The sequence below is a fragment of the Crotalus tigris genome, unplaced genomic scaffold (assembly GCF_016545835.1).
Source record: "Crotalus tigris isolate CLP2741 ecotype Arizona unplaced genomic scaffold, ASM1654583v1 scf7180000024281.4978605, whole genome shotgun sequence".
NCBI classification, from domain to species: domain Eukaryota; kingdom Metazoa; phylum Chordata; class Lepidosauria; order Squamata; family Viperidae; genus Crotalus; species Crotalus tigris.
This window is the reverse complement of record NW_024100453.1, coordinates 112,971-401,328: the sequence shown is the minus strand read 5'-3', so window position 1 is coordinate 401,328 and position 288,358 is coordinate 112,971. Positions and strand designations below refer to the sequence as shown.

The 288,358-nt window shown below is 40.1% G+C and overlaps 1 protein-coding gene across 1 annotated transcript; it reads right to left on the bottom strand.

Moving 5' to 3' along the window:
• Positions 1-81,198: 81,198 nt before the first annotated feature.
• Positions 81,199-224,437, bottom strand: LOC120299171 (prickle-like protein 2). Its single transcript, XM_039323687.1, is given in 8 exon segments — positions 81,199-81,397; positions 81,399-81,919; positions 97,579-97,765; positions 106,742-106,945; positions 108,878-109,015; positions 123,992-124,105; positions 166,840-167,023; positions 223,660-224,437. Coding segments are annotated over 7 exon segments (1,350 nt in total). The 5' UTR covers positions 166,972-167,023; positions 223,660-224,437; the 3' UTR covers positions 81,199-81,343.
• Positions 224,438-288,358: the final 63,921 nt, after the last annotated feature.

Here is a 288,358-nt window from a genome sequence, read left to right as displayed (position 1 = left end):
AAAGTAGTTGTCAGGCAACAAGGCTATACACAGCAAGAACATACATGGCTGGAATCTGTTTGCCTGTCATTTCAGAAGGAGACTCCTGAATTTTGCAGATTTTAAGAACAAATAGTTATTTTTTTTCAAAAATGCATTAGTAACTCCTAGCAATCATTTTAGCTTATAGGACCAACAGGCACTGTTCATCCCTTTCTGTGAAGCCAAAAGATGTGTGATATGTTGCCTTTTTAGATTTCAAGTTATAACTATTGTATTCAGTGGAGAATAAAATCTATGAACTGGGTATAAATATGCATACATTCCCTAATGTACTTTGAAACATGAAGATGTATAGCTGAACAGAACTGTATGACTTCAGGAATGTTTGATTGCTAACACCAACAGTTACAGACTGCCTGAGTCTTATTAGCATCTGGTTTATGTTCCATTTTTTGTTTCTTATTGACCAATGAGAGTATATATCTGACTCAGGTACAGACACAGGGAGAGAGATCACAGCTCATTTATTGCTTCAAGTTTATTCTAATAAATGATCTCTCTCTCTCTCTCTCTCTCTCTCTCTCTCTCTCTCTCTCTCTCTCTCTCTCTCTCTCTCTCCTTCCCTCCCTCCCCCCTTTCCCCCCTCCCCCCTCTCTCTCCCTCTTCCTCTCCCCCAAATGTACCCCCAAAAAGGGTACATTGCTGATAAGGTGCAGTAGCAATATGCAAAATACTATTTGCTATCTTAGGAAAATTGAGTACCTAATGCATGGAATCCCTTCATTTAAGAAATTAACAGCCATCAGATCACTTTGCCAGGAACACTTTTTCAACTGCAATCAGTTTGGAAATTAGAGCCAAGCTTCAAATATCTTAGAGTGCTTTGTGTTTGGTCTTATAAAGAGTGTTTCTCTTCCTGTCAGCCAACTTCCAAGTGTATTACTGTAGGTGCTGAAAAGTTATTAACATAAAATGGGGATTATATGGAGTTGGGGTGTGTGTGGAGAGAATATTGATATCTGTGATGGAGGAATTGTATCAATGCATTTGATAAAGAGTCTAAATTACAACATAGAAGAAGAGCTATAATATTTAAAAATGGCAAGCAAAATAATATATAATTTACAGAAAATGATAGGGTAACGTTAGGGCTATTTTTAAATCAAAAGTAAATTAGAATTTACGAAATCCCTCCAATAGGTTTAGCAGATGGTCTGGATCCTAGAATCCAAAACCCACACACTTCATTTCCTAGTATGTTAAGAACAAAATAATAGTAGGCAGTCTCTGTAACTTGGGCTGAAATTTTAAGAACATTTGGCTTTATTAAACTGCATAAAAGTTAACTTTTGAGCTAAGCTGGATGTGCTTTAAAACCAGTCTCCAGTGTAATCCTGTTGTAAGGAAAATAAATGTGGTTCTCTGAACAGGCAGCTTATGTTATTCATTGGGTAAAGCACAGGAATCAGAGTGCTAAAATTTCACTTTGTAATTGCTACACAGACATTTTTCAAACCAATCATTAAGGAATTACCACCAGCAATATTTAGAGGTCATTTTCATTTTGGCAAATAAAAGTGCTTGCTTACACTTTGCCACATTTGTGTGGGGAAATGGGGTGGTGGTGGTGGTGGTGGTGGTAATATGGTGGGTTATAGTGATTTAAAGAAAAATATTATACCTGCATTTATCAGTACGAAGCAAGAAATGAATATGAAGTAAAAAAGCATTCAGGATATGCTTTCCCATTCATCACATTTTGAAGTTGGAAAGCTGTCTGATGCAGCCTTAGAAGCAACTCTTTCTAGCCATTTTATTTAGCTGCTACTAACACATTGTTAACACTGAAGCCAAAGGTGTTTGCTAATCTGCCTTTTGGTATCCTCTGCAATGAGTGCTCCAGACATTAGATATTTAAGAAAAAACAAATCCACATAGATAAAAAAGGTTGCCTTTCTTGGCAACACCTGTGAACCTTTTCACTTCATAAAGATGCAATTATGGAGTATAGTTACAACTAAGCATCCAAAATAGCCATAATATAATAAGCAATTTCGATCTCTATATATCCCAAAATTATTGAAATATAAATACTGAAATGTTATCTGCCAGGTTTTTTTTTCTCCAGCTAGGTTGAACAATGTGGAAAATTCTTTAGACTACTCACATTTTTTAGGAGCTTATCAACTTTATTCAACCATGATATTCTTACCTTCCTCTTACAAGATACTTTTTTAATTCCCACCTTAATTATCTTTTATAAATAACTCATGGCAGCAAACATATCTTCTTCTCTTTGGCCCACAACAACAACCCTGGTAGATGAGTTGGACTGAGAGAAAGTGATTGGCTTAAAGTCATCCAGTTTAAGAAGTTAAGGCATCAGCCTAGACCAGATATGTCAAACTTGCAATGTCATTTGATGTCGTGCAATGTATCAGAACTTTTTCTCCATTGCTGGCAATGGGGTGGGCGCAGTTTTCCGGTAATGTGTCCAGCCCGCAGGCAGTTTGACAGCCCTGGCCTACACCATAAATTCTCCCAGCTGGGTGACCTTCAGTCAGTCATTCTCAGTCCTAGTAAGGAGGCAATGGCAAACCACCTCTGAAAAACCTTGTTTAGAAAATTGTAGGCTCTTGTGCAGGCAATTTCCAGGAGTCAAAAACTGACTTGAAGGCAACCCTTCTCAACTAGTTCTTTTTCCATGTATTTCATGATTCAGTCCTCATTTATTTATTATTTCTGTACAACCAAACCATCTCAGTTAAATTCTTTATATTGGTGATTCACTTTTTTCTTCATACCACATTCCTTCAATTCCCTTTTTTTCTTTACTCTATTTTTATTTTATTTTATTGCACACACTTCTTCAGTTATCCATTCCAACTTCATTTTACAATTATATTTCCTGATATATCCAACTTCCACAAGAAAAGTGGGCAGAATCAAATTCCCATACATATATATTTTTTCCTTTTGACAAACATTCATTTCTTACAGTATATCATTTCTTTCTTTCTTCGGCGTACCTTAAAATTTTTCATTTATTTATCTTACTGAGGTATACCAATTAATCTACTTGCTCTATTTTTTCTACTATTTACATATAATTCATAATCATTCACTCCCAGTCAGATACAACTACCATGTCACAACATGTACTCTCATGTCTCCAACACCACACTTCTAATATCAGAAGCTTTCCTTATATATTTATCAAGCAACCAGTGAGACAACCTTAAGTTACTGCCTTCTCAGTGTTGAAGTATTCACTAAGTAGTCTCACACATGCTTCATTTCTAATATATACCGTTCTTATCATATGCAGTAACCAAACTTCAATTCTATATTCATGCAAAATATTTCAAGCCTATTCACTTTATTATAGCATTATCTAAATCAACAAACTTTTTCACATTCATGCTGATAAGTTGGTGACTGCACATGCCTTTGTTTATACTATTTCTATAATGCTAATTCTATGTGGTCTTATGGCATTTGCAATTTATTTTTATATATAAATATAAAAGGAATAAAATCAAGATCACATGCAGTATTAATACCACTTTACAAAGCCTTAATAAGACTACATTTGGAATATTGCATCCAGTTTTGGTCACCAAAATATAAAATGATATGGAAACATTGGAAATAGTGCAGAGAAGAACAACAAGGATGATTAGAGGGATGGAGGCTAAAACTTATGGAGAACAGTTACAGGAATTGGGTATGAATTCACTAGTCTAGTGAAAAGAAGGATTATGGGAGATATAATAGTAGTGCTCCAATATTTGAGGGGCTGCCATAAAGAAGAGTGGGTCAACCTATTTTCCAAAGCACCAGAAGGCAAGACAAGAAAAAATGGATGGAAACTAATCAAGACGAGAAGCAAACTGGAATTAAGGAGACACTTCCTAACAGTGAGAACAATTAACCAGTGGAACTCCTTGCTTTCAGAAGTTGTGGGTACCCCATTGCTGGAGACTTTTAAGAAGAGACTGGACAGCCACTTGTCTGAAATGGTATAGGGCCTCCTGCTTGAGAGGGGGTTGGATTAGAAGACCTCCAAGGTCCCTTCCAACTCTGTTATTCTATGTTCAAAATATAAAATTGTAAAAATATAATAAATCTATTAAGTTACTTCCTCCTTTCCTTAAAGCTCTATGGAAAACTCAATCTTAACTGCTGTCTGGAAATCTATTAGTGTCTCCCCATCCAAAATTACCCCGGAGACAGACAAAGTGGTTTCAGGATAAACAACATCACTGTCTAATAAAAATCCCATCTCTTATTTATTTATAAGATATATATGGTTGCTAATTTTAGGTAACTCTGGACAAGTAGCAATACAAAATCAATATAAAACAAAATTAAAAATACAATGAATAGTGAACATAATACATACAAGAACTGAGGCAGTTCACAAATAATTCATATTGGACTGGAACATGTATGTATTGGGATTCATGAACAACCGAGTTCTAAAGCCTGAGGGGAAAACCAACAGGGCTAGGGCCATACAGTTCTGTAGGCCAGGTAACATGACAGAGAAAAGAGGCCTCTTGGATCCTGCAGCATGGCCCTGTTTCTTCCCAGCCATAAACTAACAGATAAAATTCTACTGATATTAGCTTGAGAATAATGAAAGTATGCTTGGAATAACAGTTGGCTTTGGTTGCACTTGTGGCATACAGGCCAATATGGATAAAAACTTGTTGGTTCTGTTTTTACCATTGGCAGGGAATGTTGCATGTGGCACGAGTATAAGAAAAGCTGCTAAGTTAGTCTACATCTTTTCTAGCCTACTGCGATCACTTAGAGCAGTGGTTCTCAACCTGTGAGTCGGGACCCCATTTGGGGTCGAACGATCATTTCACAGGGGTCGCCAAACAACACAGTCTGCCATTTTTTCCCCTTTTCCTTAGCTGTGCTACTCCCTTTTATTCTATTGGCTTTTGAAAGCCAATAGAATAGACTCTCTTGAATAGAGTCTAATTCTATTGGCTTTCAAAAGCCAATAGGAATTGTCCAGGCTGTCTCTGCCCTGCTGAGCCCGCCAAAAGTCCTATTCTCCAAACGGTGCTGCACCAGTTGAGTAGCCCTTGACTTACGACCGGTTGAGTAGTCCTCGACTTACGACCAGTTGGGGGGTCGCGGCATTAAAAAGGTTGAGAACCACTGACTTAGAGAAATAGGAGTTCTGTGAGTCTTTTCTACACAGCAGTAATTAGTAAGTAATTTTATTTAGTGTATGCTTATAATTAAGTTCATTCACCTAATCAACATTTACTTCAGACTGGAGATTAGGTGGATGCTGAGAAAAGTGAGTGCAGGAGTCTGATAGAAGATTTGACAAGGGTGGGTCTACATATAAATTTGATGGGTGTTAGGTGACTTAATTGTGCAGGGTATATAGGAATCAAGTATTTTTCAAACAGAGGGTGTATGAAGTATTATAAAATCCAAGAACCCTGCCCCCTACTCCTACTTTCAAGGAAGCCTTCTCCTTCAACCTTATTTGTGAATATGATTTATTTACCGTATTTTCTGGTGTATAAGATGACTTTCTAAACATTGAAAATCTTCTCAAAAGTCGGGGGTCGTCTTATACGCCCAGCCATCTTATACGCCGGAATATACCGTACTTGTGGAAAACCTCTGCCTCGCTGCGGCAAATCTAGAAGGAAGCAAGACGGAGAGCAGAGGAGGGGGGGGGGAGAGGTTCGACTTCCACAGGAATGGAAAGAAGTAAAATTGCCTCTTTCTTTCCTTGCACGCTTCTTCCCCCTCCCCCCATTTTGGGATAAAAACAGATTGACTCGATGTTACACAGACGTAACATCTTTCCATGCAGGTTCACATATTTTGTTGCATTTCAAGCGCACTAATCTCTCTCTCCCTCTCCCCCCCTCTCTCTCCCTCTCCCCCCTCTTTCTCTCTCCCTCCCTCCCCCCCCCTCTCTCTGTCTGTCTGTCTGTCTCGCATAGCCCACCAGAGTCCTCTTCTCCTCACCCACCCGCAGTAGCTATTTCTTTAGAGGAGAGTTAGCACGCCCGCCTCCCTGCCGGTACACTCTGCAAAAAAAAAAAAATGCTCACTCACTTTGCCCGCGCAATGCCTCAAAGTTCTTCTCCTCCTCTTGTAGCCTGTCCTCTTTGCCTGAGCAGCCAAACTGTAGCAGTGCTACTGCCACTGTTCATACTTCTGATCTCTGTATACTTGGTGCTCTCTTTGGGAAAGCTTTTTTTTTTTCCGCCAGAAACAGATTTCCTACATTTCATCAGTCCACATAGACGGAACGGAAGTTTAATCCTGACTTGAGGGAGGAGAGTAGGGGGTGGGGTGGGGGGGATGGAGGGGAATAGAAAGAAGTGGCAAAATGGCAAATGCAGGTTTACCATAGGAAAGAGAGGGGTATTGAATTACAAACTCTGAGCAGAAACTTTGGACCGAGAACCAGCCAGTGCTTATTTATGTTGCTTCCAATGTGCTGAGAGGAGAGCTGACTTTGAAAAGAATCTGGATGGGATTGATTGGGAACATTTAACAACACTTACATGCAGTAAAATGTTTCAGCAGGGGGACATCAGGAGCCAAGGCGAACTTTATTCCTTTAAGCTCACTGGTCAGAATCCATATCTTCTTGAGGCCAAGGACAGTGCTTCCATGGATGGAAAACTGGGGGGGGGGAATTCATTTAATATATTCTGGCATAAACTTGCCTGGGTATACTTTTCTTCTTGCAGAGCTACAAGCAAATAGAATAGAATAGAATAGAATAGAATAGAATAGAATAGAATAGAATAGAATAGAATAGAATAGAATAGAACAGAACAGAACAGAATAGAATAGAATAGAATAGAATAGAATAGAATAGAACCTTGGAGGTCTTCTAACCCAGCCCCTGCTCAAGCAGGAGAACTTATACCATCTCAGACAAGTGGATGTCCAGTCTCTTCTTAAAAATCTCCAGTGATGGAGTGCCCATGATTTCTGGAGGCAAGCTGTTCCATGGTTGATTGTCCTCACTATCAGGAAGTTTCTTCTTAATTCCAGGTTGCTTCTGTCTTTCATCAGTTTCCAACCATTGTTTCTTGTCCTTCCCTCTGGTGCTCTGGTGAACAACCTGACCCTCTCTTCCTTGTGGCAGCCCTCAGATACTGGAATACTGCTATCATGTCTCCTCTATTTCTTCTTTTCTTTAGACTAGCCAAACCTAAGTCCCACAACTATTCTTCACATGTTTTAGTCTCCAGGCCTTTGATCATTTTAGTTGCTCTTTTCTGATTTTTTTCCAAACTCTCAGCATCTTTTTTTGATATGGTGCCCAAAATTGGCTGCAATATTCCAGATGTGGTCTTACTAGGATTTTATAAAGTGGTGCCTCTATTTATACAACCCAGGATTGTATTAGATTTTTTGGTTGCAGCTGCACACTGCTGGCTCATAGTCAAGTGATTGTCCACTAGGACTCCAAGGTCCCTCTCACAGTTATTGTTATTAAGCCAGGTGTCACCCAATCTGTACTTGTACCTTTAGTTTTTTCTGCCTAAATGTAAGACTTTACTTTTCTCCACATTGAAACTCATTTTGTTGGATAGGGCCCATTGTTCAAGTTTGTCAAGATCTTTTTGGTTCCTGAATTTGTCTTCTGGGGTGTTGGCTACTCCTGTCAATTTGGTGTCATCTGTAAATTTGATGAGTTCCCCTTCAGTTCCCTCATCTAAATTATTGATGAAGATATTGAAGAGTACTGGGCCTAAGACAGAACCTTGTGGTACTCCACTGCTTACTTCTTTCCATGTGGATGTAGTGCCATTGAGGACCACTCATTGAGTACAGTTTGTCAGCCAGCTACAGATCCATCTGGTGGTGATGTTGTCTATTCCACCTTTTTCTAACTTACCAAGGAGTATGTTTTCTAGCTTACCAAAGGAGTATTTTGTCAAATGCCTTACTGAAATCTAAGTACCATACTTTCCGGCGTATAAGACGGCTTTCTAAACCCTGAAAATCTTCTCAAAAGTCGGGGGTCATCTTATTCACCCAGTCGTCTTACATGCTGGAATATACGGTATTTAATTTATATGATGTATATAAATGTATATAAATGCAACATAAAATGCCCAGTATGCAACATAACCCCTTTATGGATTACTGCCTTGTCGTGGCGAAGGGGCTTGCGTAACTCAATGAAGCTATAAGCTATGCCGTGCAGGGCCACCCAAGATGGACAGGTTATAGCAGAGAGTTCTGACAAAATGTGATCCACTGGAGAAGGAAATGGCAAACCACTCCAGTATCTTTGCCATGAAAACCCCATGGACAGTACTAAAAGGCAAAAAGATATGACGCTGGAAGATGAGCCCTCAGGTCGGAAGGTGTCCAATATGCTACTGGGGAAGAGCAGAGGGCTAGTACTAGTAGCGCCAGAAAGAATGAAGCGACTGGGCCAAAGCCGAAAGGACGCTCAGCTGTGGATATATCTGGTGGTGAAAGGAAAGTCCAATGCTGTAAAGATTTTTTCTCCATAGGAACCTGGAATGTAAGATTCATGAATCAAGGCAAGCTAGACGTAGTCAAAAAAGAGATGACAAGACTGAACATCAACATCTTAGGAATCAGCGAACTAAAATGGACAGGAATGGGTGAATTTAACTCAGATGACCATCAGGTATACTACTGTGGGCAAGAATCCCTCAGAAGAAATGGAGTAGCCTTCATAGTCAATAAAAGAATAGGAAAAGCAATACTGGAATACAATCCTCAAAATGACAGAATGATCTCTATTCGAATCCAAGGCAAACCATTCAATATCACAGTAGTCCAAATCTATGCCCCAACCACTGGTGCTGAAGAGGATGAAATTGACCGGTTCTATGAAGCCCTACAGCACTTTATAGAATTAACACCAAAAAATGATGTCCTTATCATCATGGGGGATTGGAATGCTAAGGTAGAAGCCAAAAGATAACCGGAATAACAGGCAAGTTTGGCCTTGGAGTACAAAATGAAGCAGGGCACAGGCTAATAGAATTTTGTCAATAGAATACGATGGTCATAACAAACACTCTTTTCCAACAACCCAAGAGACGGCTCTACACATGGACATCACCAGACGGTCAACATAGAAATCAGATTGACTATGTGCTCTGCAGCCAAAGATGGAGAAGCTGTATACAGTCAATAAAAACAAGACCAGGAGCTGACTGTGGCTCAGATCATGAGCTTCTCATTGCAAAATTTAGGCTTAAATTGAAGAAAGTAGGGAAAAGCACTAGGCCACTCAGGTATGAACTAAATCATATTCCTGATGAATATACAGTAGAGGTGACAAATAGATTTAAGGAATTAGATCTGATAGACAGAGTGCCTGAAGAACTATGGATGGAAGTTTGCAACAGTGTACAAGAGGTAGCAACTAAAACCATCCCAAAGAAAAAGAAATGCAAGAAAGCAAAATGGCTGTCTGAGGAAGCTTTGCAAATAGCTGAGGAAAGAAGGGAAGCGAAAGGCAAAGGAGAAAGAGAAAGATACACCCAATTGAATGCCGAATTCCAGAGAGTAGCTAGAAGAGATAAGAATGCCTTCTTAAATGAACAGTGCAAAGAAATAGAAGAAAACAACAGAATAGGGAGGACCAGAGATCTCTTCAAGAAAATTGGAGATATGAAGTGAACGTTTCATGCAAAGATGGGCATGATAAAGGACCAAAATGGCAGAGACCTAACAGAGGCAGAAGAGATTAAGAAGAGAGGGCAAAACTACACAGAAGAACTATACAAGAATGAGCTTAACATCCCAGATAACCACAATGAGATGGTCATTGACCTCGAACCAGACATCCTAGAATGTGAAGTGAAATGGGCCTTAGAAAATCTGAGCAACAACAAAGCTAGTGGAGGTGACAGTATTCCAGCTGAGCTATTCAAAATCTTAAAAGATGATGCAGTAAAAGTGCTACATTCAATTTGCCAACAAATTTGGAAAACTCAACAGTGGCCACAGGATTGGAAAAGGTCAGTTTACATTCTAATTCCAAAGAAAGGCAATGCCAAAGAATGTTCAAACTATCGCACCATTGCACTCATTTCACATGCTAGTAAAATTATGCTTAAAATCCTACAAGCTAGACTCCAGCAGTATGTGGATCGAGAACTACCAGAAGTATAGGCAGGATTTCGAAGAGGCAGAGGAACTAGAGATCAAATTGCCAACATACGCTGGATCATGGAGAAAGCTAGGGAGTTCCAGAAAAACATCTACTTCTGCTTCATTGACTATGCAAAAGCCTTTGATTGTGTGGATCACAACAAATTGTGGCAAGTCCTTAAAGAGATGGGAGTACCAGACCATCTCATTTGTCTCTTTAGAAACCTATATGTGGGTCAAGAAGCAACAGTGAGAACCGAACACGGAACCACTGATTGGTTCAAAATTGGAAAAGGAGTCCGGCAAGGCTGTATACTGTCGCCCTGCCTATTTAACTTATATGCAGAGCACATCATGAGAAAGGCAGGGCTAGATGAATCAAAAGTTGGAATTAAGATTGCCGGGAGAAATATCAACAACCTAAGATATGCAGATGATACCACTCTGATGGCAGAAAGTGAAGAGGAACTAAAGAGCCTCTTGATGCGGGTGAAGAAGGAGAGTGCAAAAGTTGGCTTGACACTCAACATTAAGAAAACCAAAATCATGGCATCCGGCCCTCTCAATTCCTGGCAAATAGATGGGGAAGAAATGGAGGTAGTGACAGATTTTATTTTTCTGGGCTCCAAGATCACCTCAGATGGGGACTGCAGCCAAGAAATTAAAAGACGCTTGCTCCTGGGGAGGAAAGCTATGGCAAATTTAGGCAGCATTCTAAAAAGCAGAGACATCACCCTGCCAACAAAAGTGCGTATAGTCCAGGCCATGGTTTTCCCAGTTGCAATGTATGGCTGTGAAAGTTGGACCATAAGAAAGGCTGAGCGCCAAAGAATTGAGGCCTTTGAACTATGGTGCTGGAGAAGACTCCTGCTAGTCCCTTGGACTGCAAGGCGTTCAAACCGGTCAGTCCTAGAAGAGATCAACCCCGACTGCTCTTTAGAAGGCCAGATCCTGAAGTTGAAACTCAAATACTTTGGCCACCTAATGAGAAGGAAGGACTCACTGGAGAAGGGCCTAATGCTGGGAAAGATTGAGGGCAATAGAAGAAGGGGACGACAGAGAATGAGATGGCTGGATGGAGTCACTGAAGCAGTAGGTGTGAATTTAAATGGACTCCAGAAGATGGTAGAGGACAGGAAGACCTGGAGGAACGTTGTCCATGGGGTCGCGATGGGTCGGACACGACTTCGCAATTAACAACAACAACAACATATAAATGCCCAGTATGCAACATAAAATGCCCAGTATGCAACATAAAAAAAAAGGCAAGCTGCTTTACTTAATGACAGAAAACAGGCATTTGAACATATTTTAGTTTCTTCATAGTTTCAGAGGGCTGCAGCAAATTTTACCTGAAGAATATTTATTCTCTTTTGGATTTTTGCTTGATTTTGGTTGGCTAGTCAGGATTCTTTTCTCTTTGCCAGGCGCGGAGTTGAATAGTAGGGCACACTCAATAGTTCCTCTTTTACAAATCCACCCGCAGTACAGGTTTCTGTATTTATCACAGTTAATGACATGCAACTTAAGGAATATTTTTCTCCACCGGAGTGTTTTCTTTCATTTTTCAATGTGAATCCAAATTGAAGTAGGTGACTTTGAAAGCAAAGCAGAAGATGGAAAGCTCAGGAACAGCTTATTCAGTTTGGTTGTGGACAGGAGACAGACATAAAGCATTTGTTACAAAATCTTTTGTAAAGTTTAATATTTAATATTATGTATGCAATAGGTGAAAAGACTATCTGAAAATATAGGCCTTTTGTTCCAAAATTAAGACTTTCAAAAATGGCATTTTATTTTATTTGTAAAGCATGAATGAAATGATAATAAAATTAATGAATATAATTTGTTTTTCCCATCAGAGAGTATGTAAAAGAGAGAGAGTGTGTCTCTCACATTCAAATGTGCTTCTGATATTAGTAAGAGAAGAATGGTCTCTCTCTCTCAAACATCTCGTAATCATGACACGTGTATAGAAAATGTGATCTTTCAATAGCTTGTTCTCAAATTATGTTGGGTTTAAAGATTACATTTGGCACTCTGAAATGGACTTGCACTTGGTGACGGTGTAACACCAGAGTTTTATAATTCCAATGGAACTCCTAGATTACTTAAAACTTTAATTAGGAATAGCTATGTGAGCCCAAGTTTGCACAATCTGCATTATAGTAGCCATATGAGATCCCTCTGGTTAAACGATCCAAGAATAGTAGGCACAATAATAGAAAGGCAGGATAAAAAGGCTTCTTTGATTCAAGGTCAACTAATGGTGATTACATGAACATATCCATGTCATTTTCTTGGCAACAGCATAGAAGTGATTGCCTTCTTTCAGATGAAAAGCAGAATAATAATAAATGTCTTTAGCTATGCAGATGCAGTTCTGGCAATCAACAGCCCAGTGGTATTCAATCCAGTTCAACCTGAGTCAAAGAAAAATTAATTCTAATAAAAACAGAGTAAGTTCTTATTGTATGACATGTTTTTCAGCTAAACTGAAGCACCTCTCAGCATAGATAAACTTTCAATTTGTTTGTCCTTATCACTGATATCAGACCCAGAACTTAAAGAAGTACCTTAGTTTTGGCTGAAAAGAGTCAATAGTATTGGGTGCCATCATACTTTTGACATCTCACCTCAAAACTTTGCAAACCATTTCCAATAATTTTGTATATGATAAATAGCTAACAGACTAAATACTAATACTTTGAGGGACATCATTTGCCAAGTGTTGTTGGTTTTTTTTTTATCTCGGAGTGCAGCTACAACTTTGACAGGCTTACCTGGCCAGGAAAGAGAAAAACCCCGTGAAGTACTAGGAACCCATTCAGATCTCTCAGTATCTTGGTGTGGACCATTGTGATTGATAATCCAGTCTGGCAGAGCTATGGATGTTAAGCTTAAAAAATAATATAGATTTATCTTTGTGATATTGTCTATGGGAAGAATTAGGGCTTTTATTGCATAAAAAGCTGCTTACATCTGTCCTAACAGTCTTTTTTTTTTTTTTTACAAGCATCACAAAATAATCCAGTGGGATTTTTAAAAGTGCCTCCCTTCACCATTTATGCTTATAGCACTTTGATTTTGATGATGTATTGCATCACAGGTAAAATTTGGGTTAAATATAATTGTAAATATGGTATTGATATTAAATGATGTTTTCCCAACATTGCAATAATGCTTGTTTTGTTTGCCGGAGAGTTTATTACTTTTTGATCAATAGTGTGTGAGATTTGTGAGAGAAATTAGCATAGTGAATATCAATTAGGAGGAAAATCAATGGCATTCAAACAAATAAGTGATTTGAAAAAATCCCACAGGCACATATGTACTCTCAGAGATTCTTTAAAGCATAATGTATTTCATTTAGAATTCCAGACTGAGGTGAAGGAAGAAAAGTAAATAATATTGGATGTGAAAGGAGAGACAGTTGGTGGAACTACAAATGAACAACTTAGAAAATATATTATTACTCAGTTTCTAGTTACTTCAGTGCAGCCTTCCTTCCTTCCTTCCTTCCTTCCTTCCTTCCTTCCTTCCTTCCTTCCTTCCTTCCTTCCTTCCTTCCTTCCTTCCTTCCTTCCTTTAGCTTTGGGACATTTTTAAGTAGAAAAGAAGAGATAAATGCCACTTTAGTTACATTGTTGTGGCTTTTGATATAATATCTAACAACATTTGCTATAAATGCCTGCTAATAAGAGATGGAAACACATGAAAACAATAAGGGAAGCCCTAAACTTATATATTTCTAATTTCTTCTAAAACAGTTTAGTTATCTTTGCACATTCAGTAAAATGGTTGGGGAACAGATTGTGTTCACTCCCATGTATTCAGTTCAAAGTATAGATAGAGCTTTGCAAATGTTTTTGTTTTCAATATGATAATGATCACAGGTCAAATTCTGCAAACCTGGACTCACACACATTAGAAAACAAGTGGATCGATGCTCAAGTCATTTTTATTTGAGAGATGTCTTATTTAAACATACAATGAAAGTAAGATGCAACTGCAACAGTTTGTGAAAAGCGCATAATTAATGTTTGCTGTCCTATGAAACCATGTTTTTAAACCTGAAATATAAAGGAAAAGGTTTTATCTCTAAATTTCTTATATTTTAAAATAAGAAAAATATTTATTGTTTATTTTTTATTTGCCTTTGTTTGATGGAAACAGAGTTGAAGAAGGATTGCTGAATAGCTTTGATTTGATTTGTCCTTTCTCAGAAAGCTGTGGTTAATCCTAGTTATCTCACTGGGAGAAAGAAGGAATCTACAACCTGGTTTCAGAGAGGGTAAGGGATAATAGAACGGGCATAGAGTCAGAGCACAGGAAATAATGTTTCACTTTTCTGATCAGACTGCATTTAGAATATTAGGTCTAGACCCTAGGGTTTAGAAAGCACATTAGCAAAATAGAATATATGCAAAGGAAGGCTACTAGGTCTGTAAACTATGAGAAGTTGCTAATGGATCTGAATATATTTAGCCCTTAGAAGTGAAGACTAGGGGAGATTTGAATTGAGAATTGTAAAGATCTACACAGATGTCTTATAGAAACTGTGCTAAGGCAATTACAGGGAAGGGCCTGTTCATATCTAGCTAGTTTCAGCATGTCAGATTGTGGAAATGGTAGGGGTTTTTTGGGTTGTTGTTGATGATGTTTCAGTACTGGTAGGGATTTACAGAATGAGACATTTTTTCAAAAACTGTTGCCTTAAGCTATATATGATATCAAAGGTTAAAATCAGCAGCATTTTGAGTTGAACCTGGACATGAACTGGGAGATAAGTAGATGATAATATCCTGTATATATGATTGTAATAGCCAGTTCTGTCAGTATTCCTGTCCCCATAGTTTGTATTACCTTTCTTCAAAGGTAGCCACATTTACAGTACATTGTAATAACCTTGCAAAACATTAGAAGATAACGTGATTGAAAAATGTTAGTAGTTTCTGTTTGGAAGAAGGGCATGAAAATCAATGCAATATAACATATGTCTAATTACAATTAAACCCGAGATTGCGGGACTCGTTCCCAAAGAAATATGCTGATCAATCTACACAATTAATTTGCAAACTGCATGTGGGGAGAGTATATAATGCATATAATTTTAACAATATCATCATTTTGCAGGGGAGTCCCTCTGACTTCCCCATATTAAGAACTAGAGTGGGTATATCAGTATCATGTATTAGGTAGGTATGCAAATTTTTGGAAGGGTAGATAATAATAATAATAATAATAATAATAATAATAATAATAATAATAATAATAAGCACCTGCAACATAACACCCCAGACTTAACAATTGTCGATAAGAAAGACAAAAAAGTCTGGATAGTGGACGTGGCAGTGCCTGGAGAAAGCAGAATAGAAGAGAAAGAACTGGAGAAGATAACAAAATACAAAGACCTACAAATAGAAATAGAAAGACTGTGGCAAAAGCAAGCAAGGGTAGTACCAATAGTCATAGGCTCCTTGGGTGCAATCCCAAAACAACTGGAGCACCACTTGAACACCATTGGCATTGACAAATTCGCTATTAGTCAATTGCAAAAGGCGGCCTTATTAGGAACTGCTTCCATCCTGCGACGATACCTGTAATACCATCAAACATCTACTTCTGCCTATCCCAGGTCCTGGGTAAGGACTCGATAGGTAGACAAAATGCCAAATCCAGTCTGAACATCTGGCTGACTGTGCGATGATTGATAATAATAATAATAATAATAATAATAATAATAATAATAATAATAATAATAATAAAGTTGGAAAAGACCTTGGTGGTCATCTAGTCCAACCCCCTGTTCAGGCAGGAAACCCTATACCATTTCGGACAGATGGCTGTCCAATCTCTTCTTAAAAGAGCATTTATCGCTTCTGGAGGCAGGTTGTTCCATTGGTTAGTTGTTCTAACTGTCAGGAAGTTTCTCCTTAGTTCTAGGTTGTTTCTCTCTTTGATTAGTTTCTTAAGCTAATAATCCTAACCTAATAAATAATGTGAACAAATGGGAGAAAGGCCACAAATTCTCTGCATTTAGCCCTTGGAGTTTGCCAAGAAAACTAAGAGAGATTCCAAAAATGTGGTTTGAGCACCACATGTGGCTCAGTCCTGTTCTATAACCTTAGACATATTGTGCTATCAATGAGTGAGCTTTGAGAGAGACTTAATCTTAAATAAATAAATGAAACTCAAGGACACCCATCAACACTAACATTTTCCATAAGATACAGAACTTTATTTAACTGTTCAAAGGCAGGCATGAATGGATAACAGATGATACAAGTTTGTACCAGGCCGAAAGAAGTAATGTTTGGACGTTTTTAATCAGTAGAATGTAGCTATGTATTCCTTTTTCCTAAGGACTAATGACTATCAATATGCTCTTTTTCTTGACAGTGACCAAATAGGTTGTTATCTATCAATCTATTTGTTGGATTTTATGAATACAGATATAGAATATAGAATAGAATAGAATAGAATAGAATAGAATAGAATAGAATAGAGCTGGAAGGTCTTCTAGTCCAGCCCCTCACTCAAGCAGGAGAACCTATACCATCTCAGACAAGTGACTGTCCAGTCTCTTCTTAAAAACCTCCAGTGATGGAGCACCCATGATTTCTGAAGGCAAGCCGTTCCACTGGTTGATTGTCCTCACTGTTAGGAACTTTCTCCTTAATTCCAGGTTGCTTCTCTCTTTGATCAGTTTCCAACCATTGTTTCTTGTCCTGCCCTCTGGTGCTTTGGAGACTAATTTGTCCCCCTCTTCTTTGTGACAACCTCTCAAATACTGGACTACTGCTATCATGTCTCCCCTATTTCTTCTTTTCTTCAGACTAGCCAAACCAAGTCCTGCAGCCGTTCTCCATATGTTTTAGTCTCCAGGCCTTTGATCATCTTAGTTGTTCTTCTCTGAACTTTTTCCAGGGTCTCAACATGTTTTTTGTAGTATGGTGACCAAAATTGGTTGCAGTATTCCAGTGTGATCTCACTAGGGTTTTATAAAGCGGTACTAATACTGTGTGTGATTCTATGCCTCTGTTTATACAACCCAAGATTGTATTAGCTTTTTTTGGCGGCTGCTGCACATTGCTGGGTCATAGTCAAGGTCCCTCTCACAGTTACTGTTTTTGAGCCAGGTCTCACCTAATCTGTACTTATATTTTTGATTTTTCTGCCTAAATGCAAAACTTTGCTTTTCTCCACATTAAAACTCATTTTGTTGGATAGGGCCTATTGTTCAAGTTTGTCAGGATCTTTTTGAATCCTGAGCTTGTCTTCTGGGGTGTTAGCTATTCCTGCCAGTATAGTGTCATCTGCAAAATTAATGAGTTCCCCTTCCATTCCCTCATCTAAGTCATTGATAAAGATATTGAGCCCTCTCCATATGGATATAGTACCATTGAGTAAGTACGGTTTGTCAGCCAGCTACAAATCCATCTAGTGGTGATGTTGTTTATTCAGTCAGATAACCATCACAGTTCAAGCATGAATGTCAAGGCTATATGTAAATATTTTACTTCCAATTATTACTGAAGTTTTATAATAAAGAAAACAATATTCATGTGTTTCTTTTAAAGTTTTTAAAATGATAGCAGGGTTATCATTTGCGTGTGGCTGACACAGAAGTTTGTGTGTTCTAGTTCTTCACAGCATTTTAAAGCTCTCTTGCAGTCCTATTTTGGAATCAATGTTTAGAATAATGGCCATGCTTGCCTTTGAATTGAGCTGGTTAATAACTATTGCTGGAGAAATCAATCAGTTCTATGATATCGTATTACTTACACTAATTTAATCACAGAAAATGGATCATTGCTTCAGTTCAGAGGACAAAATGCATGTGAGAGAGTGAGTGTTTAGGTAGAAGGATGCAGAGAAAGAAGGGAGTGAAAAATCTATTAATTGGAGGGCAATATTAACAAATGAAAGACAAAATGAGTTGGATGTCAGTGGGGGAGAAGAGGGGATGAAAGAGAGATGTTTTCTAACACTGCTTGTTTCATCTTTTGTTCTGGTGGATGAGATGGGAAAACAGTGGAAGATGATAATTGCTTACTTCTGTCTGAGGCTGCTGTGTTTTCAGCTAGCTATGGTAGCTGTGCTTTTCACAGTCTACAACCCTCAGACCAATTGGTTGGCAGCTGTATTTAGCTGTCAAAAAGGCTTATCTAGTTTATTTCTGCAAACTGATACAAGTAGTCCTGACTTACAACCATTCATTTAGCGACTGTTCAAAGTTATAACAGCATTCTCACACTTACAATCAATCACCATAGCAACCCCAATAATCATGTGATCAAAATTCATAGTGTGTTTAGCAACTGGGATATTTATAAAGGTTGCAGCAGCCTGGGATCATGTGATCACCATTTGTGACCTTCACAGCTGACCTCTGACAAGCAAAGTCAGTGAAGGCAGCTGGGTTTGCTTATAAATAATTTGATTCACTTAAGAACTATAGTGATTTGTTTAACAGATATGGCAAACTCAGATGTGACTCACTTAACAACTGCCTTGCTTAGCCATGGAAATTCTGGTCTCAGTTGTGGCCATAAGTCAACCTGTATTGCCAAAGACAAGCTGGCCAGTTGGCAATTTTACCCTATTCTTGGTTTATCTCTATACATATGATAAAAAAGAGAAGTTATTCTAACTTCAAGGACTACCTGTGTAAGATGTCTTATTTGTATCTATTTAAAGGTACCATCCTCAGTTCAAAGAAATGATTGTATATTTCTATTGAGAGGTATCCTTCTGAATCAGGTGAATCTCAAATCAAGTCTGGCCGTTTTATACCTATTGTTCTCTTTCAAGTCAGGCTCCTAAAGTTGTGATTCTAGATGGTAAAGCAATCCCTATGAGCTAAACTGGAAGACTTCATGGGTCTATGAGGGCTTTTTCGTACTCCAAAAAGGCAGTCGGTGTATCTGCAAAAATTGCTACTTTTAAGTTTTGCTTCCCCATAAAACATCAAGAAGGAAAGAGGCCTACCATGGAAGTTTTTAGGAACCAGTGGCATATTTACTTGCATCCTTCATCTCTCTTTCTAATATTAGGCATACATCATTCCCGCAGGAGGCTATTATGCATAAAAGCATCATTTAATTCTGTCATGAAATAATAATAAAAAAAGAATTTAAAGGTGTCTAGTTCCAAAACGTATACATTTATTTCTCTGAATCTCTGCAAGCATCTTCTCCTCAGAAATGTTTATGATAAAGTCAATCCATTCTGTTAAAGTTATGTCCATTAGTTGGTTTTCCATACTAGTCCAAAGGAGGCATGAATCTCTTTTCAGACTTGGTCCAGAGTCAAAAGGTTAAATTCACGTTGAATGAAATTATTTTTTCAAAATACTAAATCATCTCTGAAGCAAAGGTTATAATCATGTGTAAATCTAATTTTCATGTACTGAATGGAAATGTGGATTTGTTCATAATTGTGTTACCCTCGTGTCACATGGTAAGATATTTTATTTATTCAGTAGGGTAATCCAATAAATTTATTGGATTTAATTAGTTTGACATACTGATTTTGTCTGATGTGTTGTCTAATACCAGCATGTATTATGATGATTGCAGTATCCCAAGGCCACATGATTGTGATTTGTGACTTTCCCAGGGAGCTTTTAACAAGCAAAGTGTGGGGAAAGTTGGATTTGCTTAATGACCATAACAAAAAAGGTTGTAAAATTGGGTGTCACTACTTAACAACCTTATTGCTTAGCAACAGAAGTTCCAGCCCCATTTACTGTATAATCATAAGTCAGGATTACCTGAAGTCACAAATGCAGAATCCTCTTGAAACTTGTATAGGCCAAGGAAGCCAAGCCATATGTGAAAGAGACCTCTTGGATCTTGGAAAATTACTGTGGATAAATTCCAGTTTAATTTGCATGCAACACACTCCTAGTTAATTACTATATTCCAATGAGAACAAACACAAGCCACTCAATGCAGCTGACAGTTTTTTAGATTTATGAAAGAACAGCAAGCCAAAGTTTCTAAAAGACAGACAATAGAAGGACAGAGGATAGCAATAGTAATGTATATTATTTATACTTCTGTATCAATATCTGTATTCTATATCAATATATCTATATCAAAAGGATACAGAAATTTGAAGAGCCACTGAAAACAATATGGTAGATAATTAACATGGACAGTCCCAAAGGGAGTGGCCTTTGGTTGTTCCAGCTGTAACACACACACACACACACACACACACACACACACGTAGGTCTTTGGTTGTTAGGGTTTTCTCCCACGTAAAATTGGAAGTGTCTTGGCAACGTTTGAGGAGCACGAAGCTGAAAACACCAGCCTGAAGATGACGAATGGGACTTCGTCGAAACGTTGCCAAGACACTTCCAATTTTACGTGGGAGAAAACCCAAACAACCAAAGACCTACATACAAACACCCGCAAAAACCTCAGAAATATATACACAGTATATATATGTATATAAGAAGAGTAGAAATAGATGAAAAGTAGGATAGCAGCTGATTTCCTCCTCAATTCTGCATCATAGTCAACAATTTTGTAGAAAATGGTGATATATCCAATATTAGTTGCATAGCTGGCGAAAATGCTGATCTTGAGATGACTACAACTTGGGTTCCAGAAATCTGTCTGCCTTGTTTAATTTATGCATTGTGGCTAGAGATGAAGAAATTAATCAAATGCAGTTTCATGAAGTTTCTAATTATTTCATTTTTAAGCTTCCCTTGTTACATTTCCCCTTCAGGGTACAAATTTTGAGAAAAGTCTATATGAAGGTTTGTATCACTTTGGTGAATTTATCTCCCAATTGGTTTAATTATATGTCTGTTAAATTTGTATCCTGCCTTTCATCCAGGAGTTCAAGGTGGCATTCAGAAGGTTGCTTGCTCCCATTTTTTTCCTACAATGATCTATGAGATACTTTGTGCTGATCCACAGCTGCTATAGATGAGAGGCTGTTTAGATATCTTGAATGCCAATCCATTACCTTAACCGCTGTATTTTTAAATAAGTTTGCTTCTATAATAGGTGAATTTTTGCAAAATTACTTTTCCCTATTATAAGATTTTAGGATGATATTTTCACAAAAAACATTTACAAATACAGATTGGATGAGACCTGGCTTAAAAACAGTAACTGTGAGAGGGACCTTGGAGTCCTAGTGGATGATCACTTGACTATTAGTCAGCAGTGTGCAGCAGCAACCAAAAAAGCTAATACAATCCTGGGTTGTATAAACAGAGGCATAGAATCAAGATCACGCAAAGTATTAGTACTGCTTTATAAAACCCTAGTAAGACCACACTTGGAATACTGCAGACAATTTTGGTCACCATATTACAAAAAAGATGTTGAGAGTCTGGTAAAAATTAAAGAAGAACAACTAAGATGATCAAAGGTCTGGAGACTAAAACATATGAAGAATGGCTACGGGACTTGGGTTTGGCTACTCTAAAGAAAAGAAGAAATAGAGGAGACATGATAGCAGTATTCCAGTATCTGAGGGGCTGCCACAAGGCAGAAGGGGCCAGGTTGTTCACCAAAGTACCAGAGGGAAGGACAAGAAACAATGGTTGGAAACTGATCAAAGAGAGAAGCAACCTGGAATTAAGGAGAAACTTCCTGATAGCGAGGACAATTAACCAGGGGAACACCTTACCCCCAGAAATCATTGGTGCTCCATCACTGGAGATTTTAAAGAAGAGACTAGACATTCACCTATCTGAGATGTATAGGTTCTCCTGCTTGAACAGGAGGCTGGACTACAAGTCCTACAAGGTCCCTTCCAGTTCTGTTCTGTTCTACCCAACTAGTGTACTGATGATGTTAACTAGTTGGGTAATGAAACCTCTGCAAGCAAACAACCAAGCTCAGAGAGCACCAAGGATATCTCATTTCAACCCTGAGCTACATTTATTCTCCTTTATTGTCCCCCCCCCCACTTTTTAGGCCCTATCTTTACATGACATGAAAGCAACACAAATTTATCCATGCCCCTATGAACATCTTGGGTTGCATTTCAGGATGCAGGAAGTTTATAAAGTATGATAGGTAAATTCTTATTAAAAGGCAGATTACACGAGTATTTTTCCAAACTAACTGTGATATATTGGAGCTTTTAAAAAGTTGTTAAAGCTGTAAATTTATTGCATACTTATTAGAATAATCCCTTTGGATTACTGTATTTATTAAGCAAAGGGCAAGATTCTGCTAAATGGGGGTGTTACATCCTACAATCCCAAAGAGACCATTATTCTTAAATCCTTATAGTTCTGGAATGTTAGCCCAGCCTCTTTCTTTTGCCTCTCAAAACAGAGCAGCCAAAGAAGGGCAGGAGTGACCATGTTCAGCCAAACAGCTGCAAAGAGAATTTCTCTAAAGGCAGAAAGAAAAAAAAAATTGGCTTAAAAAGTGAAAGTTTCCCAGTGGTTCTGTAGTACGCAGAGTCCTCCTAAGGAAGTGGCTTTGCAAGGGTAGAATGTCTCTCATCTGAGTTCTGCTATGTTTTTTTGTTTAACCATCAAAGAGAACTTTTTTTCAAGATTGAGTCTGTGCTGCTGAGCAAAGCATGTCCTTATGCTCTTGAGCTTTACCTGAACAGTTGGCTTGGTATCTTTGATCCCTCTCATTTGGTTGCTATTTCTTTATTACTCCACTGACACCTTGAAAGCTTTGTTTTCTCTGACGCTTCTTTGCTTTGTAGTGATTTTGCCCTCATGAAGAGGAGTATGAACTTTGATGCTCTTAACCCTTGACTAGCTTGTTATTGTCTTAATTCCACAAGAAGAGCAGATATTCAGATATATAATGTCAGGCAGAGACATTCTTACTATGTGGGGTGGAAGTCCAGAGGTTTTGATGGCTTGAAACAGATTATCTCTTCTCAGATTTTCATCTTTTTATCTCAATTCCTCATGATATTGCATTTTTGTATAAATGCTCATAAGAAATTTGTGTACTTTTAATGCACAATTTTTTACTGTTAGTGACATTTTACCATATGTGTATATATTTTCTTATTGTACATCTTTTAGAATGGATTTTTTCTTCATATAATACTTTCCTGCACATACTATCTAAAGTACACTGCATTTCTCTAACACATTAAGTAAATATGCATTATTTACTTAAAAAGGTGGCAACAAAGCAACCCAGGAAAGGCGAGAGACAACATTAGAAAATGGAGAATGCAGGAAAAGAAATAAGAATTGAGAGATTAAAAAATAAACATGGTATCTACTAATTACAGATATTGTTTAATACACACATTTCATACAAAAGATCCTATATTTATTCTTCAATAGCAATGAACAAATAGTCAATAATATAATATACCTTTTTGCTAACAAACTGAGAACTTAATGGGCTTGGTTCTAGCCTATGAAGCTACCCAAGAAAATATGTTTGGGCACAATAAAAAGAATAACATTATTTGATGCCTACTTTGAAGAATACTTTGATTGCTGTCCCTCAGTGAATATCTGATATTTCCTATAAGAATTTATTAGATATTAGCATAATACAAGATGAAAAATGACCTACTGAATCTTATGGTAAAATATTGACTTACTTTATTATAGAGGAATACTAAATGCATCTTCTGTTCACCAAACTCCTGACAGATTCTGTTTTTTCTCTAGATGGCAGCTCTTCAAATATGAAAAGGCTCACTCATTCTATCCTTCCCTAGACTCTGCAATAGCCCTAGCTCTACTACGCTTGCAATATAGCTAGCTACTACCCAGAAGTCATTCTCATCCATCATTCCAGCTAACAATGACAGTCTCCTGCTGGACTGGTTCTTACTGCTCCAGCTACATTGATGTCACTGACAATAGATAGACACATTTGTCATAATTACGTGAAAAAAAATCCCCTCCATTAATTGGAAAGCATGTTACTTGGCCTGAAGTCTGCACAGCTATCGATGTCAGATCAGCATGCAGAAACCCCTCAGGGAGTCCGTGTCCAAGAGGAAATGGAACAGCTTCCAAGCAAGCAAGCAGCTGCACCCTGTCAGCTTGATAAAAAGCAATCTTCTTCAACAATAGTCTCTAAGCATTTGTCCTACTGTAGAGACATTACAAGCAGGACGTCCTTCAGCTTGTGTTTGTGTATCTCATGTCTGCCAGTTCTGGGATCTTTCCCATCAATCAGTGGCGTTATTTAACTGGATTGTGGGAAAGGGAAACCTGGGCTGAGATGTTCCAAAAGGCTTTGAGTAAAACTGGAACCATACTCTGGCAACACATATTGGAAAGATCTGAGAGAGAGGTGGGGGCAAGCAGAAATGTTTTTTATTTTCATCAGCAATGGCACTGATAGTATGGCAGCTATGTGAGGAATCTGATGATACCAACCATTATAAGATTACCCATGGCAGAGCTTCTTACTTGTTTTTCAGTTGTGTTATAATCTCATCAAATTAGTGAATACAGTGGAAGTTTGGATCAGATTGATGGCATTCTGTTGGAACATTTCAGATATTGAGTGGAGCTCAGTTGGCAAAGATCCTTGATTTGTTTTTTGTTTGGAGATGAACTTTTATGATATACACTAATAACAGAATAACAGAGTTGGAAGAGACCTTGGAGATCTTTTAGTACAATCCCCTGCTGAAGCACACATGGTTGTCTAGTCTCTTCTTAAAAACCTCCAATTTTGGAGCACCACAACTTTTGGAGGCACGTCATTCCACTGATTAATTGTTCTAACTGTCAGGAAATTTCTCCTTAGTTCTAGGTTGGTTCTCTCCTTGATTAGTTTCTCACTGACCTAGCAATTGCTGCCCCATGGTTGAATCATAGCTTTTTAACCAGATTCTAATTCCTTTGTACAACTGTGCTACCTTTCTCCCTTCAGGGAGACTACAGTCTCCAGCAGCTTTAACAGTGATAAAGAAACTTATTGGAAATGCAAAATGAATACCTAATAACAGGGCTATTTGGAAAAGCAGTTCAGGACTGTTGAAAGCTGATTTATATCAAGACCATTGATTACTTGTTGGAGACTTACGGAATCCTGAATTTTTGATAGGGTTTGACTATCATTACCAGTATTGTTTCTGTTTTAGTTTTGAGCAATTTTGGGTATCAATATTATCTCTTTCTCTAATCTACTGAAGTCTGTAAGGACACATTATTTTTCATCACCATGATTTGGTTTACTATTTATCAAAAGTATTACAAAAATCGTAACTTGAGAGGTGTTTTTTTAAAGAAAGAACATTAAATGTGTTCTCTCATATCTGTTTCAAATATTCTTCAAAAAAGCTATGGGGTCCATTTTACATATCGTGCAAACAATATTTAAAGCACATAATATGAAACAGATTCTGAACACATAATTATGCTATGAAATTTTCTGATGGCAGATGAGATATTGGCTGTCACTTGAAGAAACTAAAGCTCTTAATGCTCTCATGTACCCAGTTGTTTATAGGATCAGTAAGGTGGATCTCTCAATTCTATCTTCAGCCCTCAAACAAAATGTGTTTTTCTTCATCTAGTTGTCTATTAGCTTTCCATTTTACTCATGTTAATGGAATGTGATTGATGATGATGACAACGATGATGATGATGATGAACTGGATGTGGAAAAGTTTTCTATATTTCAGTTGTTCTGTCAAGTAATTCCTGATTTTGCTAGGCTGAGGCTGAAAGTTCCATAAAGCATGGAAAAATACTTCTGGCAAGATTATTAAGTTACTTTTGTTGAATTCTGAAATATGGTTTGCTTGCTTAAAGATTGAGCTAAACATTGGGACATATAAGCTTTTCCAAACACAGTTTGAATTCTCAACCTCAGAAGAAGAAACCATTGCTACTATAAGAGGCCTGGAAGTCTTTTCTAGCCTTGTTTCACCCTCTATGGAAAACACAATATGAATAGTTTTTCTTTGAGATTAACATGATACTCTTAAACTAGGCAAGCCAAAAAAAACACAAGCGCCTGAAAATTTCTTCAGTATTATTCTGCCAATAAACTTTTGCAAGTCTACTATATTACTTTTTAAAAGAGTTCATTCTTTGTACACTGAAGATGCCTGAAGGTGAGGATGCAAACTAGTAATAATGTAAGATAAGCAGAGTTTCAATATCCTCAGAATAGAATCTTTCTTCTAGAATATTTTTACCATAATGGTAAATGTTATTCTAGCAAATTTGCCGGTTTTAATATACAACTCCTTCCCTGCAGAAAGTCTATAAATGTTAAAATCTTGTACTGGGAAATGTAAAATCAAATGTGTACATACAATGTTTCTTTGTGCATATTTAAGGCACATTTGAAATGACTGGGGAATAATATTTTGCTTAGTTGCATTGTTTTAGCTAAAATACCATGCTTTGTTTTCTCATGTATTGTATACGTTATGTATAATTAATTTTTATTTATTATGTGCCATTAAGTAATTTTCAACTCCGAGTAATCACATAAATACATTTTCTTCATGTTCCCAACTGTTCTTTCAGGCCTTTGAACAGCTCTGAACATATTTTTTGATCAGAATGTAAATTAATTTTGGGAAAAAAGGACTTTTTTCCCCAAAAAATTCCCTACTATTTTCTCAAATTAAGCAGATGTTCCTAAAAAGGGATATTCAGGTAGTAATATAATATAGTTTAGTTTAGGAAGGGTTGTCTGTTTTCAGTAGTTGTAGGTTTATTCTTGCCATATTAAGATACTGAATGTTCATGTTACATTCCAGATGAAATTCTGATTGATAAAACAATCTAATTTATATCAGTAATCTATATCATTCCAGATATCCAACAGGGAGTATCATATTTTCAAGAAAATGGCAAAGTATAGTGAATATGTATACATTTCATTGCTAATAACAGTACAAAAATATTTTTTTCCAAAAGTTAAAAGGACGAATTGGATATATAAACTAAAGAGAAAAAGAAAAATGTTATAATTTATATTTATCAATAATCACTAGTTTACTAATGAATTCACTACTATACAATAAATGTAAATACAATATGTTATTGCAAGATATCACAAAATCCCTGCTAAGTAATACATATGGCTGTATCCTTTGATTAGTACATTGTCTTTTCCAGAATAGATAGATCGTACATTTTCAACAACCTTCCTTGACATCTAAAAATAATATCACTTTTCCAATTTCTTAATAGAATAGAATAAAAACTTTATTGTCACTTTAAATATACATTAAAATGAAATTCCGTTGCATTCAGCTCTCAAAAAAATACATTTTAGCCCCCCAATGTTCAGTACAACCATAATCCCTGATAAACCATCCAATTCCAATTCCAATTCCAAAGCTTTGATAGGTATCATTACATTAAGAATTCCCCATAAAGCTGCATATACTGTATGTATATTGCATATTATATACAAATCTCCTTATACATTATCAAAAAATTGACCACATGACTATATCATATGGATCAATGAGCTCTCAATTTTTTTTACACTTTCAGCACAAAAAAACCCTTTTTAAAAAATCATTCTTTCAAATGCAGTGTTGTGCAAAAACTACCAGAATTACTAATGGGAAGCTATATCAGAACATGTACTATGGCCTTAGAAAACAATCTGACTGGAAACTGGCCTGATGTAGGAGAAATTGCTTGTTCAGTTTACCAAGCTAAATGAATTTTATAACATTATCAAAATACAAGAAGTTGTAACATGATTGGTACAATTCAGCTTGAGAATTCCAATATTTAGAGATATGTATGGCATAAACAATATATGGCAGATTGTAGTTACGGTACTGGGGAAAAATATGACATCTAGATCATAATCTTTTTAGACTGAAAGTTGCATTTTTAAAGTAAACATGCATGTTTCTTAATATGCCTGCCCCAGTAATCAAATATTACAAACAGAAACTATAATCTCATGGTTGTCTCTTCTAGTTTCTTTAAGTCTAATGTCTGAAATTCAATTTCTATACAGAAAATAGCTATTTGGACATTACAGATTTATTTAATTTTCCTTCTTTATTTATGATTTAATAAGTGACTTTTTTCAGTTTATAATTAGATGACCTAATTGATTTTGGGTAAATCAAGATTTTCCTATTGATTTTATGTTGATATACAAGGGTTAGATAAAGTTCTTACTGTGCTTTCTAACTAATTTTACATAATCCTGGAATCTTCATGGATCCATCTTTCTGGCAACATTATAATAATTTGATAACCAGCATAGCCTACAGAATTACTGTTTAAGTATTCACCTTAGCAGAAAGTATAAACTTAAGTGATAGTCAGATTACATTACAGTCAGAACTCCTTGCGAGTAAGGTTCTTCAGAAGTAAGACTCACTTCTTGAGAAATAAATCTCTGAGATGTGCCAGATAAGACATCAGGAAAATTTTGCTAATGATAAACAATATTTCTGAGCCAGTCTGGTGTAGTGGTTAAGGCATCAGGTTAGAAACTGGAATTCTAGCAATGGCAAACGACTTCCGAAAGCTAGCCAAAGAAACTGCAGGTAATCTCTAGGAGTCAACAATAACTTGAACATCCCCCCCCCCCTCAAACCCCAATATTTAACAAAGGAAGATATTGCTTTGGGAGATGGTAGATTCTCTGAGTATATTTAAACTCAGTATGTTTATATGTTTAAACTTTAAAAGGATGGATGACCATCTCTCATGAACATAGTAATACTGGATTCTAGCAGTGAGCAAGCTATTAGGCTGTATAATCTCCAGGTCCCTTCTAACTCATATATTTTATGATTCTATGGAGTTTGTTTGTAGGTCTTATATTATTTGTTCTGTTTAATTAATTCAGATGTACTATCTTGGCCTTGGACATTATTATCCTGTACATTTTTTCAGCTAACTCAGTATAGCTTAACCTCAACCGGGCATTATGATTTTTCAAATTCAGTTTAATCATTTTCCTGATATGCACATAGAGTTATAAGAATTTTCTGTTACTCTCAGGCTACTGTGGCAACTCTCTCCATGTGAAACACTTGGCTAGGATTGTAGAGACATAGTTGGTCTAATACCTGTCACACCTTGACTTGTTGAGTGTTAACACAACCCAGGGATCCAAAAGCTGTCATTACAATGCATTAGCATGAGAAAAGGAGCACTCCTTCTGTTGTGGCATGTCATACCCTGGTGACAGGGAGCACAAATATAGTCAGTGCAATTCCACATTGCCTTTGACAATGTTGGGCACCAGGATTGTCACTCTTATGACACAACCCACCCTCCCCCCTGCCCACGCTGGCATTTGGAAAAACAGCAACTCGCCCACCACTTTTATTTCCACACAATGTATCAATAATTACTTGTCAGTGCTTTTGCTTATAGACCTGGAATGGCAAATAAGTGCTCATTATGCCTGGGGAAAAATGTTGCAAGCTTTACTATAAATCTTGGGTTACAAATGCTCACAATAGGAGTTATTGACATAGAGTCAAGCACTCACATTAACATGTAAAGTCATGTTGCCTTTAAGAGGGTTTGACAAACTAACTTGCAGCTGAAGAGTTTCTTGACCTTTTATTTGCCTGCCTTGGCAACCAAATGAGGCCTTGTCCACTTTAAAATCCAAAAGGAGAGATGGGCATGGATTAAAAAGGCCTTCAGCCTCTCTGAGAAACATGCTTATCTCTGCCTTGGCAGGAACTTTTAGAAGAGCCCCTCACAAAATTATTATGTCAAAAAATATACTTAAGGTGGAGCGGCAGCAACATGTCAGGACTGGTTTTTGCATTTTTTACCAAGTGAAAACATAACCATTGCCCTCAAAAGAAGAAAAAGTGACTCCAAAATGCTTTTGCAATCCTTTAATATCTGGTTCTCTGATAATAAATTATAACGTCACAAGCCAGGTTGGAGTCCAGTGGGTTCAAATCTGTTTATTTTCTGCCCACAAAGCTGATGGCGAGAATTTCCCTCACTAGGATTTCTTCAGTCTCTCCAATCATGGCTACAAAAGTTCCCTAACATAACAATAATTTATTGCTCTGAGGGTTGCAATTGGAAAGCTTTGGCTAAGAGAAATCTTGGCACAATGTCAATTTTTTTTCTCAGAAACTATAAGAGAGAGAAAAAAAGAAAACTAGGTAGAATTGGACTGGTATGATTGTGGTTCATGGGTTATTTACATATACTGTAAGATAGTTCAGCTAGGTCTGTTTTTAATAGTGGCATGCACAACATGCCTGGTTTTGTTTTTATTAGGTCTAATTCAGTTGGTTTCTTGAAAATTGAGAAGGCAATTTCAGTGGATTATGGTGTTCTTTGACTTATTTACAATAATTACAAGATGACCAACATGTGCAACTGTGTGTACATGTGAATTCTGTATTGTATAGTCATCTCACTAGCATTCTACACCTTCCCTGGCTTCGTTGTCATTAATTGACAGTTACATAAATTACCAATAAAGAAGAATATTTGTAGTTTGGGGTTGAAGTAAGGTAACACCATCAGTGCTAATTTGGGTAATAAAATATCTACAAGAAAACAACCAAGCTCAGAGAGCACCAAGGATCCCTCAGGAAATCTTTTTGTGGTATTTTTTCAAAGCAGGAAGTGTGGGGGACCAGGGAGACTTGGAAATATATACATCTGAAAACAGCAACACCATAACAACATGAGCAATTTCCCACCTGCAACCACAAAGATAGTTCAGATATATAAGAGAAATATGTAAGAAATTGTCAGCACCCTGGAATGAAATAGAAAAACAAATCCTCTTTTTGCATAGAAATAGAACTATTGATAGGCATATTTTTAAAGTTCAAAATGGATACAAAAGCAAAGGGAACAGAATGTAACTCTTTCTGTGCCTTGTCTCTGTGAATTAACATTTTATTTTTCATACAGTGTAAGGACTATAACAGCCATTATGTAGGGCAGATGGGCAGAAGACTGACAGAGCCCATCCACATCAACTAACAGTCAGAAGATACAATGAAAACCCCTTAATCTCACAACATATGGAAAGACTCACCTATAGTTTCAAGTAGAAAACTGTGAGCATCCTAGACCAAGCTAAATGCAAAAATGCTAGGAAATTCTTGGAAGCTTGGCATTGAGACAAATCAGCCATCAATAGACAAATAAAGTTAAACTACATTTAGATACTATTTAAAAGAGACAATAAAAAAGCTAAAAAGAAAACAAAAACATATCCTTTCTAGCAGTCAACACTGGGATAAACTGGATTAATACCAGACAAACATCAAGCAGAAAGCAATATCCAAATCAAGGAAATACCAAGAAGAAAACCACATACCCATCACTGGCAGGGCAAGCTACTGCATATAAAAAGGAACAAACCCATATTCACTAATACTGAAGTTGTTACCTAGTTAGGCAATAAAATGTCTGCAAGCAAACAACCAAGCTATATGCACCAAAGACTCCATGGTCTCTACTAACAGAGCTTAATTTTTCTTCCAGACTGAATGGGATATCACATGTGAAATTGGGCATTGAAGTGAAAGTTAAGCTCATATCATTTGTGCACCTTTAGGGAAATATTTTATTTATAAATCCCATTCAGTGTATCAATACAGAAGGTACACGATCAAATACCCTGGTTTTCCTATCACATCTAGTCTAGATTCAGATTCAGCTGTCATCCCAAATAAACCCAAATAAACAACTGTTACCCCAAATAAATAGCCGCCACTATGTCTTTCAATTAGATCTATGATTAGCATAGAAACAAACATTTTAATGCTATTAACATCTTGATGGATTGATTTTGTTGCACCTTTTGGTTTACAAAAGATTTATAATATGATAATAGGTAATAAAAATAAATAAAATTAACAAAATAAAATAGAACATAGTAAAAACTATGACAGAAAAGTGATTCAGTGACAGGAGGTTATGTACTAGACAGCAAATCACAGAAATGATAAATTCAGAGATTCTTGACAATGATATAAAAACTATCTTTGGCTAAATGTATCAAGATCTTTAGAAAGCAGGTAAGATCACTTTAATTCCTCTAGTAAGGAGGACTTGTCCCAAATAATCATCAGCTGTCAAAATGGAAGAAACAATGTTTCAGAAAAGATCTCAAAATTTCTGCTAGCATTTATTTATAAGTTATTAATATGACTGAATGAAAGGTTTATTACTGTATAGTGAAAGAGTCCAAGAACAAACATAATAAATTCCTAATAGTAGAATCCTGCACATGTTTACTTAGAAATAAACCTTGCTAGTTTTCAGTGGGTTTCTTGAAATGATTCTGCAGAAGGTATGCAAATCCTGCAGTAGATTTTGTATTTCTTAAACTGGACTACTACAGCAATATAATACACTCAAATATTTTATTAGAGTAGTTACAATTTGGCTTCTGCTAAGTCTCACCAATGGTTATATTTGATTATATAATATAACAGCTATTATATTATATTACAGCTTTTTAATCAATGACTACATATGAAATAAATTGAATCTTTGAAGCTTCGGGATTCAGTTCTGTATTGGCTTTTTTCAGCTGCCTTTTCACTTTCATAGCTTTTGTTTGTTTTATTCATGATTATTTGATTTTTGATTGCCATTTCATAGGTATTCTCCAATGTTTTTTTAAACCCCATCCTATTTCTGCTTATCCTCCAGTCATATTAATATCTTCTTCCCTTCCCCTCAATTTTCATTTAACCTAGCCAGTATAAATTTAGCCAATGTCATATTTCATGTTTGTCCTTAGTTACATTCCAGTGTATTCCATTTGCCAGTGGAAATGTAATCTCCTAATATCATGCACAAATTGGTGTGTTTGTGTGTATGTGTGTGTATGTATGCATACTTTTTGGTGTATATTCTCAGTGTTCTTATATTTTGGAAATAGTTTGCTTTAACAAAAGTTAAACATTGGCTCTAATATCATTGGATAATATTGCCTTAGCCAACCCTAACAATGTTTGGCAAATAAATCTTCCACTGTGTTGGCATAATAATGATTTATTCACAATGTGCCATAGTTTAAACTATGATTGTGTAACCTTGTGTGGAAACCACAAGTTTAAATCACCCACATTTACAAAATACTTGTTTCTGTAGATGTACATTTAAACTAAGCAAGGCACTGTACCAGCATATTCATAAATGACCATCTCTTCACTAAGGAGAGTTTTGTAGCTGCAATACCACTAAAGCACATCTAATGGGTTTAGAAGCAAGCCAGACATATATTGCAGTCTTTAAAGTTTCCTCTTTACTTTTCACTTGTTTATAGAGTAGTAAGATGGTAATACTTTGCATTGTAGATCATTTACTAGGCAAGCCAGCTTCTCTGCTATAGTCTTTCCATGCTTTAGTACAGTAGACAATAAAGAGAATTTTGACTTTTGTATTACATATAGCCCCTAACTTAGAACCACAATTTCCATTGTAAGACATTGTGGTTATAAGTTATCTGACTTTACAACAATTTTTACAGCAGTGGTTAAGCAAATTACCATAGTCAATAAGTGACTGTGGGAATAGTGCAACAGTTGTAAATGCAAGTAGAAGTTGTCAATTTTTCTGAGACAATTGTAAGCTTAAACCATTGTTAAATTAATGATTGTAAATTGAGGACTACTTGTAAGCTGGAATGGTTGCATATGTGGAAATTTATGCATATGTGGGAAAAGAAATTACGAGGATGATTCTTTGAATTTTTCCAAGGAATGGAGAAATTATTCAGTAGTTTCCCAAGGACAGAGCTTCCCTTTAAGGATGGCAGTAACACTGTTTGAAATAATCAGTGATATCTTCCCTTGGGATTGATCATGACATGTATGAAATCAGTGAGCTTCAGACTTTATTTACATGTACCCTTTATCCGTCTCATCATTAAATTAACTAATGAATAAGACACTCTAATGAAAAGTTCAGGAAAATTACCTTCTTCTTGGAAAAAACTTTGAAGACAGTATTTTTTTTTCATCAAATTGAGAATTGATAAGAAAAAAATAGATTTTTTTCAATAACAGAGTACAAAAATAAATATTATATAAATTACAGAAAGAAGATATTTATTCTATTTAGTTACTGTCAGAGCTACAAAGTAGACAAAACCAAGAAATAGATGCCACATAGACCTGAAACTAGTTTGATTAGAATGGTTATAGTAACAGAATCTTGAAAGTTGAAAGTGCTTCTCCTCTTTTGTCTTAATAATTAAGGGTATCTGCCTAAATCAATTTCATGAATATTTCTCTTTAAATGGTTTAAGCTACATTTATCTGTTTGTTGTCTTAGTAACAGATCTTGCTCTCTGTGTCAAGGTCATCCTCTATAGTCATTGCACTCACTTATTCACACATGGCTTGTTTCCTGTTCAGTTCCAAATATCAATGAAGCAATAAATATATTAAAATAGAATCATAATCAAAACAATATACCCCGATGGAGCCTAATGGATGTTGGTCAATCATCACTGTCCCCAAATACTTTTTTGAAGAGCCTAATCTTCACAGTTCTTCAGAAGACCAGCAAGCACTTCCAAAATCCATGGTATATTTATTTTACATCTGTCTTTCAAAAAGTAAACTATTGTCTCTAAAACAAGACATATGGACACTCTAAATGATTTGCAGTAATCAACTAGGCAACAAAGCGTTAACCAAAACATATTCAATAAAAAATAGAGATAGGTATTAGAAAGTAGTAGAAAGTCTCACAATGTGGAATTTGTAGTGTGCACAAAATCTTGTTTGCATTAGTGCATTAAGGCAGGTACATATGCATGGGTGTGGGTGTGTAGGATAGAGATCTTCTGATGACCTAAGAGGGGAAGAGTAGAGTGTGCAGCTGTTTCCCCATGAAAGATATTGTGGAAATTTTGTTTGAAGTTTGTGGACAAAGAATCCACCCTAACTGTGAAAGTTTGAAGTGCAAAATCATACTATTTTTTATTTATTAACTCAATTTATATGGCCACCTCTCTATCCAAGAAATTCTGGGTGGTGAGACATACTGTATAATAATCACAAGTATTTCAATGTGTTCATTGAACCTGCCAACAGTGCTAACATCGGCTGTTCACTTCTGCAATAAACTATCATTTATAAACATTGTGAGGAACAGGAGAGGAACATTATTGCAGTAATGTAGTATTTAAATAGTTGCAGAGTAGTGCTGCATTTGCACTCTCATGTGTTCTGAAGCACCCTTTATAAAACACTTCTGAAGTACCACACAGACTTATTCCATAACCTATAAAAGCACATATTAAGAAATAATAATAAATATCTGTCTGGAAGCTAGTTGAATGAAGTGATCACATGGAAGTAACATAGAACTGGATCTATGTTTTATCATAAATGTATGGCCTAGAGCTTAGTTCCTAGAACTTCACAGTCATTAGTCTAGCTTTCTACTTGTGATTAAGGAATAAAAACAGGACAAATAAAGAACAAGATTAGAAGTGAGGGAGGGAAATATTAATCCCATCTTAATTTTCACCAACATCAGCATCCTGTGAGTCAGTGCCACATGACCGAGTCCTTGGAGAGTACATTTGCAAGACAAGGACAATAAACAGAGTATGTTGTTGCCCTGAGAAGTGCATGTTTTCAGCATCTTTTATATCCTTATCTCTCCTTATTTATGGCTCCACTAGGAGGAGTATGACCTTTTACCTCCTTTTCCATGGTGGATAGATGTTATTTTCAAAACATTATCTTCAGAATTCACTCCACCACAACAAGTCATGGTCTAGTTTATAGAATCTTAACTTGTCAAAACTACAGCTGAATATGCAGTGCAAACTTGCTGTTGTTTTTAAATTTTGAAAGCCTTGATGAATACCATAACCCTGAACCACTTAACTTTTCTGTTGCTGGATTTTATTTTCTTAATATATATGTTCTTTTGTTCTGTAAAAGCATCTATCCAAATTAATTTTAACTGTTATGGAAATAAAATCATTTTAAAGGCATGCCATTGATTTAAGAAGCTTTGTATTTAGAAAATTATTTAGGAATGATAATCCCGCCCCCTTTCATTTACAAGAAAAATATATTGATGGGAATTCCGCAAGTTGAAGTCCAACACAACTGGAAGGTTCCAGGCTAGACTTCTTGCTTGTAGCCTACTCCTATCATGCAGGATTTGCCGAGGCTACAATACAATACATAAATGAAACCAATATTGAAATTTAATGAGAAAATAGAGTGTGAAATATTTCTTTCTATTCCCTTTACCATGCTTTTCCATTCACACTTAAGCATACCCAAACAACTCAGTCAGAGATTTTCATCAGGTAGAAATATGAATTACTAAGCCACTTCTCAAGCTATTTTGAGAAAGTTCATGGAGGTCTGCTCGGTTGCAATGAATGGGTCATGAAGTACAGCATTCAGGCATAGTTTTACCATAAATCAACAAGTAGCTCACATCTCACTATAATAGAATTGTAATGATAATCTTAATATGTGTGTCTCCTTACTCTTGGCAACATCTAGCTGGAAATAAAACAGTAAGCATTGAAGGCTTTTATCAGAAAATCAGTTCTTTTGCAGCAAATGTTTTTGGGTCTGAAAACCAGGAGCAAAAGAATCTGCAGCTGAAGAAGGGTTTGCATTGAGTAATGTCTTCAATAAGATGTTCTAAAAGGGATTATGAATAAATGCTTATTGGATATTTGGCACTCTCTCTCTCTCTCTCTCTCTCTCTCTCTCTCTGGGTTGGGAGCATCAGAAAGCAAAAAAGGTTAATTTCAGAAACAACTGGTATAAGTGATAGAGACTTTTGCTTTTATGTAAACATTGATTCAAGAGGCAGAAACACTTTGTAATTCATAAAAACACCAGTTTAGGTGGTATAGAGACCTTTTTAATTTAATAGTAAGCCTTCATTTAAACATAATTTACACTTCTGGTTTTGAGACTTAGCTAGTTTGGTGGAAGTTAACCAAAAATTCTTAGCTGATTTGAAAAGTTATTTGAAGTCTCACAATGATAGAAAACGAATGAATAATGAAGATGGAAATGTATGCTGCACATCACATTAACAACATCTTCTGCATAATATTTACCCCCATCAAATAACTCTGTCAAATATAACAAAATAATGGATTAAATACAGATTTGGTCAATCCAGAACCGCTTTCTGTAGGGTAGCTCCACAGCAACTTTCTTCTCCCCCCCCAAAAAATGAAATAGGTGTTAAATATTATATGATTAAGGGGTGAGGAATAAAAGTATTTTGACTTATGTGGACAGGATCTTCTGTTATATTCATAGAGGTTCATTTAATAGATGACATTTTGAAAGTAGAAAGGAAAGATGATGAGACAGAAACACAAGTAGTTTCCTTATTCTAAATCAGACTGGCAGCTGAGGTTTGTTCTTCATAGATGATAGGTAATAGTATGAGAAGAGGATGGAATGGCTTAAAGCAGGGGTGTCAAACTGGTGGCCCACAGGCCAGATGTGTCACACGCAGGCCATGCTCACCCCAGCTCCACAAAGGCAAAAAAATGATACATCAGATGACACAATTGAGTTTGACACCCATGGCTTAGCGGAAATTTCCAAATCTGTTCCCAAAGTCCCTGCTGCTTGAGATTTTGGAGTATCGGTTCTAGCACATCTGGAGGGAATTGGACCTAAACCAATTGACTGTGGTTCAAGTTAGTCAATAAGAAAATGCTAGGAACTGCAACTGCAAAAGTAATCTCCGAAGATCTTTCTTGTTTAAAAAGATGAATACATATAAGTTTATTGCTGTCCCTTTTAAAAAAAGTTGATCTGCAAGAGTCTCTCTTTTGCTCATGCCATCTCTTATTCAAATGTTATTAGCAAAGAAAGGCAAATGTGTGTACTCTGCCTTTGGGAATAATGGAAAACAAATTGAAGCAAACCAAAATAATGACTGGAAGACACAATTATTTTCCTCTGTGCTGTTCCATATTTCCCACTCCTGAGGATCCAAGGATCATATAGCCATTTTCCCCAATCAGATACTGTACATATGTATATAAAAACATGTGGCTCAGCTTCTGTTCCACACAAAGAAGGCAAGATAGAAATGTTTCATTTAATTAAAATTGATTTCAGAATTCCTGTGATCAATATCAAATTCCTCCCTCCCTGCAGCAACAGGAATGGCAATCTCCAACAGACTTACCCAAGTGGTTCTCCTGATGCCTGGGACAGAATCATGATTGAGGGAATGGATCCCTTACTTTTCTTGATTCAAAGAGTCAGTCTGGTTTTGGCAAAGTTGTTATTAGAATTTGATCTTTTTTTTAAATTTAATACAAATCTGATGAAGATATTTGAACTAATTTTAAGCCAGCTAAGTATGTTTCAGGAAGCTGAGCACAGTTCTCAAGGGAAAGGCAGCTTGTCCTTTACATGTAGAAATTGTTTGACAATGTGGCCCTTTGAGTGAGAGTTAGGAACTGCTGAAGTCATTCTGGTAATATGGTAGTGATGGTAGAGTAGTAAGGTTTGGAAGGCTGCATTTGAAATATTATTATAAAACCTCTGGTCCTTGGGCTACATACAGGTTTGAAGCCACTCTCCAAGACTTTCCATCTCATTTACTATTAAAATACAGTAGTGTAGTTTGCTACCAAATTGGCAGCAAACTATATCATCCAACCCTGAATACATATCACACCCCCAACTTTCAGCAGTAGGCCACTTGAAATCAAGATTAGGGTTGGGGTTGAAAAAAAAGAGAAAGCAATGATATTAAAAAATATCCAGCGTGGTATATACTTAAGGCTTCTGAATGAACTTGTTATAAAAGTTAATTTTTAGAAATATTGTGGTATTGGCTTGTTTTAAACTGAACAATTTTCTTCTCAAATGTTTGACTTACTTAGCTATATATATATATATATATATATATATATATATATATATATATATTGCTTTAAAATAAATATCACTTTAATGTCTGTTTTGAGGAACAAAAGTAACAAAATTACATGAATTTGTACTGTGCAGTTTGTCAAGTCTTTCATGCCTACCTTCTACCCCTTTGGAAGTTGTTTGTTGGCTAACTTTTCTTGGTCAAACCTACTCTTGCTAGTGAACAATTCTTGAATATTTTCTCTCCTTCCCCATTCCTCTCACTGAATTCTGCTTAAATAGCAAATGAACACATTTTGGTAAGACTTAATGTTTTTATTTGGGTTATTGCATTAAGTTCATAACCACATCCTGATCAGAGAGGCCATTTGGAGTCTGTACAAATTATGCAGCTTTGTTTGGTAATATGGGTTTCCATTACTCAAGAGTTTTCTTTCCATCAGAAGATAAAATTAATCTTGTATTGATCTTAGGGCATCACAGCTTTCAACACAAATATATTTGATCTCCATATATACAGTACATGAAGTCATTGAATAGTTTAATTTCCTTCCTTCCTTCCTTCCTTCCTTCCTTCCTTCCTTCCTTCCTTCCTTCCTTCCTTCCTTCCTTCCTTCCTTCCTTCCTTCCTTCCTAACATACACAAGTATGAGGTTGTTAGATCAAGTTTCCCAGGCTATTTCTCTTCTACTATGTGGAAGGGACCGAGCAATGAATGATTCAGTGGAGAGTCATTTCTTCCAGACTCACAAGTGATGCTTACTATTCAGAAAACTTGGTTACCTAGGCAAGATGCTGTTTAACTTAAATTTTGTGGAAATAAGGTGACTGGTTATGATCTACCTCTTAGCTCCTTATAGGAACCTAAATCCTTTAAACTTGTGGCAAAGATTTTGCAAAATGAATATTTAGTGAATCTTCCTCTCTCCCTCTTTCTGCTTCCCTTTCACTCCCCCATGGTTATCCTATGAGCAGGATTGGAAAGCATTGCACAGTGCCATCTTTTCATGCCAGACAGGGGCCATTGGTTTAGTTAAAAATAGGAGCTGTGCCAGTTGAGTAATCAATGAACCACTTCCCTCAGTCATGGATTTTGTCCTAGTTACAACATGGAAATTAACCTCAAATTGTAATTCATTGGCAAGGTCAGTTAGTGATTTATTGAATCTGAGGTTTGATGTAAGACATTCTTCTTTTGCACAAGGCAAAACTCCGTATTCCTCCTCCCCTGTATAGAAAGTATACCTTTCTGAGGTTAGGTGTCTGGATAGCATTAAAAAGCACAACAGATTATCTATAAGGATTAACTATCAGTGAACTCCCCTCCCATCTTTATGATGAATTGAGAATGGAGATTGGACTATTACCATCTTTAAAGATTGTATATATCTGTTACACTATATGCAGCAACACCAAAATAGCTCTAACAAAATGTTTCTAGGGATAAAAGAACCTGTATAGGTCTAATGTACATTTTACTCCAGAGCAGAATAATACTTCATTTTATTGCATCTTAAAATTAAAAATCTGTGGAAAAAAATGCCAGATTGGGCCCAGGGCACATAGTGTACAGGGTTCTGCACTTTCTTGTTAAATATGAGTGGCTGAAGGATCCTTTCCATCTTTCCTTTCCTTTTAGAAAGTCTGGACAAGGCTATTCCAAACAATGCTGGGAAATCTTCTTTAAAGATCCCAGTATTGCTGTAAAGCTGATGGGTGTTTTCAAATGAAATAAAAATGAAAACACCCCCTTGGCCATTTCAGAAATTTTAAAAAGTAAATTCTTGGATTTTTTGTTCATAAAAGCTTGAATATTATCATTGTGACTCTCCAGTTTGGTTCCCCAGAGTTCATAACAGATTTCCTTTTCTTCTCTAATCATATCATCTTGAATATGAGACCCATGTAGCATAATAATCTCCTTCATTAGTTTCCAACAATGGAAACTAATCAAGGAGAGAAGCAACCTGGAATTAAGGAGAAACTTCCTAACAATGAAAACAATTAACCAGTGTAACAGCTTCCTTCAAAAGTTGTAGGTGCTCCATCACTGGAGGTTTTTAAGAATGGACAGTCACCTGTCTCAATTGTATAGATTCTCCTACTTGATCAGGGGGTTGGACTAGATGACCTCCAAGATCCCTTCCAGCTAGAATGATAATCATTAAAATATAGCTATTTTGGAGAGAGAGAAGTTCCCTGATTATGGTCTCTAGCATGAGCCTGAAAGCTTGGAAGAATAAATCTTTGGTCCTGACTCAGATTGGGTCCTGCAAGATAGGGATATATTACAATAGTTGTAAAGGGTTATTAAGAAAAAAAGTCACCTGAGAGATCCAGAACCTTAATGAAAAATAGAGGAATGAAAAATGCCAGGATGTGACTTAATTTGTTTACATCAAAATACCTGAATAACAGAGTTTGCATATTATCAAAATAGACTATATTCACAACGTCAGTATGAGGGGAATGATTCCTAGATTAATCATTTAAATGAGCACTTCTTCAAAATCATATAATAAACACAGTGAAGCCACAAACTTAGAAGTTAGTCATATCTGAGAATTTAATACTATTACTGAAGACAAAACTATTCAGAGTGAAAACAATATTTTCTTTAAATGTAGGTGCTTCTGAAGCAATTACTAAGGAAAGAAATATAACAGAATAGTCATGACTCTACTGCCCTCAAAATACTTTCTGGAATGATATGCTGGAGATTAAGGAACATATTTCTTTGATTTTTAAATGGTGGTGAGCAGGAATCCTAAATCTTAGTAGAGATTTATAAAATTAATGTCTAAATTGAAAAAGGAGAAGTAAGGATCAAACTAAGAATAATAAGGAAACACTAATAAGGCAACACTAATGTTATGTCAACTAGACATCTGCTGTGAGTTTTTTACCTTTCTGGTTTCTACAATGTCTTTCCCATTCATTTCATAAGCCAGTTGTGCTGGCACAGAAATAACTTCTCCCCACAGAATTTAAGGGATTCCAACTGGTTTCGTGATGTTGGTTAGGCCCTGAACGGGTTTGTTTTTCTACAATATGCTAATGCTGCAGTCCATCATATAAGTGTTTCTATGTAATATCATTGTCATCATCAGTTATGAGGCCCTGGGGTTTTGCATGGTTCCTGGGTCTCCAGAGGTCTGATGTTGGAAGTTCTTTTCAGGTTTATATTGGCTCTTGTGATCCCTGTGGGCATCCGTGGGCAGGAGAGAGACTGAAAGAGTTCTCCCTTTGATCCAAAATCAATACCTTAAAAAAAGAAAGAAAGAAATGAGAACGACTACAAGAAGCCACTAACCATCTTTCCACAAGCTGGGCAGTTTTGGAAAGACCTTCCACTGCCTTTTCCTTTGAAGTTCCACTTCCTTAGTTCTGAAGGATCCAGAATGCGAAAAGCCCACCCACATTTCTCCTGCTGTGTGCTCCTTAGGCCTGAATGGAGTGGCTAAGGAGAGAGCTTGGGCTGATGTGAGGACGTGGGTGGGCCACAGCAACATCTTTCAGATCCTGGAAATATGATTTCATAAGCTAGCCAAGGTGGTTCACAACACAGCCTGTTCTCAGTGGAAAGTGGGCTTGTTGAATATTTCCTGTTTGAATTTTGGCTGGAGAAAAGAAAGAAATAGCATGTGTGTGTCTGTGTGGGTGTGGGTGTGTTTGGGGGATAAAAATATATTTTGTTAGTGTAGTTCTTCCTCAGCTTCTCTAAATCAATGAGAAACAGATCAGTAGTGCCATCATTTCCTCCTTTTGAGTAAATTATGGATGGATACAAAAAGAAACTAAACCAGTGAAAGAGATTTTCAAGGTGGTCCATCTGACCTTTACACTTAGGCTGCAGTGGGCTATAAGGCTTCAAGTATTTCTTTCAGTTTCTCCAGCTGTATTTTCTCTCATTTTTTATCACCTTCCCCCTTTCCTTGCTTAGTGGCCTCCCTGTGAGCATTTCCAGAATTCTCAGCCAGTATAGCCAAATATACAGTACATGTTTGATAGGAATTTTGAGATTTGAAGCCCAATACAGCTGGGGGAAAGCCACCAAAACAAGAAGGCAAAAGAAAGTAGTAACATTTATAAATTCATTTTTGTTCTTTTTAATTTTAGAACTTTTAATTCATTTCTCTTTTTCTTTTTCCTGACAAACGTGCTATATTTTGACTCCTATAACAACACATTAAACAAAATAGATAATAATGAATAGCATAATGCAAATGCCAAACGAATTCAGAACCTGGTCTGCAGATGTCTTTCTGGAAATCAGGACTCACCTTATTTCTCTAAATAAGCTGAACTGAAAGAGCAAGATCAGATTTGGTATATATAATGTAATGACTTTCTTTAAAAACTTGAATCTCTAGAGCCTGGCAAAAAAATCCAGGCCCTAAATAGAGCAGAATCTGCTGTAATTTCAACATAAAGGAAGAAGCAGTGGGACATCTGCATCTTCAGCCTGGTATACTGCTGCTGATGTTCCTTTCATTGTGCTCCAAGTAAAATAAACACAGATACATTACTTAAACATTTTAACCCTATTAAGATGTTTCAAGTAGGACAGAAGCTTCTCTGTTCACTTCATCCTCACTATAACCCCCGTGAGGTAGATTATGATGAGCGTTTCTAGGTTCAAATCTCTCAATGAAGATTCAAATCTGAATTTTATGAGTCTTGGCCTGATCTCTTAATCATTTCTGCATGCTGAAAGCCTGTCATATAATCCCCAGCTTCCCCATGCATCGCCCTATCTGAGCTGATAGGCTCTTCTCTCAGAATAAACAACACTGATTTAGATGGACCAATACCTTGATTGGTAAATAGCACTTTTCCATAGTTTAGCTCTCACTAGCCTTGATTATTCCATAGCCCAGTGAAGACTCAACCTGCAGCAGTGTTTTCTTTGACTGAGAATGTTTCTCTGACCCTGTTGTAACCTTTGCCTTGGAACATGTAGCCTTCTGGCATAAAAGAGGGGGCAAAGGGAGGGGAGAGAGAGAGAGAGAGAGAGAGAGAGAGAGAGAGAGAGAGAGAGAGAGAGAGAGAGAGAGAGAGAGAGAGAGAGAGAGAGTAAACCTTTAGATATATGTTCTGGTTCTTCCACCAGCATCTAGAGGGAACAGTGTGTCAATTGAACAACCACTCCTATAGTTTTAGTCATCGGGTGCACAGTGCCAGTGTTAATAATGGAGACTTCCTGCTGTGGGGTTGGCATTGACAGCTTCCTAACTAAAATCTTCTAAAACTAATGAAGGCTGGACTGGCCATTGCAATTCTCTCCCCCTCCCTGGTTCCTCTCCATTTTTGGCATAGCATTTAATTGGTATTTTTGTTTGGACCTGGGAGAGAAGAAGGGATGAGAGGTTTTGTCTTTCAGCCTCTCTTTAAACTGAGCAAGTGGGATTAAATGATCCAAGCACTTAATAGCTTGAACTGTTATAAAGGCCAGCTTGCCTTGGGGGCCCAGAGATCTGACTGGTTGAATTTCACAGCTCATATGTTTCCCTGAATGAGCTTGACAGTAAGATCTCCTACACCCAAGCAAAGCAGCTCCTGCTTGCCAAATGAGTGTTCCTTAAACTGGGAGTAAAAGAATGAACAGGGTGTGCCATTTCTGGGGATTAAATCCTCTTGATCTTTGTGGGACTTACTTTTGATTATATAAGCATCAAATTAAGCTCGTTGCTTAACAAAGCCCACCAAGATTAAAGTTTAGAACAAGGCCTATGTTAATGTTTGTATCCTAGAGCAAGTGGAAAGTTAGCATCAAAATGTATCTTGGTAGGCTTGCAACTATGGAGAGTGGCTTGAGAGATCTTAATGAGCACAATGTGGCTTCTAGTTATCCTTTTTCTATAGCTGACTCAAGGAATGGCAGTGTTGAAGCGTAAACAAATGACACTTTCTGTGTTCGCATGGTAAAATATTGTGCTTGCAAAAGTCACATTTGAATCCCTGCTCAAAACTGATGTATATTGCGTTAAGGATGTCCTTAGACCAGTTGTTTCATTTCTCTCTCTAATCTATTTTACTAATTTCACCCACAACAATTACTGTTATCCTTAGTGTTGCTGCAGAATGGAGATGGCATCCTGTTACATCATTAAATGACATCATTGTCTATGAGAAGGATGTGATAGCATTGATTCTGTTCTTCAGTGGCAGATGGTACAATATAAATTATGTTGATGTCTTCCCCCTCTGCCCATCATTCTTTCTATCTTATTCCCTCTTAACACAGAAGTGGGTACCCAATTCTGAACCATCAACAGTGACAAAATAACCATTTTTCAGCAGTTCAGTGTTCTCTCTGTTTCTCTCTTTTCCCAAATTCAGTTTTTGATTGGAAGTGGGAGATCTCTGGGAAGAAAACCAGCTTTCTTTCTTCCTTGAAAACTTGAAAATACCAAAATCAATCTCTCTCATTTTGCTGTTCTTTCCCAAAAATCAAACAATTATTACATATACTGTATAAAACTCTGCAGGTAGTCATCAACTATGATCACAATTGGGACAAGAACTTCTATCAATAAATGGTTGATAAGCAAGTCCTGTCTGATTTTACAACTTTTTTTTAACCTATTGAACAAATCATACAATTGTTAAGAAAACCTGCTTCCTCCATTGACTTTGTTTGTCAGAAACCTTTTGGGAAAATTACAAATGGTCTTACGTTTGACCAGTCATTAAACAAAGGGCCATAACTTAGGGACTACCTGTGTTTTGTTCTTTTCTGTTTCTCAATCACATAAAATCAATTTATTCATTTTGCCTCATATTACAATCCTTTTTGGGTCATTGACATCTTTCAACTTAAGGTAAGTGAATTTAATCAGCAACTTCTTAACATTCTCTTTTGCAAAAATCATAATTGTACATGTGCAAAGAAAATGTCTTGTTGCTCATTACCATTTGTTTAAAAATGATGGTGAGTTGGTTGAAGAAGCATTTTTGTTCAAATACATATGCAAGAACGTATGACAGGAGGAACTTCATCTTCTATTGAAATGCCCTCAAATATCCTAAGTCCAGCAATGTCTGTTACTCAAAGGAAAACATTCTTTGCAAATCACATCTCTTATGCTTGTTCCTTTCTACCTTATACAAGTGTAGATATGTGTGTTCTCCTCTTGACTAATGATTCTTTCACTGTTTTTGTACCCAGGTATAAGGAAAAGGAAATGAGTGTGAGAATGCCCTAAGAATCTCCTGGTTGCTTTATCTTATGGTGGTTAAAATGAATGGACTCATGCTGTACCAAGCAGGTATTCTGTATTTTTGTTAGATTATTCTTAAATTTGAAGAACAATACCTTTTCCCCCAAAGGCAGGGGACAGGTAGCAAGTAGGATAGGCACTAATCTTTTTGACAAATTAGAATTAAGAATATATAGAGCTGGAAGGGACCTTGGAGATCTTCTAGTTCAGCCCCCTGCTTAAGGAGGAAAACCTAAACCATCTCAGACAGGTGATTGTTTAGTCATTTCTTAAAAATCTCCAGTGATGGAGTCTCCACGATTTCTGGATGTAAGCTATTCCACTGGTTGATTGTCCTCATTGTCAGGAAGTTTCTCCTTAATTCCAGGTTGCTTTGATCATTTTAGTTGCTCTTCTCTGAATTTTTTCCAAACTCTCAATATCTTTTTTGTGATATGGTAACCAAAATTGGCTACAGTATTCCAGGTGTGGTCTTACTAGGGTTTTATAAAGTAGTACTAATACTTCGCATGATCTTGATTCTATGCCTCTATTTATACAACCCAGGATTGTATTACCTTTTTTAGTTGCTGCTGCACACTGCTGGCTCATAGTCAAGTGATCGTCCACTAGGACTGGAAGGTTCATCTCACAGTTACTGTTTTTAATCCAGATCTCACCCAATCTGTACTTGTACCTTTTATTTTTCCTACCTAAATGTAAAACTTTGCTTTTCTCCAAATTGAAACTAATTTTGTTGGATAGGGCCCATTGTTCACGTTTGTCAAGATCTTTTTGGATCCTGTCTTCTGGGGTGTTGGCTATTCCTGTCAGTTTGGTGTCATCTGCAAATTCGATGAGTTCCCCTTCAATTCCCTCATCTAAGTCATTTATGAAAATGGGCCTAAGACGGAACCTTGTGGTACCCCACTGCTTACTTCTCTCCATGTGAATATAGTGCCATTGAGGACTACTCGTTGAGTACAGTTTGGCAGCCAGCTACAGATCCATCTGGTGGTGATGTTGTCTATTCCACCTTTTCCTAGCTTACCAAAGAGTAGGTTGTGGTCTACTTTATCAAATGTCTTACTGAAATCTACGTATACTACGTTCACAACATTTTGCTGGTCTACTAGTTTAATCACTTTATCAAAGAATAAAATAAGATTGGTTTGGCATGATCTGTTTTTAACAAACCCGTGCTGGCTACTGGTTATGACTTTGTTTGCTTCTAGTTGTTCGCAAATCTGTTTTTTGATGATCTTTTCTAGGATCTTCCCAGGTATTGATGTTAAAGTGATTGTAGTTTCCTGGGTCCGTTTTTTCCCCCTTTCTTGAAGATGGAAACCACATCAGCCCTTTTCCAATCGTCAGGTACTTCCCTGGTGCTCTAGAATTTATGAAAGATGTAGTTCAATGGTTCTGAGATAACATCTGCCAGCTTTTTCAGAACTCTGGGATGTAATTTGTCAGGTCCTGGTGATTTATATTCGTCAAGATTGGATAGATGTTCTCTTACCATTTTCCTGCTTATTTTAATTTTTGTTTCTAGTATATCTTTTGCAGTGTTTTTTTTTTTTTTTTTTGGTATGTTGCGCTATAGTTTCTTTTTGTGTGAAGACTGATGCAAAGTATGAGTTAAGCAGCTCTGCTTTCTCCCGGTTGCCTGTTATTTCCTTGCCATCTTCTCTCTTTAGTGGACCTACAGTTTCCTTGACTTTTTTCTTGTTGTTAATATGCTGGAAGAAACTTTTTTTATTATCCATAATTTCTATTGCAAGTCTTTGTTCATTATGACCCTTTGCTTTCCTGATTTCATCTTTGCATGTTCTTCCTGTCTGCTGATAATCGGCCTTAGTTATGTGCCCCTCTTTCCATTTTTTGTATTTGTCCTTTTTGTCTTTCAGTTTGTCAGAGAAATCTTTGTGCAGCCATGCTGGTTTCTTCTTTGCATATTCTGGCTGTCTGCTGATAATCAGCCTTAATTATATAATTTATATTTTTATATTGCTGCATGCTTTAACACATAAGACTTGAGAATAATCTTTTCATGTTTCTCTGCTTCATTAACATCTATCCAACTATCAGTGGAACAACCTGCCTCCAGAAGCTGTGAATGCTCCAACACTGGAAGTCTTTAAGAAGAGATTGGACAGCCATTTGTCTGAAATGGTATAGGGTTTCCTGCCTGAGCAGGGGGTTGGACTAGATGGCCTCCAAGGTCCCTTCCAACATTATTATTATTATTATTATTATTGTTGTTGTTGTTGTTGTTGTTGTTGTTGTTGTTGTTGTTATAGTATGTCCATTATTAATCTTCTCTATTTCCCGTATCTTTCTCAGTAACTATCATCTATTTCTCTATTTATATTATATCCTCTATTTAAAAAAGAGAGCGTGAATGTGAGAAAGTATATGAAAATGTTCTCTAATCTACACCTGTGAATATAGTTGCAAATTGTTGAATGAATCCATGGACACCACCAATACAATTAATGGCCCAATGCCCATACAATGGGCAAAATTCTGTGGAAGCGCTAAATAATTTCCTATTTCGTGGAATGTATCCAAGAGTTCCATCTCAACTGGCAGATGTATACTACTCTTCATTACCCTTGTCCCCAGCCTCAAACTAAAGAAATGAAAATAGCTAGCTATTGGTAATCTTCTTCACCTTCTTCCTTAAATAGCAGTCCTTGGCATTGTCATGCTTTCTGACTGATAATGCATTGTGATTGATATTACAGACTGTCCAAAGTGCAGAATAATATGCATCTTCTAGCAGACATGCTCTTTTCACAGAAGCATATGCAATTCAATTGACTAGCTGTCAGGATGAGGGGAAATGATACCTCTTGATACTTCCCATAAGTCAGGAAATACAATGTAGTCATTAAGCTCTTTTAGCATGTAGATGTTTGACTCTCATAAAGTCAGGTAACACTGAAATCCCTCTCTCTCTCTCTCTCTCTCTCTCTCTCTCTCTCTCTCTCTCTCTCTCTCTCTCTCTCTCTCTCTCTCTCTCTCTCTCTCCCTCCCTCCCTCCCTCCCTCTCTCTCTCCATTATAATAAGTGCATTGAGGCAATATTTCTGATTTCACCTCTTTTGGCCATTATGCATTATGAAAGCAAAATAGTTCATGTAGCAAAATAGTTCAGATTTGTACATTGATACTTGGAAGTTTCTGTTAAGCTAGCCTTACAATGAAAGCAGAATTAGCTCATCTTGTTTGTTTTTGGTCTGCTTCACCTGGGAGGGCTGACATCACCCCTGACAAATTAAATGATGTTATTGACATCTTGTCATGGCGACTGGAAGATATAGGGGGCTCTGAGTTTGTGGGTCTTGTAGTTCTGAGATTTTACTGAATGGTTTGGCACTGCCCCCAGACAGACCAGTGTGCAATCTGAAGGGCCTTCTAGATTCATAATTCTTGCTTGAGTAACAGGTGGCTGTCATGGCTAGAAGGGGATTTTTAACATCAGTTGTGTGTTGCTCTACCTTAAGGCTTTACTCACACTTATTCATGCTCTGGTCACCTGCAGAATGAATTACTGTAACACACTTGGAATATCCTTGAAGAGAATCTGAAAATTTTATCTGGTGCATAATGTTGTTGTGCAAACAGTTACTGTATGTGTGCCTCTAGGAGATATTAAATGCATGCAAAAATGGATACATATAAATTGCACTGCAAATAATGTTTAACAGAAATGTTATGTTGAAAAATGAACATTTTTGGAATACACTTAAAAGTGCGTATGAACTTTTCTATAGCTAGTTTCTGGGCACTATAAACTACTGTGAAAAGAATTCATAATGGATAGAAACAAAATCTGAGCAAACCGACACTGACAGCTTCATTCATCCCTAACCATGGAGGTCAATCACAACGAAAGCTGTGCTTTCTTACCTCATTCTGCATCAAGAGCAGCAGCTTATGATTCACATCCCATAGACAATATTTTTACGGTGCATGGAGACATCCACTCAAGAATATGCTACTGACATTCTATGGAAAATGACTGACTTCTAACATTTCACCATTTGGACTTAATGTGAAATAGGTGCATTATGTTTCTGCAAGTCTTAATATACTTCCTCTGCATTAGAAGCCTAATATTCACAAAGCTGTATACCATGAAAAAGCTTTGCCTCTCAGCTGTATCATTATCCACACTGCTTTCAGCCACAAAGCCAAAGAAAAGTATGGCTTTTTAGGGATATACTGAATATATATGCCTAATAAATCACACTTAGATATATACATGCCTATTTACATATGTACATACGGTGCTTTTTTTCTAAAAAAAAAAAAGGTGCCGGAACTCACACACGTCATACAACCCGCCTTGCCTACCTTACAAGGTTCCATCCAAAAAAGGTGCCAGAACTCCGTTTTTCTATGAGAAAAAAAGCCCTGTGTACATATATACTAGCCAAGAGTTCATTTTATGCTGTGACTAAATGAAGAGTTAATTCAATTTTATGGAAATCTGTGGTTCAGAATTGATTTCAGAATCAATTTAATTTAATTATATGCTCTGAATCATAATAATCTGGACAAGAGAGACTATCTGATTTCATAAAAGTGACTATGCATGTGTCTGGAAGTCCGCTAAATCTTTGAATTGATTCAAAAGTACCTCATCTGATTTAATACCTTGAATGAATTGATTCATTCATTTCAAAGAAGTGATTTGATTGAGTCATCCCTGAATTTTTGAATTGTACACTTAATATGAATTCCTGCTACTAGGAAACTAGAGGAGGAAACAGCAACTTTTAATCACTGAGACCCTGGGACGCTATTGATTTTGCTTCCTTTTGTAATCCTTCCCTCCTAGATGACCGCAGACAATTTCCATCTTTATATTATCATGTAAGAAGTATAATGAAGTTGTTGAAGGACTTCTGACTAGTTCAGGAGCAAATGATTATATTTGATTTAGGCTTTTACTATATAACACATGCAAGTAATGATTTAGCCCTCTGCCATGTCCTCCTGTGTCTTCCTTATTATATTTATGCAGAAAATTAGCACATACTGTACTGCAAGTTTTTCTGTGCACAATTCCCCAACAAAGAATATAATGCCTGCAGGTTCCATCCAATGGTATGCTCAAAGCAAGGGACAGATCAGATCCTTCCTCTTTTATTGAACATAGAAAATCATTTATGTAGAATAAGAGATTTAGGACTTTTTCAAAATATTAGTGATTGTGAAAAGGAAAATTAATTATTGGTTATGAATGTTGTCTCCTGAAAGTCTACAAGAAAATCTGTTTATTTTGGCCCCTTTCAATTTTATTCTTATGTATGTACAAATGCCTTATCTGCATTTTTCTTGGAAATGAAATGTACAAGTTCAAAACATCCTAATATAGTAACTGATTTAGTGAGTCAGATGAATGATACATCTATTTCATCTTGTGTATTTCAGTTACAATTTCTGGGAGCATTTGAGGGTTCTACAGGAAATATAAAACAGTACCGACTTTGAAGATATTGTCTTCTTCATCACTGGTTTATTTAGGGTCATGTTTGATGAGTAAATTTATGTCTTGGCTATTTTAGAATGCTGTTTATCATATTCCATGCTGCTGCTTTAGGCAAAATTTGTAAGTTGTCCTGGTATTTGGGAACATAAGAATTTTTTCCAAGAGATAATATATCATCCTTCTCTAATTTGTGTTTTCCAGATGACTTGGGGCTACCTCATATATGTTCCATTCCCCACCATCCAGTCATTGCTGAAGAAGCTTTTTGGATGAGAAGTGAAAGGTCTTCAAAGAAAAACAAGAAAGTCCAGTTGCCTCTTGTTAAAAACACCTTTGGGACAACCATGATCTAAATGACTGAGAATCTCCATAGACCTTTTGTTTGTCTGATGACACATGAGCCCAGTTGTACATTTTGCTAATTATTGAGGCTATCAAGTCTTTTGTTGTTTGCAGTGATTTCTTAATATTTGATATGTTCCCTCTGTTTGAGATATCTGCCTTTCTTTTTACTGGCCCACCCTCATACATACATGAATTATAAACCCAACAGGAATTTATTCAATAAAAATATTGATAGTGCAAAGAATTACGATTTTTTCCAGTCAAAAAATAATGTTGGCTTCATTTGAGACTTTCTTTGTCATCATGGACAGATTAGATGTATGAATATATGTGCATGCATACCCTTGGGATATACTGTAGATAGAGCATGCATCCCTTAACTTACAAAAATGGCTTTAAATATGTTCCCTTAATAGAGTACTGTACTTAATGTCTCCAAATGCATAAACCTCAGTTCCTGGAAGTCCACGCAATGGCCATGTTGGCTTGGTATTCTGAGATGTCATCTTGAAGGATCTGAAGGAAGGGAAGGGCTGAAGTAGGGAAACACACTCAAGATTTCACAGATTTATTAGATTACCTTGCCTAAACAGACCTACTGCTTGGAATCCTATCATTACATTTTCCAATATCACACATTCTAAACCACAATGATTTGAAATAAACCATCTTGAAGAAAAAACAATATAGCTTAGTTAAAAGAGACATTGTTAAATAGGAATCTGTATATAGGCCTTCACAGTTCCACTATGCTGAGTATAGTGACTACATCACTCTCTTCACACTTGCAGCTATTTGCTTATTCCAAGCAAGTGATCCCTGCTGTTCTGCCTTCAACTCTTGCAGTGTCAGACTTTGCAATGAAAAATGAGCTAGTAGCTTACTGTGAATTTAAATATTCCCAATTTAGGAATAAATGGATCTCATGGCTCATTTATCTTTCAGCTTTTAATTAATAGTGGTTAATTGTAGTTATGAAGTGAAGTATTTCAGTTTCTATCACCTATACATTTTATTTAGTTTATTCTCTTGAAGGGAGAATGAACTTGTCAAAGAATGTTATTGAAAACAGCAATTTTCCAAATAGTAGGCTTTCCATTGAAATGCTTTTGAAATGAAAATGGAGAAGGTACCTGTTTTCCCCAGAGTAGTTAAAAATGGATATATGGATGGTTTTATGATAGCTAGCAATTTTTTTATAGATTTGTAATTAACATCATTGAATGGATAAAAGACATATGTGAAACAAGAGAATTCCTACTTCAAATTGTCCGTCTGCCCAGGGGCAACCAAAGAGGGAGAAGGAAGATGGGGACCATGACAATGTCTGAAAACCCAACTACACAGATTTCTTAGTCATAGGGAGAACACATCAAAGGCATCAGATATAGACTTTGATCTGAAAGCTTACAGGGTAATTTCCTGTCCAAACAGGAGAGGAACAGAATTATTATTAACATGGAATAAAATTTCTTACTCTGGATTAGAATTCTCCATTGACAGCCTTAGCTTGTGCTGATGATGAATATGCTCCTTAATTCCTGTTCTTTGAGATTGTTGCCAAACTTCATCTTGTTTCTAATTGGAAATTTCCATTGCTTTCTTTCAGTTGTCTAAGAGCTGCATAGAGCAAACTGTCCAGTTTAGCACATCCTTCAGTTTCCTTTCTCTCATTGCCCTTCATGCAATTTTATTAAAGGATGCAGTCAAATGCTAATAAAAATAAACCATAGATAATCTTGATTTGACTGTACATTTTTTGTAGAAATAGTTTTAATATTAAGGAGAATATAAGTAAGCCAGTAAAACATTTCCATAATAATCTAATTAAAAAAGACTATGGTCAAGTATTTATTAATACCTTTATTATCATTTTATTTCTGATCACAGACCAAATGCTTCAGGATAGATGGAAAAAAGACACATAATAGCTAACATCTGAGATAAATTAAGAAGTTCTAATTATTGAATTAATATAAGAGATTCTCTAAACAATCAAGTATTTCAGGAAATGGAACATGGAAAGAAAGGATCAAAATAGACTTATGCCAACATCTATCTTCCAATTTCCTCCCACATTTCTTCCCCCATAAAAGCAGCATTGGCTTGAACCACTTATTTTAATTATTCACTACTATTTGTTTGGGATAATGGCTTGAAACTTTCCTTATCAGTGTTAAATGGTTGAAGATGCTATGCACATTTTTCTTTCTCTCTCTCATTGCTTTGCAGTCTCCCTGGCTGATCAAACTTCCTGATTTAAAAAGGATTTTTTTAAATTAAATGTTCACTTAGGATTTAATTGAAATGCAGTCAGTCCAGGAAGATGCAGACCATTGGGGAAAAAAATGATGGTACTGTGAACAAAGTACTCATCCACTATTAGCTAAAGCAAGTTAAAGACTCTTATGTGGCATCTCCTTTTGATTATCTTTAAATGGCTGATTGATAAAAAATAATGAAAAAATATGGAAGGAATTTTAGGCATAATATTAACAAAGTATTTTTATGAGACTTTGAGAGTTACATTTAGGAATACTTAGAACCACTGAAATAACGTGACTTAATTTCCACTGATTTCAATGTATCTGCTCTAAGTATGATTAAAAATGGATCCAACTTTAAGTGTTATTGCTATTTATGAAATACAAATAATGGATGAACCATTCTGTTCTTTATCATTTTCACATGCATTTATAAATAGTTCTTTTCCATCTTCATTCCACATTAATCTACAGTCTTCTTTAAAAAAACTGTATATAAAACTGACATATATTAGTAAGAAACATTTTTTTACAAAATAACTTTCAAGAACACATTTGTATGTCTGTAATATAAACACTTTATTTCCAAATGTAAATTATTCAAAAAATATTTTTATAAATGTATTTTAAATCCTCTTTTAATCTGGGGATTGAATCATGACCTTTGGAGAATAGCAAAATCCAAAGGCTTCTTGAATTCCTATCTGTATGTTATTCTGGGAAGTACAGAACAACTGAGTTAACATTAGGATTGGCTAAAGATCACATTTATCAGATGATCATAGTAATAATTATAAAAAAGGTATAGAAAACATCTCAGTATGTGGTTTATATAATATTTTTATCATGGCCTCATTTATGGATTTAAATGAATATATATAATTTGGGAGTTGGACCAAACTTTTAGTAATATAATATTTAGGATTGAAATTGACTTGAAGATCTTTCAAGACTGACTTGAAAGAGACTTTATGGCATCATGTCCAAGTCTCATTTTTTTTAAGCTTCCGAAAAACTATTAGCACAGTTTTTGATCATTCTGAGTCAGGAAACATAAACACTGAAGTACACATCCTGAGCCACTGATTAAGAACAGTTTCTTAAAACATAGCAACAAAAGCAGTCCTGGTGGTATTTATTTATATGAAATAATGCTAACCCTTGTTTCCCCAAAACTCTTTAGAATAGTTCCTAGTTTCCAAAAGATCGCCTATCTCTGCAGTGTGAAGAAGAGATAAGTGCAGCCTGATCAAAGATATTTACAATAAGAAGGCAGAATGGGTTGTACTCAGTACATGTGCCTTCAGCAGAAGCTAAGGCACCTTTGTGAAGTGATTTTCTCTTGATTTACTATTCAATATCTCTACATGGATTCCTTTACCATGACCTATCTAACCTTCTGTTGCATCCTGAATCTTGCATGATTCTAAAATGGTCTTGAAAATATACTCCCTAGAAATACAATTGTTCATGGTAGAACCAGTTGTTGAACAGAGCAACTCGATCCCTTATTGGGATCATTTATAATACAGTCCCTTATATATGTTAAATAAATATAACTTCTGCAGATCAATTGCTGTATGGTCAAAGATAGAACATCATTAAAAAAGCAACAGCTTGGCCACTATTATTATTAGGTGATGGTGGTGGTGGTGGTGGGGAAAAATCTTATGATCTTTGAAAAAAAATAGTCTTGTTACATGAATTACCAAAGTAGCGTCACCTGGCTGGTTTGGGCAGTAAATATGGCAGAAGATGTTTCTTGCACATATTAGTACTGCAAAAGCAGTCTGAATATGTGGGTTGCTCCAACATACAATTTTCTGTTTCATCTTTTAAATTTCTAATGTTCAGGGATGTAAGCAAATACCGGAACACTGCCTCATCTTGAAGAAGTATCACTTTTCACTTTAAAAATCATTGTTAGGGAATTTTCTGTCATGAAGAAAAAAAATGAATTAAACAATAAATGACAAACCTATAAACACCACAGAGATGAAAACATCAGGCTCTATCAACATCCCAATCAATGTTTTGCTGATCTTACTATTGTAGGGGTTGTCCCTTTTTTATTCTATGTGATTTTGGATGTCTTACCTTTTCCTCCTGTTTTTCCTATTGCATCTTGTTCTTGCTATAACTTTAAGATATACTCTGAAAAATGAAAATGTGGAAGAATAAAACAATCCTTAAAATATTTGCATTGCCCAAACCACATGATATACTGTATTCTGCATGGCTTTTGGGAGTTCTAGACTTCAAATAGAATTCTGAGGAGTGTTTTCAGATTCTGCATTAAAAGATTAGGATGGTGAAGGACTCACCCTTGCATTGTCCCATGTGGGTGTAAGCAAACTAAAGACCCATACAGGAGTGCCCTCTAGCGGAATGTCCAATTACCTCTATCCTCAAGAAGGAGTCAGAGTAGCTGTTTACTTAATTTGATATAGGCTCTTTTTTCTCACAGTTATTTCAATTTTCTTGAGTGGTTTCTTAATCTTCCCATCCAGTGCGGTGTTTCTCACATTCTAACTTGCAGTTATTTCTCAATTATTGACATTGTAGAGTTCTATATCTTGGCTAGAAAAATCATGGCACTGTACTTACTGAGTGACTTTAATTTTCTATCTACTTAGACAAACTATGTCATGGGAAAGAGATATATGTCCATATAATGATACTTAATTCCATGCAAATGTTAATCAAGTGATGACTAACTATGACCATCACATCGTGGTGTCTAAAGCTACGATTCTATTCTATACTGCCTTGCAACCAATACACAAACAAAATATGTTACAGTGTAGATTACAAATAACTTTGGAGTGGATTTGCATGTATACCCTTCATATTAATTTGATTAAATATTCATTAATGTGGACTAGATTTAATGTAACACTGTGACTAGAAGGGAAGAATAACATTTGGTAGATTACATATGTCTTTTAACAACGGTCCTTTTTAGTCATAGGTAGATACGTTTTTCGACTTCAGTTTCTCATACGTAAATGAGAAACTATGTTATTCATCCTTCCTGTTCTAAAAGTGTATTCAATAAAAATTATAAATTTGTATAATAAATGACCAGATATGTTTCCAAGCTACTTAGTTCCCATATGCTCTAAGCAGCATATGAGGCATGAAAACATTGAGTTAAAACTTTAAGCACTACATAGAAAAGTACTAACAGAGCCAAAACTTGTCATCAGCTCAATAGGATACCATGGTTAATGGTATCAAATGTAGCTGAGAGATGTAACAGGACCAGGAGTGTCACCTCTCCCTATTCTAGTCCTGCCTCAGACCCACCCATCCATAAGAGTGATCAATATGCTCCATACACAAATTTGAATACTGACTAAAACAAAATCCAGATAATATTCATCCAGAACTATCTGCAATTGCAGTTCCACCAACTTCTCAATACACTTTCTCCAAAAGGGAAGGTTGGAGACAGGTGAATAATTTTCCAAAATAGATGGGTAAAGGGAAACCTTCTTAAGCAGAGCTGGCTACTGCTGATTACTTGAAAACTCGTGGTATTACCCTGTCCATCAGAGTTCTGTTCATAACCACTTTTGTATAATTGCCTGACCTTTCTTAGTGGATTTTGTCAACCAAGAAGGGCAGGGGTCTAATCCACAAGTGACCTAGTCATATGACAAACTGTCATTTAATAATTCCTATTACTCTACAGACCCGGATGGACCTGGAAATACTGCTAGATGCCATAGGGGACACTAGTACAATCAACAACTTCATAGAATCCTCTGTCACACATAAATATGTAGTTTGATAAAGATTCATCTGACAAAGAAAAACCTAGGTGCTAAATTATAGAAGATTCCATGATGACTTTGAACCAGTCATTCTCAGCCCAGCCTACGTATCAGGTGGCCTATTATGGAGAAAAAGGAAAAGGAAATGCTATGCATGTCACTTTAAGAGCTCTTAAAACAGGGGTGTCAAACTGCCAGCCCACAGGCCAGACAGGTCACGATGAAACCGTGCCACCCCATTGCCAGCAATGGGGGAAAAGTTCTGATACATCATGTGACATCACATGATGTCGCGAGTTTGACATGTCTGTCTTAAAAGAAAGGCAGCATATAATTCTATCATAATAAATCAATCTTCCCTTCAGAGAAAACTTTGTATAAAATTTCCCTAATTTATTAGATAGAAAAGCTAAAAGAAAAACATGAAGGGAGAGAAGATAGGAAGAATAATTTTCTCTATAGCATACATAGTTGGATATTTCCTACAGTTAGCTGTCTATCACATCCTCTTAGGAAGTCTTCTTGCCTAAGTTCAAGTATGTGTGTTTGGTGTTTGTATAAAGTTCAAAACAGCAACCACAATAAAAACTTTATCACTTATCATCAAAACATGATACCAGCAAGAATCTGCAATCAGTTTTCTGAATTGCTATGAAGATTTAGAAAATCATGTCAAAAATTTATTTCAATAATGCTCAGAGCAAAAGTATAATAACAATTCTAATTTATAATGTGAATCCAGACTTAATATAATCTGTGCATGATATCACTGGATATCAATAAGGATTCACCAATCATTAGCATTGGTTTAGATTACTGTAAAAGTAGAACTGAATTTTAAACATCAAGCAGTTCTGATAGAGACAGGTTGTTTCAAATCCTTTACCTTAACTTTTGAATTTAAAAATGCTGGGAACCTATCCTGAATCAGATACATGCCATACAAATATCTGACTATGTGATCCCTCTCTTTCTTTCTCTTTGTTGATGTTTCAACTCAAATCAAGCTCATCCTCAAATTCCTGAAGGAACCATTTTGCAATGGGACCATTATTATTTCTAGGTGGAACATTTTCATGGTTATCAGTCTCTGTGTTCTCTGAATTAGCATGCTCACTGAAGGGGAGAAGATGCTTATCTGGCCCGACAGCTTTAATGTCACTGGGATCGTTGACAGTCCCGAGAAACAACAGTAGGCCGACAACAGTCCTTATTTATGGGGAATGGAGACATATGGCTAGAATAATCTACTCCCTTTATATAGTAATTAAAACATCTGTGAGCACAAAAGGGCCATAAGAAGAAAACAAAACCTACCCGGTGCTAAATAATAGAAGAGCACAGCACATTTACCTTCTTCTGTACAAGTGGAAGAGTATCCAAGGAGCAGCCTAATAACTCTCATTTGATTTTACACACACACACACACACACACACACACACACACACACACACACACGTACAGTCACGGTCAGTGCTCTAAAACTGCTCTGTCTGTGGTGGCTCGTACATACCAGTGGTGTCTGGCTTATCATGCTGAGTCAGCTAATTCACATGCTGCTAACAAAAACCTTCACGAGGAAGTTGCAAGATACCACCTTCTGTTTGTGATAAGTGAATCAGATTACCTCTTTGAATAGGGGGTTGTCTTGCACATGCACAAATACAGGTGCACATGGAAATAAAACTGTACATTAACCAACATTTCATGGTGTAGAAAAACAGCCATAGGTTTTGTTGAGAAAGCAAGTAATTCTACTTGTGAATTGTTCAAAGGAGAGTCTGCCCCCAAGTTGCCTATTCTTTTTCTTTTAATAGTGTAGAATATATAGTTAAGAAAATGTTTTTTTTTTCTCCATTCTTTCATAATACTATAATCTGAAGTCACCCAGTGAAGGAGATCCAGAAGAGATAAAATGTAGACATTATTTATGTGTTATTAGAATGAGTTGTCTACATTTGGCTCATTTTAGCTTAACAAATCTAAATCATAAATCTATTTTTACATTGCTTTGTAATTTCTTTTAAATCCAAAAAAGATGTGCATTTGTTTGTACTGGATCTTCCATTACTACAAATGTGCTCTGCCTACTGAAGATCTATGCCAGTGATGGCGAACCTTTTAGAGACTGAGTGCCCAAACTGCAACCCAAAACACATTTATCACAAAGTGCCAGGGCCCCATCAGCATTGTAGTGCCCTCAAATGGGGTGGGGGGTTGACCCACTGGGTGGGTATGGCTGCGGTAGTCATGGCCAACTGGGTGGGCATGGCCAGAGTGGGCATGGCCACCACAATGTTGCTCATGGTGGGGATGCCTGTGGAGACCAGGAAGGTTGGGGGATATCTAGGGGGTCCCTGGTGGGTGGGGCAGCAGGCAGGAAGCTCATCCTGCAGAGTGAGGTGAGGCAGTGGGAAGGGGGGGGTGCCATTACCATGAGGCAAGGCAAGGCAAGACAGGGGTTGGGGTGGCTGCTGCCTGACACCATTGGCCGCCGCACACAGAGACCAGCAAGTACATGGGGGCCGACGGTGTCTATCAGTAGCCATAGCCTGCTGGCCCCTCGACTGGCACACTCTGGGACTCCACAACCCGCTGCCAATACCAGGTCAGCCCGCCAACAGCAGGCGAAGCAGGGGAGGGGGAGGCACGTGATGCAGACCTCTGGACCTGCCTACTCCATCCCATCTGTTTTTGCTTGCAGTTGGAGAGCAGATTGCTACTGGTCATTGCTTTGGCCACCTCGCAGAACAGGCATGGAGCCTGTTTCCCTTGCGCACCAACATACCTTGGCCTCGCCTCAGGCTCGCACTGCCAGCAGCTCACACAGGTCCATTAGGCTGCCGCCGGCACCCAGAGAGCCTGGCTTGCCCAGCACAAAGGAGTCAAAACAGCCAGTTAGCAAGCTCTAGTAGAGGTAGTATTGCATACCCATGCCCAGCAAGCCAAAGGCCACCCCAAGTGGGGAAGGCCAGATCCCATCCACGCCATGGCCTTCCAGTCCCAGCTAGGATTGCGTGCCTCCCCATCTATGCTGGGCCTGGGTGGCCATGACACTGATGAAGATCCAGCTTTCCCCACTTGGGGTGGCCTTTTGCCAGTGGCCCTGGGTGTGCTCTATCACCTCTAGGTGGGGCTTCCTAGTCGACCACTTTGCCTCCTTCATGCTAGACAGGCCTGCAACTCTGGGTGGCAACCTAATGGACCTGCATGAGTGGCTGGTGGACGTAGTAGGTACCGAGATGCACGTAGGGAATGCACTCCACCCATGGGCCATGGGCAAGGCTCTTGAGTGGGCTGAGGAGATGACAAGTGGTGACCAGATCTCCAACCAAAAAGAGATGGGACAGAATAGATGTGTCCGGTGGTCCACATGATGTGCTTCCCCAACTCTATCTGCTGACAGTGCCACTGCAGCACTGCTGCTGGAGGGCTGGCCCATATTCACAGTGGGCTATGCAGCCCCTGCTGCTGGATGCTGTCAGCCCCGTGGTACTCACTGCCTCCTGTGCCCATGCCTTAGGGGGCCACCAGGCTGGGCGGAGCCAGGGCCAGGGCAGCGGAGGCCAGTCCCTCACCATTTCTAGGGCATCCCCAGGGGGTTTGCTCACTTCCTGCCCCATCACTTCCAAACACCACACGCTTGCTACTCTGCCAAACTCTGCTGGGGTGATGGCACGGGCTCTGAGTGCCGCCTCTGGCACACGTGCCAAAGGTTCACCACCACTGCTCTATGCCATCCTGTTTCATGTGAGATTATTGAAATATAACTCTTATATTCATACTCTTATATTTTCTTTCATTTGAATCATTCATTAGTTATTATACTTTACTATTTTACTCCTAGTACTCTTCAAATCATAATCTTCCATATGTCATGGTGATCATCTGTCTTAGTAAAATGTTACAGTGAAGTTTAATCCTCTATAAATTTTTCAAATTCTCTTTTAACTCTCTCCAAATTTGCAGCAAGTAAGTTCTATATTATACTACATTCTGGTCTACATTTAAAGATCTGATTCAATTTCATGACTTCTGGATATTGCTATTATTCAACTTCTTGATTCTGTAGTGCAATTCTTGGTAAAAAAATGTAATAATATCTATACTGGAAAAGCTGCATACATGCATGCTTTAGAGAATAAAATGAAATAAGTATGCATGTTTGAGAAAAGTCAACATTCATTAGAAATAATAAAATATTCTACATGTCATCAAATTAATTAATGTATATCATCCATATAGGGACTATCCAGTTCAGGCAAGCAACTGAATTTATTTAATTACATTTTCTCTGTGGCTAGAGGACGTGCTATTTATATTTAGTGGCTTTATAAAGCTGTAATAGCCATACCTATGGAGTACTGAGGTTATGGAGAGTAAACAGGTCAAATATTTTAGACTTTTCATTTTGGAGGAGATTTGGAAGAGTTAAATATCAAGTAACCTAATTCATTTGTTTCAATTTTTATTTATTTATTTGCCTTTCATTTAAGAACTCAAGACAGCATACACTGTCTCCCTTGTCTCACTTTTTTCCCTAATGACAGCCCTATGTGGTAAAGTGGATTGAAGAAGTAAAAAAGAAAGTGAGCCCCAAATCACCCAATTAGTTTTAGTGGATGAAGGTTTAGTAGGTGAAGTTAAACCTTGGTCTTTCTGGGCCAAATCCAATACACTAATCACTGCACCATACTGGCTATTTTATTTATATTTTTATATTTTATTCAATTATTAAAATATTATTATTTCAAATATCAAATATTTTAATTACTTTTAAATAGTTGTAATTAATAAACATTAAATATATTTAATACTTAAATATCAAACATAAAATATTAAGCAATATTTTATTATCATGTTTTAATAATAAAACAATTTTTAATAATGTCAGAAGAAAAGTAAATTAAAATGAACCAGAGAAATAAAAGTAAGTAAAATCAAGGCGGCTTATGAGGCCAATGTTGGCCACTTGAATTGAACTGAATTGAATTAATATAAAAATTAAATAAAAGCTCATGGAACTAAATGTGTTAGGAAGGGTTAATTACCTCTGATAATAGAAATAATAGCTGGACAATTATTGTATGTCTGTGGAGATTCTCAGTTATCCAGGTCACAATTGTCTCAAAAGTGCTTTTCAAAAGCCAACTGTTTTTTTCCTTGAGGAAGAAGAAAAAAATATTTCCTTTCTCATTGAAGAAACTTCATAAGTTGTGAAGAAGGGAGGGTGGGGATGGAAGGATAGCTACGGACAGGTGAGATTGGATGGAGGTGAAGGATGGAAGGATAGGTTCTGATGGGCTGGTAGGGAGAAATGGAAGGATTGTATTTCTTTTCAGTCATCTGGTCCGTTAGCTCTCTCTTGAGGCCATTTGGTGGTTTATCTTTGCCTTCAGAGTACACTTGGTTGTGGAATCTTCCTGGCACTGCTGCAAGAGCTGCGTTGTAGATTGGAGATAGGTGGTATCAGGCTAAACCCCCTCCTCCTGAGCAGCCTCAAGAGCTCTCACAGAGAGTGCTAATGGACCACATGTATACAAAGAAATATAACTGTCAGTACCGATCCTTCCATCCCCCCTCCCCCACCATGAGAACTGATGAAGCTTCTTGATTGAGAAGCAAAACATTTTATTCTTCTTTCCCAAGGAAAAAACAGTCCAGATGCCTTTTGAAATGCACTTTTGAGTCTTTCTCATCAGCTATTGCTCAGCTCTTTATTTTGGGCAGCTATCACATGAAAAAGAAGCATTTTAGAAGAAAACACATCCTGCTACCAGTGACCTTGATTAATATTTCCATAATTTGATTCAAACTGTAGAAAAAAATTGTAGTAGAGTCAGCACTCAGGAATTTAACCCAGGTCATATGAATTCAGGACAAAACAGTAGCAAAACAATAAAACCCATAAAATACTTTTTTTAGTTGCACTGAAAATAATTCTTTTCTAGGAATTAGCCTGTGCAGAACAAATCAATCTTGCAAACAAAGTGAGGTATCATCATGACCAAATGCAGTAAAAGTTAAAAAAAATCAAGATGGTACTATGATGATGCAATACAATTAAAATAATAATCTATAAGATAGTTTACAATATTAGGCCTTTTTAAAATCAGAAATAATAAAATACTATGCTGAGGATAAGAGTTACAACTATCATCTCCCAATCAAATGATATGCATTACAGTCTATTTAAATCTGGGTTTCTTAAGTTCAAAAGATTGAATTAAACCAGAATTGGAGTAGTTCTTAATTAAAATAAATGACATTTTCCAAAGCATAAATATTTATGCTCGATAGCACTTTTATTTAATACAACAAACTTACTTTAAATACATGAAAAAATTGACTCAGCTGCCTAAAAAATCTTTAGATAAGCAGATGTCATTTATAGCCAGTATGCAGAAAGCCTTAAAAAAAAAAAATCAGAATCACTTACTTTTGTAGGCATAACTGACAGATGAAGAACACGGTAATGTCATCGTAGGAATGAAGCTGAAAACATCTCTCTAAAATGATTGATCTCTGTCAGCGCTATAAATTTTATAGGCACTTACTGGAACAGTTTAAAGTTTAGTTGGTCGTTTCTCTTTTTTATTTTCTAGCATTTTAAAGCTTTCTTCCGAATAGCCTTGGAAGTCAAACGTTCTTAACTATTGATTTTCTCCAATAGATGTCCTCCTGGCCAAAGTTCTAGCAATAGAGAGCTAATGGAAAGGAGGGTTGTTCCCCCATATTTTGCTCTCATTTGGAGTTTCCATGAATGTTTCTGAAAATTCTCTGGTAAATCTCAATAATAATAATAAAAAAATCGTTAGGAGGTGTATTAGGAAAACTAACATGGCCATTGCTATATTTTATTTTGGTTCTATGGTGGTTCTTGGGTTCCTTAATAGTTTTAACACAACATTGTTTAATCCCCCTGCCCTCCAAGTGACTCCCTATTAACAAAATACTTGTTTTAGTTTCTTTTTAGATCTTTGTTAGTTTCCATCTTGTGATATTTTAGACTCCATCTTACCATGTCCTTTGGTTGTTTACATAAATAAAAGAAATTACTAAAAGCCAAGTATTAAGAAACCACTCTTTTGTGATACATCTGGGGATCACTTATTTATTAAAGATTGGATGTACTTCTCAAAATTATAAATAAAAGGAATCCTGCATTGTAAAACCTTTGTTATAAATATTGTAGTACAAGTGGGGACAAGGTGACTCAGTCCATATTTTTTTCATTTATGGCCTATTTCTTACGCCATACCATAAATTTGCATGGTGTCAGGGTTGCCTCTACTCAAATCCTAGGAAAGAAAAACCCTTCACTCTATAGATTTAGGCACCCCTGACACATGGTTTTTAAGAAAACAAAACCAATTTTCCCCATTTTGTGCATTTTGTCTGACATTGGAGGAGTGGCTGGTCCAAATTAGTGCAATGGGTATTGCACTAAGTGCTGGCCTGCAGGCTGGTTGCATCATGCTGAGGCCACACCCACCCCAGCTTCGACAATGCAAAAAAAGTAACGATACGCCGCAACATGTCACGTGATGCGGTGAGTTTGACACCTGTGGCCTAGGATAACAACTAAAGCAGAGCAACAAATTTTGTGGAAAACAAACAATCTTTGAAAATATTAATAGAATAGAACAGAGTTGGAAGGGACCTTTGAGGTCTTCTAGTCTAACCGCCTGCCCAGGAAGGAAGCTGCCACAAAGAAGAGGGAGTCAAGCTATTTTCCAAGGAGCCTGAAAGCAGGACAAGAAGCAATGGGTAGAAACTAAGCAAGGAGAGAAGCAACCTAGAACTAAGGAGAAGCTTCCTGACAGTTAGAAAAAAATAACCAGTGGAACAACCTGCCTCCAGAAGAAGTGAATGCTCCAACACTGGATGTTTTCAAGAAAAGACTGGACAGCCATTTGTCTGAAATGGTATAGGGCAGTGGTTCTCAACCTTTTTAATGCCATGACCCGCAACCGGTCGTAAGTCAAGGGCTAAATAGGTTGTAAGTCAAGGACTAAACCAATAGTAAGTCGAGGACTACCCAACCGGTAAGCCGAGGACTTTCCCTGCCCGGGAGCGCCGCACACCGGCCGAGGTGTAGCTGGCAAGCGGCAGAGATGAGCAGGCTGACCACCGGCTGGGCCATCAGCTGGCCCAGCCCAAGGGAGGTAAAGGGGAAAAAATGGTGGACAGCCTTGCTTGGCGACCCCTGTGAAATGGTCGCAACCCACAGGTTGAGAACCGCTGGTATGGGGTTTCCTGCCTAAGCAGGGGGTTGGACTAGATGACCTCCAATGTCCCTTCCAACTTTATTATTATTATTATTGATCATCGCACAGTCAGCCAGATGTTCAGACTGGATTTGGCATTTTTTCTACCTACCTTACCCAGGACCTGGGATAGGCAGATGTGGATGTTTGGTGGTATTACAGGTATCGTCGTAGGATGGAAGCAGTTCCTAGTAAGGCCACCTTTTGCAATTGACTAATATCGAATTTGTCAATGCCAATGGTGTTCAAGTGGTGTTCCAGTTATTTTGGGATTGCACCCAAGGGGCCTATGACTATTAGTACTACCCTTGCTTGCTTTTGCCACAGTCTTTCTATTTCTATTTGTAGGTCTTTGTATTTTGTTATCTTCTCCAGTTCTTTCTCTTCTATTCTGCTATCTCCAGGCACTGCCACATCCACTATCCAGACTTTTTTGTCTTTCTTATCGACAATTGTTAAGTCTGGGGTGTTATGTTGCAGGTGCTTGTCTGTTTGAATTCTGAAGTCCCAGAGCAGTTTAATTTTATCATTTTCTATGACTTTCTCTATTTTATGATCCCACCAGTTTTTGCTTACAGGCAAATGATATTTTTTGCAGATCTTCCAATGCACCATTGTTGCTACTTTGTCATGCCGCTGCTTGTAATCAGTCTGTGCAATCTTCTTGCAACAGCTTACCAAGTGGTCCACTGTTTCTTCAGCTTCTTTGCATAGGCGGCACTTACTGTCTGTTGCTGTCTTCTCAATTTTGACTTTGTATGCATTTGTCCTTAAGGCTTGGTCTTGTGCAGCCAGAATTAGTCCCTCGGTCTCTTTCTTCAATTTTCCTGCTCTTAGCCATTGCCAGGTTTTATTGTTATCTGCTTTCCCAGCTATTTTTTTCATGTATTGGCCATGTAGTGCTTTGTCTTCCCATGCCTCTATTCTGTTCTTCATTTGGTCTTTCTTGTAGACCAGTTTGGTCTCTCCAGTAGTTAGTAAGCCTTCCTGATATACTAATTTCAGTGCATCTTCATCATTGTTCTTCAGATATTCTTCCAAAGCCATTTTTTCTTCTTCAACCATCTGATGTACTTGTAGCATTCCACGCCCACCTATTTGCCTTGGTAGATAAAGTCTATCAATGTCACTGCGTGGATGAAGGGCATGATTCATTGTCATTATTTTTCTGGTCTGCCTATCCATTGCTTTTAGTTCTGCTTGAGTCCAGTCCACTATTCCAGCTGTGTACCTAATGACTGGGATTGCCCAGGTGTTGATTGCCTTTATGGTATTTCCTCCATTGAGTTTGGATTTTAAGATCTTCTTCACTCTCTTGATGTATTCACCTCTAATCTTTTTCTTGACTTCAGTGTGCTTGATGTTGTCAGCTTGAAGGATACCCAAGTATTTGTAGTACTCTTCCTCATCCAGACTCTTAATGTTATTTTCGTGGGGCATCTTGATTCCTTCAGTTTTCATTATTTTTCCTTGTTTGATAGTAAGTGTGGCACATTTGTCCAAGCCAAACTCCATTACAATATCTTGGCTATATATACGGACAGTGTTGAGCAGCGATTCTATTTCAGATGATGTTTTTCCATACAGCTTCAGATCATCCATATAAAGGAGGTGGGATAGTCTGGCAGATGTTTTTGATGTTTGATAGCCATGTCCTGAGTTATTCAGTATTGTTGACAGAGGAAACAGTGCAATAACAAACAGTAATGGTAATAATGAATCTCCTTGAAAAGGGGCGTTGTCTTACCTGAACGCCTTTTCTCAGCAGGATGATGCAGAGTCCACTGGATGGGTTCTATGACAGCCTTCCTGCCCAGCAGACTGAGTAAAAACTTTGGCCACACCCTTCCCTTTGGCGTGACCCCAGTTTTGACTGAGACGAGAGTTGTTTGTTGAATTCTATATAGTAGCTCCTTGTCCAATGCCTGCCTAGATCTAATACCTGGGAGGGTGTGGACTCTGCATCATGCTGCTGAGAAAAGGTGTTCAGGTAAGACAACGCCCCTTCTCCAGCAGGATGGCTGCAGAGTCCACTGGATGGGACATACCAAAGCCCTCATGTCCCCCTGGGAGGGAGTGTCTAGGCCCCTGGATCCTGAGCAGAGACAACTTGCTGTAACACTCTTCTTCCAAAAGCAGCATCCGCTGCCGCAAAGGAGTCTAAACGGTAATGTCTGACGAATACAGAGGGAGAAGACCAAGTTGCAGCCTTACAAATCTCTTCCACCGAGGCTTGTGAGGACCACGTTGCTGATGTGGCTGCGCTGCGCGTTGAATGGGCAGTTACATGAGGTGGCACTGGAATTGCCTGAGAGACATAGGCTTGGGCTATACAAGCTCTGATCCACCTTCCTATGGTAGAAGAGACCTTCTTCCCCATAGTTGATGGTTGGAAGGAAACAAATAGTTTCCGTCTTACGGAAAGACGAAGTGCGCTTTACGTAGTAACACAGCGCTCTACGCACATCTAGCTTGTGCCATCTGTGTTCTAGTCTATGTCTGGAATTCGGACAGAAATCAGGAAGGGTCAGTTCCTGAGATCTGTGGAAGATGCTGTCTACCTTCGGAATGAATGCCAGGTCCGGTCTGAGGACCACCTTGTCCTTGAAGAAGGTACAGAGATCCTTCCTGACTGATAATGCTGCTAGTTCAGAGATTCTTCTCGCTGAAGTGATAGCCATTAGAAAGGCTACCTTTAATGATAGGTGATGGAGAGAACATGAGTCGAGAGGCTCAAAGGGTGCAGCTGTCAAGGCTTGACGAACTTTAGACAAGTTCCAAGAAGGATATCTGTGTATTACAGGGGGCTTAGTATTGACTGCTCCCTTTAAAAAGGCGCTAATCGCCGGATGTTGCGACAGAGAAGTTGAATTGTCACAGGAAAGGACAGTTGAGAGGGCCGCTACCTGTCTACGAATGGTGTTGACTGATAGGCCTTTATTAAGACCTTCTAATAGGTAGTCTAAGATATTGGGAATAGTCACCGAAGTTGGATCTAGGTGATGTAGAGAGCACCACCTGCAGAACCCCTTCCATGTAGCGTCGTAGATCCTGTTTGTTGAAGGTCATCTTGATGCTTGAATGATCGATATCACCCCTGAGGAATAGGATTGCATGGCTAAACTCTGCCGCTCAAATGCCAAGCGGCTAGTTGTAGCCATTGAGGGTCTGGATGTAGAAGCTTGCCCTGACTGAGTCTTACTCGGTCCGGGGGAATCTTCCACGGGGGTGATACTGAGAGATCCACAAGGTCGGCAAACCACGGATGCCATGGCCAGTGTGGAGCAATCAAGAGTACTTCTGCACCTTCCAGGATCAACTTGCGTATGGTTGCCGGTATTAATGGGAGTGGTGCAAAGGCGTACAGGAGTTGCGCCGGCCACCGACACCTGAGAGTGTCCGTTCCCTCCGATCCCGGAGTCGGGAATCTGGAGAAGAACCTGGGTAGTTGCGTGTTCTTTGGAGTGGCAAATAGGTCCAGGTGCGGTCGCCCGAACCTCCGGGAGATTTCCTCGAACAGAGCCGGATCCAGACGCCATTCCGAATGATCCACCTTGGCTCTGCTCAGGGAATCTGCCTGGAGATTTGCCTCCCCTGAGATGTGCTCCGCTCTGATGGAACCCAATTTTGCTTCTGCCACCGAGCCAGAGCTGATGCCTCCTGCATCAGTTCCATGGATCGTGTTCTTTCCTCCTTGTTGACATGGGCCTTTGCTGCTACGTTGTCGGTTAGAACGCGAACGTGCCTTCCCTTTACTAGGTGGGAGAATTGACGTAGAGCTAGGTGAGTGGCCCGAAGTTCCAGCCAATTGATGCTGTGAGTGAGTCCAACTGATTCCACTGGACCTGCGCTATCTGGGTTCCCAGATGGGCTCCCCATCTGAATAGACTCGTATCTGTCGTGAGCGTGACCTGGTTCAGTTCCCTGAATATGCTTCCCCTGAGCATCATGGGCGATATCCACCAATTTAGTGTTCTCAGTAATTGATTTGGTACCAAGACCCTCCTGCTGGAGATACTGAGGTTCCTCCTCTGATAGGGGAGGAGGAACCACTGCAACTCCCTTGAGTGGAATCTTGCCCACGGAACAATGCCCATGCAAGATATCATTTTCCCCAGGAGCTTCGAGAGCTGTATCAAAGGTACTCTCTTGTCTCTCTGAAGCTGACGAACCAGCTTCGAAATGCTGCTTCGACGCTCCTGGGAAAGATATACCCTGCACTGGGATGAGTCTATCACCGCTCCCAAGTGCTGGAGCTTCCTTGTGGGAGTGAGATGGCTCTTTTCTAGATTGACTGAGAATCCGTGATCCTGTAGAATGCGGATTGTGGTCTGAAGGTCTAATTTTGCTTGCTCGTGCGAGCTGGACTGAATCAAGATGTCGTCCAGATAAAACTGAACACGCACCGGCATCAACCTGAGATGGGCCGCTATTGTTGCTAGGATTTTGTTAAATACCCTTGGGGCTGAGGAGAGTCCGAAGGGTAGGGCCCTGTACTGGTAATGCCGGTGTGCGTAGGTAAATCTGAGGAATTTGCGGTATTTGGGGTGGATGGGAATATGCAGGTATGCCTCCGTGAGATCTAATGAGGATAGGAGGTCGCCCTTCCTGACACTGGCTAGGATGGATTTTAGGGACTGCATTTTGAACCTCCTGTAGGCTACATAATAATTCAGGCCTTTTAGGTCCAGTATCACTCTCCACCCTCCTGATGTCTTTGGGATCACGAAGAGGATGGAATAGAATCCTCTTCCTTCCTCTTCCTTTGGTACCCTTTCTATGGCCTGAATTGACAAGAGGTGTGCAATGGCCGAGATTACCAACCTTGCCTTGTGTATCTTTCTGGAAATGGGGCATCTGATGAATCGGTTAGGTGGGGGAGAGCAAAAATCTAAGGTCAGGCCATGTCTGATTGTTTCCAATACCCAGGCGTCGGTAGTGGTCTGCTCCCAGACCTCGCTGAAATTCCCTAACCGACCTCCTATGGGAGTGTCCTGCATGGCGTCACTTGGAGCGTTTAAAGGGTCGGCCTCCCGATCCTCTAAAGGGACGCCTGGATTGGAATTGGCCTCTGGCTCCCATGTTTGGGTGATCCTGGGAGCGATCCTGTCTTGAATAGAAGGATCGTGAGCCTCTAGACCAGTCCCAGGATTGCCCTGATCGAAAGGGCTGTCTCCAATCCCAGGAGCTGCCTGGACGGAAACCTTGTCTCCGGAATTCCTGAGTACCTCTCCTGTCTAATTTCTTTGATGGGTGGACTAGAATCTTTCTCTTGTCCCTACTCTCACTTACATGTGGATCCAAAATGGATCCAAACAAGAGTGACCCACTGTACTTGGATGTGGATAGACGCCACTTGGCCTTTAGGTCTGTCTTCCAATTTTTGAGCCACAGTAATCTGCGAGAGGCTACTGTGGCCGCAACTGATCTTGCTGCATACTTGGTTGCGTGAAGTTAAAACAGACCACAGGGTGTTTCACTCTTTTTTACTACCTCTCTCTCTCTCTTCTATTATTATTATTATTCTTTTTTTTTGTAAACTGTATAAGCTGTTGGTAATACCTCTGAGTGAGTGACCCACCTAAAATGGAGGCTACAAGTAGTACACCCAAACTGAAGGCCACGCCTTCCCACTAACTGTCAAAGAAGAACCACGAGGTTCAAAATGGCGATTTTTTGCCCCAACGGTCACTCTGCGGCTGAGGTAAATTGTGGAATGCCCTGAAAAGGCACGGGTCTTTGCGTTGTGCTCTCCGGGAACGCCGCGGCTTTTTCAAGCGATTCTGGCGTGCCTGGGGCTAAAAGGGGATGCCGTAGACCGAGGGGAGCGTCTCCCGTTAACTGGCAATTTTTTGCCTCCCTGTATAGCCGTCGGTAGCTCCGCGGCTCTAACAGACTTTGGGGGCTCGGAGTTTCGCGCGCCCCAGCTGATCGAGGGAACGAGGGGGCAGCGAGTGCTCCCAAAGCTTCCGCTGCTTCTCGTAACTCTTTTTTTGGGGGGGGGATACTCTCACCACTCCTCGGAGCGACGCCTTCAAGGAACGGCGATCTGTCGGCTGCTCGGAGCCCCAAGCCACAGCTGAGAGGAAAAACAACTCAGTGTGAGTTTTCTAATTAGATTGTCAATTTGGCAGAGAGAGAAGAGGGTTTTAGGCCTAATTGTAAATATCTTTTGTCAGGAGCTAAGATTCTAGCTGCTAACGGGCTTCGAGACTGAGTCAAAACTGGGGTCATGCCCAAGGGAAGGGTGTGGCCAAAGTTTTTACCCAGTCTGCCGGGCAGGAAGGCTGTCATAGAACCCATCCAGTGGACTCTGCAGCCATCCTGCTGGAGAAATATTCCTCTCTTGATATTAACCTCTCCCAGCCTCTCACCATTGATCTGCAACTGTGTCTTCCATTGTGCCATCGATCTTTGCACAAATTTTCTGATGTTTCTACTGACTTCTGTTATTTCTAGGCACTTTATTATCCAATCATGTGGCAGAGAGTCAAATGCCTTTTTGTAGTCAATCCATGCCACATTCAGGTTGGTCTTCCTTCTCTTGCAGTTTTCCAAGATCATTTTGTCTATTAGGAGTTGATCTTTTGTTCCTCTGCTATTGGGGCGGTTTCCTTTCTGCTCAGGTGGAAAAAGATTGTTTTCAACTAGATGTTGTTGCACTGCATTAGCTATTACACCAGTTAGTAATTTGAAAGTTGTTGGTAAGCAGGTAATTGGCCTGTAGTTACCTGGCGTTGCCCCTTTTGCTGGATTTTTCATTATTAGGTAAGTTTTCCCAGTTGTTAGCCACTTTTCAATTTCTCCTCCTTGTAGTATATTGTTGAACTGTTTGGCAATGAGTGGGTGTATAACAGTTAGATGTTTCAACCAAAACCCATGCAGTTCATCTTCACCTGGTGCTGACCAATTTTTGATTTTCTTTGCTCTTTTTTCTACCATTTTTGTTGTTATTACTAGTTCTTTCATTTCAACTTCTGTTTTATTTGCATCCACCTCTTTTAACCAAGCCGCATCCTTGTTGTATTTCTTTGGGTTATCCCATATCTGCTTCCAGAACTGCACTGTTTCTTCCTTGTCAGGTACTGACTGATTCCTTGCAGTTTCTCCATTGATGGATTGGTAGAAACGTTTCTGATTGGATTGAAATTGGAGGTTCTGCCTATAGTTTGCAATTCGAGCTTCATATCTACTGATTTTCCTGGCTATAGCTATTATTTGTTGCTTTATTATTTCCAGTGCTTCCTTGATCTTCCTTGTTTCTAAGTGGTATTTCTTGATTAGGTATTCTTTGGTCTTCTTGTTCTTCAGCTTCTTTTCTTTCATCTGTTCTAGCTTGCTTGCATGTGATCTTAACTTGCTGATCTTATTTTCTAGTCTAACCTTCCATTTTTCTGGTGCACTGTTTGTTTGTTTTTCTTCTTTGTTGATTTTGCATCCCAGGTATTCTGTTATAACTGCAGCTGTGCTGTACATTAGTTGGTTTGTTTCTTGCAGTGAATTGGTGCTTATACTTGATATTGCAGTATTTGCATCTTTTAATGCTTGTGCTAGCTGTTTCTTTGGAACAAGCTTCAATGCAGGTAGCCTTATTCTGTTGTTTTTGTGCTGTTCTAGATGCTCAGTTATTCTTTGTTTCAATTCTTTTATTTCTTTAGTTAGAGGGTTTTGTTCTTCCTGAGGAAGAGGTGCCTGGTTTCCAAATGAGAACAGTTGTATATCTCTGCTGGATTCCTTCACTGCCAACTCCCCCTGGTTTGCCTCTACATTCTGAATTACTTCTGGTAAGGCTTTGATTTCTTTGCCCTGGGTAAACCTTTGCAGTTCGTCCAATTCTGTTTCTGTGAATACTTTATTTCGTGTTATAAATCGGCATTGATCTGCTAGTCTCTGTTCTGTTATTTCTGATTCTGGATGTTGTTCTTTCCAGAACTGGTGCATTCGTTTTAGATATCCTCTTCTTGTTGGACTTGATCTGTAGTAACAGATCATTATTTCTTTGTTTTCATCACTGTGTATCTGCGACGGGTAAACACCTTTTCTTCCAGTAGTTCTGCAGCTGCTGGCCCTGGTTGCTCAGCCAACAGTCCTGAGTCCTGTAACCCATTTTTTCACCAGATATCCAGGAACTCCAATATCTAGTGCGGACCTTGTTAACCCGGGCGACGTCCGAGCCGGTATGGCATTCTGCAATTTACGTCTCACCATATTTTTTTATGGGAGAGACACTCTTTGTCTGACTTCTCTGATGAGACCTGTCCAGTATGGTTGAACCTCTGGCATAGCTCTCATCTTCCTCAGAGTACACAAGCCCCACAACCACGTCAAGGTAGTGCCTCTTTGGGGGCCAAGGTAGTGCCTCACTGGGGGATTATTATTATTTGCAACCCAGGAAGTGCACCTATTGTATCACAGCATCCTCCCTCTGGAATGAGTTGCCCCCTGATATCTGAATGGCTCCCATCATTATGGTATTGTGGAAGGCCTTAATGATCTCACTGTTTTCTTAGTTTTAGGGGGAGTTGGATGGAACCTACCAGTGGTAAGGGGTTGTCATATTTTGTACATTTTTGGGTAGGCTGTCTGGATTTCCCAGCTTATTTCTTTCACGCTATTTTTACTGAACTGATTGCAATTTTATCTTGTTTTTCTTTATATTGTGAGCTGCCTAGAGTCATTTAATACAGAGGTGTTTGTCACAAACTGAAATGAAGGTCACATTGAACTGAAATGGACTACATATTTCATAATGCTTGCACAGATGGAATTCACCCCCTAAATTCCCTCCTGAAGTTTCTCCCACGTAATCCAGTGGCACAACTGCTGAAAGTTAAGGCTGTGATTTTAAAATTTCATCTAGTCTCTTAGGATGGCACATTTACCCACGAGGTCCGACTTGTCAAACTCTTGACGTCGCGTGATGTCACGCGACGTATCGGAGCTTTTTCTCCATTACCGGCAATGGGGTGGGCGCGGTTTCCTGGTGATGCATCCGGCCCGTGGGCCAGCAGTTTAACACCCGTGCATTAAGTAGTTACTGGATTTCTTGCTTAGTCTCTGACCATCATATAAGAGTACTAACCTGGTTTGGTCAAAGCAATCATCAGTCCTGTCAAAAGAGCTGATTTTCATTATCCTCTACATTTGTTCAAAATGTAGACCATGCTCACAGAGGAGGAAGAGGAAGAAATGACGATGGAGGAGCAAGAAAGGCCTATCATGCAGATGCCCCCATGTTTGTTTGTTTGTTTAATTTATATGCTGTTCATCTTGCTATCCAGCAAGATTCTGGGCAGTTTTCAATGGCTCTGGGTGATTTACGTTATTTAGTGAGCAGTACAAAATAATAATCTTTTAGTTAAGGCAGGAGTAGGCAACTTTGACTCTTTTATGACTCGTGGACTTCAACTCCCAGAATTCCTGAGCCAGCATGACTCAGCTTGGAAACCTCTCCCTTTCCCCTCAGCATGGCTGGCTCAGGAATTCTGGGAGTTGAAGTCCACGAGTCATAAAAAAACCAAGGTTGCCTACCACTGAGTTAAGGTGATTAATTTCATTTGGAATTCTGTGTGATTGTTGCCTTGCCTTTTTTTGGGGTGTGTGCGTGTAGTGAACTCTCTTTTCCTCAGAAAAATTGCATCAAGATACTTGGCACCATTGGTTCTGTGAGGGGATTCTTTATTAAACCTCCCCCATGTACAAGCCTCCACAAAAGTTATACCGGTACAGCCATCTTTTTCTGTTTCAAAATTGCCAAAAGTTGCAAAAAGTTTTGAAATTTTCCGAGTTGGCCAAAAACATTCAAGGCATCTTTCTTCTTTTTCTAAACTTAGGTTGAAGGAATAGTACTTTCCAACTACTACATGAAGTAGTTCCTGGTAGAACTACTCAGAAAACCTCATCTGAAAAAAAAAAAAAAAAAAAAAAAACCTAGGGAATATCAAGAGGTTCATCCTATCTCAGTGACGGCGAACCTTTTAGAGACCGAGTGCCCCAAAACTCCCCCCCGCTCCATCCTCTGCCCTGCCCCCCATCCCCCACCCAGCCTGTCCACAGGGCCACTCACCACCTCCAGGGCCCGCCGCAGATTGCCCAGGCAGCCCAGCAGCGCTATGGCAGTCACGCCCTCCACCCGTGCCCTGCAATATCAACTGTGCATGATGGGGTGTGAGGGCAGAGTCTTGTCTACGCTGCCTGGCTGCCATGTCCTTGGCTGCGCTGCTCCGGGTGGGCCACGCTCAGGGGCAACTCTCCTTCAGGGGGGCTGCTAGAGAGGAGGGGGTTGCGGGGAGAGGCGAGGCTAGGGCAATGGCACGTGTGCCCACAAAGAGGGCTCCGAGTGCCGCCTCTGGCACCCGTACCATAGGTTCGCCACCACTGTCCTATCTGATCACACCCCATGATTAGTATTTTTTTAACTAGGGAATCCTTGGAAGAAAGCTACTGCCCAGTAAGATTTTTAAATGATCATCCTTCCCAATTTTTAACAGGATCTTTTCAGAAAACTCTAAACTTCAACACCATTTTACAGAATTTAGGGGCGTGGGATTCAAATTGCAGTTCTATACCTATTACCTAGTGTCAAAACTAGGAGGGGAAAAAACTCCATCCTGTATTCCTATATCCTATGCAAAGTTTCTTATAAATACACCTCTCGTTATTTAATCGGGTAAATTATTTGCAAGAATTCCACTCTCAGCCGCTTTACGTGATCACGAACATCCTTTGACGCTAGAAGAGCTCATGCAAGACTAGGAAAAGACTGCAAGGAAGCAGGCAGGCAGACAAGAGTTTGATTATTTTGTCACTATAATTGGATTGCACATCAGAGAGGTATCAGACGCAGTTTCAAGAAGCTGGCCATTTCATCAAGTGTTGTAGGAGGTCGGGATTTCAGCAAAGCAATTCTATCCTTAGTGGACAGACTGCAACAAAAATAGCAAAATGGACAGATTATATATGTGAGTGGCTGGAAAAGTGGCTCTTACAACTACAAAAAAAAAAAGGCAGGCATCTGTATTTACAATCAAACAATTAACATTTCAGAAGAGCAGGAAAACCTCATGTGTAGTCAAGAAAGGCTGTGTGATTTTGTCATTCAGTGCGTGATCCGACAGAAGCGTCCGTAATTACGAATACTAACAGAAAGGTTCCAAACAGCGCGTTTCAATAATTATGAAATGATTCCTTATTCCTGGAGTTTGGAGACATTTTAAGCTGCCATGAGACATCCAAATTATATGTACAGGTGGTCCTCAGCTTATAACCAATCGTTCAGTGACCATTCAAAGTTATAATGGCACTGAAAAAAGCGACTTAGGACTATTTTTCACATTTACAACCATGGTTTATATTTATGATGGTTGCCGTGTCCCTGGGTCACGTGATCACCTTTTGCGACAAGCGAAGTCAATGGGGAAGCCAGATTCACTTAGCAACTGTTACTAACTGAACTGCAGTGATTCACTTAACAACTGTGACAAGAAAGTTCGTAAGATGGGGGGGGGGAAACTCACTTAACGATGGTCTAATTTAGCAACAGAAATGTTGGGCTCCGTTGTGGTAGTAAGTCAAGGAGTACCTATACTGTATTATTTTTTATTTGTTTTACCCTGGAATTATACCCTGCATTTGGTTTCTCCTCTTCAAATAATATTACCTGCAGTCTCTGAAGGATGTTTTCCTTTTTCTGTTACAATGACTGCTCCTTTAAGAGGATCTCTCTCTGTCTCTGTCTCTCTCTCTCTCTCCCTCTCTCTCTTAGGAAGCTCAGAAATGCCATCTCCTTCAGGTAAATGAATAAAAGCACCAGATACTGCAAGCCAAATCTAAGGCAGCTCTTCCATTGGTCCACTCCATCACCCACTTCCCTTCTGTTAAAATTCCATTTCAAAAGATTTAATTTCACAGCCCCATCATTTATCTCTTAGCTTCCAAACCGACAATGCCAATTTTCAGATACATATCTATATATATTGTTATCAGTTAAAAGCAAAACCCAGAATGTTATTCTTATTCCTCCTTAGGCAAAATCTATAACTTTTACGGAATGAACTGAAATCGTTTTATTGGCGAGCTTAGTGCTTTTTAAAGTGTGCATTTACAAATTTTTTTTTGCTGATCCTTCTTATCCGGTTTTAAAGGAATACAAATAAATGTGTTTCACCTTTGACGTGCACAGGTTGATGTCCCTGCTGGCTGGACAGAGGTTACTGATCAACAGTCCACAAAGTATCAGCTTGGGGAAGACTAATTTCAGCCCTTAATTCTTACTTCTAATTCTACATAGATAGTTTAAATAGTTTATTAATTGATGAGTCTTTATGACCATATCAAAAATAGAAATCAAAAATCAAAATGTAAGATAAACTAGATAAAAGATAATACACTACAGGTAGTCCTTGACTTATGACCACAATGGAGCCCAAAATTTCTGTTGCTAAATGAGACAATTGTTAAGTGAGTTTTGCCCTTTTTTATGACATTTCTTGCCACAGTTGTTAAGTCAGTAACACGATTGTAAAGGGAATCTGGCTTCCCAATTGACTTTGCTGGTGAGGTGGTCACAAAAGATAAAATCACATGACCCTGGGACATGCAACCGTCATAAATATGAACCAGTTGCCAAGCATCCAAATTTTGATCATGTGACCACAGGGACTACTGCAACGGTTATAAATGTAAAAAAGTCATAAGTGACTTTTTTCAGTGCTGTTGTAACTTTGAACTGTCACTAAACTAATAATTATAAGTCTAGGACAGGGGTAGGCAATTTTGGCTCTTTTATGACTCGAGGACTTCAACTCCCAGAATTTCTGAGCCAGCATGACTCAGCATGGAAACCTCTCCATTTCTCCTCAGCATGGCTAGCTCAGGAATTCTGGGAGTTGAAGTCCATGAGTCATAAAAGAGCCAAGGTTGCCTACCTCTGGTCTAGGAGTATATGTAATAAAATACGTATGTGGTAAATACAAAGAATCAACAGTCAGGTAAATACATCCCCTTTATATGATCTCCCAATCTCTTCAATATGACAGGCCCTTAGTTCTGTTAACTATTGTAGTTAACTGCCTTTACTACTGTATATTCTGCTGTATAAGACGACCTCCGTCTTCGGCGCCGAGTCGCATGCCTACAAAGTCGTCTTATACGCTGGAAACTACTGTTATTTCTGGCGTATAAGACGACTTGGCGTATAAGACAATCCCTGACTTCGGCGCCAATTTTAATGCTTGCGAAAGTCGTCTTATACGCCGGAAAGTACGGTACAATTCTAAGCAGTTCTGCTCACATGCACAGATTAGAGCCCAGAAGGAAATCAGATCTGCAAATCAGGTCCCAGCAGCTGTTCGTTCATTCATTCATTCATTCATTCATTCATTCATTCATTCATCATTCATTCGACAATCAAACAAAACATGAGCAATTACTTTAATGGTTGTGGCACCACATAGACATGATTTGACAGGTGGTGGAAGTACCCAATTTTTCCTCTTCAGTCCTCCTTGTTTTTTAGCTATAAACATCTCTTGGTAGATATAAACATCTCATGCTATCTTTTTAAACTCATGAAAGTTGCCAAGCAAAGTCCATACTCACAAAAGAAAAACCAAGGAACGGTGCTGCATAAAACCACAATTTGCTTTAAAGTCTACCCAAGTTTGACTCAACGTGATCAAAAAATGTGGAAAAAGCAGACCTGCACACAGACCTCCAATTCCCTTACGTCTCCTGCCCATCATACCCAGGATCGATCTGTTTCAGCAAGCTTTGCCCAAAGATCCATTATTTTTTTCTTTTCCTTCTGAATTAACATGCAGGGTGGATTTTTCTCTTACTTATTTCACTTCGCCTGATCAAAAATGAGGCAAGAAGTTTTGCTGCACAGGTTAAGCACCCAGCGCACACTGTCCTCTGCTTGCAAAGTACCCCAAGCCAGGCCAAATTACTTTGTTGTCTGAGGCACAAAGTGACAACGCACCCTTTCCTATCCTTGACAATCATTATAATAATAAATATTAAAATAAATATTTGCTTCCTGAGGTCATCCAAAATCTGCTAACTGGGATAACAGTTCTATTCTGCTTTATGGTAAGTGCTACTGTAGAGTTACCAAAGCTATGGCTATTATTACTGTGTCGAAGAATATGGTTAATGCCCAAGAGAGCTTAATAGAGAGTTATGCATCTCTATCAAAATCTCTGAATAATGATTTGAGGAAAGGAAAGAGAGAGGAAGGGGGAGAGGGAGGGAGAGAAACAGTGTAATAATCTCGTTCAATTATTCTGCCCTCCATCCTAAGGAGACGAAAAAAGAACTGTAGGCTAAGTAGCTCTGATCTAACAGGCTAGTTTGGCACATTGGCAGGTGACTTTAAGCAGAATTCTTTGACAAACCTCTGCCCGTTTTTCTATCCTGCTTCTTTGCCCAACCTTTTAATACTATTCCCTCTGTTGCATCCATACCCTACTTTCCTCTTTCGCACAGGATAAGAGAAATCGCCTGAGTGTGAGATCATGTTAGCTTGCCACTAACCTATGTTCTCTCTTTGTTCTTTCAATTAAATTCTTGCTCTCAGGCAGCTGGAGATAAAATATGTATTTGTGCAATGTGAGGACATCATGATCAAGGCATTTCTGCCTGTCACGAGAGTAGAAAGATTCCCTTCTCTTTCACTAACTGTAGAGTTAGTGTTAAAATTAACCTTAAATTTTCTCTTTGCCTTCCCTGACATGAAACCGTACTCTAGTAGCCGATTACCCACAGATCTTACCTGTTGCATTGGAAAGAGCCAGCGACTCCATTGAACCCCGAGGAGTTTGTTCTGTGCGTGACAATTTTTCAGTGAATTTCAGCGCGCTGAGTGGATGCCTGGTCCGGCAATGCGGTTCCGTCATGCTACTGTCTTCTTCTTGGTCATACTTGTAACTCCCTCTGGTTTCACTAAAACTCTGGTTGGACATGTCACTGTAACTCTCCTGCGACCGAAGCCTTCCTGAGTAATAATCTTCTCGGCATTCCTGAATGAAACTGCTACCATGTCCTTTCATGGCTAGAGAGGTGTTTCTCTTTGGGTTGTTGAAATGTTTACCCCACAGTTCTTGTTGAGGACCTGGTGTCTGTGCTGGGTTGTAAGACGTCCTGACGTTACACTGACTGAGCAGCTGCAAAGGACTTTGTGATGGACTTTGCTCCATTTTGTTCCCGTAGTGGTAGAGTTCATCTCTGCTCCTCCATACGTGGTCCCTGTTTAGGCTCGGAGTCTGGCTGGACAAACTCAGCAGGTCCATCTGCAAGGAGAGAGGGTCCACGTCTGCAGACAGTCTGCTGGAGGTCACCTGCAATTGATTATTCTGGCTGCTGGCGTTCTCTTCTCCTTTGTTCCTGTTCTTCCCAATCTTAGCACTACGCCGGGATTCTTTGGCTCTGGCACTTTGGAAGGCAGAGTCTGATGAATCTGAACCGTTTGGATCATCACCCATGCTGCAGGCTCTGGAGCAAAAAATCTGTCCTTGCTTTGGCAAAAATGGTCGGCCCAGCAGAGATTTCTTACATTGGGCGCAGCAAAAGCAGGTCTCTGTAGCATGCCAGTGTTGACCATCATACGTCATCTGACCCTGATCGATGCCTTTAGGTAAGGGAGAAAAATACCATAAGTGCCAATCATACTACAATTTGGAGCAAAGCAGATGAGACATTTAGCAAGCTATTTTTTCCCCATAGTACCTACTGAGCAAAGATTAGTAATACTTGTGATTGTGACGTTCTCCCATTATTCTACTATAATTCAAAAGGTGATCTGATCGAATTTGTTCCTTAAGCACATCAGGCAGTACATGCAGTTCTTTTACCGCGAAATTTTCCATGCACACAAACATTCAAAAATGGAACACTTGTAATGGAGAGCAAAAGATTTCTATAGGTAGAGCAGTCTATATGGGGAAGCAGAATGTGTTAAACACATCGCTCCATTATTTCATGCTAACAGTTCCAATAGTGAAAAAAAAATGTTGGAAATATAGCCTGTGGAGTCCATGGTGGTCCCTGAGTTTGTTTGTTTGCAGACGTTTCATTATATAACTAGACAACATCAACGTAATAAAATATCCTCCAGCAAACAACTAAGCTCAGAGAGCACCAAGGATTCCAGAGTTCAACCCGGAGCTACATATGTTCTTTTCTATTGGAGCTCTATATGGCTTTTCTGGAATATTATAATTACATCCTATCCAGAGAAAGAAGCATTCAGAATATGGACTCATCACTAGATACATTTGCTCTGGTTTTATATCAGATTCCAGAGCCCAAAAAGTTAATAATCATCTTTTTTCTCTAGTCTGTCTGATGAAACAGAAAGAAAATGGAGCCCTCAGAGAATTATCCCGCTTGCCAGTTTTGTCATCAATCTTCTGCCATGAAACAGCAGAAAAAAAGACAAAAAAACCCCCTTGCTCGTAATTCAGTACCCCCTGGGGATTATCAAAAAGAATTAGGCCAATTAGTATTTCAACAATAAAAAACACTCTGTTTTCAATCAGAAAGGATCCTGAAGCTTACCTGTCATGGGTCAGGCTAGCTGTTCTTGAAATTAACACAACTTCCTGCTACCTCCCTTAAGTTGGGTGGTTTTTTTTTTTTACTTTGCAGTAAAACAAAAAGTTACATTCTCGGACCTCAGGGGGATATATTTTTTAAAGGGTCAACTGGCCTGCTCCAAATGTTTAAATAAAAAGAGATTTAAAAAGGGATAATAGACAAACTTCCCCACCTGATACCCTTCAGATATGCAAGATGATACTGACCATATGAACTCAGGATGAAGAATCTTAACTGATATTGAAAAATTATAGTCTTAATACTAGCTTGATGAAGGTTCGATCTAGATAACTGGAGGGCAAGCTTTATTCAGAGCTAGATCAAGTCATATTAATTAATTAATTCAGTTTTAGTTGTTACTCTTGCTGTGTCAATCCTCTGTTGAGAACTTGACACCTATGTTTTGGAAAGTGGTCACCAGTTGATTACTCAAAGCTGAAATGCAGCTGCTGGCATTAAATTGTGCCCAGCAGATCCTGATACATTACAGAATGAGTGGTTGGTTAGAAATGTGCAATAAAGTTCCCTGACCAACTTATATGTAAAATATAATTGAGTTGAATTGATTGTGATCATTGAGTTACAGTGTTGATCTGAAGCTAACTTTCTAGTGATCCACTATGATGCAAAAGGATGAGAAAATTAAGAAGTGACTGCTTCATATACTGTTAAGCTGTGGTTTCTTAACTGTTGAATAACTATTATTAGCTAGGTATTCATGGCAAACTAAACTGTAATCTATGCATTACAAACCACAATGGCTGAGTTTTCATAACATACTAAACCAAAACAAACAAACAAAATCCCCACAATGACTAAGCGTGATGTGGGAAGCCAGCCAATGAATGTGTACATAAACTGAATGCATGTTCTTCATTTCTCCCTCATATGGATTAACATGAAGGGATAACTGTCAATGAACGTGATAAATCTTCAAAATGGTTCTGTCACATCCCTAATCTGTGTTCCTGGCAGACCCACACTCTTTGTGAGTCAATGGCTGTGGCCTAATTACTAACAGTAATGAGTCACCAATTATTATAACTTTTCATCTTGCAGAATCAATTTTATCCTCACTGCTCTTCAGAGAATCTATCTCCTAAATTCAGTTACTTATATTAATAGGAACATCATTTTTATAATAATAGTAATAATTTCTTTTTACCAAAGTATGCCGTGAGGTTTAATCAAACACATGCAAATTTATGACAATGAGAAAACTATCCCCAATAGACTGCAAAAATGGGCCTAAAACTAATCATCCTTCCATTAGCCCAGAGTGAGTAACCCAGGGGTCTTCAAATGTGGCCTTTTTATGACTTGTGGACTTCAACTCCCAGAATTCCTCAGCCAGCGTCATAAAAGGGCCAAGTTTGAAGACCCCTGGAGTAACCATTAGATGTTTCTTTAAATTGTTTCAAAAGGCTAACAATAGTTTGTAAAACCAGTACACCAAAATCAAAACAATTATCTACAAATAGATTTAAACAGCTAAGTTGTTGCCAATTATGCTGACTAATTCATTAACATGTTAGGTTAGCCATCAACATTAGTAACAGACCTATTAGCCTGACCTCAATACCTGGGAAGATCCTGGAAAAGATAATCAAACAATGAATCAACGAACACCTAGAGGCAAACAAAGTCATTACCAAAAGCCAACACGGGTTTGTCAAAAATAGATCATGCCAGACAAATCTTATTGCATTCTTTGACCAAGTGACAAAATTAGTGGATCAAAGGAATGCTGTGGACATAATTTACTTGGACTTCAGTAAGGCATTTGATAAAGTAGATCACAACCTACTACTTGATAAGATAGCAAAATGTGGGGTAGACAGAATTACCACCAGATGGATCCGTAGCTGGCTGACCGGCCGTACTCAGTGAGTGGTCCTCAATGGAACCGCATCTACATGGAAGGAAATGTGTAGTGGGGTGCCCCAGGGCTCTGTTCTGGGCCCAGTGCTCTTCAACATCTTCATCAATGATTTGGACAAAGGGATAGATGGGGAACTCATCAAATTTGCAGACGACACCAAGCTGGCAGGAATAGCCAACACTCCAGAAGACAGGCTTAAGATACAGAAGGATCTGGACAGACTTGAACACTGGGCACTATCTAACAAAATGAAATTCAGTGGTGAAAAAAGCAAGGTTCTACATTTAGGCAAGAAAAACCAAATGCACAAGTACAGCATATGTGGCACCTTGCTCAATAGTAGTAACTGTGAGAGGGACCTCGCAGTCCTAGTAGACAATCACCTAAATATGAGCCAGCAGTGTGCTGCAGCTGCCAAAAAGGCCAACACAGTGCTAGGCTGCATTAACAGAGGGATAGAATCAAGATCACATGAAGTATTAATACCACTCTTCAATGCCTTGGTAAGGCCACACTTGGAATACTGCATCCAGTTTTGGTCACCATGATGTAAAAAAGATGTTGAGACTCTAGAAAGAGTACAGAGAAGAGCAACAAAGATGATTAGGGGACTGGAGGCTAAAACATATAAGGAACGGTTGCTGGAATTGGGTATGTCTAGTTTAACGAAGAGAATGACGAGGGGGGACATGATAGCAGTATTCCAATATCTCAGGGGCTGCCACAAAGAAGAGGGAATCAAGCTATTTTCCAAAGCGCCTGAAGGCAGGACAAGAAGCAACGGGTGGAAACTAATCAAGGAGAGAAGCAACCTAGAACTAAGGAGAAACTTCCTGACAGTCAGAACAATTAATCAGTGGAACAACCTGTCTCCAGAAGTTGTGAACGCTCCAACACTGGAAGCTTTAAAGAAGAGACTGGACGGGGAGCTTCCGGTAGGCAGCGGCGATGATGGCGGCTACCTTGTAGTCGTCCTCCTGGGACGGCGTCAGATCCGCGGAGCGCAGCGTTCACCAGCTGGCCCGCGGTTCGGAATCCCCTTCCCGGGCAAAGGGAAGGGGTAGAGACTGCAGGAGTAGAGGTAGAACCTCCGAACCCCCTCTGGATTTTTTCTTTGAGGGGGGAGACGGAGCGCTCCCTCAGAGCTCCTGCCTATCTCCGTCTCCCAGCTGTTTTTGCTTCTTCGGAAGCAAAAGGAAACGTCGCTTCCACCTCCGCGATTAAAGAGTTTCGGTGAGTTACTTTTGAAGCGGACAGGGCGGTTTAAAGGATGTTCTTTTAGAGTTTAGTATTTTACTTTTCCTTTTTAATTAATTTTGGTCTTTTTTTCCTTTGTTTCTTTTTGCTGGTACGGAGAGAGCAATTAAGATGGCGTTTTGAAAATGCTCGTTTTTTTTTCTTTTCTCTTTGTTCTTATTTCTCTGGAAGGAAATGGACTTAAATGATTGTTTTTGATTTTCTCTTTCTACTTTCCTTTTTCTTTCTTCTTGAGTGAGCTTTGGACTCCTTTTTTGATTTTTTTTTCTTTTTGGAATCTTAAGGATTACAGTATTTTTGTTTTTTTTCTTAATTATTATTTCCCTTTTCTTTTTTTTTGGAAAGAAGGAAAGAGATAATTTTGTTTTGAAAAATGGCTTCAAAGAGACAACCGCCTTCTATACTATCCAAGGTGGTTTCCTCTCCCACAACTTTAACTGTGCAACAACAACTTAAACCTGTTCCACCAGCGCAGCCCCCACCCTCCCCTCCTTTGCCAGGCCTGTCTGCACAAGAGATTAAAGACATAATGGGAAATGCTGTATCCCAAATTAGGGATGAAATGAAGCAGCTTTTTCTACAGATCAAATCTGAAAGCAAAGAGGAAATGAAGGAAATGAAGGAGTTATTAGAGGATAATAATACTATTTTGAGGCAAGATATAGTTACAGCCTTATCAGGCCTGGCCTCCATGGTGGTGAAGTTGGACTCGAGGGTGGAGGAAGTCGCAGATAAAGTTGATTTTTTTGAGGATAAATTTCAAGATATGGAAAGGAAGATGGAGATTTCACAAGAGGATATTCTTATGTCCCAGTATAGAGAAATGGAATATGCTTTGAGAATCAGAGGTCTGAAGGAGGACATGAATCAAGATTTGACAGAGATGGTGCTTAATGACCTAGCTGTTGCTTTGAATATGGATAAAGATGAATTACGCAGAGAAGTGGAAAAAATTTATAGAGTTAATTCTTGGATTGCAAAGCAGAAGAATTTGCCTAGAGATGTGGTGATTTATTTTACAAAGAGATCCCTGCGTAATGAAATCATACAAGCTTTTTATAACAAGAGATTCCAGATTGCTGCTCAAGATGTTATTATTTTAAAGGAAATTCCATCTAAAATTTTAAGAAACAGGAAAGACTTTGCTTTCTTAGCTAATGAGCTAAGATGGGAGATTCCGATGGGTATCGCTCTGAGCCATGCGGGGATGCGTTATAGGTTGAATACGGTTGCTAAAGCTAAAGAGTTTTATAATACGGTCCTGGGTGCAGGCTCAGCGTCATCTGTTCAGAAACCTTTGAGTGGTAAAGAGCTGGAACAACAATCTGAAGCATTAGGTCTGATCTCTGCCGGGAAGTTACAACTGGAATGGCAACGTCAAACAGAGGTTAAAGAGCAGAGGATGACCCGTGCAGCACATAGACGTAAGGAAAAGGAGCAACAAAAGAAAGAAACTAAAGAATCTTCTTTGGAAAGTGCCTCATTGCCGGTGGGAGGAGCAAGACCCAAGAGTTCTGCAACACATACAGCAATGGCAGATCTTCAGGCAGTCTTCTCCAGGCTCCTGGTTAAGGGAGATGGCAAAGTTTCTGACCTGGAATGTTAACGGTCTTAATTCCCCTCAGAAAAGAAAGAAAATCTTTCACTACTTAAAACAACATAACAACGATGTAGGAAACTCATATCCTACTTAAAGATCAAAAGTATTTAGCTAATGCCCGTCTGGGATCTCATTTTGTATCTCCTGCTCCTGGGAAGAAAGGGGGAGTGGTTATTTATGTTAAGCAAAACTTACCAGTTTGTCTGGTAGAATCAGACCCCCAAGAAAGTTATGTAATGATTGAACTTGGTTTATATAGTAAGAAAATACTCATAGTGGGACTTTACGCACCAAATCAACAACAGGAACAATTTTATAGACTGTTACATCAGAAAATAATCTCGCTGGATTATAGATCCGTGATATTAATGGGGGATTGGAATGGTGTCTTAGACACACAAAGGGACAAGAAAGGTTCTTCTCCTCTTTTTAAATAGGCTAAATTACCTAAAGCCTTTTTTGATATGAAAGAAGACTGGGAATTGAGAGACTATTGGCGGGAACGTAATCAAGAGGAGAGAGACTTCACCTTTTTTTCAGATAGACATCAATCCTTTTCAAGGATTGATTTTTTTTATTACAACGGATTTATATAATAAGGTAAAGAATGTAAAGATTTTTCCTAGGTCGTTGACGGATCATAGTCCAGTCTGGATGGAGCTGATTCAAGAAAAAGAGGAGAGAAGATCCTGGAGGGTGAATGAAAATTTATTTAGACAAGAAAAGAATGTTCAAAGTTAAAGGAGTGTTTAAAGGACTATTTTGCTTTGAATATGTACAAGGGGACACCAATGTCAATGGTAATGGGATGCAAGTAAAGCATTTATGCGTGGGATCTTGATAAAAATGAATAATTTTCATAGACAAAAGCAGATTCAGAAACGTAAAGAATTGGAAGATGAGATTAAATTAAAAGAAAAGGCTTTGATTTTAACTCCTTTAGATGAAAAGATTAAAGAATCTATAAAGTTGCTAAGAACACAATTTAATATGTTGATGGCAGATCAATCTGCAACTAACTTATTGTTTATGAAACAAAATACATTTTGCAATGCCAATAAACCAGGGAGATGGTTGGCTTACCAATTAAGAAAGAAACAGAGACAGAGAATAATAGATAAAATAAATTATAAGGGTAAATTAGTGTACCAGAAGGAATTGATTAAGAAATCTTTTTTAGATTACTATCAAAAACTATATAAATCTACTAATGTACAAACTCTAGATATAAACAAATATTTAAGTGAGGCTAATTTCCCTAAATTGACAGAAGATCAGAAACATGAAATTAATGGTTTAATTACTAATGAGGAAATTGCGATAGTAATTAAACAATTGAAATTAGGGAAAGCACCGGGTGTGGATAGCTTGACATCTGTTTATTATAAAACTTTAATGGAAGAGATGATACAACCATTAGCTGACCTTTTAAATAGTATTTTACAGGGTTCAGAGATCCCTCCGTCATGGCGCAGTGCTTTTATATCTTTGATTCCAAAAGAGGACCAAGACCTTACTTTACTAAAGAATTACAGACCTATATCTCTCTTAAATGTTGATTATAAGATTTTTGCAAAAATATTAGCTAATAGGCTCATGAGGGTTGTGCACCACCTCATACAAAGGGACCAATCTGGTTTTATAACTGGTAGATATATGAAAAATAATGCTAGACAAATTATTAATTTACTAGAATATTTGGACAAGAATAACCAAATTCCTGCAGGGTTGATATTTTTAGACGCTGAAAAAGCTTTTGATCAACTGAATTGGTATTTTATGTTACGAGTAATTGAAGAGATGAATTTTGGTGAAAAAATATTACAAGCTTTTACTGCAATATATCAAAAACAAACGGCACAACTTATTGTTAATGGGGGTTTGTCAGAGGTTTTTACAATAGAGAAAGGTACTAGACAGGAATGTCCATTGTCGCCGTTATTGTTTGTTTTAACATTGGAAATTTTGTTGATCAAGATTCGAGGGTCGCAGGAAATAAAAGGAATAGAAGTTAACAAAAAAGAATATAAGTTGAGAGCTTTTGCAGATGATTTGGTGGTTACTTTGTCTCAACCTATTTATTCTGTAGTAATGTTATTGCAGCTGATTCATCAATATGGACTGGTTTCGGGTTTCAAGGTCAATGTTAATAAGACTAAGATATTACCTAAAAATATGACTACTCGGGATAAACAAATTTTGGCTAATCTGACTGGTTTTGAAATTGTTAATAAGGTAAAATACCTGGGGGTTATTTTATCTGTTTCTAATGCAAAACTGTTTAAGAATAATTATGAAAAGTTGTGGGTTAGGATACAGAAAGACTTGAGGAATTGGGAGAAGTTGCAGCTATCTCTCATGGGAAGAATTGCAGTGATTAAAATGAATGTCCTACCCAAGTTTCTCTTTTTGTTTCAAATGTTACCGATTTTGAAGAATGAGATTAATTTAAACGAATGGCAGACAGGTATTAATAAATTTATTTGGGCAGGGAAAAAACCAAGGGTAAAGTTTAAAATCATGCAAGATTCCCGTGAGAGAGGTGGACTCAAGGTACCGAATTTGAAATTATACCACGATGCGGTGGCTTTAACATTAATTAGTGATTGGGTAAATTTAACAAATTTGGAGATACTCCATCTGGAGGGATGGGATTTACTTTTCGGTTGGCATGCCTATTTAATATTTAATAAGAAAGTGGATCAGGTTTTTAAATCTCATATTATAAGAACTTCTTTACTTAGGGTTTGGAGAAAATATTATAAAAGTGATTTTAAAATACCACTATGGGCTAGACCTTGGCATGCGATAGAGGGCATAAGGAGAGGTGTTAAAATGGATACGGTGTCTTATACACAATTACTTAGATGGGATGGACATAACTGGCAGTTAAAATTATTGGAAGAGTTAGTACATGAAAATATTACTTATTCTTGGTTTCAATATAGACAATTAGCAGATAGATGGAAGTTGGATCGTAAGGTGGGTTTTCTTAGAGAAGATGAAAATCTTTTTAAGCAAGTAAAGGATCAAAGACAAACCCATATTAAGAGAATTTATGGGGTTCTAGTGGAACTGGATTCAGAATCAAAATTAATTAAAGATTGTATGATTAAATGGGTGCAGAATTTTGGAGAACCAGTTCCACTGGATATCTGGGAAATTATCTGGGTGAGGAATGTTAAATTTACACAAGCCCAGAATTTAAGGGAGAATTTTTATAAAATGTTTTATAGATGGCACCTTGATCCACAAAAAATGTCTCTCATGTATCCTGACCTACAGCCTAAATGTTGGAGATGTGGTTGTTTGGACGCCACCTATTATCATATTTGGTGGTCGTGTAAAAATATAAAAGCTTTTTGGATTAAGATATGGTGGAATATTCAGAGAATCTTTAGAAAGAGGGTAAAATTTACTCCACAATTATTTTTGTTAGGTATAGTTACTGATTGCGATGCAAAGGAGGTTATATTGATGTTGAATCTGATCACAGCCGCAAGGTTGTTAGTAGGACAATACTGGAAGAAGGAATCTTTGCCTACCTTGCAGGAGTGGTTTTTTAAAGTATCTTACTTGGCGGAAATGGCAAAGATTTCGGCTTTCTTAAAAGAACAATCGCAAGAGAAATTTTTTGCTGTTTGGGACAAATGGATAAAGTTTATACAATTTAAATTGGATATAAAAAACATTATTTAGCTTTTTTATAATTTTTATTTATATATATATATATATATATATATATTCTATTGTTAATTTTTCTTTTTTCTTTTTTTTTTCTTTTTATACAATTTTTTTTAACTTTTTTAATTAAGCCTATATTCTGCTCTGGGAAGCTCCGGGGGGGGGAGGGTGTGGGTGGTTTGGGGAGGGTTGGGGGAGGCTTGTTTTGTCTTGTCTAATCTTGTTCTTTTTTGTCGTTGTATTGTTGTTTTCTGTTTTTTGTAAAAACTTTTTAAAATTTTTCAATAAAAAAAAAAAAAGAGACTGGACAGCCATTTGTCCGAAATGGTATATGCTTTCCTGCCTGAGCAAGGGGTTGGACTAAATGACCTCCAAGGTCCCTTCCAACTTTACTACTACTACTACTACTACTACTACTACTACTACTACTACTACTACTACTACTACTATTATTATTATTATTATGGATCATCGCACAGTCAGCCAGATGTTCAGACTGGATTTGGCATTTTGTCTACCTATCGAGTCCTTACCCAGGACCTGGGATAGGCAGATGTGGATGTTTGATGGTATTACAGATATCGTCGGAGGATGGAAGCAGTTCCTAGTAAGGCCACCTTTTGCAGTTGACTAATAGAGAATTTATCAATGCCAATGGTGTTCAAGTGGTGCTCCAGTTGTTTTGGGATTGCACCCAAGGAGCCTATTACTACTACTACTACTACTATTATTAAGTCCACTGTTCAAGAAAGTCACTTGACAGTGATAGGGCAGTGTATAAATTCAATAAATAAAATGGAAAACAGCTAAATCCAAAGCCTGTAAGTTCAAGAAATGAACTAACTATCTAGAAATAAGCTTTTATCCCTGATAATAACGTAAGAATCTCACAAATTAGGGTACAAAGGATCAAGTATTTTTAGATGGTCCATAAATTAAGTGAACTTTCCAGTAGCATTAATTTTAATGAATATTTGCCCAACCTTAATTTGTCAGTTTTTCTTATTTTCCTCTAAATGGGAGAAAGATTGTTGGCAAGCTCCTAAGAACAGGAGACAGATAGTCAAAACAGATGAATAATAATGTATTACTTCCTCTAGCATATGCAAAGATTTAATACAAATAATGTTAATGGCCATGGTTTTATGTTACTTCTTTTCTTACAGCAAAAGAGGGATCCAAACCACAATTCAGTCCTGAAATGTTCCAGCGTAGGTTGCACAATAAAGCATTTCTAATTATTTCATTTGGCTAGTCCTGTACCTCACATATTAACTGTCCAGAACTGAAAGTTTCAGCTGAATATGGATTTTCCTACAGGCCCAATATGAACTTTAATAATATGAATAGGAACATAACATGAATAGGATTTTTTAAAAAATCTAAAAGGTGAAAAGTAGAAAGGTAAAGGAGAGGATGCAAAAAAAAAGGGAGGAATGAAAGACTATATAACGAAGTATATCAGTATGGTCTTGAATTAAAAAGCTAATGAATTACTAAGTTCCAAACAAACTTCATCACTTTTGCATGGGCTCTAAATTGTGAAAGTTATTTTGGAACATATTTTTTTTCTTCGTTGGTAGTGAAATGCTGGAGAAGATAGTACCATTCTCCACATTTGTGGATAAAGAACAGACCTGGATCATCATAACATTTTTTAGCTTACTTTGCACTTATTGAAGTCATTTTATTATTTTGGTGGGGGGTGTATCTGAGCTCAACTGATAACCTTCTGTAAATAATAATGGCTTCTCCATTTCTGTATGATATTCTTATCCATAGTAGATCTGATGCTCAACGGGAAGGGATCCAGTCCATTCTCTAAGGTTCTGATGTTTCACATACCAATGTATTAATGTACATATCTCTGTAGCATCAAACTTGTGTTTTGGCTCTGGCACATATATAGCTGGATGTTCTTATGGCTTATAATAGCAAAGCCATATAATAAGTACCAAGACTTTTCGTAATTATATTCTGTTCCTGTCTAGTACCTTGTTGGGAATCTTATGACCTGGTGTATAAGTCTCATTTTCCATTATCAAAATCATTTGGTTTTGTTTTTTTGGCAGGGAATACTGACATGGTTTTGGTTTTCTTGACAGAGAATACTGACGTATGTTGCCGTTTCCTTCTGTAGAAGAACATATTTAGTCTGATCTCTCTTGCATTCTTTTCCCATTGTGGCAGACCCTTCTGAGAATTTACACTACCAATTGGATAGCTCAGTGTGAATAGGATATTCAGTCCTCTTTATATTGCAAGATAATACTCCATAAAGCAGGCATGTCAAACTGCCAGCCCGCGGGCTGGCTGCATCATGCCGAAACCGCGCCCACCCCTTTGCCGACAATGGGGAAAAAGTCACGATATGTCACGTGACATCGCGAGTTTGACATGCCTGCATAAAGGATCTGAAGAAGGATGATTAAAAAAAACTGGAGTGAATGATCATCCATCCATCCATCCATAACAATCCACTGCAAAATGGCAATCCTTTTATTGAAATTATGGATTATAATTTACCATGCTGGTTCAGTGAAACTTGGTAGATAGATGTTTTCTCTGGCTAAGAGAAAATAAATTGTCCCCAAGTTGGCTTCTAACCCTAAGGGAGGACAAGAACCTGGGGTTCCTCACTTCCAGGCCAGCACGACTATACCACACTAACCCTCATCCGTAGGAGACACATACACACACTAACACACAATAAAAATTTGTTATATTTTGCTGCAAATCAGGTGTTCCTTGTTTTGAAAAAAATAAATTGGTGATAGAAGATATTTTGAGGATGAACTAAGAAATAAAGTATTAGAAAAGGCTGAAAGCTGTTTTTGCACCTAAAACAAATATTTATAATGACTATCTGCTTAAAAATATCCTGTTCAATGATTCTAAGGAAATGTCTACCCTTTAATTCTTCAGGTGGGCTGTACTATTATCCACTATTTCACAATTAGTTTCAGTTCATTAAATTCTCAACAGTCGTGGAAAAAAACAGGTAGCGTAAAACCTGTGCTCTGCTATCTTGGACTATAATTGTAGTGACTTTCAACCATCAAGTTGGCAAAAGAGGATAGGATAGCCAGTCACTCTCTCTCAGCCCTTGAAAGTAGGCAATGGAAGCCACTTCTGAAAATCTTGCCAACAAAACTTCAGGGACTTATCCAAAAAGTCACCAGGAGTCTAAGGTGCACACACATAAAAACACCATAACACAAAGTACTGAGTCACTATATTGACAGCAAGTCTGAGTTAACTGAGGGTTGATTTTAATTCAGATTAAATTCACAATCTATTAAGGCTGCTCAGTTTTTGCTAGGCCACCGTGCCAGTAGACATAACATTATTCAAAAAATTGCATGGAGCAATTTTGAATTGCCAACTCAAATTCCTTGATGTCTCTGTAAAATTTGGTTTCTATACCTTCAACAGAAACATGGTGGCTGGTGATAAAAAGTTTCTCACTGAAATGTGTGTGCATTTTTTTTATATATATAGCAGAGTGTAGAGTGGCATCCACAGGGACTGAGGGTGGGGCAGAATGAAAAAAGTAGAGGTACAGCATTGTGATGCAAGCCCCGCCTCTTTTCTACATGCCCTGCAATACTGCATACATGCATAAAAGGGGTGGAACTTGCAGCATGTTGCTAGACTACAGCTTTAGTCATTCTGGCAAATAAAGCAGGCATCCTCATGATAATGTGTGTTCATATTTCTGGGGAAAAGGGTTATTTTTGAAACAATTTAGAGGCAACCATTATTCCAAATAGGTGAAATTGGTGATATTTATGTTTTATTTTAATAACATAATTATAGCTTGTCTCAATTCTAATAGCGGAAAGATTTAGCATAAGGATGTTTTTTTTTCCCCTTCTCACCATTATGTGTTCCTAAATTATCCGGCTAGTTAGACATGCTTAATTGACTCTTGCTCCCAGGTGTAAGGTAATATATTTAGACGTAGGATTTCTGGTGCTTTTCAGTCATTTTGAAATGCTGTAACATTTTATGCTCTTTCAGCAGCAGGCAGATCAAACATGTACTAACCCAACCCCACTCTTCCCTCGTTCTTCACTACAAATAATCTATGCCAGTTTTCTCAACCTTGGCAAGTTTGAGATGTGGACTTCAACTCCCAGAATTCCCCAGCCAGCAGCCAGCTGCTAGCTGGAGAATTCTGGGAGTTGAAGTCCACATCTCTTAAAGTTGCCAAGGTTGAGAAACACTGATCTATGCCATCTAAACAGTATACTATTCAGTCACTCATTAAAACCTTTTTTTCTGTCTCTTAACATAGGTGTATCACACACAACCAGTATCACTGGAAATCTGTTTTGGAATGAATACAACATATATAACTTCAAAAACCCACCGCCCATTGCTAATCAACAATCAAGGAACTGAAAAACAAAACATAGTTGTTTGTAAAGAGACTTTAAAAAGGATAATGATTATGTGCAATAGACAGAAGGAATGAAACACAGGAACAATGTGCATTTACAAAGCTATATCAAGGATCTGGGAAAGCAGAAACACATTCTACCATTTTTTGTCAACCAATAGAGGGAAAACGTTGGTTGTTATTCAGACAGTTGGGTTTCACTTAATCTTGGGCAATGATTGCCGATGCATTTCTTCCAGTGGCTAGGCATGTTGCTAGAAGGATGGTACTTCATCGCAACCTCCTTCTTCCTTCCCATTAGCCCAGGATGGGGTAACTTGAATGTAATTGCTTTTGAATATTAGATAGCTCAGATGGGCAGAAAACCACGACACCAATTTTCCATCAACTAAATCTCTATGGAGATTCTCAGTCATCCAGGTCATGGTTGTCCCAAAGTTGTCCCTTTTCAAAAGGCAACTGGATTTTTTTTTTTTTTTTGCTTATGCCTGAAGGTGTTTCGCTTCTCATCCAAGAAGCGTCTTCAGTTCACTTATAATGAAGTTGGCTGAGTTTGTCTTCATAATCATATGCTCCAATGGAGGGACCATAGGGTCAGTGGCAGAATATAGTTGTAGAAGGTCCCAGCCTTAATCCCTGAAGTCTCCAAGCAAGCTTAGAAATACTCCTACTTGACAATTTGGAAACAGCTGCTAGTCTGTGTCAGTGATACTGAGCTAGATGGCCCCATAAGTTAAATACAGTACAAGCAACTCCCCATGTCTATAACGTCAGTGCTATCTTAGAAAATGGCTGCTAATTCAGAACGCTAAAACATTCAGTCACAGGCCTTCTAGTTCTTCAGTGGAATTCTAATGGACCAGACCTAGAACTGGACATTTTTGCCAAAGAAATGAAAAGCTTTCTCAAGCCATGTTATATAAAAGAAAGGGTAGAGGCGGGCAATTTCTTCTTGCCAAATGTTGGAATAAGTGGGACAGTGATAAATCACTTCACTGGAAGAAATGGGGTTGGAATAATCCTTTTGTTACTATCTTCAGCAGGCAGGTTTTAACAAGTGTCCTTGTTTCCTTTCTATCCCACACTGGGATATTGTGACGATGAACAGTGTGTCACTGCATTTGGTTGTGAGCCTCTAAGAATCACAGGAAAAAAGGGGGGGCAGAGAGACCTGTGTTCAAGTATTTCAAACCTTAGCTTTAGGGAATTTGGTTTGAATTGGGATTTACCATTTAGCTTTTGTCAGGCTTGTATCACCTACTTTAAAAAAAACCTTCCTTCCTCCCTCCCTCCTAAATGCAGAGTAACCTTTACTTCACAGCTGGCTTCTGAATAGCAGCAAAATATTTTCTGAGCACAATAATAATGGAATTGCTATTATGGGTTGGACATGCCATCTTCTTTCGAATCATGTTTATTCCTTGCTCACTTGTTTGACCATCTCTTCTTCCTCCTTCTTCTCTTTTTTTTCTCTGAGAGGGTTGGAAACATCTATGGCTTCTTTGAATTGATGCAACAAGGAGACCCAGCATGGCTGGCACTGGCTTCAGCTGATCAGCTGGCACTGGCTTCAGCTGATTCAGACTGCAGACCCAGCTAGGTACATCTGCCAAGGAGTTACTGCAAGCTTGACAGAGACAAATGCCAGGGCCTGTCATGTACTTTTAAAACAAAACCGTTTCAACCGCTAGCCTACACATCACCTTCAACAATATAATGCAACGGTATATTGACAGGTCCTATCATGTTTTGGGTTCTGCACACAAAAGCTGTGGTTCTTTTTTCACATCAAGGACTGAGCCTTTCCTATTTCAAGCCAGCCAACTGGCAGCGAAAGGTGGCATTTCTAAACGGCTCCCTTACCGATGTGCTGAGCGCAGGTGTCACAGTACTCTGCATACAAGGACTCAAAGCAGTTGCAGCAATACGGACGCCCTTCCTTCATGATGTATCGCTGGCCGCCCAGCACAGTTTCACATTCAAAACAGCAAAAGTGCTTCATGTGCCAATGCCTTCCTTCTGCTTCTGTGCATTCGTCAGCAAAGATAATCTGTAAAAGACAAAAAGAGGACTCAGGATTTGTTCATATGTATTGAATTGAACTGGATTGAGAATTCAAATTGATTAGACACACAAGGAATTTGTCTCCGGTACAGAAGCTCTCAGTGTACATGCAAAGCATAACAACAACAACAACAACAACAACAACAACAAAGAGGGGAGTAAAGAAGATAATAAGGATAAATAATAATACCACAGCCACAGTACATGGGTAAGTATTCAAAGACATTAGGCAAGACTGTGAGAAATAAGTGTTCAGCAGAGTGAAAAAAACTGTCCCTGTGTAAAATTGTTTTGGTATAATAATAATAATAATAATAATAATAATAATAATAATAATAATGAGACCAAACTGGCCTTCAAGAAAGACCAAATGAAGAACAGAATAGAGGCATGGGAAGACAAAGCACTACATGGCCAATACATGAAAAAAATAGCTGGGAAAGCAGATAACAATAAAACCTGGCAATGGCTAAGAGCAGGAAAATTGAAGAAAGAGACCGAGGGACTAATTCTGGCTGCACAAGACCAAGCCTTAAGGACAAATGCATACAAAGTCAAAATTGAGAAGACAGCAACAGACAGTAAGTGCCGCCTATGCAAAGAAGCTGAAGAAACAGTGGACCACTTGGTAAGCTGTTGCAAGAAGATTGCACAAACTGATTACAAGCAGCGGCATGACAAAGTAGCAACAATGGTGCATTGGAAGATCTGCAAAAAATATCATTTGCCTGTAAGCAAAAACTGGTGGGATCATAAAATAGAGAAAGTCATAGAAAATGATAAAATTAAACTGCTCTGGGACTTCAGAATTCAAACAGACAAGCACCTGCAACATAACACCCCAGACTTAACAATTGTCGATAAGAAAGACAAAAAAGTCTGGATAGTGGACGTGGCAGTGCCTGGAGACAGCAGAATAGACGAGAAAGAACTGGAGAAGATAACAAAATACAAAGACCTACAAATAGAAATAGAAAGACTGTGGCAAAAGCAAGCAAGGGTAGTACCAATAGTCATAGGCTCCTTGGGTGCAATCCCAAAACAACTGGAGCACCACTTGAACACCATTGGCATTGACAAATTCGCTATTAGTCAATTGCAAAAGGCGGCCTTATTAGGAACTGCTTCCATCCTGCGACGATATCTGTAATACCATCAAACATCCACATCTGCCTATCCCAGGTCCTGGGTAAGGACTCGATAGGTAGACAAAATGCCAAATCCAGTCTGAACATCTGGCTGACTGTGCGATGATAATAATAATAATAATAATAATAATAATAATAATAGAGTTGGAAGGAACCTTGGAGGTCATCTAGTCCAACCCCCTGCTCAGGCAGGCAGGAAACCCTAGATCAGGGCTTTTCAACCAGTGGTACGGGTACCACCTGTGGTACATTGGCACCTGGCAGGTGGTACGCGACCATCCTAGAAAAGTGGTAGTGGGGGAGGGAATGAGCTGAACCTGTGGCAGCACCGCACAAGCCTGAGCGAGAGATGGCTGGAGCTGCAGGGCTGTCAGGGCTCAGTGGAAGCACCAGGATCAGCGCCATGCTCCAGCTGGAGCTCAGCGCTGATCCTGGTGCTTCTGCTGAGCCTTGAAGAAGCACCAATCAGCTGGAATGTTGCAGCATCCCCAGGGTCCTCCGATTTACATTCAGATGCTTGGCAATTGATTCATATTTATGACGGTCACAGCGTCCCAGGGTCATATGAAGTGAGCAAACCTGTGCAACCACCCAGTAGAAAGGGGGAATAAAAACCAAACACCCCCCACCCCTGCTGCCAATCCTCAACAGAAATGCTCACAACAATGAACACCTCGGACAGGAGGAAGAGCGTTGCCGGGTGGGCAGGCAGGTGTCTTGCTCAGCTGTGCCTTGGGGGTACTTTTTTCAGTGTCATTGTAACTTTGAACAGTCACTAAGTGAACTGTTGTAAGCCGAGGACTACCTGTACTTTATCACTTTTTTTCTTTTTTTTTTGGTCATTAAGTTTTTGACACCTTGCTAAGCGACTGGTGGTACTTGGATGTTGCCATGTCCTAAAAGTGGTACAATGGGTGAAAAGGTTGAAAAGCCCTGCCCTAGACCATTTCAGACAAATGGCTGTCCAGTCTCTTCTTAAAAACTTCCAGTGTTGGAGCATTCACAACTTCTGGAGGCAGGTTGTTCCACTGATTAATTGTTCTAACTGTCAGGAAATTTCTCCTTCATTCTAGGTTGCTTCTCTCCTTGATTAGTTTCCATCCATTGCTTCTTGTCAATGCCTTATAGTGCTGTCCCGTGGGGAAGAGCTGAAATGGTTTATATCCAGGAGGTGCAATGGTCTGTAGATACTTTTTCACCCTCCTTCTGAGGGTTTTCTATGGAAGGCAGGGTGTTTGCAATTATTCTTTCTGCAGTTCTAACCATCTGTTGGAGTCTGCATCTGTGCTGTTTGGTTGCTGTACCAAACCAGACAGCTATAGAAGGACAAATATCAGGCTCAATGATTCCTCTGTAAAACTATCGAATGTATTATTTGCTTCTGCAGACCTTGATCTCCTGTCATCTATTTGGCTTGTTTTTTTCACAGTTGGGCTGCCTCAAGACTCTTCTGTCTCGGCTTCTTTTTCTGCCTCTGCAGCATAAACAGATTATGTAGTTGCTATGGAAATGGCGGTGTGTGTGTGTGTGTAGTTGCTGTGGAAATGGCGGTGTGTGTGTGTATGTATGTGTGTGTGTATATATATGTAGGTGGTGGGATCTGTATTTAGGGGTTTGTAGGTGGAGTCTTGGAGTAGGTTGGTTAATTTGGTTTGGTAGTCAGATGTGTTCATAACCACCGTGGCGTTGCCCTTGTCTGCTGGTAGGATTATTATGTTGGTGTCATTGCTGCTCGAAGCACGAAGCTGAAAACACCAGCCTGAAGATGACGAATGGGACTTCGTCGAAACGTCGCCAAGACACTTCCAATTTTACGCAGGAGAAAACCTGAACAACCAAAGACCTACATACAAATACCCGCGAAAACCTCAGAAAACAAATATTGAACCTCTACGGGGAGGAAATCCACCATCTGACCAGGACCTATGAAAAACTTGAAGTCCAAAGAGCTTCCATTTTATGCGACCTCGCATTCCTACGCAACTGCCGAGATCAAAATCTAATCCCCACGTTTCCAACTGAAATTCCACTCCAACTCTGCAGCCACCAAACGGATCCTGAAAAGAACAGAATTGGCCCTAATCAGAAATGAACTTCACACAAAAAGATTCCTCCTAGACCGAATTAACAAAGATCTCCTCATACTCTACCTCAAACTCAGCAACAAGATCCACCCCGCACTTTGGGACAAATCCAAACAACTCGCCGTCTGGAGAGCCGAAACACAGACCACCCTCAAGACAGATACACACACCAACAAACTCCGAAGACTACAAGAACGCCAGAAACAAACCCCTCCTCCCTCACAGCCACACATGAAACAAACAGTGCATAACATCTCAGATAGGATCCTCACCAAAGCCGAAACCAATGTCCTTTCCAAAGGATTCAACTTTGCAGTCGCTCCCAAACACATCCCCACTGAAACCATTATATGTGGAGTTGAAACCAGCCTGACCAAAATCAACCCCGACGACGCCAACAGAATCAGACTCGAAATCACCAACATCCTCTGCACCAGCAAGCCACCCAAAAGCAACTTACCCAAAGAGGAACAGACAGCACTACGTAACCTGAAAGAAGACACCAGCATAATAATCCTACCAGCAGACAAGGGCAACGCCACGGTGGTTATGAACACATCTGACTACCAAACCAAATTAACCAACCTACTCCAAGACTCCACATACAAACCCCTAAATACAGATCCCACCACCTACCTGGAAAAAACCACCAGATCCAAAATAAAAGCCTCCCCCATTAGCGAAGAGATCCAGCAAAGAATCATTCCCAGAGAGAAATCATCCAGATGCCCCAAACTCTATGGTCTCCCCAAGATACACAAAGAAGGAACCCCACTCAGACCTATAGTCAGCTCCATAGGCTCACCTCTACAAAACCTAGCCAAATTTCTCGCCAAACAACTACAGCCCTATGCAGAATCCATCACCTCACACGTAAAAAACTCATTCCAGTTTATAGAGATCATAAAGAAACAAAACTTACAGCCCAGCGACCTACTCATGAGCTTCGATGTCATATCCCTCTTCACCCAAGTGCCTATCAAAGAAGCCTTGACAGCTATCCAAAACAAATATAACCCCCCCAAACACATCTTAGATCTGACCAACCACTGCCTATCCAACACATACTTCATCTATAATGGACAAAAATACAAACAAACAGAAGGAGCACCCATGGGATCACCCCTCTCACCTGTCATTGCCAACCTCTACATGGAACACTTTGAAACCCAAGCTCTAGAAAAATCGGATCACAAACCCAAACTCTGGCTCAGATACATAGACGACACCTTCATAATCTGGCCACATGGGAAAGAAAAACTGGACAACTTCCTCACACACCTCAACAGCCTACACCCCAAAATATAGTTCACCATGGAAACAGAACTAACAACCAACTTCCCTTCCTGGATGTCTTAGTCTACAAGAAATCCAATGGCTCCCTAGGACACACCATCTACCAGAAGAAAACACACACAAACCGCTATCTGCACGCTCTCTCACACCACCACCCAGCACAGATCAACTCTGTAGCCAAGACACTCATCTCCAGAACAAAACGCTTAGCTGACGAACAACACCTAAAAACCGAACTACACACTCTCACCAATGTACTAACATCCAATGGATTCCATAGAAATAAGATTACAAACCTAATCCAAAAAGAAACCCCCACTAAAATCCAAGACAAAGAACAAGAAAACGGCAAAGCCCTCCTCCCATACATAAAAGGCACCACAGACAGAATCAGTAAGATCCTCCATAAACACAACATCAAAACAGCATTCTGCACAAACAGAAAAATATCCACCATCCTTAGAAACCCCAAAGATAAAATTGAATTAGAAAATCAAGGAGTATACGAAATCCCATGCACCACTTGTCCCACCACATACATCGGACAAACCAACAGAAGAATAAGTGCACGCATTGAAGAACATAAGAACTCAGTCAAAAAAGAGGAACCAACATCTTCCCTGGTCCAACACCTTAAAGCCACAGGACATGAAATTGACTTTAAAAATACCAGAACCATTGCCAAAAGTGAACATTTTAATAACAGAATAATCAGAGAAGCCATCGAGATAGAAAAACGCCCACACAGCATGAACAAGCGAGATGATACCTCCCGCCTACCAGCCATTTGGAAACCCGCCCTTATTGACAAACGACTCCCTAACACAAAAAATGATACCAGACCCACACTCACAAAAACCACACAGGATGTCACCACCACACATCCACGCAAAAAACAAACCCAAAGCCACACCGATGACGAGGCACGACCACAAACCAGAAGCCAGACCACAGCTGCATCATTAGCCACTTTAAACCCCTCCAATCCATACATGAAGCAAACTGACACCCTCCATGAAGAGGAGGCACGACCACGAACGCGAAGCCAAAAAATAGCAAGGCAGCCCAAAATCTTAAACCCCTCTGCAACTCAGACTAACCTGAGCACAACCAAACAGAACACTCCCCCAGCCAATCAGAGCACAGCCAAGCCCCTAACCATTCAGAACACACCTCCACCCAATCAGAACACAGCCAAGCTCCCACCCAATCAGTTCATACCCCCACTGGCAGTTAAAAGGAATAAACAGCTAAGACCACACATTGCTGCTCAAAGCACGAAGCTGAAAACACCAGCCTGAAGATGACGAATGGGACTTCGTCGAAACGTCGCCAAGACACTTCCAATTTTACGCGGGAGAAAACCCGAACAACCAAAGACATACATACATATACATACATACATACATACACATACATACATACATACATACATATATATGGTTCAAGGATAACATTTAACTTGAAATGGCATATTCCTTGTTTAGCAAATGGAACGTAGAAAGTGGAAAACATGCTCCTGTAATAAGAGAAGACCAAGATGGACTTCCCAGGATACAAGCCCTGACTGTGGTTAGGGCTTATACATCTCCAAGGCAGGCGAGGGGGGGGACAGCAATGGGGGGGGAGAGAAGGGGGACTCAAGCATTTGCAATTGCAAGCTAATGAGGACCACTGCTGTGTGATTAATAGGGAACTGCATTTTGAAATGAGAAATTCAAGACCAAATGTCAAAGCCAGAAAGCTTTCTCTGATTGGACCTTTTGCATAGATTTAACTCTAAATTTGGCCCTTGCTAATGTCAGCACACAACTCCATATGATAAAGAACATTTTGTATTATAGGCATTTTTCTCTATCATTAAACCAGCAATGGTTATTAGTTGTGATGACTACATGTAAGCTTGTGTACCCTGACTGCTGGTTATTTAGAGTTTAGAGATATCTATTTGATCACCCAAAGAAACAAGAGGCTGCAACTTCTGGGGAAGAAATGGTGAACTGAAAGATGGCTCCGCTAAAGAAAAGACGACCATGAGGGAATGAAGAGCTGGTGACTACATGGGCTTTTTGATAATTCCTCTCTAGATAAGGAGAGGTCTTGAGGTCAACTACAAGTGCTCCAGACAGCTATTCCTTGAGAGGAGACTGCATGACTGTGGTTTCTCCCCATTTAAAACCAATGAGGGAATTGCCATCTTGCTCAAACTGCTGTTGGCACCCTTTGAAAGGACATTAAGATTGCATACCTCCTTTTCTAATCACTTTTGGAAACTGCTTGTTAACTGATTTTCAGGTAAATTAGTTAACCTTCAATCTTTAGCGAAATAAGTTTTAAATATAAGTTTAAGGATTTAAATTATTGGGGGGGGGTGTTGAGGTGGAATAAACAGCAAAACGATGATTAAAAACTCTAATCTTAAAAAGTTACAAATGGATCAAGGGGCCAGATAAATTTGAAGTAAGATTTTGTAAATAATTACAAAAAATCCTTTGTGTTGGAAAATGCTTTTGTTTTGAATTCTTTTTTTTTTAAGTACAACTTTAAACATTGTCACTGGAGGAAACTCAAAGGAATTAATGTGGATTTCTGTAAAAAAAATGATATGGATATTACACTGGACGCACTAAAGAAAGCAGCTGATGTTTTAATAATGAAAAGTGATATACAAATAACAAGAGAGTGACCTGGATAATTTTTTTATCCTGGATTTACAAAAGAGCTTTGTTAAAGCTTCAAATAATTTTTGTGAAACAGACAAAGAAAAGATGACAGATAGATCTAGGCCACACCTAGCCTTATGTTGCTCTCAGGAAAGCAGATAAAAGAGGCATGAAAACAAGACTATGATGATACACTTCCTAGGGAAAACATGGAAAATAAAGAGAAAACTAAGAGAAAGTGAACAATAGCCATCCACGCATTCCATATGTTAAGTTAGTTGACTGATTTGGGGAAAGATAATTAAAAGAACATTTGCCAAGATGTTCAGTGTAGAGATTCACAGAAAGAAAAGGCAGGCAGGCAGGCAGATAAACACAAATACTCATCCAAAACCTTAATTGTAAAACTCTAATGAGTGGTGGTAAAACCGAAGCACCCTGCAAAGATCAGCATGCACAAATAGCCTGTCCCACATTGTAACAATTGCTCTGCTTCCTATCTAAAAAGACACAGGAGGAAGCAACATTCTTGTTACTTTTAGTACCTTAAAAGAACTTCCAGCAGGCATCAAACACAAAAGTTCTATCAGCTTCTGCATCAATTCATGAATCCAATAAAGGACACAGGCTCTTTATTTTATGGGGAAAGTTTTAAATGTAGACAAGCCACACTACCCACATTTTTCTTCTCCAGAGATGTTTTTTTAATAAGTGTCTTTATATATTTATTGTTGTAATTGTTGTATGCTGCCCAGTGTTCCTTCGTGTGAGATATTTTGTGTGAGAAATTTGATAAACAAATGAATTCATGTCTTCTCAGTGGCTTGTTTTGCATCGTAATCAAGACACCATTTTGTTCTCTCGGTTCATAGCTGTGTATGTGTAGCAGAAGCTGTATCTTCTCAAGTTACGGAACTACAGCAACAATGCATAATTTCCTTAAATGCTTATGTTATACAGGGTTTCTTTTCAGGTTTTTCCCCCACAGCCTGTAGTTCGATCCTGACAGGAGGAGCTCAAGGTTGACTCAGTCTTCCATCCTTCCTGGGATCTTAAAATAAGGAGCCAGATTATTGGGGCCAATATGCTGACAATGTAAACCTCCCAGAGAGTGCTGTAAAGCAGTATATAAATGCTATTGCTATTTCACAAGCAGTAATTGCAAGGGGAATCTTTTGTGACAGTCTGTTATCTCAACAGGTTTGAACTTCCAGTCGCATCATTTGAGAATAACCAGGATATGAAGCTATTGTAGTACACTCCAGTAATAAAATGGGAGTACAATTAACTCTTCTTCCTAAATTTATTTTAGAAAGTTCATCCAAATGTACTGCAATTCTCCCTGCTCTTTCACCTCCTACCTGCAGACAGGCAGCTGTAGAAGGGGGGAAAAAGAAAAGCAACGGGTTCAATTATGTTTTTATTCTTTGAGAGCAATGGCTGTTCCAGAGAAGAGTGGTTAGCAGTGGGAGTCTTACCTTACATAAGAAAACAGGGCCAGGCAGCAGCAGGGTGGGGGGGTGGGGGGTGGAGAACTGTTTAGCAATGAAAACCTGGATGGGCTGTCAGAACCAAAAGTGTCTACTGCAGCTGATATGTAGAGCAGCTCTAAGACATTTCATCATTTGCAAACCACAAGATGCAAAGATAAACTGGCAAGGCAAATCTGGAAGCCTAGACTGATTTACTGCCTAACACATGATCCCTGACATGATTTACCCACTTATTCAAGCCCCCTTTCCCAGTAACGAATATGCCTGACTGATCTTACCTCATCACAGGCTGCACATCGAGGTTTGAGGCATTCTGCATGGTGCCGGCCACAATAAATCTTCCCTTCTTGATAGAAATAGATAAGATCCACCAACAGCTCATTGCAAACGCTACATATAAAGCATGATGGATGCCAGCACACCCCATGGCCTGCTCTGGATGCAAAGACGGCTATGTCGCCTCCATTGATTTGGCCTCCACACTGTTAAGATAAATATAAAAATTAAAGAGGGCCTTTCTCTGACAATTCTTCCAGGCGAGAAACACTGAATAATGACAGCATCCGAAAAAAGCTGAATTGAAGCACTGATAAAAAATCAGCAAATTTCTCTTCTAGTTATTCACAAGTCAAGCCTCTCTCCAATTACAGTATTATAGGGATTGTGGTGGTACAAAAGCAATTGTGACAGACTGCAGAAGGTCTTTCCAGCTCCCATCTACTATGAAATGATTAATGCTTATTCACTCCTCAACCTGTTCCTATATGGGTACAGTTCAAAGTAAGCAAACAGGAGTAAGAATGGTAGATTCTGACTCCATTCTGCTATTCTTCCCTTAGAGAGGATGTTGGGACAGGTTTCCTTTGATCTAACACAAAAATCAAGAAAATTGAGAGTTGTCTACCATATTTCCATGGAGATTCTCAATCATCCAGATCATGATCGTCCCAAAGGTGCTATTCTAAAAGACAACTGGACTGTCTTGTTTTTTTTTTTCCTTTTAAAATTTTCGCTTCTCATCCAAGAACTGAAGAAGTTTCTTGGATGAGAAGTGAAATGTTTTCAAAAGAAAAAAATATCAAGAAAGTCTATTTGCCTTTTGGAAATAGCACCTTTTGGTCTAGCATATTTGCCTCCCCCCAAAAAGTGGAGAAGTAGGAGAATTATGTTCCATTCTCATAGAATTGACACCATGTGATTAACTGGTTGCTTTCTGGATTTGCCTGGAAAATTGAATTAACCAAATCGACCAGGTTCACATAATGTGCTAACTCTAAAATAAAATAATAAAAATAATCTAAGGTTAAAACAAACTAGTGACCTGGTTAATAGGGTTGTGTGAATCCAGCCTCTAACTGATTTAGGTTAGAGACTTCTACATGTGGCGAATAAATAAAACCACAGTACTTTCAATCTCAGATTGTGGGTTGAACTTTTAACATTAAATATTTACATCTTGGAAACAGAAGGTACTAGAAGGCATGAAGCGCTGTAATTTATTCAATTCTTGACGGGTGGTATGAATGGCCTCCAGAGAAAAACCTCTGATATCTTTCTCACTGCACATTTACTGAGACGATAGCTTGGAAATACTTAGCAATTTAAACTGTGGTATCCACTCTAGGGATCATTGCACATATTTGATTAATATTTTTCTCACAGATTGGGAATTGGAAACTTATGTATTGAAAGTAAGATTTGGAATGATCTTATTACATGGTTTTTTACCACGCTGCTGCTAAATATAAACATGTTAATCAGATCTGAAACGCAAACTGTCAACACTCAGTGTTGCAATTTGTAATGCAAAAATGTGGAAAACAGTATCCTGCACTCCCAATTTTGTTTCAGGGTTCCTCTACAAAGTCTGTTTGGTTTCCATAGGATACCTAAAACACTCCTCTGCATATGCTGATGCATAATGCTACGTGTAATAGTCTTTCTCAAATTGATGTACACGTTCCTTTTCTCCTTTGCCTTCCAAATGGTTTTCTGGCCTAGCAATGCACCCCCTAAGCAACCTTTTCCCTGGGGATTATGCAAGAGAAACTGTTTTTGCAGCTGGCTATTAGCAGCCTTAAACTAACACTCTGCCACACACCTCTAATTTTCCTACCCCTGGGGATATTTTTAATGAGTAAGAATTTTTTGCAAGGTTAAAGTGAAGAGTAAGTCTTTTGCTGCCATAATGTATTGCTATGGCTTTTCATATCTCACAGTGCATAGCCGCTTTGATGTCATGGTAGTAGTAGAAGGGGGAGGAGGAAGAGGAAGAAGAGGAAGTAGAGGAGGAGGGAAAGGAGAAGAAGAAGAAGAAGAAGAAGAAGAAGAAGAAGTAGTAGTAGTAGTAGTAGTAGTAGTAGTAGTAGTAGTAGTAGTAGTAGTAGTAGTAGTAGTAGTAGTAGTAATTCTACCTGTTCGCAAATGGCTCCTGTCATGGTGACGGGGAATGGCCGGACATTGCCTCTGCCCAAGTTCTCTCTCTTCCTCTGGTTGCTGAAAAGTTTGAGTTCTCTCTTTTCCTCTTCATCCAGGGAGTTACAGTATCGAACCTAGACATCAAGCAGCAATCATTTTTTTTTTCATTAAAAGCAGTGGTTCTTACTTTTTCTCTCAAAAGTGCAAGATTATTTTTTTTTAATCAGGATTAGATCATATCTGAGGGTCATAACAACATCTGACATTGTGGGAACATAGGTGATAGACATGAACACAAAATTACTACTGTGAGATACTTACCTATTCTTAAAATGATTACCATGGTGGGGAAGACCAGCTACAAAATGGTCATTTTTCACAAGTTATTCACTCCCCCTCCCAGCAAACTCCCTACGATACTTGTTGTAACTGCCTTGTCATATACCTTTCTTGGGTTATTACAAAATTATTTCACTGCCTATTATATAATGGCCCACTTATCAGAACTTTATCCTTGTCTCTGGCAACAACAGAACTTTACTCCTTAATGTGAAAAAATATCTCTATTGCTATGAAATTATATGCATGTATGTAGCTGATCAAAATATTTGATGAAAGTTTTCGAAGTTGTGTGTGTGTGTGTGTGTGTGTGTGTGTGTGTATCTGTGAAAAGAGTAGACTCATGACTGATGTTAGTAATGATATTAAGGCCTTTGGCTAATGAATCATCAAAAACATGCTAAGGCAAGTGTTAGACTGACACAAAAAGCAACACCCCAGGGAGCAAAGTGTAGCTATAGCTTAAGGACACATTCTAGTAACTGAATGGAGCCCCATCACTTTTGGTGGGAACTCCTTGGATGGCAGTTAACTTTATGACCACATCCAAATATATCTCTGGCATCTTCTCAAGAACTCCTAATGAAAAAGGCTTTCTGTAGCTTGGCAAGCTGAATCTGCTCTACTGAAAAAATGAGAACGTTGGGAGATACGTGCTGAAAACACTGCAGAAGTCCAATGGAAATATTTCAGAATAGGGTAACAGGAACAAAGCCCCTTTTATAAGAGAGAGAAAGAGAAGTGTAACTCTTTGATACTGTACTAAGGAGGAAGGTGGAGGGGAAATGCAGAAAGGTTTTAACAATAACCACAACAGTAAAGAAATTGTTTAAATGCAAACCTGATGTGATAGGGAGTGGTTGAACAAATCCTGGTAACATTCTGAACCATTGATTCATTAAACAAAACATACTGATTTACAACAAAACTTAAAACCTCAAATCCTTCTTATAACCAGTACTTAAAATTAATAATTTAAAGCATGTAGGACTTGTTCGAAAGTAATCAGAGAGGTTCAATCTCTTAATTCACCAGCAAATGTCTTCCAAAGAACTGTGGTGGCTACCAGAGAAGGCTCTTCTCAAAAAAATAAAATAAAAAATGCAGTTATTAGCTTGTGGCAAGCACAGGCAAACCCTTAGGTTGATCTCAATTAGCAGGAGGGTCATATAGAAAGAGAGATTCTCTTAAGTAGACTGATCTCAAGAAGAATTCAAAAATAAATCAGATACTGAAATTTAAATGGCATTACACATATTATAGTATCAGACAGGAGTTGAATATAATTATCCCTCAGGGCAGCACGTAACTATCCGTATCTCTCAGGTGGGTCCTCAGCTTAATTTCAAATGCCAGAGATCCTCTCAAGTTTCTAATAAGAGAACTCCATCCTTTTGCTACACCTATGAATTTGAGAGAGAAAAAAGGATCAGAAACAGAGTGAGGAAGGAAGAAAGTGTCCAGAGTTTGCACTGCTTCCGCATCTCCTCATGTACTGGTTTGCTTCAGTTCTGCCCACCACCCCACCCAACCATTTACTTCTGAATAGATGTACATTTGATGGGGGGGGGGAAGGGCTTAACATCCCTCAGTCAATTTGTCTAGAAGTCTTGTAAAGCTACCTTTAAGAAACACTGGCTTTTATCTACCCTGAATATGTTCCACTGAATGATCCCAAGAGTCCTGGCAGTCTGAGAGAGACGAGAAAGCTTTTCTCTACAAAGCTTCTCTATGGTGGTTTTCTTAGTCCGTTTGTCTTGAAAGTTAACTGTCGGAGGGGCAGTTTTTTTTTTTTTAACTTTACAAGGTATCTATGCTGCCTCCATTGTAAGGCTTGGATAGCTTGCAAAATAAGAACAAAACAATGCAATCAATAGTAAAAGACTAAAAATTGTATATTTTATATAAAAATGTTTTACATACATACACACACTATACAATCATATTGTACATACATACATACATACATACATACATACATACATAACTGATAGAACATAGCAGCAACAGCCTCGTGAATTTTTTGGGGGGAGGGGAGTCACAACCCCTTTAGTTGTACCAGGTTTTTCCTGGTGCCTCATCCTGCATACGTGTGAAGGATAGGTAGGTAAATAGGTGGGTGGGTGGGTAGGTAGATAGACAGATAGAGATAGACAGACAGACATTGATATATATTTAAAAATATGGCACATTTATTTCTTTCCAAATGTGTGTAGAGAAGAACAGGCAAGGTTTAGAGCAGGATACTCAATGACTGATCATGGTTTTGTTTTGGATCATCTGATAAATAAGTATGCAAAACATGCTGACAGGAAATTGTATGTTGCCTTTGGGGACTCTCTTGCAGCTTTTGATTTTATTGGTAGAAAGAAACCATGGGTTAAACTAGATCAGTTGAATTTGAATAGAAGGTTGTTAATTTTGATCATGGCTTTATATAAGAACATTCAAATTCAGGATAGGTTCACCCTAGCAGGCCACCAAGCAAGTATGCTTGCACCTTTACTATTTAATCTATTTATTAATGATATTGTTCCAGCCCAGAGTGTAGAAAATAATTTCCCAGTAAAGGAAGAAAATAGGAACTCCTCCGTATTACTTTATGGAGATGATGTATTGCTTACCTCAGATAGGCTTGACAGATAGTTAAGAGCTTTGATTAGTTCTTAAATTACCTAACTGTGAATATGGAGAAATGAAAAGTGCTGGCATATGAGCAGAAAAAAAAAGACACAAATGGAGAAGTGGGAAACATCTCTTACAAATGGGTATTTTTCTGAGTGCTTCAGATAGTTGTACTCTCATTGTCTCACTCCAAAAAGAAAAACTGAGAAAAACTATTTGTCAGAAATAATAAGATTCTGGTGTACAAATGATGGTCGACAAATTTCTGCCATCCTAACTTTTCTAAAAACCAAGTTAGCTTCTTATTTTTCATATGCAGTAGATTAGAGGGAACTTCTATTCTTTCTGATATGGAATTCTTTCAAAATAAGTTCCCCGTACCTACAATAAAGAAGATGGTCGAAGACAGGAAGGCCTGGAGGAACATTGTTGCGATGGGGTTGTGATGGGTCGGACAGGACTTCACAAATAACAACAACTACTACTACAATAATCGTTGACTTACAACCATCCATTTAGTCACCATTTAAAATTACAAAAAAATGACTTACGACTGTTTTTCACACTTATGACTGTTGTACCATCCCCATGGTCATCTGACCAAAATTTAGATGCTTGGCAAATGGCATGTATCTATGATGGATGCAGTGTCCCAAGGTCATGTGTTCACCATTTGTGACCTTCTGACAAGATCAATGGGGAAGCCACATTCACTTAACAACCACCTTACTAACTTGACAGCTGAGTGATTCACTTAACAACTGTGGCAAGAAGGATCATAAAATGGGTCTTAAAACTCGCTTAATAATTGTCTTTCTTAGCAATGGAAATTTTGGGCTCAACTGTGATTGTTAAGACAAGGACTGCTGTATTTTAGGTGTATCTAATAGTACTCCTATCCCATGCTGGTTCAGGAATTCTGGGAGTTGAAGTCCATGAGTCATAAAAGAGCCAAGGTTGCCTACCCCTGTCCTAGCTCTTTTCTCTATATAGAAACTAGTACATACCTAATTGAAGCTAAAATAATTATAAGGGCATTTAATTATTAGGCTCTAGATTCCTCTTAGTATCTGATCCCTTACTTTTCAGATGGTGTCTCTAAAGCAAATGAATTTCTCCACTCCTTCTTGCACCAGTTGGCTTACATTTTTATCCAATCTTTGCATACCTTTAGTTTTTTTCCAGAATTCAAACAATGCAAACATTGACCTATTATTTAAAAACAGGGTATTGAATGTGTTTAAAAGGATCACAAAATAATATTGCCCCTCGATACACACTTAATAAAACCAAAATCTGGGAATGCTGTCCCTCTGAGAGGCACTTACAAGACTACAATTCCAGCGAAGGGCATCAGCAACTAGAGAGGGCATTATGTCTCCATTTTGCACATAATAGGTGCTTTTTCTCTTGTTCTGAGGAGATTATAGAAGAGTCTACCCATTATTGATTGTACTGTCCTATTTCCGCTTCAGGAAAATTTCTGAACCTCCTCTTGGTATGAAAATCATGTTGGCCTGATTCATCATGTGAAATTGAATATCTAATGAATTTAGACAAGGAGACACTGCCATGGAGATTAGCAAGCTTTGCATGGGCTGCTGCTAAACAGGGTTAGCCACTGTTCCAGAGCTTTGGGCCTGCTTTAGCATCTCTCTCCAAAGAGCACTTGGAACACAACAGCTGCTCAACAGCCCTTAGCCGCCAAGGGAAGTCATGGTTCCTGTTCCTTCAGTCAACACTTCTTTGTAATCCTCTGTTAATCTTAAATCCTAAACAAGGTTAACATCCTTGAAAGATTTTGCTTCAGGATAATATTAATGTATTTTGGTCCCTTTCCCACTCTTTGCAAGCACAAAATCAAAATAGTTATGGCTAATACAGCCAAAGCCACATCATACTAATATATAATATATTTCCTAAATACATCTATTTAGAATAAGTTTGCATTAACTCCAGTGGATTTCTCCCAGGTCATTTTGAAGCTCAGAAGAAAAACTATATTTGAAGACTATTTGGATAAGAAGTTAATTCATTCTAGTCCCCAATTTATAATTTTGTAAAACATATTTTTGCAAAAGTGAGTAAATAAGTATTTTGGTTCTCTAGCTCAGATTTGCTTGAGCTTAGGTTTACGTTCCAAATGAATAATTTCCCTACATTTTTTCTTTTAGCAAATGATTGCATTTATGCAAAATTTGTGCAAGTGTTATTTCTAGCCTTTCTCCTGAAAACAAGTTCAGGTGTTGCCAATATTCTTAACAAGGGATACTAAAGAAGAAACTAACCTTCCTATGCTAACTGGATTACAGGAAGCCTCCAGAATAATTTGTAAATGTTTACAAAACACTTTTTAAAAATAGAGTCCATTTCTAACTCCATCTATTCCCCAGCAATTATAAAATCAGCCATTCAAGTTATCTTGTGATAATTGATCTTCTTCCACCTCACTGTTTAAACCATATACGTATACCGGTAATCCTCGACTTACAACAGTTCATTTAGTGACTGTTCAAAGTTACAACAACACTGAAAAAAGTGACTTATGACCAGTGGTGGGATTCAAATATGTGAACAACCTGTGCTGCTTCCGGAAGCCCATTCTGGGCCTGGGCAACAAAAAATTAGCTACCGGTTCTGCCGAACTGGTGCGAACCGGCTGAATCCCACCACTGCGTATAACCATTTTTCACACTTACAACTGTTGCAGCATCCCCATGGTCACTTGATCAAAATTCAGGTGGTTGGCAATTGACTCATATTTATGATAATTGCAATGTCCAAGGGTCATGTCATCACTTTTGCCATATTCTGACAAGCAGAGTCAACTGGGAAACCCAATTCATTTAACAACCCTGTTGTTAACTTAACAACTGTGGTGATTCACAACCTGCCTCCAGAAGGGGTGAATTTTCCAACATTGGAAGTTTTTAAGAAGAGACTGGACAGCCATTTGTCCGAAATGGTATAGGGTTTCCTGCCTGAGCAGGGGATTGGACTAGATGACTTCCAAGGTCCCTTCCAACTTCATCATCATCATCATCATCATCATCATCATCATCATCATCATCATTATTATTATTTATATTTTCATACGCAATGAGGCAAATGAGGCAAAACTCACTTAACAAATGTTTCACTGAGCAACAGAAATGTTGGGCTCAGTTGTGATCCTAAGTCGAGAACTACTTGTATTTTGTTTACTACCAGTTCTGATCACCCTCTGTGCGATATTCATGCAAAAGTGAAACTATTAAACATCCAGACCAGAAGTTCTCAGATTGTCAATGCTGCAAATACTGTATATTCTTGCTTTGACAATATGCAAAACTGTCTGGCATTTATTGGGTTAATACTTAGCTTAGACTGGGCGGGGGGGGGGGAAAGCCCGGGAAAGAAAGAGGAAGCAAACTTTTGACCTTCTCACTAATTGGATAATGTGACCTGTGACTGCATGAGAAGGGAGGGGTTTAGCAAGGAAAGCTTGATGCCAGCGAAAGGAAGTTCAGATTCTGGCATCAACCAGTCCATCATGGCGACCGGCAAAACTGTAGCTCTGCAATAAAGATTTTAGGCAACATGCCTGAAAGTTCTTTGAAGTGCTTCATTAGTCGGAACATGTGACACAGATTTGGAGTTGGGAACTGTTGGGGGTCACAAGTAGCTTGGAAGGGAGGGTTGTGCTGATCAGGCTTGTGCAGGCCAAGTGGGTCCACACCTGCTGTAAGCTCTGCCACCTCCTTTGCCCATCCAGGCAGGGAAATGTGGTCCGATCTTGCACTGGACCTTTCTCCTAGAGGCCAGTAGCAGGATTAGGAAGTATGAAATCCTCTGTGGTATTCAGGTAAACATGTAATCATTAAAAGTGTAGGAGAAGAAGTGGCAGAATCTGGGAGCAGAGTTAAAAGAGGGATCAACCTAGAACAGTGGTTCTCAACCTTTCTAATGTCGCGACCCCATAATACAGTTCCCCATGTTGTGGTGACCCCCAATCACTTATACATCACCGGGTGCCAGGGGCGTGGCCAAAGAAAAGGGGAAAAAATGGCGGACAGCCTTGTTTGGCGACCCCCGTGAAATGGTCATTCAACCCCAAATGGGGTCCCAACCCACAGGTTGAGAACTACTGGCCTAGAATCTCTACATAGCCACAAGTGAACTAAGTCCCTCACCCCTGAATTCTGTTGATGCTTATCTAACTACAAACAGGTGCTGTTAGTTGAGCATAATCTTCTGCTGCATAGGCATGAGTAGCAATAAATCAGTTTAATTGGACTTTCATGTGTGCAGCTGATCTTTTATGCCTGAGAAAAAGTGGTTGATATATGTCTTGCCTATCCTGACTCCAATGAAATCATGACTTCATTTGTGATTTCAGGTGGTCGTAGTAATCCGTTTATTCTCTAGCTGCAAGTTTTAACGTGACCAAAGGAGATTATTGCATTCATAAGTGTAATTATCTTAATATTTTTAATAAATAGTTAATGTCTATGTAAATTAGATGAAAGAATACTTATTTCTTTATTATGGCCCACGCAGAAGGGAAATCCCAGCCATACTACTAAAAATTCAAATGCAAGTTTTTCCAGAAAATGTTGAGAGCATCCCTGCTTAAACTGAGGATTTTCTTTCCCAGCAAAGTCTGAAAATATAATAAATGATGATGATGATGATGATGATGATGATGAAGTTGGAAGGGACCTTGGAAGTCATGTAGTCCAACCCCCTGCTCAGGCAAGAAACCCTATACCATTTTGGACAAATGGCTGTCCAGTCTCTTCTTAAAAACTTCCAATGTTGGAGAATTCACCCCTTCTGGAGGCAGGTTGTTCCACTGATTAATTGTTCTGACTGTCAGGAAGTTTCTCCTTAGTTCTAAGTTGCTTCTCTCCTTGATTAGTTTCCATCCGTGGCTTCTTGTCCTGCCTTCAGGCACTTTGGAAAATAGCTTGACTCCCTCTTCTTTGTGGCAACCCCTGAGATACTGGAACACTGCTATCATGTCCCCCCTTGTCCTTCTCTTCGTTAAACTAGACATACCCAATTCCAGCAACCGTTCTTTATATGTTTTAGCCTCCAGTCCCCTAATCATCTTTGTTGCTCTTCTCTGTACTCTTTCTAGAGTCTCAACATCTTTTTATATAGTGAATACAACTTTGTATAACGACTGTATCATACATTCCATTTTTTTGTAATTATATAATGGCAAAGCAATTAAAATTATTCTATTTGTACATTTAAGAAACCCCAAACTATGTGGGAACATCAAAAAAATATAAAAGGACATTGAGAGTAAAGCTTATTTTAGAGAATGTTGTTCCAAGTTTCTTTCATCTTGATATCAAAGTTGCCGTTAAGCTTCTTTCTATGAAGATTTCTCTATGGTAAAAGAGATATTAAATAAAATCCAAAATCAAAATTTCATGCCACAAGATGTAATTGTTGAGCCATAATTTAGCTTCATAATGCCAGAGACACACAAGTGTTCAATGCTGTTTTGGTTTGTGTGTATGGGTAGGTACATTTGGGAGGACATATTGCAACAAATTCACTACTTTTTGAAACAGCAGTGAAAAATAAAAAACAAAAACCTTTCATAAAAAATCCTTGGGATTCAGAATTAAGGGACTTCAACCTCAATTTTCTTTGGTGATTAATCATGGATATAGAATCTTCCCTGAGCCGAAGGCTGTTCTTGATTTTTAGGGATCATGTCAAATGCAAAAAACAAAAACAACAATGTCTGAGCCCATGACCCAAAGTTGGAAGGAAGAAGAAAGAAAACTAAAATGATTTGTATTTACACTGAATATAAAGTGCATATACTTAAAAAACTGCCCACCACTACTCCATCTTGGTTGTTGTTTCATCATGGCTGGATGTGAGTAAATGCCAAGAGCACATCTTGCCAGCAGGGTCACCTAAGGTCCTCTCTGCTGCCCAGCTAAAGCAAGCAGGTATCTAGATTGGGTAGCAGCAAAATAAGAAGATGCTGGAGGTGGATTGTTACTTTACTGATAACAGCAAAGTCATAATTTCATACTGCACAGGAGAGGACAATGCATTTTTCTGGATTTTTTATTGTTGTTATTCTGTCTCTCACTGTTAAAATAAACCCACCAATTAAAATTATAGACCGATTGTTTCTTTCTCAGTGGGCAAACGTACAAAATCAGCAGGGAATCAGATACTTTTTTCCTTCACTGTACATATGGTAACAAAAAAATCTCAGAGCTGTTGGAAGAGACAAGATATGGTATTACAATGACATCTGTAAAGACATCAAAGCTGGAGCCAGACATGGAAAAATAAGAGAAGTCTTCCAAAAGTTCTCCAAACTCAGATGGAGGTTCCAACCTCATACTGTTTTGCTAAAATATGCTAATGGACAGACAGCAACTGATTCAAAAGGAAAAGAAGTGAAATTCTATACAATAGGAATGTTAACATCCAAGTGAGCCTAGAAAATATTCCCCATTTGCAAGAATCTGTAATCCTAGAAGTTAAATCATTACTCCAGTCATGATCACGTTGGAAGATTACAGGAATTGATGGAATATCTACATAAATATGGCAAGCGATATAAAAGCAGTAAATAATGGTTCTAACCAAATTATTCCAGCAAATTTGGAAAATGAATCACAGATTGGAAGAGGTTAATCTATAAAGCAAAACCAACAGAGACTTAGCAGTGTGCAAACTATTGTACAATATCCTCAATTTGGTATGCAAGCAAGATAACACTTAGGATTATCTGACAGTTATTAGATATCCTCATGGAAAAGGAGGTATTCTTTGATGAAACTGAAGCACAAGAGGCATTATTGCTGATGCCTGCTAAAACACTGAGTAATCCAAAGAATATCATAAAGAAATCAATATATGCCTATTTGAGTATAGAAAGGCCTTTGATTGGGTCTACTGTGACCAAGTGGAATGTTCTTAGGAAAATAAGAATCTCAGAATTTCTCAATATCCTCTTGAAAATCTATAGATGGCTTAAGAACTACAGTTTGGACAAAACTGAAGAAAACAGCTTGACTTAGTGAGACAAAGCTAGATACCATACTCCTTATTCATTCAATCTACATAGTGAATATATTCTGAAAGAGGCTAGATTGGAAGAAGATGAGTGCAATTTTAAAATTGCAGGGGAAAAAAAACATAAATAACCCGAACTATGCTGATGCTACTACTCTGTCTGCAAACTTTAGTAATTAAAATCAAGTGGCACAGTGGAACAATTTATATAGCATAAAATCATAAATAACCTGCATTATGCTGATGGATACTACTCTGTCTGCAAGCTCTAGTAATTAAAATCAAGCAGCACAGTGGGGCAATTAAGTATTATAAAATCATAGGGTTCAAAGGGGCCTTGGAGGTCTTGTAGTCAAACCTACCCAGGGCAGGAATCCTCAGACAACTTTCCAGACAAATGGCTGTCCAATCTTTGAAAACCTTCAGTGATGGGACACTCACAACTTCAAAAGGCCAGCTGTTCCACCTCTCACAGTATGGAATTCCCTCCTTATTTCAAGACAATGAAGAAACTTAAGTGGAGGATAGTGTCTGCTTTTTAGGACTGACTACCATTTGTAAAGGAATCAACAGGGAAGAAATATGCTTTAGGCAAGTACTTGGTAGAGTATACTAACAAAGGCTTGTACAAAATATTCAGCTATGTGCTGAACAGATTTCTCTGTGATATTCTATGGAAACAAAAGTTCTATTTGAAGAAGCACAATAGAAAAGGTATTGGTGCTTTTGAACGTTAGGGTCAGACAAGACACTTGAGAGTGCCATAGGTAGCCAAGAAAGCAAACAAATGGATCAGAGACCAAATCTAGCTGCGATTTTATTTCAGAACACATAGACTCAAGTTATCACATTAGACACATTACACAAAGACTCAGAACTTTTCAGTAAATGTCAGCACCAACTTGGTATAGGTTGGAAACATGCGGAAGTGGCCTTCATCTTGCAGTAGATAGACAATGGCTAAAATGATGATGATTTCTATCTGGTAATATATTTAATAGTTTTCTCTTCTTCCTTTTTTTATGCCTCCCAATCAGTCTTGTTTCCTGGCAACTGCCTGGAGAAGTACTTCCAGGTTTCCTGGCAAGAGTTTCCAAAGTGATTTGCCATTACTTTCCTCACAGGGCTGAGACAGGACTGATCCAAAGTCATCCAGTTTGTTTTATGCCTAAGGTGGAACTAGTCCAGGGATAGGTAACCTTGGCTCTTTTATGACTTGTGGACTTCAATACCCAGAATTCCTGAACCAGCCATGCTGACTCAGGAATTCTGGGAGTTGAAGTCCACAAGTCATAAAAGAGCCAAGGTTGCCTATCCCTGGACTAGAACTCACCGTCTCCTAATTTCTAGCCCAATGTTCTGAACTGCTGCAGCAAAACAGCTCAGTCATTTTTGACAGTATAAAATTATAATTTTGAAATTATAAAATTATAATTTGGAAAGACTTTCGGAAGATTTCTAATGGATGAGCCCGAGCTCATCTGTTATTTTGGAACTTCAGGTTGTATACCTCTTTGTACGTAGGAACAATGTTTTTGAATGCTTTTGAGTGCCCAGAAAATGTTATACTCAATCATTTTTAAAATAAATCATGTCTTTATTTCCTAACTGGAATATTTAAGAAGTTCACCGAATGCTGAGCGTGGACTGGCACTGGTGAAAGAAGGTACAATTAAGCGTCTAAGTGATGAGGAACATTTTTTAAATCTCAGTTTTGAAAATGTATCATTAGTTCTAAGATTTCAGTTAAGTGGTATATGCAGGTCACAATTTTACTATAAAAAAGAAATCATATACCCCCATTTCAGAACTGGGGAAGAGGTGTGATCTTTAAACCCTCTCTTATCCTCTTTCTTCTGTGAGGTTTGATTTTAAGATCTTTCTCTGCAGTATCTATTTATCTTTTACTAATGGTAAGGCTTCCCCCCCAAAATAGATGTTAATGATTATGATCATATTTCAGAGAGATGCTTTTGAGCTTCAATAGCTATAACAAATCTCAAAATTCCAGCAGCATATGATATTCTTAATAGGACACAGGGTTATGTTAAGCTCTTAAATGCTATGGCTAAGGCAACAGCTGCCTACTACAGATCCCTAACCCTTTGAGTAATGATTAGAGGCCCATCCTAGGGCAGAGAAAACTAAGCTTTTCTTTCCATGAAGCTCACCTATTAATCTTAGGCCATTCACTATCTCTTCGCTTAGCCTGAACCACTGGGTTATCATGAAGATAAAAGAAGGGGAGAGCCATCACTTGTGTTTCCTGGAGGACTTAATGCTTTGGGGTTTACTCCCCACTACACCTCTTTTCCATTACTTCCCTTAGATGGAAATATCAATGTCATTATGTCCAGTGACCAAACCAACAGGAAGAGGACACCTTTCCATTCAGATGGAAACAATCATTTGAAAGAGAAGTTTCAGAGTTCCTAAATGTCTGATTGAATGGTTGCTTCACGTTGCAAGCTGCCTGAGAGTTCCTGGGAAAAGTCGAATCCATTGTGCAACAGTTTTCCACAAGATACAGTGGGACTACACTGCAGGGGTTCTCAACCTTGGCAACTTTAAGACTTGTGGACTTCAATTCCCAGAATTCCTCAGCCAGCTTTGCTGGCTGAGGAATTCTAGGCGTTGAAGTCCACAAGTCTTAAAGTTGCCAAGGTTGAGAACCCCTGGACTACAGAATTAGAAAAAGGAAACCCACATTAGTTTCTAGGTAGCACAAAAGAGGTTATCTTCCAATTAATTCTTCCTGCTGAAGAAGAGAGGAAATCCAAGTATTTTGCTATCAGCCATCAATCCAGTCAATAGTCATGTGGCTTTCAGTTCCTCATGACTGAGCTATTTTATACAATTTTATTGAACAGACAGGTCCCAAGAACATCTCAGTTGGATCCCTTCAACTTCATCTTCCACATCTGCCTGTAACATTAACATGTGGATCTTTAAAAGCACACAAAGTTCATCTACTGACAGGCTGAGGATTAAGAGGACCAGTTCAGAAAATAAAATGAAATTTAACTCTTTTCTTCCCTTCTGCCTTTTTTAGGAAAAAAAAAATGCTTTATCTGCTGAGACAAAATCCCGTATTGCCACCTATAGAAATATGCAATTAGATATATACTGTATGTGCATGCACAAATCCCCTTCCTGTTATCCTTGGCAATCCTGTGAGGTCTCAGCCAACAATATCTGCATAAAAATATATTGTATATCAATTTTGAACAAGGCACTTCTAACATCAGTACAAGCATTCCAAAAATTACTAAAGAAGACAACAGACAGGAATTCTGGGAGTTGAAGTCCACAAGTCTTAAAGTTGCCAAGGTTGAGAACCCCTGGACTACAGAATTAGAAAAAGGAAACCCACATTAGTTTCTAGGTAGCACAAAAGAGGTTATCTTCCAATTAATTCTTCCTGCTGAAGAAGAGAGGAAATCCAAGTTCCAAAGCCAAACCACTGAGCATTTTATTTTTCCCTATGTTTTATTTTCATCCCATACAATCCCATTCTTACAGCATCCAGCAACCATCTTCAACTCTGTTTTTATCCAAAATAACTCTTCACTTCAGCAAACATGTTTTTCTAAATCAACAAATAAGCCTACTATTTTATATTCACATTTTTCTATGACCTACTAAAGAGGAAAAATGCTGGGCTGCACATGCTCTGCCTGGCATAAAGCCTCAATGCACTTCTGACATTTTGCTCAATGTATCTGTGGTATATTTTCAATCCGTCAAGCACTTTCCCAGACAAGCAAAAATCCTTGCATATTCTGTATTCATTCTTGCTAGGCTTTCTTTTATATTGGGGGAGCCCTCTCAGTGTTCTTCTATTCTTCAGGCAGAGATGCATCCTGCAAACACATTAAACAAATTGCACTGCCACTCCATAGGCCAACCTCATCCGTTGTAGATGTGCAACCCTTTCTCTAACTGCACCACCTTACCATATTTCAGTGTTTTTCAACGTTAGTAACTTGAAGATGTCCGGACTTTAATTGTTTCCAGAACACCCCACCCAGCATTTCAACATACTAACAGCATTTATGGCTCCTCACCCATCATTTTCATGACATTCGTTTAATTTCCACTATTCATCATTCCCATACAAAAATAAAATATTCCTTCCAGCATTCCCTCATTTAGGTTTGACCCCAAATAATTTTATCCTTTTTAATTTTAATTAAATTCTCTCCTGCTGGAGGCATCACCAACTTCCCAAACAAGTTTTTATTTCCATTAAAATTGCTCTGCATTTCCTCACCCACTTATTGTTATGTCTTTTGGCCCATTCTTTGCACGGGCACTCACAGTTGTGCGTTGCAGAAATAGCACAAGCCGCCTGTTTTAGTGTGTCCTGAGGGGGAAGCCATATACAACTAGAATGAATAACATTGACTGTTGGTATAAATGTTTTTTTTCCTCAATTGCCCAGTTTAATACAAAAGTAAGAAAATTGAAAGTCCAGCAACTGCAGTAGAAGAACGGGCTAACTGACCCCATAACATTTTTAGAAAACCTGAGGAAACATGCTATTTTTTATAATGCAGACGTATCCCATTAACATCAGCGTCAACTCAATATCTCTATTGAGTCTCATTCCAAAAGTTGCAGATTCTTCGCCAACTTCTAATTTCAGAAGTTGCAAACTATGCTTACTTTAAAAAAGCTTTCCTGAGAACATAACTACTTCATGTAGCTAAGATAGCACCTTTAGATTTTCAAAGTTTTATTAAAACTAATAGAATTTATTTATGAATTGGACAGGGATTGAAATACAACACATGTAAAGTTAAAGCATGAACTATTTATACAACAATCCAAAGAGGCACTAAATAAACATGCATTTTTGACTGAAACGTGAGGATTTGAGGCCTTTTCATCTAACTAAAAGCAGCTATACAGAGGGGGAAGTCTATATATTTTTAACACCCCACCCAAAACCGCCAAGGGATTCACAAAATAAACCTTTAACAAATCCTCTGCCAAAGACTCAGTTAGCTGGCTAGTTGGCTGGTACACACAACTCAAACATCAGAAGGATGGCCTGCTAAGGTGCGCTCCAATATTCCTTCGGTGGTTTCTGAATGACTTACCTCATTGTCATGTGGAGGCAGTTGGTGCAGAAGCTGTTTGATACGGGCTTTCTCTCCAGGGCTGTTGACATAGGGTACTTTGTCTTCTGGTAGACAGCTGTAGTATTGATGAACCTAAATGTTAGAAAAGGAGGGCTGCAGTACAATGTCTTGGATTTTGGTTGGGACACACTTGCTTATAACAAGAAACCAAATATTCTCAGCAGCAGTAATTATTCAACAGCTGGAGATGCATGCAATACATACACACAGAGAGAGATAGGCAACCTTCCTTACAAGGAAGCCCATTTGACAGAAGCGGAAATTTGTTTGACGTAAGGGTCAAAGCGAGAGAAAAACATTAGCTGTTTTCTGTCTAACGCGCCAAGATTGTTTCTTTACCGTCTTCTCAGTTAGTCTCCAGAATGTGAGCATGTTTCCCTTGGCAAGATGGAACTGTCAGCACCTGCCTTTGTAAGCATAGGTTAAGACGCTTCTCCTTGGCATCCAATCTATGACTGGGTAACCGAGCCTCCACCTACACTGCAGCCCTGAAGGCCTTTTCTGTAACAATTTGTGAAAATAATCAGTAGATAAAATCTGTCGGAAGACTGAAAGTTCTCTTTAAGACCCAGAGCATGTAATTAAAAACCATCATGAAAAGTGCAACAGACTAAGCAGTGCAGCGAGACCAGAACCCAGGAAATTCCATTTATAATACGGAGCATTTATGATGTACAGGCAGCTCCCTTTTATTCTACTGCTGTAGCTAAAGATTCCAAACAACAGTACAATGTTGTCTGATGCATACATGAAAGAAGTCTTAACTACAATTATTAGCTTAGATATGAGATAGTAGATATTAAGAGAAAAAGACAGGAAGTATTAAATGTTGAAATAGGAGGAATTTTGGTTACTAAATTTAAGATATATGGAAATTACCAGAAAATAAGAATATTATATTGTATTACTAATTAGTTGATGTAAGATGGTGAGAACTCAAATAGATGTGTATTCTGAACATTAGATCTTGTAATGAATTGTGATAAAGGGAATTGGGTTTATTTAAAATTTGGAAATTATAAATATCAAACGTGAAATATAAATATTAATGGCAAACCAAAAATTGGGAAAAACTAATCACGACATTGATTGTCTAAAAAGATTGAATGTTAAAACAACTAGGATATGTATAAATTAAAAATTATTGATAAATGCAAGAAAGTTATTTTTTATTTAATTGATATAATAAGAATTGTACTAATTTAAAGATGAGACAGTAAATACTAAGGGGAAAAGAGGGGAAACACTTAATGTAATAGTTTGAGATCTGTACTAAAGATATTTGTATGTTATGGAATTATTGAGCAACTCAGCCGCCACGTTGCCTTTCCAATACTTAAATGTAAAACTAGAAAACCAATAAAATTTTCTTTAAAAAAAAATGCCGTACCCACCATCTTGCGGAATGGACCATCCCACTCTCAGTATGCTTCTGATCTAGTACGTAGCTATGTGCATGTCATATTTCATTTCACAACCTATCAAGTCAAGATATAGTTTTCCTCATTTTGGCAGACTGTACCGTAACCCACTGTGTTTTGGAAATTGGCTTAGAACATTATGTGAACCTAGTTTTATTAGGTTTTTTTTTTAGCAAACTATAGCAAAAAAAACAACAACAACCTATGATTTAGAACAGTGGTTCTCAACCTTTCTAATGCCGCGACCCCATAATACAGTTCCCCATGTTGTGGTGACCCCCAACCGCTTATACATCACCGGGTGCCAGGGGCGTGGCCAAAGAAAAGGGGGAAAAATGGCAGACAGCCTTGTTTGGCGACCCCCGTGAAATAGTCGTTCGACCCCAAATGGGGTCCCGACCCACAGCTTGAGAACCACTGATTTAGAATAATCTGTTCTCCCTCCTATTCTGATGTCAGGACAACAGAAAATATGGACAGGGAGTAAAATTGTTATAGGATACGTTAGTGGCCAGATGCTAAAAGTTGAAAAATTGTGATCGCTAGAAAAGAGATCTGGAATGTAAAAATAAGAATTGTACAGGAATATCTCCCAATATATCAAAATGTTTTTAACCACAAATTTTGCCTTCTGACATGGTATAGTCCTGGCAAACAACATCCTGAGATCTAACCAGACTGCTTATTGAATGACTACTAACGTTGTATGAATGTTAAGGATGCAAATAATTCAGTTGAAAAAAGCCACCATTGCCTATTAAAAAGCTGGAGAGACAAGAGCTGTGAAGTCTCATCTTCTAGTCCATCAAAAATCACCTCTGAGAGTGTTCCAAGGGGATTTTTCACATCCTACTGTACCTTGTCCATCAAGGAGAGGTTAATTGGTATGTATTCTCTGAATGAATGAGTGAATGTGAGATACTGGTAAGATACATCAGTGGTCTCCTGCCATTGTTGAATAGTATTCACTGATCTTGTTCTGATGCTGCAAGAAAAAAAAAGGATTGCTAATTCTACAACAGAGGGTCAAGCCTTTTGTTAGAAGGCCATGCACCTCAAAACTTTGAACTTCAAAATTTGACACCACCAAAGATCTCTAATTGGCAATCTAAGTTAAATCTTTCACCTCAATTAGGATGATTACTACAGAATGTTCTGTCTTGATAGACATATCTAGAATAGCAGGCAGGACGGCAGATTGGGGGGGAGGAAACCTTGGGAAGGAGCGTTTAATAGGAATGGATGTTGGCATGTGGGAACAGCATGTAGGGCAGCAGGTCAGAGGAGGAGGAATGCTAGAAAAGAGAGGATAGATAGAAATGGATGAACAACAGGCAAATCAGCAGATTACGGGGAGGACATTGGAGAGGGGAAGATGGACAGTGGTGGAGGAGGGCAAACAGGAACAGCAGGTAGAACAGCGGATCAGGAAGGAAAAGACATTGAGGAAGAGAACATCAATAGGAATGGTTGATGAAAGGCAGGAGCAATATGTTAATCAACAGGTGGGAGGGTTGAAGGAAGGGGGGAAGGATGATAGGAATGGACAACAAAGGGTGTATGAATCGGCAGACTAGGAGAGGAGGGGAGTTGGAGGAGGGAGATGAGATAGGAACTGGCAATGGAATGCAAAAACGGCAGGCAGACCAGCAGCCCAACAGGACTCGTGTAGTGCCGAATCGGAGGAGGCACCTTGCATTGGGTAGAGAGGAGGGATTGAGGAGTGTGTTGGTGATAACAGCGCAGGGAGGGGGAGATGGCACAAGGATGACAGAGTAGAAAAATACAATGTTAGAGTGCAAAAAAGAGAGGGCAGAACAGTCAAGGCAGTTACAGGCAATCAGGAAGAGTGGCCCTGTCACGAGGGCAATGAGTAGGCAATTGGATCAGCAAGGGGATAAAAAGAACTTTCCCACCCCCTAAGCCCCACTCTGAGGACGCTGGCAGAGGACTAGCGAAAGCTAAGTTGTTTTAATCTTGTATATAACTGTTTTTATTGTTTTAAATGTGGTTTTAACAATAAATAACTGGAGTATACTCTTCCCGGAGATCGAAGATTGCATCATTGAACATATCTTTCTATATCTACAGTATTAACATAATAACCAGTTCTTTAAAATGTGGAAATGTAACAATTATTTCTTGAAACTGTGAGATCCTCATTCCCATGAACATTTCAACAACAGAAGCTTATAATCTTTTAAATTGTGCCTAAATCATTAGTTCTTTTAAAATCTGGTTGCAAGATACCTAAGGCCATTGTAGACAGATAGACAATCTTCACCTGGCCTTTGACAAGAGAGTAAAACCTTCTTGCTTCATCATATTTGCCATCTATTATCTTTATGTTTTATTGATTTTATTGTAATATCTTTATTTTGTTCTGCCATAGTCATTCTATTTCTATTTGCAGGACTTTGTACTTGGTGATTTTCTTCTTTGTCTTTTATTCTGCTGTCTCCAGGTACTGAAACATCCACTATCCATATTAGAATTTTAATTATAATATATGTACATATTAAATAATATATGCCAAAAAGTAGATAAATAACTATAATTTTAAAAACTGAAAGAAGTGTGAATGTTAACCAAGAGAGAAAAATCTCCTCTAAAGCAGTCCTAAATTTGATCCAGGATCATTCATACTTGGAGACCAAATGAAATCAATGGGACATGTTATTTGTGATTGCAGTGGTTCCACACTCTATAAGACTGTCTGGATCTAATACATGTGTAATAATCAGGCAAGATAAAATGTTCACTGATTTTGTAATCTCAGGTTGAAGAAATTAAGCTTCTTAATATAGCCATCTCAACACCTTAGGCTTGATTTTGCATCTGATGGCTCACACGTGTAGAATTTTCAGAGTAGTTATGATGCTCTCACTAAACAACTGAAAGGGGATTGTATTTTCACAAAATAGCTTCCATGATGGATGGAACACATTGGGGGGGGGGGGAAGCCATTGGCTGTTTTCTGCCAGCTTCTTTAGCTTTGAGGGTGTACCCTTGCTACCTAGCTTATCTCCTCCTGAAAAATGACTACATTTCAAAGCAAAGCATTGGACTGCAGATATTTAACTCATCCAGCCAGCCAGCCAGCCAGTCATTCACACACAAGAGGCCTAAGGATATTCTTGGGTCTAAAGATAAAGCCAGAAGCTGGTGGTGCTAGCTTCCCATTTATTGTTTTTTTTTTAATTCAAAACTCTTTTAAAAGAGAAGAGTTTATGGGAAAATTGGTTCCCATGGGCATAGTACTTGTCCCTAAAATATTTATTTTTGAATGGTCCAAATTTCAAATGCAAGGGAGCTTCACAAAGCTAGGGTCATCCCTAAGAAGGTCCTTCCCCAGTAGATTCCAGCTGATCTTCTTTCTGAGTCAGCAACCGTAATAAACCAAGATTGGAGGCCTTAAGATATGAAAGTATCTTAGGATACTTTCAGGAAAGCATATCTCACACCATGTAGGGAATTAGATATAACACAAGGACCTTGATATGGACAACTAAGGTAAGAATGCCAGTTATATGCTCCTGCTAGAAAACATCTGACAGAAATTCAGCTGCCCCTTTTTCCTACTGTTACTATTTCTGAGGTTTCTTCAAGGGCAAACCTAAGTGATGTGTATTATAATATTCAAATTGGAAGACTGGTATCTGAATAATAATGGTTGAATCATATTTTTCCAGGAAGGGACACAATAGCTATCCTCATAACTGTAGTGACTTTTTAGCCACTTACATCTCTCCTTCAGTCCACAATCCAGTCCAAGGAAGAATCTAACAAAGTTCTTAACACATCTGATAGACTGAAAGTTGCGCTAATTGTCATCCACAAAGATAGCAGCTAACTTTACACACCTAATTTATACTTGACTTATTTATCTATAAAGACAGTGAACAATTGGCAAGAGAAGATAACTGAAAGGCAATCGGGTTATCACATGAGTAAGTATTTGTTTCCTGGCCCCTACACAAAACCAAAACAATAACACAATGTAGAATTATTTTAACTTCCCACTGGCAAGTTTTCTAGAAGTCTGCTGGAACTATCTCTCAACAGTCTGGAAAAAATAACTCTACAGGCATGGGCAAATGAGTTGGGAAAACATAACCTGACAAAAGAAAACTTCGTAAAGAAAGCAAGTCCTGACCTGTATTTCATCACCTAAAATGAACTACAGATCGTTAAGAAAAATAGTATCTTTTCCCATAAATATCCACTCAGGTAAACTCAGTTGCTGTCTATCATAGATTTTTCCCCTGACATACAATTACCTACCTAGCCTCCCTAGGTGATTTCATTTCCTTATTATGAAGATAAATCCTTCAAGTCTCCATTAAATAATTTTCGGAGGCTTTGATTTTTATCAGCCTCAGAATCATCTGACATACCTTTTTCTTAACTATGAAAACGAACACATCATTAAGAGAGAATACCCAGAAGATAGTTATGATATGTTAAATTTTCTCATACTAAGTTCTTACATCACTTGGGATAAATAAATCTTGCCAGCCTCTTTTGCGCATGGATTATCCAAATGCATTCACATTTCTCTCTCAGAATGATATTTATTATTTATTTTACTGAACAAATTTACTGTATAGGGCAGTCCATTCATAAGTATGGGTTCTGACTTACAGTACATACAAATTCAGGTTGAACACAGACTTAGGAACAAAGCTCATTCTTAACCTGGGGATTGCCTGTATCTTATCTAGTTTCCAGATTTGGCTCATACCCAGACTGTCAACTATTTAGACCTGCACTGATGTCCTGGTGGACATTTTGTGCCATCTACAAAATTTTGCTTCTCCTTTTCCAGAGTGGAAGACATTAACTAATAATACAAGAGAAAAAGCAGGCCTGATTAGATTTAAGGTGATTGTTGAAAACTGAATAAAATAGTCTTATCCAGTATAACTTGGGGATGGATATATGCTGGCAGAAATATATACACAATTGTATAGAACAAAGATGTCAAACTGCTGGCCTAAGGGCTGGATGCATCACACAGAAGCCACACCCACCCCATTGCCGGCACTGGCAAAACAGTCCTGATATGTCTCACAATGTGATGTGACATCGCGAGTTTGATATGTCTGGTATAGAATATATGGTGATGATGTCATCATAAGCACTGATGACGTTACCTAGTTTGGTAATGAAATGTCTGCAACGAAACTACCAAGCTCAGAGATCACCAAGGACCCCATATACAAAATGCTATAGTTCCATCTGGCGTTGGCATAGCCCTAGCTGCTAGTAATGCTAATAATCCAGTATTGAAATATGTCCACACTTTCAGCATGTCTCTTATAAAGGAAAGTGACTTAGGATAGCCAATAATTAGATATTTATGAATCCTACCATCATTAGTCAATAGATGGTTAGTTAAATAAAAATTAAAGGAGTAGATTCAATTATCAACGTACTACAATAAACATGGGAACATCATTCCACATTGTTTCCCCTATTTGCCATGCCCTGTTTTGTGTGTTCCCTGTATCACTATCACATTCTCTGGGTAGCTACCACTGCTGCGAAAGTGAATGAGCAAATGGCAGAGGAAACGGAGTGTGGTTTGAACAAATTCAGCATACAGCGCACTGAATTTGGCTATGTTCTCCATAATCTTTGTAAAATGTTTTCCTCTCTCAAAATGTTAATTATAAATATGAAAAGCCAATTGACAAACCTGCCATCCTAAATGCAACATTGGGGGGGGGAGAGAAGAGCTGGGATATTTCTTAAAACTTAGAGAAAAATAGTTTCTGTGTCTGTGTTTTGTTACGAAATTGTGGAGCAGTACAGAATGTTATTCATAGTGAAGGCCTTTGGAAATAAATGTGAAATTAAATACAGCTATTGACATAATGTAAACACTTTACTTGGTAGAATTTAAAATGTTGGAAGCAATGAAGAGAATTGCTAAAGCAAGTCTAGTCTTGCATCAAACAAAAACTTGGAGAATCATGCAACTAAGGATTTCAGAAATTGGTCAGAGGAAAACAAGACAAACCAAAGGTGGTTTTTTTTTAAATAAATACGAATCTTTTCTTTTTCCCCAAAAAGTACTGATTTTTCATTTTGCCACAGAGAAAAGCAGTTCAAACAGTAAGGAGTTAAATAAAGATATTGGCAGTAAGAAGGCAATAAGCATCTTAGGAATTAACAGTTCCTTCAAGCATAATGGGGGGAAAAATGAGCTGGGGGAGGGAGCTTTATAAATGAAGCAACCAGGGAAATTCTCTTTCAACTTGAGCCAATTTTATTCAAAGGATTTGAGAGAAAGAATTACAGTAGCTTGTAATGCATATACTTACCTATCAGTCATATTTGGTATTTTACTTCTGCTGTTTTTTTCTTGTTTTTAGATTTTTTTCAAGTTTTAAAAGACAGTAGTATGTTCCTTAGGGAGAACTAAAATCTTGGAAGACTTTCTTTAAAAGCTTTGGGAAATGGATATAGAATTTAGGCACAGTAATTGATATGCAGCAATGGAGGATTTCAATGGAAAAACATTAAATTTATACCAAATATTATACTTAGGCAAAACTGTTTTGCTGCTGATATATTATTCCACTAATAGAGAGTTCGCTTTTTAAAAATTGCTGGAAATATAAGGATCAGGTTCGATTATTTTTCCATCTTTGGTGGCAACATTATCAAGCTCAACACTTTTGGAAAATGATTTATAATAAAATGAAACAATTTCTACAAGTTGGGGTTCTCTTTCCAGCCTTCTATTTTTAAGTTAAATATTACTAAACCTTTTATTCCCATAAAGAATACCAAACTAGCTTTCTATATGTTTAAAAGCTGCAAGGCTTTTTATTGGAAGGCATGTACAGTTCCTCTCTAAAAGAACAGCTAATTAAGTAGTGGGAGTACACCTAGATGTCTAAAATAACTTTGTGTTACTGATTGGACAGAAATTACTTCGTGAGATATATTGTGTTGATTTGCTTTTGAAATGTACAAACCAACTAGATTATAATACTGGCATGCATTTTTTAAAAAAATAATACAATATTCAGTTATCTGAAGCCAACTAATGAAATATTTTCTTACCTAATTGTCTTATTTAATTCTGTGATCCTTGTAAATTTCCTTTTTATTCCCTTTATGTTTTATATTTATTTTTTCTTCTTCTCTTTTCTTGTTTTTTTTCCTTTGTCAAAAATATTTAATAAATATATTGTAAATTTTTTTTACAATGGGGTCGCGATGGGTCCAACCAACACGACTTTCCAACTAACAACAAACTTTTTAAAAAGCTTTGGAGACTCTAGAAATTTTAGCCCTTTCATATTTGTTCATTTTTTTTGCCTCTCACTCTCTCTCTTGAAAGTTTAATAAAATGATTTTTAAAAAATAGATGTTCCAACCATTTCCCTGAGAAATGGCATTCATCAGCAAAGAATCATTGCACTAGACTAATCTATCTACTTCACCATGGCCAGCCAGGTCCATATGAGGAGCCAACTACCAGAAGTAGCATCCAGAAAAATCTAAAATGTGTTAAGTGTCTTGAAAAGTACAACTTTCCCATACATATTTTAGCATTTTAAAATATTTATACCCATGCTTTACTAGCCAGGCTGTTGGCTTATGCAAAGATAGCTGTCTCTGGTCTTTATTACTAAAACCAGCCTGAAATCACATTCTGCTTATATTGCAATTCTAAATATGATTATGCAGAAGCTGGAATAACACAAATCATGCAAAATTTCCTGCAACAGCGATGTGAAGCTCCGGTATGTGATGTGAACTGAAGGTTATTTAATCGATTCATCTCATTGCATCAAATCTTTAAAAATTAAACTGGAATAGGTACCCTTGAACTGTTGTGGAGAGGTCTGAAGACAATGTATTGATATCAGGGACTCTGACATACTTTCTGGAATGGAAATGCACCCCCATTACTTAACAAAGCCACTTACCCCCAACTTCTCCCCCAAAAAGTATTTAGCAAGGATCTCCTGAGATTTTGCTTAGTGAAGCTACAACTGGACAAAGCCAATGTAAGACTGAGTCTATCCTATATAGAGAGCGAATTTTATTCTGGTGATCTTGAGGTATTGTTTAGGACATTCTGTATCTGTTTTGCTTCAGAAGCAAGTCAGTTCACTGGATCCACTCATATGATTCAGACACTGCCTCAGAATGCACCACTGACATAAAGATGTGCTACAAACAAGCAACGTTGATTAGAACATCAGGTTTTCATTTTCTGCAGAATGTAAACATTCATAAGTTACTTCAATAGAAACATAGTGGTAGTTTTTTCCAAATTTAGTGACTCAATGTTCAGTCTACACATGTTCAGAGGCTTTCAAATTCAGCACGCAATCGGCTGTTACCAGATTTGCTTCTGGTTCATTATATTTGGCATGGTTACTACACAATTAAAGAAAATTTCTGACACTGGCTAATTTAACAGTGGGTTAGGCCATTTTGTTCAGTGCAGGTTCGATTCCGGCTAGAGTATGTTAATCTCCATGGAAAATGTTCTACTTCTTACCTTATTCTCCATGGATGATGCTCTACATCTAACCATTATAAATCTTCCTTTCAGGATGCCAAAACCAGCATAGAGAAATGGGAATGATGTAATTATGGGCATAAATATGAAAAAATGTGTCTAATTTTCCATGTTTGTCCAAAAATTAAATGCTCCAAAAAAAACCCTAGATTTTGCAAGGAGATGGAACCAGAATGGAATATAATTATAGTTATAGTTATATAACTAGACCCCAGACAAAGCCAAGCATCCCTTAAATGCTTCCAATTATAGCAATAAAAATCATTGCTCTTTACTGACCCATCTAGATGGCCCAGTAACTGACACACATTATCCAAAGCTTGACAGGGCACAAGTGCAATTATCTGTAATTGCTGTCATGCATGATCACATATATGACACTATAAGCCACTCTCCTGTCTGTTATGAGAAGGTAGAATTTACGATGACAGCTCCTCGGAGATTTGGTTTTGCCATTTCTGTCTATCACTGACTCCCAAAAACATGGATTTAAACATACGCAGGATCTTTATAATGAGCTCAATTACATGGATAAAGCATCTGGCTCCCCTTATGACTGATGCCACAGGTTTATCATCGTTCTAGTGATTCATTCTAGAGAAATATGACTGTTATTTTCTCCAATAAGTGTGCACAAATAAGACTGAAAAAGCAGAATTTGATCAAGAGAAAAGGAACCAGTGTTGTGTCATCATTAGGGTAAAGGTTAGACCAATTTGGTTAAGGCAGCAGGCTAGAAGCCAGGAGACCTTGAGTTCCAGTCCTGCCTTGGAAAGCTGGTTGGTTGACATTGGACCAGTCAGCCAACCCAACTCATAGTGTCGTTCTTGTGAGGAAAAGAGGAGAAAAAAGGAGCGTGTAATAAACAACAGGATAGTAAATAAGCAAGTAAGTGAATAAGAAAGTCTAGAATTGGACAGAACCATGTTTATGTCTACCCTCAATAACTCCCCTCCCAGATGTCTCTCAGTCAATCACTCTCTCACCCCCCCCCCATGTACTTCAGAGGACCACTATTATAGAGATTAAAATGGTAACTCAGATAACACCCCCCCCCCGGTGTTCCTAGAAGAAAGACATAATGTAATAGCTAAATCATAATAAATACATTTTGGTATCTTTTAATAAACATAGTCTTCTGCTCAGTTACACAGAATAAGTTTTATTGGACTTCCTTTAAAAGAAATGATAAGATTGCCTCTTACATGATATTGAATGTGAGACTTAAATTTGCTCTCACACTGTAAAAGCAAGGGCAAGATCAAAGTTGAGTCCAGCAGATTATTAAATGGCTTGAAAGATCCATGCTCTGATACTCATCAATGGAGTTTTATAATTTCTTAAAGATATGTAATCATGCTGTGTTCAGCTTTGGTTCATAGCAGAAAATCCTCCTTAGGAATTAGAGAAAAAGAGAGCAATTGCCAACCATCGCATTTCACTGATATTTTGACTCTACTCTGTATAATATGATCAACGGTGTCATTTTAAAGTAAGAAATTCAAAATGGCTCCAGCAATATGCAAGTCATTTTACTGACACTGAAGTTTTGTTAGATCCCCAATAACCATTTCAGTCTTATATTCCTCAGAGATGACACCCAGGGGAGCGTAATATACAGATAATAAAGACAGGAAAAATTTTGAGATGGTAAAATGTGCTTTTAGAAATCAGCTTCAGGATATCATTCTGAAACATAATCTTATGCTGGCACTGCAAACATTAAGAGACAAGCATCATCATCTGAGGTACAAGCATAATCCCATAGATTTCATCTGTCAAATAATGAAGTGGAAAAACAGAAAAATTGAAAACCTTTTATAAGATACAAACATCAGCCAATGGAAATGTATGATATAAATAATAATTTTATAGGAAGTGGTTAACGACCCTCTCCCCAGAAGTAGAGTATAATACATCTGCAGGAAACAAAAGCCCTTGGGAAAGACTCAACAGGTGGATAAAAATGCAGACAGTTTAAACAGCAGGCTGATCTTGAGACCAACCATAATAATAACATCTGTAAAAGTTATCATTTGTCAGAAATGAAAAATTGATGGGTTAGGGCAGGCATGTCAAACTCGCAATGTCACATGATGTCGCGTGACGTATCGGGACTTTCTCCTCATTGCTGGCAATGGGGTGGGTGCGATTTCGGCATGACACATCCGACCCACGGGCTGGCAGTTTGACATGCCTGGGTTAGGGTTTTGAATAAAGTATTCAAATATGAGCAGGTAACAAAATATTGTGGCTTTCTAAATTCAAACTGATAAAGTCTTGGCTAATAAGACCTAACTGTTGTTCAAAAGAAAATATGTGTAATTGATGTGGTAATATTTGATGAGGATAGTAGAAGACAATGAATTAGAGAAGATCACAAAGTAGCAAGTTCAGAAAAGCAAGGCTGAAAGATTATGGCATAAACCAGCCTTAGTGGTTCCAGTGGTTATCAACACATGGTGCAAAAGGGCGTTGTCTTACCTGAAAGTCTTTTCTCAGCATGATGATGGATAATCCATGGATTGGGTTTCCTGAAGTCCCTTCTACCCAATTAGACTAAGACTGAGAGATAGCCACGCCTCTTGCTGGGTCACGTTTACCCAGTTCCAATGAAGGTGAAGCAACAGACAAAGCCAGTTGTGTTGGTTTCCAGACTCCTGCCACAGTGCCCAATAATCAGTAAAGGGCGAGAGTGGATTATCCATCATCATGCTGAGAAAAGGCGTCCAGGTAAGACAATGCCCCTTCTCCAGCGTGAGGATGGATAATCCACAGATTGGGACATATCAAAGCCTGTCTGTCCCTGGGTGGGGAGGAACAGACGGGGCATATGATGCAGGAGGTGACACTACCCTCTGTAATACTCTACGGCCAAAGGCAGCACCAGCGGAGGCAAAGCTATCAATTTTATAGTGACGGATAAATGGGGAAGGTGACAACCAGGTCGTTGCCCTACAGATGTCGTCAATGGGCGCCTGTGTGGCCCAGGCCGCAGAGGTGGCAGCACTACGAGTAGAGTGAGCCGTGATACGTGAAGGAATGGCTAAAGACTGCGATTGGTATGCCCTCGCAATACAAGCCTTAATCCACCTGGCAATAGTGGAAGAAGAAACCTTGAGCCCAATAGAGGCAGGATAGAAAGAGAGGAAAAGTGCCTCTGACCTACGGAAAGAAGCAGTCCTTTTAATGTAAACGCGTAGCGCCCTGCGAACATCCAAGGTGTGCCATCTGTGTTCCAAGTCACAAGATGGACTAGAGCAGAAACTCTGCAACACCACCTCCTGTGACCGGTGAAACAAAGAGTTTACCTTAGGAATGAAGATGGGATCCAAACGTAGGATCACGCAATTGAGGCAAAACAGTAGGATCACGCAATTGAGGCAAAACAGGCAGAGATCCTTCCTGACCAAGAGAGCGGCCAATTCAGATATGCGCCTGGCCGAGGTCATTGCCACTAAAAAGGTCACCTTCATAGATAAGAGATTGAAATCACAGGAACGAAGTGGTTTGAAAGGCGACCTGCAAAACTCTCGAAAGATCCCAAGAGGGGTACTGATGAACCGTTGGAGGTCTAGTATTAATTGCCCCCTTTATGAAGGAATAGATTACCGGATGGTGTGCAAGTGAGGAAGAGTCATCATAAGAAAGAACCGTGGCCAAAGCCGCAACCTGTCTCCTGATAGTACTAGGAGACAGACCCTTATCCATTCCATCCAGTAAAAACTGTAGCACCTGAGGCACCCTGAGAGATGACAACTGGACATGATGCTTGGATATCCAAGATATAAAATTCTTTCAAGTAGAGTCATAAACTCTATTAGTTGATGGGCGTCTAGACGCTTGGATCATATCAATGACCCTTGGAGGATAAGCTTCCTCAATCAGATGTCTCCCCTCAATCGCCATATGGTTAACTGTAGCCATTGAGGGTCAGAATGTCAAAGTGCCCCTTGACTGAGTGCTATTCGGTCTGGGGATATCTTCCACGGAACTGATACTGACAGGCTCATGAGATCGGTGAACCACGGGCGCCTCGGCCAATGAGGGGCTATGAGGACAATCTCCACCTTCTCTCACAGAATCTTGCGGATGATGGCCAGAAGTAGAGGGAGTGGAGGAAAAGTGTAAAGAAGTCCCTGGGGCCACAGAATGCACAGGGCATCTACCCCCTCCAACCCTGGGGACGGAAAAACAGGAGAAAAACCTTAGAAGTTGGGAGTTCGCTGCCGAGGCAAATAAGTCTAGAACGGGTGGCCTACCCTGTGAGATATTGCTAGGAACAGTGCTGGATCCAGTCGCCACTCTGAATGATCCACCACTGCCCTGCTGAGAGCGTCCGCCTGCTGGTTGATTGCCCCCGAGATGTGATCCGCCTTTATCGAGGACAGACTGGCCTCTGCCCAAGAGCAGAGCAGTCTGGCTTCCGTCATCAGAGAACTCAACCTGGTGCCCCCTTGATGGTTCACATGGGCTTTGGCCGCTATGTTGTCCATGAGGATGAGAACGTGCTGGCCTCTCAACCTTGTGACTGAAGTGACACAACGCCAGGTGAATTGCCCTGAGTTCCAGCCAATTTATATTGTGTTTCAAATCCTCCTTGGACCATCTCCCCTGGGCTATCTGAGACTGGAGGTGAGCCCCCCCAGCCGAAGAGACTGGTGTCCGTGGTGAGCACGATCTGTGATGGCTCCCTGAATTTCGAGCCCTTGTTGATGGCCCGAGAACTCCACCATCGGAGTGAACTCGATACCAGAGGGGTCAACCTCACCTGCTTGTTGGAGGATGTTAATTTTTGCCTCTGAAAGGGGAGGAGGAACCACTGAAGGGCTCTTGAATGTAGTCTGGTCCAAGGTATGATTGCGATGCAAGAGATCATCTTGCCTAAGAGCTGGGACAGAGTGAGAGAGTGTCCTGGTCCGTTGCACCTGGTGGACAAGGGCCCTGAGACTGACTATGCAGTCTGGCAACAGGTAGACCATGCAGCATGTTGTATTATTACTACTCCCAGATGAAGTAGCCGCGTGGATGGAATCAGTTGGCTTTTGAGAAAATTCACCAAGAATCCGTGGTTCTGGAGCACCTCTACTGTACGGGCTACCTCTGACCACGCAGCCTGAACTGACACTGATTGGATGAGGATGTCGTCCAGGTAACACTGGATCCAAATGGACTCCAGTCTGAGGTGAGCTGCCAGAACCGACAAGATCTTCTTGAATACTCTCGGGGCGGATGAAAGGCCAAACGGAAGCGCTCTGTATTGATAGTGATAAGATCTGTAGCAGAATCTGAGAAAGCTGCGATGTGATGGAAATATTGGGATATGTAGGTACGCCTCCGTGAGGTCGATGGACGTCAGGAGGTCGTTCCTTCTTATGCTGGCCAAGATGGATTGCAGGGTCTGCATTTTGAATTTTTTGTATACCAGGTAAGAATTTAACCTTTTTAGGTCCAGAATGGCCCTCTATCCTCCGAGGTCTTTGGAACTATAAAGAGGATTGAATAAAAACCTCGCCCCCTCTGATCGGGAGGGACTGGTTCTACCGTTTTTATTTTGATAAGATGGGAAATGGTCTCCTAAATGAGAGCCCGTTTTGACGGGTTTGAAGGTGGTGGGCAAGAAATGAATCGGTTTGCCGGTTTTGAGAAAAACTCCAAGGTCAGACCATTGGTGACGGTGGACAAAACCCAGGCGTCGCTGGTAATGTTCCCCCAGTTCTGAGAGAACAGGGAGAGCCGACCACCTATGGGGGGTCCCTCCCTGGAGTCACTTATTCCTCCGATAGGAACGGCCCCCCACACCTCGAAAGGCCGCTTAAACTGCTGTTGTTGCCTGGGCTTGGGTCCAAAATGTTCCGTTTGACGGTCCGATCTTGGAGGAAATGAACATGTGGGTTGTGACCAGTTAGAACCCTGGGTATTGCCCTGGAATCCCTGACGGCGATAAAAGGGAGCAGACTTCCTGTCCGATCGCCTGGCCTGGTGAGCAAGTACCTTTTTCTTATCCTTGTTCTCTATCAAGTATGGCTCCAGGGCTTCCCCAAACAATTTTCCGCCCGTGTAAGGAGCGGTGGCCAAACACCCTTTGGATTTTAGATCTGCCCGCCATTGCTTCAGCCAAAGCAGTCGCATGGTAGAAACATTGGTTGCTATCACTCTGACTGAAAATCCGGTGGCATGCAACATGGCATTGGCCGTGTATTCCACCGCCGCTAATAACTTACCCAATGTCTGATGGGCGCGTACCTGATCCTGCGGGATCATGCCCCAAAGCTCCCGGAGCCAGGTGATAGAAGATTGTGAGAAGAAAGAGGCTGACGTGGAAGCCTTTACCGTTTGAAAAACTGGGAGTAAGGGATGTGTTCACAGTCGGGACCTCCAGGAGGTTGGTTAAGGATGGTGCCATGCTAAACAGCTTTTTGTCAGAGGACCCTGGGACAGGAGAAACCCCAAGATTGGTCCACTGTTTTTTTACTGTGTTGGCAAAGAATGGAGGACAAGGAATATGTCTTTGAGTCACTGTGGGCTCAGAAAACAGAGGATTTGAAGACTGACTGCTGGAAGGGGTGGGTTGTGGGTCTGGCTCTGGGGCAATCTGGGATGTGGCCGTGGCCTTGGCTAGAATGGTCTTGAATAGAGTGGGATCAAAGAGGCCTACAAAAGGGAAGGGCTCCTGAGGAGCATTGTCTGATAAAGCTGTCCCCAGGATTCATCAATTTCCGAATAAGAATCCCCACCCTGTGAGGATTGATCGGAAGTAATGGAATAAGCGTAATCAGGGGTGGTAGACCGATGCTGGGAGGGTGTCAGGGTTTGGGATTTCTGTAGGGATGAGAGACTCTCTAATACCTGCGTGAGCATGGATTGGAGTTGTTCCGGCGCAATCGTCTGTGACGACTTAGGATGGAGACCAGCGGCCGTGGATGTGAACGTGGCCGGTGGAGTAGATTGAGGATTAAGTGAGGGAGCCCCCCAGCTTGGACTAGGATTAGATGTCATGGGACTAATGGGTTGAGATTGAGACCCACCCTCCGGAGACAATGAACCTGTGCAATTGTGGTTACCTGAGGGCTGAAAGGAGAAGTCTCAAAAGTCTCAGATGCAGCTTGCACATGTTGTGATGGAGCTGTCTTTTGAGCCCTGGATATCTGCCTCTCTAGGACCTGATGTCTCCTAGCGGCTTCCTTTTCTGCCGTCTTGGATGGCACTTTTCCAGATAAGGCCTTTGCTTTTGCTTTGACTTTGCCGGCTGCCTCCGCTTTTGGAGATTTGCGTCTCCTTTTACTTGGAGGACTGGTAGGTGCCAGAACCATTTGAGGCTGCTTGTCTTCAGCCATCGCTTGTGTACCCTTCAGCGCAAGTCTGAGAATGGGTCTAAGAAAAGCAAGAAATAAGGTCTTAAGGTGAAAAACAGTAGAAAACTGGTAAAACCAGTTTGGCTCTTGGCACAGCAAGTAAGATTTGAAAAACCCTTCAGCACAAGTCTGAGAATGGGTTGTACCAGGTAGTAAGGACTGGAAAACCAGTATGGACTCCTTGCAAAAGAGCTAGGCCTGAGACCCTTCAGCACAAGTCTGAGAATGGGTTTGTACCAGGCAGTAAAGGCTGGAAAATCAATATGGACACCTTTTGAAGGAACTAGGCCTGAGACCCTTCAGAACAAGTCTGAGAATGGGTCTAGAACAGGCTAGGAGCTGAGGCCCAGTATGGGACTGCAGAGACTGGTGAGACCAGTATGTGAGCTCCTTGCCAAAAACAACTGTGAAACACAGTATATGACAAATAGGTTCTTAGTAGGCAGTAGAGGTGAGAGAATCCAACTCCCAATGAAAGATAATTCAATTATACTGTTGCAATAAATTGCCAGAGGCAATGACAAGTGGATGTGGCTGGGGAAAAATGCTTGGAGATTACCTCCACTAGGTCAGCCCTCCCCAGAAATGGAGGGGGGGAACTGTTCCAGCCACTCAGTAAGACCAGAAAGGTTAATTTAGCCTTAGAGAAATTAAACTGCGCAATAAGTATTCTTTTTTAAATTCCAAAATGGCGACCGCCAGCCACATGGCGATCAACCTATGGCCCTAACGCCGGCCCTGCAGTACAGGCCTCGCCCAAAAAATAAAATGGCAGCCGCCAGCCACGTGGCGACTCGCCGGTAGCCGCAATCGTCTGGACAAAGCTCGGACGATCAGCTGTCATTCGGGGCTTCCGGGGCAGTCCCTTGATCGACCAAGCCTTGCAAATAAAGTGAAACAGGCCCCCCACTGAGGCCTCAGCAGTCCGGGACGAACTGCCATGCCCTGGGCCTCCGCCGACCAGCTGGATCAAATGGAAAGCTCCGCAACTGCCCAAAGCCTCGAAAGCAAAAGGTAAACAAAGAACCTTGTGCTGCGGCTACAGGCTCCCCAAAGCCCTGAGCACTCAACCGGAAGAAACACAAGCCTCGTACTGAGGCTGCAACAGCCGGGGAATGTAAACTAAAAGGACTCGGAGGGGAGGGGAGGACCCGAGGGAGGAAAACACAGGAAAAATACAGTGTTTTGAAGAGAAAGTAAAGGGGAAAAGAAGGATAATCCATGGATAGGAATAAGGGAAAACAATTTTTTAAAAATAAAACCTGAGTCTGGAGAGAAGCACCAATGCGTCTTGTCTGGGTAAAGACTAAGACGGAACTGGGTAAACGTGAGTGGCTATCTCTCAGTCTTAGTCTAATTGGATAGAAGGGACTTCAGGAAACCCAATCCGTGGATTATCCATTCTCATGCTGGAGAATAAAGGAGAATATTTCAATAGGGTTGAAATGAGGGATCCTTTGCTGCCACTTTGTATTCTAGTGCCTTGCTTTGTCAATGTAGGTAGGGGTGGTCTTATAGATTCTTTGGTTGGGCTTCTTTGGTAGTTTCTTGATTGGGGTATTTTTTACTTGATTGTTGGTTTGATGTTGGAGTTAATCTATGCTGATCTGGGAGATGATTGCTGGTGGAGAGGTGCTTGGGTCTTTTTGTTCCCTTTTTGGCTGGTTGATTGTCTCTTTTGCATAGTCTATAGATGTTGTTAATGTATATATGTCTATTGATTTGTCAGAGTGCCAGGCTTCTAGAAATTCCCTGGTGTTTTTGGACTTGGCTTGGTTCAATTTTCCCAATTGAAACTATGGTTAAGTCTGTCTACATGTTGTGAAATTAAAGAGTTTTCATCACGTCTTTTGACTGCCAGTTGTGTTCATGGATAGGTGCTGTCAGAACTGATCTACAGTTGATTTTGTGAATAGATCACATGTGCTGGTAAGAGTGTCTAGAACACACCAAATATATCTACCAATAAAAGAGTTGCCCACCTCTAGTTTAGGTTCATTACATTGATTGTACTTTTGGATTTTAAATACTTCTAAGTCAATTTATAAGGAGAAACGTCCTCTGATGACATCTTACATAATTAAGCTTAGTACAATAATAAAATAGCACAACAATTAACAATCATTATTAACAAACCACCAGCTCAGACAATGCTATAATCTAGGCTGCAATTGTAACTAAACACCAATACTAAAAGGTCTATAAAACAAGTAAAAGAAAGGCTGTATGACTGTACAGCCCTTTCCTAAAAGATTGCAATGATGAGCCCTCAGTAATTTTAAGTTGCAATCTACTGAAGAATTGGGGAGGACCATTGCAGAAAAAATCTTTAATTTCTCATTTCCATTATAATTTCAGCATGGATATGAGCAGCCGCTAAGCTGCCTACCAACTGCATGGGCGTCTTCCTATTTGTTTCATGTTAACATTATTACCATTGAAGCAGAAAAACAAACCTCCTTTTTTGCAGGGGAAAAAAAACAGGAATACACTATTAAATGTAATCAGATTCAGATCACCATTTGATTACATTTTCACTGCTGCAGAGAGGGAGGGCAATTACTGCAGGGTATAAACTGACATCTTCTAGTGGTAACAGCTAGGCAATTTAAAAAGTGTCACATTTACCAGACAGGTAGTAGAGAAATGTTTTAAATAGATGAATCAAAAATATATCTTTTTCTTTTTTTTTTTTTTTTTTGCTTCAACAAAAATGGCTTTCTAAACAGGCACTATTCAATCCCAGCTGTAAACTAGAACAATTTAATGGTGGACGTAATCTCTGAATGCTTAAAGAGAAAAACGTAATGTTGCCTAAGATATTTATAGACATTTTATTTTCTGCTTCAAAGCCACGTAAGAGGTTTAACTATTTTTCTAATGGAAAAGAGAAACAAACACACAAGAAAATACATCTGCAAAATGGAGAAAGCCTTTGTACCGTTCTGCTTATTGGATACAGTACTTAAAATATATAATGTTTTCAATATGATGAAGAGGAGAGGTGGAAAAGAGCTACCTGGAATGAGAACTAAAAATTGCTGTTTGCTTGTGGAGAATTATTTATTATCTGGTCCATAAGCAGAAGACCAAAAAACGAAGATGACTGACTTTGAATACAGCCAAACTTGCCAAACAGCGTTTCCAGAGAGAAGCTGTCTGGAAGAGATCACCTAAGTAGATTTAATCAGCTTGTCTATCAGGATAACCATCATTCAAAAATAAACTCTGTAGGTTGCAGGTTGTTGTTCATAAACCACATTAATCCATATTAAAGTTGAGGAACAAGAAGGTATGCATGTAATCCCATGCCGCAGGTGATATAAAGTTTTTTTTTCCAAAGAAGAATCTCTTCTCATCTTAGTTTCAGGCTCCAAACTACAGCACAGATAGAAGAATGTGAATAAAAATCACAGATTAGCAGAAAAGGTGCTTTATTAGCATTTTGAGCTTGAATACCATTTGGTATTTTATATATATCTTACAAAGAAATGGGGGCATGATAGCTCAGTGGTTAAAAACGCTGAGCTTGTCAGCTGGAAAGCTGACAGCCCAGGTTTGAGAGTTGAGTGTCACGCAACAGGATGAGATCCCGTTCCTCCCCAAGGTCCTGCCTACCCAGCAGTTCAAAAGCATGCAAATGTGAGTAGATTTATAGGTACCACTTCAGCGTTCCATGTAACTTTACTGTATAGCCATGCACAAGAAGTAAAGACATCCCTGAGTTTCCCAGTCAGTTTTTAGTACCAATTGCAAGATTGTTTCACAGACTATAATTCTCTAACATCAAAAAAATTGGCAGCCTCTGATTTTTAGGATGCTAATTTGTGGTAAAAGCATTACAAATATGTCCTGCAGATTGTCAGGAGACCTTTAGACAGCCCCACTAGGGCATAAATTCTGGAATAAACAGCACTGAATACTTAAGATGAAAAATGGGCAGCTCAGTTATTTATTAGGTTTATGCTAAAAGGAACATTGCCGGAAATAAGCATCTTGTACTATCCACGAGAGTAGCTGACATTACTTTGTGCTGAAGTCAGAAAAGGGCTGTTTTGCTTAGGCTGGATGGTAATTTAAATAAAAATTTGGGAGGGGAGCTTTCCTAAATACAATTGGGAAACCATTACTACCATTTAAAAAACCCATTCACATTATTTTGTATATAGGTTTATAATGAGAAGATGTGATAAACTACAAACAAAAATTTAGAGGGCTAATAAAATCAGAAAAAGATATACAGGATAATGAATAAATAACATTTGTAAAAACTAAAAGCATATCCATAAAATGTTAACATAAAACTAGCTCAATCTTTTAATGTACTAAGTCTAATCCAGTGGTTCTCAACCTTTTTAATGCCGCGACCCCCAACCGGTCGTAAGTTGAGGACTACTCAACCGGTCATAAGTTGAGGACTACTCAACTGGTGCAACACCGTTTGCAGAATGGAACTTTTGGTGGGCTCAGCAGGGCAGAGACAGCCTGGACAATTCCTATTGGCTTTTGAAAGCCAATAGAATTAGACTCTATTCAAGAGATTCTATTCTATTGGCTTTCAAAAGCCAATAGAATAAAAGGGAGTAGCACAGCTAAGGAAAAGGGGGAAAAAATGGCGGACTGCATTGTTTGGCGACCCCCGTGAAATGGTCATTCGACCCCAAATGGGGTCCCGACCCACAGGTTGAGAACCACTGCTCTAATCACATAAACCCACCAACTGCCCCATCTTCTCAATTTTAGTACATGCTATTTCAATACAATATTTATATAATTTATAGAAATTTGTATAATATGCAAAGATTCTTAATATTGTATCTTAATATTATAGTTATAATTAGTATACAAAAATATCTCTAATGCCTTAGAGTATTAAATGTAAATAAGAAAAGAAAGAAAATCTTCTGAAAATTTTTGGATATTTCCATGAATGTGCTAAGGCTCAAATGACTACTTATAATATATATCTGTGTTTATCCAAGCTTTCTCTTGTTTCTATCCACTCTCTGAAGCTCAGAGATATTTGACAAAGCAAATGTTATGCTTCCAATAGATGAGACTAATTAGAACAGAACTTCGAGGCTTGAATTTTCCTTTAAGACAGTGGTTCTCAACCTTCCTAATGCCGCGACCCTTTAATACAGTTCCTCATGTTGTGGTGACCCCCAACCCCCCATCCAGCTAGCCGGGGGGGGGCAGGAAGGCATATCATACATGGACTAGCAATATATATTAACATTTCACCTAGATTAGTAGAACCCAATAAAATATAAATGTCAAAAAAATCTGGGTTCAAATATCATTGTCTAGTGGTCCATCTAACCCTTGAAGAGCAGCATCGTGTATATATATATATATATATATATATATATATATATATATATATATATGTGTGTGTGTGTGTGTGTGTGTGTGTGTGTGTGTGTGTGTGTGTGTGTAGGTCTTTGGTTGTTCGGGTTTTCTCCCACGTAAAATTGGAAGTGTCTTGGCGACGTTTCGACGAAGTCCCATTCGTCATCTTCAGGCTGGTGCTTTTCAGCTTCGTGCCTCGAGCAGCAATGTGTGGTCTTAGCTGTTTCTTCCTTTTAACTGCCAGTGGGGGTATGAACAGTTCATACCCCCACTGGCAGTTAAAAGGAAGAAACAGCTAAGACCACACATTGCTGCTCGAGGCACGAAGCTGAAAGCACCAGCCTGAAGATGACGAATGGGACTTCGTCGAAACGTCGCCAAGACACTTCCAATTTTACGTGGGAGAAAACCCGAACAACCAAAGACCTACATACAAATACCCGCGAAAACCTCAGAAAATATATATATATATATATATATATATATATATATATATATATATATATGTGTGTGTGTGTGTGTGTGTGTGTGTGTGTGTGTGTGTGTGTGTGTGTGTGTCCCCTTAATGGTTATAAAAATAAAAATCAGATACTTGATCGGTATATGCTTTCATCTTAAAGCTGGTCACATGGGACCCCACAGTCACACTGAGGGGAGGATACTATGCCCCATTTATACAGAGAGTCCCAGCATAGGCCGTGTGAAGTGATAATTTTATTCAGGATCCTCCATTGCTGATGTGGTAGTTCGAAATCTGGCACCTCTTTTCTGGGGTTATTTATATGTCTTCCTATGTCTGGGTGTTCAGTGATCCATTTGGCTTTTCAGCAGGAATCAATGTTAAAGTTGTTGGGCGAATGTTGTGCAAGTGCCAGTGGGCGCTTCCTAGATGTGAGTCTTTCTGCTGATAAATGTGGAAGTAAGAGTGCACTGGTAGGAGTGAGTTGCTCATAATTTCTGGGAATCAACTACTGTATCATACCATTAAGGCTCATTAAATTAAATTTAATTATTTGATTCTTAAAATGGATGTGTAGCCTCTCAAATAGTTTCCCCCTGCAAGTTACACTTCATAAACTATTATCTAAAATTCTAACCAGAAAACTGTAGCTTAAAATACTACCATCATCATCATCATCAATAACAGCAGCCATCAAGTAGCAGAAATTAAAAACACTAGGAAAAAAAATCACTTAAATGTTTTATTAGCAGTATAATAGAATATTTAAAGGACTGAGAGAACAAAATTTGGATTGAACTGATTTCAAATATAGCTTGAAGCTAGGTTGCAAAAGGAATAATAGAATCACTATCAAATAATTTACATTGACTCTGCAATAAGAAATGGAAAAGCAGAAAACTGGATAATCAGAGTTAATTTAGTTCGGTTAATGGAGGGCCCATTCTGTGTATCTACTGGATGCTGTCTGAACTCTTTTGGTGCTCAACAGCTGAATGTCTGATTATATATTATGAACCAGATATTCAGCTGGTATAATTCAATGTTGCTCCACCAAATTATTAAAGTAGGCTTATTTACATCAGCTGGAGAATCAATTCTATTCATAGAATGTTCTTGAGGAGCTAATCAAAATTTTGCTTTATCACATGTCTTTATAACTGGTCCAAGCTCTCTGCTTCTTTATTTCTGCAGTTATAATTAAACCAATTAAAAATATTGCTTGCACCTATGAGTTTCATTTAATCAGTGATTGGACTGCTATGCTATTATGAGACTGAAGAAATTCAGCATATTTATCTTCAAAAAGAGTAAAAGGAATAGAATAGCAGTTTTTAAAAAAATGAAGCAATGTTATGTCAACCATTGTGGTTTGGACAGTCACGTATCAAATAAGATTTAATCTGAATTAGATTCAGATTAGGGAATTAGATTCAAAGAGATCCCCAAAGCTTGGGGGTTGGAAGACACATTTGGAATTGTTAGAATTTGCAAGCATTCTCCTCAAATGGCTTGACGCAGGTTAGCCCATGCCTAAAATATGTGGAACAAAATATATGAGCCAAAAATTGCACAGGTTTAGTAGAATCAGTGCTACCCACCACCTCCTTTATCTTATAGCTATATGGTGAGCCCTATTTTTAAGTATGTGTGTGTATATATCTCTATCTATCTATCTATCTATCTATCTATCTATCTATCTATCTATCTATCTCATTCTCAGTGTCTATAGACATTCTCAGTCATCCAGGTCATGGTTGTCCCAAAGGCGCTTTTTTTCGAACAGCAACTGGACTCTCTTGATTTTTTTTTAAAAGACATTTCACATCATCCAAGAAGCTTCTTCAATTCTGAATGGAAGAATGAACTGAAGAAGCTTCTTAAACGAGAAATGAAATGTCTTCAAGAAAAATCAAGAAAGTCCAGTTGCCGTTTTCTTAAAAAAAAAAAAAAAAAAAAAGCATCTTTGGGATGTGAATCAGAGAATCTGATAATCACTTGGCATCCCAATCATCGCAAGGAGGATCATAGTCCTAACTGGAAATTTTCAATCCTAAAAACAATTCCCCAGCTATAAAATGTTGAGAAATTATACATGTTCCATGAAGATAATGAGAAGACAAAATTGTACCTAGGTACTAAAGGAAAGATGAACTACCGTATATGCTGGCGTACAAGGCGACCCGGCGTATAAGACGACCTCCGTCTTTATCGCTGGGCCGCATTCCTAGAACGTCATCTTATACGCCGGAAACTACCAGTATTTCCGGCGTATAAGACGACTCAGTGTATAAGACGACCCCAGTCTTTGGTGCCGATTTCAGCGCTCGCGGAAGTCGCTTTATATGCCGGCATTTACGGTATGTCTTGCTTTGAAGAAACAATGAAATATAAATAAATTTTAAAAAATCTATTCCTCACAGAAGAGAACTGAGAAAAAGGCCCCCACAGCAGAGAAATGAAGAAAAGAGATGAAGGAGTTACAATGACCAAGAAATAGGGCACGCAGGAAGGAAGGCTATAAAACAGACACAGCTGTACATTAAGAAAACGAACCAAACATATTTTTTTGTGATTAAAACAAAACCCATGAAGTTGGCATAGTTATACTGCTTATTCATATTGCTGGATTCAACCAAAGCTGGCAGAAATCATTAAAATCACATGACAAGTTGAACATGGCTATAATAGCTTGATGATAATATCCATTCAACTGTGTCCAATTCACAGCGATTTTGTGGACCAAGCTCTCTGCCTACATTTCTGATCTTGCAGGGCTTTTTTCAGTTGTTTTACCCTCTGGCAGAGGTCAGCTTTGAGGGTGTCTAGCCATCATGTTTTTTGTATCATTTCCTTTTACCCGTTGATCATTTGAAACAAAATTGCCTTTTTCCAGTGAGTATGACCCCATGACCTGGCCGAAATAAGTAAGGCAGATTTTTGTGATTTTGCCTTCTAGCAATATGTCTGGATTTATACACTCCAGTACTTGATGGCTTGTCACATTTGCAGTCCAAGGAATGTGCAAGACCTTCTTCAACACCTACAGCTTGAACAGCCTTTTTTCCCTCCTATCTAGTTTTTTTTTTTTTTTCCTGGTTCAACTTTTGCAACCGTAAGTAGCTATGGGACTATGCAGACTAATCCGCACTTGGTTGCCAGGCAGATGCCCTTGCTTTTCCTCACTTGATCCATGCTCATCCTTGCTGTATGACCCTGTCCAATTCAACACTTTATTTCTGAACTGATCTGCTTTGATCAATTTACAGTCCTAGGAAAGTAAACTTTACACTCACTGCGACTAGGGCAAATCCAAACCTAGACTACATGTTGTTCAAAAAAGACACGGTACTGAATGTGATGCACAAGTCAAAATGTATGTTCACATGATGATGTAAAATCAGATTTATCAAACTGGCCAGGTCACTTGCAAGAAGGTCATTGTTGGCCTCCATATTTTCCTAGCTCTGATCTCATCTCCTCCTCTTCATTATTACTGCATGTGAAAAATGATGATGGAATGGCTCCCTGCTTGTACAGGGTTGGGTAAGTGGTATCTGTGGCTAAAAAGATAAGGTGGTCCATGGTCCACTTCTCTACTCTATCTCACCCCAAGATTTCCCATATGTGATGACCACCAAGTCTTGAACTCTTAAGTTAATCATAAAGTTGGCTATTATGGTTTAACATAAAAAGCAATTTGATGTTATCTGCTAAAGTTGGGAAAAAAGAGAAAAAATATACCTAAAAACTCTGCATGAGAAGTCTGAGTTATTGAGTTGGTAAAGGATGCATCTTTGCTTCATATGGAGGATGTCCTCTAGATCTGGAAACAAATCATTTGAGCCTAAATATCCCATACCACTCAATTCTTGTGCAAGCTTCTGGCCCAATAAATCCTGTTAATATGCAGGAATCTAAGTGCCTGTAACTTAGGAACCGAAGATCACCTGTTGCTAAGCATCTACCTTCTCTATATGTTGCTAAGCAGCTGGTAATGCAGTTTCATTTACTGTTCTCATGCCTTCAATTCATAGACTACTCAAAAACCTTGAGACTCGCAATTACTAAGACACAATAAAGACAGAAGTGCTACCATCCCATTTACAATTTCTTTTTCTATTTCCCTGCTTTTAAAAAGTTAACACCAGATGTTCAAGTTTAGCATTAACCCAGGAGCTCAAGTGGGTCATGCAACGTGGATATTCTGAGACGTCTTCAAAAAGGTGAAAAAAAATATCTAAGGATATCTATGCTTCTCACATCTATATTCCCTTCCTGCTTGCAGTCATTCTACAGCAGTGGTTCTCAACCTGTGGGTCGGGACCCCATTTGGGGTCGAACGACCATTTCACGGGGGTCACCAAACAATGCAGTCCGCCATTTTTTTCCACTTTTCCTTAGCTGTGCTACTCCCTTTTATTCTATTGGCTTTTGAAAGGCAATAGAATAGACTCTCTTGAATAGAGTCTAATTCTATTGGCTTTCAAAAGCCAATAGGAATTGTCCAGGCTGTCTCTGCCCTGCTGAGCTCGCCAAAAGTCCCATTCTGCAAACGGTGCTGCACCAGTTGAGTAGTCCTCAACTTACGACCGGTTGGGGGTCGCGGCATTAAAAAGGTTGAGAACCACTGTTCTACAGGCATGCTCAATTACTATTTAATAAATTCACTTGTATTGGCATAGATTCCTAGAGGTTACCTTTAAATATACAAGATTCTAACTTGGAATAATCATAATGTAATGAGTCAAAATCATAACAGCCCATTATTTCAGTTTATAGGAACAGAGGAAAAGAGGGAGGCAGAATTTGATTTTCTCTATTCTATTCTCTATAAAATTTGCACCTTGTGGGGAAATGGATTACCAAATCAGTTTTGGAATTTCAAACTCAAGCCTAAGAAAGAATGTCGGATTCATATGCAAAGACACAGGATAACAATTTGAAGGAAGATTTCTGGCCTCCATGAATTATTTTTAAAAACAATTACTAGAGCAATTATCCATGCAAGCCACTTTTCACAATGTCCTTTGCAAATTAAGCTATCAATTTTGAACATAAAAAATGACTAGGAGAAAAGATGAATAAAACAAGCCAAGTATAAATAATAAAAAATACATTTTATACTAATGGAGGGGTCTTTCCCGCAACCTTTGAAGGAAACGGTGGTGAGGCCCCTCCTCAAGAAGCCTTCCCTGGACCCAGCTGTTTTGAAGAACTTTTGTCCTGTCTCCAACTTCCCCTTTGTTGGGGAAGGTTGTAGAGAAGGTGGTGGCGTCCCAACTCTTGCGATCCTTGGATGAAACGAATTATCTGGACCCTTTTCAATCTGGTTTCAGGCCTGGCTACAGCACTGAGACTGCTTTGGTCGCACTGACCGATGACCTCTGGCGAGCCCGGGATAAGGGTCATTCCTCTATCCTGGTGCTTCTTGACTTCTCAGCGGCTTTCGATACCATTGACCATGGTATCCTTCTGCGTCGTCTCGGAGAGGTGGGGATGGGCGGCACCGTATTGCGGTGGTTCTCTTCCTACCTCTCTGACAGGTTGCAATCAGTGTTGGCAGGCAGACAGAGATCGACCCCTAGGTGCCTCGATTATGGGGTGCCTCAGGACTCGGTCTTGTCCCCCCTCCTTTTTAACATCTACATGAAACCGCTGGGTGAGATCATTCGGCGACACGGGGTGAGGTATCATCAGTATGCGGATGATACCCAATTGTGTATCTCCACCCCGTGTCCTTTCAGTGAAGCAGTCGACGTGATGTGCCGGTGCCTGAAAGATGTGAGGGTCTGGATGGGGGTGAACAGGCTTAGACTCAACCCTGACAAGACCGAGTGGCTCTGGGTCTTGCCCCCAAGGGTCATCCTGATGGACCATCATTAGTCCTGGGGAGGGGTAAATTTACCTCCCTCAGTGCAGGCACGCAACTTGGGTGTCCTCCTGGACTCACAGCTAAATTTGGAACAACATCTATTGGCTGTGGCCAGGGGGACCTTTGCCCAGGTTCGGCTGGTGCACCAGTTGCGGCCTTATTTGGACCGGGAGGCTCTACTCATGGTTACTCATGCCCTTGTCACCTCAAGACTGGATTACTGTAATGCGCTCTACATGGGGCTACCCTTGAAGAGCGTTCGGAGGCTGCAGTTGGTTCAGAATGCAGCCGCGAGAGCGATTGTGGGTGCACCAAGGTACACCCACATGTCACCTATCCTCCGCGAGCTGAACTGGCTTCCTGTGGGTCTCCGGACGCAATTCAAGGTATTGGTTATCACCTTTAAAGCCCTTCATGGCTTAGGACCAGGTTACTTACAGGACCGCATACTGCCGCATAGTTCCCAGAGACCAGTGAGGTCCCACAGATTGGGCCTCCTTCAGGTCCCGTCGGCTAGACAATGTCGGCTGGCAGGCCCTTGGGGAAGGGCCTTTTCTGTGATGTCTCCGACGTGGTGGAATCAACTTCCCCCCAAGATTCGAACTACTCCCACCTTGCCGGCCTTCAAGAAAGCCATTAAAACTCTCCTGTTCTGGCAGGCCTGGGGTTGATGTCCCTGGGGGGGAGGGATACGATTGGGACATGCTGTATGAATGCACTCGTTTTTATTGTTATATTTATTGTTTTAATTTTGTACGCCGCCCTGAGTCCCTAGGGATTGGGCCGCATATAAATTTTATTAATAAATAAATAAATAAATAATATACCACACACCATCCATCTTATTAATGTTCTGAGTGGTTACAGGAATTCCTCATTTTAGATACCCGGATAGTTCTTCAGGAAGACTAAAATTTACAGTGTGTTGTGCGAGGTTTAGTTTGTTCTCTGTGAGATCTGCAAAGCAGGGCTTTGACAGTTGCTGAGGTTAAGACCATCTAAAGCAGGGGTATCAAACTGCCAGACCACAGGCTGGATGCATCATGCCAAAACCACGCCAATTCCATTGCCAGCAATGGAAAAAAAGTCATGATACATCGCGACACATCACGTGATGTTGCGAGTTTTGACACCCCCGATCTACAGAATCTTATTACTCTGAATAGCCCTTCTCCATCTCGTGTTCCAGAGAGAGGCTCTGAAGTTAATTACAAAGAAAGTTATGCTATTGTGGCCAAGCAAGCAAGGGTAGTACCAATAGTCATAGGCGCCTTGGGTGCAATCCCAGAACAACTGGAGCACCACTTGAATACCATTGGCATTGACAAATTCGCTATTAGTCAATTGCAAAAGGCGGCCTTATTAGGAACTGCTTCCATCCTACGTCGATATCTGTAATACCATCAAACATCCACATCTGCCTATCCCAGGTCCTGGGTAAGGACTCGATAGGTAGACAAAATGCCAAATCCAGTCTGAACATCTGGCTGACTGTGCGATGATCAATAATAATAATAATAAAGTTGGAAGGGACCTTGGAGGTCATCGAGTCCAACCCCCTGCTCAGGCAGGAACCCTACACCATTTCGGACAAATGGCTGTCCAGTCTCTTCTTAAAAACTTCCAGTGTTGGGTCATTCACCGCTTCTGGAGGCAGGTTGTTCCATTGGTTAATTGTTCTAACAGTCAGGAAGTTTCTCCTTAGTTCTAAGTTGCTTCCAAGTGTGGCCTTACCAAGGCATTGTAAAGTGGTATTAATACTTCACGAGATCTTGAAAAGAAGACTCAGTGTATTTTAGAACATGGGATAATTTTTATCAATGGCTAGAAACATGAGTTAGAGAAAAAGGAATGTGATATGTAACTTTGAATATATATTAGTAAGAAGAAGACTATTGAGCGATTAATTAAGATGCCTTAATACATCTAAAGATGTTAATAACTATTATCTATTAACAAAATGTGATGAATTCTTTAATTACTTCAGAGGAAATTGGTTTAGCTATTAAGCAGTTAAAGGTGGGAAAGGCCCCGGGTACAGATGGACTAACGGCAATGTATTATAAAATGTTATCTGAAGAGATGATAGAGCCATTAAAAGAACTTTTTAATAGTATTTTGCTGGGAGCTCCGGTTCCCCCTTCCTGGAGAAGGGCTTTTATATCATTGATCCCGAAGGAGGATCAAGATCTTACTGAGCCTAAGAATTATAGACCTATATCTCTTTTAAATACAGATAAGATTTTTTCTAAAATTTTGGCAAATAGATTAATGCAGGATTTAATTCATAGTGATCAGTCTGGATTTATAACAGAAAGATATATGAAATACAATGTAAGACAAATCTTAACTTAATTGAGTATTTGGATAAGAATAATCAGATCCCTGTGGCCTTTATATTTTTGGATGCTGAGAAAGCTTTTGATCAATTAGATTGGCAATTTTTATTTTTACTTATAGAGAAAATGAATTTTGGAGATAAGTTTCTGTATGCTCTCAAGGCTATATATCAACAACAGTTTGCTCAAATTATTATTAATGGGGGATTGACAGAGACTTTTAATATTGAAAAGGGTACAAGACAAGGATGTCCATTATCCCCATTGTTATTTGTTTTAACAATGGAGATTTTGTTAATTCAGATTCGAGAGTCAACCGTACTTAAGGGAATAAAAATAAATAAGAATGAGTATAGATTGAGAGCTTTTGCGGATGATTTGGTTTTAACTTTATTACAACCGACTCAATCGGTTAGTCATTTGTTGGAACTTATAACTCAATATGGGAAAGTTTCTGGTTTTAAAGTAAATAATAATAAGACTAAAATATTATCTAAGAATATGACTGAGAGGGAAAATGAAATTTTAGTTAAACTTACAGGTTTTCAGATAGGGAAAAAGGTTAAATATTTGGGAGTATATATAACAGCTTCTAATGGAAACTTATATAAGAATAATTATGAATTATTATGGACAAAAGTAAAAAAGGATTTAAATGATTGGAAAATATTACAAATGTCTTGTTGGGGAGAATTTCAGCTGTAAAAATGAATGTTCTACCAAAGTTTCTTTTTTTTGTTTCAAATGATACCTATTTTAAAAAAAGATGCTAATTTGGATGAGTGGCAGAAGGGTATCAATAAATTTATTTGGGCTGGGAAGAAACCAAGGGTGAAGTTTAAGATTTTGCAAGATGCTCGAGAAAGAGGAGGGCTTAAAACACCTAATTTGAAATTATATTATGATGCAGCCACATTAACTTTGATAAGCGATTGGCTTAATTTAACAAACAAAAATATTCTTTCTCTTGAAGGGTGGGATTTATTATATGGTTAGCATGCATATTTAATTTTCAATAAGAAAGTAGATTGGGCTTTTAAATCGCGTATTTTAAGAAATGCCTTACTTCGAGTCTGGAAGAAGTATTATTACAGGTTAAATTACCAAATACCTATTTGGGGGATGGGGATTGCTGGACATGCAATTGAGGGGATTTCTAAGGGGATGAATTTTGAAAAAATTTTGTATAAAGAATTATTTATTTGGTCACGTACTGACTGGCAATTAAAATCTTTAGATGTATTAAGGCAAGAAAATATTTTACAGTCATGATTTCAGTATTTACAAATAGTGGATAAGTGGACTTTAGATAAGAAAGTTGGAATAACATTAGGAGATGAAAATTTGGTAATTCAGATTAAAGATCAGAATCAGGCCCATATAAAAAGAATTTATAATGTGTTAATAAAATTGGACTCGGAAATGGATTTGGTTAAAGATTGTATGGTTAAATGGGCTCAGAATATCCAGGAACCGATCCCATTGGATTTATGGGAGATAATTTGGATTAGAAATGTTAAATTTACACAGGCTCAAAATTTAAGGGAAAATTTTTACAAAATGTTTTATAGGTGGCATTTGGATCCTAAAAAAGTATGTATCCTAATTTACAGCCTACATTTTGGAGATGCGGTAGTTCTGATGCAACTTATTTTCATGTTTGGTGGACTTGTAAAAATATTAAAGCTTTTTGGATTATGATTTGGTGGAACACTCAAAAGATTTTTAAAAGGAAGATAAAGTTTACTCCTCAACTATTTTTACTAGGGATTTTTGTGGATTTTGATGTTAAAGAAACTATTTTAATGTTGAATTTAGTAACAGTAGCAAGGTTATTGGTAGGTCAATATTGGAAGAAAGATTTGTTGCCTACTATAGAAGAATAGACACTTAAGGTTTCTAATTTAGCAGAAATGGCAAAAATTTCTGCTTATTTAAAGGATCATACACAAGAAAGATATATTATTGTATGGAGAAGATGGATAGATTATATTCAGATTAAATATGGAACTAAAAAGTTCAATTTATTTATGATTAAATTTTAAATAATTATTATTATTAATAGCATTTTATAATGGAAATTATTTAGTTTATTTATTGTTATTATGGTACTTTATAATAATTGTTTTAAAATGGATTTGTTTATAATATTATGATGTTAAAGTTTAAAGGGAGTTAAGGGTTAAGTATGAATTTGGTTACTATATAATTTGTTAAAGTTAATTAGATTTTGTTTAATATGTTTGTAATAACCCTGTACTCGGCTCTGGGAAGTGGGGGGGTAGGGGGTGGATTTGGGGGCTAAATTTTTTTGTTAATTGTTAATAAAACTTTTTCAATAAAAAAAATAATTATTATCTATTATTTCTTGTTAAACAGACATTATGCTGTTTGCTAAATATTGAGAATGTTACTTGGAAAAACCCTAACCCCAACCCTACTCCTAATCCTAACCCAAATCTCAACCCCAATCCCGATCCCACCTCATTCCTAACCCTATAAAAACTAACAAAATTTATACAAAAAGAAAAAGAAAGTTATTGATGGTGCCCAGAGATTACATGATGAAGATTATGGGCAACACTGTGGTATTCACATAACACATTTCCTAACTGTTTTATTCACATTTTTGTCTAGCGTTCCACTGACCATTATTGTGAAAAATACACAACACTTGAATTTCTTGGCACAATGTGGATGTTCAATTTTTTTTTGCAATTATTTGTATTAGAATTTTAGATTTGTTTTGATAGGCTTTAATCTTATATATTAGTATATATAGAGAGGCACTCTTGGTTTAGTAACTGCCTCATTTAGTTATGGTGATGAAGGAAAATCTTATGGACAATCTTTGCATTTACTTCCATACTATGATGATATGCACAACAGATTAGATGAAAATATAGGATCATATTACCTGAACTATAGGTACTTTGCAAATGTTTTGAGGAACTTAAAAACCCTGATGCTTATTTAATTTTAAATATTCCTATTGCAAAGAGGTTTCATTTACAGATGGACTGATGAATGTATTTAATACATAACTTCATTAATACTAAGGAAATGGTTGTAAGATATTTCTGAGATGAAGAAACAATCTATGGGGTGAAAGATGGGAGAACTAAATTCTTTTCTCTGGGTTTTGTATACTTTGGCCTGCCTTGGTGCAGTGCTTGGTGTACCATGTTAGTCATAATTATCTTCTAGGGAGATACCTGTCATCTTCCTCTTCCCATTTGTATGGGAGAAATTGGGGTCCCACTGAACAAGCCCATATTAGCAATTAACAACAACAAAAGGAAATAGACTCTGAAGCCAACTGTTGAACCTTTTGGAAAATAAGACTACACAAAACAGAAAGCCCTCCTCTGGTTAGTTAGTTCAATAACCCATAGTATAAATTAAAGCCAATTTTATTAAAAGTAAAAAAGAGGAAAAAATCCTTTTAAAATTTATGCAGTCATAAGAAAGAAAACAAGACAAAAAGCTGCGACTATAGTGGCAATGAGCACACCACTGGAAGACCTAAAGGACCGGTTTGGGACAGATGGTCTTGGAGAAAATTTGTCTTTATGGTTGCTAAGAGTTGACACCAACTTGATGGCACATAGTCAGTCAGTCATTCAGATGCAAATGGCGATAACATAGGAAAGATAACACTGAAAATATAAAAAACAGGAATCTCTCATTTTTAAAAAAACCCTAAAAGAACATACACTTGGTCAAATTCAAGGAGGGCAGGATCTGCTGCTGAAAGAACTCAAGAAATAATGGATGTATATAAACTTGCACAAATACAATTCAGATACAATAGCTATCAACTATTTTAACCAGTATTCCTATTAAAGTAAAACAGATATCTAAATGCAGAATCTTGGCTATAAACATTGCCTGTACATCAGAAATGAAGGTTGATTCCCATGACCGGTTCCTGCTAGATTTTCCTGGATAATCCCTAAAACATGTTAATTGCAACCTTAATTCAGAGTCTTACAACTTTTCACCATGATACTTTTTTTCACTGCAATCTTTGTTTCCTAGGTAATTGTTTCCTAACACAGACTTCCTTATTTGCTTAATCTGGATCCCATTCTTAAGATTCCAGCTGTTCTTCTCTGTCTCTGCCCAGAACTCCTCTCTCTATCTCCACCCCCCCCCCCAGGCTTAGATTTTGAAATGACTTTGTTGTCTTATCAGAAAAGGAAGGATCAAGGGACGTGTATGTAGACCAGAGCAGATATTCACTACCCCTTTGAATGGCGTCAATTGAAACCCAGATAAGTGGTATGTGGTTCCCCTGCCTGGATGCAATTATCTGCCTTGTGATTGCTAGGTGGCAATACAACAATTTCATCTACTGGATTTAGAGTAGATTACAAATGATAAAAACAGGAAAGAGCAAGCTAGTGAAATTGTTTGCAGCCTTTGCTTTTTGTTTTCTTTATTGACTAGATGCCGTGCTAGATATAGAACCAATATTTTGATTACGAATCTGTTTAGCTATTTTGGGTTTGTTTTTTTTACAATCGGATGATAGGCAATTGTTTTGGAAAAAAAACATTCAAAGCTCAAATGATATTCTATCAGTTATTACTTACTTACTTACATACTTATTTATTTATTATCATGCCTTTATTATTGTTATAAACAATTCAAGGTGGTAAACATATCTAATACTCTTTCCTCTTTTGATTTTTCCTCACAACAACAGCTCTGTGAAGTGAGTTGGGCTAAGAGAGAAGGACTGGCTCAAGGTCACCCAGCTGGCTTTCATGGCTATGGTGGCACTAGAACTCACCATCTCCTGATTTCTAGCCAGGTGCCTTAATTGGGTGTTCTTGCTTTGACAACAGATGAAAAGGGGCGTTGTCTTACCTGAACGCCTTTTCTCAGCAGGATGATGTAGAGTCCAATGGATGGGTTCTATGACGGCCTTCCTGCCTGGCAGACTGGGTAAAAACTTCGGCCACACCCCTTCCTCTGGGTGTGACCCCAGTTTTGACTTAGGCGAGAAACTTTGTTGGAATTAACATTGCAGCTCTTTATTATATATTTATTATATCCCTGCCTAGACCTAACCCCTGGGTGGGCTTGGACTCTACATCATCCTGCTGAGAAAAGGCGTTCAGGTAAGACAACGCCCCTTCTCCAGCAGGATGGCTGTAGAGTCCAAATGGATGGGACATACCAAAGCCCTCATGTCCCCCTGGGAGGGAATGTCTAGGCTACCGAACTCTGAGCAGATACGACTTGTTGAAGAACTCTTCTGCCAAAAGCCGCGTCTGCTGCTGCTAGGGAGTCTAAACGGTAATGCCGAATGAAAACCGAAGGTGAAGACCAGGTTGCGGCCTTGCAAATCTCTTCTACCGGTGCTTGCGTTAGCCATGCCGCAGATGTGGCTGCGCTCCGAGTTGAGTGGGCAGTCACATGAGTGGGTGCTGGCAAATCCTGCGATACGTAGGCTTGCGCTATGCAGGCTCTGATCCACCTGCCTATGGTGGAAGAAGACACCTTCTTTCCCATAGTTGATGGTTGAAAAGACACAAATAATGCTTCAGTCTTTCGGAAAGCCGAGGTGCGTTTCACGTAGAAACACAGCGCTCTCCGCACGTCCAGCTTGTGCCACCTGTGTTCTAGCCTATGTTTGGGTCTTGGACAGAAATCAGGAAGTGTCAGTTCCTGAGATCTGTGAAAGATGCTATTTACCTTCGGAATGAAGGCCGGGTCTGGTCTAAGAACGACCCTGTCTTTGAAGAAGGTACACAGATCCTTCCTTACTGACAGTGCTGCTAGTTCTGAGATTCTCCTTGCTGAAGTAATTGCCACAAGGAAAGCTACCTTCATTGATAGGTGATGGAGGGAACATGATTCAAGAGGTTCGAAGGGTGCTGATGTCAAGGCTAGAAGGACCTTAGGCAGGTTCCAAGACAGGTACCTGTGTATGACGGGGGGTTTTGTGTTAGTTGCCCCTTTTAAAAAGGCATTAACCGCTGGATGTTGTGCTAGGGAGGTTAAGTTGTCGCAGGAGAGTACAGTTGAGAGGGCCGATATCTGTCTGCGGATAGTGTTGACTGATAAGCCCTTATTAAGACCCTCCAATAGGTAATCTAGGATATTAGGGATAGATACTGCGGTCGGGTCTAGGCGAAGAGAAGCGCACCACCTACAAAACCCTTTCCATGTAGCGTCGTAAATCCTGTTAGTGGACGCTCTTCGTGATGCCTGTATGATCGATATCACCCCTGCCGAATAAGATTGTTTGGTTAAGCTTTGCCGCTCAAATGCCAAGCGGCTAGTTGTAGCCACTGGGGTTCTGGATGCACAAGCTTGCCCTGACTGAGTTTTACCCTGTCCGGGGGGATCCTCCACGGAGGTGATATCGAGAGGTCTACGAGGTCGGCAAACCACGGGCGCCGTGGCCAGTGAGGGGCAATGCAGACTATCTCTGCGCCTTCCAGAATCAGCTTGCGTATGGTCGCCGGTATTAAGGGCAGCGGTGGAAAGGCGTACAGGAGTTGCGCCGGCCACCGACACCTGAGAGCATCCGTTCCCTCCGATCCCGGGGACGGGACTCTGGAAAAGAACCTGGGGAGTTGTGTGTTCTTGTGATTGGCAAATAGATCTAGATGTGGTTGTCCGAATCTCCGGGAGATCTCCTCGAACAGAGCCGGATCCAGACGCCATTCCGACTGGTCCACCCTGGCTCTGCTCAGGGAGTCTGCCTGGGTATTTGTCTCCCCTGAGATGTGTTCCGCTCTGATGGAACTCACATTGGTTTCTGCCCACCGAGCCAGAGCCAATGCCTCCTTCATTAGTTCCACTGATCGCGTTCCTCCCTCCTTGTTTACATGTGCCTTGGCTGCTACGTTGTCTGTTAGTACGAGGACGTGCCTCCTTGTTACTAGGTGTGAGAAATGACGAAGGGCCAGGTGGATGGCCCGGAGCTCTAGCCAGTTGATGCTGTGTGACAGGTCCTTCTGTCCCCACTGGCCCTGTGCTATCTGGGTTCCCAGGTGCGCTCCCCATCCGAACAGGCTCGCGTCTGTCGTGAGTGTGACCCTGTTCGGTTCCCTGAATATGCTCCCCTTGAGTGTCGTGGGGGAATAGCCACCATTTTAGTGATCTTATCACCTGTGCTGGTACCAGCACTCTCCTGTTGGAAGTGCTGAGGTTCCTCCTCTGGTAGGGTAGGAGGAACCACTGCAACTCCCTCGAGTGGAGCCTTGCCCATGGGATGATGCCCATGCAGGATATCATCTTTCCCAGGAGCTTCGAGAGCTGTATCAAGGGCACTCTCCTGATCTTTTGAATTTGGTGAATTAGCTTGGATATGCTGATCAGTCGCTCCTGGGAAAGGCACTGTGACGTGTCTATCACCGCTCCTAGGTGTTGCAGCCTCCTTGAGGGGATGAGGTGGCTCTTGTTTAAATTGACCGAGAATCCATGCCCCTGTAGGGTTCGGATTGTGGTCTTGAGATCTGCCCTTGCTTGTTCCTGAGATCTGGACTGAATCAAGATGTCGTCCAGATAAAACTGTACGCGAACCGGCATCAACCTGAGATGGGCCGCTATTACAGTTAGGATCTTGGTAAATACCCTTGGTGCTGAGGATAGTCCGAAGGGTAAGGCCCTGTATTGGTAATGCCGGCCCGCGTAGGTGAATCTGAGGAATTTCCGGTAGCTGGAATGGATGGGAATGTGTAGGTACGCCTCTGTGAGATCTATTGAGGATAATAGATCGTCTTCCCTGACGCTGGCTAGGATGGATTTCAAGGAGTGCATCTTGAACCTCCTGTACTTGATGAAATAATTCAGGCCCTTCAGGTCCAATATTGCTCTCCACCCTCCTGATGTCTTTGGGATAACGAAGAGGATAGAATAAAATCCTCTTCCCTCCTCTTCCTTTGGTACCCTCTCTATGGCCTGAATTGACAGGAGGTGAGCTATGGCCGAAGTTATCAGCCTCGTCTTGTGTACCTTTCTGGAGATGGGGCATCTGATGAACCGGCTTGGTGGGGGAGAACAAAAGTCTAAGGTCAGGCCATGCCTGATCGTTTCCAGGACCCAGGCGTCGGTGGTGGTCTGCTCCCAGACCTCGATGAAATTTCCTAACCGACCCCCGATGGGAGTGTCCTGTTTGGCGTCACTTGGTACGCTTAAAGGATCTGCCTCCCGCTCCCCTATATGGGCGTCTGGACTGGAACTGGCCTCTGGCTCCCGGGCTTTGGCGATCCTGGGTTCGATCCTGTCTCGGGTAGAAGGATCGTGAGCCTCTGGGCCAGTCCCAGGATTGCCCTGATCGAAAGGGCTGTCTCCATTCCCAGGGGCTTCTTGGGCGGAAGCCCTGTCTCCGGAAATCCTGACTGCCTCTCCTGTCTAACTTCTTTGATGGATGTACTAGGATTTTTTTCTTGTCTCTGCCTTCGCTGACATGTGGGTCCAGTATGGACCCAAATAGGGCTTCTCCACTGTATTTGGACGTCGAGAGACGCCATTTGGACCTCAGGTCTGTCTTCCAATTTTTGAGCCACAGTAGCCTACGCGAGGCCACTGTGGCCGCAATGGATCTTGCCGCATACTTTGTTGCGTACAGTGAAGCGTCAGACACGAATTGAGAGGCCGCGAGGAGCTTGGCCAATGTTTGGTGTACTCTGACCTGGTCTGGAGGCACCGTGCCTTGCAGTTCCCTCAGCCACATGACACAGGCCCTCGCGAAGAATGATGATGAAGTGGCTGCTCTGGCCGCCCAGGCTGCAGCCATGTGGGAACGCCGGAGGGAGTGTTCAAATTTCTTCTCCTCAGGTTTCAAGACCTCCGCCATGTCTCCTGGAATCGCGGAGGTAGAAAATAATGAGATCAAGGGGTTATCTACAGTAGGAACCTCTAACATGTTCGAGAAGGAGGGAGATAGGTTGAAGAGCTTTCTTTCCGCGCTATTAGGTGCCGGTGGGCTTGCAAGTGAGGACCATTGTTCCTCCAGCGTGGTCATAAAGACCTCCGGACATGGAATGTACTTATCCTGTGGAACCTTTTTGGCAAATAGAGGGTTGGCCTCCCTGCTTGTGGAGGGCTTCTCATCCTGTACTGATGTTAGACTGACCGTGGAAACTGCCTTTATCAGGAGTGATTTTAGGAGCGCTGGGTTAAAGAGGCCAGAGCTCGTCGCCTGCTCAGGTGCGGTCTCCTCATCCTCCGAGAGGGGCATGTCTGACATGTCAAGGTCTACTGAGTCACCCTCTCCAAGTTGAGAGGAAGTCTCAGAGATGTTGGTAGGGGGTGGCCTAGCTCGTCCCTTACGGGGTGTGTGAAAGGCCACTTGCCCTTAGAAGCCATGAACTGGGAGAATGCATCCTGCATGAATGCCTGAAATTGTGCCGACCATATGTTCTCCTGCGCTTTGTCGCTGGGGTGAGGCGCTGGAGTGTGGTCAGGAGAAGAATCTGGTGAGGAGGGATTGGAGGAATCTAACTGTTCAGTTTCCCCAGGAGGAGACCAAGTCTTGAGCACTTCCTCGGCAGTAGGTTCTGTGCTGGGTGCCACCACTGGGACAGGGGAAACCAGATTTGTCCCGTTGGCATTGGTTCTCTGTGCCCTGCTAATTTGTCTTTCTAAAGCCAAATGTCTCCTCAAAGCCTCTCGCTCAGCCGTTTTAGACTGTCCCTTCTGAGTAAGGTGCTTTGTTTTAGCCTTCTTCTTCCCCCCCACTTCTGATTCAGAAGATCTGCGTTTTTGTTGCTGCTGTGGGGGGGACAATTGAGGGACCTGTGTGACTGAATACGAGACATTGTCTGCCATTGTGCCAGACACCCCGAGTAGGCAATGCCTGGAATGGGGGAATGAGGTACGCAGATCAGATGCAGATGCTTGGGGCTGTGCCCTCTTCTGCCTATACAAACAATGGCCGGACAGACAGGATTCTTTGGACAGAAGATCCTGCAAGGCAGTGACTAAAGGTCACTATAGGAACAGTCAGGGAAAAATATTCCTCCTCACCTCCTCACCTAGTCCATACAAAAGTGCAGTTTGTATCTCTCTCTCCCCCAGTCTGTGGCTGTAGCAGCAGACCACGATCAGAACGGTTCTCTTCCTTTTCCCTCTTCCTTCCTCTTGCCTCAATTTCTTGAGGTAATCCCAGAGCCTTGCCTAAAAGGATCCCTTCTTTGTCTGCAGGGAAATGGAGTTCGGGTGGTAGCCCCACCCCCAAGGGAAACGGCGGGTAGATCCGCTCGTTCAAAATGGCGAATGGGAGGAAGCCACGCCTCCCAAAGGTAGCCCGGGAAGCCACGAGGTTTAAGCACTGGCGGATCTTTGAATTCAGCAGTAAGAAAGACTCCTTTGGTCTTAAGGGGGCTGCGCCTCTCCTCTGAGGGGAAGGAAAACAGCGCTAGGGCTCTGCTCTTGTCGGGGCTGCTTTTCGCGCCGCTCAGCTGATCGATGCCGAGCGGCGCCGCGGTTTGCCGCTTCCCGCGCGGCTCCGCTGTTTCGCGCTGAGCGGCGCCTCGGTTCCGTCGGCCAAGCCGAGTCGGCCACTCAGCTGTTTGGCGGATCGGAGGGCGACGAGCAACCCGGTGGGAGGTCCCCGCGCCGAACAGCTGCTCAGCGGGCCGGATATCGACGAGCGATCCGGCCCCGTTCCAAGCCTCCCCTGCTAGCCGCCCTGACGCCCCACTCACAACTCCGCCGATCCTGGCTGTGCCTTTTAAGTCCTATCAGCTGCCAGAGAGCTTTTCTTTCAAATGGAAGGAAGAGGGGATTCCTTTCTCTCTTTTTTGGGATAAATTCCTTTTGTCCTGAGAGCTGCTTCTCGCACTTCTACCAGGCTTCGAGACTGAGTCAAAACTGGGGTCACACCCAGAGGAAGGGGTGTGGCCGAAGTTTTTACCCAGTCTGCCAGGCAGGAAGGCCGTCATAGAACCCATCCATTGGACTCTACAGCCATCCTGCTGGAGAATGCAGCCATTTTCTCTATGCTTTTAGAATTAGTTGGTGCTGGGAGGGAGGATTGGAATGAGAGTTCAGTTAGTCCTAATAATAATAACTCTGCTGTGGGAATCCAAGGACAAACTGGGTCCAGAGCTGATAATATTTTGGGGAGCTGGAGAGCTGGGGTGAAAGCCCGTGCTTCAGGCTAATTGGGGAATGTGCTTTATGACTGTTTATTGGGGGTGGGAATTGTACTTTGTTACTTTGTATCCAGGGGAGGGGGATTTAATTTTTGGGTTCAACTAAGTAGTGCCGATACTTTGTTTCCCAAATAAAAGATAGCATGATAGCAGTAAAGACTGTTCAAGAACTAATGATCTTGTCTCATTTGAGAAAGCTAAAGATTATATTATATATTATATTAATTATATTACATTACATTACACTACACTACACTATAACATTATAACTTGATGAGATGGTTGTATTTCTACACACATATATCATGCACAAGCAACAACAGCAAATACCTGTTCTGGTTTCAGCCCAGGAGGGACCCAAGCATATTCTTCCAAGGCACAGCCCGAATCGTCATCAGAAGTCGAATTCCTCTGGAAGTCAAACATCAGCTTGGTCACCGTCTTCTCCATTTCTAAAGGCATTGCTGTTTCAAAGTGTTCTGACTGTGGACACTTACAGTGCCGGCAAATTTTTCTGGGGATATGAAGTAAAAAGCCAACGGTTATCCTCTATTTAAGGATGTATGAAATAGAGATTAGAATGTTTGAATCATGAATATCAATGAAGGTCATCTAGCATTCAAATGTTATGTTTCCATAGTTTTACAATTATGTAAACATAATTATGAATTCATACCTATTGGACAGCTAAGCACTTTCCTGAAAGAAACTGATAGGTTTGGCTAATTATTGAACATAAGATCATCTAAATACAATTACATGTTGGGATCACATGCTATAGTAGCTTTCTTTTGAATGGAAGTAATTTCATATATTAATTTTACTCTGGAAACTCTTCTTTTGAAGTATCTATCCCTCGTTTGGCAAGTACTAGGGAACAATGTATAATGCATATCTTTGTGATCACAGAAACATTGATACATGCATTTTTCCTCAATTATACAGCTGTCTAAAGAAATCACTTCCCTTTTTATATCTGAGCATACAATTTACCATCAGGGTTTCCATCTGAAGGACTGTTAGAAATCTGGTTATTTTTTCTTTGAGCTGGCTTAATAGTTAATTATATCCATGCCATGTTATTATGCAACATGACACTCACTCTCTCTCTCTCTCTCTCTCTCTCTCTCTCTCTCTCTCTCTCTCTCTCTCTCTCTCTCTCTCTCTCACACACACACACACACACACACACACACTGTTTGGTTTCATACATAACAGATGTATGTTTTTGCAGAATTTGTTCTCCTTCCTTCCCCTTCCTTTATGAGTCAGTGTAATGGCTCACAATTCCTATTCTGGTAAGTAAGATTAAACAATATAAAAACCCAACCCAACTCAGAGCTGTCAGTCAATAGCACCAATATTCTTGGCATAGAATCATTTCATTTTTGTCCCCAAAAACCCTCCATAAGAGCCAGGTTTTGACTACTCTATGGATATACAGTAGGCAGAGGGCATTTAATATATTTTTGTGTGCCAGTTTCAAAAGAAAATGGAAATTAAAACAGCAACTGAGGAATACTAATTTGTACTAACATTAACCTGAGGTAATATATCTGCTGTGGTCATGGTGATATCTATATCCATGGGAAATGGTTATTGGAGAGAGGATGGAAGTTGCCTTGGATAAAGCAGCTGTCAGCAATAAGCCTGCATGGGATAAGTGAAATGCAGTGTCTACATGTAAACAACAACCTGCCCTTGACAAAATGCCAGAGCCCCAAAGCAGTTTTCTAAACCCAAGCATAATTCTTTCATTTGGAGAGGAGGAAAAAAAAATACAGCAAGCTCCAGACCACCCATACAGAACTGGCTGTAAGGATTTAAGGATCAAATGCATTTGATAGACGATCTGGGATACACCTCTTCATTTTCCCTCCTTTGACAGCACCCATAAATATGCAAAGAGTGCCAGAACATCAGCACATCCAGCTTAGCAAGCAGAAAGGCTGTCATATACAGTATGCAAAATCTCAACATAAACAGAAACTTAAGAGCGGCAAATTCCTTAACAATGACAGAATACCATAGACGGGGTTGTGCTAAATAAAAGCAGTGATGAAAGTTGCCCACTAGCAACTGCTACCTCTCTATAAGATTATCAAAAGGCTGCTTTACAGAGAACAAAGCTAAAGCTCAATAGTTATCGCCTACATATGAGATTCCTAAATTTGATCCCAAGTGAAGGTAGACAAGACAGCCTTGTCTAACAAGGAGTTCTCTCCATAATTCATTTCCTTTGGACTGACTTTCCTTATTCCCTTCTCAGAAGACCACTTCATTGACAATAACAGCTCCTGCGGAAAGGAGATATCTGATCTGACTCCCAAGAAGTATAGGGGAGCCTAGTTTTGAAACTGTGATGTGCATTGACCTAGGATAGAAAAAAAACTGAACACGTAAGGGTGCCAGTCAAAACAAATCTCCTAATCTATTGTAATCTATTCTAAACCCTGCTAGCCATAGTCTACAATATTTGTCTCCTTCAAGATAGCCTTATCTAACCAGGTGTCCTCTAACCTTGGATCTATAACAGCTATGCTGTTATAAAAAAAAAAACCAAGAAAGTCTAGTTTGCCTTTTGGAATAAGCACCTTTGGGATATAGCAGTGGTTCTCAACCTGTGGGTCGGGACCCCATTTGGGGTTGAACGATCATTTCACGGGGGTCGCCAAACAACACAGTCCGCCATTTTTTCCCCTTTTCCTTAGCTGTGCTACTCCCTTTTATTCTATTGGCTTTTGAAAGCCAATAGAATAGACTCTCTTGAATAGAGTCTAATTCTATTGGCTTTCAAAAGCCAATAGGAATTGTCCAGGCTGTCTCTGCCCTGCTGAGCCCGCCAAAAGTCCCATTCTGCAAACGGTGTTGCACCAGTTGAGTAGTCCTCGACTTACGACTGGTTGAGTAGTCCTTGACGTACGACCGGTTGGGGGTCGCGGCATTAAAAAGGTTGAGAACCACTGGGATATAGTGATCCACTAATATCTGAATGGCATTCCTGTGCAAAAAGAGGTAAGGTCTGCCCTCCTAAAGCCAACACCACATTATAGCTCAATGTGTTGATATTAAAGGGAAGATCCCTTAGACCAGGGGTAGGCAACCTTGGCTCTTTTATGACTTGTGGACTTCGACTCCCAGAATTCCTCAGCCAGCCATGCTGGCTCAAGAATTCTGGGAGTTGAAGTCCACGAGTCATAAAAGAGCCAAGGTTGCCTACCCCTGCCTTAGACTCATATGCCATATTTTTTTTGATTGAACAATTTACCAATCCAATAGGTATACAATGAAAAACAATAATGGCAATCCAATTTCTGTGTCTTAGATATGAAATTGTTATCAGCCCCCATTTTCAGGGCCAGCCACAGTATTTTGCAGCTTGAGCCAAAGTAGATTACAATTCCCTCTCCTCTGTTTCAATGTGAACAGTATTAAAGGCAAAACAAGAATTTTTTTTTTTACAGCTGAGGCAAAAAACCCCAGAACTATCTCCCACCTTGAAAGTAGAATTTTATAATCAGCAGTTTTTCATGACACACAACACTGGGAAAACTGAGGCAGTTGTTTTATTCTGCCCAAGATTAGGCTGGTTCTAACATTCTTGAAATTAATTAAATTGCTTCAGTATAAAAATATACTCCATATCCTACTTTTTTTTAAAAAAATGGAACATTTGGAGTATTTGAACTTGATTAATATGTTCGGGCAAGTCACGAAAAGTTGATCATAAAATAATCTGCAGATGTTCCTAAATCCCTTTAAAATAATAATACATTAATCAAAATCTTTCTAGGTTATATTGGAGAGATTATATTCACATTAGTTAGAACTTATCTCTGTGGCAAAGTTACTTACGTTATTAAGTGTGGTCCACAATGTTGTTTTTTCAACAAATCAGGAAAAATGGGTCATGACATTTACAGTTTTTTAATTTTGATTCTTTGTATGCCAAAGAAAGTTTAAAAAGAGGGGAGAAACACTTCAAAGGCATAAAATACCAAATGTAAAAGCAAGTTAATATAGGCAGTCCTAACCAGAATGCAGCCTACCCACCATGGTCATAACTTGTGATGGTCGTCAAGCACTTCATGACTGTAGGACATTGCCATCAGCTGTAAACATGGCCTGGTTGCCCAAGTGCCCAAAATATGATCACATGATTGGGGGCACAACTATCTGTCTCTCAGAACTTTGAATCTGAATTGTAACTATTAAGTAGATCCATTGGAACGTCAAATGGTCACTAAATGACTGGTTGTAAGTCAAAGACTACGTGTAGAAAAGTCTGTGCTCAGAAACCTCCTTTTCAATCATTGCATGCCATCCTCCTGTGCTAGATAAGATAGATCTCAACAGCTTTCTTAAAACTAGAAGAGATAGTGCTCACCAAATCTCTGCAAGAAGGGAGGGTGGGACCAACCATGAAAAGCTTGTATCTAAGGTGCCATCAGATGGCAATCTCTTAAGGATGCATCCTGGAGGAAGTTGCTACTATTCAAGGGGATCAGATGGGAAGACAGGGAGAAGTGAGCTCTTAGACAATCAGGTCTGAAGCCATAAAGGCCTTAAATGTTAACAACTAGTACATCGGATATCACATTGAAGATCTAATCAGCAACCAGTACAGTTCCCAAAGCAACTGAGTCACCCAGGTATACTGGGAATTACCCATCACTTCCCAGGTTGCCACATTCTGTGCCGATTGTATCTTCTGAATGTTCGTCAGGTACGGCCCCATTAAAGTAATCTAAATGGAAGATGTCCAAGGCATGAGTTACTGTAACGAGGGCCTCCCCATCCAGGAATGAAACAAAAACTAGGTCTATGGGTGATCTCCTGTGTTCATTGAAATATTTTCCAAGTTCTGTAAACTGTTGCAATATAAGCAATTAATTTTTTCTGTCAGTTTCTATTCTTGTTAGTTTTTAGTTGGTTAGTATTATAAATATTGGAAAACAAAATTACATGTTTCTTTGAACCAATGCTATCTAAAAGTGTGAAAAAAAATTAGCAGCATAGCAAAGAATTTGAACAAGCCCTTCAATTAAGTATTGTTTTTATTCAGTTTCTATTTTTAACCACCTTAATAGACTATGTATACATGCAAATGTATTTTTGCTAGAAGCTATTGAATATTGATGTTTACAATTTCTGTATTTCTCCCTGAGAACATTTATGAATTTATGTATGAAACTCTCAGTATTTTTAAGGATGTTATCTATGTTTTACCTCTTTCCTTCCTTTATTACTGCTATTATTTACCTGCTGATATTTATCCATTTTGTTTTACACAAATTAAACTAAGAGAAATGGTGTCTCCATTTTGTCTCAACCCTAACCCTAACTGTATACTCTGCTTGCTCGGCTTTGGCTACCATTGGGATGAGCCCTAACAAAATTATCTCTGTAGGGATGTGGCATAGAATTATTGTAATTAATTAACATTAAATGTAACACCCAAAACTGTTTCACAAACCATTCCCACTCCAAAGTAAAACATATTCTTTCTACTGCAATGCTCTACGAATGTATAAACATTTCTTCCTCCATTTCCTTACAGTTAGTAAAAAAAAAAAAACTAAAAGGGGGGGGGAGGAAGGCGGTTGAAAAGTTTGATATGTAAATAAATAAAATAAATAAAAGTGACTGCATATAAATTTAAAACTCCACAGCCTACAGAGCACAAACATGTACTATGCCTCAAGACATTGCTAAGCCAAAGGAAAAAAAGTTGCCAATTTCCCATTTCCTGCTTTTCATCAGATTTAAATATATACAGATGCAAATATAAGTAGAGTGTCTGGATTCTATCTAGTCAGTGACAGAATCTCGGCTGGCCATTGCTGGTTACTCTCTAAAGTTAAACCAATCAGATCGCAATTTCATATGAATTCTTTAATTAATCAGCTACTGTAGGGAAGGCTTCATACTTTTTTCTAGAGCAAGAGGTCAACCATAATTCCCATCTCTGCTGATGATATAATGTTGAACAAATCAATATGTCATGCAATTTAATAGCCTTTATGCATCTCTATCAATCCTCAGTCCACCAACAACTCTAAAGCAGCCTACTCAAATTGCCTGCCAGCTAATACCGGTGATGAGACAATCGGTGTTTACGTATTTGAAAAAAAATAATATGGATGTTCTTACAAAGCCTGGTGATATTTTACCAAGTCTCAGTTCCAGGGTTATTAATCATACAGATCTCCACAAAAAATATCAGTGAATAGCAAAAATATTTAAGGCGTAGGGAAGTCAAAAAAATAAACTGCAGTATCAGGAGACAAAAGGGGAAAAGAAAAACAACACACTTTTCTGTGGAAAAAGCCACTGCAAATTTGGAGAATGTACCTACCTTATTATAGCTAATAAGGGTCTCTATGTCCCTTTTTATATTACAGTTGCTATGCAAAAACTACTTCAGCACAGCTATCCATAATAGTGAAACCATAATGACTGAAAACCAAGCAAAAATTCAGGGCTTTGCAGCTGAGAGGCTGCAACTTCATCACTACACATGTCATTAAAGTAAAAAAGTATCCTATACTGTCTTTTTGGAGGTACTCTGGAGAAATGAAGATGCTGAAACTGATTCCTGTTTTTGTTCTTTAATTCTGAGGACCCACAAAGACAAGTATGTTACTGCTCCCAACTGATAAAAAGGAAGGAGGAATAAGAAGTGAGAAGGGGCGTTGGTCTTACCTGAACGCCTTTTCTCAGTACGGAGATGGATAATCCATGGATGGGTTTTCTCTGTCTGCCTGCTCTTGAGACCAAGTAGCCAAAGCTTGACACGCCCCCACTTCCTGTGGAGTCCATTCTTAACGAGGGCGAATTGGCTGATGATTGACGAGGTATTGGCTCTCAGCTCCCTACTAGCGGCCTGCTGGCCTTGGGGTGGGTGTGGATTATCCATCTCCGTACTGAGAAAAGGCGTTCAGGTAAGACCAACGCCCCTTCTCCAGTACAGGAGATGGATAATCCACGGATGGGACGTACCAAAGCCTCACTGTCCCAAGGGGTGGGAAACAGATAAGGCCGGTAGATTGATCTCTGAGACAACTTGCTGGAGGACCCTCCTACCAAAGGAGGCGTCCGCCGATGCAAAGCGGTCTATCTTGTAGTGTCGTATAAACGGGGAAGGCGAGGACCATGTCGCGGCCCTGCAAACTTCCTCGATTGACGCCTGGGTAGCCCATGCCGCCGAAGTTGCAGCGCTTCGGGTGGAATGGGCCGTGAGATGACTTGGGGGCGGCAGGGATGATACATTGTAAGCTTCTGCGATACAGCTTCGGATCCACCTTCCAATGGTGCCCGCGGAAACTTTCCGCCCCAACGTGCCCGCTTGGAAGGACACAAATAGGGCCTCCGATTTGCGGAAGGGTTCTGTACGCTTTATATAACGCCGCAAGGCTCTGCGGACGTCCAATGTATGCCACTGCCGCTCCCGGTCATGTGTTGGATTTGGACAGAAGTTTGGGAGAATTACTTCCTGTGTCCTGTGAAAGAGTGAATTCACCTTCGGTATGAAGGCAGGATCTAACCTAAGGACCACCCTGTCCTTGTGGAAAATGCATAGGTCGTTTCTGACTGACAGTGCGGCCAGTTCCGAAATTCGTCTGGCCGATGTGATGGCAATCAGGAACGCCACCTTTAGCGACAGGTGTCGCAAGGAAACGGTCGCCAATGGTTCAAATGGTGACCGAGTGAGTGCGTGAAGGACTCGCAGTAGTTCCCAGGACGGGTACCTGTGAATTACTGGAGGTCTGGTGTTATAGGCGCCCTTGATAAAGGCGCGGATCCTGGGGTGGTGAGCTAAGGGAACCGAATCCGTGCAGGTGAGGAGGGTGGACAAGGCTGCCACTTGCCTGCGGATGGTCGCGGGGGCGAGGCCTCTGTCTAGTCCCTGCAAGAGGTAATCTACTATCTGAGGGATGTAGAGTTTGTGTAAGTCAAACTGCCGTTCCCTCCACCAAAGGCAAAATTTTTTCCAAGTGGAGTCATAAATGCGGTTTGTTGCCGGACGGCGTGAAGCTTGAATTATGGTAATGGCCCCGGGAGAGAATAGTTCCTGTGCCATTATCTGGCGCTCAAGTGCCAGGCGGTCAGTTGTAACCATTGGGGTTCCGGGTGACTGATGGTTCCCTGGTGTAGGGACACTTGATGAGGGGGAATGTTCCATGGGGGCGACTGAGACAGGTTCATCAGGTCGGCGAACCACGGTCTCTGTGGCCAATATGGTGCTACTAGGATCACTTCTGCCCGCTCCTGAATCAGCTTTCGGATGACCGCCGGTATGAGTGGTAGTGGGGGAAAGGCATAAAGCAGACCCTGAGGCCACTGAGTTCTCAGAGCGTCCGTCCCCTCTGCTCGCGGGTTGAAGTAACGAGAGTAAAATCTGGGGAGCTGGGCATTGTCTGATGATGCGAACAGATCGAGGATCGGGTACCCGAACTTGCGGGAGATGTCTAGGAACAAGTTCGGGTGTAGCCCCCACTCCGAAGGGTCCACTGTGGTGCGGCTTAGGAAGTCCGCTTGCTGGTTGTTGACCCCCGATATGTGTTCCGCTTTTAGTGACTTCAGATTGGGCTCTACCCAGCTGAATAGGAGTCGTGACTCTGTCATCAGGGTTTTTGATCTGGTCCCCCCCTGCCGATTGATGTGCGCCTTGGCTGCTACGTTGTCTGTTAGGACTAGAACGTGGTGGCCTCTGATTCTGTCTTTGAATTGTTGCAAGGCTAGGTGGATAGCCCTGAGTTCTAGCCAGTTGATGTTGTTTCTCAGATCCATGGCGGACCAACGTCCCTGTACAAACTGGGAGTCCAGATGGGCTCCCCAACCATACAGACTGGCGTCTGTAGTGATGGTAACTCTGACTGGTTCCTTGAAGGGTGACCCCTTGGTCACGGCCCGAGAGCACCACCAGCGTAGCGCCCTGCGGATTTGTGCCGTGACCCTGACTAGGTGGTTGGATGCGCTGGTGTTCTGCCGTTGGTAAGGGAGCAGAAACCACTGTAGTTCCCGTAGGTGGAGCCTGGCCCAGGGTACAATGGCTATGGCCGATACCATCTTGCCCAATAATTGGGAAAGTGTTAGTATCGGAACTGAACGTTGCCTGTGAACCCAGCGAGCCAGTTCCCTGATGCCGGCCACCCGGTCTTGGGAGAGATAGACCATACAGTTGGTTGTGTCTATCATGGCCCCCAGATGCAGCAGCCTGGACGAGGGAACTGTCTGGCTCTTCTGAAAGTTTACTGAGAATCCGTGTAATTGGAGGACGCGAATGACGGTCCTTACGTCCGCCTGAGCTGTCTGTAGGGATGTTGCTTGGATTAGTATGTCGTCTAGGTAACATTGGACGCGTATTGGGATTTTTCTCAGTTTGGCGGCTACCGCTGCTAGTATCTTGGTAAATACCCTGGGTGCCGAAGATAGACCGAAGGGGAGAGCTCTGTATTGGAAGTGTTTTCCCCCGTAACAGAAACGTAGGAACCGGCGGTGGTTTGGGTGGATGGGGATGTGAAGGTAGGCTTCCGTGAGGTCTATCGATGCCAGGAAGTCTCCTTCTCTGATGCTTCCCAGGATGGACTGAAGGGATTGCATCTTGAATTTTTTGTATGTGATGTAGCGGTTGAGGTTTTTTAGGTCCAGGATTGCCCTCCATCCTCCTGAAGTCTTTGGAACCACGAAGAGGATGGAGTAAAATCCTCTGCCTCTGTATTCCGCTGGGACCGGTTCTATTGCTTGAATGTCCAACAGGTGTTGGATGGCCTCCTGCATGAGTTTGCGTTTGGTGGGGTTCCTGGAGACCGAGCAGTTGATGAGTCGGTCTGGGGGTGTGACCAGGAACTCCAGGGACAGCCCGGACTGGATGGTTTGTAGTACCCAGTTGTCCGTGGAGGTCTGCTCCCACTGGTGGAAGAAGTGAGCTAGTCTTCCTCCAATGGGTAGGTCTATGTAGGAGTCATTTTGTCTTCCGGTACGGACGACCCGTTCCACGAAAGGGTCGTCTCGACTGGTTTTGTTGTCTGGGCTGGAACCCCGGTCTGTCGTAGGGGCGGCCGTACGGTTTGTTCTGCCTGGGGGTGAATGGCTTGGGTGCCTGACTGATAGGCGTGGTTGTCGGTTGGCGAAAGGACTGCCTACGAAAGTAAGGTGTGGTACGTTTGTCTGACCTTTTGTTCAAGTGTGCCATGACCTTCCGCTTGTCTTTGTTCTCTACAAGATAGGGGTCCAAGGCCTCCCCAAACAGACCGTTGCTTGAGTAAGGGGCGGTCGCTAGCCGCCACTTAGCCTTGGTGTCAGCTTGCCAGTGTTTTAGCCATAGCATTCTCCTGGCAATTATGTTGGATGCTATGGATCTGGATGAAAAAATGGCCGATTGGAACGTTGCGTCTGCAGCGTATTCCGTGGCTGCTACCATCTTAGCCAGGTCCTGGTGTGTTCGTATGTCCTCCATAGGAACTATGGTTTGTAGTTGTTGCAACCAGATGAGGGTGGCCCGGACAAAAAAGGAGGCCGAGGTGGCTGCTTTGATGGCCCATGCCGCTGTCTGGTGGGTTTTGCGAAAGGCTTGTTCCCACTTTTTGTCATCTGCCTTAAGGGCCTCCACTAGGTCCCCAGCCATGGCTGTCTGGGAGACCAAGGGGGTCCAGGCTTCATCTACTTTAGGAATTTCTAAGGCCTCATTGAGGTCTGTGGCAGTGCTGTATAATTTTTTGTCCGTACCACTCACTGATGGGAAGGAAGCGGGAGAGTCCCATGGCTTCTTGATCCCTTTCAGGAAAATGGCGGGGCAAGGTATATGGTGTTGCGTTGTCACCTTTTCTACGAATATGGGTCTGGATGTGGTGGCCGGTGTCGCTTGCGGCTGAGAAAACTGATCCATCCCCATGTCAGCAATGGCTGTGGCCTTGCGTAGTATCGTGAGGAAGCGGTTGGGATTAAATAATCCCCCTGAGGGGGGCTCAGGGGGAAGTTCCTCATCCTCTGACATAGAGATCCCAGGTTGATCCTCCTCTTGTGGTGAAGAATAACCACTCATGGAGGACTGGGCCGGGGAGACGGGTTCCTGAATGCCTGAGGACTCTGAGGGGAGTTCCGAGTGTGGCATGGCTGAGATGGAGGGCCCCTGGTCGTGGTGGGCGGAGCGCTGTGCTAGGGCTCGGTCCACCACTTTGGTTAATAGGGCCTCTAGCCGTCCATCTGCCCAGATGTCCCCTATGTCATTACCTTTGGGTGTGGTGACCGCAGGTGGAGAGTTGGACTCAGTGGTTGTGCCTGCCGCCGTGGTTGTTTGTTGGGCTGATGTAGATGGCGGATCCAGTGGTTGCGGTGTTCCTGGAATGGACCACGCGCTCTGGGTTGATGTGGATGGACCCAATGGTAATTCCATCTCGGTGGCCGCTATTTGAACCAATTCCAATTGGGCCTGCCTCTGCGCTCTGGAGAACTCCTTCTCCAGGGCCTGGTGCCTACGGCTGGCTTGCTTTTCCGCCAACTTGGAGGGCCTCTTGAGCGAGTGTTTTGTCTTCGCTTTGCACTTGCCTGCCGCCTTCTGGTCAGAAGGTGTGTTGCAGCCGTAATTGGGAGATGGAGGGGTCGTGCTCATGGATTGAGGCAACGAGGGTCCCTCCATTCCGCTTGAGCAGTCCCAGAAAAACTGAGAAGACGCTCAGGCAGGCAAGTATTGGCGGGAGCGAAATTGGAACAAGTACCAGGACTGTTCCCCTGATCACCCGACCACAACAAAAATATTCTCTCTGGGCTAAGGTCACGGTAGCTGAGGGAGGTACCGAAGGCACCTTTTGAACCACTCTTTGGGTTCCGCCCGGAGGCCTTAGGTGACCAGGCAACGTGCACCAGTAGAAAAAGGAAAAGGGAGGCAAAAAATATCAGTGGCGACCTCAAAAGGGTCTGTAGGCCTGACTTAATACACAACAGGTATCAAATGGCGGTCACCTAGAGCGGAATTTATTCTTATTAATACTATTACTATTATACTAATAACAGGAACAACAACAATAATAAAATAATAATAATAATAACAACAACAACAATGGTGATGATGATAATATTGTGTGTTCTGCCTTTAGGCCTGTTGGCCCTGCAGTCGCTTAATTTTTAGCTTTAAAAAGAATTTTTTTTAATTATTATTATTTTTATTATTATTAAAATTTATGTATTTATTTTTATTATTATTATATTTTGTCCTATTATTATATGTGTGTATCAGGGGTGGAGCGCTGGCTGTGCGTTCCTATTCCGCCTCTATCAGTGATTCCAGATATGATGTGGAGCTTCCTTAAGCTCGGTTTGCCTTTCTCTGGCAAGAGATGGCAGCCGCAGCTCGTTTCTCCCTGAAAACGGGCTTGGCGGATCCCAGGAGGGTTCTCTAGCCTCCGTTTCTTGGTTGGGGCTTACTCCCTTCCTGTGCTTCGGCTTTTTAAAAAGGAGGGTGGCCGCGGCTCGTTTCCCTCTGAAAATAAGCTCCGCAGCCTCCCAGAAGCTGCTTGTGCCCGGGGATTTAAATTTGGCGCGCTGGTGACGTTTTAAGGGAATCCCAGTCAGGGATTGCCTTTGTTGCCTGAAAACGGCAACTAAAATGGCGCCCGCGGTTGCCCTGGGCTGCTAGGGAATCTCCGATGATCCGAATTCAAGTTTGAATCCGGACCTGGAGATTGTTATTTTTTCCCCCAATTTGAGGAAAAAATCCCTTGGAAGGTTGGGGAGAAAAGCTCAGCAAGTGGTCTCTGCTGATGCCTTCCCCCCCCCCTTTTCCACCTCCAGAGCCCTGGGGCTGGCTGGGATCCGTGGGGAGTTTCCCCCCCCACACCCCCTTTTTCAATTTTAATATAGGATCAGGGATGATCCCAAGGAAAACTTAGTGGTTGGGGGAAAGGTTCAGCAAGTAGTCTCTGCTGATGCCTTCTTCCCCCCCTTTCCACCCCCCAGAGCCCTGGGGCTGGCTGATATCTGTGGGGAAGTTTCCCTCCCCACCAATCCCCTTTTTAATTTTAGGTTTGAGATCAGGACTGATCCCCAGAAAATTTTGTGGTTAAATTCCTATAGGTGGCAATTTTTTTGGAAGGGGAAGCCAATTATCAAGGGATAATCAATCAATGGATTTCTTGTCTAACCTGATAAGCTGAGAGCCACGCCAAAACGAGTCTTCTCGAGCAGAGACCAAGTTAAGAATGGACTCCACAGGAAGTGGGGGCGTGTCAAGCTTTGGCTACTTGGTCTCAAGAGCAGGCAGACAGAGAAAACCCATCCGTGGATTATCCATCTCCTGTACTGGAGAAAGAGAATTTTAGAAGAAGAAAAGGAGGGAGCTCCAGGGGTAAACAGACTGGGAAAAAAACTGTCGGTCAAGAGTGTCTGACATTTTGTGAAAGGCTCTCCAGAGGACAGGCAGTCCTCGACTTAGAAGCATTCATTTAGTGACTGCTCAAACTTACAACAGCACCGAAAAAAGTGATTTATCACCATTTTTCACACTTACAACTGCTGTTGCAGCCCCTTGGAGACTGACACTTATTGGCATGTATTTATGATGGCTGCAATGTCCCGAGATCATGTGGTCACCTTTTGCAACCTTCTGACCAGCAAAATCAATGGGGAAGCCACATTCACCTAACAACGGTGTTACTAACATAACTACTGCAGTGATTCACTTACCAATTATGGCAAGAAAGGTCGTAAAATGAAACAAAATTCACTTAACAACTGCCTCGCTTAGTAGTGGAAATTTTGGGCTCAATTGTGGTTATAAGTCAAAGACTATCTGTATCATCCAGGACTCTCCACCATTCTGTTACAATTATATCCAGATTCTAGTAGAATTGTTGCAGTTATTTTCTAGATCACTGGGAAAGATGGTCAAGAGCCTACTCTATATGGAATAATCTGTTTCCCATAGTTAAAATGCCTCCCAGCTTTTGGGCATTCACATATAGGGTAAAACAGTCATATAACCTTTGGAATATAGTAGAAAATTCTTAGTAGTTGACAGCAATGGAAGATATGCTTCTGTTTGGGAAATTATTGTATGTGTCATACTTTTATATTTTTAATTCTGTAAGCCTCCTAAAGTCTGATGAGTAGGCACAGTACCATTGGTGGTAACAATAAATGAATACATATAATATAAATCTTTTTCCGCTTTGCAGAAATTGTGGTTCAGTCTCCTACAAAGCCAATGTCAACATGTAGATGCTTGTATTTTTTCGTGGCACTCTGATAATGTAGGAATGAGTGAAGTTATATGATGATGACTAGGTCATCATTCTTATGGAAAAGGGGACTTCATGTAAGCAAGGAAAGGCCAGATGATAAAAGTACTGTATTTTACAAAACGCCTCAGTGAAGAATTAAAAAGATTTATCTGCTTAAGATCACTTCTTTTCCTGCATGCAACACTATTTTAGACATATCTCAGAAGTCTAAATTGCTTAAAATTTATTTTTTTCTTTTTCTGCATACGTACTGTCACACTAAATATGTGACACAGAAACTGTATCTAGCTTGCAAACTCAAGGTTAATCATCAATTGCTGAGCCATTCCAGGCAACAGGAGTAACCCTAATAGGGATGAAGCATCCCAAGATAATAAACATAATAATCTCTAATACCAGCACTAAGATATTTCTGACCAGACAGGGAGACATTTCTCATCCAGGGCAAACAATGCATCAACAATCTCTGACCTATCTTTTAAACCCATCTTCAAACACCAGGACCTACACCTTTTAAACCTTTGGTTTAAAAAAATAATACCCTTAAATTAGACTATAAAATACAATATTCACAGGAGATGGCAGCTTAAGTCCAATCAGGCTAAATGCAGGTATATTTGAGAGCTACGTTCCTGTATGATTTAGTGGCTAATTAATGGTTTGTTTTAATCTCTGTGCACTATGTTGACTGATTTTATATAGCTACAATGGCTAGTATGTGCAACATTTTAAAACAATACTAAGTTAGACTAGGTTTTTGCAAGCAACATATGAAATGAATTCTAGTGCCTTTACTATTTTTAAAGGAATAGTTATGTCAAATGGGCTTTCTTTCACATGTTCAAAACATAAAGGTTAAACAAATCAAAGGATGTTTGGTTTTAAGCTCTGTTTAAATGGGTGCATCTAAACGTAGCAGACAACAGAAGACATTTAAGTGGCTGGGCAGAAACTGGAACTAACCCAGTTGAACTCATCTACTTAGGTAAGATGTTTCTCCTTGCTCCATTAACTTAAAATAGGCTACTTCTACAAACCCTTTACTTCCCATCTGAAACAACAAGAGAACCTCTTAACCTCTGACCAGCTTTTGAGTCAAAGAGTCTGGAATACCCTTAATCAGATTATACCCTCTCTTCAATCTCTCTTGCTGGGCAGATGGATTCCTGCACATATAAGAAAAAAAGAGGTAAAAATATATTACTTCAGCCCAGACACCCTCCAGATGCCTGAACTTCAGTTCTCAGAATCCAGGCAGCTGATTTACCTATTTATTATGACAGCCTTCTGCAATCTTGAATAGATTAGGGTTGGGTATGCCAAATACAGGTGGTCTTCGATTTACGGACACAATTGAGTCCAAAATGTATGTTGCCGAGTGAGACAGTTGTGAGTTTTGCCCCATATTATAACCCTTTTACCACAGCTGTTAAGGAAATCGCTGCAGTTGTTACATTAGTACCACGGTTAAGTGAATCTGGCTTCCTCATTTGACTTTGCTTGTTAGGAGGTCGTAAAAGTGATCACATGACCCCTGAAACTTGTCATAAAATATAAACCAGTTGCCTAGCATCCAAATTTTGATCAGGTGACCATGGGGATGCTGCAATAGTCGTAACAGTGAAAAACAATCATAAGCCACTTTTTTCAGTGTCACTGTACGAGTAGTTACTAAATGAATGGTTGTTAAGTCGAGGACTACCTTGGCTCTTTTATGACTTTTATGGCATGGCTGCCTCAGGATTTCTGGGAGTTGAAGTCCACGAGTCATAAAAGAGCCAAGGTTGCCTCCCCCTGACCTATACTAATCTGGGTGGCCTGTAGTGAAAACACAAAGCAAAAAATGTGTAATTGTTAAAAAGAAAATTAAAACATACAAGATGCATACCTTCACTTAAAACTATTAGGAGCAAACGGTCAGTGGAAAAATATAGTCTTGGTTGTTTTGTGAAATATTAACAAGATGGCGGCAGCCAGAGACCTCTGAGGACAGAGAGTTTTATGAAGTGTCACAGCGAATGCCTGTTGTCTAATCCACAGCCCATGAATTTAAGGAAATTAAATCTATACAATGTTCTAATAGGGAAAAGCTGGAATACAAAATTAGATTTGGCTGAAAAGAACTGGGTTCAAAATATACTTATGAAGTAAAAGGCGACATAAAAAACTTATTTTGAACACAGGAACTCAGGATCAGGGCCTCCCAAACGATATCCCCTAGGTGTGCTACACTTAATAACATTTACAATGACTTGTACATTCTTTTAAAAAGCAAGAAAAAGCCGGGGGGGGGACCTGACCATACATTTACTGCTATGTTATACAACAGAGATAGCATTAAGCCAATAGAATACATAAAGGAAAAATGCATGTGTCTGGAAAAACTCACAATTCTTGGCCAACCTGTCAAATACATTACCATATAAAGAATAACAGCCATGGAGCGGGTAGAAAAAGCTATGCTATTACAAAAATATCAGAGAAAAGATGGAAAGGGAGACTCCATTAATTTCATAGGTATGGAAAGGCGTGCAATTTTATATTTGCTCTTTGATTAATAGAATTTTTATCGGTAGAGCTCAATAGAAAAGGCAAAATCTCTGCCTCCCAACTTCTATTCGCAATTACTGAGGGCTTCAGGACTATTCACAAAATCAGTTTCTATGTTTTCTGTAACCTCTAGAAAACCAAGGCATCCAGGAGAGGTATAGTGAACTGAAGCAGAGTCAGAGTGACCAAGGACCTGGTGAGTAGGTGGTTCCTTGTAAGTTCTCCAGGTAAGGAGAGGACTGGAGATCATCCACATGTGCTCTGGACAGCTGTTCCCCATAAGGAGGCCCAAGGACAGTATTTTCCATAGGTTTGCACTGGGAGACAACTGGGTTAGTCATTTTACTCACAACTGCAACACAGACTTTCAAAGGACACTAACCTTTCAAAGGTTCACAAACCTCACTTTCTAATCATTTTCAGAAATTGCTCATTAAAACTTCTAAGCCAGTGGTGGCGAACCTATGGCACGCGTGCCAGAGGCGGCACTCGGAGCTGTTGCCCCAGCCTCGCCTCCCCCCATGATCCCCTCCTCACCAGCAGACCCCCTGGAGAATTGCCCGAGTGTGGCCCACGCAGAGCAACGCAGCCAAAGACATGGCAGCCAGGCAGCATAGACAAGACTCTGCCCTCACACCCCATTGCGCACAGTTGATGCTGTGGGGCGTGAGCAGAGGGTGTGGCCACCATGGCGCTGCTGGGTTGCCCGGGCAATCTGTGGTGGGTCCTGGAGGCAGTGAGTGGCCCTGTGGGCAGATGGGGTGGGGGATGGGGTGGGGCAGGAGGTGAAGCAGAGGCAGGCCCAGTTTTTGGGCACTCGGTCTCTAAAAGGTTCACCATCACTGTTCTAAGCTATTAGACATCTTAGGAATGACAAGTTTGAAAACATCGGGTTAGTCTGTTTTTAACCTGACCAAAAGAAAACTTTAATTATATGGTAGGACAAGGAATTTGTTTCTCTTCCACTATCTTCTCCGCAAACAAAGGATTAGATTCCTGTGTAGCAGAGGTAGATGGTTTGGGTTCCTGCTCCGTGGCCAAGTTGGCCGTGGTACAGGCCTTCAGAAGTAAAGATCTGAACAGGGATGGATCAAAAAGACCCGTTGTAGGAGTCGGGTCTGGAGCCGCCTCCTCATCCTCTGACATGGGAATATCCACTGATTCCAGGTCCACCGATTCGCCTTCTCCTAATTGAGATGATGCTTCAGATACACCTGAACCTGGTATCTGAACCTGCCCCACCTGTAATGCAGGTGTGGGCAGAGGCGGCGGTGCCTGGGGAAACCCTTGACTCATTGAAGAAGCCATAAATTGGTTGAACGCCTGATGCATATAGCTCTGGAACTGTTCTGCCCACATGCCCTGATCTGTGGAACGAGCACCAGCCGCTGTGGGGGAATGTGTGGCTACCGGAACTTGTTGTATGATGGAAGAAACAGAAGGAGGAGGGGGAGGAGGAGGAGGAAGATGAGAAGGAGGGGAGGAAGAGGGACTAACCTGTTCAGTTTCTCCTTGAGGGGCATCATAAGAAGGCACACTTGGAGGCTCAAATGGGGACCAGTCCAGTGAAACAGGGGGAACCACTTCAGCCTCACTGGACCTGAGCCTTTGAATTCTGGAAAATTCCTTTTCTAGTGCCTGATGTCTCCTCGAGGCCTCTCTCTCAGCAGCCTTGGAGGGTTCCTCGGTGGTTAAATGTTTGGTTTTAGCCTTCTTCTTCCCCCACCCCCACGTTCCATTCAGAAGATCTGCGTTTTGGTTGTGTGGAGGGAACTCCAGAACTCTGTGATGTCTGAGGAGTTTCACTGTCTGCCATCGCTCGCTGGATATTCCGAATAGGAGATATCCAGGAATGGGGGAAAAATATGCAGATCTGGTTGTCAGAGAGGGAAGATCCCATGCTCTGAGCAACAGCAATGGCAAACAGCCAAACAGTCCACTGGAACTGCCTGGATAGGCCCTGCTAACAACAGTGCCTGCGAGCTACAAGGAACAGGTAATTCAAATAGTCCCTTAATTATAAACAGATTGTATTATGTGTATATGTTCTTGATTCCACTCTTCCTTTGTTCAGAATAATAAGGTAAGTCAACAAGATATACTGTGTAGTTTCCGCCTTAGGAGCCTAACACAGTAGGCTATAGTATAATTACTCAGGCCTGAAAAATACCACTGGTAATAAGGCCTACAAATGGCGACCACGCCCAAGGTGGAATTCAAAATGGCGGCTGCAAGCCTCGTGTCTTGCAAAATGGCGACGCCCCAGGGAGAACTTCCCCAACGTCTAATTGGGCCGGATAACAGCAATACTGGGGAATCCTGCAACACTTGCTCCTTCCCCCTCTTATCTATAAGGCAGAAAAACACTTGCGGTTGTTGCACAGCCTCCGCTGCGATCCCGATCAATGCTTGCACCTGCTGGAGCCTTGTGGCCATGAGGGAAGAACGAAGCCTCCCAACCGAGCTGTGCTCCGCTGGAACCAACGACGAATCAACCTGCTCCTGAGCGCCGAATTCAGGCTCCGTTTTAGCACTAAACAGCTGTTCAGCGCTATTCGTAGCTCCGACAGAGTCGGATCAATTGGTCCCAGAGGCCCACGAGCCTCTGCTGGCTAAAAGTTCTGCCTGCCTCTAAATACCTTCAAACTGCTATACAATCAATTAATTTAAACTCTAGTCTAGCAGAGGAGCCACCAAAATTGCGTCTGCTCTGAGCAAAGACTAAATTAAAACTGGGGAAAGACCATCCCAAGGAGGCGTGGCTGAACTTCAAACTTAGTCTCTCTGAGCAGGAAGGTTGAAATAACCCACCGGTAGATGCTACATCTGCATGCTGGAGAATTTGAGGTTGGCTACTCTGATTCATGCCTTGGATATATGTTATTTGGAAAGTTTTATTAGCCTATTGTCATGGGAATGTAACTGAACTATCATAACTCAGCATAACTCAGTATAGTGCCAAGGTTCTGCGTAAATCAAAATAAGCTTGTTTCATAGCAAGAGCAAGGGGGTAAGGGATTAACTCACAAGAAGAAATGGAAATGAAGATCCTTTCTGTTCCAAACAGAAGCTGGTTGTGAAGGATGATGGCAGTGGTAAAGAATTTGAAGTCACAAATCATAAGGCTACAAAAGAGCTTTGATTTTCATCAGCTCTCAAAGTAGTTGGTGCTTGATGGTCACGTCTTCCAATAGAAGGTTCTAAAATGGTTCCTACGGGAAAACTCTTAAGATCTCTTTGGATCAGGTTAAGCACCAGAAGAGTTCAAGGTTTAGATAGCTGTCAAGTGGATGGCTACAGTTGCAGATTAGAGTAACAGATGCAGACGAACAACAAAGGTACCTGTGATAGAAGAATTACACTTTAGATGACTCTAAACAATGCTTGTAAAATTCAGTTGATCCAGAGTGTTGCAGCCAAATTACTGACAGTCTATCTTCAAATGCAGAGAGCAGGGGAAAAAAAAAGTCTACATTCTTCCATATGAACATACTAGGCTTTTTAAAATCTCAGGATATGAATTTCTAAGTTCCAGGCCAATTTGTGAAGTGCATCCATTGTATCAATAGTTGTTTCCAGGCTCTGGAACTCTGTGCCAAGGAGTAGCTCTCATTTTGAAAACATTCTAGCAGTAGTAACTTTTTAAAATGTAATCATGCATGCTCCTGGCCTTTGATCTAATCCATAATGATACTAGAATTTGTTTTAGCCAGTTTTTAAATTGATATTGTTATAATTATTCTTTCTCGGTAACTGGAATGTTCAATAACATAAAGAGACCTGTCAATCCTATGAGCCCTTCCATGGATAAGGAAAAATCTCTACTAGAAAATTAGACCTTTTTATATACGAGGAACAACATGAAAAAGTAGAGTCACATCAGCCTTTGCAGCAGGCAAGGTTAAGGAAGACTCAAGGTATGTTCTGTATTATTGCAAGGTAGAATAAGAGAATCTTGAAAGCCTGTTAAAACTCATCTCTGTCCCATCTTATGTCAAACAAAATCAAGATGGAGTTGCTTTAAGTTTCTTTCTTAGAAACAATCTTTTCTGAAAGTCCTGCTTTAATGCTTTGTTCATTCCTTTCCTGTTCCCAAGGCTGGGTCTACCTGTCTTCAGAAGTTATTCTACTGAAGGAACTGCTCATCCTGTTATCCAGTGGAATACATTGCCATATTGTGTAATGCCAGAATACATGGGTGAGATATAGGGAGAAATACAAAATGCCATTGCTGGAATCTCTTGCCAAAAATAGTAGTTTGATCAAATTTAACATTATGACGGTAGACAGAAAGGAATCAATGGGAAATGGAGCTCTGAGGATCACTCACAGCAGACTATCATATCCACAGGGGTGATGATACTGAGTTAGATACCACAGGAGCTGTATCTCATTCCTGTGTAAGGGATACAGAATGGGAAGGAGCCTGGGGAAGATTTGAAAGACGTTACTTTCACTCCTTGTTATCTGACATTCTTAATCACCCTAGTATCTCTCAACTAACTCGATTCCATATGAACAGCAGGAAGGAGAATGCAAGAGAAACAAAATATATTTTTCTCTCCCTCCTACTGCCTATCCCTGGAGAGCCTCTTGATAACAAGCTGGCAACACAACCCTGTCTGAAGAGGATTCGTGAATCAGTAGGATGCAACTAAGACCTAGAAATAAGTGTTGCAAATCCTTTTGTGTTAGCACTATCTCTAGTAGTCTTTGAGGGGTGTCAATAATCATAACAGGATATAGCTAAGAACAGCAAGCAAAACAGGGCAATTTATGAATACCTGCATAGCACACCTGAACTGAATTGAATTTTAGTTCAACAATAGACTTTAACAGGTCCAGCAGGTCTTCCCAACAGGAACCTTCTGCATCTGTTTGGATGGTAACTCTCAGACATGCCAATCAAAACTGGTCTTAGCACTGTCCATGTAACATTGCTGTTTAGAGACTGCAGAAACAGGCCACCATAGAGATACCTAGGAAAATCTGAACACACACACCCCGCCCCCGATTTGGCTTCCTCAACTGGAAATTCTAAAAACTGTAATAATCTCAGCACATCTGGAGGCCTCAAATTGGCCCTTCCTTTTCAGGGTTCTTCCAACAACAACAAGTAATTCCAGCATTACTTCTGTATCCAATCTCCTAATGAAGATCTGTCCTTCCAATTCTTAGAGCCCAAAGCAGAGCTGTATAAACCCCACAGGCCTATTCCCATATAGTAAGGAGAGGAAAAAAGAAAGAACTTATTATTTACTTCTTAAAATACCATCTTTGTTCCGACTTGATTCTCTGAATTTGTTTGTTTTCTGAGGGGAAAGAATTAGTATTAACTCTATCCACAAGAGCAATGATTGAGTTGAAGAAAACATCTCCCTTAGGCTGGTATGAGGAAGTAATAGGAGTGGGCTTCAGAATCATACTTCCTTTGCTTCCTACAGCCTCTTCTGCATTCTCACTCTGACAAGAAAATCCCATAGTGAGAGTGGGAGAAGGGAAGGCACAAACAAGGCCAACAGTCTCTTCTTGATCTTTATCTGGATACAATCTTGAACATGAAATATTACTTCACAGGCCTCAAGTTCCACATGCAAAATGATTTAACGAAATAAAATGTGGTTTAAGGTGGCAGATGAGCATGCGGACAATAACTCAAAACAAAAGAATGTAAATGGAAGGCAACAGCAACAACATTCAAACAAGAAACGTTCTGAAATTGGGTTGAGGAAAAAAACAAAAAGAGGAACTCCAGGATTTAGAGGTTATCAAGGACGCTTTTTCTAAATTCCTTATAACTGGGGAGCCAGAGTGTGTCAATTAAACTTCCCTCTGGTGGGCGAAAATGATGGATTTCCTGAAGCAAAACTGTTAAGTGACAATGAATCACTTCTTTGCTGTGCCAAATTTTAATATTTTGTGGCTCGCTGCAGTCTCTGTTTAGTTATTTTGCAGAACAACCCTCTCCAGCTCCTCCTCTTTCTTCCATCAACAGGGCTTTAATTTAATCTAATGTAGTTTTAACTTTTTAGCTAAAGTTACTTTGAAACGAGTTCTCCAAGCATTTGGTGCCAGGGTCAGTGCAGCAAGCAAAATGCTTGGCTGAGTCTTCAGAGATGAATGATTAGTTGTTCCACTGAAATCAGCAATACTTGCTTCCAAGAAAATATACTTAAGGTTGGAATATTACAAGGAGAAAAGGCAGGTTCAAATCCCAGAACAATTATAAAGCACAACTATTTATTTATCAAATTTCTATACTGCATTTCAGATTTGTGTTCCTCTGTTGGATTATCCCCCTCCTAATAATGGGACATAAATATATTTGCTCCCTCAAACTGAGCTATAGATTGCTATGGATACTTCCATGTTGTTTTCATAGGAGATGTGTTCTTGGACTCCCTAACCTGATCTATATTCTCAGGTTTACTGGTTTTTTTTCCCTTCCAATAATTTACCAGAGCTAAATCTGCATTGCTTTTTCAAGATTGGCCTAAGTCAGTTAGGTGTTATGCTTATCCACAAATTCCTCCTAAGTTCATTTGACTCTGGGGAGAAATTACACACTGAGTTTTAACTTTAAAGGGTTAAGATGGCAACACGTGAACACTGTTTTGACTTATTAGTCAGCATCTATTTTTGGCTGGGGAGACTTTTCAGGCTATTTTAAACGAACAAAGCAAGTATCTACATCAGTGTTTCTCAACCTTGACAATTTTAAGGCATGTGGACTTCAATTCCCAGAATTCCACAGCCAGCAGTGCTGGCTGTGGAATTCTGGGAGTTGAAGTCCACATGCCTTAAAATTGTCAAGGTTGAGAAACACTGATCTACATATAGTTTCAATCCTTTGCTCTCTTCTCAAGGTGCAGGAGGGATTGTGGTGAAAGCAAGGATGTTGGGCTCTCATTTATGTTAGAGAACAAAAAGATAAAAAGACATTCCATGTTTCTGATCTTACCCAAACTACAGAAATAAAATCTCAAGCTGTCACACGTACTCAGGAGACTTGAGGGAGATGAAAGCACCACTCTAATTTGTGCTGAGATACAGAAGAAATTTTTAAAAACCAGATTTCTTCTTGCGACCAAGCATAAGATGGAGCCTAGGTATGGCAGCTAAACTTTTTTTTTTTTTGCTAGATACTTGGCCCTGGCAACATAGTGAATGGATTTGTAGATGCCTGCTAGGGGAAATCCCCTATCTTTAAATACCAGCCGTCTAAATCAAGGAGATCCAGTTTCATACCCCAGCAGTCATAAATAGTAGCTGTTCTAAATTTACACTCTGTGGGAGTTGCATAGATTGCTGATCTGCTTCCAGGTTCGATTCAAGGTACTGGTTATCAACTTTAAAGCTCTACATGACTTTGGGCCAAATTATTTGCAGCACCACTTTTCTCAGTTACATCTATCCAGTCCATCAGAGCTGGGAAGCAAGGATTCTATGAAGGGCCATCCAATGCAACTAAGAAGAACGGCCTTCTCTGTAATGGCTCCCTCCTTGTGTAACATCAACCCTGCAGAGATAAGATAGGTCTCTACCTTGGTACTCTTTTAAAAGGCCTTGAAGCAGGTTTGGGAACCCCAGGTTAATGCACAGCATATCAAGTTGTTTGACTGATTATTGTCAGTGTGTGTGTGTGTGTGTGTGTGTGAGAGAGAGAGAGAGAGAGAGAGAGAGAGAGAGAGAGAGACAGAGAGAGAGAGAGAGAGAGAGAGAGAGAGACAGAGAGAGAGAGAGAGAGAGAGAGAGAGAGAGAGAGAGAGAGAGAAAGAGAGACAGACAGGCAGACAGACAGTTTATAGAGTTTTGTATTTTGGGTTTTATTTCTGTAAGCTGCCCTGAGTCATTATGAATGAGTTGGACAGCCACATAAACGTTCTTAATACATTTTTTTTTTTTAAAAAAAATAATCCATCAACAGAGCTTTGTAATGCCCTCTCTTTACTACTTTAAGAGTGGAAGGTCAGCCTTTGTGTTTCACCCCTCTTGCTTTGAATTAGTTCTGCGTGTCTTCAGTGGCATCAAAATAGAGCCACTTCAGACTGGATCCATCAGGACAGGGTACCATCCCAGTCATGCAGTTTTTCATGATTAGGTAGGACACCCTTATGATCAAAATATAATCCAGGTATTGAAGGGGGATGCTAAAAACCCCCAGCAGATCCAAGACAACAATAACAACTGCAGACATAAATAAAACTAAATATTTTTACTACAGGGAAGATTGGGAAAACACATCTTTTCCTACACAACCCTCCTCCTCTCATTCTGGCAATGCTTTTACACCTGACAGTAAGAACAAATAAAAAGCATCTTCAATGCTAAAGTATCAGGATGTAATTGTGAGAGCAGATCTGCAGCTTACTGAAAAGGAAAATGCAGGAAGATTTGTAGCAACAAACTTTTCTCCACATAATGGAAACATGAAGTGTGGAGCATCAATATGCCATCTAGTGGATACTATATATTATACAACCATAATGCTTATTTACTGAGTCAATGATTAGTCTTTTTTTTTTCCCCTTAAAGCAATTGAAATCCTTGCTGTTCAGCAGCGATCCTTCTCTTCTGGGTGCTATCTAGTTTTAAAATAGACCATAAGAGATAGAAGACATCCTCAAATGGAACTCAACTCCTGGTGACTAAAGGAACAGGTCAATGTAATTTTCTTCTACCAGATTGTCTTATTTTTTTTAACTTCCTCTTATTGAGATTTTCTCGTGGTCTCCCATCCAACTATTCTCTATGACTAACCTTACTTAATTTTTCTGAGATTAGCCAAGATTGGTCATTTGCTGCTACATCACAGTTTTACTACATCCTTATCTCCACCCATTGCACATGGGCTATAAGAGCTTTTGGGGGGGGGGAGAAGCAGATGGAGGTAGGGATTAATTGTACAACGACAAAGGCAGATAAAGCACTAAGACTTCAGAATGGTGAGGTGGGCTTTCCCTTACAATGGAGGGTCGTTTGGAAAACTTCTGAAGATGGAGCTTCTCCAGTTTTGCTCTTCCTATAAAGATAGGATAGGAACAAGTGTGATGTCACAATTAAAATGTTGGACTGCAACTGGGAAGATCCAGATTTAAGCCCACCCTTAACCATGGAATGTCACTGTGTAATTTTGGGACAATGTCTCTGTTTCTCACTTGGTCATATCTACCATCAGAGTTGCTGTTGTGGAGATGAAATGGAGACCTTTCATATAGGCCATCTTGAATTCTTGGAGGCATATAGCTGGATATAACTCAGTTGTAAAGAATGTACTCCCCTAGCCATCTATGTGCTAAAAAAAACTCTACCTATAAAAGGAGCCATTATTACATTTCTTAATAAAATGTTTTGCTCCCCCCTTCTCAATCTCCCACTACTCTTGGATTAAATTTGATAAAAGTACATCAGAGAGAAACATTATTTTACCCAAACTGCCAAGCAAAGCAAATAGAACTCATAACACTAGCAACCACTTTGCCTGAGTTCTGATGAAAAGCACAAAGAAGGGCAAGCGAAGGCCAAGTCAGCACGACACCAGGTTCAATAAAACATTTGCATAGAGGTGTGCACAGACTGCTATGCAAAGGTTTTACATTTGCTTCTGTTTGTCAACAAAAGCTAGAGCAGAATCCAAGCCTACAAAATAAACCACATTTTGAGAACAGAAGAAAGGTAAGGATGAGGGCCATCTGGATTCCTAAAGATCAGTGTTCAGCATTTCCTGATGTATTTTGGTAGTTTTACGTGCTTTACTTTGAATGCTGGTTTAAAAAAAAAATTCCTTGCTAATTTATCCCCTTTTAATGTGGTAGTACATGTGTTCAGTACATGTTGCTTAAGAATTTGTAAGTATACAATTACTTAAAAATTTGCTTAGGTTTGCAAAGTTCACTAACATAGAAATAAACTTCCAATATTGTTTACTAAACCTACTTGCTAAAAGTCCATTGATTTATTCATAACTGGGACCTTCCATAAGGGTCTCACATATTTGGGGTACATATATACAACACTATGGCCCAGTCATGATTATGGCATTTTGATTGTGGTCACATGAACACAGATACTCACTGATGGCTAGGTCAAAGTTTGTTGGATTAACAGAGATTCCTGAATTTGCCCTTCACACCAAGCTAGCCATGTCAATTGAGTGTACCCAACAATCGAAGGTAAAATGTAATTCAGCAGTTTATGCTTCAGTATGTTATGCACACAATTAGAATTGGGGTATCTGTCCACAAGACATGTCTGATGACCTTGAAAAGTCAAAAGATCACACCGCATTAAACTGAAATTATAGTCTGAACAGGTTTTGTGATGTGGGCAATACTTCTAAAGATAGATAATGCCTGCTCTCCCTGAAAGACAAGGTTTGACATTGGCTGTCAGGCTGAACTGAGAATTTGCTCCCTTAATTGCCTTGGCATTTTTCAGTCTGATTTGTGTGTTCAAGAATTCATCAAAGCTAAAAAGGTGAAAAATTACCAAGTGAGCTCTTGATTATTTAGGAGGATAAATTATTTATTGACATAGCACTTCTTTTTATAGCCTTTTAACAAATTATCAGCCACCTTGTTCTTCAAAGAAATATAACCTTTAAATACGCATTACTGAACACTGTCACTGGGTCTACACCTTGCCCTCTTTATCACACTTCCGTCTTTTGTCCCATTTAGAGATTTCTACAGGTAAGCTTCGCTCGGATGCTCCAGGTCTAAATCTGGTTAATACTATTTGGTAACTTTGGGTCCCTTACTATCTCAAACAATTTGAGATTTGAAAACACCATGAAAATCTCAAGCAAGAGAAGCCAATTAAAATACTCGGGCCCTGTTCACACAACACAATGAACAGTGTCATGGGAAAGAGGGAAGGGCAAGAGGTAGTGTATTATGAAAACATTCTAATCCAGACAAGCGGCTCATTCAGGTACTCAGGGGGGGGGAGGATAAAGTAGCTCCCATGAAACCATGTTGTATGAATTACTCAAATGGGGAAGTTAATTTGCCCTTTCTCCTTCCAAGAAAAAAAAACTCAATCCTGAAACAATTTTGTAAAAACAAGGCTTCTATAATAACACTGGGATGCAAAAGAGGAAGAAAAAAGGGGCACCCGGTAAGACTATACAGAATATGTCCATCATGGGCAATGATCTTGATGGTGCCACTGCAGTTTTTTTTTTCCTTTTTGCTGTAGTAAAACAGAAAGAAAGGTTAGGGAATGAGAAGCCAAATAGTTGCTTTCCAGTCTCCTTTGTGGGGGAACTGGAAAAAAAAATATGATTGACTGGCACTTGAATTAAGATCAAAGTCAAGACGAGAAACAATGGATGGAAACTAATCAAGGAGAGAAGCAACCTGGAATTAAGGAGAAACTTCCTCCTAACAATGAGGACAATTAACCTGTGGAATGAACAGCATGCTTTCAGAAGTTGTGGGTGCTTCATCATTGGAGGTTTTTAAGAAGAGACTGGACAGCCACTTGTATGAAATGGTATAGGGCAGGGGTCCTCAACCTTGGCAACGCTGGCTGAGGAATTCTGGGAGTTGAGGTCCACAAGTCTTAAAGTTGCCAAGGTTGAGGACCCCTGATATAGGGTCTTCTGCTTGAGCAGGGGGTTGGACTGGGCAAACTCCAAGGTTCCTTCCAGCTCTATTCTGATTATGATTCTTTCCGTTGTTTTGTTTAAATGCTACACACCTATCCCTAAGCTGGCAAAAACATTTTTACCGGCATGGAAATTGCTGCTCCTTGTCCTGTTTCATTGCAGAATGGCACTGTCTTGATTATTCCTGCAATAAGCAAAGTGACTACTTTAACTGCCTTCCTTCTTTTGCATACAACTAACTACCAAGAAAAACATAGCCAGTCACAATGCTACTTAATTGAGCCTGGAATTACAGTCTTAAGTTGTTCTGGGCATGAATTGAGGCATCGCATGACTGGACCCAATTTCTGAATATTTTTGTGGTGGTTGTTAAGCAAACACCGCAGTCATTAAGTGAATCTATTTTCCTCAATTGGTGTTTTTTGCCAGAAACCAGCAAAAACACAGTCACGCGACCAGGGGACGTTGCAAACAGCCATAAAGGTGAGCTGGTTGCTAAGCATCCAAAATGTGATATGACCGGGGTGGGGGTGGGGGTGTTGGTGCCTTCATAACTGCAAAGACCAATCAAATGTAGCTCTGGGGAGGTCTGTTGTAACTTTGAACAGTTCTTAAGCAACCAGTTGTAAATTGGGGACTATCTATAGAATACATCTGGCTGCAGAACAGTCCCTTTCAACTCTCTAAACTCCTTCCTGTGCATCTCCCCTTATAGACAATTCAATATGACAGAAGTTGAATAACCTGAAAAAAAACGGAGAAATAACTTGGGAGTTTAGTCACTAGCAGTCCTTTGCTTTAGACATTTTTTTCCTTGTCATTTCCTTTCTTTTCATTTCCTTTCTTTATCCGGCAGTAAATGTCAACTTCTAGATACCGCCATAGTTTTTTAGGAAGGCAAAAGTGGATGCCTTGTTATTCTCCTGCTGTGATATTTCAGCCTAGCAAGGACCACAGAACTGAAGTACACACAGTATAGCCCACTGAACAGCCTAATAGAGATGTAAGATTCTAACCATTGGCTCAATACCGTTTGAGGAGATAAAGCAGAATAGCAACAGGTTAGCTTGATGGTGGTCCTGAGCTTTTTCATCAGTCTGAAACTACCAATAGGTATCTCATCTACAGCTGGTCCCTAATTTCATCTCTGATTTTATGTGCCTTGAAGATGTTGTCCCAACACTGTTGGTTAGGGCAGGGGTAGGCAACCTTGGCTCTTTTATGACTCGTGGACTTCAACTCCCAGAATTCCTGAGCCAGCCATGCTGGCTCAGGAATTCTGGGAGTTGAAGTCCACAATTCATAAAAAAGCCAAGGTTGCCTACCCCTGGTTTAGGGAGAAACCACTACTTGAACCTCAATACAGCTATGGTTATCCTAAGCTTGCTTCACTCATGGTTTGGCAAGAAGATGAAAGCAATGTTATGGGAGAGGGCAGGAAAAAAAAGATATTACTGTTTACATACTAATAGAATAAGATCCTCAGTCATCTGGATCATACACTAATGGTAAATAGAGAAGACTGAATTGACTATTCTCCTATTCTGTTATAAAACTAGAGCTTTTTTGGGATGGGTCATCCTTATCATTCATCTTCTGATTAAGGACACGTTCCCAGTTTTTTCCTCTAACTTACTTCTATCCCCAATGCCCCATAAAACAAAACAAAACCCCAATTATTATTGTTTAATAGCATTTATGCATGAGTGGTCCCTACGGTGAGACCACACTACATGTACCAGCTGTTGTCCTGACTTGAAGGCAAAAAGTTGATTTAAAAAATCTAAATCACTGTAAATTCAGGTGCTTCAGCAGCTGTAGCATTTACCATGATTGAGGACTTGGCCTTTGAAAAATTAATAGGTTTGGGCCAGGCGGTGTGCTTCTCATAGATTCATCCACTGAGAGCTTAAGAAGAGGAATTTCTTCTTTGTAGCTTGTATTCTGTAAGCATTCTATGGGCAACAGCAAGAGAGAAATATTTTCTCTGGAGTAGAAACTCATATCTGAACTCCTAACTTAGAGATAAAAAATCTGACCAACTCTATCTAGAAAATTAAAGCTCCGTGGAATGCACTCTTTAAAACTGCATTCTTACAAATGACCTCAAAAATTATGGACGTGAAATGTTTAATAGGAAAGCGGGGAAAACTTGTTAAATACCCCACTAAATACTCATCATCATATCTTCTATACATTTAACTTTAATTAATATGAGATCAAATCAAATCTACTCTGGTCATGATCACAATTCTTGGAGCTGCAGGACCAGCAGATCCAAAGAACTTAAATCAGAAAGTATAGAGACAAATGCTGTTCTGATTGTATTTTTTGTTATTTTTTTTTTCTCCAAGGCAATTCTAGGTAATTGGATTTACTTTACAGATGAGAGCGTTCCATCTTTACTTTTGTACCATGACTTCAGTTTTAATTTTGTAAAATGGTGATAGTTCAAAGGGCTAAATTTCAGAAACAATTGAATCACAATAATCATAAATATACTACGTAACAATGTCCTCACCCAAAACATATTTTAAATAAGCTAGAGATTACCACTGAAAATCACATTTTACGTCAGCACCTTACTTGGGTTAGACAACTTGTGAAGATTCATTAAAAACTCATTAGTTAGATTGTACAGACAAACCTGCCCTTGAAAATAATGTTATATCCAGAAAATTGCCACCTGCATAAAGAAAATGTAATTCTCTTCTGAGCTTCCGGTGGCTGCGCCGTGCCGATGGCGGCTTTCTGACAGCCGTCCGTCACAGGAAAGTGTAAAAGCTGGCAAGACAGCATCGATCAGCTGTTTTGCGGCTTGAAACCTTCCTCCCAGGCGAAGGGAGGAAGGTGAGCCTTCTCCTGGATAGAAGTAGAGCCTCACTAATCTCCCAGAGATTTTTTCTTGGGAGACGAAGAGTGAGAGCTCCTTCGGAGTCTGGGTGTGCTCCGCTTCCCTGACGCCTCTGTTCTCCGGCGGGAGAATGAAGCTAGACGCTGCCTCCCGCAACGCTGCCTCCCGCAAATGTAGTCTGGCCCATGGGATGATTGCTATGGTCGAGATCAGTTTCCCTAACAGTTGAGAAATCTGACCAGTGTTACCGACTGACTTCGGTTTACCTGTGTTACTGTCTCCCTTATGCCGTTGCGGCATTCCTGGGAGAGGTAAACCTTGCACTCTACTGTGTCTATGATGGATTTGAGATGCAGTATTCTTGTTGACGGGACCAGATGGCTCTTGAGGAAGTTCACCGAGAAGCTATGATCCTGCAGCAATTTTACTACTAATTTTAGGTCTGCCTGAATGTGACGGGCGGACGATGACTGGATTATTATGTCGTCCAGGTAACACTGGACTCTGACCGGTATGGTCCTTAGGTGAGCTGCCAGAACCGCCAGTATCTTGGTGAATACCTTGGGGGCTGATGATAGGCCGAATGGGAGCGCTCTGTATTGGAAGTGACGTCCCCTGTAGGCGAACCGTAGAAACCGGAGGTGGACCAGAGAGATGGGGATATGTAAGTATGCCTCCGTGAGGTCGACAGACGTCAGGAAATCCCCTTTTCTTACACTTCCTAGAATGGAGCGCAGCGTTTGCATTTTGAATTTGCGATATGTCAGGTGAAAATTTAGTCTCTTGAGATCTAGAATAGCTCTCCATCCTCCTCATGGTTTGGGAACCATAAAGAGTATGGAGTAAAATCCCTGACCTCTCTGGTCCAAAGGCACCGGTTCTATGGCACGGATACTTAGTAAGTGTTGAACGGCTTCGTTCATGAGTTTTCTCTTTGTTTGATTTCTGGGACAGGGACAGGGAAGGAAGCGGTTTGGGGGTTTGGAGAAGAATTCTAGGGAGAGTCCATGGCGTACGGTGTCTCTGACCCATACATCCATGGTGGTTTCTTCCCATTGGTGGGCAAACTGCGCGAGCCTGCCCCCTATGGATGAGTCATCTGGGGCAGCGAAAGGGGCGGTTGTTTCCCCGAAAGGGCCGCCTTCCCTGTGCTTGCTGTCTAGGTCTTGTGTTTTGCCTCTCTGTTTGCCTTTCCTGCCTATCCTGTCTAGCCTGAAAGGATTGTGATGGATGGGAATAGTTGAACCTGGTTTCTGTACAAAAGGATTGTTTCCTTCCGAAGAAGCCGTCGTCTGTCCTGTTTTTTGAGAATGTGTTTAAGGACCTTGCATTTGTCCTTGTTCTCTGTTAGGTAAGGCGTTAGAGAGTCACCAAATAATTTAGTTCCCTGATATGGGGCCGAAGCCAATTTCCATTTGGATTTGGCATCAGCTTGCCAGTGTTTTAACCGGAGAAGGCGTCTGCCCGTAATGTTTAACGCTATTGCTCTGGCTGAGAACCTGGCCGCTTGGAGTGTTGCGTCCGACGCATACTCCGTGGCTACTACCATCTTGCTGAGTTCTTGTTGGGTGCAGATGTCCTCCACAGGTACTCGACTTTGTAATTGCCAGAGCCAGCAGAGTATGGCTTTGCTGAAAAAGGAGGCAGAGGTAGCTGCCCTAGTAGCCCATGCTATTGCCTGGTGCGTTCTCCGGTAGGTGGACTCATCTTTCCGGTCCTCGGCCTTAAGGGCCTCTGAGAAATCCCCTGATATGGCCGTGTCCAATATCAGGGGCCATAGGGGCTCGTCCACCACCGGTACCTCCAATGCCCCCTCTAGATCCTTGGCTATGTTGAATAGCCTCTTGTCAGTATTGCTTGGAAGAGGGAGAGAAGCAGGTGATGTCCACTGTTTCCGGATTGCGTTTAGAAACAGGGCCGGACAAGGTATGCGGTGTTGAGTGGTTACCTTTTCGGCGAACCTGGGATCGGCCTCCGCGTCGGGTGGGGTGGGTTCTGCTGGGGTCCCCTGACCAAGATGAGCCGTGGATTCTGCCTTACGCAGTATGGTGACAAAAAGAAAAGGGTTAAAGAGGCCGTTAAAGGAAGGCACCTCAGGTGGCTTGTCTTCCTCTTCGGACATTAGGATCTCCTGCGATGTGCTTGGTTGGTCAAGGTAAGAGTCATCGGAGAGGGATGATCCTGAGGGGGAAGAGGGACCCTGTTGGTCCTCTGTTTCCTCCTGGTGGCTTGATTTATGTTTGTGAGCTGCCAGATTGATGCCATGGGCTCTGGTCTCAAGGGCGCGGTCTACTGCTTGCGCTATTAAGGCCGCTAGCCGGTCCTCCGATAGGATAGGTGGGGCCGGATTCTTTTGAGTCCCTGCTGTTGCAGGTGTAAATGTGGCCTCAAGGGGTCCCTGTGATCTACGTGGCGAGTGAGATCAGGATAGGGATGAGAACTCACCTGTCCCACCTCACGCTGGAGACTGAGATGATTCCCCAGTTGACCAAACACCCAGTGGGGATGATGAGACCCCCAGTGGTAGTTCGGGAGCTAGTCCCCCATTCTGATTTTTTTCTATTCTGGCCCTTTTCTGGGCCCTGATGAATTCTTTTTCTAGGGCTTGGTGCCTCCTAATTGCCTGTTTATCTGCTTCCTGGATGACTTTTTGGCAGCCTTGATCTTGGAGGCTGTTGTGATTTCAGACCCCCTGAACCGGGCGCGCCTGAAGTTGAAGGCAGGGCTCCGGTAGAGGGAATGATAGTTTCCTCCATTCTCCACTAGCGCAGGGTCACGATAGGGGAACCCCGGTAGTAAGAGAGCATACCTTTGGATAAGGACAGGCGCACTACAGGGGACGCCTGGAACCCAGGTACAGCCTCCGTGATCGGTCTCGAATTAATGGCTGTGCACGGCTAAGGACAGGCACACTAATGGGGATGCCTGGAACCCAGCTTAGATTTCCGTGGGTAAGGACAGGCACATGACCGGGGATGCCTGGAACCCAGGGACTGACAATCCAGACACTTACAGGCCACCAATGGAAAGGCCTGAGATCCGGATGGAGCCAGAATTAGAAATCTAATTAATCTGATCTTAACATTAATTTCGTTAATCAACTCTAGGAGTGGAGGCACCAAGTCCTGGAAAGAGAAGTTGTGGTATATAGATAACCTATGCTCGGGCTCTTCTGTTCTCTGCTGAATAAGCCCTCCATAATTTGATTAAGGTACTAGGTCCGCTGATATTGTACTTCTATATTGGCCTCTTAATCCTGTGTCCGGATGAATGGAAGGCTCCTTAATTGTGGCCGGGAGTGAAAGTTATGGCCCCGCGTGCGCAATTGAATGCTGCGCATGCGCAGAGACTCCCCTGTGTCTCCTAATATGGCCGCCGCCCTCAGGAAGCTATTGCGCATGCATTAGAAGCTGCCACGCATGCACATAGGTTTCTTCTGCTTCCTGAGCCACGTGCGTCTAGAACAAAGGGGCCGCGCTTGCGCTTGGACTGCTCCGGTAATGTTGGCTCGTTTAAATGATCCAGGAGCTCTCTGGTGAATGAAAATGCCGATTCACTCTATCAGCTGATCCGCGCCGATCCAAATGGTCCCTATCGCTTACCCCCCCCCCCCGCATGAATTCTCTTGCCCTCCACTATTTCTGAGCTAAGAAAGGTTCGGCTTTGTGAAAGTCTCTGTTCGTCTAAACTCCGTTAAACAGCTGAGCCGTCTGCTTTAGACGGTCCCGCTGATCAACAAAGGTACGGAGGTTGGGGTTTAGATGGGGGAGGGAAGTAGGGAATTCACTCCTTCCTAATGAGAGTGGTGCTCCCTCCTGGGAATCTGACTCCCAGAATCCTGACTAATTAGAATTTAGATCCTGAATTTAGAATTTAGGTAGATTAGACTAGGTCAAATAAATTGATGCCAATTACTTTCTGCCTAAGACTCACAGCTACTGGAAAAAATAATCCACTAATGGGAAAGAAACTGTACCTGCCTAGGAGCCAAAATTGCACGTCTGGTCGCTGGGCGAGATCAGTCAAGACTAGGAATCTCGTGGTCCAGGACGGGCGTGGCAACTTTGGCTGACTGATCTGTCCCAACCTAGAAATTATAGGCCTATATCTCTTTTAAATACAGATTATAAGATTTTTGCAAAGATACTGGCAAATAGATTAATGTAGGTTTTGAAACAATTGATTCATACTGACCAATCTGGATTTATAATGGGAAGATATATGAAATATAATGTAAGACAAATTGTTAACTTACTAGAGTATTTGGATAAGAACAACCAAATCCCTGTTGCTTTAATATTTATAGATGCTGAGAAAGCTTTTGATCAATTAGATTGGAAATTTTTATTGAAAGTTGTAGAGGAAATGAACTTTGGAGACAAATTTTTGTGTGCTCTCAAGGCCATATATCAGCAACAATCGGCACAAATTATAATTAATGCGGGATTAACAGATATATTTAAAATGGAGATTTTACTTATTAAAATTCGAGATTCATCTAGATTAAAGGGAATAAAAATAAATAAGATTGATTATAGGCTGAGAGCTTTTGCTGATGATTTGGTTATGACGTTATCCCACCCAACAGATTTGGTCAGAGACTTGGTTGAAATTTTAGCGCAGTATGGACAGGTCTCTGGTTTTAAGGTGAATAAGAACAAAATTAAAATATTATTGAAAAATATGTCTATGAAGGGAAAATATATTATAGTTGAAGCAACAGGTTATGAAGTAGTTAATAAGGTTAAGTATTTAGGAGTATATATCACAACATTTAATGGAAAATTGTGTAAGAATAATTATGAACACTTACGGGTAATAGTACAAAAAGATTTAAATGATTGGCAAAAATTACAACTATCGTTGCTGGGGAGAATCTCAGTAGTAAAGATGAATGTTCTACCAAAGTTTGTTTTTTTGTTTCAGAAGATACCTATCTTAAAAAAGGATGCTAATTTGGATGAGTGGCAGAAAGGTATCAATAAATTTATCGTGGGTGGGAAGAAGTCAAGGGTAAAGTTTAAGATTTTGCAAGACACTTGAGAAAGAAGTGGACTTAAAGAACCTAATTTGAAATTATATTATGATGTGGCCACTTTAACTTTAGTAAGTGATTGACCTAATTTAACAAATAAAAATATTCTTGCTCTCGAAGGTTGGGATTTATTATATGGTTGGCATGCATATTTAATTTTTGACAAGAAAGTAGATCTGGTTTTTAAGTCACACATTTTAAGAAATGCTTTACTTCGAGTTTGGAAGAAGTATTATTATAAGTTAAATTATAAAATACGTATTTGGGGGATTCCTGGACAAGCAATTCAGGGGGTTTCTAAGGGGGTGAATTTTGATAATATTTCGTATAAAGAATTACTTATTTGGTCGGGTACTGATTGGTAACTAAAGTCTTCAGATTTGTTAAGGCAAGAAAATATTTTACAATCATGGTTTCAATATTTGCAAATAGTGGAGAGGTGGACCTTAGATAAGAAAGTGGGAATCACCTTAGCAAATGAAAATTTGGTAATTCAGATTAAAGATCAGAAATATGCTCATATTAAAAGAATTTACAATGAGTTAATAAAATTGGATTCGGAAACAGAGTTAGTAAAAGATTGTATGATTAAATGGGCTCAGAATATCCAGGAACCGATTTTATTGGATTTATGGGAGTTAATTTGGATTAGAAATGTTAAATTTACGCAGGCCCAAAATTTGAGGGAAAATTTTTATAAAAAGTTGTCTTGTATGTACCCGAAACTGCAACCTAAATGTTGGAGATGTGGTAGCTTGGATGCAACTTATTTTCATGTTTGGTGGACTTGTAAAAATATTAAAGCCTTTTGGATTATGATTTGGTGGAACATTCAAAAGGTTTTTAAGAGGAAGATTAAGTTTACTCCACAATTATTTCTTTGGGGTATTTTTGTGGATTTTGATGCTAAAGAAACTATTTTAATGTTGAATTTAATAACAGCAGTAAGATTATTGGTGGGTCAATATTGGAAGAAAGACTCTGCCATCTTTAGAAGAATGGGTATTTAAGGTTTCTAATTTAGCAGAAATGGCTAAAATTTCTGCTTATTTAAAGGATCATTCACAAGAGAGATATGTTACTGTATGGAGAAGATGGATAGAATATGTTCAGAAGAAATATGGAACTACAAAAGGGGTGTTGACTTACCTGAACGCCTTTTCTCAGCACGGAGATGGATAATCCACGCAGTGGGTTGAGACTGTATTCCTGGCCAATCAGATCAGTCAGCCAAAGTTGCCACGCCCCGTCTTGGACCATGATCCTTAGTCTTGACTCAAGCGCAGCCATTGACTGACAGTAAGACGTTTTGGCTCCACTAAATATACCCTATTATCCTAGTCTATAAGGGTGGGTGTGGATTATCCATCTCCGTGCTGAGAAAAGGCGTTCAGGTAAGTCAACGCCCCTTCTCCAGCACTGGAGATGGATAATCCACGCAGTGGGACATACCAAAGCCTATTGTCCCCTGGGTTGGGGAATAGACTGGTCCCGTGTGCAACTTTGGTCTAGAACCTGCTGGAGAACCCTCCTACCGAAGGAGGCCTCTGCAGAGGAGTACTTGTCGATTTTGTAATGACGAATGAATGGAGAGGGCGAGGCCCAAGTGGCTGCCCTGCATACCTCTTCAATAGAAGCCTGCATGGCCCATGCTGCTGAGGTGGCAGCACTCCTTGTGGAATGGGCCGTGATATGCTTGGGGACTTGCAAGGACTCCGCCTGGTATGCCCCAGTGATGCATGCCCTAATCCACCTACCGATGGTAGAGGACGAGACCTTCCGGCCCCTAGTAGCGGGGTGGAAGGATATGAAAAGCGCTTCCGAGCGTCGGAATTCCGCTGTGCGCGAAATGTAATGTCTTAGTGCCCTTCGTACGTCCAAGGTGTGCCATTGTTGCTCCAGGGGATGAGCTGGGTTTGGACAGAAGTCTGGTAGGACTATTTCCTGTGATCTGTGAAAAAGGGAGTTGACCTTTGGAATGAATGAAGGGTCTATTCTTAGGACTACCTTGTCCCTGTGAAAATGGCACAGGTCCTTCCTCATTGAGAGAGAAGCTAACTCGGATATCCGCCGAGCTGACGTGATGGCTACCAAGAATGCTACCTTATGGGTCAGATAGCGAATGTCACATGTTTTGAGTGGTTCGAAGGGCGCTCTGGTAAGAGCTTGTAGTACTCGTGGTAGTTCCCACGATGGATACCTGTGCACGGTTGGCGGTCTGATGTTCGCAGCCCCCTTGAGGAAGGATCGTATTAAGGGATGCTTGCCCAAGGATTCACCGGGGCTGGCAGAAAGTATAGTTGAGAGGGCGGCGATTTGCCTGCGCAGCGTGTTTGGCGAGAGGTCCCTCTCTAGGCCATCTAGTAAAAATTCTAGGATCTTGGGAATTGTGATCCCTTCGAGTAACAATTCCTGTTTAGAGCACCATGATTGGAAGCTTCTCCACGTGGCCTCGTAGATACGGTTCGTGGAGGGGCGCCTTGATGCCTGTATGACCCTAATTACACCCTGTGAGCAAGCCCCCTTGGCTAAAATTGACCGTTCAAGAGCCAGACGGCTAGTTGTAGCCATTGTGGCTCTGGGTGGGAGATCTCCCCCTGCTTGAGGGAGATCCTCTCCGGAGGAATCCGCCATGGATTCGTGCGGGAGAGACTCCTCAAGTCTGCGAACCAAGGTCTCCTTGGCCAATAAGGGGCCACAAGGATTACCTCGGCCCTTTCCCGCAGAATCTTGCGTGCTACCGCCGGAAGGAGAGGTAATGGTGGAAACGCGTACAGGAGCCCCCTTGGCCATGGGCTCCGTAACGCGTCCGTCTGCTCTGCTCCCTTGGATGGGAATCGGGAGAAGAAGCGAGTTAGGTGGGCATTGGAAGGAGAGGCAAAAAGGTCCACCTGGGGAAGCCCGAAGCGGTGACAGACCTCCCTGAAGATCCTCGGGTGTAGTTGCCACTCCGAGTGATCTATTGTTGATCTGCTCAACAGATCTGCTTGGATGTTTGCCTCCCCCGATATGTGGTCGGCCTTTATGGAGGCCAGATTTTGTTCCGCCCAGGCCCCCAGTAGGAGGGCCTCGGCCGAGAGCGAGCGAGAGTGTGTGCCCCCCTGACGGTTTATGTGGGCCTTGGCTGTCACGTTGTCCGTCAGGACCAGTACGTGCCTGCCTTTTATGCTGCTGTGAAAATGCCTTAACGCTAGGTGAATAGCCCGCAGCTCGAGCCAGTTTATGTTGTGTCGGAGATCCACCGCTGACCAGCGGCCCTGTGTCCACTTGGTCCCCAAGTGGCCTCCCCAGCCGAATAAGCTCGCATCTGTTGTGACTACTACTCTGTCTGGTTCCCTGAAGGGGGACCCCCTGAGGAGAGCTGGAGATAGCCACCACCTGAGGGAGTGTCGTACTCTCAGAGGTATGCCTACCCTCTTCCGGGATGCACTGATTTGTTGTCTCTGAAACGGGAGCATGAACCATTGCAGTTCTCTTGAGTGCAGCCTTGCCCAAGGAACTATTGCTATGGTCGATATCATCTTCCCTAGCAGCTGGGAGAGGCAGACCAGCGTCACTGACTGACCGCGGCTTACCTGTTTTACGGCTTTCTTTATGCTGCTGAGGCGTTCCTGTGATAGGTACACCTTGCATTCCTTTGTGTCTATGACCGCTCCCAGGTGGAGTATTCTCGTAGTTGGGGTTAGATGGCTCTTTGGAAAGTTCACCGAGAAGCCGTGGTCCTGCAGCAGTTTTATCACTAACTTTAGGTCCGCCCGAGACTGCTGGGCGGACGATGACTGGATTAGAATATCGTCCAGGTAGCACTGGACTCTGACTGGTACGTTTCTTAGGTGTGCTGCCAGAACCGCCAGAATCTTGGTGAACACCCTGGGCGCTGATGACAGGCCGAATGGAAGTGCCCTGTATTGAAAATGGTGCCCCCTGTAGGCAAACCGTAGAAAGCGGCGGTGAGCCAGAGAGATAGGGATGTGCAAGTATGCCTCCGTGAGGTCGATCGATGCCAGAAAATCCCCTTTCCTTACGCTTCCAAGGATGGAGCGTAGTGTCTGCATTTTGAATTTGCGGTATTTTATGTAGAAATTTAGCCTTTTCAAATCCAAAACGGCTCTCTAACCCCCTGAGGGTTTTGGGACCACGAAGAGGATAGAATAAAACCCCTGGTCTCTCTGGTTCATAGGCACCGGCTCTACGGCCCGTATGTTTAGAAGGTGCTGAACGGCCTCGTTCATGAGCCTTCTCTTTGTTGGGTTTGTGGGACAGGGGCACGGGCGGAAGCGGTTCGGGGGCTTTGAGAGAAATTCTAGAGATAGACCATGACGTATGGTGTTCCTGACCCATACGTCCGTGGTGGTCTCTTCCCACTGGGGAGCAAACCCTGCTAGTCTGCCCCCTATGGGAAGGTCTGGGCGGGAGTCATCTGGTACGGCGGAAGGGGCGGTTGTTCCCCCGAAAGGGCCGTCTTCCCTGTGTTTGCCTATGTCTTGTGTTCTGTCTGTCCCCCTGTCTTTCCCTATCCTGTCTAGCTTGGAAGGGTTGGGAATTTTGAAAGTAGTTGACCCTGGCTTCCGTACGAAAGGATTGTTTCCTTCCCCAGGAGCCGGGTCTCTTGTCCTGCCTTTTAAGCATGTGTTTAAGGACCTTGCGCTTGTCCTTGTTCTCTGTCAGGTATGGCGTTAGTGCCTCACCAAACAGCTTTGCCCCTTGGTACGGAGCCGAAGCCAATTTCCACTTGGATTTGGTATCCGCCTGCCAGTTCTTTAGCCAGAGGATGCGCCTGCTCGTGTTGTTTGCCGCCATTGCCTTGGCTGAAAACTTGGTCGCTAAAAGTGTTGCGTCCGACGCATATTCCGTGGCCGCTACCATTTTGCTGAGTTCCTGGTGAGTGCGTATATCCTCCATGGGAACCCGGCCCTGTAACTCACGGAGCCAACAAAGTGTGGCTCTGGTGAAAAAGGACGCGGAGGTAGACGCCCTGGTAGCCCAAGCTATTGCCTGGTGCGTTCTCCTGTAGTTGGACTCACTCTTTCGGTCCTCGGCTTTAAGAGCCTCAGCAAAATCTCCTGATATGGCCGTGTCCGATATCAGGGGACCTATGGGTTCGTCCACCACCGGCACCTCCAATGTTCCCTCTAGCTCCCTTGCTACGTTAAATAGCTTCCTCTCCGCATTGCTAGGAAGCGGTAGGGAGGTTGGCGCTGCCCACTGTTTCCTTATTGTGTTTAGGAACATGGTCGGGCATGGTATGCGGTGTTGAGTGGTTACCTTTTCGGCGAACGTCGGCTCAGCCTCCGTGTCAACTGTGACAGGCTCCGCTGGTGTCCCATGCCCCAGATGGGCTGTGGCCTCAGCCTTGCGCAGAATAGTAACAAAAAGAGAAGGGTTAAACAGGCCGCTGAAGGACGGCCCTTGAGGTGAGGTGTCCTCCTCCTCCTCAGACATTTGAATCCCTTGTGACGTACCTGGCTGGTCCAGGTAAGCTTCCTCAGAGACCGACGAGTCTGAGATGGAGGAGAGGTCCTGATGGTCCTCCGTTTCCTCCCGATGCCTCGTTCTAAGTCCTAGAGGCTTGGCTTTTGAAGTTTGAGCCCTGGCCTCAAATGCACGGTCCACTGCCTGTGCTATTAGGGTAGCTAGCAGATCCCCCGTCAATGCAGGAGGAGTGACCATTGCCTGCGACCCTGCAGGTGCTGTGGTTAGCATGGTCCTCGGGGTTTCCTGTAACCTCCGTGGGGAGGGGGATCGGGAGAGCGATGAGAATTCGCCTATCCCACCCTCTGTTTGGGACTGTGATGAGTTCCCTAATGACCAAATGGCCCGTGGGGATGAAGGGAGACCCAGCGGTAGATCAGGACCTATTCCCCCATTCTGCCTATTTTCAATTCTGGCCCTTTTCTGGGCTCTGTCGAACTCTTTTTCTAGGGCTTGGTGTCTTCTGATTGCCTGTTTGTCAGCCTTCTTTGATGACTTCCTTGCAGCCTTCTAGGGGCTGCAGAGGATTCCGAATCCTCTGAAGCAGGTGCTCCAGAGGATGAAGGCGGGGCTCCAGTGGAGGGAATGATTGCTTCCTCCATTCTCCACTAACGCTGGGCCGCGATAGGGGGGACCCAGGTAGTAGGAGAGCTCCAACTTTGAGTAAGGACAGGCGCACTACTGGGGGCGTCTGGAACTCAGGAGCAGACTCTGCAAAATTGTCAGAGTTAGTCACTGTGCATGGATAAGAACAGGCACGCTAATGGGAATGCCTGGAACCCGGCTTGACTATGGTGGGTAAGGACAGGCACGCGACTGGGGATGCCTGGAACCCACCACTAAATCCAGAAGCGTACGGGCCACTAATGGGGGACCCGAAGTCTGGAAGGAGCTAAAGGCAACTAAACACGGTTAGTTATGAAAGGTTCTTATTTACTTTAGGTAGAAGATACCAAGTCCTGGAACCAGTAGCTATGTGTCTGATTTGAATGTCTATGAATGAATAATAGATGCTTTAGTACCCCAGTACTGCTTGCCTATTAATTCACTCCAGCGGCTGAACCTAGCTTTCTCAGGGAGCTTTAACTCCCCTGTTTGGACAAAAAATATGGCTGCCGCTGCCAGGAGACTACTGCGCATGTGTTAACAAGGCTGCCTATGCCACGTGCGGTTGTAACAAAGAGCTGCGCGTGCTTCCAGCTGTGCAGACAATGGCGCCTCGTTTAAAAAATCCTGAGCAGCCTGGAGTGAAAGACTGCTCCTTCGCACGCCAGCTGTTTCCCTTAATCAATCTCCCTCCCAGCATGCGTCCCCTTTGTCCTCCGCTTCCCTCGCTAACTGCTTGCCTTTCTGTCTTTTTTGTTTTGTTTGTTTTAAATGCGAGGGGTTGCCCGAGCCTCCCCGTTTGTTTAAGGCGGCTGCCGGCTGCTGGAAGGTGGCTGGGGTTTGGGTTAGGGAGGGCAGTTAGGGATTTCCCCCTTTTAAGTGGGGGTGGTTTCCCCTGTAGGAATCTGACTTCCTGAGTCTTACAATTTAGCAAGGAAATTTTTGAGTAATCAATTAAATTGAATTAAATTATCTCTAATTAACTTTTAAACTAAGCAATTTCAGCTACTAGAAAAAATCCCCCCCAATGGAAAGGAACTATACCTGCCCAGGAGCCAAAGTTGTAGGTCTGTCTGTATGGCGAGATCAGTCAAGACTAAGGATCATGGTCCAAGACGGGGCGTGGCAACTTTGGCTGACTGATCTGATTGGCCAGGAATACAGTCTCAACCCACTGCGTGGATTATCCATCTCCAGTGCTGGAGAATTTCATTTATTTTATGAGTAATGGATTTGTTTATAAAATTATGATGTTAAAGTTTGAAGAGAGTTAAGGGTTAGTATGATTTTGGTTATTGTATAATTAGTAAACTTAAGTAGATTATGTTTAATATGTTTGTATAACCCTGTACTTGGCTCTGGGAAGTTGGGGGGGAGGGGTGGGGGAGGATGGGTTGGAGGTTAAATAGGTCAGATAAGTAGAAATAGTTGTTTTTTTTGTATATAATATTGATGTTTTAACTTGGAGAGAGGAATTGCTCAGGCATTTCCCCTGGATCGCATCTGGAGAAGATAGGAAGAAGGGGACAAGTAAGTAGGAAGGTTGAGGAGAAGGAGGAGAGGGGGAGAGTGAGGAAGAAGAGGGAAAGTGGAAAGTGAGAGAAGAGGTTAGAGGGTGGATGCGGTTTGGGGGGAAATGGGTGAGCAATACCGAAAGTTGTATGTATAAATTTACTTTATTCTTTATCTGAAGTATTTTTATGAATGTAATGAAAAATTGAAAATAAAAAATCTTTTACAAAAAAAAAAAGAAAAAAGAAAGAAAATGTAATTCTCTACACAAAAGACGCTATAAAAGATTCATAGCAGAACCAGCTAGGAAAATTGGATTCCAATGAACCTGTGTTTACTTGAAAGGATTACCATGCTAGACTGAGGCCAAATATCATGCGGTGGCCACAAACCAGTACACACAAAGTCGTTCCTTGAGGGACTGATATGAATGAAAGGATCTGAGGCATCAGGAATGGGTCCTGCTCAGCTGCCAGAGAGTCTGTGGGATGTGGCAGTGTGCCCGGAGAACAGGCAGTGCCAAGAACTCCCAAAACAGCAACCAGGCAGTCTGATCTTCAGATTCTGAATTCTGCCAAACTGGATTGCCTTACTAGACTTTTTACTATTTAATGTCACAAGAGCCCAAAACAAGCTGACCTCAGCAAATTTCCTACGAAAGCCCCAGGTCCACCATGGGATTGACTTTTAATTTATTTGGGCTTGGTTGCTTCATGCAAGTGCGTCTTCAGATTCTTATCTGCTGAATCCCGCCGTGTTTCGATAATTATATACCAAGTTACTAGCATCTCTTGAGATAACATTTCTCTTGAAGTGATGAGTAAAAAACAGGGCTATGTCATATATGCATGCAGTAATACAGTGGTCGTGGAGGCACAGTGGTTAAAATGCAGTATTGCAGGCTAATTCTGTCCACTGCCAGCAGTTCGACTGTCACCGGCTCAAGGTTGACTCAGCGTTCCATCCTTCCAAGGTCGGTAAAATGAAGACCCAGATTGTTGGGGGCTATAGGCTGACTCTGTAAACTACTTAGAGAGGGCTAAGCACTATGAAACGGTATATAAATGTAAGTGTTATTGCTATGGCTTTTGCACCCCAATACGCTTTCTCGGGATAATGGTTTATACAGTTTATAAACCATAATAATAAACATGTATGTACTACTCCATCATCAAATGATACCAGAACCAACCAAAGGGTAAAAAAAAAATCAATAGATTATACATAGATGCAAGTAGGTTCACAGTGCAATGCGAGTGAATTTTATTTACTTATTTATTTTATTAAACTTATTTGCCACCCACCTCTCCATGATAGTCTTCGACTTACAACCATTTGTTTAACGACTCTTCATTTGTTTAACGACTCTTCGAAGTTACAACAGCTCTGAAAAAAATTACTTATAAGTAGTCCTCACATTTACAATTGTTGCAGCATCTCCATGGTCATGTGATTAAAATTCAGGCACTTAGCAACCAGCGTGTATTTATGACAGTTGCAGCATCCTGGGATCATGTGATCACCATTTGCAACTTCTCAGTTGGCTTCCGATAAGTAAAGTCAATGGGAGAAGCAGGATTCTCTTAACAACCTCATGTTTCATTTAATAAATGCTGTGATTTGCTTAACAACCATGGTTTTAAAAAAAAAGATTGAAAAATTAGGCGCAACTCATTCAAAAATTGCCTTGTTTAGCAACAGAAATTGTGGTCCAATTGTGGTTGTATGTCGAGGATTACCTGTACAATATTTCATATTAGAAATACAGAAACTTAAAGAAAGGAATTTCATTAAAGTAAGTTCCAGTTTTCGGGGGCGGGGGGAAGTGTTTCTCATAGTTATAATACTTATGGAGATGAGGATGTCCAGTTGTTTCAAAATCTGGGCAACAGCCCTTACCCTCTGGACAGACTTATAAAGATGATGATGACGATAATAATAATAATAATAATAATAATAATAATAATAATAATAATAGTAATAATAATCCTTTGCTCAAAGGTGCTCATCAAAAATGAAGACATAAGCTTTAGTATATCCAAAGGGAAAAGACTCAGAAAAGGAAAACGTAATAGGTGGCCTGTTTTTAATCTCAATACAGACAGATTTGTAATAATTTTTTTAAATACTCCCCCCCTTTCTTCTTTGTTCATTTATTCTTTTCTATTCTTTTTTTTTAAAGACTGTGTGCCCTGCCAGTGCCTGTTTTTTAATATATCTACATGCTGGCTGGGGGATTACAGGAACTGAAGTCCTGCACATCAGGAAGTGTAGAACTGCACTTAAATCTCAGAATGCATTATCTATATAATGTAAACTGTAAATTCCTGATTGGCCTATTCATTGGCCTGTCATGGAAATGAAATACAGAAACTCACGCTAACATAACTGTTCTGCATCAGATGCGAAACGCTGTCCAAGAGCTTTATTAAATCCAGAAAACTCAGTAAGATTCTCATGAAGCCCTTTGAATAAGCAAACTATGAGCAAATGACTATTCCAACTGGGGCATGTGTTCCTGTGACTTGCAAGTCACAGGAAATAAATTGCTGAGTGGGATGCTGAAACACAAGACACTGGCTTATGTTAAACCAGGCCATTTGTCCATCTGGCTGAGTACTTATCTGTTCTCGCTGGTAGTGGCTTTCCCAGGCTACAGACAGGAATTTTGCTCTGCTCTATCTGGAGACAGTGGGGATTGGCTTAATCTACATGTATTGCAAACTATGCTCATTGCCAATAAAATGTTCCTTTCTTATTACTAGGTTGGCAGTAACTGGATTTAATGTCTAACGCACACAGAACTAATGAGGTACCCAGGGGTTCAACCCTCAGGCTCCTTGGCCCTATTATTGGCTAGCTGATTTTATTCTTTTCAAAGCTTCTTGTGTTTTTATTTATATAAATGGAAAGCTGGCATGTATTAAATTATGGCCTTACTCCTAAGACCATGTTTTTATATTTATTCTAAATTATCATATTCATTAACAAAGAAACATTTGGAGTTCATAAACCCCAGAAATATTTTTGGAAAATAAAAATGTAGAATTGTGTCCAACTGTCCAGCTAAATGATTTAACTGTGAAGGATGGTAATGATGGGGATGGAATAAATAATCACTGCTCTTCACTTCTTTTAACATGGTTTAGAATACTTTTTTAAAGCTGACCTTGAAAACATATCTAATTGTACCTTATTTACTTTTTTCTATGTTTATATTACATATGTTTTAGTTCTATTTTTCATGTACACTTCATATTTTACTGTTATTTTGGGGACTTTCTGTGCCACTGAAGTACCTAGAGATAGTTTCTTTTTAAAAAAAAAATATCTTTTTTAAGAAATAAAACTTTGGATGGCAATATGATGATACAGAAAGGGTTGCACACAAAAATTCTGCATCTGCCATATTGCTAAATTATTGCTTCTTAATGAAACTAAAGTATTTTTGTCTCCAAATGAGGATAATATGCTAAATATTGCAACTTTTGAAACTCCTACAGTCCTAGACTTTGGGCCTTAGAAAAGTGATTAATTGAGAAACATCTTACAGGGAGGTTTTTCCCTTTTCAGAATCTCAAGATCAGGAGCTTGAAAAAGAACTTTAATGGAACACAGTAACAAATCAGTTTTTATCTCTACTTGAAATAAGGCAACTTTCTACCACAAAATTGTTTACAAGAAGATTGTTATCCCAACTGCTTTGAAAAGCCTAAGTAAGGCTAAAAATGGAATGGGGCAGGGGTAGGCAACCTTGGCTCTTTTTTAACTCGTGGACTTCAACTCCCAGAATTCTGAGCCAGCATGGCTCAGCTTGGAAACCTCTCCCTTTCCCCTCAGCATGGCTGGCTCAGGAATTCTGGGAGTTGAAGTCCACAAGTCATAAAAGAGCCAAGGTTGCCTACCCCTGGACTAGGGTTTGAGAGGATGTATTTTCTTGCTTGTTTCTTTATCTATAAAATGCATTTGGCTGTCCAACTCACTCACCATGACTGCAGGTGGCTTACAGAAATAAAACCCTAAATACAAAAACCCAACAAACCTGCACTCTCCTGGCGACAAAAATCAAACAAAACACTTAATGAACTTCATACCACCTTGGGGTCCACAAAACCATTAGCAAAACCATATTCTTCAAAAGAATATCAAGGTGGGGGGCAATCTTTTCTGCACAAGGGTGATGTTCCACAGGGAGAGAGCCACCACAGAGAAGTTTCTTCCTTTTGGTCCCACTAGACGGCCCTCCTTAAAAGAGAGAACCCATAACCTATCCTATCACTCTGCTCAGGTGGGTCAGGTAGATGTAATTGGGAAAAGACTGCCCTGCAAATAACCTAGTCCAAAGCCAACATGATCGCCAACGTCCAATAACGGATATGGCAGGAGGAGGAGGAGGAGGAGGAGGAGGAGGAGGAGGAGGAGGAGGAGGAGGAGGAGGAGGAGAAGAAGAAGAAGAAGAAGAAGAAGAAGAAGAAGAAGACGAAGAAGAAGAAGAAGAAGAAGAAGAAGAAGAAGAAGAAGAAGAAGAAGAAGAAGAAGAAGAAGAAGAAGAAGAAGAAGAAGAAGAAGAAGAAGAAGAAGAAGAAGAAGAAGAAGAAGAAGAAGAAGAAGAAAGCCATGTAGGGCTTTAATGGTGACAACTAGCACCTTAAATTGGACCTGGAAGCAAATCAACAAGCAATGCAACTCCAGCAAGACAGGTGACACGTGTGCAAATCCAGATTTGCACAAAACCATGTGGGCTGCTGCATTTTGAATCAACGGAAGCTTCTGGATACTTTTCAAAGGCAGCCCCATGTAGAGTGCATTGCATTTTAATGTTTCAAACACCCAGATATCTTTTTGCTTTGACACTGAATTCCTCAGCACTGAAAGCAGTGCCTAACTTCTGGTTAAGGTTAAATATCCTCCACCTGGGCTGCCTCCTCTGATATTTACTGATAATTTCCAGTTGAAATGGATGAGGGCCATTCCAGGGAAACTTATGTCATATTATCTTGCCACAAAACTTCCAGGAACAGCAACAGTGCTAGAGTATTTGGCTCTAAAGTATCAGAAATGAATTAGGTTAAAAACCAAAACCAAACTTTAAAATATAGGAACCTGTAACTCTGCCGTGAACTATCGTGTTGCCATACTGTTTTATTTCTGCCCAACTTCTGGAAAGCATTTTCCTGAGCATCTTTGACGTCCTGCCATCTGTTTCCTTAGATGGCAGATTTAATAATTTGCCTTTTAATGAATGCATTTTTCCTTGAGGCTCTGGAGCTGCTGAAACAGTTGGCCCTGTTCTTTCCTAGTGAATCACAGAAACGTTGAATTCTAGAGTTGGAAGGACACACAAGAATGGATCTAACGCTTTTACCAACTGTGTTCTGTAGAATCCCACGGCTCCTGAGAGACTAAGGAGGCAAAAGTAAATTCACTCAAACGCAGCCAATTTTCTATTACCAGAGCTCTGACTCTCAATCAAGGGTTCTTCTTTTGATTTTTAAAATAACAGATTATACAGCCTGAAAAAGTTCAAAAAGTCTGATCTGGGCTAATCCCCTGCAATTGTGCTGAAACCCAATTAAACCATCCAGGAGATACGATTGTCCAGACTACTACATTTTTATAGAGAGATACCTGTTACCTTGTTTACCTTATTTTTTCTGGAGTTTCAGAAGATTTTCATTTAAAAAAAAAAAACTTAAGATAAGCAATCTGTTATTCCTGACATGTTATCTGGCTCTCTGTGTTAAAGCCAGTCAAAAGATTGTTGCCAATTTGTCTAGCATCTGCAAGTAGGTCATTCTTGCATTTTCATGTATTTATTTATTTTTATAGAGTTCATATTTATATGTATGTGCTGTTGATTGGGAATGATAATATGTTACAAGCTTAGTAATGATTATTAACAATGGCAACTACAACTTTAACATTTTGAGCTTATGAGCAAGAAGTTAGACCTCTTTTGATCTGATCAAAAGAGTTCAGATCAGAAAGATTTCAATTCTCATTCACTTAAATATTTTGCTAGGAATAAGAAGATATGATTTTTTTTGGATCTTATTTGTTTAGGTAGCAGTAAATCACAGCTCCGTGGGAGATAAAGAGGCTTGACACTACTCGTAATAATCAGCTGAAGTTGAAGAAATGCATTTAATAATAGATGGGCAATAATTGTTGGGTGATCTGAGTCAGCTCTTTGGATACAAATGCCTTTACACTGATTTGATTAAGTCTAAATACTCCTTAAGTATAAGAGACACAGATTCTTTTAACATATTTAGACATTCAACCATTTCAACCATGTTAACCAAAATGAAATCCATTTCATCTTTTTTTATCAACTTAGTCCAGCTAACATGATGTCTGCATAGTGCCATGACATCATTCTACCAAGGGCATACTTGTGACATTTTGTATCACATGACTCAAGTGTGCAATTCACATCATACCTACACATATCACAAAATCTTTTCTCAAGATGATCCCAGTAAAACACAATTACATATAGAAATAACAGAATCCGGAAATGTCTGCCTCCATTCATATTTTAGGCTTTGTCTTTTCATGCAAATAAATACAATATGCCCAGTTTAAGGACTGGGGAAAAGTAAACTGATATAATTCCAGAATTGCACAATGGTGAACCTATAACATGGAAGCATTTCAGTAGTCTTTTCAGTTAACGTGAAGCAAAATGTTTTACAGCTGATTCATTTCAGTGCAACCTTGAAAACTGAACTTCTTTACTTTTATTATTTTATTTCTATGGTTGTCCATTTCAGCCAAGTGACTATGTAGGTCTTCAACAGAAATTGAACAATGGATATTGACTTGCAACTTAAACTATGAAAGGTTGATCTCTACTATAGCTAAGTTAGTATTGTCCACACCTAAAGTCATGTGAAAAAGTAAGAGAACCCTTTTAGAGTTCTATTGTTCTACAAGTCAGGACATAGTAAAAATCATCAGGTTCTTAGCAATTCTTAAAAGTAGGTAAATACAACCTCAGATGAACAACAACACATGATATATTACACCATATCATTATTTATTTTAGAAAAAGAAAGCCAAAATGGAGAAGACTAAGCATGGTAAAGAGGATTCTTACTTTTTCACATGACTCTACAATGATGTGAGAGACTGATAAAAGTCATAAAGAAAACAATTATTTCCAAGTTATTGCTGCTAAAAGTGGTTCTACAAGCTATTGAATCATAAGGTGTACTTAAATTTTTCATACAGGGCTTCTCCATTTTGGCTTTCTTTTTGCAAAATAAATGATGGCATGCTGTATGTCATGTGTTTATGTCATGTGTTTTGTTACCTGCTTTTAAGAATTTGTAAGGACCATATGATTTTTACTAAGTTCTGTTACATAAGCCATAGAACTCAAAGTACTTACTTTTTCACATGACTGCAAATATACTACCAAGGGAGTTAAAGCAACCTCAGAAAGGGACTTATATTCCCATACTGGGAGAACTAAATGGGTTTTAATCTGGTATGTTAAACCTACAAAATCAGTTTCAGCCAAAGAGAAAATAATTAAAGGTTGTACACCGATGGCATTTAACATCTATAATGCTTAATCAGATAGATAGATACATAGTTCATAACTATTAGTGATATCTGTAAAAATACGACTCCTGGGTACATTCATTTTACAAAATAAATAACTCACGATCACCAGGAGAATCCAATCAGGAAAAACTTTTAATAAAACCAAGCTTTCATCGGAAACTTCTGACATCGTCAGGGTTGGGGCTAGTTGACGGGAGCAACCTATATAGGCAGCCTTATATAGGTTGCTCCTGTCAACTAGCCCCAACCCTGACGATGTCGGAAGTTTCCGATGAAAACTTGGTTTTATTAAAAGTTTTTCCTGATTCGATTCTCCTGGTGATCGTGAGTTATTTATTTTGTAATATAGTTCATAACTATAAGAACTTCTAGTGAACAAAATGTATACAAGAAGAAATTCACTATCATCTTTGGTGGCAGTGTTCAAACATTCTGGAAAATAACCTTTCAGGAATGGAGTGTAATTATTCAAAATGTAATCATTATGTACCGCACTTGGGGCTTTTTTTAAATCACTGTTTGAATCTCCAAATGAAAATCTATTAGACCTAAATGCCTTGTTTCCTTTTTTATTACAGCCTGGTAGTTGTTTCTTTATTTGTATCCTGCTTTTTTTTATTTTTACAAATAACTCAGGACAGCGAACATATATCCAACACACCTCCCCCTCCTATTTTCTACACAACCACAACCTGTTGAGATGGGTTGGGTTGAGAGAAAGCATTGTAACTTATCCTTGGAAAGATAAAAACTAATATGCAATTAAAAGCTGGTCCAAAGTTATATGGCAACTGGCAATAGTAAAAGAGTATCTCATAAAATAAAATATAGTTTATTCATACTTAAGTTTATTTCACTATTGAATGACCAACTTTTAGAAAATCTATTTTTAGTGGATATATTGATTATAGATGGATCATGCTATACTTTTCTTGCTACATTCTAATTCCTTTATAATTATTCCCTTCTTTATTTTAGGCAGACACACACATACTTATGTATGTTGACATATAAATGTGTTTTTGTGTGTGTGTGCAGGTGCAGAACAAGGTAATCAAATCTGGCAGACTAAAGGAGCAAGCCAGAACTATCTAATCAGTTTGTTGCTAAAAACCGCACTCCCCATAATTGTTGTTTTGTGGGAAAGCGAGCCAGATGACACCTGCAACTTGCTTTCAAAATTATGCAGTGCCCCAAAAGGTTTGCTGACAAACAAGGTCAGCTTCAAATAGATTTGCAGATAGTGTTCAGAGAGTAGAAACAGACCAAGAAATAGTTTGAAGAAAAGGAGTATATATTTTAGGGGCCAGATCATCTCCCAGCATTTATCAGAACCACGGCAATCCTTTATGTACAGCATATCTTTGTGTTTCATGAAAGAAAAAATTTGTTCCCCTAATTGCAAAGATCAGAGGCCCAATTCTATATTTGATTGCCCAGGCTGTGGTGCTATTGTGAAAGGAAATGAAGACTCTGACATTTTTAACATTATTGCTCAGAGTAGGTCTTTGACTTGCAACAATTATTCATTGCTTAAAAATGCATAAAAAAGTATTCCGACTTTCATTGTCTTTGGCTGCTGCTATCATTTGCAATTTGGCCTTTTCTCTCTGTTATACTTTTGGTTCTGACTCCTTTACTGCTAATTCTTGGAATACTAATTAGGATAGTAGAGGCAACCTAAATAAATGACCTTCAGAAAGCATTAATCCCAGATTTGCCCATTTTACTATCATGGAAAGAAGCTCATCCCAAGGAAACATGAGTGGTCCAGCGGCATCCAATTATCTTCCTACAAGATTTCAACCTGTCTCACTGATGTGATTTTCCAAAACCCAATTAACACTAGCTGCTGAAGTCCTGTCAGATGTCTCTATTTTGGCTATAGTTTGGTGCCAATGAATTATTTTTATGCCATAGCAACTGGAATAATATGATCCCCCAATACAGGAAGACTGAAGAGGGGGAAAAATTATTTGCTTCCAATATTATATTCTTAATTAACTGAAGAGAGCTCAAGATTTTCCAGTCTTTCCGGAAACAAACAGATCAGTTTGTAATGAATTTTGCCTGCTGTCATATATGGAGAATTAAAAGCCACTCCCATACGGTTGCCAAAAATACTATCCAGAATTCAAGGACATCTTGATAGGCCACTGCTACATGGCAAACATAAGCAAGCTGCTGGTTCCCATTTCGGATTCTAATACCCATGATCCTTAGCCAATAGAACTACTGGCTGGAGCCTAAGGAAGCTGAAATTCAAAATATCTGACACATAGGTTACTTATCTCTGCTATATGCCATGGCTCTATCTAAGATATTTATTATTAAATAAAGAAATGCATCTTGACCTTATGGGGCAAAATTGTCAGAACAAAATGTGGAGTTCTTTTCCATACAATGGAATTCAATTGGACTTCTAACTAGAGATGATTACTTAGTGCTTTCTTCTCCTTTTTTTTTTTTTGCTGCATCCCCTATAATTCTTGTGGTTATCTCAGTTTAATTCCTTCACATTTTTACAGTAGGGGCAATTGTCCGGGGACCAAGGAAACAATAAGACTTTGGCTGTAGCATTGAAAGCTTTTCTCCAAGTCACATGTGAAAGCCAGAATATGTCTAGTTAAATTCCTTTACATTTTGTTTTGAGTCAGAGATAGCAAGCTTTTGAAAGCACTATCCCTCTGCAGTTATAATTTGAAAATTGTGTGGGGGCAGGAGGTGGGGGGGGAGGATGGAAAGCACTATTGCTATTGGGAAATGAGGGTCTGATTGGGTTCACAGCTGGGAACAGGAAGGAACGTCCTACTTAGCAGGTCTGTGCCAGACAGCTTCAAAAGCAGTGTCATAACAGAGCTTGTTGCCACTGCAACCACGGCTGCATCTCACAGAACAAAAGGCATCTTAATGATGCTCTGCAATCCAACCCTGTATTTTTGTTTCTTGTGCCTACATGCAGGGTAACTTTGGCAAATGGTGGTGATGGATGAAAGCAGAGCAAGGTTACAGATGTGGTGGGGGATCGTTCGGCCTGCTCTCCATGTTTCAAGTGACACACTTTCAACATTGCAAACTTACAAAGTGTTCCCCCACCAACAAAGTTGGGTGTGAAGTTAGCTTAGCTCTTTAAGACAAATGGGAATAATACATGCCGGAGAATAATATCCATTTGCAAGGCTCCCGGTGCATCTATCAGATCATGATTCCTACTATCTTCCTTTTATAGTCTTGTACCAGGTTTGTCCCAAGGGTTTTGAATGCTTGGCTTTGCAAGGTGGGTAATATTAAAAATTTTCATATGGGAGGGCTGTAAAATGCAACCTCAAGCAACCTTGCAAACTTAGCAAGAGCTGTCATAGATCTACCAGCAATGCAAACCGCACCGTCATGTGCACTGAGCAGATGCTAGCATTTAAATGCACTTTTTAGCAAGGAGGCAGAATGGGGGGGGGGAAGAGAAATCTTAGGGAGAAATGGACCTTTGGATATACTTTATTTCCACAGCACTTTGTGCAGTATGAGTGTGCTTTGAAAGGCTTGCAATGCTGGGTGTGTGTGCGCGTGTGCACATTTTTTTAAACCTACTTTCTGAATCAGCAAGATAGCATTGCAACTCAATAAAGTCCTTCATCGCTAGATAAACAGAGCCATTTGCCCTCCCCATGAATGAATTATTCTATCTTCCAGATTCCTGCTTTGTTTTAAACCTTACTGGAGTCCATCTACATGTCTGCAACTCTAGCATGAAGGCACTTTAACATTTTCAATGCTGATGCATAGCTAAATCTGCTGCCAAGGAAGAGAACTTGGGAGGGGGGGATGGTAGATGGCAAGCTTTATAAGTGCACTCCTGCTAAAGGGGAAGGAAAGCAAGTTGGGAGTTCTACAATTGCACACAAAGACAATAGTATCTCACCGTGCCACCTTGGCAAGCAGCAGCCTTTGGATCCTCTAAGGTTCCCACCACCTATGTTGGCGCTTCAGAGGATGAGATGAAAGAGACTCTTGAATTAGAACCGGACACAAAACTCTTGTTTGGAAGCCATGTTGCATTAGAATGATGACAAGCTTTAGAAAAGCTTTTAACCACACTCTGTTAGCTTGTACTAGCATCAGATGCCTTTCCTACCACTCTGCAATTGTTCACAGTGCTTCTCTTCCTCCAAACCCTTTTACTATCTTAGACATTCCATTCCGAATGTTTGCTCTGGCAATTCTTCTCGGAAATTGTTTTGCAAGGACCCCCACCCTCCTCCCCGCCGCCTCCCACAGCCTCAGTGCTATTTTTGATATAAAACCACGACAACAAGGACAGTCTTCATGTGCAAGGTAGAGGAAGGTTGTGTATTTAAACTCTCCTGAGATTTAAGATTAACAAAACACACATAAATGGTTGTGGGGGTTCCTGACTTGTTCACTAACATCAGAAAGCTTCAGAGTCTTTTAAATATAGTAATTTATTCAAAAATTTGCTGTCCCTTATGATGAGCAGGGTTTTGAATACATTCAGGGGAAGAACTCGCACATCACCTGGAGCAAATGAAAATCATTCTGTTGAGGGGCCCCAAACTCATGACAAGAAGATAATGGAAAAGCATCCTTCAACAATCAGATGAAACATGCACAGACTTTTCTCCCTCAGTGGAAAAGCTACACAACTATCTCTGACCACCCATTTAACTCTTGGAATGAGATACCCTGATTTTCTTTCCTCCAGGCACTGTTCTGCGGAATGTGAAATACCATTAAAAAAAGAGCAGGATAAGTTCAGGACAGACCACTAACAAGGAACAACTGGGTTAAAGAAAACATCGACACTACCACAAAACAAAAACTAGGAAGGAGCACTTTTCAAGCTAGGCTCACTGGCATCTTCATATGATTCCATAATTCAAAGGTTGTCAATCATGGGAGTTGATTTCCAATACATTCCATTCCCAAGAACCAAGTCTGGGGAAACTGATTTGAGGGAGAAGAAGCAGGACAAACAAACCACTGAGGGGAAAAAAATCTTCCTAAGTTTCAGAGAACATAGCTGGCTGTTCAGGAAAATGATCACCCATCACCACCACCACACGGCTTGTTCCTAGCTGTATAAATATAAAACCATTAAATTAGTGACTCTAAAATCACTAACATTTCTGATGACGAACTCTTGCAGGAAAGAAAAGTGAACAGATGGGATGAAACGGGAATACACACCCACACACGACCTCACCCACAAACCATGTAACAGAATCTTTTTCCAACCTGATGCCTTCCGGATGAAGGGTGGCAATGCCAGACAGCACAGCAGCCCGGCATAATATCCGAGAGGAGGAAGGCTGCTCTGAGGGCTATTTCTGCACATCTGGCAGCCTGCCACGCACTTCGCAGAAGATCAACCCTGCTCCCTCCTCCTACGGAAAAAGAGACTCCGGTTGCCACTCCGAGTCTCAAGAGCTGAGCTGGAGATAGCGATGCAAAGTAACATCGAGCAAAGCCTTGCCCCGCTTTAAGCGGCCATCCTCGACCGCGGCTGCCTTCCCAATCCGAAGCTCACTTCCAAACCGGACGCGCTCCGAATCAACCCAGCGGAGAAGCCAAGCCCAACTTGTCACGTGACTCGCTCCCTATCCTACGACTGCGAAGCTTCCCAACCAGACCCCCCCCCTCGGAAATACCGAACTCCCCAACCAGCAGCATCCCTTACCTGTCCCCAGCCGCTCCAACGCTCCCAACGTCAGGAATGTTCTCTCCCTCTTTCTTTCGCTCTCTCTCGCCAATTCCACGAATTCTTTCCTTTCTGTCTTTAGTATTATTATTATTACGACTGTTACCTTTTTTTTTTTCAAACGGACTTTAGTTTTCTTCGGGGAGGACTAGCTGCTTGCAAAGCCCCAGAAAAAAAGCACAGCGTGGTTAAGTATCTCGCTCCCCCCTCTCTGTCTCTCTCTCGCTCTGTTTTTGCAGAAGCCTCGGAGTCGCTAGCGAGAGATTTCTCCAAATGAGCAACAGCAGGCTTCTTGTCAAAAAAAAAAAAAAAGCCTCTCGGGAGGTAGGCAGGCACGCACTCACATACAAAAAAACAAAAAACCCCGAAACCATAAGGGTGGCTTGAAAGGGGGGGAAGAAAAAAAATATCTGCCCGTCAGCGGGACGGTGGGGGCGAGTGAGCCCGCGCCTCGGCTCCAAAGCTCAGCATCGCTTTTCCCCGGGATCCGAGCTGGGGTTGGGGTTCTCTCGCCCTCCCGCCCCGCTCCTGCGTTCCTACAAGTCGGCTGCCTCTTCCAGCAATCCCGAGCAGTCCGGTCTGGATTTAGCGAATGACCGGCTCGAGCCAGCCAGGCTGGGTCCAGTCCGGAGCCCCTCCCATCCTCGCTCGCTCGCTCCCTCCCTCCCTCGCCGAATCCGAGCGGCTAGAGCAGCAGCCGCCTCCGAGGCCCGGGGCGGGCTCGGCTGCTCGCGCGCGCCGGGGCTCAGCACCCTCGCCGATGCAGAGCTCGCCTCGCTTCGCCTGCATGCTAATGAGCCCGCGTGATGTCAGCAAGTCAAAGCGCGTTTGGGCAGTTCGGCGAATTGGCTGGCCAAGCGCCTCGATTGGTTTACATGCAAATCAGGTTGTCCCTTTTTCAGTCTCTTGTAAAGCCAGCTCCTCGCCTTTGGGCCCTTCCACGCTTTTCCCTCCGGTCGGGGAGGCAGCGGAAGGAGGGGGGGGGAACCGTTGAGGTAAAACTGAATATATATATTTTTTATATATTTATTTATGGGGAAGGGAGAGAAGAAAGAGCTAGGATGCGTCTAAAATTAGGCGAGCTGCAGGATAGGATGGGTCGGTTCCCCCCCCCCCTGATTGTCAATTAGTCGCCCTTTGAGAGGTCTGCAAGCAGGTCCATATGGAGGGCGACTATCTCTTCAAAAATCTTGCTCTCCAACCCTGCATGGTTTTAACAGCTTGGCCTCAGAAAGGTACCAAGAATTCAGCATCATACAAAACTGCGGTTGGACAAACCTGGGTGCGTTTGCATTCACGCGCTTTTCGCGTTCACGCACACATTTGGCATTCGGTGGGTGCATTTGCAAAACATGTTTAACCACGTATATCTGCATTCACTTCAAAATACGATTATTTATTTATTTTGCTTAGAGCCTTGTGTTAGATTCTACCTCTTAAGTTAATTTATGATTTCAGCATTTTGTATGAGCCCAGGCTAATACACTTTAAATTAAGCATTCTGTGCAAATGTGGTCAGTGTTTTTTTATTAAGTGGCTGTTATTAATGCAGTGTCTCACAGGTAGGAACAACAGGTAAATAGAGGCCTTGCACACTGGCCTTTTTTAGTAGTGATTCTCTCTGTAATGAATGGGGAAAAAAAAGGAGGCACTGAATTCCCGCAAGACTTGAGCAAAGATGAAAAATGCTGCAGGCTCTTTTTAGAAAAGAGCCTGATTTAATGAATGCACATCTTATCAACCCAAATTTCTATAATGCTCCTGGGGAGATTTCTGATGCTGCCTTCAAAATTAGAACATATGATGTAGTTTACTACAGCTTGATATTTGCCAAATTAGTCCTCATTATTCATTCCTGCTTTTTTGGAATCCAAAGGCCACTCAAAGTTTAACAATCTTTTTTTTTTAAGTTTAAACTAGGATAAAGCTGGTTAAAAATCACTATCATTTAATTCAGATGGAAAAAAGTTTTGTGACAGAGAAGATCTTGGCTCTTTTCCAGAACAGAAAAAGTGGGGACTGGCCACAAATCCCAGGGAGCACATACCAGCACTTGGGAGCTGCACAGGAGAAAGATCTCCCCTATCAACATGAAGATGTCTTTAAGAGAGCTCTACTGCTGATCATAATGTCTAAACAGGCTCATTCTAAAATAGCCAGTTCCATGTGTGCATAGACCACAAGCTGCTTAAGATCTTGGAAGGTAAAAACCAACTATTTAAATTTAAGTAGCAACCTAAATGCAACTGGCAAGTAGGTAGTACAGGACTGCCAACAATGCAAGCTTTGCTGGATCATGTATTAGTCAATAGCCTAACTGAAGCTTCTAGACATCCATCAGAATTATTCCTATGTAGAACCTACTTCAGTATTCAAGCCTCACTATAAGACAAAAACGTTAAGGTCAACCAGCTCTGGAACAGCTGCATGATGTGCATCTACTTCCTGCCATTATCACCACAGGAGAATTCAGAGATAACCTGGAGTCAAAAAGTGGACCTTATTCAGGACGTTCAACTCTAAATTAAGCAAGCAATTGGCCAATTGCTACACAGGCAATCCTTAAATTAAAAATCACAATCACAGTTTATGTTGATAAGAATAACAATAGTTAAGTGAGCTGGGCCTTTTTATGACCTTTGTTGCTATGGCTGTAAAGCGAAACTCTTAACAGTTGTTAAGTGAATCCATGTGGTTGTTCAATGAATCAAGCTTTCTCCATTGACTTTGCTTGTTGGAAGCCAGCTGGGAAGGTCTCAAATGGTGTCCATGTGACCCCAGGATGTTGCAACAGTTGCAAATACATGTCAGTTGCCAAACCCCCAAATTTTGATCATGGGACCATGGGAATGCTGTGATGGTCATTAATTGCATAGACCAATTGCAAATCATTTTTTACAATGAGTGGTCACTAAATGAATGGTTATGAGTTGAGGATGACCTTTGTCTATATCTCTGCCTTGCTTGGATTTTAGCTGGCAAAACAGAAATAAGGAAGTTGGAATCCAGCTTGGAGTACATCTGGTTTGGGAAAGATTGATCTAAGCCTAAGTCCATCTACCATCTGCTTACTGAACGTGCCAGATCCTTTTAATTGAAAGTATTCCATGCAGTGGTATAGTTAATAGTTATAGTTTGTACAAAATCTTCTGCTTTGCTCCATATCCTTTTGAAAAGGCCACATTCCACTGCTGTCCAATTTTCAAAACTAGCTAACACAACTAGCAAAGAAACAAGCAAGCCTTTAATAACGTTGATTAAAACAGAAGAAATGCTCTCTGTGCAGGCAGCTCACCTTTCAAAGTCCCATATAGCACCTTTCAAAGTCCCATAGTCCAATAAAACTGAGATTGTTTCTGCTAAGGTTGTGGTGAACATCTTGCCATAAAATGTGTAGAATATGGAAAGGGATAAGAATGTCTCTGAGCAAAAAAAGAATAAAATAACTATATTAAATTTAGGTGGCCCACTGGCTAGACTACATATTTAAAAATAGGATGCAGTGAATGAAAAAAAAAACCTGGTGGTGGAGCCTGGTCTGTTTATGATTTCTCAGGTGTTAAAGACACATTTCGTCTGTCGTCGCTGGATTTTTGAACTCTGGATTTTAGACAGGAGGTCCAGACCTGTGATCTGCACTCTGCCAATGCTCTACTTTTCTGGCAGCCTGTCTGTAGTGTTATCTAAAAAGAATCACCTGCACTAGCAACGTTTTGTTAGGATTTGCCAATCAAAGTAACCTAAGGCAGCACTTTTCACAGAGGCGCCAACTGAATAGGACTTGTTTTCAACTCCTCCATCTATATTTTCTCTGGACTTTCTTCCCCGGTAAAATTCATTTTCCCATTTTGAAAATCTTTTAAAATATATACCTCCTCCTTTGCCAAGATTCAAAGCAGATACCTCAAAAACACAGAAAAAGCAAAGCCTAGCAAATAATGTGAGATCAATATGTTGAAAGAATCTCACAAACCCTGTTTCTCTCCATATCTCTGTTGCACTGCAAATCAATAGGATTTCTTAATAACAGAAATTAGGATTGTCAGAATGGTGTCTGAAGCTGCAAGTCTAGCAAGATAGATCCTGGGGGGGGGGGGAGAGAGAGAAAGCCTAATTCTATCGCTAATCTTTCTGAAAGAAAAATGTGGAAGCCAACATTCAGAGAAGGCTGTTAAAACTTTTCCTAGAAGAACTGGCAGGAAGAGCCAGCCAGCAGTGTGAATAGCAGTAAATAGCATTGGTCTGTTTATAAGATCCATAAATACAATTATTAGGGCATAGGCAAGGGAGTCATTGAAAACCCTGCTGTGCCAGACAAAACCTTCTAAGCAGCTAAATAGGCAGAATATATACTGCATGTCACAAGCTAGAACAAGAAATTTCTTTCCTTTAAAAAAAACCAAAACAAAACAACAGGAACAACTGACTAGCACATATCGTCTAAGACAATTCCAAATTCTAGGAAATCCCCCTCTAAATTAGCAAAATCAGCAGAATTTTCTAACATTGTAGAATTGCTAATCATCTTACATTAATTCAAAGGACTTATTTATCTTTCAGTTACTTATTTAGGAATAGACTCTATAATCAGTTCAGATTCTCAGATCTAGCAGAGAGAAAAAACCCAGTGTTCAGTGGGATAGATGTTATTGATTATGGAAATATTTTATTTACCATTATACTAATTTTTGATTATATGCCTTCTATCAGAGTTGACTTGTAGCAACGGACAGAAAGACCTTCTCAGGATAATGATCTGTCCCAGTCTGACCTTTCTAGACTTCTAATTGGGCTTCTACCTTGCTAGTCTTTGGAGATTCTCAGTCATCCAGGTCATAGTTATCTCACATGTGCTTTTTCATGAGGCAACTGGACTTCCCTGTTTTTCTTTGAAGACGTTTCGCTTCTCATCCAAGAAGCTTCTTCAGCCCTGACTGGATGGTGAGGAATGGAAAGATTTATACTCCTTGTAGACAGCTGGTCATTTGCATTCTTTTAGATAGTCATTGAGGCCACCTGGAGATTTATCTGTTTTGTCAGGATCACCTGAGCAAGGCAAATGGATGTTGAGCCTTCTTGGAACTGCTGAAAGGACTGTGTTGTAGACTGAAGATAGAGGATGTCGTATCCCTCCCCCTCTGTTGAGAGAGGGCTGTTCAGTTTTGACATAGATGGCCTCTGTGATCCCTCTTTCAAACCAGCGATCCTATCTGTCCAAAATGTGGACTTTGCTGTCTTTGAAAAAGTGGCTTTTGTCTTTTAAATGCAGATGGACTGCTGACTCTAATCCTGATGAGTTTGTTCTATGTTGTGCCCTGCTTTTATGAAGTGGTTGTTCTGTTGGTTGAAGAAAATCCCCACACATGGATCAATATTTACATTTTGATTCTCACCACCCACTGGAACACAAAATGAGAGTGATCAGAACCCTACATACCAAAACTGAAGGTTTGCCTACCAGCAAAGATGGGAAAGAAAAAGAACTAAAACATATCAAAAAAGCTCTCAGAACATGTGGCTATCCCCAAGTGGGCCTTCATCAAATCCTCCCCCCCCCAAAAGACCCAGCAGGAGCTCCTCCATAACAAAGAAGAAAATAATAAATGAAGCAACATTGTCATTCCATATATTGCAGGAATATCAGAAAAGCACAGTGTATGTGCACACTTCAAACCCATGAATATACTAAGGCAGAAGCTTGTCTACGCCAAGGATAAAACATCCACACACAAACTGAGCAAGATGGCATATGCAGTACAATGCAACGAGCTATGTGCAGATCTGTACATTGGGGAAACAAAACAACCACTTCATAAAACGCATGGCACAACATAGGAGAACAAACCCATCAGGACAAGATTCAGCAGTCCATCTGCATTTAAAAAACAAAGGCCACTCTTTCCAAGAAAGCAAAGCCCACATTTTGGACAGAGTGGACCGCTGGTTTGAAAGAGGGGTCAAGGAGGCCCTCTATGTCAAAACTGAACAGCCCTCTCTCAACAGAAGGGGAGGGATACAACATCATCTGTCTCCAGGCTATAACACAGTCCTTTCAGCAGCTAAGAAGGCTCCACACCCATTTGCACTACTCAGGTGACCCTCAGGATATAGATAAATCTGCAGGTGGCCTCAATGGCTATCTAAAAGAATCCAAATGACCAGCTGTCTGCAAGGAGTATAAATCCTTCCATTCCCCACCATCAAGTCAGAGCTGAAGAAACTTCTTGAATGATAAGCGGAACGTCTTCAAAGAAAAACAAGAAAGGTCAGTTGCCTCATAAAAAAGCACCTTTGGGATACCTTGCTAGTAACTGTTCTCCTTCCTTCCACCTTTCCCAGTAAAACAGACTTCTTGTGGAAAGTTGTATCACTGCATAATATGTGCAAAATATAACAACTTGATTGACATAATTTGTACCTCAACTAAGAATTCTGGATTGATGGATTTGTTCTGATCCATATTTTCTTTCCTAGCTGTCCAGTGTATTCTCAGGTATCTTCTTCAACACCAAAGTTCAAAAGCCCAAATAATATTTCTGTTCTGCTACTCCAAATTTCAACTTTCACATTTATAGAGAGTCACAGGGAAAACAGTTACCTGTGTTGAGTTTTTGTATTTTTAAATATAGACATAAAGCAGCACCTGGATATGAATGTCATTGCTGTCCTTTCAAGTGCTAGTCCGCAGTGTATTTCCTGACTACTTTTACTGTTCCTTTATTGTTGTCTAAAGACAGAAGATATCTACCACTTCAATATCTTAATTGCCAATTGAAGGTATTTCTGCAGTCAATGAAGCCCGTATTGACATCCTTTGGCTTTCTGAATTATCTAGTCTGCTTCAGCAATAATGTCTCTTATTATTTGTCCTTTTCTAAAGCTGGTTTGAATACCCGGCATTGCTTCTTGTCATTTCTTACAATGTTCTGAAATTCTTTATTAAGTTTGTTCCTAAGTTCTTTGTCTTTCCTAGATTTGGCTTCTTTCCTCTTCTTGGCAACCTCTACTGGCAATTCCACTGATAATCAAGTTTGCTTTCTTGTTTCTTGCTATTTGACACTGTCTTTTCATATTGGCCCTTCTTTGTTTTCAATCCGCAGTTCTTCCTGTCCTCTCTCAGTGAGGTTCAGGACTTCAAAGTGATTCCGGATGTTCTTGAAAACACTAGGCATAGGCTCAATATCATACGGAGGAAAATGGCTGGTTTTCTTCCACTTTAGCTTGACTTGGAACTTACACAGGAGCAGTTTTTGATTTATTTCACAGTTAAATTTCCCCCCACCACTACATCTTTGTTAATATAGCTGAAACTTTCAAAATCTTTGCACAATAATTATAGTCAATTTCCTTTTGGTGATTCTTTAACTGGTAATGCCCATATAGATAACTATAGTTTTGGTTGTTTGAAAACACTGTTACCAATGAAGAAATAATTGGATTAGTAGAAATTAGTAAATCATTCTCCTGCTTCTTTTCCTGGGCTGATCAGCCCAACCGTGTTTTTTTCCTCCTTTATGTTATGTTTCCAACTTCAGCATTTCAATCTTCAACCACAAGCAGCACATTTTACTCTCATAATCTATCAGTTTCAGATTGAACTTGACCAGGATGCTCATGAACATCTTGTGCATCAGTGATCAGAGCACAAATCTAGATAATTGCCACATTAAAAGGTTACCTGTGAAACCTAACAGATGTCAAATCAAATCAATCTTTATTTGGTCATAGATGGGTAAATAAAACAAGTGTCAAAAATAATTAAGATAAAAGGAAAAATATATTATTCAGTTGTACCCCCCATATTGTGTTTTCTATATCCTTTCTGACTATGAAAGCAACCGTTCCTTCTTCTGCTTTCTTGTCCTGAATAATAAACACTATTATCTTCTGACTCAAAGTATCCAATTCCTGTCCATTTCAATTTGCTGATGTAATACCTCAAATATCAATGGTGTTGAACTTCCCGTTTACATTTCTTATGTTCCATGTTTCCGTTTTAATTCTTTTTGTCCCAAAGGTGCTTTCTTATCTTTGGGACAACCATGACCTGCATGACTGAGAATCTCCATACTCATTGTAATTCTTTGTTCACAGCTTTGGAATTAGATGTCTTATTGACTTGCATCTAGCCAGACCATTAACACCATTAGTACAGATAGTCTTCCACTTATAACCATTCATTTAGTGACTGTTCAAAATTACAACAGCACTGGGGGAAAAAAAAAGACCTATTTCCGTTTTTCACATTTACGACTGTGGCAGCTAACCCTGTGATCACGGGATCAAAATTCAGACGCTTGGTAATTGGCCTCTATTTATGATAGTTACAATGTCCCAGGGTCATGTGATCACCTCTTGCAATCATGTGACAAGCAAAGTCACTGGGGAAACTAGATTCATTCAACAACCATGTTACTGCCCAAATGTTGGAGATGTGGAAGTTTAGATGCAACTTATTTTCATATTTGGTGGACTTGTAGAAATATAAAAGGTTTTTGGATTAAGATTTGGTGGAACATTCAAAAGATTTTTAAGAGAAAGATAAAGTTTACACCACAATTATTTTTTTTAGGTGCTATTGTAGATTTTGATGTTAAAAAGATTAATTTGAAGTTGAATCTTATAACAGCTGCAAGATTATTGGTGGGGCAATATTGGAAGAAAGATTCTTTGCCTACTATGGAAGAATGGATACTCAAGGTGTTTAATTTAGCAGAAATGGCAAAAATTTCTGCTTATTTGAAGGACTACTGACAAGAAAGATATATTTCGGTTGGAGAAGATGGATAGATTATATTCAGAATAAATATGAGACTAAAAAGTATTATCTAGCTTATGAGTAAATTTCAGATTATTACTAATAGTTTAATATGGTAGAATTTATATTACTCTTAGTTTTATGGTTTAATTATATTATTATTTTTGTATTTAATTTGTTAATATTTACTTTGAAAAGGAGTTAAAGCATGTTATGGATTTGACTGTTTGTATAGTTAGGTAATGTTAGTTAGATTATGATTGTTTATTGGTAACCCTGTAATCAGCTCTGGGAAGTGGGGGAGGGGGAGGGGTGGGAGGAATTTGGGATATGTATTGTATAAAATCTTTACAACTTTTAATTAAAAAAAACCATGTTACTAACTTAACAACTGCAGTGATTCACTTAACTGTGGCAGGAAAGGTAAAAAATGGATAAAACTCACTTAAGCAATGGAAATTTTGGGCTCAATTTGGTCATAAATTGAGGACTCCCTGTACTTAGAAATATCCTCATCTCTTCCTCAGTAACATATTCAGTGCCATCCAACCCAAGGGGCTGTTATCTGGCACTACATCATTAGTATATTGCTTATTGGTGTGCTTTTCAGGAATTGTTTCCTGGTGTCTTCTCCCATGTAGTATGAAGTGATGTCTTTGCCATTGTTAATCAAATGATATTTTGCCTCCAATATCTTCCTCTCTTGAAATTTATGTCCCTGCTTTAGTTGGGCAGCTGGGATGACCTTGGGTGACTCTGCTGGGAGCTTACCGTCTTGGCATACATATCCAAAATTCTTCACTCATCCCTCCTAAAAGCAACCACTCTGCCATGATGAGGCAGCATATCAGGATTTGAGGGGGATTGTCTTAATTACCTTTTCATAAATGAACTCTAGAAATCTATACATTTTGATGTTCTGAAAGGGCTAAATTGCACAAATAGATCAATCCATAGAAATATCCCATGGATGTTAATATGTGTAAAGATTTGTATTCATTTCCCAAAAGGTGTTTCAGGCTGTAGAAGTGCCTCTGTAGCTCTTGTTTGCAGCTCTTTAAAGCAGTTATGTCGTTTATGGGAACATCTGACACTTGCCAAAGGGAACTCAGCAATCCCCCAAAAAAGGTGAAGCAGTTTTAAAGAACTGTAGGCAGATGCTTCCCAAATAATAAATATACTATACATACAGTCACATGCATACACAACAGATTCCTGGCAAATGTGTTAGAGACAATGATGGAATTATAACAAGAGAATAGTTATACAAACAGAATCTCAGAATACTCAATGAACATTTGGTGAATGTTTGATGTCTTTATGAAGTTTTATTTTAATTATATGGATTTGCTCTAGACATGTTTTTTTTTAGGAGTAAGCCCCTTTATTTTCAGTGAAGCTTACTCCCCTAAGGCAGCCAAGCTTGAAAGGCACAAGGCCAAATCTATAGAATATATTACTCCCCGAGGCTAAAGGATTAGTTTCTCACTATATCTTCTTCCACGTTTCCACATATGAAAGTATTTTAAAATATATTCATATCTATTCCCTCATTGACCAGCATTGCCTGATTGGTAAATAGTTCAGTTGAGTAGTAATGGGGGTCCTGATGCATGGGGGATCCATGATTTTATGGCATGATGCAAAAATAATGAAATTCAAAAAGAATATGTCTTCAATCTGCAAAAAACTAAAGCCACCACTAACAATACCTAAGCAACTAGATTTAGCCCAATCTTGGCTTAACACCAGAGCACCAGCTGCCAAAGAAAATACACTAGGATTAGTTTCTACGGATAGCAGTCTGTCAGTAAAGAGAAGAGAAAGCAGAAATAGCCAATTACACACGATCCAGTGATTTTTAAATTTATTATTATTATTATTATTCCACTTGACTTCATTCAGGCTATAGCTGTGAAAATGCTTGAATAGTAGATATGAATCCATTGACCACAGGTATACTTTTAGTAGATATAATCTTAAACTACTGGTTGGAATTGTATTAGGTCATATTATGGTTTAGCGCCAATGTATTACAACATGTGAACCCATTCATAATGATTTAGCCTTTTGAGAGATCCAAGCCATTGTGGTTTCTTAAGGGACTGTAGTTAAAACCTTAGTGTTGTGTTTGTTGAATACCGTCACTAATATATTGATTATAACTTCAGATTAACTCTCACTAAAGTTGCAAGGACAAACAAAGAGAATGATTTTAAATAGCTTCCCCTGCTCCTTTGTTTGATTATGCAAAATGTTAACTGCTCTGAGGAACCTATTTAAATGTAGAGCTTGAATTGCCACTCATAGGGCAAAATAACTTGTTCCAGGAAAGCATCTTTCCTTCAACGCACAACCCTTAAGCATGCCTTAACTCCCACTTCAGCTTTCCTCATTCCTGGCAGTCAAAAATGGATACCTGTTTTAAAAATTAAGCCTGGAATGCTTAATCTGGACTAAAGACAAACTGATAGAGCACTACTGTGCCTCCTGCTAACCTCTCCCTCCCATGACTGGGTTTGTATATAAATTGAAGCACAGAAAAAGGGACCCAAACTCAAACAAGGCAAAAGCAAAGAAGAACTTTGTTTGCAAAATTGTAATTTAAAACAAGAACAAATTATAAGTCCCTTAGTGCAATAATCATCTTTGGAAACCTTGCTTAAGCCACAGACTTTGGTACAGACAACGATGATCCACCATCTAATAGAATAGCATTTTTTAGCTTAGCAAATAGTAGGAATATATCTATCATAGCAAAATAGGGGAAAGGAGCCAATTTGTGAAAAATTGTATTAAAAATAGATACAAGCTATGCTAGAGTAGGAAACAACATCTGAATGAACAGTATATAGTCATAGGATTCATCAGCAAGTTAATGGCCTCTTTTGCTGGTGGGGGGGACACTTTGGAGGGAGAGCCAGAGGTGAACATGTATTTACAAACCAAGCATTTTGGAGAACGGATGTCAGTTTTTGATTGAAAAGTATCTGTTTCTAAAATGTGTTAATTAGATTCTGAGTCTCATTTTTTTTAAAAAAAAAATTTCAGATACAGAAGGATAGCTGTCCCGATTCTGACTGAAGTGCAATGAGGGTGATAAGCCAATGACTATAAACTTGCAACTAAATGTTTCAAAATTCAAATTTTCACTGGAAAAAAAGATTGGCATTTTTTTGTTCAGCATCTCATTTTAGAGTTCTTTCCATTGTTCTTCACATACATAGTTGCCTACAGAATTCTGGGAACAGGATTCCCCACATCTAGAGGGCAATTAATTTGCAGAAGGCTGTTCTAGCAGAGGGATCACAGGAACCTGGCTTAGATACAAATTTCAGTTCGCCACAGCCAAGTCACCCCGGCCAACTCACCATGGCTAACTTGCTACGGGACAACTCACTGCGGGACAATTCAACAATTCAATTTAATTATTTTAAATAATTTAAAGAATATTTTAATTTTTTGTCTTTCACATTGCATTCGCTCCCTCCTTTAATGATTCTATTCCATTATTTCTTTGATATTACTGTAACTCTTGTCCCAGAGCAAGTTGTCCCGTGGCAAGTTGGCCATTGTGAGTTGTTCTGTGATGAGTTGAAACGAAATTTGAAATTTGTATGTAAGCTAGGTTCTTGGGGCAAGTTGGCCGTGGTGAGTTGTTCCATTCCGTACAAAAAGATGAATTTGTATTTAAGCCAGGTTCTTGTGATCCCTCCACTAGAGCAGCCTTCTGCAAATTAATTGCCCTCTAGATGGGGGGAATTCTGTTCCCAGAATTCTGTAGGCAACAAGTTAACACTGAGAATTCTGGGAGTTGACCCAACATCTGAAGAACACCTAGATCATAGAAGGCAGATCTAGGAAGTAGAAAAAATTACTTGCCATTGCTGCTAGTCTCTAGCACAGGGGTTTCAAACTTGGTTCTTTTATGACTTGAGGACTTCAACTCCCAGAATTCCTCAGGCTGAGGAATTCTGGGAGTTGAAGTCCACAACTCATAAAAGGGCCAAGTTTGAAGACGCCTGCTCTAGCATTTCTCATTTGGTGTTGGTAAACTTTTTGGGAGGTGAGATGAAAGATCCAGTTGGGAACCATCTATGCAAGTTAAGAAAAGTGACAAGCAGCTGTGAGTCCTTGACATGCACTAAGGCACCAATCCACCCTACTAGTTCTGATTTTGTTTGTAATTCATTGCTTTTCCAATATAAAACTGAATTTTGATGAAGGCAATTTTTGTGAATTCTGTTAGCAAAATCCATTGGGAAAGGTTATGAGATGAATTTTAAAATAATGTTAATAAAACTTAATTGTTGATAAGAAAAAAAGTCTGGAGAGTGGACATTGTAATACTGGAGATTGCAGAAAAGAACAGAAATAACTAGAATTTTTTAAAAAATACAAAAAGCTGTAATTAGAAGTAGAACAACTATGCCAAAAGACAGTAAAGATAATGCCAATAGTAACAGTATTAGGGGCCTGGGATGCAGCCCCAAAACATCTTGAGCACCACTTCAACAACATCAACATTGACAAAATCATAATCAGTCAATTGTAAAAGGCAGCTTGCAACTGACTTTACTGGGAGCAGATTACAGCCTGCATTGGTACATTTAACACCATCAAACAACATCTGCCTATCCCAGGAAGGACTCAACAGGTGGACAAAAATGCCAACGAGTGTCTAAACAGCTGGCTTACTGTGCGATTACCCATAATTTATAAAATTGTAATATAATGAAATGAGTGTAATACAAAAAAAATACCATCAAGGCAGAATACCGGTAGTAAAAAGAAATCAAACTATGAATAAAGCCACCACCATTATCCCAGAACAGCATAGCTCCCCTGTCTGCTTCCTTCTCTTCCTCCATCTTCCCAGTATTATTCCTTCTTTCCTCCCTTCATCCATTTCCGGTATTCCAGTGTATATATCCCCACTGTCTGTCCACCCTTCAATCTTCCCAACATCTTTCTGTTCTTCATTTTCTCAGCTGCTGCCACCATTTTTTAGTTTTTCTATTTTTAAACCACTTCTGCCTGGAACAACTCTATTTCCATTTATATTCATCCAGTAGTAGGATTCAAATATATGAACAATCGGTTCCTTGTGTGGATGCCACTTCCGGAAGTCCATTCTGGGCTGGGCAGCAAAAAGATTAGCTACCAGTTCTGCCAAAGTGGTGCAAACCAGCTGAATCCCACCACTGTATTCACCCCATTTGGTGTATAGATTGATACATCTCATCAACATTGGCATCCTTCAGTCTCGAGAGACTATGGTATCGTGCTCTGGGAAGAGGTCCTAAGGTGGCAGCCTGGAGGCCAAAGACACAGCATGGCCTTCTCCAATTTGAAGAGACACTTGTGCGGCAGGCTGAGGCAAAGAGGCAGTCCCGAAACCAGCGAAATCTGCGGGCTGGACAGGGGACAGATTGTATCTGCCCTCAGTGTGGAAGGGACTGCCATTCTCGAATTGACCTTTTTAGCCACACCAGCTGCCACCTTTAGGTCCCTCTTTTATTTATTTATTTTTATTTTCAAAATTTATAAGCCGCCCCACTCCCAAAGGACTCTGGGCGGCTAACAATAAAAAACACATAAAACATAACAAAACAAACAATACAAAGACAGTCATCCAGGGGTCAGGTTTTATAAACTCCAGGCCTGCCGGAAAAGCCAGGTCTTATGTAGCTTACGGAAGACCAACAGGGTGGGAGCAGTCCTAATCTCCGGGGGGAGCTGGTTCCAAAGCGTGGGCGCCATCACAGAGAAAGCCCTCCTCTGTGGCCCCGCCAAATGGCACTGCTTGGCTGACGGGGCCTGAAGGAGGCCCAGCCTGTGGGATCTAACTGGACGTAGGGAACTATGAGGTAGTAGGCGGTCTCGCAAATAGCCTGGCCCTGAGCCATATAGGGCTTTAAAGGTAATGACCAACACCTTGAATTGGACCCGGAGACCAATAGGCAACCAGTGCAGCTCACGGAGGATAGGTGTAACGTGGGTGTATCGAGGAGCATCCACTATCACTCGCATGGCTGCATTCTGGACCAACTGTACTCTCCGAATACTTTTCAAGGGTAGCCCCATGTAGAGCGCGTTGCAGTAGTCCAGACGTGAGGTGACAAGGGCGTGAGTGACTGTAAGGAGAGCCTCCCGGTCCAGGTAGGGTCGCAACTGGTGCAATAGGCGAACTTGTGCAAAGGTCCTCCCAGCCACAGCCGTCAATTGATGTTCCAAATTCAGCTGTGGATCAAGGAGGACACCCAAGTTGCGAACCCGCTCCGAAGGGGGTATATTTTGCCCCGCAAAAGTCAACACTGGACAGTCGACATCCAAAGCCACTCGGTCTTGTCAGGATTGAGCCTGAGTCTGTTAACCCCCATCCAGACCCTCACCGCTTCGAGGCAACGGCCCATCACATCGGCCGCTTCACTGAGAGAGCTCGGGGAGGAGATATATAACTGGGTATCATCAGCATACTGATGAAACCTCACCCCGTGCTGTCTGATGATCTCACCCAGCAGCTTCATATAAATGTTAAATAGGAGGGGAGAGAGGACCGACCCCTATGGCATGCCGCATTCAAGGGGCCTTGGGGTTGACCTCTGCCCTCCCACCAATACCGATTGCGACCGGCCAGAGAGGTAGGAGGAGAACCACCGTAAAACAGTGCCTCCCACTCCCACCCCTTCGAGTCGTCGCAAAAGGATACCATGATCGATGGTATCAAAAACCGCTGAGAGGTCTAGTAGCACCAAGACAGAGGAATAACCCCTGTCTCAGGCCCGCCAGAGATCATCCATCAGCGCGACCAAAGCGGTTTCTGTGCTGAAGCCGGGCCTGAAGCCAGATTGAAAAGGGTCTAGATAATCCACTTCATCCAGAGACCGTCGGAGCTGGAGCGCCACCACTTTCTCTACAACCTTCCCCACAAAGGGGAGATTGGAGACTGGACGGAAGTTATTTAAATCAGCCGGGTCCAGGGTAGGTTTCTTGAGCAGGGGCCTCACAACCGCCTCCTTCAGGGATTGCGGGAAAGACCCCTCCCTCAACGAAGCGTTGATCAACACCTGGAGCCAGCCTCGTGTCACCTCCTTGGCAGCCGAGACCAACCAGGAAGGACACGGGTCCAATAAACAAGTGGAGGCGCTCATTGCTCCCATCGCTCTGTCAACATCCTCAGCGGTCACAGACTCAAATTCATCCCATAAAACTGGGCTAAGACCTGCCCCAGTCATCTCAGAAGGTCCTGCCCAATCGGAGTCTAGGTCTTACAGATATCCTTATATCACAGCTCAGGTCTCCCTCTGCACTAGTTCTCCATACAGAAGATCTTTCAGAATTCGGCCATCAGCCATTCTCACATGCCCAAGCCAGCGTAGACGTCGCTGTTTCAATAGTGTCACATTCCAGGACTGTGCTATTTGGGACTTTCTCATGCCAGGTGATGCCGAGAATACGTCGAAGACAGCGCATATGAAAGGTGTTCAGCTTTCTCTCCTGCCATAGATGAAGAATCCAAGACTCACTGCAGTACAAGAGTGTGCTCAAGATGCAGGCTCTATAGACCTGGATCTTTGTATGTTATGTCAACTTATTAAGCCATACTCTCTTTGTAAGTCTGGAAAATGTGGTGGCCGCTTTACCAATATGTTTATTCAGCTCAGTATCTAAAGAGAGAGTGTCAGAGATAGTTGAGCCGAGGTACACAAAGTCGACACACCTAAGCCACACGTTTTAGTGGGTTCACTGAAGCAATTATATATGAAACCAGGAATTATATATAAAACCAGGAACAGCATGGATAAAAGGAACAGAAAATGATTATTCATTATTTTCATACTACTAGGAGAGTAGGAAAACTCTGGAACTCATTAGGAATATGCGCAGGAAAAGACAGCGTAGATTACAGGACTCACAAAATCCTAAGGCAAAGTCATGAAGTACAGCTCTGTCACAGTTATTTATTAAGGCAGCCAACAGTTGAGCCTATTTCTTTCAGGTATTACAAAATCTAAGAACTGGGCTGGGTGCGATCAGCAGCTGGCCCTCTCCTGAAATGGACACCCATCACTGTCCCCTTTGTTTACAGCAGCTGTGGCAAAACATCTCACATCACTTTACAGCAGGGATAGGCAGTCTTGTGTTAAATAGTCTGCATATGTGTGTATTGGGAGGGGAGGAGGGCTGGAGAAGCAGAGCTTTATTGCACAGATCAGGATTTTTCAAATCCTTCTGGACCGTTGGCGAGGGAGAGAGATTCTCTGCTTTTAAAACAGTGGCGCTCTATCTTAGGGCTTGTGAGTTCAGTTCATGAAAATGTGAGACTGCGCTGCTAGTTTTCTGAGGCTACTAACCCTGCCACTGAAGTTTAGTGGCACAGTCTCAGGAGGACTCTGGAGCCATAGAAAAGCAATCGCTAGTTGCATCTCAGCCTGGAAGAGCAGATTCCCCTTCTTTGCTATCATCTGCTCAATTTCTACAATTAAAAAATTCAACCCAGAGGACACAAGGGAGAGCTCTTTAAAATTAAGCTTACTGCAGAGAAAAGGGATTTTCTTCCTTTTTTGTAAACCAGGAGTGGGGAACTATGGCCCTTTTATGACCTGTGGACTTCAACTTCATGGCTGGCTCGGGAATTCTGGGAGTTGAAGTCCACAAGTTATAAAGGGCCATTATCCTCCACCCCTGTTTAACCTAGCAGTTGGCAACTGACAGGAGATTAAGAAGAGATAAAAACAATTTCTTCACAATGGACACCTCACTAATTTATGGAATTTACTGTCATGGGGCAGATGGGTAACCACTACACGTACAATGGCTGGAGGAGCTAGGCAACATGGAGGTTCAGATCTTGGTAGGAGGTTTCTCACATGGAAAGGCTGGGAGTCTGAAAGCTTAAATGGTGTGATCCAGTGAGACTAGGGAGGGCACAGGGATGATTGATTTGTTACTCCCTCCCAATAGCATTTGGCTGGTCTACAAAGCAATCTTTCGCATATTTTCTTCTTCTCTCACTTTCGTCACCCAGGAGGGCTTTCTGACAGGCTAAATGTATAGTGCTATACTAGTAAAAGAGGAATGACATCATGCCCCCAGGGAAAAGGGATGACACATATTTGAATATAATTTGCACAAGTGATCATTGCCATACGATATGAAGAGATATCAAATTTAAACTACATACCATAGACTCTATTGCACTCCTCAGAGGAAAATTATGTAAACAAGCAGCTCAGCCTGTTGACCAGGACCTAAGTACTCACAGGTGACTGTCAAGTGCCCTATGTCTGCTTTTCATATTTTCTGTTCTTTGCCATAGCGTTTGACTGGACAGCCTTTCCAAGGAGAAGTAGGACGTTTGGCCGCTTGAGATGTAACAGCCAACTGTAACAGGTTGGTAACTGCTTTATGTCTATCCAGGTTGCCCTTGTGCTATCTAGGACAAGAGAGCAGTCTAAAATAGAAACAAAAATGTCATAAAGCAAAAGCATAGAGGCGTGCTTTTTTTGGCGTTGTTCTTAAATTGGGGCTCAGATGTTCAAAATCCACACCACCATCCTTTCTCTCCCTTTCCCACCCTAGGATAATAATCCTGACCTAATTTCTGCAGACAGGTAATGAGGATGAAGCAGTTTGATAATTCAAAAAAAAAAAAAAAGACTATATAAATGTTATTTTAAATCTTGCTGGCTATCAAAATGTTTTGTGATGGTTGGCTATATCAGAGGTCCCCAACCTTTTGGGCACCAGGGACCGCTTCCATGGAGAGAGGTTTTTCCATGGACCCGAGAGTGCGTGGTTTTGTGTGCTGCCTGCATCCCACGGATGGGGCTTTGCTTGTTTGTGCGGCCAGTTGGTGGCATGCCATGGACTGGGGTTTGGGGATCCCTAGGCCAGTGGTGGAAAACCTATGGCACGGGTGCCAGAGGCGGCACTCGAAGCCCTCTCTGTGGGCACACGCACCGTCTCCCCAGCCCCACCTCCTCCCACGGCCCCTCTTCACCAGCAGCCCTTCCAGAGGAGAGTCGCCCCTGGGTGCAGCTCACGCGAAGCAGCACAACCAAGGACATGGTAGCCGGGCAGCGGGGAGAAGACTGCCTTTGCGCCCTGTCATGTACAGATGCTGCTGCGGGGCATGGGCGGAGGACGTGGCTGCCATGGCGCTGCTGGGCTGCCTGGGTGATCTGTGGCGGGCCGTGGAGGAGGTGGGTGGCCCAGTGGGCAGGGTGGAGCAGGGACGGGGGTGGGGGGCTGTTTTGGGGCATTCGGTCTCTAAAAGGTTCGCCATCACTGCCTTAGGCTATACTACAGTGCAGTATGTGTATATATGTATGCAAACATTTCATTAAACACCTGGTTACTATATTATTGTACATTACTTTAATAACTTAACAAATCAAATTCTTTCTGTCTGTATTTCCCTCTCAGTTCTTTCATACAGCTAGAGTGGCCGTCTCTCCTACCCCTCCCCCCCAAAATCCATTGTCCATTACAAAAATGAGCTCTAAGGCACTGTTTCATAGCTAAGTTGGGAACAAGAAACAAGCTTCTTCAAAGAACTCGTCAAAGCAATTCCTACTTCAGCGATGGTAGCTTTAATGGAAAATCACCTGCACAAAACCAAAGACAAGAGGCAGGGAGCATCTGCCCTCTTATCTATCTTCAGAGACTAAACAAAGCATTGTTGAGACGCAGAGGCTACATTCATTTAGCCTGAACTAATTTAGCATTCAGAGGAAAGAGTTAAGCATTTCATATTATCCAAAGTAGCTTCCACAGCCAATTTGCTTTCCCACGGTGCATCTAGTTCAGTTCTCCCATTTGCATTTTGGGATCAGCTATAGTATTTTCTTTTTCAACCAAGACCTAAATTGCTCATGCTTTGCTTATGAAATAGCCAGAAGAGATTTATGAGTGGGCCTAGCTATCTTTGGTAAAGTTCTAATGCATGTAACTTAAGGCATCAATTATAAAGATGTGGGTGGCCGGATGAGCTGTCCTGATGGATGGAATGATGGAATTGGTTTAAAAATTGTTTATTGGCCAGCTCCATAGAAAGTGTCACATAGAGATCAAAAAGCTATTTACCTAACGAAGACACCTGTGAGCATGCCTATCAGCCTTTCAAAAAGATAAGCAAGTGGCAGATAAAGGAGGTTGTTGGCTTTATGCTTGTACTATGTGGATTCCAGGTGGGAAGTGAAGGAAATTGAGGAACTGTTGGAGAGCAAATCTATGAAGGAAGGAGGAATCTTCAACTAAGGACACAGCAGGAACAAGTAGAATAGCTAATTGAAAAGAGCATAGGCTGGCTTCAAAAAGGACACATCAGAAGCTAGCAAGGAAAAGCTTGACAAAATGCTAGAATTAGCTGAAATATTTTTACCCAGAGCTCAAAGACTGTTTCCTTTATCTTCCTTTATTTGAAGATTCATTCCATCTTCACTGAGTTTTTTGGCTTCTGAACCACCTTCTGGACATATATGAAGGTACCCAGTATCATGTCTGCTCCTAGCCTTTCATAAATTATTGTTATTATTATGGTCAACCAGATGTTTAAACTAGATTTGGCATTTTTATCCACTTTCCCAAGGACCTGTAGTAGGTAGATATTGTTGTTTGACGGAGTTAAAGGTATTGTCACAGGATGTTACCTGTTTTAAATAAATCTGCCTTTTTGCAATTGATTGCAATTGCTATCTCAATCACATAAAGTTGTCTCATGCAGTGTCTGTACCTACCCCAGGTTTTTTCCCTCCCCCCACCCCCAGAGTGGAGAGATTGCTATCTGAGCAGCTTCTCTCCTCAGCTAAACGCAAGTAAAGAAAGCTCAGTTCTGTATTCTTAATTAGTTGATTAGAATCCTTTGGACTGGCAGCTGCTGCCAGAAACTGACCAGAACTTATTCAGTTCCACACTGAAGACTTTTATTGTTATACATTTGCACAGATTGGTCAGAAAATGATTTTTTTAAATTACTATTTATTATTGTTGTATTTGTGAAGGTTTCCTATCTAGGGCAGTTGATAAATGAAGACTACCTGTAAGAATTTTCAAAAGAAAAAAAACGCTATTGGGATATCTTTTTTATTTGATTAATACAAAGATTATCTATCTGGAACTGTAAGCACAGAATATATGCTTGGAGGAAGAGGGAGGAGCACTTTTATGTTTCCAAGTTGCATTAGGCAGCATTGAAACAGCCAGGCACAGATGTTAATAGATGTGCTCGAAACATGACTATTGACATTATGGTATTAGTAAAGTGCAGGGCCAACATTGTCAGTCGGGTGGGGTTGGGAAATTAAGGGGAAAAGTAATCTTTTCCTTGATGGGGAAAAACAATGAGTCCCTTGAATCTACCCAAAGGCCAAACCAGGGGCTCCTATTCCTATTTCCTCCAGGGTGCCCTAGGAATCTATGGGTTGTTGGGGACTGTCCCACCTCTGCTGTATTGGCACTTGGAGGATATTTGGGGAAAAGGCAGCTCATTCCAATTTGAAGACAGCAGGGTATCAAATATTGCAGGGCAGCTAAAGCTATCGGAATTCTTCCCAATAATTTCCAGTTAGACTATTTCGGTTCTTTTGTTCCTACGATATTTCCTCTTTGGCCTGTGATTGCCTTTTCTTGGCTCAAGAAAACATAAGAGGACAGCCTGCATTTCATGTGGCTGCTGCAATTTGCCACTGGCTTTCAAGGGGTGTTTCATTAAGAGACCAAGTACAGGTTGAGCCAAAAGACCACACTTGATAGGAGTTACTTTAATGACTTTCACAGCCAAGGAGGTGTATAATAACTTAGGATATGAGTCTACTGCTTTGGTAGTTTTTTTTTAACTGATTAGCAAAGGTGATAAGTCATAAAACAGGAAATTTCTTTAAAAAAAATCAGCTTACCTGTGGATGAAAATGACCAATGGCTTCCAAGTCAGATTACTGCTGTGATAATGTTTACTCAACCAAATTTTAAACAAGATATGACAAACTGTCTACTTGAATTGTTGTTCATAAGGAGGAAATGATACATTAGAAAGCTATAGGGTAGAGAGAGAGCAAACTTTTGGGTTTTCTATGAATATCCTTGGTTCAGTAGAGGTGTTCCTTAACTGTAGGAGTTATCAAAGTTATTATGCTCTCATTTTTCCTCATTTCTGGAGGTAGTGACAGATTTTATTTTTCTGGGCTCCAAGATCACCTCAGATGGGGACTGCAGCCAAGAAATTAAAAGATGCTCCTGGGAAGGAAAGCTATGGCAAATCTAGACAGCATACTAAAAAGCAGAGACATCACCCTGCCAACAAAAGTGCGTATAGTCAAGGCCATGGTTTTCCCAGTTGCAATGTATGGCTGTGAAAGTTGGACCATAAGAAAGGCTGAGTGCCAAAGTATTGGGGCCTTTGAACTATGGTGCTGGAGAAGACTCCTGCGAGTCCCTTGGACTGCAAGGTGTTCAAACCGGTCAGTCCTAGAAGAGATCAACCCCGACTGCTCTTTAGAAGGCCAGATCCTGAAGTTGAAACTCAAATACTTTGGCCACCTAAGGAGAAGGAAGGACTCACTGAAGAAGAGCCTAATGCTGGGAAAGATTGAGGGCAATAGAAGAAGGGGACGACAGAGAATGAGATGGCTGGATGGAGTCACTGAAGCAGTAGATGTGAACTTAAATGGACTCCAGAAGATGGTAGAGGACAGGAAGACCTGGAGGAACGTTGTCCATGGGGTCGCGATGGGTCGGACACGACTTCGCAATTAACAACAACAACAAACATAAATAGTATTACTCCCTGTCCTATACCATAAACATATATTTTGTTAAACCAGTGAGGGGGAGCAGAATGTCATAGTGATTTGGTTTCCTTAGTTTGGATGAATATGGCATTCTTTTGAGCACTCACTGTTCCAAAGCTGCTACCAACAGGGCACACAGTTAGTTGCCAGGCAATCTGACATCCAGTTTCTGAGCTAATACATCATAGGTGGTACATTTTCTACGCACAAATCTTGATGATTAGAAGTATTCTTGTCTCTAAGCAAAATGAAGATCACCCTCAGGGAAAAACCGTATCCTCTCTGTTAGAACATTCGTGATTTTATTCTTATTTTTTTTAAAAGGTATCCAAAATCTTGAACATCGGTCTCTGAGTCCTGGCAATGCTAAGGGTAGCTAAGGGATTGCATTACTGTGTTTATTTCTCAGAATGCAACAACTTTCGTGAAACTGCAAAGCTGTAACATCAACAAGCGAGCCGTTACCATCTGGTCACTAGGGTAATCAGGTAGATGGATGAGATATCAAGTTGCCCTGCTGAATTATTTAGCGAACATCCTTTATGGAGACAGATGGAGACAGTCAAGGCAGCATCACGCAGAAAAGATGCAGTCCCTGCTCATGGGAGCTGCTGCTGGCAAAGAGCTGACTACATGGTTTCTAGAAGTTCCTTAAATAGCAGCTTAAGGGACAGTTCATGTCCTGATGACTTGACACTTGCTTGGTGGTGGATTCTCTTTACATTAGGCAAAACCACAGGACTGTCCAAACATTCCCATGCATCAAGTAACAAGAAAAGTGGCATGCAGGGATGGGGGGGGGGGGAGAGAACATTAAAAGCAAATTTAATTGATGACCAATTCCCAGCTTTCCTGAAACAGAGAATATTGCTACGTTTTCAGCAGGGGAAAAAAATTCCCACAGTTCATGATGGCCTTCAAGAAGAAATTAGCAGACTATACTAAAGTAGCTGCCCAGAAAGTGATTTGGCTAAGATGGGTGGCCATATAAATTCTCTAAACAAATAAACAAACACATTTGGACAAATTCATGGGTGTAATGGAGAGTAAAAGTCCCTGAAAACCAGTTGTTGGGGAATACAGATGGGAAAATATTTTGCACTCTTGTTCTGTTTGTGAATTTCCCAGAGATATCTAATTGAATACTCTGAGAAGAATGCTAAGTTTTTGGTTTTTAGCCCAGTCCAGTGGAATTTTGATACTCTTTTCTCTGAAATTTAAGAGGAACAAAGGAAAATCTAAGTCTGCAAATGTAATACTACATACCTAAAAAAATATTTTTAAAAATCTTTTTCCTCCCAATAAAAGCAATCTTCATATTTGCTTAATTCGAGAGCCTTTTTTCTTGTCCGGGCTATCTCTGCACAAAATCCCTAAAAATTTCATATTTCCATCTCATCTCCTAAGCCAAATACTCTGGAGGTATTTAGTAATGTTTTAAAACACTAATAAATGTGTCTGCAGCAAGCATTTGAAACAGATTTTCAGCAGAATAAAATCCATAAATAACACAATACGGATTTGCTAAGCGTTAATAAAATGAGTAAAGCAAAATTTGAAATATTAAAGGAAACAAAAAGTTTTGTAAACTATGACCTCCAATACAAAGAATGTCCAGGATGATTAGGACTCCTTAAGAAGGCCTTCAAGAATGGATTGGCGGATGGTAAACTAAGATGTCCTTTAAATATCCTAGGCAATTGAATTGTGCCCAGAAACAAATTAGAGCCAATAAGCTGGATACAAAAATGTCTGTTGTGGCAATGGGCCCAGAATCCATGCTTCTTGAACAGGATGTGGCATCAGATAAGCTGCCAAGGTCACACAGTCACCAACACTTGCCACCATACAAATGGCCTTTTGGAGACAGGATGTATTCTGTACCATTGCTGCATCTGGGATCAATTCCCCAGGCTGGCACAAGGCCCCATGTAGCAGCTTGCTTGATGAAACTGATGCTCATTAACAAGTGCTCAGGAACCCAGAATGCTTTGGAAAAAAAATCAAAACTAAAGCAAAACCCGACTCTGGAGCCTAAAGAAAACTTGATACATAATGCATGAGAAGGAAAAGAGAACTGGAAACAAAGAGAAATTCTAATTGATTAGATTGCATTCTTTGAAATAATGGAAATGAATATTTTTAACTAGGTCAAATATTACAATGCTCTTTTCTTCCTTTTTTTTTTTTTTTATCCTGCCTAACTATATTCAAAGCAGCCCGGTGCCCCCCTGCTACTTCTACTTTTTTTAAAAAAACAGATCCTTTTCTCATTAACTCCAGAAAAAGAAGGATGAAGTTTAAAGCACAAATTCATATGCCTGCCTTTGAGAATCCTTTGAATCAAAACTTTTGACATTCCTGGGGTGGTTGATGCCTGACCTTGTGGAAAGACGCTTTTATTTTTCATTTCTCTGTAAGTACTGTTTTTGATTTAATAGTCTACTCAGGTACGGTTGTTGCTGAAGACTGTGCCTGTGGTCACAGATTCTTAAAATGCAATTGCAGCTGTAGGCTTGAAAGATTATAGTTGTACAAGGAATACTGGGGTGGGAGCTACAGATGACTCCTGGCTATACCAAGCCTTTTTTCAAAGCCAGGAGATGTTTCACTCTAGTAGTTCTTGATTTATATCCCATCTTTCTTCCATCATGGAATCCAAGACACCTTATATGGAATTCCTATACAGGTAGTCCTTGAGTTACAACAGTTCATTTAGTGACCGTTCAAAGTTACAACCACACTGAAAAAAGTGACTTATGACTGTTTTTCACACTTACAACCGTTGCAGCATCCTCGTGGTCACATGATCAAAATTCACATGCTTGGCAACTGACTCATATTTACGATGGTTGCAGTGTCCTGGGGTCCAGTGATCACCTTTTGTGACCTTTTGACAAGCAAAGCCAGATTCACTTAACAACAGTGTTACTAATTTAACAACTGTAGTGATTCACTTAACAACTGTGGCAAGAAAAGTCATAAAATGGGGCAAAATTCATTTAACAAATACTAATAAAGGAGAATAATTGTAGCTCAGGGATGACAGGTGGGGTCCTTGGTGCTCAAATAGCTGAGAGACCATCAAGGACCCCTCACTTAACAAATGTTTCACTTAGCAACAGAAATTTGGGCTCAACTGTAGTCGTACGTTAAGGACTACCTATACTCTTTTATCCAGGCAGTGACTAAATTAAACCTGTTCATTCTCAGGAAGTCATCTCAATCTTTCTAATGTTCATTTATGACATCCAATAGAGCAGAGCAGGGCGTTTCAACCTTTTCACCCATTGTACCACTTTTAGGATATGGCAACATCTGAGTACCACCAGTCGCCTAGCAAGGTGTCAAAAACTTGATGACCAAAAAAAAAAAAAAAAAAGGAAAAAAGTGATAAAGTGCAGGTAGTCCTCGATTTACAACAGTTCGCTTAGTGACTGTTCGAAGTTACAATGGCACTGAAAAAAGTGCCCCCAAGCCACAGCCGAGCAAGACACCTGCCTGCCCACCCGGCGGCACTCTTCCTCCTGTCCGAGGTTTTCATTGTTGTGAGCATTTCTGTTGAGGATTGGCAGCGGGGGTGGGGTGGGGTGGTGTTTGGTTTTTATTCCCCCCGTCTGCTGGGTGGTTGCAGCAGGTTTTGGTCACTTCACATAACCCTGGGACACTGTGACCATTATAAATATGAATCAGTTGCCAAGCATCTGAATGTAAATCACAAAACCCTGGAAATGTTGCAACATTCCAGCTGATCGGCGCTTCTTCTGGGCTCAGCAGAAGCACCAGGATTAGTGCAGAGCTCCAGCTGGAGCCTGGTGCTGATCCTGGCGCTTCCACTCAGCACTGATAGCCCCGAAGAAGCGCCGATCAGCTGGAAAGCGGCACTGATCCTGCCGCTTCCGCTGAGCCCTGATACCCCTGAAGCTCCATCCATCTCTTGCTCAGGCTTGTGCAGTGCTGCCACCGGTTCAGCTCATTCCCCTCCCCCGCTACCACTTTTCTAGGATGATCGCGTACCACCTGCCAGGTGCCAATGTACCACAGGTGGTACCCGTACCACTCGTTGAAAAGCCCTGGAGCAGAGAATGTCCTGCTCTTGGTAGAGATCGGAAACCATTTTGATGCGTGGCAAGAAGTTTGACATGTGATGGGACATTTTTTGAATAAAGCAAAAACCAAAGCTGAGCTGAAGCAAACCAGTTAAGTCTAGAACCAATATTCTCTTTATTTCTGATGTATTCTTTTTCTTTTCTCTCTTTATGGTATTTTCATTTTTTCTTTCTCCCATGAAAGAGACAGGTAGCTTCTGCCAGAGATCTGAACTAATAGCTCACACAGAGCTTTTGAAATCAGGCCATAAGATACACGCATTAAGCCAAGGGACATATATGACCCTATAAGCGCAATTGCCGATTAATGTGGAATCAACACAACTCAAAAGAAAAACATATATTTTTACAGAGCGTTAAAACAATACCTAAGATTCACAGTTGTGCAGTCAGGGTAAAAAAACTAGGATCCTACTCAGCAAAACCATCAGAAGGATTGTCAAAACCTGAAAGACTGGTACATTCTAAATTAAGTAAAGTAAATCCTTGCTGCAAAACATGCTGAGTTCCCTTTACTGAACATATTCAGAGGCCAGGCAGCTAACTGCCCATGAAACTCCTATTCTATTCTATTCTATTCTATTCTATTCTATTCTATTCTATTCTATTCTATCTAATCTAATCTAATCTTAATGTTGCCAAGGTTGGACACCCCTGTCCTAAATGGTTCCTTCTGCCTCCAATTCTATGATTTAGAAAGTGGCCCCTAAGACTCTGAATGCCCAAATCTAAAATTAGCTAACTTTATTAGTATTCACTTACATTCCTTTTGGAAAAGCTAAAAAATACTGCACAAATGCTTTAAAAACAACCATAATTATCAGCACTCATTTGGGGACATAAAGATCTGCTTCCTGGATCATTTTTGCAATTTTCATGCAAGCAACTGATTGAGAATTTCAGTAGATTTTGCTAAGGCTTTCAATAATAATAATAATAATAATAATAATAATAATAATAATAATAATAATAATACAAAGTTGGAAGGGACCTTAGAGGTCATCTAGTCCAACCCCCTGCTCAGGCAGGAAATCCTATACCATTTCAGACAAATGGCTGTCCAGTCTCCTCTTAAAAACTTCCAGTGTTGGAACATTCACTGCTTCTGGAGGCAGGTTCTACTGATTAATTGTTCTAACTGTCAGGAAGTTTCTCCTTAGTTCTAGGTTGCTTCTCTTTTCTAAGTTGCATCCGTTGTTTCTTGTCCTGCCTTCAGGCACTTTGGAGAATAGCTTGACTCCCTCTTCTTTGTGGCAGCCCCTGAGATATTGGAACACTGCTATCATGTCCCTCCCCCCCCTCGTCCTTCTCTCTGTTAAATGAGACCTACCCAATTCCAGCAGCTGTTCCTTATATGTTTTAGCCTTCAGTACCCTAATCATCTGTGTTGCTCTTCTCTGTACTCTTTCTAGAGTCTCAACATCTAGAGTCTCAACATAGTAGGATGATTGCTTGTTCCCCTTTTGGGGGGGTGGGTGATGTTGCATTTTATGCAGGGTTTTATTTTACATTTTTGGTGTTGCTTTTGTTTTCTGATGGAGTACACATGACGAAATTCATTAATTACAATTGATTAAAAAATAAATAGCCTGGCATATTTTTTTTAACTGTAGAATCATAAACACATGATTCTGTGGGAAGTGCTGTCTTGTTCTGTCTCCTGCTGGGTTATCTTTGTTAGCTATTATATGACCCTAGAGAAAACAAGATACCAGGAGAATCAGGATTTTTTCCCAGTTTTCAATAAGGAATGCATGGCTCATTACTTTTTTCAGTAAATAATGAGACACAACTGCACAACTCAGTGTGCAAGAACTTCTACGAAACTGAGCCAGCAGTATTATCCTTGGACAGACCACATTTATTCCGAATTCTTCAGGCAAGGAAAGATTCATCATGTGACCATGACATAAATAGCTGTCTCTTATTGAATATATGTTTAGTAATTCGACCAAAAATAAGCACACACTGAGTGTAAGTCACATAAATCACTGTCTCTGGAATGGAGAAGGTAAAACCCAGCATGAGAGACATTCCTTGTTGCATGACTGCAGGGTTGTGATTGCCAATCTCTACTTTCATCTTAAATGAGGCTTTAGGCAACTAATGCAATTATACAGCTGAGCCCGTAACAACCATACATTTGTATGCATCAGTCTTTTCTCTGTATCATTTTTATTATTGCAGTTGCCCATGTCAGAGTGACTAATATTCACCACATGGCCATCAGCCATCTTACTAAGAAAGGCCTTGAAGAGGTCTTCAAGCATCTCTAGCTAGAATCACCCACACCAAAGGATCCCATACTGCTACAAAATATAAATTACATGAACATGGGGTGATTACAATTTTACAGTGGGATTAGTGGGAGTAGATCATTTTAATTTATATGGGCACTAAAAGGAGCATCCTACATCAAATTTGTAGATTAGGTTGGCTAACTATTCAAATCAAAGATATTTTTTTAAGAAAAAATAGGTACTTGTAGAACTACTTTTTCCAAAAGAAATACCTGGCTGTATGTTTGTCTAAAGGACTCCAATTCTTGCTATAAATGGTGGTCATTTAAAAAAGATAAATAACAACATTATAGAAACATATAGCTTCCAAACAATGGGACTTGATAGTGGCAATCTATTCACAAATCTGAAATCCCCAACTTTTAGTTTTACAGAAAAGGTCCAGCTTTTTTGGATGGAACTTAAAAGGTTCTGATTTTGATTATTACACTCGCCTTCAGGAAGACTGACACTAGAATGAGATATTAAAGATGAAAGAACATACTGTACAAGCTATAGCAAGCTAAAGTAAGGCAACTTAACCTGAAGTTCTACCACCAAATACTGGTTTCCTTCCTTCCTTCCTTCCTTCCTTCCTTCCTTCCTTCCTTCCTTCCTTCCTTCCTTCCTTCCTTCCTTCCTTCCTTCCTTCTTCCTCCCCTCCCCTCCCCTCCCCTCCCCTTCCCTCAGACCTGCAAAGCATTTACAATGACTACAACGTTCAGTTGCTTTGCAAATCTCCCAAAGTCTACTGGGCACACCTGAACATTTCCAGAAAACACACTGCTTGGAAGCATTAAGTGTTCTCTGCCCATGCTCAACTCAAACCATGTAAGGTTAAGAAATCCTTTCTGCCTTGATACTGAAAAAAAAATAATGTAGACTTCTATGGGGGAATGTGCATCAGCACCTGACAGTCTTTGCCAGCTGCTAGTTTGTTCTTGTCCTTTGAAAAAAATCCTAAGCAATTTGGTCTAACCATTTAAATGTCTTCCAGCTATATAGTCTTCCTCTTTCAGGAAGACTATATAGCTTGGCCATACTTGCTGGGGAATTTTAACAGTTGAAGATCGATGTTGATGGGGCTCAAGGTTGACTCATCCTTCTGAGGTTGGTAAAATGAGGACCCAGACTGTTGGGCACTATGGAGTGGTATATAAGTCTACAGTAAGTGCTATTGCTATTGCTATTTGCCCCAGAATGACATTATGTTAGCAAATTTGTGACAAATTAAAATACAAAACATTGCTACTACCCGATAAACTTTCCCATCATATTAGAGAAGGGGACTCACCAGAAAAAAATAGAGTATAGAAACCTCCCTTAAATGGAGCCTGGTTTTGATTACAGGATATTAGTAGCTGTATAGCAGACACTCTACAAGTAGCATCAGCTTCTAAATGAAATCCAATATCATGGATCACAGTTTCTGTTTGGCACAACTGGGCAACTTAAAAACTGTCAGTCAAGCAACTTGTACTTTGTACTTGTTCCCATTTGTAGAGCAAGAATGTTTTCACACAATAATCTCTTAGTCATTAGCTGTAACACTGCCCGCTTTCCTTATTCTGCGTTTGTAGGGTTAAACCTGATTTCTAACATTATTGCAACAATGGAACTACCTTAGTTCAATAACAGCTTTTCACTGAAAGAAGATGAGATCTTGTTAATAATATTTTCCAAAGTCCTGTTGAAGCAAAGTATCTCAGCTGAGGATAAATAAACCCAGCTCTGTATATAGTTAATTAAATCTTTGTCTTGGGGCCGTTCCATGACCAAAAGAGTATTTTCAAAACATAGGTTATGGAGGAAACCCATTAATCTTCAAGCTTGTCTTGGGATGCCTTTTTTTAATGTCTTGCTTTTTGATCATTAATTCTTAATTTATACAAATGCAAGGTTCCATTTAGAGTGGAATTAACAGCCTTTGAAAGAATCTTTTCCTATGATATGGCTTAGTGCCACATAAAAGAATATATATATATATATAATTGGATTTTATAGGGATGGGGAGGGAATGAAATAGGGAGGGGTATAACATAGGGTAAAGAGCAAGGATTAAGCCAAAGGCAGGGATAGGTACAATAGTGGGGTTACCCCTAATAATAAATTGTCGCTTTAGCAAGCAGATTACCGTCCGGGTGTACATGTTAAATGCCCGTAGTTAATATAATACTAAACAGCTATGTTAAATAGATTTATCACTAATAATAAGAATGAGAAATTAACCAATACATATCATTCATTCTACGAATAACAATAATTAATATACTATTAATAATATATTACTAACTGAATATAATTACTTATAAATACTGATATATTGCTTATTAATTATAATTACTTATAGGTAAAATTGGAAATATAAGAGTCTTCACAGCAATCGGATAACATAAAAGTTGAATAAAAAGTATCATTTATCCTATTTAATTTCATAACCTTTCCTCACTCCGTTGTATTCCTAACCATTGATAGAATTTTTCCCATGTTTTAAAATAAATTTTGTCTTCTTTCTCTTTGATTTCTAAAGAATTTGTCATTGTTTTTGATACCCGTTGTTGTTTGGGCAAAATCTGAACTGAAATTGTTTGACCTTGCTGAACAATATGTTTGACAGAAAGTTCATTGTTACCTTAAGAAACATCACATTATGAATATCTCATCCAATCACGCTGCATACCTTTTGCTCTGATCCTATTCTATCTAGGAGTATTTTTCAACATAAGAACAATGGGTTGGTTCATTGTCACATTTTTGAAGTGGCAAAGTCTGGAAGCAGACACTGCTGCTTCTCACAGAGGGCATGGTTGCATGCCAGAAAATGCATTATTTGTCTTTTCAAAGCAGGTAACACAAATGTACCTTCCCCCCCCCCTCAAAAAAACAAAAACAAAACCCTCTTCTGCAAACTTCAAAAGAATCCTGATTGCTTTGCTGGTGAAAAAGAAGCATTGGGGAAGAAAAGCCAGCAGCCTCTATTATTCATGTGAAAACAAATTGATCGAGTGAAAACATATCAGACTAAGGAAAAATTTTCAAAATTGGTGCTTCCCCTGGCAGGCTATTCAATTGGGAAATTTATTTAGAAAGTCTAGCAAAGCTTCATGCTTACAACAAGGTCTAGCACCATGTCATGTCAAATCAGAGATGTAGTTGGCAATGACAGAAAACAAAACAAGGCAGAGGCCATATTTTGGTGGCAGAGCACAAGCTTTTCCTATAGAAAGTTCAGTCTTTGATGTACAGATAATGTCCTCGGCTTATGACTACAATTATGGCCAGAATTTCTATTGCTAAGCAAAACAGTTGTTAATTGAGTTGCATCCAATTTTATGACCTTTTCGCGATCATTGTTAAGAGAATCACTGCAAGTGAATAACATGGTTGTTAAATGAATCCAGCTTCCCCATTGCCTTTGAATACTGGAGGCCAACTGGGAAGTTTGCAAATGGTTGATTACATGACCCTGGGATCCTACAATGTCATACATACATGCTGGTTGCCAAGCACCCGAATTTTGATCACCTGCTCATGAGGATGCTACAACGGTTGTAAATGCAAGGACGGTCATAAGTAACTTTTTTCAATGCAGTTGTAACCTCAAACAGTTGTAACAAATGGTTATATGTCGAGGACTATCTGTATATCAGTGTTATCAACATGAGACTTGCAGTGCTAAAGATTTTATTCTACATGAAGTATCTTCTTCTGCTGGTTGATCAGCGTTGCATAATGATGTCTAAACTACGGAACTGTAATTCTTCAAAGATTTCAGTCCCCCTTCCCTATCCGTACATGCGAAGAGCTTTTGAGACAATTTGAAAATACTGTTTTAATTTCTCTAGATTTTGCTCTTGACTGATTTGTTACTGGAATAGTTCACTGGCTGTGTTTTCGTAATGTGAAGTCACTTGGTTGCCACTTTGTATTCTTTTCTTTTTATATTTCTCAGGCTGGATGGTTTCAATTTTTCTTTCTCCTTTGTTTTTATGTGTCAGAAGTCCCGAGATGAAAAGTACTTTCAAACTACAGATGTAAGCAAATAAATAAAAATAAGGAGCTGCACCCAGAGTCTGCCTTAAAAGGGACTGTGCACAGCCTTCACTCCAATTACATACTTGAGTGAACAGATCAAGGACAATCACACATGGAGAGCATTACAGCTGTCTTAGCCTTGAGGTTAAGCAAATAGTTCAACAATAAATAACATTTCTAAGTAAATAGTTGGCCCAATGTGCAAGGTCTCCAGGGGCATACACTTTGCTCTTCTGCCTTTGTAGCAGATAACCCTCCTGAACTATCTTGTCCTCTTTCTGCTTCTCAATCCAACCTCAGAAATGTTGATTGAAGTCATTAGAAGGAAGCCCAGTCATTTTTCCAATACACAATTTAAAGACAGACACCGCTTTTTCTTCCCTCCCTCTTTGTCCAAAGAAGAATTACCCAAAGCTTCTTTCTTAAATGTAGGCTCTGATGGGAAATACCACAGACAAAAGAAATGACAGAAATGCATTGATTTGCTTGCTTTAACAAAGAGAATAGAGCTATAATCTAAAGGCTACAATGAATCTTAAAGGGGAGAAACAGCCCACTGTGATTGTTTCGGGAATGGCAAACACTGAAAGAAGAAGCCACCTTTGACTCCAGAAACACAACACAGTACAAACTGAGAAGGGTAATTTCCCCTCTTAGAAATACCACATGCTCCTAAATGAAGGCTATAGAAAGAGACATGATAAATCTCCACCTTCCTTTTATACAAGGATTCCTTCCTGATACCATTTGACGTGAATACAGTACTTTTCAAGTGGTAAAATACAAGCCGGTAGAGAAAAATATGGCTATTCCATAACATCACATATTCATTTTGCTTGTTTGTCAACAACTAGGCAAACATATGTCGCAAATCTGAATACAGGATACAGGTGAAGCTTGACTTACAACCGTTCGTTTAGTGACCATTTGAAGCTATAATAGCCCTGAAAAAAGTGACCACGTGACCTTTTTTTCACACTTATGACCATTTTGTAGCATCCTCATGGACATGTGATCAAAATCTGGATGCTTGGTAACTGGTACATATTTATGATGTTTGTAGTGTCCCATGTGATCACCTCTTGTGACCTTGTGAAAGCAAAGTCAATGGGGAAGCCAGCTTTACTTAACAACCCTGTTTTTAAATTAACAATTGCAGCGATTCACTTGACAAATGTGGCAAAAAAGATTGTAAAATGGGACAATACAACTATCTTGTTTAACAGCAGAAAAATTGGACTCAATTATGGTCATAAGTTGAAGACTCTCTGTAATAGTATTTGCAGATCCACAGGCCTACTGTTGCCCAAAATTCACCTAAAGCAAGTCAGTAGAAATAAAGGTAGCCCCGACCCCCACTCTCACCCTCACCCCGTTCCCAAATCACAACACTACCTTGTTACCACTGTGTTTCTTCTTATTGGCAACAACCCACCAATTTGTTTACTTCCTCGTACCATTTCTTCTTCTTGGATCTCACTCCTTGGGGAACTCCAGCCCTCTCTTTCTGTATTAAGAAAGGTTATCAAAACATACCTCTTTACTTTGTTCACTAAATTGCTTTGTGATAATGCTACTGCCACAGCATGTATTTTCAATTATTTCTGCTACTGTTTTTACTTAGAAGCTGGCCTAAGAGTGCTGTACCTCCACTTTACCTCAGGAAATGTCCACTACTCTGAGGAAGAACTTCTTAATTTGAGAATAAGTTCTGTTTGTTAGAATACAAATATATTGGAAGAAGGATACTTCTGTGTCAACATCTGTTGAGGTTGATGTTCATTTATTCATTTCATTTATGAGACTTATATACCACTTTAAGTGCAAGCACTCTCTAAGCGGTGTACACCAGTAAGCAATGTGTGTGTGTGTGTGTGTGTATATATATATATATATATATATATATATATATATATATATATATATATATATATATATATATACATACATACATACATACATACATACATACATACATACATACATACATACATACATACATACATCCCCCAACAATCTGGGTCCTCATTTTACCTACCCCGGAAGGATGGAAGGCTGAGTCAACCTTGAGCCGGTGAGATTTGAACCGCTGACCTGCTGAACACAGTCAGCTAAAGTGGCCTGCAGTACTGCACTCTAACTGCTTGATCACATCTCTGTATCTAATGTACAGTACTTGTACCTGATGTACATTAACATGCACGCCAAAAATGTACTTGTTTCTTTGTAGAAGCACTTATAGAAAAAAACAAACAGATGCTTGAAACGAAGGGCTAACATTTAGACATTCAGTTAAGAATGGAAAGAAGAAAGGTTTACACAATGAAAATCAATATGAGTTTGTAAATTGCCCTCTCTCTCTCTCTCTCTCTCTCTCTCTCTCTCTCTCTCTCTCTCCTTCCCTCCCCCCCCCCAGAATAGTTTAATTGTCTCCATGGTTCAAGAGTTATTACAAAAACAATTTTATCTATTCTTTAAATTTATATCTTCCTTTTCCTCCAGCTGATGTCAGTTTAGATGTGGGTCACCTGTAATTTTCTCTTTCCTACTATGTGGTAGGTTAAAGTGAGAGAAGACTGTCCCAATAAGCTTCCCTGGCTGAAACTTTACATAAATCAGGGTCTCCCCAGTCCTAATATAAATTGTACCACTTACCCAACTCATTACCTGTCTCATAACAAGGTAGAGACAAAAAAAGTTATAGGGCTTCCTCTGGGCTTTAATAGCCTATTATAGCAAACACCAGTGATCAAATAATTAAGGTCGAAACTGACAGTAGTGCCAATCACAGGACATTTTTATATTAAAAATAATATTGACACTTCAATGTGTTTATATTTTTAAAGGTTTTAAATTTAACTCAGAGGACACAACAAATTTCACAATTTCTGCTACACTTTCAGTGCCTGCCTCTAGTAGCATTATAATCACATCTAGTATTGAGTTTGGAAACTGGGATGGTAAATATTCCATGAAGCTCCTATGAGAACCAAATATTCTAAAAATATTCAATATTTTTTAAAAAAAAAAAAATCCACTGCTCTCTGCTCCTTAACAGGTTACCTATTATATTCTGAATAAAAATGATGTGCTAAATATTAACTGTTCTGCATAGTCTGGGAAAAAAAAACCTTCTAGTTGACCTGTTTTTTTAATGTGAAAATAAAGTCCAAATGGTAAGATTTGTTTTCAAGCACTGTTTATAGGTAATTAAGCAAAACACTCTCTTGCCAAAATAAATGCAACCCCCCCCCAAAGTTTTTAATTAGAGAAGATGTTGTCTCTCATTAGTATCTCTTAGACTTTCCTGCAAGTAGACTTGGAACTTGTTTTAAATACACTTAAATGGTCAGCCCATATCATGATCATTAAATGCTCTTTCCAGCCATTGAGAAAAAGGTCAGTGTTTTCATCTGTCAGAAATCTGATCCTTCAGCAGGCAGATCAATCAAACTGTTCAAATGCGACTAAGGGGAAATCAATAGGACAGCTCTGCAGGAAATCTAAATATCATTTTCGAAAGATCCAGCTTTTGAGTGTCAGCTGAAAATCCATCTCTCTTTGTTGCAAAATGTTCTATAAAAGAAGATAAATTATATGGGACATCGTTAGTAATATGCAAGAAAACTCCTACTGGATCATGGGAATGAACTACAGAAAGGGAATTGAGACAAAACGAATGTCTCACTTTTTTTTTCCATCTTACAGGTCACCACAATTGTGAGTGGAATTTCCATTCTAAGTCATTTGTGGTCGTAAATAAGTCAGACTCGGATTTTACAATTTGTATTGCAGTCGTTAAGTGAATCAGCAAGGTTGTTAAGAGAATCCAGATTCCCCAATGAGTATTTTTTTTTTCTGGAAATTGGCAAAAAAGAGTTTCAAATCACAATCATGTGACTGCAGGATACTGCAACCGGTTCTAAATGTGAGCTGGTGGCCAAGTACCCAAATTGCAATGAAAGAACTGCGGGGGTGCTACGAGTTGTGGGTGTGAATTCAGGTCATAAGTCACTTTTTCCAAGGTTGTAGCAACTTTGAACCATTGTGAAACAAATGGCCATACGTTGAGGACTATCTGTACTGAAATATAAAAGCCATGTATAATCATACCCAATTCTGGAAGAAAGACTAGAGTCATTGGGTTTAAATTAGTAATTTTGGTCTGAATTTCTTTACACATCCATTGATCTCTCTTATTTGTTGCAGGTATAACTTTGATTGTTGAACCCAGAGCAGGGAAAGATTGAAACCGTAATTCATATATGTGAAGATAAGAAAAGAGGGATAGCGTCAAGATCACGAGAAGTGATAGCACCTCTTTATACATTAGTGAGGCCACACTTGGGATACTGCATCCAGTTCTGGTCAACAGAGTACAAAAAAAGATGCTGAGGCCCTAGAAAGAATGCAGAGAATAGCAACAAAGAGGATAAGGAGTCTGGAGTCTAATCATACAATAAATGATTAAGGGAACTAGGTCTTTTTAGCCTAATGAAGAGAAGGGCAATATGATAGCCTTCTCCTGGTACTTGAGGTGCCTTCACAACTAATTTTCCATGGCATCAAAGGGCAGGACAAGAAGTGATGAGTGGAAGCTCATCAAAGGGATGAGCTGGTTCAGGAATTCTGGGAGTTGAAGTCCAGGAGTCATAAAAGAGCCAAGGTTGCCTACCCCTGGTATAAGGTCTTCTGCCTTGGTCAGAGGGTTAGACTAAAAGACCTCTAAGGTCCTTGCCAGCCCTCTGATTGTACCCAGCTATCTCTTTTTTTTTTTTTTTAAGAAAAATTGCCTGATCTGTTTGGTGACTCACGGCATGAATGAGGATGGTTAGAACCTGGTGACTCCACTATGTTGTTCATTCTAATAGAAGAAAATATTTGTAGTTCAGCATAGAACTGTGAAGTTCTTGGTGTTCTCTGAGCTGGGTTGTTTATTTGCAGATGTTTCATTACCCAACCAGTTAGCATAATCAAAGTAAGAGTTACCTATTTGGGAAGTGAAACATCTGCAAATAAACAATCAAGTTCAGAGAGCACCAGGGATTCCGCATGTGGTTCATTCATTAAAAAAAATGCAACAACTAGCTCAGCAGTCTTTAAGGGCATTAATCAGCATTAATGAGCACCTAGAAACTCTTAGAGAGCCATTGTGGTGCAGCAGTTAAGGCACAGGCTACAAACCGAGAGACTATGAGGTCTAGTTCTGCCTGAGGCATGAAGCCTGCTATGTCAGCGTTCCCCAACCTTTTCAGGTTGGCAGCCTGGCCAAAGGGGATGGTTTTTTGTGTGGGGAAAGCACGCACCCGCTCATCTTCATTTGTGGAAGCAGCAGGTGTGCACATCCACTGCGAGTGCGCGTACCCACCGCTTGCACAAGTGGGGCTGCCTGCATACCCGCTGGCCGCCACTCATGTGGCCTGGTTGCAAATAGGCCGTGGCCCGGTAGTGTGCTGCGGCCCACAGGGGACCCCTGTGCTATGTAAACTTGGGCCCAACACTCTTGCGCATTCCTAGGAAGCAGGCAAATCACTTCCAAAATCTTTCCAAGAAAACTGTAGGGACTTGCAGGCAGTCTCCAGAAGTCAACCCTGAGTCAAAGGTAAGGTTAGGTAAGTCTTAAGCAAGTCTCAGGCTGCCCAAATCCTGCCTGAATAAAGTACTGATCAAGTCTTCAGCTGTCCAAGAGGAGAAGAAATTCAGTGTCCAGCTTATTTATTGTCCTTGTATAAATCTAGTGATTTCATTAGTCCTTCCTAGTTCTGTTCTCCTTTCCCCAAAATGATAATTCATAAGGCAGTTAAAAACATGTATTTCTGCTACTTTTTGCTTACAGCGATATCTCTAGACATCCATGAAAGGTTAAAGCCATGAAAACAAGTGCTGCAATTGTCTCACCTCCCAAGGTTGCGATGTCACTATATTGACTTCTGTGAACAAAGAAGCAGATGACCAATCCGAAAAAGTGAACTCTGTTCCTCATTCTTCAGAGGACAGAAAAAAGAGCTAGATTTTATTGTTGCTGCTGCTGGTAGTTCGCTTGATTACTCCAATTGAGTGATAAGAACCATGACAAAAAATGATAAAGCTTCTCATATCTGGAAAACTCAATAAAATGGAAAGTTCACCAGCAGTTGTATGAGACGTTAATACTCTACCAGTGTGGAGTCAGAAGTCAGAAAAAATCTGAGAGGAGAAAGTAATATTTTACCGATTTTGAAACATCGTTCAAAATGTTCAAAGTGGTGCCTTTCAAATAAGGTGATATCGCACTTCTCAATATCTCAATATTCTAAATAGTGTTTTGAAAATTTCAGCTCTTGTTGTGAGACAGAACACACAATACTTTCTAGAATATTCATCCCAGGCTGAAGAGTCCTCCAACAAAAATATATTTTGCCTCAACCATGTCCTGCTTTCTACTTATGGCCACAACTGACCCCCAAATTTCTGTTGCTAAGCAAGAGTTGTTAACTGAGTGTTCCCCATTGACAACCTTTCTTGCCACAGTTGTTAAGTGAATCACTACAATTCTTAAGTTATAACATGGTTGTTAAATGAATCTGGTTTCCCCATTGACTTTGCTGGTCAGAAGGTCACAAAAGGTGATCTAATGAGCCTGGGACACTACAACTGTCATAAGTACAAACCAGTTGCCAGAGGTCCCAATTTGGATCATGCGAGCACAGGGATACTGCAATAATCGTAAGTGTGGAAAAACATAACTCACTTTTTTCAGTGCCAATTTAATTTTAGCAAATGTTACAACAATTCTGTAAACCTCTGTTCTAAACCTTTATCCCTCAAAATTCCCACAAGGGTGGGAGGGTGAACTTTGATGTATTTGCTGCAATATATCTTTCCTGAAAGTAATGAAAGAAACCACTTTTCCCTTTACTTTTTTTCCTCTATACCATGGACATGTCATTACAGTCTTCAAAAGTAATAACTAAACATAGTCTATATCAGTGGTGGCGAACCTATGGTACGAGTGCCAGAGGCGGCACTCGGAGCCCTATCTGTGGGCACATGTCTATCGCCCCAGCCCCGCCTTCCTCACCAGCAGCCACCCTGCAGGAGAGTCGCCCCAGGCAAGGCCCACTTGGAGCAGTGCAGCCAAGGACATGGCAGCCGGGCAGTGGGACTCCACCCTTGCGCCCCATCGCAAACAGATGATGCGGGGCACGGGTGGAGGGCGTGATCGATGTGGCGCTGCTGAGCGGGCCATGGAGGTGGTGGGTGGCCCTGTGAGTGGGTGGGGGTAGGGCAGGAGTGAAGCGGGGAGTGGGGCAGGGTGGGGGATGGGGCAGGATTGGGGCAGTTTGGGGGCACTCAGTCTCTAAAAGGTTGGCCATCACTGGTCTACATAATCCACTCACATATATATACTGCTATTTACAAACAAAGTAAGATCAGTTATTCTGAAATTCAGTGATAATTTTGGTAACTGGATTAGGATATTCATCAAAGTGACAATAGACAATGCTTTTCATTCTTTATGGAAAATAAATAAAAAGCAGATAATGTGTACTGAATACAAGCAAGTTTCCTTTTTATTAGAAAATAAGACAAATTTCTTGAATAGATTGAAAGCAATAATGGAACCAGTTATAAAAGCTTCTTTTGTCTGAGATTTTATGGTGATCAAATTGGCATAAGAAAACTGTGAAACTGATTTTGGCTAAAATTAGGGGAAATCCTGTGCAAATATTTGATAAATAGTATTAAATTCAAGGAAACAGAGCTTACTATAAATCCAAAGTGTAAGGGAAATGAAAAGAAATAGGTATATACATGTGGTGGCTTTCTAATGTTCAATCTTCCTGTTTAATTTTATATGATATGGACTTAATTTTTAAATAATTGAATAATACCTGAAGAGCATAAATGATTGTTATTTTAACTGATTGCAACCAAAGAAGAACTATCAAGCTCTTGGAAAACTGCAGAGATTTGAGAATTTCCATGTGATGACAAATATACTAGAAAACTGAATAAAAAAATTGATAGAAAAAAGAAGACTTTTATATTTATACTTTAGAGTAGGCAATGCTTTTATCCTATTTGGCTTAAATCAGTAATTATGTGCAAGAAGAAAAGAAAAGTTATTGTTTACTATACAATGCTAGGTTCCAAGGTAATTTCATTAAATAAGGTTATATGTATTTGGTTGTTTTGAAAGAAAGAGGGAGATCAGCAGCAAAGCAGATACACCCAATTAAAGTGGTGATGGCTGCCGCTGTTAGAAGACCTAAAGAACCAAGCTGTGGATAAATCATTATAGAGAAAAATCTATGTGGTTGTTAAGAGTTGCCTTTGACATAATCTATTTTGGTGTGTGTGTGTGTGTGTGTGTATTCTATTCACTTATTGTAAATAAAGCTATATAAAATGCAATTTTTAAAACTGAGTGATGTGTGAATAAAGCTTTAGCAAGATGTGTTTTTAGACAATTTCATTCATTTTGGTTGAAATGAAGATAGCACTAACCATTCTCGATTGCAACTAAGTACAATCATTGTTCACAGTTAAGCACCCTCATCCTTCTGTTTCTGCATTTCCAGGCTTGTCATGATGACAGAAAGTTTCCAGAATAACAGAGTTGAAAGGGACCTTGGAGGTCATCTAGTCCAACCCCCTGCTCAAGCAGGAGTCCCCATACCATTTCCGACAAATGTTATCCAGTCTCTTCTAAAAACCTCCAATATTGGAACACCCACAATTTCTGGAGGCAAGCGATTCCACTGATTAATTGTTCTAACCATCAGGAACTTTCTCCCTAGTTCTAGGTTGGTTCTCTTTTTTGATTGCATAACCGACATAAATATATTTATTCTTATCCAGAACAAAACAGTCCAAAGTATAAAAGCTCTATAAAAAGATTGATAGCACTGCTGTATTTATTTTTATCATACAGAGTCTTTCAAAAATCACATTTTCCCCCAGTTTCATCTCATATTCTGTGGGTAAGCCAGTGATGTCTTTTTTTTTTTTCATTCTTTGTCTACCAAAATGTTGAAAAGCTCTCCCAACAATAGACCAACAAGATGGAAATGAGAGCAGGACATCTGTGTTTCTCCATTCTCTTCTGACTTAGTAATAGACGTAACAGAGGCCTTGTGAATGACTCTCTTGATTGGAATATATCAACTGTGGGATAAGATTGCTTCAAAAGAAAAAGTAGCCATAAAAAAGGAGAAAGAATTGTACTGTACGTTAAAAAATGTCCACTCCTGCTGAGAAATCAAGAGGAATGAACTTAGCAGCGCTAACAGTAAGCATCTGGATTAAAATAAGACATCTGAGAGCTGGGAAGCCCTGGAAATAAGTAATGTTTGTGGAAGGTTTAAGAATAAATATTGCCATTTCATGCTAAACATTCAAGGCTCCCAGAGTGATAATTTCCAACCACCTCAAGGAAAGATGACCTCTTACTTCCCCAAACTTACTTTCATGTTGCTGTTACTGCTGATTTTCTCCAGGAAGGATAGAGAACAAGGGAGGGAAGGGCTGTTATCTCTTCAGTGTTATCCCGGGATGGTTTACAAGAAATGACAAAATAAGGCATAATAGAAATTCTGAGAAACCTGTGAGTAATCTGAGAAGAATGGCTCACTTTTCAATAACCTTAAATGAGGGTAGAGAGGGTTTTTTTCCATATTTGGCTGAACAATGTATATCAGGCATTCAAATCTAAAGTTTCCATTCTGATAGATGGCTGTACAAGCAGTCCTCAATTTACAATCACAACTCAGCCCAAAATTTCTGTTGCTAAGCGAGACAGTTGTTAAGTGAATTTTTCCCCATTTTTTGACCATTCCTGCCACAGTTGTTAAATGAACCAGTGCAACAGATGGAAACTAATCAAGGAGAGAAGCAACCTAGAACTAAGGAGAAATTTCCTGACAGAACAATTAACCAGTGTTGGAGCATTCACCTGCCTCCAGAAGCGGTGAATGCTCCAACACTGGAAGTTTTTAAGAAGAGACTGGACAGTCATTTGTCTGAAATGGTATAGGGTTTCCTGCCTGAGCAGGGGGTTGGACCAGATGACCTCCAGGGTCCCTTCCAACTTTATTATTACTATGATGATGATGATGTCAAACCTTCAAATGCTCTGAAATCAGCCATATTTCTTCACTTTTTGGTTGCCACAGCAATGGGAGGGGAGAAGATGCATTCTTTTAGTTTAGTCGAAAAAAGGCCATGGATACTGTTTTCCTGCTGCACTTTGGAATAGTCTTCCCAAAAAACATGTCTCATGCCCCACACTGGGCTTTCCATAAATTTTTGAAAAGAGAATTATTTGGAAGATCTTTGGGGGTATGAATTGATGCTATCAGTTACTAATTGGTTATGTGAACCTGGATATGGTTGTCTTTGTTTATTAACAAATCTATGGGTATTGTGAACACTTTAATGCATTAATACAGAGTTATTGTGATCAGCCTTGGGTATCTTTGTGGTTGCAGTGGATATTTATTTAAGAATAAATACAGCAAAACAAAACAGCTCCCAATGTTACATTGGGGGAACAGTAATCCCATCTTATCTGGTACATAGCAAGTTGGGGAAAGGTGGGGCAGAGAGCAGAAAGATTTGCAAATATTCCATAGACTGTAATACATCTATCTGTCAGTTATCAATTCTACCAAATTGAAGATTTCCAGGACAGAACTTGCAAGCGATGACTTTGGATTGCTCTAAGACAGGGGTAGGCAACCTTGGCTCTTTTATGACTCGTGGACTTCAATTCCCAAAATTCCTGGCTGGCTCAGGAATTCTGAGAGTTGAAGTCCAAGAGTCATAAAAGAGCCAAGGTTGCCTACCCCTGCTCAAACTTAGAGTCAGTTATTGTGACTTTCCCAGATATTGACAGATTTGACATTCTTTGAGCAACCTATAATCCAAAGGCTGCATGAAGCCCTGGACAGCTAGTAATAATGTAAAACTTTTAATAATATTATATGATTTATATACATTACACAAGTCTGTTCTTAAAGGTTAACATACCCGATTGCTCTTAATTACTTGACATCCTATTTCAGAGAATCCCACAATAATTTAAGATTTGTTTTAGTTCAATACAGGCAACAACTGAGCTTCCTTTTAAAGTATTACAAGAATAGTTGGCCCTCAAAACACTCATTGTATTCTCACTTAGAATTTAATGTGATGAATTATTGTCCAACTCTCCATATAGATGTGGGTTTTTTTGTGCTTTAAACCTTCCCTTATCTGGAGCCCTCAAAGATTATTTTGCGACTACTGGCCCCAAAATACTGGAACTCTGATAACCACGGTACTAACACACGGTTCTAACACATGGAGGACAATAGATTACAGGTAGTCCACAACTTATGTCCATAATTGATCCCAAAATTTCCATTGCTAAGCAAAGCAGCAGTGAGTTGCGCCTCATTTTATAACCTTTTTTGTCACAGCTGTTAAACGAATCACTGCACTTATTAAGTGAATCACGTGGTTGTTAAGTGAATCTGGCTTCCCCCTTGAGTTTGGTTGTCGGAAGCCGGCTGGGAAAGTTACAAATGGTGATCACATGACCCTGGGACAGTGCAACTGTCATAAATTTATGCCAGTTGCTAAAAGCTCAGAATAACAGAATTGTAAGGGACCTTGGAGTCATTCCAATCCAACCCCCTGCTCAAGCAGCAAACCCTATACCAGGGGTAGGCAACCTTGGCTCTTTTATGACTCGTGGACTTCAGCTCCCAGAATTCCTGAGCCAGCGAGTCATAAAAGAGCCAAGGTTGCCTACCCCTGCCCTATACCATTTCAAGACAAATAGTTGCCCAGTCTCTTTTTAAAAACCTCCATTGTTGAAGTACCTACAACTTCTGGAGGCGAGTCATTCCACTAGTTAATTGTTTTCATGGTCAAGAAATTTCTCATTTTTAAGTTGCTTCTCTCCTTGACTGGTTTCCATCCCTTGGTTTTTGTCCTGCCTTCAGCTGTAGAATAGGTTGACCCCCTCTTCTTTGTGGCAGTCCCTTAGATATTGGTCCCACATTTTGATCACAGGAATGCTGTAACAGTTGTAAATGTGAAAAAAGGTCATTAGTGACTTTTTGTCAGTGCTGCTGTAACTTTGAACGGTTATGAAATGAATGGTTGTAACCATTGTACCTGTACCAAGAACCAGTACAAAATCTTGACCAGTTACTCTCAAGGACATTCTGAGGAGTAATGTGTGAGTGTGTGGCACACTGAGTCTCTATTACATTGCCAAAAAGTTGATGAAATTAGAGTTTAAAGTCTAGGAGATGTATCACAGGACTCCTTGCAAGCTTTCAGCGTAAACCTGCTTTTTCAGCCACTTGGCTACGTGACAAGAGCTTCAATTATCCAAATATCTTCCCTTGCTATTCCCAAACACAATGCAAATGGTAATGAATACAATTCAATAAATGTCTAATATATGGGTGTTTCTTTGAGGAAGACCTCATGTGATTAAGTGATGACCTTATATTACTTTTTGTTAAAAAAAAAAAAAAGCATTCTAGACAATTGCAATATGAGCCAAGTGCAGAAAAATATACTGAGTTTATTCCACTCTCTAGTCTAGTATACACAAGATAACAGCTTCTTATTATGTAAAGAAGTCAGATACATATTTCATCCTTTCTTTTAATTTTTAAAAGAAACTGGTTTTAGACCATGCAATTTAAAACATGGACTTGGCAACTATGATGAATTATGCAAATAGATCAAATTAACACTATATTACTTTTGTAACTGAGTCTGCTCCGCAGGAAATGTAAGAAGAGCCTGGAATCTTGATGGGAGATATGTGTCATGCAAAACACTCCAAGTTCAATTCTCTTTTTTTCCAACTACAAAAATCTTGCTCAGCAGAGCTAAAATGGGCCTCTCTGAGTGAGATCTTGGGAATTCCAGATTCTATGGGAAAGATGAATTAGTATTCAACTAGTTTTTAAGAAGAGACTGGACAGCCACTTGTCTCAAATTGTATAGGCCAGTGGTGGCGAGCCTATGGCATGGATGCCAGAGGTGGCACTCAGAGCCTTCTCTGTGGGCACGCACGCCGTCGCCCCAGTCCTAGGCCTTCAGCTGGGTTTTATAAAACCTTTTCGCTTTAGGCCTCCACCATGTGCAAAAAAAAAAAAAGGTTCAATCAGTCAATTTCAACTTCCCGCAGGAAAAAAAAAGATCTTGCAAAGTTGGAATTGATTGATTGAATTTTTTAGTCCCACCCAGTCTGCCATTACCACCACAGCCACACCCACCCAATTGGCCATGCCCACCCAATTGGCAACACCCAGCCAATGGGCCACACCCACCCGGCACTCGACGATGCATAAGTGGGTTTTGGGTTGCAGTTTGGGCACTCAGTCTCTAAAAAGTTCGCCATCACTGGTATAGGCTCTCCTGCTTGAATAGGGGGTTGGACCTTGGAGGTCCCTTCCAGATCTATTCTGATTGATTGTTTGATTGATAGAAACTCCCCGTTGTGCTGACTTTGCTCTCCCAAGGAAGTGAGTAAGACCCTTCAACAGGTTCCTAATAAAGGGAAGGGAAGGAGGAAAGGTAGAGCCTGGGGATGTTTAAGATACGGCAGCTGGATTTAGCTCAGGGACACAGGGTCCTCATCTCTGTGCAGAACTAGAAATCATGACAAAACAATATAACATCCTAGAAGCCAACCCGTATGTTAGGCTCCCTTGACAAAAATATATATGAAGTAATTCTTGATTTACAACCATTCTTTTAGTGACCATTTGAAGTTACAACAAGACTGAAAAAAGTGATTCACAACCAGTCCTCACACTTAAGACTGTTGCAGCATCCCCGTGGTCATGTGATCAAAATTCAGGCAGTTGGTAACTGGCATGTATTTAAAACAGTTGCAGTGTCCCAGGGTCACATGACTGCCATTTACAACTTTCCCAGATGGTTTCTGATGAGCAAAATTAATAGGAGAAGCTAGATTTCACTTAAGTCCCTTCAGTGATTCAACAAAAAAATGTGGTAAAATTGGGTGTGACTCACTTAATAAGAGCCCTGCACCCAATTGTGGTCATAAACTGAGGAGTTAACTGTATAATCGCAGAGATTCCTATCCTCCTATAAATTAGTCTTCATGAGACTTATTTAAACAACAGAAAAAGAAAATTTTAAAAAGTGTTTTTTTCCTTGCCATTTGGTACATCAAAAGTTTACCTCAAACAAAAAGCAAAGCCACCTATTTTGCATAGCTTTTCCACCACCAGCTATCAGACAAGTATGCAAATACTTCCAGCTTCTATTGTACCCTACAGATATAACCTAAACAGGCTTGAAAATTGCATGCTTTCTTTCAGTTTTGAGTAATTAGATCGGAAAATTCTGTTCACCTTAGCACAGAGTGCCAGTTATGAATCCTCAGGCATAGCTGCGAGTGGAAAACATGCAATTCTTGGATTTCCATTAGGCATTGTTGTTCTGTAACATCAGCATGCCTCTCTACGGCTACAAACATTGTGATAACAAGTCGCCTCCTTAAATGAAAAAATATGCAGAGCATAGTTCTTTGTTTTGAACCTCCTCATGAGGGGAGATAATCTGTCTTCCTACAAAAGACAGAGAAGCAACACACAGCCAGAATGTGCTGTGCGCACTGTGTACTAAGAAAGTGCCAAGCTTTGTGCATCCATAAGTGTCCATCTTTAAGTTTATATTTGCTTAGCCACTTGTAATATTCTGATATTTTGATTCAAACCAGAGAGCCTCCCTAAAGATATATGGAAACCAAATGAATTAGGACATTTCCTCCTGTCCTTTGTTTAAAGCTCAGCAGCAGAAGAAATGTTTTCTTTCTCTTCTTCTTTGATAGGTTTACATTCTAATGAAGTCTTTTGCTACATGCTGAGAAGTTCCTACAAGCAGATAAATCATGAGGTCCATTTCCCCTCATGTAGCTAACACAGAGACAACAGCAGAACTATTTATTGCTTTGACTTCTATACCACTTCAGTCTAATTGACTCTGGGTGGCTTACACAGCCAGGTAATACAATCCAAACAAGCAATACACAAAACAGTAACACCTGTATCAATACACTGTCATCATCTCCATAGCTTCATTTCTAAGTACTGGCAGTCTTTGGTTTATGACCAGCACTCAACGATCATTTAAACATACAACAGACCTCCCCAGAGCTACTTACAACATTTTTAAGGGTTTCAATGGACACACACACACACACACACACACACGATTGCATTTTGGGTACTTGGTAAGTGGCTCACCTTTACGGTGATTTGCAGTGTCCTGCGGTCCCATCACCACAATTTTTGATGTTATTTGCTGATTTCTGGTTTTTACTTCTGGTTTCCAACAAAAACACCCATTGGGGAAAATAGCTTAATGACTGCATCGCTTGCTTGATGATTGCGGCATTCACTTAACAACCATCATAAAAAAGCCAGTCATAACTTTGAATCTAGTCACCTCCAAGGTCCTTTCCAGACCTATGATTCTGCGATTCTGTGATGCCGTGACTTACAACCGCAATGTCTTATAACCGTAATTCTGGGCTCAATTATCGTCATAAATCAAGGACTGCCTGTAATGAGGACACATATTTAAATAGCTTACATGCTTCCTTCAATCCCAAATATTCCACGAAATGCCAGGTCTTAACAAGCCTCTTAATTGTCCTTAGGGACAAGGTATTCCAGTGGAGGGGACTCAGTGGAGAATACTTTCTTCCAAGCCCCCTCCTGCTAAAGGTCTCTCAGCAAATACTTTCTGCTTGTGAATTGCATGGAGGTAGATTTTACCTGGAATAGGTGGTCTCAAAGAATGGACAACTTTTACATGTAAGTGGACCAACTCCTCAGTTGAGAATTTGGGAATTTCACGTATCTCAAAAGTCACCTACTCTCCAGAACACAGGTCTCCAACCTTTCCAGGCTCGAGGACCGGAGGAAAGGAGAGCAGCTTCAAAATTGGTGTGCACTAGCAGCCCCGTTCGCACATGTGGCATTCGCTGGCACTGTGCGCATGCGTGAACAGCCACACACACCCATGGCAGCTAACGCCCCGTTCGCATATGCACAGGCCATGCAAACCACCTGGGCTAGCGGCGCATGGACAAATAGGCTGTGGATACCTGCCCCGTGCTAGCATTCCTGTTTGTGCCCGCGTGCATACATAAACAGGGCCCTGGACACTAGCACGAGTGGGGGGGAAATGCACGCCCACACATGCGTCACTGGCCAGCCATTTCTGCAGCCCATTAGCCAAGAGCCCATGGCCCGGTTCCGGGCCACGGATCATAGGATGGGGACCCCTGTTCTAGAAGACAAATATCCATCCATTTCAGTGTAGTGGTTAAAGAGTAAGGTTAGAAAGTGGGAGATTATGCATTCTAGTCCTGCCTTAGGCTTGAAGCCAGCTGAGTGACCTTGGACTAACCCCTCTCTTTTAGCCCTAGCAACCCACTTCCCAAAAAAACTTACCAAGAAAACTTCAGGGACTAGTCCACATAGTCACTAGGAATTAAAAACTGACTTGAAGGCGCACACACACACACACACACATTCCTCCATGCATATGATTTCAGCACAGCTCTCTTCAGAATAGCCATCTATACATTATTCATTATTGCAATTCTATCACATGCCTGCTTATATTATGAGTCACCAGACTATAAGGGCTGCACATCTTGCTTGGATTATGCTTTCTCAAAGAATCTGTTTTCTCATTCTAGCTGAACATTAACACAATAAGTTTTAGTCCCTGATAACAAGCTGTTTTGCATTGTTCTATCAGAACAGAGCTGCAAAAATCTGGATGATCAATAGATAAGAGCAAGCCCTTCGTGTTCCCTATATTCTTTTTTTTTATAACCTAGTAATTATTGTGATTTTTGCATCCACAGTTTTGTAACTGTACCTATATGAATTCTACTTAAAAGTTGAACAGGTTGATTCTTCCATGCTAATTTACAATCTCCTACTTGTCAACACAATAGAAGGAAAGTTAAATTCTAACTTTGAAAAGATCTCCAGTGGAATGTTTACACAGGAAGGGATAAATTGTAATCTAGCCCATATATAGTTCTCTCCCCCAAATATGTGTATGTGTTTGCATATATAAATAAAAGCATAAAGTATAGTTTGGAGACAAAGTAGTCAGAATATATTTGAATTATGAGTTAAATTGGAGAAAGAAGTTACCACAGTCTGTCAACAAAGAAGCAAGACATAGAACAGAACCCTCTCTCTTCTAGTAGTAGGCAAGTAAGATAATAACTAGTAGCAAGCAAATGAAAGATGAGGAGGGGCAAAGCCAGGGGTAGGCAATCTTGGCTCAGGAATTCTGGGAGTTGAAGTCCACCAGTCATAAAAGAGCCAAGATTGCCTATCCCTGGGCAAGGCTGATTGGAAGAATCAGTATGAGATTGGGTGATAAATTTGTTGGTTATATAGAATAATTAAACATGCAAAGAGTTCAACAATATTCATTGTCCTCTTTTTTATATATTGATCTTTTTTTCTTCAGAGGAATTTAGGAAATTGGCTTATAGTATATGTCAATCAGTCCTGCATTACAGTAACTTCTTTAAGAGCATTTTTCCAGGATCTCCTATAGAGAAGAATATTTTTAACCAATCTGCTTCAGCTGTTAATGAAAGGATTACATCGGCAAATTTCTGCTCTGAAAATATACATGACACAGTCCTATCGTATGAGAAAGCTCAACAAAGCACTTAGGACATCTGGTTAGTTCATCTCTTGCTGGGAAGCCATTTTGTCCTTCAGTAGACATTGAAGAACCTTGGTCAGAGATGGAATATATTAGTTGAATGAGTAACACAGCAGTCCATCTTTCCAAAAGGCTAGCTTTTATTTGCCTCTATAGTTTCTTAAAACTATAAGATAAGCCATTCTCAAGAAAATAAAGCTAGTCCTTGAATTACAAACACAATTGGGACTGGAATCTCAGTTATTGAGTGAAGTGATCATTAAGCAAGATTGCCACATGACTGCTTCACTCAATAATCGCAATCCCAGCTCTCCCATTTGCAGTTGTTAAGCAACTAGATGGAACATTTAATGCAGATGTCCCCAACCTTTTGGGTACCAGGGACCGGTTCCATGGAGAGAGGTTTTTCCACAGACCGGAGGGTGCATGATTTTGTGTGCTGCCTGCATCCAGAGGATGGGGCTTTCCTTGTTTGTGTGGACTGGTTGCTGGCATGCCACGGACCAGGGGTTGGGGACCCTGATTTAATGGCTGCAGCAAAAACGCAGCCTGCCAAATCAGGACAGGCAGATCCCCTCCATGTACAGAAGGGAATTCCTGCTATGGACTGCAGAAAAGAAGCTTGGATCTTCAGGATCAAAGCTTTGTTTCTGCAGCCCACCAGAGAAGTTCAGCTCCCTTTTGAGCACAGAAGGATGCATGTGCGGAAGGGAACTCCTACAGCAGGCTACAGAAACAAAGTTGGAGCCTGGAAATTGCAATCATAGGACCATGGGTGTAAGGAGTGATATTTTACACTGCCAAACTTTCTCAAAACATCCCCCTTTTGAACATTTGTTAAACGGCCAGTCATAAGTTGAGGACTATCTGTAAGGCAGGGTGAAATACTGATAGCTAAGCAAGTTTGCTCTCAGACCCTCCTTTCTGTCTGTATATTTTAAAATTCCAACTCCTATTCAAGTGTAATTGACTTATTTTATAATTCTGTGTTGCTTTCTCTTGCCAATTTCTTCTTTGGTTTGATAAGAAGACATTTGACTGCATGATTTAAAAAGAGTTTTTCCCCATAAAGACTTATTTCTGTTCAAAGGAAGATTTTCACAGCTATTCACCTTATTTGCACAGTTATGCACAGTTCATTTGAATTAACAGCAACAGCTGTTGGCAGGCTGCTTAAAATTCCATGCCAGCCCTTTGAGGTAGGCAAGGTCAAGAACCAGCAATAGTAAGGATTTCAAGAATGTTGTATGGTGTTGTACAACACAATAACAAAATGATTTGAAAGCCTACGAGGATTTTTCTTTGCTTCTTCTTATACCAAAGAAAATAAAAGTTTAGGTTACTTTGATTTCCTCATTTCCAGGGGCCAGGTCTCAAGTCCGTAACAACTGACTTTATTGCAGCCTATTGTAATTCTTTTCCTTCCTCTCCCCCCCACCTCCACTTTTTTTTTGTTTTTGTTTTGTTAAAGAGCTGCCCTTAGAAGAAAAGTTTGAGCTTTGGAAAAGTGGCCTTGCTTCTGCTTTGTGAAGCAAAGCGATTCTCTTTGTCAAGATGAAAATGTGTCCCATTCTTCTCCATTTGCGTCACCTTAAAGCCTTGGCCATCAATTCCAACAGCCAATCAGAAGAGGCTTCTATATATATCTGCAGAGTTACTGGAAGAGGTTTTCACAGAGAGGCAAAACGAAAATGAATTCACCCCAAAAGGGGGCTGGGCTGCTTCTCTTCTGAAGTTCAGCTTAGCCTTAGAGAAAAAAACGTTGATAGAGAAAATCCGTCTCTTTCCCTTATAAACGTCAGATCATATATTCTAACCTCAAGGGCCACAGCAAGCTTGGCATAGCATCCCAAGGGCCATGCTTCAAAGTGGGTAGAGCCAGGAGGCATTTTAGGAAGAAGAGAGCTTTGGCCTTAGCGGGCTCTTTTCTGCCTTATCAGTAGGTAACATGCAAACTTTGCCTCCTTGAAATGTCTATGCACCCATGGGAGATTTTGTGCTGCTTCAGCTCGGTTGCTCCTTATATGTACAGTATATATCTAGCTGCAGTAAACTCTGATGCCAACTCTCTTGCTGCTGAGTCTCAAGCTGAGCTCCAGGCAGGGCTTGAAGCAGAGTAGTAGCTGCTTACAATGGGTCCTTTCAACTGGATGTGGAACCCGGTTTATTGCCTACCACTGCTGAAGTTTGAAGATGCTTTCTTATTCAACTGCAGCCTGCCTTCTCTCCTCTCCTGCTCTCCCCTATACCCCTCTGGGTTGGTTTCTCTTTCCTATGCTGAAGACACAGACACGGGTGGAGAGCAAAGTGAACTTTACCTGGCTGGCTAAAAACATCGATATATCCCTGTAAAAATCAAAATGTGGCTGAACTAGCCAGTTGTGGATGCTATTATGCCTGTCAAAGAGATGAGTGTAGCCGAACAACTGGCTGGGGTGCCACAGTGAAAGCAACTGAGGTGGATTTATGCTTCACTCAACAGGCTGGGGAAGTATCAAACTCCCTCAGTGGGTTTCCTAGCTTCTTAGCCTTTTGGTGAGGGGGAAATAAGCTGAGGTTGAGAAAAGGGGGCTATTTTAGCCATTTCAGTGCTGCATCTTCCCAGTGTACCAGGGTACTTTCAGCCATATCTTTTTTTTCCCTTCACACTTACAAATCTGCATTGATTAAGGAACTGAATATGGTTCCTAAAAAAAACCCCTCTAATTAGTGGATTGTTGGCCCCAGCCATTCAGGGAACTACAGAACAACTGGTGGGCCACACTTTTTGTACCTCTTCATTACACAATGACCTTCACCCAATCCAAATGTGCACTGAGTTCATATCACTCTATACTTGGACACCTCCCCTAAGCTGAATCCTTGTGAGCTTGTCAGGTAATATGGAGCTGCTTCAGTTTCTCCTACTCATTGTTATTAAAAGGAAGACATTAAAAAAAGGGGGGGGGAATCAGTTAGCAAAAAGCTTAGAGAAAATAAACTCATTTAAAGATACATAGCTCAATCAGGCAGCTATTTAAAGAACTCATTTCGCTCCTTGATAAAGATAACAGGGAAAATAAAAAAGACTCTGCAAAAAGTTTTTTCCCTCCACTTTTCAATTAGTGTCTAATTGAAAATTCCTAGCCAACAAAGTACGTCATAAAAGAGTTTCTCTTCTAAGTCCCTAGAAAGATGTATGCAACCAAGACTGATTCAGAAAACTGTGAAACCCTCTCCTGGCAAAATTCCTGCAGACAAAGCATTTAACCATCCCCAAACTCACCACACAAAAATCCCAAGTTGGTGATTCATTGTCTCATCATCATTTGTTGGTGAGAAGCAGAGCCCAACTCTTTGGTCAAAGGACCAGAGATTCTGTTTTGCTTGCAAATCAGATCATCTTACGTTTTCTGCAAAAAATGAAGTCAGTATGGCCAGCCTTCAATTCTATTCTGCAGTGCCTAGGGCCAAATGCATCTAGTTTTTCATGAGAGAAGTAACTTGTCTTCTGATTCCGTAACAGTACAAAACAGTTGGAAGGTATCTTGGAGGTCTTCTAGTCCAACCCCCTGCTCAAGCAGGAGAACTTATACCATTCTGAACAAACGGCTATCCAATCTCTTCTTAAAAACCTCCAGTTTTGGAGCACCCATAATTTCTGGAGGCCAACCATTCCATTAATCAATTATTCTCACTGTTAGCAAATTTCTCCTTGGTTCTAGGTTGGATTTCTCTTTGATAAGTTTCCATCCAATATATCTTGTTTTGTCCATTGGTGCTATGGAGCATAAGGTTGTGTATGATCATATTACCTTTCATATTCCATATTACTTTTATCCTACAGGACTCAACTATTATTTCTTGCCCCCACATTTTATAGTCCTGCTTTATTTCGTGATACCTATTTTAGAAATCTCAACTCCAACATGCCATTTAATTTGCAAAATAACTTTTGGAAATCCCATTTATCAATACAGGGCTTTAATGCTTTTAAGGCAGTGCATTATTAGTCTACAATGTCTTGTTTTCTGGCCAGTGTAGATGTGAGATATAAGTCCTAAGGTTGGGAAATTTAATGTTAAGTTTCCTTTGGAATGCCTGCCAGATTTGGGTTGCAAAAGTCTCAACAAGCATTAGATGACAGTAAAGAGATTTCTCCAATCTGACCTAAACTCCATAGCAGTTTTTACCAAAAAGAAAAAAAGATAATTCTTACAACATGCTAACAAAAATAAGATTATGAAACAAAAACAGCAACTACAATGCTAGTAATGATAACATTATTATAATCTGGGAGTCTTTTTTATTTTTCCCTGGTATCAAAATAGTAACAAAGATTGGAAAGCTACTTCACAAAAGAAGATGGCTAGGGTTAGATTCAAGAGATTTGATGCGACTTACCAGATATGATTAAACACTTGTTTGAATATGGTTAAAAGAATAGATAAATTATGGATATGAAGGGGTCCTCAATAAGAGGGATAAGATATACAAGTAGTACAGTATTCTTTATAATATATGAAATATAAAAATATTGGGATGGTGTATGTGAATGAAAAGTTTGGATATTTAAAGGCAATTAACATTGAGAAAATTATGGCTGATAAGAATGGTTTGAATACAGAGGAGAAATTAAGCTTAAATAAGAATCATGAAAACAGGATATTAATAAGATGACTTTTATAAATACAATTGAAACATAAGTGGACCAGAAAAGATATTACATGCTGATGTTATTGTTATTTGTATAAACACAAGAAAAATGTTTATATCCAACCTTGTATGCATTGAAAGTATTAAGAATTACATTTGCTTAACAGATTGATTATGGAATTATAGAAATTAATTACAGATTGTTTTTTAAATATATGAACCCAGAAAACACACTGTTTATTAAGCACTAAAGATTGTTATTGTAAAAAAATCAATAAAATATATTTTAAAAAATAGTAACAAAGATGATCTAGGGAGAAAATTCCATAAACCTGTTGTAGATTTAATAAAGATCTCCCTTCTGTAGGAAAGGGTTCTGGAAGAGACCATCAGAAGAGGATCCCAGATGTTAAGACTCTAGAAAAAGTGCAGAGAAGAGTAACAAAAATGAGTAGGGGGCTGGAAGCTAAAACATATGAAGAAAGGTTGCAGGGTATGTCTTGTCTAGAAGAAAAATGACCAGGGATGATTTGATAGCCTTGTTCCAATATTTGAGGCACTGCCGCAAAGAAGGCAAGACAAAAACAATGGATGGAAGCTAATCAAGAAAAGAAGCAACCTAGAATTAAGAAGAAATTTCCTAACAGTAAGAACAATCAACCAGTGGAACAGCTTGCCTCCAGACGTTGTGGGTGCTCCATCACTGGAGGCTTTTAAGAAGAGACTGGACAGTCATTTGTCTGAAATGGTATAGGGTCTCCTGCTTGAGCAGGGGATTGGACTACTAGATGACCTCCAAGGTCCCTTCCAATTCTATTATTCTATGTTCTATGTTCAATAATAATAATAATATATTGGTTAAGGCACCAGGCTAGTAGAGACCATGAGTCCTGCTTTAAGCACAATATCAACCTGGCCCATTCCTCTCTTTTAGCTCTAAGGAGGAAGTCAAGAGCAAACTACTTCTCAAAATCCTGCCCAAAAAACTGTAGCTACTCTTCCATTCAGTCCCCAAGACTCAATACTGACTTAATCACCCACAAACACACACACACACAAACACACACACACACACACACAGAGAGAGAGTATCTAGTTCTTTGCTTGTTTATTATGATATGTCTTTGACACATAGTAACTGCATTATTGATCAGCTGCCCAGATCAAAATGTCTGTTTTATGGTCAAGAAAAAAAAATCAATTGAATTATTGCCAGGTACTTTCTGAATTTCTTGTTAAATAACACAAGCATTTCTTCTTGAATGCTGATTTTAATTAAGAAAACCTAAGTTGAAATAACTTAAACAAAGTTCCAGTCACAAGAAAAGCAGTCAAAAGTTCCAGACAGGAGTTTTGTCATTCCCCAGAAATCCCTTGAAGAGCTGAAATGGCACAAGAAGAGGTTTTTTTTTTAAAGAAGAGCTTCAAACAGTGAAATACTTTTCAAGCTGCAATCTGCAATATCCAAAACTGAATGGAAGTGTATTTCTGAATATATAGAGACACGGTTTTCTTGGGATTGTTAGATGATATTCAGAAAGATTGCGATTGGTTAAAGCCAGATAAAATTCATGCCAATAATTACACCAAACAGGGTTGTCGTCAGTAAAATATCCACAGTATTAGTTACTATGGTTGTCAGAAATCAACCGTACAACTTTCCAAAAGACAGTATCTATGAAAATTGCTTTCGCAATTATGTCATGATTATAAATTATGCCTTTACGCCCGTCCTTTATAAAAAGAGGATTAAAAAGTATTTGGATATGTTTTTGCAAGTTATTTTCCTTTCTCTGCCTTTCCAGCTACAGATTTTAAGGCAAAGGGAGAAAAATGCAATTGAAAAAGAGAAAAGAATAGAAAAAAAAGAAAAGAAAGAAAAGAAAAAGGCCTAGTTATAATCTCCTAATATTATTTCAAACTTCAAAGAGTTTATGGATTTGCAAAATTGGAATACAAATTGGAATTCTGTTACCGGCCCAGGCTAAACTGGGATTTAATTTCATAAGCAAGAACAGGTGAGGGAAAACTCCATACCCCGAGGGAGGGATGAGAATGAAGAATGACATAAAGAAAGAAGGAAACAGGAGGGGGAGGAAGGGAGGGGGAGCAAGAAAGGGAAACTTCCCTTAATGAGAAAAGTCTGATGACTGAAGCAAACAGCAAATGCTTACCGACACCCCCCTGGGGTAGACAGCAAGAGGTAGCTATAAAAAAAGAAAACCAGGCAGGCTGAAATTTTTGTCACTTGGAGAGCAGAGCTATTTTAACCAAAGCCTGATTGTAGCTCATGGAAAATACTGAAGCTCGATTTCAATAATCCCAGTGACAATGTTCAGTGAGCTTAAGACATTAGGAGTGTGTGTTTTAGATGTGGAAGAAGTCTTAAATATCCAGTAGTGTCCATAAACCTCTGTACTTTGCCCTAATGTGGAGAAATGTGACTTTCAGGGGGGGAGGGGGAACAGCAACATAGATTCTGCGTAGCAGGATAAGAAGGGGGGGGGAGGGACATTTCTGATGTTTATAATCTACCTACTTTCTCTCAATGGTTTCTAGATGCCCGTTGAAGTACGTGCTTAGACAACAGAGGGACAGAGAGCAAAGGTGATCAGTTGACAATACCATGATATAAACAGGAGCAACTGGACTGAAGTTTCTGAAAACCAGAAATTTAATGACTGGAGTCAAAAGAGGAAAAAGAAACATTAGGACATTCATAAGATGGGGCTTAAATCGCTGCTCGGTACAGGATATTCTTATTGCTATATATCTCATTATAGGTAGTCCTTGACTTACGACCACAATTGAGCCCAAATTTTCCATTGCTAAGTGAGACATCTGTTAAGTGAGTTTTGCTCCATTTTACGACCTTTCTTGCCATAGTTGTTAAGTGGAACACTGCAGTTGTTAGTGACACACTTGTTAAGCAAATCTGGCTTCCCCATAGACGTTGCTTGTCAGAAACTCAACAAAAGGTGATCACATGACCCTGGGACACTGCAACCGTCACAAATATGAGTCAGTTGCCAAGCATCTCATGGGGATGCTGCAAAGGTGTGCGGGAAGTCAGCTCCCCAGAGAAGGAAATATTAAAAGGGCAGAAAAATATATTTCCTCCTAGGATCTTAAAGAGGCAGAAAAGCATGCCCAGTTTTTCTTAATAGCCCCAAGTCTGCCTCCCCCAAGTAGAAACCAGCTCTATAGAAATCCAGATGCAGACCATTCAGGAAAGTTGGAGCTAGAAGCTTAGGAAGACAAAGACACCCAAAATCTGCGTACCCCACCCAAAGTCTAAGACAGGACATAATAGGATTAACTCACAGATGCCAAAGGGACACAGGTCAAAATACATGACACAGGAAATACAAAGCCTCAAACAGGAACAGGAAATAACCTCCAAACAAAAGGCTCCAGAGGGTATAAAAACCCACTCCATACATGTGTTGAGCCCTTTTCTCTCCTCTTACCTGCCAGAACCATCTTTCCATCTGGCTCTTCAATAAACTGCAACCTTCTTTCTAAAGCAGTCGCCATGTTGTTTATCCCCGGCTTGGACTGGACCATGATGAAGATTTTTCTTTCAACAAGTGTAATTGTGAAAAATAGTAATAAGTCACTTTTTTCAACGCTATTGTAACTTTGAACAGTCACTAAATGAACTGTTGTAAGTTGAGGACTACCTGTAGAGCAATCCCACCATAATAAAAATTATGGAATAATAATGACAATGAAAATAAAGATGTAATTCTTTAGTTCCCGAAAGTCGAGGACCCCACTACCTTTTCTGTGGTCCTTGCCTCTTTCTCTGTCTCTGTTGAGGCTTGCTTGTTTCCTTGACTGTTATCGTCAGTAGAACACAGCAGAGGTTTAAGAACAGAAATAAATTGGCAGGACCAAATGCCAGGCTGTCTTATGAGCAAGCTACAGTGATCTCAACAATACAAAATGCTAAATCATCAAACACTGTTTATAAGGCGCAGTACTTGAATTCACCCATCACCCCATTCCCAAAATTACACTTAAAGGGAAATGTGAGCCAGCGCTTTCTGCTAAAATGATTAGTCCAGCCAAACCATCACAGCAGGACTTTCTGATAAGCTGACTTGAGATACAAAATGCTCTGTTTTTTTTTCCTGGCCTGAAAATGTTGCTTTCTCAGTGTGTTTGTGTAACTCAATCTCTGCCAATCTGGTGGCTTCCACAAGGTAATCTCCATCAACTACAGACAGCACTGCCATTGGTTGAGGAAGGACCGTGTGTGCGTAGGCTACATGTTCAAACAATAAAGGAATAAGCTACAAGCATGTAATTTTATCTCCAACTTCCCTTGTGTTAGATGGCAATGGAATATATATTTTTTTAAATCTGCAATTGTAAGGACAATATTTTCAACTTTACTCATAGACTCCCCTCTGGGCCTTTCAATTAATTACTTCTTGAGTGACTTCTGGCTGGATTATTTTAATTTTGAATTAATTTCTATTTTGATTATCAAGACTTCCAACAATGCCAGCAGGCAGAGTTCAGAAGTGTACGTATGTCAAAAATTATCTACGTAGACCAGAAAGGAAATAATTATGCAAAATCCATCCTCAACAAGACTTATCAGCTCTCTACCCTGGGCAGCTGATGGTTCTTTTGAGTCTGTTGAAGATATTGCAATCTTTCTCTTCTCCCCTGTGTTGGCCATAATCTTTGCTCTCCATCCTGTGCTACATTCACACAGACAAACCCTGCTCTTTTCAAAGAAGGAAATACGCTGAGTAGAAAATGCAGGGGCAACTGTTTAAAGATAGGGAGCAGGCAAAGTAACCTTACCAAGAATCTCTCTCTTTTATATTGGTTCAAAGTGTGGAAATGCAATTTTCAGAATCCACGGAGATCCAAGAGGTGAAAATAGTTGAAACAACATTTGAAAAACTTCTAAAACCAGCAATAAAAAGAGGACAGAGGGAGAGAGAGAGAGGAAGGGGCGGTAGGAAGGGGGGGGGGATCTAGCTATTGGAAAGAATTCCAATAGTTGCTAACTCATGATTTTTATTATGGATACAAATTATTGTCATCATGAGCAAGGATGTCTAGTGTCTACATGTTCCTGTTGTATGCAAGACTGTTCTGTCCTCCCCTCTCTTATTACACAGAGAGATCAAAGTTGTTTCGGTTTACATTATCACTTGTCTTGAGATGCAGGACTTGGAATCCAGATTTTACTATGAGTTCTTTCCCCTTTATTAAGTGTTCTTCTCCTCCCTTTTCATTTACTGCAACCTTTTATTTATTCTATTGTACATATATTCCAAATTTAGTTAGCATCTAAAAATGCTAAAGATTTAAAGTTGAAAACTTGTCATTATTGAATAAAGAACACAGTAAGCTTTTGTTTTCATATACCGTAATCACACATGCCACATTTTTTTTTTAAGTTAGATTGTATGCAAGACAGACACTTCTGCTAAGGAATTTGGGGTAATTAAAAAGAGGCAAAATTATGAGCTGTTTAATACCACGTTGTAGCCAGCTGCGAACTGGATCCTAATTTATTTTTTATTGTGAAACCTTCACCAATGAATTTTGACCAATGACCATGACACTAGCAGAATCTAGCAAGAGTTGTATTTTATTATATTGGGGGGAGGGGAGAAAATGTGTGCCTTTGTGTTAGTGTAGACTCCTGGCACCAACCTAAAAACTAATCCCTGCAACTTTCTTAACAAGATTTTTGAGAGGTGGCTGGCGGTTAGGCTAAGAGGACTAAAATTTAATAAATCAATCAGTAGGGAGGGACTGGTCCAAAGTCATCCACCTGGCTTTGTACCGAAGACAGAAGGAAATGTATAACAGAGTGAACCATATACCTCAATAGTTGAGATAATATTTCTTTAGTTCATCCTTAAACCAAAAGACAAAACAATTAAATGCCTTGGGATCTGCACCAGCTATTTAAGAACCTTTCCTACCATTTGAGAAAAAAAGGAAATTGGGCAAAGCCACTACATTTGATCATATAGTGCTTTTCTTTGCAGCATTTCTCATTACCTTATTTTGATGGTTACTTTTTGTTTCCTGTACATTCAGTAAGTTCCAATTTTCAGCTTGCATCAATCCTTGTTTAGTAATAGTAATAGTAGTAAAGTTGGAAGGGACCTTGGAGGTCATCGAGTCCAACCCCCTGCTCGGACAAATGGCTGTCCTGTTTCTTCTTAAAAACTTCCAGTATTGGAACATTTACTGCTTCTGGAGGCAGGTTGTTCCACTGATTAATTGTTCTCACTGTGAGGAAGTTTCTCCTTAGTTCTAGGTTGTTTCTCTCCTTGATTAGTTTCCACCCGTTGCTTCTAGTCCTGCCTTCAGGTGCTTTGGAAAATAGCTTGATTCCCTCTTCTTTATGGCCGCCCCTGAGATATTGGAATACTGCTATCATGTCCCCCCTTGTCCTTCTCTTCGTTAAACTAGACATACCCAATTCTAGCAACCGTTCCTTATATGTTTTAGCCTCCAGTCCCCTAATCATCTTTGTTGCTCTTCTCTGTACTCTTTCTAGAGTCTCAACATCTTTTTTACATCGTGGTGACCAAAACTGGATGCAGTATTCCAAGTGTGGCCTTACCAAGGCATTGAAGAGTGGTATTAATACTTCACGTGATCTTGATTCTATTCTTGGCTGTTGTTTACATAATCAGCCACTGTATGCTTTAATACTTCACGTGATCTTGATTCTATTCTTGGCTGTTGTTTACATAATCAGCCACTGTATGTTTTTCTTCTTTGACATTTTGTTTGACTCAAAGTAAACCTTTGCTTCACTTTCTATGGGGCAGGAATAATCTATAAATATCATGATGGGGATGTAATGAATGAATAGTCTTCATTTTTCTTTTTTTTTTCAATCCAAACTATCCAGTTTGGCCTGTTAATAATTAATAATAATTAATTAATAATTAGTTAACAATTCCACCAGTGTATCATATCACAGGCATGGCTCAGACAGTGATGGCTTTGATGGAGTTTCACCTGTTCAATTTTTTCTTTAGCAATTTGCTCACTCTTTGAATGTGTTCTTCAATGCTTGTCCATGCTTGATGTTACCCAATTGTATATTATAAAGTAATACTATAAAGATCAACCCCTTTTTAGCATTTTCTATCTTCTTTGGATGATGTACTGTTATTATTGTTCTTTTGGTCATAAAAATGCAACTGTCTTACCATTCGTTTCCATCTTGAAAACCCAATGAACTATAACTTACTATTTGTAACTCTACTGTAAGTGCTATTGGATGATAAATTCAGGTGACAACGCTTATTTTAAAATATGCTTTTCTTTTCATTTGTTTTTATCATGCACAGACATTTTATATTGTACAGTTCACTTCATGGAAGGAATGCATGGTTGTATTTGAAATTTTTGGTTACAATTCAAAGCCCTTAGCTGGGAGTTGTTTCCATGTCCTTTGGAGGTACTATTTTTCAAGAAAACATATGTTCCGTGTCAGTATTGTGCTGTTGCAGATGCTAGCAAAATAGTTGGAGGAAAAGTGACAAAGGAGGTGGGAAATTGGGGTGAGAAGAGAGGAGGTTATATGGCTCTTTTTGCCTGGGGCATCTCGAAACCTCAAAATGACCCAAAATCACCTCTGCTTACTTTAATAGGTATCATTAATCAATGATTCCACCCCATGAGAGGCAGATGGAGATAAAAGCTAGCCAGGAACAGCCATAAAATGCTCTTCAAAATGCTTAAGATCTAAATCCCTTTGAAGCTTTCTCCTAGGTTTTCTACATTTGGCTTTTTTTTTTTTTAAACTGACAGTTGTTGCTTTCTTTCTTTAAAAGTTACCTTCTTGCATATATTTACCCCAATGCTCAAATGCATGTTTATTCTATGTTGTGAATCACTAAAGATAAGTGAAATAAACAAAGTCATTAAAACACAAACCAAAGGATTGCAGATGAAATCTGTTCCAGTGGGGTTTTTTTGGGGGGGGGGGGTTCACAAGTTCATAATTCATCAAAGTTAACATCAGGAAAATGTTTGCTACAGTACAAGATTTAGTTAGAAAAGGCTTATGTTGGCTATTTGTTAACAGTTTTATTGGAAAGCATCTTCAAGTTCCTATGAACTTGCAATTACAGCAAGAGTTTGTTTAAGTATTGATTTTCATACATAAGTTGAATGGATCCCTGCCCAGATGAGACACTAAGGTTATAGCAGGGATTTATGTAAAGTATACAAGATAAAGCAGCATCTATAAACTTGGCACAGATCAAGCAAACCTATGTTAGACAAATCTGGCCATCTTGCCTAATATCAGTATCAGAGAATCTTTTGACACTTTAGAGCCTAACATTTATTATGACATTATCTTGTGTGGCTTTAATGGCAAATGAGCTTGAAGTAAGGTCTGCCTGCCTGCCTGCCTGCTTCTATCTATCTAGCTATCTAGCTATCTATCTATCCAGGAGAAAGGAAAGCAATTCAAAAACAGTTTACGGGATTACCCCAAACAGATACGGTAGTAATAAATTATAAAATAAATAATTTGAATCCATTTAATCCATCACAAATTTTCTGGGCTATTTACAGCAAAACAAAGATATCAGCAAAGATACAAACAAGGTTTCAATTTTGGAAGACATAGAAAAATACCCCCAAACTCCTTCCCTGAATGCTAGATGAAATGTTACAGTGCTTCTGGATTTTCTATATGTAATACAATGTATGAAGCTGTATTTTTCTATACTGTTTAATTGACAATTTCTCCAAACAGTTCTAACCCAACAGAGTTTTGCTTTGATTGTTGAGGCTCTACCACCCAAGATCCTTTTTAAAAAACTCATCCCAACCATATAGGTCACCTCTAGTTCAGAGGAATCACTTCTGATCCTAATCAGCCATGACTAACCACAGGCAATATTTTGCAAACCTACTGCTTTTGAGCAATTCTGTTCTGCTAAAAAGCTGAGCTTTGAACCTTATTGTGGACTTCCCTAGCATCCTGCAACCAGACCCTAAAGTAAAGCTTCTGATAAAGTTGATCTTGGGGTAAGTTGAGATCAAAGGTACTAGCTTGTTTTCCTGGTTGCTCCAAGATTATGCTATGATGAATCATTTCTGTACATGTTTGTATTACAGACATAGCTCTCCAAAACACAAATTCTCTTACACATTTAATGATTTTCTCCTTTTGCCATTTTAAAAAAATATTATCACAGCAGATGCCAAATCTTGGCCGATTGTAAAAAGAAAGGAGGAGAAAAAGGAGGAAGGGGAGGGGGAGGGGGAGGGGGAAGAGGAAGGTCAGACCTGGTTAGCGCTTGGAAAAGACACCACCAG